Genomic DNA, 288,358 nt, shown 5'->3' with positions numbered 1-288,358 from the left:
CACTGACACCAGGGAGCACTAGAAATGTCTCCTAGGAAGTCACTAGACAATGTCAAAATTTCTTAAAAGACAAATTTGGTGGAAGGTAAGCTCCTTGAGGGCAAGGACTATTTCTTTTTTGTATTTATACTTCCCAATGCATAGCACAGTGCCTGGCACAAAATCAGCACTTAATGCTTATTGAACTGAAGAATTCCATATTAATTAATTATAATGATGTCTCAGTCAGAAAATGTCAAAGAATCAAGGATTTCACATCAGAAGGAGTCTCAGTGAAGTAAGTTACTTACCCAAGGTCACATACATCCAAATTAAGAGGAAGAAGTGTGGTTTGAACCCAAATGTTCTGACTCCCAGTCTGGAGTTCTTTCTACTATACTACCTTGTCCCTAAGGCACTACCACAAAAGAATTCTCTCTCTTTTTGTATCCTCCCAGTGCTTAGCACAGTGCCCAGTACATTGTATGTACTTAATAAATGTTTATTGTTTGATTTATTGATTGACTGAATTTTCTACATCTGTCCCAAATACACCTGTATCAGGCAAAGTTCTATTGTGATAATGGAACTACCTGAATATCTAGTTCCATTCCGCCTTCTGACAAGGAAAATTATCCTTGGACATTTTAAAATTTGCACATATGCTCACTTCTTCCTGCCTCCTCTTTTCCTCTTTGCATTGCCTTTAAAAGGAACGAGCATATTAAGCTAGAAGTCTCTCCAACCCCCCTGGGCTTGACCCCCAGGACAGTACACAGCATACTTTCCTGCATCAGCACATAATGTTACACAGCATGACAGCAGGCCAGAGCATGATAGCTTAACTAGCCTAGAAGTTTGTGAAGGATCCATCACTGTGTTTTCCAGGCACCTATGGGACTTCTTTCTTCAACTTCTTATTTGCTTGCTTCAGAGATCACTGTCAATGTCACCAAGATCAAGTTTGAAATGCTCCAAGTGCTAATTTAGCTAGGCTGGAAGTGGAACGGCTAACCAATAGCCCCATCGTCCAAAAAAAAAAGAAAGTCCCAATGGTGTCAGAGCTCACCCACAGCAAATCTTATACTTGGCCTAGTTTGCACTAGCAGGTACACACACACACACACTCACACACCCCCCACATCAGACTCTCTCCCCACCCCACCCCCACTCCTGTTCTTCCTGCCTGCTCTGTTTCCTATTCTAGCAGGGTAGCTCCATGAACAAGAAACCTGCCATGTGGGAGCTCGCTTTCTGTAAAAGGGGAAATTCTGCCAACTTCCCTAAATGGGAAAAAGGCGAGAACAGAGGAATGGTGTGGCATGCACTTTCATGCCCACAAAGCCAAACAAAAGGTGGCAGGTCAAATCTCAGACACCATTCCTCCTAAGCTCACTCAGACAGGCTGAGATTTGATTTCCAACAGCTCTGAGAGTGTAAGCTAAGAGACCAAGAATACAAGGAGTTTGGCTCTTAGGGAAGTTGCTGTATAATTGTGACTTTGCCATGCATACTTTTTCTTTTGTTTGACAGGAGGAGCAGGAGACTAGCTGTTATCAACCTTCATGCTACCCCCAAACAAGAGGAAACATCCATGTTAACAAGTAGGATATGTCACCTGCAGAGATAAGCTTAGCCTTGAGTATGTTTCTTAAAGCCAGTTTCTTACTCTGCTACTTAAAACTTCCTATTCAAAAGGAACTTTTAAAAAGTGTGTTCCTCCAAAGGCATAGGCTGGGTCTCTGTGCACTGTGACAGTTGGGCAAAAGTACAAGTATTTTAGATACATCCCAGCTCAGACAGCAGGAGAGGCACAGAATGGTATTTGCCATACAGGAAGCCATGAAGCCAAATCCAGTATGAATAGTACCAACCAATCCAGAAAATCATAGAGGTGAAAGGGCCCCCAGAGGCACCCCCCCCAACCTGGAATAGACCAAGAATCTTCACTACAATATCCTCATCAAGTGGTCAAGCAGCTTCTGATTGGAGCCTTCATGTGAGGGGGAGCTCAGTACCTCAGGAGGAATCCCATTTCAATTGAGGACAGCTCTAACTATTAAGAAGTTGTTCCTTATACCAAGTCCAATTATGCCTCTCTGTGACTTGCATCTATAGCTCCTACTTTTGCCTTCTGGACACAGGATAGCCCTTCCAATCATTATGAAATGCTGAAGGCAGTTAGGTGGCAAAGTGGATAGAGATCTGGGCCTGGAGTCAGGAAGACCTGAGTTCAGATTCCTCCTCAGATACTCACTAGCTGTGTGACCCTGGGAAAGTCACTTAAGTGCTGTCTGCCTTAGTTTCCTCCTCAGTAAAACGGAGATAATAATAGCACCTCCCTCCCCAGTTGTAAGGGTCAAACAAGATAATATTTGTAAAGCACTTAATACTGGGCCTGATACATGGAAGGCACTTAAAAATGTTTATTTCCTTCCTTCCCCCATCCTCAAGGCTTTTGCCCTCCAGAAACCTACTCAGATCCTTCAACTAGGCTTGTTAAAGAACAATCATGAGTCCCTACATCATCCATCAACCTAGTTGCCTATCTCAGAATGCTGTCCAGGTTATCAGTGGTCAGAACTGACAGTGGTGCATGCCATGGGGAACTAAAATTGCCCCAAATATTCAATCACATCTATATGCACAGCCATAGTGCTTAAAGACCCAACTATAAAATAGCCCCAAACATGTAAGTCCTTCACTCAGCCTCACCTTCCTATGCTTAACAATGGGTTACGGGAAGAGAGAGAGAAGCCAAATTCAACTGCTGACTGGACTGGGCAGCAGAGATGTGGAATGCCTCTCAAACAGCAGCAATGGAAACTAAAAGTCTAAAGACCAAAGAGGAAAGAAATGGACATGAGGATGTAATGGAAGTTTTGCTCTTTGATTGATCCTATGACTGAGTCCACTTCTAGTTGCTCTGCGATGGACAAAACAACAGTAATGGGCCAGAGGTCCTTGTCAGTGGCAGGATATCAAGGCGGGGAGGTACTTTCAGGGGTTCTATGCTCTGAATAAACTGGAACTGAAGGTCTCAAAACACTTTCCCTAGACATAGGCATTATGCTAAGGTTATGTCCTTTATCTAGTGACTTGCCTTATAGAATAAACAAGCAGAACATGATTTGGAAATTGCAATGAATTGTACATCCTGCCCACTTGCAGAAGTAGCCACAGGTCACTAAACAAACTCAAACTTCCCTAGGACTCCTAAATCTAAAGTGGCTTACATATTGTCTGGGGACTGCCTGGTTCGTGTATCAGAATAGTATATCTTTTATTATGCATTATTTTATCAGTGTTATGAACTATTTTATTGTTTTAATTGATTCTATGCCAAAAGTAAACATTGTATACATTTTTAAAGTTTTGTCTGTTTATGTGTGGGAGCTGACTGCATTATGCTAAGAGCTCAGGAAATTTAGGCAGAGATAGAATTTGCCAGAGGGTGGGGCTTAAGAGAAGACAATAATCCCCACCCTCTAGCCTAGCCTATCAATGCAGCCCTGAAGAGAGAAGTAGAGTTAAGGGATACAACGTCCTCCACTCTTTAAGAACCGTAGCTAACTCAGCATTTTCAGATTTGTATAATAATCTGGGTGGAGCATGGAATATGCCTAGCTCCTGATCTTTTCTATTGAACAGATCCAGTAAAGTGGCTAGCAAAGTCACCCGATAGTTAGGTGTAACATGAGGATAACAGCATTTACACTAATTTAACTCACAAAAGTGTCCTAATAATCTAAGATGTGAACTATTATTGTTCCAAGGAATTCAAAGCATTTTATAAATGCTTCTGTTCTTGAGAAAATAGAATTGTACCTAATTCTTCAGATGAGACACAGATCAATTAAAGAACTGGCCAAGAACAAGGGAAGTCAGGAACCTGAGAATACATCTTGGAGATAAGAACAATGAGTTTGTGAATCAGAAGACAAAATCTTCATACTTGTAATGAACCAGATAGCTAGAATCTTAGTACTAAACAATTCTCTGTGTTGCTTCCCAAAATAACATAGAACCAACTACATCTGCAATCTGTATCCTTGGCAAATATGTATAACACACAACCAAGACTTTAACTAGAATCCCTGCAGTCTCTTTACTCATCACATCATTTTCTTCTATCTGAGCCAAGAGAAATCACAGGCTCTCAGAGTTATGAGGTTCATTCTAAAGAACCTCAGAGGCCATGTAGGATCTAAGAGCCCTTTATCTAGTCCAAACCATACTTAAAGAAAAATTCCTTCTATGTTTCCAAGAAGTGGTCATCCAACCTCCAGGTAGCACATTCCTATTTTGCACAGCTCTAATTTTTAGGGAGCATTTCTTTAGAGCAAATAAAAGCTGCCTCCTTTCAGCTTCCACCCATTACTTCCCAAACTAAACCCAGTACTCAAATGTGGTCTGAGCAGGGCAGAGTACATCAAAACTATAATTTCCCTTGTTCTGGATACAATAAGTATTTCAATTCAGTCTAGGATTGCATTAATTTTTTTTGGCTGCCATGTTACACTGTGACTCATTTCGAGTTTGCAATACACTAATACCCCCAGATCTTTTTTGCATAATCTGTCGTCTAGCTACACCTCCCCAATCCTGTGCTTGTGAAGGTGGTATTCTAAACCTGCAAATACAACTTTATATTTGTGTCTATTAAATTCCATCTTATTAAGTTTGGCCCATAATTCTAAACTGTCAAGATCTTCTTGGATCTTAGTCAGTAAACATTTATTAAACACCTTCTATGTGCCAGGCACTGTGCAAAGTACTGGAGATGCAAACAAGTAAAAGACAATCCCTACTTTTGCGGAGTTCACGGTTAGATCAGAGTAGACAATATATAAACAACTCTGTACAAACAAGGATAAATGGGAAATAATCAACAGAAGAGAAGGCATTATAATGAAGAAGGATGGGGAAAGGCTTCCTGTAAAAGGTGGGATTTTAGCCAGGACTTGAAGGAAGCCAAGGAAACCAGGAGTCAAAGAAAAGAAAGAGAGAATTCCAGGCAAGAGGGACAGCCAGCACAAACATCTTAATCTCTCATCCAGCTATTAAGTATTTCTTCAAGTTTCAAGTTATCTGCAAATTTGGCAAGCATGCCACTACGTCATGTACCTCATCTCTGCCATCATCTAAGCCATTAATAAAAATATGGAGCAACACAGGACCACAGTTAGATTCGTATGGCCCTCTACTAAAGACTATCCTCCAGGTTGACATCAACTTATTAATGACTATTTTAGGGACCTATTATTTGAATCAGTTTGATCAGACCTAACTATACCATCCTTTAGAGAACATCTCTCCATCTCTTCCCCAAGGAAAGCAATCATAAACAGTATTTATAGCGGGAAGGCTTCAATTATCAAGCTCTGCCAATTCAGCCCAAACTCCCTGCTCCAGACTAGTTTATTCTCCTAGAATTATAGAGTTGAAAGGCACTTTAAGAGTCATCTAGTCCAATACTTATCTGAAGTATTCATTTCTCTGGCACATGCTCACTGGTCTGTCAGGATAGCCTCTCCAAATGAGCCCAGTGTCTCCCTGTCCAAACCCTGTGCCTTTGCAGGAGATGCAGCCAAGAAAAGAAGTAGAATAAAGATAAAGTAGAGAAGATACATGCCTGTTTCAGAGAGAAAAAAATAGCAGATCTGTTACTCTTACATAGGCTTCCTGCCCTTAGCTCCATCACCTCCTCCCTCTCTCTTTATTTTGGGTTCCTATTCTTTGAGGAGCTTCCTCCTACATATATTTTCTATTTATTCAGACATTTAAATCCTTCTTAAATTAGAAAACAACCTTCTCTCAGAGGAAAATCATAATCTGTCTTACATGAGGATATTATACTTTGTGACACTGATATCCTGTTATTGGAAAAACACAGGCTGAAAAAATTATTTGTTAGTAATGGCAGTTAGGAAACATGTATGATGCTGATCCTCAGACATAAAGATAACATTACCGATTTATCATCAGTAGATTCATTTGTCCAGTAATGTTGGCGCATTTGTAATGAACCGCCTAGGCAAGTTCACTTGGTCCCACTTGTAAACAGACACACATATTTTATGAACTGCTGTCTAGGATTAGGACTGTATGACCACGAGAAAGAGTGTAGCTAACTGGCCTACATGGGGATCTCATCAATGGTCTTGTTATCTTTATTAAGAACCTGTAAATCAAAGGCAGGGAGAAAATATTATATAAACTATGGCAGTTTTCCCTATTCCTAACCCAAGATTTGGAAAAACATTAGTTCTTCTTGCTAGAAAAAACTTAAAATTTGAACACAACATGAGGAGTCTCTAATTCATCCAAATATTCATGTTTAAGTCCATTTACATGAAAGAAAATACCTAGCAACAAAATCATGATATGTAAATTAAGGGCCTTGCCCATCAGGATTGCCACTGGGTCAGATCTGTGGTCCATCAAACCAAGTTTTCTATCTTCAAGAGTGATAGCAAGGGATGCCTGTAGATGGGCATGTTTGTCCCTCTTGACATCAACCTTAAAGGGAAGGGACCTGCTTCAAACACATAGTATCTCACAATTGCCTAGTATATCTCTCATACATTAATTGATTTGAGGTTATTCATATTTTTAGCCTGTGTTTCCTCTTAGTACATGTATAGGGATTTCTAAAGATGAATGATGAAACATACCTGCCACCTGTTGAGTTAGTGATAATGGATTTCAGATGGAATATAAGAGAATTTTCAGACATGGCCAATATGTTGATTTGTTTTACTGAAATATATCTCATTTTTTTAATGAGGGAGAGTTATTACTTAGAGAGGGGGAAAAGCGATGATAGATTAGTAGACAGTTATAGATGCACAAAAAAGAGCATCCATAACACATTTTTAATGAACAGAAGGAAACAAAAAAAGTACAGAAGGGAATATAAACAAATGGAGCAGTTTTGCTACCACCTTACATTTAAAAATATGTATGTATATATACACACATATATAGTATACACACATATATGTATACATATGTATAGACACACATATATACATATATGTAAATATACACTTATTTTAAAAAATAAATTTTATATAAAAGTCTGTAATTTCTTATACAAATCATTCTTTTTCTTTGTACTTTGAAATGTTTGTTGATAATTGTTAAATTCACAATTAAAAATGAAAGTTAAAAAATTAAAATGTTCAGGGAAGGGTACTTAACATTTATTTTTCTTTTTTCATTGTGAATGGAATCATCAACAAGCATGAACATTTCAATATACAAAGAATAATTTTTAAAAAGAACATTATATATGAAACTGAGCTTCTTTTTCATATAGTTTTTAGAGTGTTTTCTTACATTTAACACTGGAGTAACAAAATTGTCAGAACTTTTTATTTCCTTCAAACTTCCTTTGAGTTTTTAAATGTTTTAATTTTTCATGTCTTATGCAAAAACTATTGGGAAAACTGGAAAATAATACTTGTTGGTTAATTATTAATTCACCCAACCTTCTGTAAGAAGCCTTTCCAGATTCCCCTTAAATGTTAGGGCCTTCCCTCTGAGATTACCTCCAATTTACCCTGCATACATCCTGTATTTATGGAGGTTTTTGGAGGTTTCGTGAGCTCTTTAAGGGCGGGGACTGTTTTTGCCTGTCTTTTTATCTCCAGCACTTAGTACAGTGTCTGACACATAGTGTTTAACAAATGTTTCTTGACTGACACTGATTCATCCAATAATTCAACTATTAAGTGCCTACTATGTACTATACAAGGTGCTGGGGTAGATAAAAAGTTTAGACAAAACATAGTCCTTGATCACATGTAGTTTGCAGCATAATAAAGAGATTAGACACACAGAGATAACTATAATATATGATATTACATAAGTACCTTAAAAATGTGTAAAATAAAGTGTTATATGAGATTAGGTACTAACCTATGAAGGTACTGGCTAGAAATGTTTGCAATAGGATTGACTACTCATGTTGACTAAGGAATGTTCAGTTCAGGTAAGATGCTCATCTACCTCAATATCAGGTCAGCCCTACAGGCAACATCTTGTTGGGTCATTGGTTAGCAGCCCCTGTGTGGGCTCATACAGAGACCAGTCAAAAAGTAGCCTGGCAAATGGAACAAATAGAAACTGGGCCAGGGGGCATCAGGGATAAGGGCACAACTCCAACATCCCACACTTTGTCTATGTAATGGACAAGATAAACAAGGTAAAAGGTAAACGATGATCAATTTGAGTGGTTGGGTATGGAAAGAAACCTCACTAAGTTCCTGCATGTTATTTAGAATTGGGGTTTAGTCTTTTCTTGGAGCTACACAAGCAATGGTTCCCACCCCCTAATTGCTATGTGTTGTTTCAAGTACAAGAAACACTGTGTTCTTTTTTATAATAATTGATGGTTTTGTCATTCAGGAAATGTAATATTTCACCAGTTGCTGAACCAATTGTTCAATTAAGTTGTCTCTGTGTTTCCCAGGCTTGTTGGCTCATCAGTGACACAAGTGGCTTCCCCCTCCTTGCTCTCACAATAGGGACTTATTTTGCTTCCTTATGTAGCCTGACTTGTCCCAGCACCAAAAGAGTCAAAGTCATGGTGAAAGGAAGGACAAGATTTCCAGGGCATTTATTCCTGCTGAATCATAGCACCAATATTTAATGGGGACCAGAATGCAACTAGGATTTTAATGGGTCTGCACCTATGGGGAAAGCTGGACACAGCCTTTCTAGTTCATCGTTAGGAATAAATAATTTTCTGAAGACACACTGATAAATGCAATGACAATGTGTGGTGATAAACACCTGTGGTATACCCAAGTATCCTCCAAGATACTTACTGAGTTGGGAGAGCTCCTACACCCCAAATTTCAGATTTGGAAGGGATCTCAGAAGGCATCTAGTCCAACATCTACAAAAAGAAGAATCCCCTCTTTAACACACTTGGCAAGTTTCCTCCAGAGGAAGTCTGGGCCACAGTCTTTGACCAAAACATGACCAAGTTTCCAGTCACCATCTATCCTATCCACACTTCACCTACCCAATACTACCTAATAGGGATGCCTGTTGTGTAGCTAACTGAGCTAATTCTTGAACTGGCAAGTGGAAACTGTAAACAAATAAACACATTAGCTCAACCTGTAAGAAGTGAAGAAGCTAAGGGGAAATTCTACTACTTATGGAGATAGGAGAGATTTGGGCCATCATCTACTCCAATCTTATCATCTCATATATGAAGACCCAGAGACAAATCAGTCTCATAATGTCCCAAGTAGAACTTAATGTGTTTTCTCCAAAACTTACCCCTCTTCCAAACATCCCTATTTCTGTTAGACACCACCATTCTTCCAGTCTCTGGGGTCCACAAACTCAGTATATTCCTTGACCCCTCACTTTCGCTCAATCCACACATTCAATCAGTTAACTATCTTGTCATTTCTAGCTTACAACTTTTCTCATGTACAATCCCTTATCTCCACTCACGCAGCAATCACCCTAGTTCAGGCCTTCATCATCTCTTACCTGGCCTCCTGGTTGGTTTCTCTGCCTCAAGTTTCTCTCTCCACTCCATATCATCAAAGTGATCTTCCTAAAGAGCAGAGCTAACCATGTCATCATTGTTAAAACTGCAGTGGTGCCCTATTAAAACCCTTTACAACCTACTAGAATATGAGCTGTTTGAAGGCAGGAACAGCATTTTTTTACTTTCCTTTGTATCTTCAGAGGTTAGTATAGTGCCTGACTAACAGTAAGTGCTTAATAAACGCTTGATTGACAACATGGCCCTCTTCTCCTTCTCTGGTCTCCACACTCTCTATGGTCCAGCCACATTGACCTGCTTGGCAGTCCTCATACACAATGCTCTATCTCCCATATCTATATATTTGCACTGGCTGTCCTCTGTGTCTAAAATACTCTATCTCCTCATCTCCACATCTTGGAATCCCTACTTTCCTTCAAGATGTTGCTCAAGCACCATTTCTGCAGAAGGCCTTCCCTATTTCCCCTCCACTCACACCCTATTTGCTCATGCTTTCCTTTCCAAGGTTACCTGGTATCGGTTTTGTATGTCTTTTACATACCTCTGTAGGTTTTTATTTTTTCCTCCAATTAGAATCCTTGAGAATAAATACAGTTTTCCTTTGATTTTTGCATCTGCAGTGCTTTGCATAGTGCAACATAGTAATACTTTAAAATAATTATTGATTGATTGATTCAATAACTCACATTTATACAGCACTCTTGAAGAGACAGTATTACATAGTAGATAGAAGGCCAGCCTGTGCTGAAGTACTGACTCTCATGAATTCTGGCTATGCAACATTGGTCAGGTCACTTAATCTCTCTGTTCCCCTAGGAAAACCTAATAGTGTGAACTTGCACTGGTAATGGAGGGAGAGTCTACACCATGAGTACTCCATATTAACAAAATCACAGGCTCAAACCCCGTCCCCCAAAAAAAGATGTATATATAGCAATCTAAATTTTACAAAGTACTTTATATACATTATCTCATTTGGTCCTTACACTACAGATATATATTATTTCCCCCTTTTTAAAGATAAGGAAACAGGTCCGGAGAAGTTTAGTGATTTGTCCATGGACTTATGGCTGACAAATATTCAAGGCAACATTCAATCCCAAATGCCTCCTGACTCCAAGGCCAGCACTAGGCCATGCTACTTCACTAAATCACAATTCTTTTTTTTTTTTAAAATCACAATTCTTCCTAGGGCTCTGAGTCACCTCAAGGAGCATGTCCCTTCCTAAGACTCATTGGCTCAGTCACGTGACACCTCTCGGCTTCATCCAGGAAACACTCAATTTAAGGATTAAAATATACTTTCTAATACACACTTCTGTATGGAGTCAAGTATAAAGCATGTTATGTTTTTGCCTCCTTAATGAGATTGTATAAGGAGTTTCTAGGGGGATTATGCCTGCCCAGAAGAGATTTTAATGAATTGTTTAAATTGTGAAAAGATTTAGCAGTCATTGATTGATGGATAGGTTTTCACAGGGGAGCACTTATCTTAACCTCAGAAGTAAATGTCAATTTATCTCAGTCTGAAATGAATTTGAAGTGGTCAATGTCTATAAGGGATGCCGCTAAATCACAGCATAATGTGGAGATCTAATTTCAGTCAGGACAATCAAGCAATAAAGCATATTACCTTGTGAGAAGTCACCTCCCTGGTGGGTGCACATTATAAAAACTATTAGGTAACAATCAATTTCATGTGAGCTAATGCTACTAATTCTACCAGTGTAGCTAGGGAAGGGATCTTGCTCAAGAGTTCATCTAAGAAAGCTTAACCATTTTCTAAAAACAGCAGATGAAATGTCAGGACAACAAAAAAAAGGTGATTCTTTATATAAGAATATAAATAAGCTTGAAACACTCGCTGGATAATTTTTCATATAAACACTATAATGTTATGGAACATGATATATTTTTTTCATGATTTTCTTGCATCACTCTCAGTTTTTCCTCTACTTCTCTTACTTGCTTCTCAAAATCCCTTTTGAGCTCTTCCAAGGCCTGGGACTGATTCATATTTTTCTTGGAGGCTCTGGATGTAGTAGCTTTGGCTTTGTTGTCTTCTTCTGATTTTATGTTTTGATCTTCTTTGTCACCAAAGTAAGATAATATAGTCTGACACTTTTTGCGCTGCTTACTCATGATCCTGGCCAATTACTTGAGTTTTAAACTCTTCATTAAGGTAAAAGTCTGCTTCCAATGTGAAGAGTGTACTGTCCCAAGCTCCAGGGGGTTGTACAGCTGTTTTCAGAGGTACTTCTAGGGTCCTGTAAATTTTCAGTTCTTCCAAGGTACTATGATAAGGGGCGAGGTGTTTTCTCTCCACCACCACAACAAGCTCCACCACAACAGCGTTCCGACTCACCCCAGGACCACCCCTCAGAACTGTGACCCAGATCAAAGCACTGGTAAAGCAAGAGATTCCTGCCTCAGCACTGGCAAAGAGATCCTTGCAATCCCCCTCTGATCAGCCACTCGATTCCCCCTCAGTCTGTGGGCTGGAAACTCAGGAAAAAGCCACGGCGCCGGGCCACACTCGAGACTTGCTGCTGAGACCTAGCTCCTCTCTCACCGCAGTTACAGACTTTTCCCACTGACCTTCTAAGTTGTCTTTTGAGTTCAGGGGTTGAGAAGTCTGGAAACTGCCACAGCTGCCCGCAATTCAGTCCTCTGAGGCCTGCTCCAGGGTCGCTGTGGCCTGCTCACCCACGCGAAACTGAGCTCCTCTCCCCACCCAGTGCGGTATGCCTTTCTAATCAAACGTCCAGGCTGTCTTGGGCTGGAAATTTGTTTCACTCTGTCTTTTCGTGGGCTCTGCTGCTTTAGAATTTGTTTAGAGCCATTTTTTTAGGTATTTGGAGGGCTTTGGGAGAGAGCTCAAGACAGTCACTGCTTTCCCTCCACCATCTTGGCTCCGCCCCGGAACATGATACATTTTTAAGAAACTTAAAAATCACGACTTTGATTCTTGGTGGGCAATGAGCTAAGGCCAGAATTGAATAAAACAGGCAAAACTTTAACTAGGATGGGGCAAGTGGGGCTTCTCTCTACACGGCCAAGTTTAGAGGGTGTTAAAAAGCACTTGTGGTCCTTCAGCATGTAACAATAATAGAGTTCAGTTAATGAGAAGATTTAGTTGAAATAGTAAACTCTGATGACCTACTTCCTCTTCTCCACCTCAGTGGCTACACTCCATATGAGCTCTTTCTTTCCTGACCCACACTTCTATCTGCCTCAACATAATGGACTCCCTGATAGCAGTCTATAATTATGAGGGCTACAATCCAGGCTTAAAATCTTGAATTGATATTATGTCTCTTGCCACTAACCTTCAGTATAGTATATGTTGCCCTTGACAAAAAAATTCTTAGTTATGGCTCTGGCAAGAAGAGGGGGAAATTTACTTTTGGAAATTATGCAGCATTTTAAATGATCTCAACCTTCTCCCTGAAACAGAAGCCCATCTTCTTAATATCAATATTTTCCCAGTGATGCTATATGGTTGTGAATGGAATGCCATAATCTCTGAAAAATTAAAATTACAGGTCACCCAAATTACAGGTCACACATGATATGTGTGAATAGACTATAACATATCACCAAAAAAGAACTGCACAAGAAAAGCTGTGAAGACTATTAGACTATTAGTGGAGAGATGCATGACTGAAAAGGAAATGGGTCAGTTGTGTAGCAAGAGCAAGGGATAATCATTGGATGGTCCGTGTACTCCACCAATATCCATATAGTATCACTAAATCTAGAAGACAGGCCCCCAGCAAGTTGGGTGGATGCCTGGCAGAAGATTTTTGGAAGTACAAGAATAAAAGTTACATAGGCTGAGGTAGTGGGAGGGGGGAGTGGCAACCTTCACCACTAGATAGAATATTTACATTGATTATATCACCACTCCATTGGAGTAACTACCCAAGAAGTAATGCTTTACATTTCCTTGAAGGTCATCAGAAAATATTTTGAATTTTTGATCAGATTTTTGAAATCCTGGGGATTATAGGATTCTGTGACTGTTTACACACACACACACACACACACACACACACACACACACCAGTTAGACAACAGGTAGAGCTATAGAACCCCCCTCTAACTAAGGAAGGTAATCTATTAAGCAAACCTAAGCTAGTAGGTGGAGCAGTGGAACTAAGGATTCCTAAAGGAATGGGGCAAGGGAGGGTCCAGAGACTATAGCAGGTGCAAACCAATGGGTATCCAGTCAGTGCAGCCAGGAGTTCAACCATAGATTCAAGTTGGAAACTAGCAGGCAGGAATGGGACTAGATTAAAAGAGGAGAAGACAAACTACATGACTCCCAGTACCTCCACCCCTCATTTCTTTCCATGCACAGGCTACATGCTTCCCTTCCCCATCTTGCCCTATTGATGAAGCAGTTTAACCCTACACTAACCTCTTCTTCTGAGTATCCTGCCCTTTTATCCCATCAAAGATTTTGCTCTGCCAACCCCACTCTTAGATTACTCCAATATCTACTGCCTTTGTTCCTACTGATAAGACATTGAACAAAGATGGAGAAAATCACCAACTCATGCTGGCTGGGTCTGCAACAAATGTCTGTTATGTAATCTCTACTGAGCCATCACTGCAGCAAGACAATTCTTTTACACGTCCCTGAATGAATCACTATCCCACTCAGCACAGCATTTTTTCCAAACTTTTTTATCCCTCCTCAAACCTTCCATAGCTCCCCTGCCCCTCCCACTCTCTCAGCTGAGAATCTTGTCTCATATTTTACAGAAAAAAATTGAAGCCATTTACTAAGAGCTCCTTCTCCTGTACCCAATTCGCACCAAAGCTAGGTATACATCATCTCAAACGCCTTCTGCTACTATCTCCTCTTAATCCTGAGTTGGCCCTTTTCCTTGCTAAGGCAAACCCTTTTACGTACACAACTGATCTCATCCCATCCTCTCTGTTCCAGCAGATTGCCCTGGTATCATCCCTACTTTCTGAGTAATCTTCAATCTCTCCCTAACAGCTGCTTCCCAATTGCCTACAAACATGCTAATGTAGCCCCCATCCTCAAAAAAAATCTCACTTGATCCACCCATTCCTATTAGCTATCATCCTATACAGAGGTGTGCTGATAAATGTTTAACACCAGCTTTCTGTAGAAAACTACATGTACGTATGTGTGTATATGTATATAAATAAATATATATATACTCATGAAAATATTTTAAAGCTTAATCTGCATTATTAATACTTTCTCCACCATTTTCCTGAGTCTAAGCAATCAACAAAACAATAAATCAAGCCCTGATTTGTAGTGTTTACCTAGTGTCCAAGGTATAAATGCTCACACTGAAAATTTAACAATTGGCTTTCATGAGTGAGTTCAAGCTAATCACCGAACACTAAATCTCTCCTTCCCTTCTTGACTAAACTCCCTGAGAAAGAGAGGGCCATCTACATGGGTACCTCCATTTCCTGTCCTCTCACTCTCTTCTTAACCCCCTGCAATCTATCTTCTTATCTCAACAACTGAAACCTCATTCAACTTAAACTACTTTCTTCAAAGTTACCAATGATCTCAGTTACCAAAATTAATGGCCTTTTCTCAATTTTTGTTCTTCTCAACCTCTCTGCAAGCTTTGACACTGTCAATTACTCTCCTCTACTTGAGATTCTTCTCTCTGGGTTTTCCTGATGCTGCTTTTTCCTGGTTCTCCTATTTACTGGAACATTTCTTCTCAGTCTCCTTTGCAGGATCTTCACCTGGGTCACACCCATTAACTGTGGGTGGCCTCCAAGGCTCTGTCTTTAGTCCTCTTCCTCTACACTATTTTGCTTGGTTATCTCATCAGCTCCTATGAATTCAATTATCATCTCTAGGCTGATGATTCTCAGATCTAGCCCTAACCTCTCTCCTGACCTCCAAACTCACATTTCTAATTTCTCAAATTGGATCTCCTATAGACACCTTAACATGTCCAAAACTGGAATCATTGCATTTCCTTCCAAATCCTCCCCTCTTGCTCACTTCGGTATTACTGTTTAGGATACCACCATCCTCCCAGACACCCAGGCTCCCAAGCTAGGTGTCAGTCTCTACTCCTCACTCTTACCTCCTAATATCCAATTAGTTGTCAAGGCCTGTCATTTCTACTTTCATAACAACTCTCATATACACTCCCCTTCTCTCTGACACTGCCACCACCCTGGTGTTGGCTCTCCTTACCTCATGCCTGGACTATTGAAATAGCCTGGTGTTTAATCTCAGTGCCTCAAGTCTCTCCCCACTCCAGTCCATACTCCACTCAGCTGACAAATTGATCTTCCTTAAGCACAGATCTATGTCATTACTCCTATTTAATAAATTTCAGTGGTTCCCTGTCATCTCCAGGATCAAGTATAAAATCTTCTGTCTGGCTCTTAAAGCTTTTTATAACCTGGCACCCTCCTACCTTTATGCCTTACTCCCCTCCAAGTACTCTGAGATCCACTCACGCTGGCCTCCTTGCTGCTTTTCATACACTCTCCCAACCCTGATCGTTTTCGTTAACTGTCTCTCATGCCTGACATTCTCTCCCTCCTCATCTCTGCCTCCTGGCTTCTTCAACTTCTGTCAGGTCTCAGCTAAAGCCTCCGTTCTGCAAGAAGCCCTTCTCAGTCCTCTTTAACCTTAGTGCCTTCCCTCTGAGGCAGCTAGGTGACCCAGTAAATAGAACTCTGGGCCTAGGGTCAGAAATCCCTGAGTTCAAATATAGCCTCAGACCATATTTATAAAGCATTTAACACAGTGCCTGGAACATAGCAGGTACTATATAAATGGTTATTTTTCTTCCCTCTGAGATCATCCCTATTTACCCTGAATATATAGTATTTGTATATAGTTGTTTGCATGTTGTCTCTCCCATTAGATTGTGAGCTCCTTGGGAGAAGAGATTATTTTTTGCCTTTTTTTTTTACCCCCAACACTTAGCATGGTGCCTAGTATATAAGGGGTTTAATAAATGTTTGTTGACTGAAATTGACAACAGAAATTCCAAGGCAAATGAGAGTAAGGTAGGAGCTACTGGGAAGAAGACAACCAGGCAGTTAAAATCATGTTAGAAAACTGCAGCAACAATCCCTTCTTGTCAAGTGGTCCTTTTTGAAAAGATACATTCTAGTGATGATAACTGCCCTGACAGGAAGGGCTGATTTGGCCTTAATGTACCTTTCCTGCCTGAATAGTAGATAATGGCACATCTCCCAATTATGGGAATGAATCTCTACAATACTTAATCCTTCCCCTTTGGTGACTCTTGGAGGTAAGGCAGATAACAGGGAAATCATTACTATTCAAATTTAAGGGACTAGAGATTTCAGGTTCTCCCCATGGAGGGACTGGAAATAGGAGTGCTGTTCTGCACCCTAATTGACTATAACATTTTTCAAAGTGACATGTGACTTGGACTATGTGTAAGCAGGCTGAATGATAATACATAATAGATGGAAATTCTGCAAAGTGGTCAGTGTTGTGGAGATGTTCCAAGGAATGCACTTCAACAATCAACAGTGTCTGGGGTTTCAGGGACTTCTATCAGAGCTTACAACCTGATTTTCATAATCTACCTGCAGCCACAGATCAAGCCACTCCTCATCCCCACTATAATTCACCTATAAAAGCAGATTCCTCTTCATTGCCCCAAATCACAGGCATATTTCCCCAAGGTCCAACCTTACTCAACATATATATATATATGGATCTAAGTCAGAAAGGATTCACCTGAGAATGACTTCCGAAATGATCTGATCAATGACGCTCTCAAGTTTTCAGCCTGGAGTATATATACCCCTAGAGAACAGAAGGGGTGATGGAATGAGAAATTTATCAAGGGGGTTCTAGAAAATATTTATTAAACAATTATATTATACTATTGAAATACTCCAGAAACTCCAAATTGCTAACAATCAATGGAGCCACAAAAAATTTTGCTGTGCTCTTGAAGGCAAAAAAATGATCTATTTTAAGTGTATATTCATGGTAAACTCTTTCATATTGAATAGATGATACAGGAAGGTTTACTGAAAAGTCAAAGAAATCCCTGAATAAAGGTTGGGAAGTTCTACCCTACACTCATTCTAACTCACAACCTAGATTCTAGATCTTTTGTCTTCCTGTCATCTAAAAAGTAGCTGGCCTTTCAACCTTTGGATGATTTTCTGTCTTTTCCCTGGTTATTGGTAACTACAGACTCCTTAGCTTTCTATCACCTTCTTTGCTGAGGACCCTTCAGTATTATTTGTTCTTCCTTCCTGTCCTTATTGCCTGGCTTCCCAACTTATGATTTGTCCCAAACACGGGCAACTGTGGGCTCTATAACCAACAGCTTGCTATCTCAGTGCATGACCCCTCTCTACTTTTACTTTTCTTGGCCTTGCCTGATGGTCTCAGCCTCACATCTACCATGTTTCACAATGATAATGGTTCTATGAAAGCTCAGGGGAAAAAGTAACTAAATAAGAGTTTCTAAGATCTATATTTAGTCCTAATATAGCTATGCAAAAGAAATCAAATAGAAATGTATCCATTATGTCAACAGAGCAGATTGAATTCTTTTTGATATTTTCCTATCTTACATCTGACACAGCTCCACTAACATCCTTCTTGGATGTCTCATCATGGTGTGGAGACAATCCTATGTCCCTCAAAGCCTCTGCCAGCTGATCATAAGTTCTGGCAAGCCCAATTAAGCTTTAAAAAAAAAGTTTCCAGTAATAGTCAGTCAACAGTATGTATGTCTGCTACCTGAGGACCAGTCTAGCTCAGCTCAGAGATTTTGTCAGGAAGCTGACCATCAGATAATGCATTTTTTCATGAAAACCATCTCCTTGAGTCATAGAGAGGTAATGATAATATCGGTGGGGAGGATGCCCACACAAATGCAGTCACAGATTTCCTGAAGTGTTGAGGTACATCTGGGATAATGTCTATTGCATGATATTGTTGCCTCTTGCCACCCCACCCCTCCAGAAGTATAGCTGCTTCAATGTCTATTAGACCATACTGTGACCCAGGGCCCTCCTGCTAACACAGGAGCACATCTGGTACAAGGCCCACTGTACCATGCCATGGCCCATTGTCATTCCAATATCACAGAAATCTATCCAATGTAGTAGGTACTATACTATACCACACTGTGACCTAAGGCTACTCCATCATTCAAAAAGTATATCTGATGTAAATATTGACTATAACATACTCTGGTTTAGAGCAACCTTAACACTCCAGAATCACAGGTTAACAGTATTTCCCAAAAGCCAACCCCATAACTATCAGTCTGGCACTTTTCACCACCTACAAAATATCCCAATTACTATTGTTGTTTGGTTCCTTCTCCAGCTCACTTTACAGATGGAGAAACTGAGGCAAATAGAGTTAAATGACTTGCCCAGGGTCACACAGCTAGTAAGTGTCTGAGACCAGGTTTGAAGTCAGGAAAGTGAATCTAGGTCCAGAACTCTATCCACTGCACCATCTAGCTACCCACAGCAAAGTCTCTCAATAGTCTCCTCACCTGGGACTCTGTGTTAGAGAAGAAACCCATAGTCTTAGGTTCTGACTAGTAACAAAGACTTTGTTTTTCTAATCCCATTTCTTTTCACACATAGACAATAGGGCTCTCTCCCCACTAGCTCCAGTTATTGAGCTACTTAGTAGGTCAATTTGCACTTGTCACAACAAATCTTTGCTTGAAGGCAAAAGGGAAAGATGAAATGATGGAAAAATAAAAAGGATGAAATGGAGATAAAAGAATTGTGACTTTTCTCACCCTGGATGAAGGTTTTCAAATGCTGCTCCTTAGATGTGTATAGAGCAGCTGGGTGACACAGTGGATTGGGTGCTGGGCCTAGAATCAGGAAGACTCATCTTGGGTTCAAATCAGACCTCAGACAGTTACTGGCTGTGAGACCCTGGGCAAGTCTCTTGCCTCAATTACCTCATCTGTAAAATGAGTCAGAGAAGGAAATGGCAAACCACTCCAACATTTTTGCCAAGAAAATCCCAAGCAGGGTCATAAAGAGTAGGACACAACTGAAAACTGAAGAACAACAAAAAGCTGTGTATACCTGGGAAATCACCAAAGAGGACAAGTCTCTTGGGGGACTTGCCTCCTGTGCTGTGTATTTCTTTTCCTGAGCTTAAGTAATTGAGCCATGATTCTGAGATGAGTGTTTCTAGCCTCGGCAACTACATTATGAATTCAAGAAGTTGAAGGTTCTTGGGTCAATGTCAGAGGCCCAGGAGGTGGTGCTTCCCGCAACTACAGTGCTTTTTCAATGGAGAAAACAAGCCCCTAAGAGGGAACTGCAGCTGAAAAAAGTTGAGAGAGCCCACACCATTCCCCAGCTTTCCAGAAAGCCCCAACTTAGGAGTTCAGCAGACAGCATAGGTCAGAGAGGAAAGTGAAATATTGTCTCGAGAGTTCCCCCAAAAAAAGGATTTTTTCTTCTGAGAGGATAAGAACGATGGATTATTGTTTCCAAAAACAAAAAAAAAGTGTTTTGTCTTCTGAAAGGATAGGAACGATGGATTATTGTTTCAGGTTTAAATATTTGTTAATGTGCATTTTTTTGAGTCTTTTGCGTTTTAACCATTTCTTTTTGTTATAGAGAAAATAGCTGTCATAAGCTTGATATCATTTTATACATGGGGTATGTTTTCTAGAAATAACCCTGTGAACCCCTTTCAGGGGAGACCCTGGACAAAAGCTTTGTTTAAGAGCTTTTCTGGGAACTCCAGGATGAAGCCAGAAAGTGTAAGGGAAAAAACACAAAAACGTGATTTCCGTGTTTCATGGGTCGGGCTCCCCCAGGACCAAACCAGGGCTCACTGAGCCCAGGAGCCTGTACGGAACAGGGCACTCCCCAGGCTTTGGGGATAGCAAGGGGAAAAGTTTTCATTTCGTAGGAAATTATGAAAGGCGAGGCTTTTAAATGACTTCGCATGATAGCTCACACTTACATTATGGTTTACAGTTTACATGGTATTTTTAATGTATTTTTTCAAACAATAAATTTCAGTAAGAGAACTCCTTTCAAGTGGAGAGAGAGGGGGCTGTGATACTCGAGCACATGCACTTTCCACCGCTCCCGGCCCTGGGTTCTTTAAAGGTCTCTCCCCCACCCCCTTCCTCTCCCCTCCCTCCCCCTCCCTCCCCCTCCACTCCAACTCCCACCCCTCCCTCCTTCCCTCCCTCCCCTTCCCCCCCTGTTACTACCTCTCCCCATCCCTCCCCCCCCGTCCCCTTCCACCCCTGTTACTCCCTCTCCTCCCCCTCCCTTCCCTTTCCCTCGCCCTCTCCCTCCCCCTACCCCCACAGAGCTGGGATCAAGTTGAGGCAGGGCAGAGCTGGGGCAGGGCTGTGTTTCCGGTTCCGGTTCCGGGGGTCAGCACGCACGGGGTCTCCAACAGGCCTGTGCCCGAGGCGCCAGCCTCGAAGGATTCTCGGGGCAGATTCCGCCCAGCCTGCTCCCGCTCCACCATGGCCCGCAAGCCCGGCAGCCGAGTCGATCCCAAGGCAGCCAAGCGCTCCCCGCTCTCCGAGCGCCGTTTCTCCAAGGCCAAGGACTGGTTCGATTGTCCCGCGTTAGGCCCGGGTTGGAAGAGGCGGGAGAACTTCCGAAAAAAGGGAGCCACCTGCGGCCTCTCGGATACCTACTATCTGAGCCCGTCTGGCCAGCAGATCCGCAGCAAAGTGCAGCTGGCCCGTTACCTGGGGCCGGGCCGGGATCTCAGCACTTTTCACTTCAAGCTCGGGATTGTGCAGCCCTCGCCCGCGCAGGCAGCACCGCCTCAGAACGAGACTCAGAGGCCGCGACGAGGACAAGGAAGGCCCAGAAAGGAAGCAGCGCCCCCTCCCCCCGAGCAGCCAGATCCCGAGGGGCCCCCGGCGGGACTGCTCCCAGCCGACGGCGTCGAGGTCCCTGTGCCCAGAGACCCCGCTGGGACTCCCCAGGCCGACCCCGCCGAGGCCCCCCGGAGCGACGCCGCCAACGCCCCCCAGAGTGACCGCAGCGGGCATCCCCGGCGGCGGTGGCGGCAGCGGTGGCTTCAGACCCAGAGCTACGAAGTTCAGAAGAGTGACCCCCCCGGTGAGCCGGGGGACCCGGGGAAAGGCGCGCCCAGCGGGGGGCCCGATGGCCGCTCGGACATCGCGGGGGCCGCCGCCACCACCATTACGGTGGCCGGCGCTATCGCTGCGGCCAGTGCCGTCACTTTGGCCTGCCTGTCCGAGGCCACGGCCAGCCCCGCCGCCGCCGCTGCCGCCATCCCTGCCTCGAAGCCGCGGGTTCTCGAGGCGGGGGCTCGGGGCTCCGGCTGCGGCCTGTGCGCCGGCTGCCAGGCCCAGGACGACTGCGGGGCCTGCTGGATTTGCGCTCGCGAGGGGAAACCGGACCTTGTCCGGCGCTGGCGGTGCCTGGGAAGGCGCTGCCTTCAGAAGCACCCGAAGAAGAGACCCAAGGGCTCGGGGGCTCGGAAGGCCCCCAGCCGGCGCCGGCGAGCCCCCGCGCCCCCGGCCCAGGCGGGCGGCCCAGTGGTCGCCGCCGATCGCCTCTACCGGCGGCCGCGCCACAGCCGCAAGTGCGGCACCTGTGCGGCCTGCCTGCGCCTGCTGGACTGCGGCGAGTGCGACTTCTGCCTGGACAAGCCCAAGTTCGGGGGCTCTAACCAGAAACGCCAGAAGTGTCGCTGGAGACAGTGTTTAACTTTTGCCGTCAAGCGCCTGCTGCCGGCCCTGAGAGACAGCTCCGTGGTCCGGCGCCAGCTGCCCCGCCTCAGGAAGGGCACTTTGGGTAGCCGGCCCTTCCGTGCAGGCTGGGCCAGATCGAGGGCCCGCCTCGCCCAGAGGCTGGTCACTGAGCCCCAGAGCAGGAGGCCTAGGCAGAAGCAGCACCCTGTGCCGAAGGAGGACTTGGACACTAATTGTGTGCAGCTGCAGGAGACCAGCTTGGTCATCCCACAGGGGGACCAGAACAATCCAGTGCTTGAGCCCAGTACCAAGGCAGAGTCCTCTCTGCCCCCTGACACCCACCACAATGACCTAAAGGAGTGTGAGTCTCCAGGACTTGAGGCATTCAGTGCATCTCCTCAACTGAAGCAGGAGATAAAGAACTTTGGGTCCCAGGCTCCTGAAGCTACCTTATCACCCCCTGTTAGCTTCCTTCCTGACCTGCCCAGCAAGGAAGCCAATGGGGCCCATCCACAAGAGACTGTGAAAGAGGAGGAAGACTTGGAAGAAGAGGAAGTTGCAAGCACCCCGGTGATCATGGAGATCTATAGTCTGGGCAAGGCCACCCCAGGACTCTTTGGAACCCTGGACAGTGTCCTACAGGAGTTTCTAATGGAACTGAATGAGCTGCCCTTGCCTGCCCACTGGGAAGTGCTGCCAACAAGGGGACCAGACCTCTGCCTCATCCAGCGTTCCATCTTGTCCACTGTGGCTGCTGCAGTTATCCATATCCAGCCAGGCCTGTACTTCCGTGTGGTGGTCCGCGATGTCCCAGTGCCACCCACCCATGAGCTCTATTCTGCCCACCCATTACGACTCACCACTGTGGATGAGGTGATAGAGCTCATCTGCAACCTGGAAGCCTACCGCCTGTGCCCTGGTTGGCCTGACAGCTGGCATCAGGGCCAGCGTTCTCCTGGCTGTGATGTCTTGGTCTATGAGGGCCGTTGCCAATACTGCTGCCTAAAGCCTTGGTCTTTGGGGAGGAAGCAGTAACTGAGCACCCCTTTACCCTGCATTTTCCTTGGGTCTCTATGCACTGAGTTGGCCCAAGGGTCCCTGTACCCTACCTCTTTCCCCTATGTTGTGTAGGAGAGTCTGTCGATCTGCACTGGAAAGGCTGTTGTGAGGGCAAACACTCCTCTACCAGCCTCCCCCTAAGAGCCAGCATTTACCCATCTTCTACCTCACCCCTCTCTCACTAAGGACTGCTTTGAGGGTCCCCTTGATTCTCCTTTGCTTCTCCATGATCCTGGCACAGGAGTAGGGAAACCCAGCCACCCCTTACCCCCCACTCCCCACCCCAAACATACACATACCATATTCTTCCTTTCTTCAACTCCTTCTCAGGGACATGGGCTGGTTCCACAGAGGGGAGTGAGGGATAGAGGGCAGTTCTAATCAGGATTTGCTGGGGGTCATGTAGTCTTGGCTTTAGAAGTTTTATTTTAAAAGAGAGGCCATTCTGCACTAATGACTGAAGTTGCTAGCGCAGATAAAGAGGGTCCTGCAAGGGAAAAGGGATGCCCTCTCCTACTCATTCTCATGGTGTATCTTCACCCCATCCCTGCCCATGCACCCAAAGAGGCTATGTTGGAGATAAGCAAAATGAATCAATTTTTTTTATTTTTTATGTATCAGTTATCTGTGTAGCCAGCTCTGCCCCAACCTGATTTTGATATCTTTACCTTTTTTATGTTTCTTTAACAAAAAAAATTCCTCCCTCCCCCCATAGCGATGTCAAACCATTTCCTAGTTTTAAAAGACATAAAGGCTGGAAAACAGAAAACCCTTTATAACACAGGTCCCATACCACTCTAGAACCCCTTACTAACTCCAAGCCAGATGTTGTATGTAGTCATAGTTATGCAAATATATTTCAAGCCCCCTTCCAGTGTATGGTCTACTAGCAGACCAGGGACCATAAATCAAATAGGAGATTTTAAGATAGAATAGCAAGTATATAATATGGAAATCCCTCAATCACAAAGAGGTATGATTTCCTATATGTTCTGGTTCTGTTTGTGGGAAAGGGAGCAATTCCAGGACAACATATGCTCCTAAGGGTGTATCCTGGCTGCGATACCTCCCACACTTGCTCCTTGCTATAGCTGTGGTTTGCTGTTGGTTTATTTCACCTTCAGAGTGTAATATTTATTGATTCTCTGACCAGTTGCTGCTGCCATCTGCTGCTAATAGAGTTTATTCCTCAAAGGGGAGGTTAGCATTCTTTTGTGAAACTGCCCAGCCAACATTCCTGGGGCTAATCAACATATTTTCAGCTCTTTTGTTAGGCGCGCAACCATGCCCAACTGGCACACCAAAGAGATTCTCAGGTCTGTCAGGACTTATTGCTCAACCACACTCTCCATTCAACTGGAAGTTCCCCACTTGCCTTCAACTCCTGTCATGTTCTTGACAGGTAAGTCCCAGCCCACTGCAGATTACACTGAAGCTTTGCTAAGCTGCAAGGAGACCTTTAATTACACTGGAAGGAGGTAGGGTAGACCTAATAAGCTTTGCCCTATATTTTTGCCATTGTATTGTGCTCTCTTTTCCCCTTATATATGTATTTTCTCAAACCTGAAATAATAGACAGTGGAAAATACTCTGGGGCCAAATGGATTCATCCCAGAATTTTACATTGTAAAGTGTATATCTCACTGAATGTCATGTTAAACATGCTCAGTAATTTTCTACCAGGCTCAAGCTATTCATCAGATGTAAAATTTGACCTGCTTTTTAAAAATGAGTTAAACATATCCATAGCTCTCCCTCAGACAGCTCTCTTTAATTAATATTAACACAAAAATCTGAGCTAACTTGTGCCAAAAGAATATGGTCTGCAGAGACCTAACCGGGTTTGCTACAAGGAGGTTCTGAATGATTAATTTGATACAACTCTGGATTCCTTCACCTCCCTTCAAAACAGTGACTGTTTACCTGGTACATAAGGGGGCTGATTGTTAAGTCTTTGCTTGCCTTTTGTAACAAATCCAAAAGTTACAGTGGAATTATTTAGCATAAATGAAGTTTTTAGGGAATGTTAGATGGAAAACTAAATTAAATCAGGAAGCAAGGATGCTAGTCTTGTTACTTCCATTGACTTGTTATGTTGATCTAAGTCACTTTACTCATCGTTGAAGTGGGGTGATATAATGAAATTCAAAGGAGTATTGGTGATTAATGATGGAATTGAATAGATTCCTTCAGAAGACTTTGGTATCCCCTATACATGCTATACTATTTGGTGAAGTATAACATCAGTAGAATATAGAATCATCAGCAATGCCGTGTTCAGTTTGGAAGAGCAGTATATCAACTGTCTAAGCAAATCTTTTTTTAATCAGATCGGCAGTGTATTTATGCTATTTTCGTCCAGGCAATCAGAACATTGATAATGACCAGAGTAGAAACAAAGGAATTTCCTCACATAGAATCCTACTTTTGGTCAATCCTACTTTGAGGCCAATCAAAAAGTGTGCCTGTTTAAAAACATCTTCCTCTGGACCTGCCAGGGTATCTGGAAAATTCACCGAGAGAGTTGTCATTGTGTCTCCTAAAGTGCAAATGTATTATTTGAGAAGGGATAGATAGTGTGTCAACATTGGCAACTACAATGATACCTGTAAACTTTTCGAATTAGCTTACAAAACTACTTAAAACAGAAAGCAACTTAACATGGAGAATGAAATACAGAAAAGGTCAATTTTGACATGAGGCCTATACAAAGGAAAAGGATGGCAAACCTTTTGCCAGCCAGGGAGTAGTATAAGAACCATCTGCACCTCTTAGAATAGAGGAAGAACCAGCAACAGGGAAGAAATAGGATAGTCAAAGCAAAATTTTTCCTATTTAGTTTTTGCACTGTTGATCACTGGGACTGTTCTTGGTAGAGTTGATTAATAACTGCATGGGAAATAAATGAGGACAAGGTCAGAGTTTCATTCTCTTGCATGGACCAAGTGCAGAGCTGAAACTAGAGCTACGCAAAAGGGGTTGTGCCCCATGGTGCTGAAATCATGTTTGGGGCAGGGGGGAGGGAAGAAGGACACTACAGATTCCTGGCAGATTAATCCCAAAATAAGGAGCAGTCTGGGGACAGGACCTGTTGGAGAGGCTCTGCTTCTCTATATCAGGTACAATCATGGGTGGAGGGGCAACTTTGGGCAGCCCAGGGTTGAGTGTCAGGTGGAGGCATAGAATCCCCTCCCCCACAACTGAGGGGACCTTTCAGAGACCTTGCATTATATTCTGCTCAGGGAAAAGGGACAGGATTGTCCTGTGTGTAACAGGTGGAATGAACGTATAGGTGATGGGAATTGAAGAGATTGGTAAACTGGGAGGCCAGATGTTTGAAGGGACATCAGTGGTCATACATTATCTGTTGCCCTCTCATGTATGATCTCTATGCACATGCATTTTCCTTACTGATGTACATTTATGCAAATGTGTATCCTAGGTTGATGGAACAAATGTATTGAGATTATCTCCAGTTTATCCTGTGTATATCTTATTTGTACATAGTTTTTGGTTTTTTTTCCATGTTGTCTCCTCCATTAGATTGAGCTTCTTGAAAGTAGGCACTGTTTTTTGCCTTTCTTTGTATCCCCAGCTTTTAGAACAGTGTAGGTGCTCAATAAATACTTCTTGATTTGACTTGACTTGACTTTTCTTACTGGGCTATTTCATGAAATTACTCTGCTATGGACTAAGTATGTCCTGTGTTTCACTAAAGGAAAAAGTAAACACATAACACATTGGTAGGCACTCAGGAGCTATGAATTTGAGTCTTTGCGGATTTATAGAATATCTTGAACCCAGGGTTGCTATTTTTGGGGCCCATATGTGAGAAGGGCATACCCCAAGTATTAGAAGTAAATACAAAATGAGGAAGGAGAGAGCAACAATCACTAGTAGATCAAGAAAATGCTTATTACAGGAAGTGGCACCTGAATTGAGCCCTGAAGGAAGCTAAGAATTCTGAGGGGGAGATTAGGTTGCAATATATCCCAGGTATGTGGAGCAATCTGTGGTAGAGCAGTAGTAGAAGGAATGCCAGGTTCAAGGAACAGCAAACAGGCCAATTTGTCATGAATTAGAGTGTATGAAGGGGAGCAATGTGAATTAAGTCTGCAAGGGTATACTGGAGCTAGATTGTGAAGGGCTTTAAATGTTAGGCTGTGATCAGCCTTAGAGGCCTAGGTTGTATATCAACTGGTAGGTCCAAATGGGGCTGGGTAGCTCACTGGTCTAAAAAGTTAAGGACAAAGGGGAACCAGGTAGGTCTGAAGTGGTGATACCATGTCAAGGCAGATAAACTGAAGAACCATGAGCAAGAAAATAAGCCCCAAGCTTTTCACCCTGACCTATGAAATTCTATTCATCCATTCCACATTAATAAAAACAGACTTGTGTGACAGATTGCATTTATTCCACAAATGTGTGCTATTGATCTCATTCCACATGGTGGGTGCTTGTATCTTACACCAGGGAAAGAGACTTTCTTGATTCTTTTACCCTGAAAGAAACCTCTTCATTGCTTGGATCAGAAGGATATCAAGATAACTTTAAATTCCTGACAGTTGTGGGGAAAATCTAGTGCATCGCTCCATCCCTATAACTTCTATGTCCTCATAAGAGTCATCAGCAAGCTGGGTGGACAGACACCTGGAGCAAGAAGAAGGCACCCAACCCTGGGTAATGCACATCATTGATGGCCAGGAAAGCCAGCCAGCAATGCAGGAAATGCTGACTTCTGGGAAGACACCCAGCTCTTTGTCTTCTGTTCCATTCTGCTTTTTATAAAGGCAATATGCCCTCTTTTTATATAGGGAAAATCTTTTTCTTTTTTAAACATACAAACTTCAGTAAAGACATTCTTAAGTGAAAAAAAGTAGGCTGAGGATAATGCTGAGTAATATGCTCAGTAATATCACATACCAAAAAAATTATTATCATAAAAGATGGGAAACAAATGGTTATTAATGTGAAAATCATTTCTAAATCAGCCGTCTCTATGTAATCAGACTATAAACTTAGAGCAAAAGTCAAAATCAACACGAATAACAGAAGAAAGGATGAACATGAGAAGACAACACCTAAGCAATTACAAGAGTTGTAACCTGACCTAATCAAATAAACTATTCATCCTGAAAAATAGGAAACGAATAAAGGAAGAGACATTAACCCATTTCCTACAGAAATTTAACTGATATAAAGCCGTTGCCATGGTGAAGAGGCCAAAAGAGTCCCCAGACTGCCTCAGCAAGCGAATACTTTGATTACCAAGTGGAGAAACTTGGCAGCCAAAGGCAACACAAGTTGAAAATATGAATGTGTTTATAAACCCAAAAAGCTATTGGGCTTATGAAGTATAAATAAGAAATATTTATTTTGGAATCCATACAGTTTTTAAAGCTTGATTTTCAAGATATCTGAAGAGAAGCAAAAGTGACTGGGAAGCCAGGGAAAGGATCAGTTTATTGGCCAAAAAGGTGGTGGTCAAGAAAAGTCAATAACCACTGATCCGTATGCCTACTTTCTTATCTCTATAAAATCTTTATGGAAGTTATCTGTATTCACATCAAAAGGTATTCTTGATGGAAAATGTGAGAAAGGAATGGTTTAAGGTTTCCAAAAAGATTGTATACAACAGACCACATCCTCACAGTCACCCAAATAGCTGAAAAATATAGAGAATGAAAGATTCTACCGTGTTGACAATTAGGAAAAGAGCATTTACCTTGATAGTGAAAGTGGGCATTTAATGCAAAAGATACTATTTATAGGAGAATATGAAGTGCTCTGTTTTGCTCTACTGAGTCAAGTTTTGTTTTTTTTCATCACTTACAAACAAATAACCAATGGGCTCTTGTATTCTTAGGACTTCTCCAAGGTCACAATGGCTAAACCAAGCTTGAACCCAGGTTGTGTAAGTACAACCCTGAGATTACATTTGCAAAAAGCATTTGCCTCTTGCATGAGAGATGTCCCTTATAGATTCCAAATGAATTCTTATAAATGATGATGTCTTCTTGATATCCTTATATGAATTCTATTGTGCTGATTGCTTCAAGCCCCAGAATACAATATCTTCTCAACAGAATACATTACCACTCAAAACATGCAGGCCTAACTAACAATTTATACAGTTTAAAAAAAAAAAAAAAAAGCACTTAAAGGAAGAATGCCTATTGCATAGACAAAGAGATTGGCATTCCTTTGAGGTAAGTAGATCATTAGTACGACAGAGACTATGGATAATAGAGCTGAGCTTAGAACTGAAAAACAAATTAAAAAGTGGATTGTATTGCAGTTGGGAAACAGCAAAGTTCTTTAATAATACAAAGCAGCTACCTGAGACAAAAATCTCATCTTTTTAATACTTCTTCTTTAATACTTCTTCAAAATAATTTTTAAAGTGCTGTGATAATACACTGAATAAAAGACTGATGCTCTATCATAATACATCAAATCAGAAAGTACCACAATCCTCAAGGAATCAAAATTGCACAGTGCCCCATCAACAGAAAGATATATGGGAGGTGTGTGTAGGCTACAACATTTAATTGAAGGTGGCCTGTATACACAAAAGTAGCATAAGACATATTCAGGGAATTTATAATCAGAAAAAGAAGTGAGATGGTCATGCACTGAGAAAAAGGGACACCAGATAGACATCTTCATTGCTGCACTGGTACCCATATAATGTCAAAAGCCAATGGAAGGCTTCCAACATACTAAGAGAGTCCTCTTGGAAGGCTTTATAGGATGACATGAATAAGAATCCCACAGAACTATAAGACATGGATGGATGACAAAGTGGAATATTAGAGGGCATACCCACATTGATGAGATCACAAATACATTGAAATATTGAAGCAATGTCTATAAAAACCAAGCCTCAATCATATCAAAGTTTTTAAAATGTGGAAGAGTCGGGCAAAAGAAAGATGAGAAGAAAAAAAGCAAATTGAAAATAAAAGAGAACGGCAAGCAATAGAAGTGGTGATAGAGATTCAAAGTAGCAATAAGCAGGTGACAGCAGTGAGATGGGACAGTGGAGAAGCAGTCTGCTACAAGGAGCCAGAAGAAAAATTAGAACAGCCTTGTAGCTTAAGGGCAAACAGTACCTCAGTAACTCCTGACTGGTTATTCATCTTTGTACCTCACAAAGAACACACTGACTACTTAACAGCTTTGAAGCCTGGAGCACATTCAGGGCAAAAAGTCCTACATACCTCTGCAGCTCCTTCAACCCATAATTCAATAGACTTACAATTCAACTGTAGAATAATTCTTTAGTTCGTGAGGGACATGAAAAAATAAGCTAAGTTCTTAGCAAGAGATCAAGGTAAGTTCTGCTCCAATAGTCTCTGAATTATAATACAATACAATGATTGCTGTTCATAATAAAAGCCCTGAGTCATTAAGAAAAGATTGTGTTCAGTGTATGCTGTTTTACTAAGGCAGAGAAGTGTATGAAATATTTTTAAAAGATTTCCAACCAAAGCAGTTTTTGAAATGTCAACACTTAAAAAGATAAGTTTCTGTTATCTGCAAAATTCCCTTATTTGGAATATCTCAGTGACACCAGATAAATGAAGTGTCAGTATACCTTCATTTTAAGTCTTCACTCTGGTGGCTCAGTGGAAAGCATGCTGAGCCTGGAGTGAGGAAGACCTGAGTTCAAATCCAGGTTCAGACATTTACTAGCTATATGACCCTGGAAAAGTCACTTAACTTCTGCCTGATTTTCCTTATCTGTAAAATGGGGTTAATAATAGCACTTACTTTCCAAGGTTGTTGTATAGTAGTAGGGATAGAGCTGGGATGAGAGCTGAGATTTCATTGATATAGGGAACTAACTGAAGAAACTCCCTCTACCAATACAATGTGATATCTTATCTACAATGTATAGTCTCAGTTGTCTAGTTAGGCAATTTGCACAGTCTCACAACTAGTATGTGTCAGAGGCAGATCTTGAACCCAGATCGTTCTCTGTATTTGACTTTGAATTATCTGATGTTTTATCAATGACTTGAATAAAAGCATAGTTGGCATGTTGATTGAACTTACAGATGACATAAAGCTGGGAGGGATAGCTAGCATACTAGATGACAAAGTCAAAATCTAAAAGGCTTTTGAATGGTTTAGAACATTGGTCTGAATCTAATAAGATGACATTCAATAAGGATAAATGTATTGTCTTATGCTTGGGTACAAACAATCAACAAGTACAAGATGAGGAAGGCATAGTGAGCAGTTCTGAAAAAGATCTGGAGTTTTTAGTGGACTACAAGTTCTATGTGAATCAATAGTGTGATATGGCAGTCAAAAAAACTAAAGTGATCTTGGGCCATATTAAGAAGGGGTAGGCTTCCCGGAATAGGGAGATGGTAGTTCCACTCTACTTTACTCTCATCAGACTTCATCTGGAGTATTGTGTCCAGTTCTAAAGTTGAAAAACACTGATAAACTGGAGAGTATCCAGTGAAAGGCAACCAGGATGATGAAGGGCCTTGGTTTCACGATGTATGAGGCTCTGTTGAAGGTATTTGTTTTGTTTAGCCTGGAGAAGAGAAGTCTCAGGGGGCACATGGTAGTTGTGTTCAATTATGTGAAAAGCTGTTACATGGAGGAGGAATTAGTCTTGTTCTTTTGTTCCCAGAAGCAGTGGGTAGAAGTTACAAAGAGGTAAATCTAGGCTTAATGTCAGGAGAAACAGAGCTATCCAAAAGTGGAGTGGTTTGCCTGAAGAGGTGAAGGGTTTGTTCTCCCTTCTTGGAAGTCTTCAAGTAGAGACTGGATGGCCACTTATTGCAAAAAAATATATAGTAGGGAATCCTTTGGCATATGGCTTTGACTGAATGGCTACTGAGGTCCCCTCCAACTCTCAGATTCTATGATTTTGTGATTCCAAGCTTTGATGACATCCCTGCATCTACCGTGCCCCATTGCCTCTTGAAATAAGGGACGTTTAGATAGCATTTTAAGATATGTAAAGTGCTTCATGTGTACTACCTGATTTGATTGTCACAGCCCAGTGAAGTAGTTATTATCCTTATTTTACAGATTAGAAACTGAGGTTGAGAAATAAAGTGATTTACCCATGGTCATCTAAGCAGTTAGAGGCAAGATCTAAACCACTTCTCCCCAGTTCCCATGCTTTTATCAGTATTCAGAGACGTGTAATATATCATCCTTACAGCAAAGGCACCTTAATAAGCCTGTTTTATTTAGGCTGATTTTGGATTTGGATTATTAGTAAACATAGTTTATTAGGAATCATTCAACAATCATTGATTAAACCTCTATTATGTTCCCAGAATTATCAAAGTTTTCTCAGCCTATAGTAGTCCTCTTTTGTTAGCAAATAATGTTAGTGGTGGGGGTCCTTTATTCTTAAAGAGATGATATTGCTAGACTCAAACCTGTAAACCATTTAAGCTTATCCTGCAGGAATATCAAAAACCAAAACCTAGGCAAAATCCTGTTGTGCCAAACACCATGACCTGCACAACCTACTTCACATAGTCATTTTGAAGATCAAATGAGAATAATAATAATAATTTTATCCTTCATGTCCTTGAATGAATCATTTAACAGAATTCTGCTCCTGGTTTTCCTCAGTAATAAAAAAGATAACCTATTTTAGCTTCTTATGAGAAATATTTCTTCAACAGTTGACAAGATTTGGCATTTTACCTCTATCAAGGTCAATGAAAAGTCCTCCATGACTTAGTATATGGTATTCATTTTTTAGCTCTGGTCAAAAACATCTTCAGTTTTTGACTTACCTTCTGATGATGAATATATCTGAATTTAGTTAGACTGGTCCTTGGAGGATAGACATAGTCTGTCTTTGGGCCCATATTTGAAAAAAATCTAGTAGAATGCAATCTCCTTGAGGGCAGAGACCATTTCACTTTCGCATTTGTATTCCTAGCACCCAGAACAATGCCTGGCACATAGTAAGTACAAAATGAATTCTGATTGATCAGTGTGACATGCCCAGAGATTCGATTTACCTTTGAGAATCCATGGTACCTCCATACTACAATGAGGCATTGGAGGGAGACAGTACAATTTGGGAAACAAGTAATATAAATTATTAACATGTAGTATTCAATATTTTAAATGTAACATATGTGCCCCTATAATAATTATAATAACCTACACAGAAAGCTATAATTCTCCATAATTACTGCTTACTTAGAAAAGAACTTGTGCTTAAAGTTATGCTTAAAATCAATTCAAAGTAGACCATCTACATTTGCCAGCACTGTGAAGTTATTTACTCATCTAAAGATGCTATTCGTGTGCACTGGCAATGGCATAGATTCTAACAGCTTTGTACGGCTACACAGACTACTCCAAGCATAAATCTTATAGAGGAAACAACTAAATTGTATAGGAGAATACAATCAGTTCTTAGTTATATATGCATATTATATCACCGGAAATGGTTGATTTTATGTTTGCCGAAAGCCACTACCCTATTTAAATACTATGGTTGTAGTAGCAGGTAGTGTAATAGACAACTTAGTGTCAAATAACCTTAGTCAAGAGTCAAATCTGAATCCTGGTTCTGACTGGCAATCGACTCAACCTCTCTGAGTCTGTTTCCTCATCCAGAAAATGGAGTTATTAGCAGGAAGTTGACACCTAGTACCTAATATGCAACTTGTGTTATCCTTCAAATCCCTCTATTTGCATTCAAAGAAATCCTTTCAGACCTAAACATTTTAGTTAGATAAATACATATGTATGTACACACACACGTATATATAAAAACTACCATGTGCAAGGCATTCACTGTGCTGTGAACTGTGACAGATGCCAAAAAATAAACTCCAGTCTTTCAGTATGGTTAGCAGTGAAATACATGAATGCTCAGAAGAGACAAAGAAATATAAAAGCTTATAATCTTGTTGCCCTGACAAAGTCTGAGAGAACCAACTTTATGGGGGCTGAGAGAATGAACTGTTTCTAGCATGGCATAGGACCATAAAGCAAAAGAGTAGGATGAGGAAACATGAAAGGTTTCCTAACTGTTCCACAGTAGTCTTCATTATTGTGTTCAAAGTGAATTCTCAAAACATCAGATATAACCTACATACAAATATAAGTAGAAAAACACATAGCAACAACAGATAAAGTGATGCTATACATTTGTATAAGGCTTTACGCATTACAAAGTTCTTTCATATGGTCTCTCATTTGAAGTTTATGTAACAAGAACTATATTTATCCCCCCAATTTATGTGTGTGGGCCTTTCCCAGAGAACTTCAGCTACCACAGCACAGAAAGCTATGGTTTTTGCACTCTACAATTCAGACAAATTATTCCAAATGCAGTTTCTATGACTGAGTTAAATGTGCCTCACACTGTGGATTCATTTCTTAATCTATATATAAGAAAACATCATAAACCTTCATAAATATATTACTGTATTCTTTTTTTTACCTCCTGTTGATAGTTATTCATGTCCTCCCCTTCCCAAAAAAAAAAAAAGGATGCATACATAAATGGTAAATTGGGAAGTTTAAGTGGATTATAAAATGTTTCCCTTCAGTTCAAGTAACTAAGATACCAAACTGCTACTTTTCTCTTTAACATCTATATCACCCATCTCCAAGTTTCTATCAGAGAACAAAGAGGTTTCTCAGTATTGGGTAGAGGTGGAAAAAATAGTCATGGGTTTTCTATAGAATGATAAACCTAGTCTAGATAATAAATAATGATTCATGAAATCACAGAATTTCAGAATTGTAAGTAAAGCATCCCATTTGGGACCACTCCCCCAAGTTGCCCTCACAGGTTGGGTTCCCTTGGGGGAGAAAAACCACTACTCTACTCAGAGCCCTAAAGCCTGAGGGGCAAGGTTTCTAAAAATGTAGCTCACAAGCCCCCACCAGTGTGCTTCCCTTTAAAAATATTCAGTCATTTTTCAGTTGTGTCCAACTCTTTGTGATCCCATTTGGGGTTTTCTTGGCAAAAATACTGGAGTGATTTGCCATTTCCTTCTATAGCTCATTTTACAGAAGAAACTGTGGCAAACAGGGTTAAGTGATTTGCCCAGAAGTCATAAAGATGAATCTTCCTGACTCTAAAGTCAGGCACTCTATCCACTGTGCCACCTAGCTGCTCCCTTAAAAATTAGCCAGGCAATTATCTTTTTAAGTATTTACCTAAGTATGCCATATTAAGGGCAGTTGGCATAAAACATTCCTCCCCAAAAGTCTGGGATATACTGTCCCAAAAATAGACACAGAGTCCATAGAATGTATTCAAACATAGAGTATAATGGTAGTGAGGCATATATGTAGCATATATATGTGACTAAGATGTAAATCCACACAACTCCTTGCTCTTTATGGCCTAGAAGTCTTTTCCTTAGTTTCCAGCTGGTGTTTTTCTCTGGTACAAAGGGTCATGCTCCTCGAAGCAACTATATTTCTATATCTGTATTTGTTCACATTTGTCCTTTGTATATCTCTCTTTGCTCTGGACTAGATGTGTTACTTCCTGCTGGTTCAGGCTATCTGAATAGTGTCACTATTGAAATTAAGGTAAACTGAGGCACAAAGGTCCAAACACATTTAATTTATCAGCAAGGCTAGCAATTACCAATAAAAAAAAAAAGGTTTCTTGACAACCCAGTCTGTCAAAAGACCATGAGGTAGGGCTTACTAGCCTTCATATAGTTTTGGAAAGTACAAGAGAACAAAGAAGCATAGAACAATATGATTGGTCATAAAGTCTAAAGTATCTTAGATGATGGAAAACAATATGATTGGATGGAAGTCAAGAATGCAGAGCTAACAACAACCTTGTCTTCCATTTTATTGCTATGGAAAGCTCATTGTGGTGTTCACCATTATAATTAGTTAATGTCACAGCAATAACAGTCCAGAATTTACTGAAGGACAGATGGCATTGTAGAGATAACAGACTTTTTGGCACCCACTTGCATCTTGCAAGGCTTGTTAGTAAGAGTACAGGTCTCCCTTAATTGTACATAGGCAATAAGCTGTGTAGAGACCATTTATTTCTTTGAATTAAGGTGAATTATGGGGCAACTTAGCTCAGAGAGGAAAGCTGAACTTAACTTGATGCAGAGACAAAGAAACATGGCTTAGGCAATTTTACAACATGTCGTGGTAATATAGAACAGAATCAATTACAAAATGGAACCAAAACAATTTGACTTTCTCAATAGTCACTGTGGATAGAGGAATGTTACACTGAAATAAAGAAACTGAGTATCATCCACATAATTTATTTAGATGTGCATGCAGTTGCAAACACCCTGATTATTGGTTTCTACCCAATTAATATATGATTTGGAGGAAGTGAAAAACAGGAAGAATAGGATGAAGTGATTTTGACACCAGGTTTCTTATTGTTAGAGGATGTCAGGAGACAATCAGGTGAAGGGTAGAGGAATATTCTTGTGGTCAGGTGACGGTAGGAAGGGGGGTAATTTTGTGACTTAAAAATCAGATAACTTATAAGCAGCTGAAATTTAGCTTCACAAAATGGTAGTTAAAAAACAAAATGGAGTCATTTATGCTACTTTTAATATTACATTTCCCCCTTTGATAATAGAGTTCTCAACAAGCCTCATAATCACTTATTTAAATGCTTTATCTATTAGGGATTTCTGATGAAATGATAGTCTACCTTAAAGGGCATCAAAGGAGTGGGGTGAGAGACACAAAGAGTCCAAACAGTCATAATCTCATATACCACCCAAGGAGATAAACCTTGTTAAATAGACTCTGTAGGTAAACTGAGTCAGGCTACAGAACAAACTACTTAACTCACCATGGACTAATTTTGAAAGGGAAGATTTACATATCACCAAGGTAACCAAGAACACACAGTGTCAGAGAAATTCTTTCCTGCAATTAACTAGGATAATAAATCATTTGGGGGAACTTCAAACTTCCCTGTTGCTTGTATCTGAGCAGTTAACATTGTTATCTGAGCAGTTAACATAGTTATTCCATAAGCCAAGTTTTGATCTGGTGAGATTAATGAAAAAGAAAATAGGCTTTCAGTTAAGGAAAAGTTGCATGAAGAATGACACTAATCCCCAAACAATAAATAAAAGGAACTAGGCCATACTTTTCTTCCAGACAGACATAAATACCATGAAACCAAGAGCCAAAGTAATCCAATAATGATCATCAATAAATCCTCATAATTGGGTAACCTACTGCCAAAGTACATTTAATCAGTACATTTCATCTTTAGTCCCAGATGTCCCAGAGAGTCAGTTGTCTGTTCCCTGGAAATATCTTCCTTTGGACATTTTAGAATAGGTGTCATTCTCAGGAAAGCTCTGAAGGGGGCTCCTTTTCAATAGGTTTGCTTCTCTGGTTCCAAGGCACTCATAGAGATTCCTGGGCAATTTTGCTAAAATCTGCAAGTAACAAGATTCAATTCATTTTAGTACAACCTCCTAAATTTGGTTTTCCAGTAACTAGTTTATGTGATGAAAACCAGCTCAAGCATAAGTTCTAATCTTATTAACAACAGAGCTATAAGAATGCCTATAATTCACCTGAAACTTCAGAGAATGTAAGTTTTTACGTGTTACTTGCTATTTCTATCTTGACGTATCTAACCCTGAACTTGATATGGATGCTGCCATCAACAGACTGAAGGAAGAATCTTAAAAGAAAAAAAAAAACCATGAGGAAATTCACTTTCAGTGCAATTTTACATGTAAAATCCTTATCTAATTTTGAGAACTTATTACTAAAATATACCTAAGGCCCATACATCCCATTAGTAGCAACATTTGGAAAATAATCATATGGATGTGTCTGTGTCTGTGTGTGTCTGTGTGTATGTATCCTAGTTCTTAGAGCACAATCTGACCTTGTTCCTTTCTCAAAATGTACTACTCTAATTAGAAAATGTTTACATTACACTTTGTTTTATTTCTCCCTTTGTGAGGATAGTATTCCCATATCATCCTGAAAGAATGAGAATTTTTAAGGACCTTAAGTATGTGAATGACAAGCCCAAGAACTCATAGGATATAGAATTGATTACAAATTCAGACTGAAAATAGTGAGATTTTTCATATTTGCATCATATTATAATGATGTTTTACTATTAATCTATTAATTAATAGATTTAGTTTTATGGTCTCAAAACTTCCATCATTTACTTGCCCTGGTTATAGAAATTTGCTATGAAAAGAAAAAAGACAGACATAGTTATGGTATATCAATAAGGACACAGACTGATCTGACATTAGCCATAACAAGGGGAAAAATCCCTTAGCTCTGTTTGATTCCAGACACAAGTCATATCTGATAGCCAAGCATACAGTAAAGCTCCACATTATTCACAGGGTATCAAAAGCCAAGCTCAGAATTAACCAGGTGGGAAAATTTCCTCTTCTGAAAAGAAACAGCACAATGGGGAAACTGAGTCAAGAGGATCCTACCTTATCCCATGCTAAAATTGTCCCTTCAACTTTTTCTAGGAACAGACATCCATTTGCAGCAATTCTCAGACTGCAGCACACAGCATTTCCTTTAAATGGTGGATTATTAACTTTGTAACAATTTAAATAATCATATCTGGAATCAAAAACTAGAATGACATTAAATTAGTCCCAAGATATTTTACCTCAAATAGCAAGACTTCACTAATCCCAGTTTAGGACTTGGATTAGCTTTTTCATATTTCCCTAACAGCTAACGAGAAAATAAGAGGACATTTCAATTACCCTTAATTTCTAAATTAAGAATAACCACATTCTAGAGTTTTGCACATACAGTGAATACCTGATAGTTAATTCAAACACCCTAGAAAGTGGCTGGCTACTGTAAGACTCCAGACTAACAGATATCTGTATTGCCTATTAACCCCCAAGGCAAAATAAAATCTCTGAATCTAAAGTGTATTGTTACTAAGTTGATTCAAAGATGTAATTCTTATACATACTATTTATTAACAGATACAATTTCAAAATTTTCATAAGTGACAGCCAAATAATCTCAGATGAAACTCAAATTTGTAAGCTTCCCCACTTTAGCTAGGAGCTAACTTTAGAATTTTAACACATGCTGTCAGCAGAATTGATATGATCTTATGACCTCACCCAAGCAGAAGGTCCCCAAGGAACCTCACAGATCAGGATAACTTAAGGGGTCTGTACAACTTTTCTCCCAATAGTAAATTATCAATTTGAAACAACAGGCCCCTTAAATATTTAACAGTTTTCAAACTTTTTCTTACCACATTCTTTAACAGCTCAGTTCATAATTTAACAGCATTTCTGATATAATGTGTACCAGATTTCACAATATAAGAAAATTTTAGAAACACAATAATACTACATGATATCATTTTTAAAAACATGAAACAGTATCAATCAGATGATATCAATTCATAACTTCCAAATTATCTTAAATAAAAAATCATCTGTCACTTTTGGAATTTTATAATAATCAATCTAAAAATCCAGCATGAAGTTATCCAATATGCAGTAATTACATTCAATTAAAGAAATAATAATAGTAACAATAGTCAACATTTATGTAGTGCTTACCATATGCCAGGCACTGTGTTAAGCACTTCACAATCAACATATCATTTGATCCTCACAACAACCTTGGGAGGTGGGTGCTATTTTTATCCCCTCTACAGATTAGTAAATTGAGGTAAACAGAGGTGAGGTAATTTGCTTAATGTCACACAGCTAATAAATTTCTTAATACCAGATAGTAAATGTAGTTTGTATTAGGTTCCAATTTACCGCAATTATCCTATTTAGTTTCAAAACAGAATTTCTTCCAAATCAAATCCGGATTTTTAGTCACTAATGGTAACATTTAAAATCTCAAAAATTTTACCATTAGCTGGGGGCCATTAGCTGGCAGCACTTCAAAATTTAGAGTCCATTGTTTTCAATTAGCTCATTTGGGTATTCCCAGCTCCTCCTCATAGTACCTACTCTCATCTTTCCCCAGGCTTTTCAGTTTTGACCCTGGGCAAAAGATAGGGAGAGGCTCCAAGTGGCAGCCCTCACATTCCATCCCCCTGGTTTGGAGCTCATGAGATTCTAAAGACTGGGGAATATAGCCCTAGAATGGTTTTTCAGGGGCAGAGTATTATTTCCCAATCATATCCCAGACTACCTAAAAAACTAATCTTCACTCCATTGAATTTCTCCTTTATAATTTAGCACAAACATTTCTATACAACCACGATTAATTTCAATACTGTTACCTTTTTGGGTTCTTAAGAGCTTACAAAATGTATGGTCTTTGCCAATTTCCTCAGGTGACCTTGCTTCTAATCTACTTAAACAATGCATTCTGTTTTATAAGGATTTGTAAGTTCTACTTCAACCTTCCCAAAAGACATATCTGGTTTGGGGCACCTTCCCCCCTCCTGTCATTGTGAATATCTATTCCCATTATCCACAACAGGGTCTGGGCCTAGGCAATGGTTTGGATGACAGTTCCTCTTCATGCGCCACTTTACAATTTTTTTTCCCTAAATCTCCCTTTCCTTAATTAAATTCCACTTATTTTCAAATTGCTCCCTGAATTAAACAAGCTTCTTTCTTTTTATGGTCAAGAAAGAGTTAATAATAGGTAGTTTCCTAAGCACCAGATATATTTAGACTGCAAACTGCAAAACCTTTTTTTTTTCCTTCACTTTGGAATTTCATTGATACTACTTTCAAACTAGCTTCAACTCTCTTTCTCTAATCAGTGAAATTGCCTTTTCCCATTGCACTAAAACAGTAGATCTGTCTAGCCCCAGGGAAAGGGTGATAAGAGGTCTAAGTGCTGTTTCCCTCTTATTTTCCCTTAAGACAAATTTGGTAGCGCAAAACTCACTAAGATATTTTAGCATCTGATAAGCTTCTGCTAATTGCCTTATCAGACCTGACAAAGAAAAGAGAGCAAGTTCCTGGATCTACCCAAAGTCCCAGGAAACTCTACTCTTTGAAATCCATTTTCACCAAATTAAGGATGTGTGTAAGAGCATGCCCAAATTTCCCCTTCTTTTCTATCACAAATTCTTAACTAGAGTAGTCACATTCTCTTCTAACAAAAAAATCTGGAAAATCTCTGGAGTACTTAAGAATCAACCTTAGACTTCTAAATTAAAATCAACACCACTGCAAGAGAAGAAGTAGCCATTTTCCCTCCATTTTCATATTAGGCTTATAAGCCTTTGCAGAAGAGCCAAGGCTTTACATATAGAGCACATGGGCTGGTAGCACAGTGAGAAGGGTAGTAATTGCTTGGTGCCAGAAGGCATGGAACCCTGGACAGACCAGTCAAGCTCTTTGAACCTTTAGTTTCTTCATCTTTAAAATGAGAAAAATGGCATTTTTATTATTTTTACAGGATAATCACGAGGATTAAATGAGACAACCAATCAAAAAATGCTTGTAAGGTCTATAATTATTAACCAAGGGGAAAGGATCAGGATCACAGATTTAGAGGTGAAAGGGATCTTAGAGATCATCTATTCCATCCTCCTCATTTTCCAGGAGGCCCCAAGAGGTAAAATCATTTATTCAAAGTCACCTAAGTAGTAAATAAGAGAGGCAGGATTTGAGCCTAGTTCTTCTGACTCTATAACCACTGCCCTTTCCAGCAGACCATGCTGCCTCTGAAAGACAAAAGAAAGGCTGGCTACTAAGCTGACTGTCTCCTTCTTGCTCTCTAGTAAAATTGGATTTCATCAATGCCCAGAATATCCACAGAATATAACCAACTCCACAATAGTGGAAGCTCTTTTTTTTAAGGCAATCAGGGCTAAGTGACTTGCCCAGGGTTAAATAGCTAGTGTTTAACGTTGGATTTGAACTCAGGTCCTCCTGACTCCAGGGCCAGTGCTCTGTCTACTGTGCTACCTAGCAGAAGCTCTCCTGAAGATGACTGTCATCTTCAGAATTTGTCTGGCCTGCTGAGGGAAAGTTGTGCAAATTTAAGCAGCACTGGTCAACACTTACTTCATGCTTTCCTGAACAAATCTTGGTAGTTTTGCCCCTCCTCTTATGACTCCATGTTCTTCAGTGAATTCCTAGGGTCCAGTTACTCATTTTGCTCTACAATCCACAAAACGGATCCAGGCACAGAGCTGTGTTTGAAATCAAAGGCACACCATGCACAAATCAGCTCCAAATACAGGGTACATATCTGGTCCAAACTTATGATCAGCCATTTGTTCTCTCTTCCTTTCTCTTCTGGGAGCCCAGCCCATATGGCACATTTTGTTGTGTCATTGTACCATTTTGGTGGTATAGGCTGCTCCTATCATACCACAACAAAAATTTTCATTTCAAAATATAGAAGCACCATTGAAGGAAAAATAATATTTTTTCAAATTAAAGATGAGGTTGTCAAGAAATTTCCAGGAGTTGGCCATCCATTACAAAATCTCTGGACATTCGTGGAACATGTGTATATTGACAAACACATAAATATTTTAGCAAATAATTAACTCAGGTTTTCTTTTGTTTTTGTTTTGTTTTGTTCTAATAGGGAACTTGGTGAGGAAATTTCCTCTATCAACCCATGTAAAACACTATCTATGCTGCAATTGATAGTCTTATAAGCAGTTAGGTGACCCAGTGGATAGAGTGCCACAACTAGAGTCAGAAAGACTCGTCTTCCTGAGCTCAAATCTGGCCTCAGACACTTACTAGCTATGTGACCCTGGGCAAGTCACTTAACCCTTTTTGCTTCAGTTTCCTCATTTGTAAAATGAGCTGGAGAAGGAAATGACAAACTACTCCAGTATCTTTGCCAAGAAAACCCCAAATATGGTCATGAAGAGTCAGACACAACTGAAACGACTGAACAACACCACAAATGCATATTTTTTTTCTTACAAATGTATATTCTTAGAGAGCCATAAGGGCACAAAGGAGTTAAGTAGCTTGTCCAGAGGCACTCCACCAGCATGAGTCAGAGGTGATACTAAGCCCAGGTTTTCTTGCCCCTTACTACACCATACTCCCTATCTTAAAGATATTATATACTTTTAATATACAAATCTCCTTATAATGGGAACATTTAAAAGAAGGTGGGCAATACATAATGTTTTCACATTATTTATAATAAGAAATATGACAATGTTTAATATAGTCTAATAATAATAGCTAACATTTATATAGCACTTTAGGATTTGCCAAGTGCATTACATGTATTCCATCTAAGCTTGGAGTGTGGCCCACCTGTGATTCTTGGCAAGAAAAAAAAAAAGTTACCTGTTAGCCCACACATGAGAACTAGTAGACCAAGAAGGTCCAACCACAAGCCCATAGCTATTTGCTGTAACTGACTGAACCCCAACATTGTGCTAGCAGGCTAGAATCAATTAGTCATTGTGATTGAAGCTGAATGTAATTAATTCTATTTAAGTGGATCTGTGAAATTTTAATCAAGGAGCTCCATGCATTGGTAAAGATCTCAATCCACTCATACTTTTTATACTATGTGATTCTTGTCTCTATCCTTCATAGAGGTTCTGACGAATTCATTATAGCCCTTCCTCTCATACTGTTAATATTCTGCTAGGCCCAGTGTAGTCCCAAGGCTGTTCATCTATTATCCCTTATTATTGTTATGTGACTGGTTCACCTCCTTTTCTGAACACACATTGTTCTGGACTTAGTTTATGCTTCTCTTGTATAATATAGTTTAGTTTACTTATAGTCACCATGCATCTCTCCATTGCCAGTGCATTAGCCATAGTTTTGTGAACAGTCATGAAAGGCAACATGATGTAGTAGATAGGACACTGGACTACTAGTATCTAGAGGCAGGAAGACCTGGGTGAGCCACTTATTCTCTCTGTGCCTCCTCAGTGTCTTCATAAGGTGAGGGGCTTATACTTAATGGTCTTGAAGATCCCTTGTAGCTCTAAAACTATGATCCTTTGATCCACAATTAACAGTCATGCAGTATCCCCAGGAGAATATTCATGTTAAAAAAAAAAGATAGGTTTTAATCAAATTGACAAAGATAGAAATTATGTTAGAAGGATTTTGAAAAAAAGATGATCCCCTACCAACATGCAGAACCAAAAAAAAAAAAAGCATAAAACAGCAAGATGCATGTTCTCTAAAGGTATTCATCACTTTCATAGAGGATTCATAGGTAGTATGCAAAAGAAAAAAGGGTTTCCCTCTAAGTGGTGAGGTGCACTAGATCAGGGGCAGCAGCGTGGTGCAGTGAATAGAGTGCTGGGCCTGTCAGAAAGATTCACTTTCCTGAATTCAAATCTAGCCTCAGACATGTACTAGCTATGTGACCCTGGGCAAGTCATTTAATCCTGTTAGCCTCAGTTTCCTCATTTGTAAAATGAGCTGGAGAAGGAAATGGTAAACTATTCCAGTATCTTCGCAAGAAAACCCCAAATGGGGTCATAGAGAGTTGGACATGACTGAAAAATGACTAAAATAACAACAAACACTAGATCAGAGTTATCAAACACACAGCCCACTGGCTGTTGGCCATAAACCTCCCAAATGCAGTCCAACTGAGATTAAAATGTAATTTTAAAATATTTAACAAAATAAATAAAAATACAATAGAATATAGAAAAAGTTAATGTGCGGTTTTCTTTTTAAATTGTATTCTTAATTTATTTCATTAAATATTTACTAATTACATGTAAGAAAAATTTAACACTCTCTCCCTCCCTCCCAGCCTACCCTGCTCCTTGAGAAGACAAGTAATTTGATATCAATTATCCATGTGGTCATGCAAAATATAGTTTACAAAACAGACAAAAAAACAAGAAAAATTAAGTTTTTAAAAAGTATACTTCAATCTGCACTCAGAGTTCATCAGTTCTCTCTCTGGAGGTGGATAGCCTTTTTTATCATGGGTCCCTTGGAATTATCTTGGATGATTGTCTCCGTCAGAGTAGCTGAGTCTTTCATATTTGATTATCTTTACAATATATGGTTTTCTAAATCCCATGCGGGCCACAGGGATCCTTAAGTACAGTTTAGTGGCCCCTTTTTCTATTTGAATGACATCACTACTTTAGATGTTCCTGTTTGTGATAGCATCATGTTGATTGTATCAAGCCCAATCTATGACTTCCCAGATCTAGTGCTGGTAGAATTGAGAAATGATTCACTGTTCTAGAAAACAATTGGAAATGAAGTGAGAAAATAACTAAACTCTTTGGACTCAGAAATCCCATTGCTAGCCGTCCATCCCAAAGAAGCCAAAGACAGCAGAAATACATAAGAAATACATAAGAAATGCTGAACAAATTGTGATATATATATATATGCAATGGAACATCATTGTGCTACAAGAACTGCTTGATATAAGGATTCAGAAAAGTATGGCAAGACCTATATAAACAGATACAGAGTGAAGTGAGCACAACCAGTTGAATAGTACGCAAAATAACTACCAAAAGGTAAAAGAAAGAAAAAACTGGAAGGCAGCTGAGCTCTGATTAGTTATGATGACCAATTTTGGCTCCAGAAAATAGATAATAAAAGACACTTCAGATATTTGAACACCAACTCAAGAGGAATAGCCCAATTAAACTGAAGAAAAGAAATGAATATCACTCCTTCTGAAAATTTTCCTAAAGAATTTTATCTTGAGACACTGCCACATAAAATGAAACAATCTGAACAAGTCATATGCACAGTTGTGAAACAGGGTGTCAGGATTAGAGAGCATTACAAAGGGTAGGGGAGGATAGTTTTGTGGAATAATGAAAAATGTTTATGGCCTCAGAGGTGTTTCTAAATTTACCACAAGTTTGTTCTAGGAAAAAATGGAGTGATGTACAAAGTGACTACATTTACCTGTCTCTGTCTTACATATAACGCTATTGAATTATTTACTGATTTCATCTTTGTTGTTTTTAAATTTTTTTTAACTTAACACACTGGAACATTTTAATACACAACAAAGAACAGAAAAGAGAAATGCATATGAAACTGTGACTTCATCTTTAAAATGTAGCAGGTATGCACAAAAACAAAAGATGATTAAGACTTTCTTCTCTTTTGCCTTTTCCTTGCTCCCTTTGTGAAGGATCTAGGGAAGTGGAGGGAAGAATGAGGGAGAAAGAGATGCTATAGTAGCCATAGGGTCAGTAGGAAAACACTCCATGTTCTAAATGTTGTGGGCTGAAGGCAAATTAGAAGGAAAATGAGCGGGGACCCCAGAGAAGAAGGAGAGAAGATTATGGGGAGATGACAACAATGAGAGAAGCCGTGTTGTCTGTAAGAATGGTGACAGCAACTGAAAGATGAGTGGTCAGAAGTGCTAGAAGCAGAGCTGCATAGGCAATCCAGAGTCAGAAGAGGTGACAGGCAACAGCACTAGGACTTTAAATGAAAGACAGTGGTGGTCACAATCATGGAGAGATCAATTTCTTATTACTTTACTACTTATTTATTACTTTTTGAGATAACAGATCCTGTGTTCATTACTCTTACGGAAATATTCTATGTCTAAATACTGATTGGAATGTAGGTTGTTGTTTAGTCATTTCAGACTTTGTGACCTCATTTGGGGTTTTCTTGGCAAAGATACTGGAATAGTTTGCCATTTCCTTCTCCAGCTCATTTTACAGATGAGAAAACTGAGGCAAACAGGGTTAGGTGACTTGCCAAGGGCCACACAACTAGGAAGTGACTGAGGTCAGATTTGAACTCACAAAGATGGGTCTTTCTGATCCAGGCCTAACACTGTATCCACTGTGACACCTAGCTGCCCCTTGTTTGCAGGAGTGGGGTAGAATACTCCTAGTGGAAAACTACAATGAACCAATAATAGTTTTCCCAGAGAAAGAGTCTGGGTGGAGTTATAGACCCTTGTTTTATTATTGATAACTCCCCTCCAGCTGTGTTTCTGATTTTAGGGACTTCAACACAACGCCTGCACTGCAGTCTCACTCTAGAACCTCCCTCAGTGCCTGGGGTTTTCTCGCCATGGAACATCTGCCTTTCAATGCCAGGCCCCTTTTCCCTTCAGTGAGTTCCTTGTGAGGCCTCCATTTTGGAGAGGAGTCCAGGCTGGACAAACTTCATTCTCCTTATGGTTGTGCTTCTGACTTTCTGGACTTTAGCATCATGCCCTCATGCTGGCTAACTTCATCCTCCTCCTCCCATTTTTAGTTCTCTTCTTGTGTGTGGTGGAATAGAATATAAATTCCTTGAGAGCAGATATTATTTTTCTTTTTGCTTGTATTTATATCCTCAATCCTTAGCACAATTCCTGGCATAGAGTAAGCACTTAATAAATGCTTGTTACCAACTACCTAGATTAAATTCAGTCCTCCATGGACACCTGTGCTATAGAAAATGTGAATTTTCTTTGGTCCTTTAAAGAATGAGACTGTGTATTTATAGCTAGGTCTATGCAACTATAGGCAAATCAAAATAGAAAGTTAGAAATTTGTCTAATTACTGAGAGGTCACCTTAGTCCACACAAGCAACAGGAGCTGTTCCCAGCATGGTTGAGATCCATACAATAACAGTAGCAAATTAAGAAAACCAAACTTGTCAGTACAGTCCAAATAGACTGCATGAGAAAGTATTCAAACTCTTTTGTAATTTGAGAAATACAAATGAAAATAACTTGGGGATACTACCTTATATCCAATAGATTAAAAAAGAATTAAAAATAATAATTGTAAAGTTGGCAGGACTTGAAGGAGGGGCAGAGAATGGCACACTATTACACTGCTAGTGGAATTGCAAATCAGCAGAATCTTTCTTGGGAAAATTGTGCCTCCTCTTTGACCTAGTGATCTCATTTTGAGGAGTATATCCTACAGTTGTTATTGATGGGGGAGAAGTATACAATTGTAGAAAAAAATATTTCAGGAGCATTATTTACAATAGCAGCAATTTTTTTTTAAAAAGCATTTAGTAGTCCCTGCTATATGCAAGGCACTGTTCTAGGTGCTGAAGACACAAAAACAAAAACTAGCTTCAAAGAGTATCATCATGTTAAGGGAAAATAACATGTATATTGACTATTAAATGCAAAGTATATATGAAATACTTTTCCTGTGGTTAGCACTAGCAACTTGGAGGATCAGCAAAAGCTTCCTATGGAGTTGGCACCTGAACTGGACTTAGAAAAAAGGTAAAGAGTCTATGAAGTGGAGTTAAGGAAGGAGTGCCTATGACAAAACATGCAGGAGACATCCTATACAAAGGCATGGGTGATGGGAGATGCCATGTCATATGTGGAAAATAGTAAGCAGCCAGTTTGATTGAAATATAAAGATTTTGCTGTTGTTCAGTTGTGTCCAACTCTTCATGACCCCATTTGAGCTTTTCTTGCCAGAAATACTAGAGTTATTTGCTATTTCCTTCAGCTTATTTTACAGATGAGGAAACTGAGGCAAACAGTGTAAAGTGACTTGCCCAGGATCACACAACTAGTAAGTATCTGAGGCTGGATTTGAACTCATGAAAATGAATCTTCCTGAGTCCAAGTCCAGCGCTCTATGCACCATGCCACCTACATACCCCCTTAAAGTAAGATAGTAATGAACAATAAGAATGAACAGGAAATTTGGAGCCAGACTTCAAAGGGCTTTAAAATCAAAGAGAGATGTTATACTTTATCCTAGAGCAAGAATAAGTCACTAGAGCTTCTTGAGTAAGGGAGGGACATGGTCTGACCTGTGCTTTAGTAATCTCAATTGGGCAAGGCTAGAGGAAGAATTAAGAGTGAGCAATGACCTGGAGGTGGTGAGACAAATTAGAGGATGCTACAATAGTCTATGAGAAAGGCAGAATGAATAAAAGATATATTAAGAACACAAGAATTGGAAGCTCATTGGATATGATGTTTGAGGGAGAAGAAAATATTGAGAATGTCTCTAAGGTTGTAAACTTCAGTGACCAGAAGAATGGTCATATTCTCAACAGAAATAGGGAAGTTAGGTAGAGAGGAGTGTTTGTGAAGAAAGATAATAAATTCTGTTAAATTTTATATGCCAATGGGACATTCCTTTAGAGCTACTCACTAGGCAATTGATGTCATAGGACTGAAGTTTAGGAGATAAACTAGTGCTGAATTTATAGATCTGTGAGTTACTTGCATAAAATTGAAGCCATGGGAACTGATGAGATCACTAAGAGAATAAGAGGTTATGACAAGAGAAGAGAAGAGAAGAGAAGTTCAGGACCCAGCCCTTGAGTTCACTCATGAATATGATATACAGATGATGAGCTTGAAAATGAGTGACTAGATAGGGTTAGAGGAGAACTAGGATAGAACAATTTCATAAAAACTCCTTGAAGGGCAGAAGCTCAGAGAAAGTGGTGATCAGCAGAGTCAAAGAAGAATACAAACTGCCAAAAGGCTCTCTGATTTGGAAATAAAGTGATCACTGGTTACCCTGGAGCGGGTAGTTTCAGTTGAGTCATGAGAATAGAAGCTAGATTGCTAGAAGTTGAGGAATAAATGAGAAGAAGTAGAGGTAATGAATGTAGATAGATTTTTCTAGTGGGCTGCAAAAATGAGAAGAGACAAGATGATAGCTTGAGGGGATGGTAGGATCAAGTAAAGGGGGGTTTTGGGGTTTTTTTTTAAGGAGAGGGGAGCTCCTAGCAGCTTTGTAAGCACCAGAGAAGGAGTCAATGGATAAGGACAGGTTGAAGATTAGGGACATGATGAGGATGATGAAGAAGACAGTATTCTACAGTTAAAAGAGGCTCTGGAGTCAGAACCTAAGTTCACATCTCACCTCTGAGGCTAACCACCTATGAGACCACGGTCTATCATCTAACTTACCTAGGCCCCAGTTTCTTCATCTGTAAAATGAGGATGGACTCACTCACCCTACGTCTTCAATTATATATCTTGCCATATCATGTAGTTTCATTCTCTACAATGTTTCACATATTTGTCCCCTTCTTTCCAGTTATGCCGCCACCCCTCTGATTCAGACCCTCATCACTTCTCTCTCAGACTATTTCTATAGCCTCTTTTTTTATAATTAATTTATTTATTTTTAGTTTTCAACATTCACTTACATAAGATTTTGATTTTTAAATTTTCTCCCCATCCCACTTCTTCCCCCTGCCCCAAAATGGCATACAATCTGACATAGGCTCTATATATACATTCATGTTAAATATATTTTGCCATTAGTCATGATGTAAAAAACAATTAGAACTAATGGGAGGAACCATGATAATGAAGCAATAAAATAAAACAACAAAGGAAAAGGAGAGCAAACAGTATGCTTCCATCTGCATTCAGACTCCATATTTCTTTCTGTAGGCGTGGATAACAATTGCCATCATGAGTCTTTTGAAGTTGTCTTAGATTCTTGCATTGCTGTGAAGAGCCAAGTCTATCAAAGTCAGTCATCCCACAATATGGTTGTTACTGTGTACAATGTTCTCCTGTTCTGCTCATTTCACTCTACATCAGTTCATGTAAGTCTTTCCAGTCTGCCTGTCTATAGCCTCTTAATTGGTCTCCCTGCCTGAAGACTCTTCCCACCCTTTTCACATCCTTTGCAGAGTTGCCGAGCTGATTTTCCAAAAGTACAGGTTTGACCATGTCACTGCCCTACTAAATAAATTCCGGTGGTTCCCTGTTGCCTCCACAATAAAATATAAAGTCCTCTGGGTGGCATTTAAAACTCTTCCCACCTTGACCCTTCCTACTCGCCAGTCTTCTCATAGTCAAACTCTCCACAAATTCTATAGTCCAGTTGTACTGGTTTACTCGCTATTGCTCACATATAATACTCCATCACTGATGTGCATGCCTATGCACTGCTATCCCCTATGCCTTCAATGCCCTGCCTCACTTAGAACTTTTAGGATTCCCAGCTTCCTTCAAAATCAAACCCAAGCATTCATTAACTTCTTTAGACCTTTCCTTATTCACCTTTCCCTCTAAATTTACCTTCCATCTACTCCATATCTTGTAAATACCTATTTATGTAAGTTTCTTTCCCCATTAAAATGTAAGCTATTTGGGGATAGGGACTATTTTCCTCTTTTTTTCTCTGTAATCCCAACACTTAACACAGTAACCATTGAATATGAAACAAAAAATGCTTGGTGATTGATTGATCGATTGAACAAACTCTAAATGTTAGAAATTTATTATATGATGCTGTGTGACCCTGGATGAGTCACTTAACCCTGTTTGCCTCAGTTTCCTCATCTATAAAATGAGCTGAGAAGGAAATGGCAAACCGCTCCAGTATATTTCCCAAGAAAACCTCAAATGGAGTCATGAAGAGTTGGACATGACTAAAATGACTGAACAATACCGGTGAGTATGTCCTCCATAAATATCTGGCAAAAGAGTATGAGAAGGACCAGTCAGACAAGTGGGAGAACCAGGAGAGAGCAGTGTCCCAATACCTAGAGAGGAGAAAGTATGCAGGAGAAGATGAACAAAAATGTTAGAAGCTGCAGAGAGATCAAAAAAGGTTAACGAGTGAGAATTTGTCATGGTAACTTTGGAGATGGCAGTCTCAGTTGCATGATGAGATTGGAAGCCAACTTGCAAAGAATTTAGAGAAAGGAAGAGGAAAGAAAGATGGCTTTCTCAAGGAATTTAATCAAGGGGAGGGAGAGATAAATAAGAATTTCATCTTGTCTGGAAGCTGTATGCAGAGAGAAGCTCTACCGTCATGTATCAGGGTCAAGAGGGAACTTTTAGACTAGCAGGGAACAGGCCCAAAAAGTACAACATAATGATATCACTAGAAGATATTCCAGTCACAATGGAGGCATGTTATCCCTCAAAATATGTGCCCTGACACACATTCCCTCTGTTTGCACCTCTCTGGCATGAGTTCTGGCCATGCATGTTGCCTTCTTATGCTTCCCTCCATAAAATGCCCTGTGCCCCTCCACACATGTTCCCTATGTGTATACATTCTATCCAGTGTTGTGTGTATTTATGGTATGGTGTACCTGAGGTTTATGGGGGAAATGTTTCATTTCATTTCATACCATTTCATTAAATATCTTTGTTTTGAACTAATTGTGTTCTTTGATAGACTATTAAATTAACAAATAATAGAAAGAAAGAGAAAAAAAAGGAAGGAAGAGAAGGGAAAGAGAGAGGAGAGGAGAGGAGGGAGGGAGGAGGATGGAAAATTTATTAAGTGATTACATGTCAACCACTGTGCCAACTGCTGGGGATGCAAATCCAAAAATAAGACAATCTGACAATCTACTTTTCACATTCTAATAAGACAAGACAGTGGATATAGAAGCATGGTGATGGCCAGGGAAGGAATTTTTTATCTAAAGAGTCCCAAGCATCGTGACTTGATCTGAGAACAATCAATTGACATACCCTTTCCAGAAGCAGTGGTATTGCTGATTTTGATCAGTCTACCCAGACCTAGAGGTCAAAGGAGGAGGACAGGGAACTTATATAATAGGAGTGCAGATAGTTAGATGAGATGTGAAGCATAATCTGGGTTTGGGGCAGATAAAAATAGTGAGATTGATGAGTTTTCCTTCACTCACTTGCCAATCAAAATAGCTCAGCTCCAGGGTAGAAGTTCTGTAGTTGAGTGGTTTTAACTCTCCTGAGCACTGGGGGCCTGGTATTTGCATGCAGGGTGCTGCTTCAGGTACTGAGAAGCAGTACAACAGTTGGGCATATGGCAAGATGGCCAGGGTAAGCACATTGATGGGATCATATGAGCTATGATTTGAGGAGACACAGAGTCACAGAATATTTTGAACCTGGAATGGCCATTCTTTGGGTGACCTATCTTGTAAGCTAGGGTTGCCACCAGTCACTGCAGTGAGAAAAAATTTTTTTATTAAAAAAAAGGGACAACTTTCTAACCTATTGCATTTTTTCTTCTCTTGGGAAATTTAGCTTTTTTTTTCTCTGTCAGATGCGATCTGTCAATAGACAACTTTCAGCAAGCTATCTATCCAACTTGCCTGGAAGGTACATCAGCCTCTTGAAATCTTCCTGTTTTCTAGGTCCACCTCAGGTGTTGCCTCCTCCATAAGTGCTCCTAATCTTCTCTAAGCTGAAATTGATTATTAAAAAAAAAAATCAAGAGGGGCAGCTAGGTGGTGCAGTGGATAGAGCACTGGCCCTGAAGTCAGGAGGACCTGAGTTCAAATCTGGCCTCAAACCAAACACTTGAAACTTACTAGCTGTGTGACCCTGGGCAAGTCACTTACCCCCAATTACCTAAAAAAAAGAAATCACAGTGATTTACCTCTTCCTCCTAAAATTTTTTTATGGTGATTTTTATAGATCATCCCTTTGCCTTCATCACAGGCTACATTGTATCATACATATTTACGTACATGTCATATTTCTCCCATTAAATGGTACACTCCTTGAAGGCAAAAACTATATCACTTTTCTTCTTTATATGCCTACTATACAGTAGAAAAAAAAATTATTGAATTGAGATGGAAATCACTGGACTTGCATAGTATAACACTAGAAAATAGTTTGTATCCTATTTAGTGATGTGACTACTAGTGTTACAAGAAATCTCAGAACAGTTTTCCTGTATAATAACCCCAAAGTCATAAAGATAGGCAAAGAGAAATTGAAACTATCCCTAATTTGCTGATGACTTGGTGGTTTACTTAGAAAATATTAGGGAATCAGCAAAGAAACTAATTGAGAAAATATTTTCAGTAAAGTACAGGTTAAAAAATCAGTCCAGAAGAATCAACAGCATTTCTATATAGCAGTAATCAAAAAAAAAAAGTAATAGGTTTTCATGACACTGCTCTCTTCTGTTTCTCCTCCTACCTGTAAGATGGCTCCTTCTCCATCTCCTTTGCTGGATCTTTATACATGTCTCTCCCACTAATAATGGGTTTCCCTCAAAGTTCTGTCCTAGATCCTCTAATCTTCTCTCTATATATTATTTCACTTGGTGATCTCTTCAGCTCCCATGAATTCAATTATCATCTCTATACTAATGATTCCCATATCTTATTTATCTACCCATAGCCTCTCTCCTGATGTCCACTCTCTCCGATTGCTTATTGGATCTATGTTTATGTCCCATAAACATCTTAAACTCAACATACCAAAATTGAACTCATTATCTTTCTCCAAAATCCTCCCCTCTTCCTAATTTTGCTATTACTGTCAAGGGCACCACCATCATCTCAGTCATTCAGGTTCACAATTAAGATTTCATCCTCAACTCCACATTTGCACCCCATCCCCATCTAATCTATTGCCAAGCTCTGCCAATTTTATATAACATCTCTGGATGGAATGGCCATTCTTCGGGTGACCTGTCTCATGAGCTGGAGTTGCCACTCATTGCTGAACTGAAAATATTTTTTAAAAAAGACAACTTTCTAATCTATTTCCTCTTATCTTCTCCTGAGCAATTTAATTTTCTTATTCTCTGTCAGATGCCAGTTGTAGTAAAGACCTTTTGAGCAAGCTATCCAATATTAATGGAAGAAGGGAAAAGAATAGTAGTTGAGATAACCAGAAATTCAACTGAAACAAAATTCAAGAAAAAAAAAACATTAGTAAAATTCATGGCCTCAAATGCCTATGCATAAATGCCACCACCGCCCCTAAAAAAGAAACAAGAGGAACTAAAAGTCCTAATACAAGGAGAGAAATTTGGCCTCATAGGTATCACAGAGACTTGGTGGGTGAAACCCATGATTAAACTATAGGTATACTTTATTCAAAAGAGTCAGAATATTTAAAGGGGGTGTGGAGGGATCATTTTGTACAAATAAAGTATGCTTATGTGAGGAAGTCCAGAAACAAGAGGGGGCAGCATAATGGAGAACGTTTAGGCAAAGGTCAACAGAGGGAGAAATAGAATGATTTTTTTTTTTGTCATTGGCACATACTACAGACTATCTCAACTGAAAGAGGAATTGATGAGTTTTGGAAACAGATGGCAACCCTGGTACAGAAAAATGATACAGTAGTCAAGAGGGACTTCAATTATCCAGATAAATGCTATCGTTTTTACACTCTACCAAAAGCAGAGCAGCTAATAACAACTTGAATTGCCTTCATTACAATTTCATCATTAGAAAGATGGAAGAACCAACATTTGAATCTAATTCTCACTAATTCTCACTAATAACTAGTTGTTAGGATGAAAATGATGGGAGCTCTAGAGGGAAGTAACCATTTACATTAATCTAAAGTAACCATTACAAATCAGAGTTTGTAACAGAAAAACAGAAAAGGTCTGGGTATAGTCTGTCATGTGCCTTAGATATGAGGAAAGCAGATTTCAAAGGGTTCAGAGGTCCCTAATACATAAATAGTCAAAGGATATGAACTGGCACTTTTCAAAGGAAGAAGTTCATGCTATCAATAGTTATATGAAAAAATGCAATCCAAATCACTACCATTTAGGAAAATGCAAATTAAAACAACTCTGAGGTTCTACGTTGAACCCATCACATTGGAAAATATGATAAAAAAGGAAAATTATAATTATTGGAGGGTCTATGGGAAAACAGTTACATTAATGCAATTTTGTTAGAGCTGTGCATTGGTCCAGTCATTTTGGAAAACAGTTTTGAACTATGTCCAACAAATCACTAACTTTGTATTTGCCTTTTGACCAGCAATACCACTACTAGGTTTATGCTCAAAAATCAAAGATAAAGGAAAAGGGGCATATATGTATAAAAATATATGTGGTAGCTCTTTTTGTCATAGCAAAGAATTAGAAGCTAATGGGGTGCCTATCAGTTGGGAAATAGCTGAACAAATTTTGGGATACGAACAAAATGTAATATTTTCACCCTATAAGAAATATTCAATGGTTCAATTTCAGAGAAAATTGGAAAGACTTGGATAAATTAATGCAGAATGAAGTGAGCAGAACCAAGAGTACAGTTTATACAATAACATCATCATTATAAAGATGCTTAAATTGTTTGCTTTACAATTTTGAAAGACTAAGACCTCTGAAATTATTAATCTATATTCTAATGGGCCTATAATGGAGCATGCAGCCCACCTCCTGACAGAAAAGTGATGGATTCTAGTTGCAGAGTGAGACATACATTTTTCAGAAGACAATATTGAAATTTGTTTTGTTTGACAATACATCTATGTCTCAAAGTTTTTGTTTTTCTTTTTTTCTTAGTGTAGAAGAATGCAGTGAATTGGGAAGAGGGAAAGGGTTGCAAAAAAGAAAAAGGAATTGAAACAAAAATTGTATTTTTTGAAATACACAGAAAAAATTATAAAATAAATTATAAATTATAGACCAAGAGCATAGCTTTGAAAGTAACATGTTGAATTTGTTATATTTTTTAAGGAAAAAAATCTGTAAATAGTAGAGATTCACCATTTCAGGTACAACCCCCTCTTTGTGATCTACTGTGTACGTGGACATCTTCATTTTAGATGTTTGTTAAGTTCAGAACTTTTTAAAAGGGACAGAAAAAATATCCATCAACCAATCAGTCAAAAACCTTAAAGAAAAGATAGAATGCTATGAGCTAAAATACCACAAAAGAAATCAGCCCAAAAGGGATGACAGATGCTTAAGAATGAAATTCTGAAGACCCAAAAGGAAGCAATTACAACAAGAAGGGTAATGGGATTCCTCCAAATAATCCAACATGAATGCTTAAGAAATTCACCAATCGGGGCAGCTAGGTGGCACAATGGATAGAGTACTGGCCCTGAAGTCAGGAGGACCTGAGTTCAAATCTGGTCTTAGACCAAACACTTGACACTTACTAGCTGTGTGACCCTGGGCAAGTCACTTAACCCCAATTGAGTAAAAAAAAAAACTAAAAAGAAACTCACCAATCAAATTAGTGATCTTGGAAAGAAACATACAGAAGTTGGAAGCAAGACCAAGTAATAGAGAATGAATATAAAAACATGCAATGGTCTTGCAAAAGTAGATTCAGGCATGCTAAATTTCAGAAAGAGTTGAGGCTGGTGAGGCAAACTAAGGACAGCAAAAAGGAAGGAGGGAGTAGCAATACTAAGAGACAATATAGCATGAAAAACTATATTTAGGGTGAATGTGCTGATGATAACTGATATCAGAGAATAAGAAGAGCTGCTCCATCCTTATTCTCCTTGAGAATGACCTTTGCACTCATTGGAAATGGCAAATAAAATTACTATTAAGGAATTGATACCCAGGATAAGTAAAGTACTTACCACAGTGCTTGGCATACAGTGAGTGCTTAATAAATGCTCATTGACTGACCGACTAACTAGAGAGATAGTAAAAGAGTGCCTAGTTTCCCCATGATTAAATCAAGTCCAGATGAACTATCTATCTATGGGTATAGATATAGATATAGATATCCTCTGGTCCTAAAAGAATTCATATATGTGACTACTGTCAGTAATATTTAAGAGATCAAGGCACATAGGAAAATTACTACATTTTTTTAAAAGGGCAAATATTGTGATTTTCAAAAATGAGAAGAGTCTGCAAACTATAGACACCAGGGAAATTGATTTTGATTTCTGGGGAAATTCTAGAGCGCATCTTTAAAGAGAACATCTAGAAAGGAAATCACTAATCACAAGGAGCCAGAATGGCTCTGTCAAGAATAGTTCTGGCAAAACTATCCTCCTCTTTTTTAACAGTTACAGAATGAGTACATGAGGGAAATACTGCAGATATATTTTACTTAGAGTTTCTCCAAGCTTTTTATAATGAGTCTCATACTTTTCTTGTGGAAAAAAAATGAAAAGTTAGATGTTAACACAGTCAGATGTATTCATAACTGGCTAAATGACCAGATTCAAAGATTAAGTGTTAATGGTTCAGTGTCAGTGTCATAGAAGGCCTACAGTGGAGTACTACAGGGATCTGTTCTTGTCCTTGTGCTATTTAACATTTTTATCGGTTACTTGGAAAAAAGCGTATCATGGGCAAGGCATGATGTGTTACCTAACCTCAACTCTTTTGTCTCTCTGGGATGGTTCACTACCCCCTCATCTCCAAACTTCATTCTCACTGGCAGGTTGGAGATTTCGCAGAGGTAGCCACAAGGCAACAACATACTCTTAGGATCCTAGGAGTAACCATGGCATGGTAAAGCTATATATCAACTATTCACAGCTTTTGCTCCTGAGCCCCCATCACTGTGTTTCTCATTTAAATAAATCAACCAAGATGACGCCATTAACTCTTAATCATGAATTACTTTAAAGAATGCAAAATAAAAATAATCATAACATAATGATTCACCTATAAACCTAGGTCACACTATCCCCTCAAGGTAAACATTGTCTATGGGGAAGAATGAGGATACCTTTACAGAAACCTAACAAGGAGGTACATGAGTAGGCACATGCAAATCATAATTCTGTAATACAGGCCGGAATGTCACTGGAATCTTTTCTGCTAAGTGCTAGGTCCTCAAACCACACATTGACTGGTCTCTAAAGTAGTATTAGTCCCATTGAGTAAAAGCGTTTCCCCTAAACCTGGGATCTACAGAGTTATTCAGGGCTGCTATCTTTGGTGGTCTCAGAAGGATTTCCCCTTAGGTAATAAAGGGCAAGGCAGACAAACCCCTGAGGGTTTTCCCCTCTCTCAAGCCATAGGTGGTAGTAAAGGTAAAATCAAGTATGACTTTCCTTTCCCCAACCAGCTCTGTTAACCAGCAGGAGGTTTTTCTTCCTCTAGTTTGCTCCCAGTAACAATGCTTTTCCTCTAATCAGATCTCAGCAGCAAATGCAAAGCCTATCTTTCTCCAGTCATCTCAGCATGGTGGCAATGCGGGCCCTAAGCTCTTCTCTCAGCTCTTACTTCCTTTCCTTTTCTGTGAACAGTCTGCTCAGCGGGACTCATCTGGATTCAGCTTTTTACAAGCATCAAGGGGTAGTCTCAGTCCTGAGGAGTCCACTTAGCTTGGGCTACTTCCATTCTGCTTTTGGGTACTGATTCTCTCTTGACTAAAAAGAGTGTCTCTTTGTGTGAAGAGATCTTCAATCTTAGCTTGTTGTTCAGTTGTTTCAGCCATGACCCACTCTTCATGACGCCATTCAGAATTTTCATTGTAAAGATACTGGATTAGTTTGTGATTTCCTTCTCCACCTCATTTTACAGATGAAGAACTGAGGCAGACAGGGTTAAGTGATTTGCTCAGGGTCTTATAGCTAGTAATTGTGTGAGGCCAGCTTTGAATTCACAAAAATGAGTCTTCCCAACTCCAGGTCCACTGAGCCACCTAGCTGCTCCTAACTTAGCTGGATTATACAATTTTTCCATAGTTACCAAAATTTTACAATTAAAGTTATTTCCCACCTATCATCCTCAAAATCCTGATTATGGTCATATGTAAATTAGCTACTGGGAAACAGGACATGTTGGCCATCTTTGACTTCAGTAACTACATTTCTCTGAAGACTACTTTCTCTCAGATCTTTTCAGAACTGTTTTTGTTTTTCCGTAAGTACTTTTCTCTTAGGGTCAGCTTTCTCAGAACTTTCCATACTTCTTTTTGCTCCTTTCCACAAATAAAATTACCCAAATCCAGAAAGGAAAATACTTTAAAAGGCATAGATGGCATAATCATCAAATTGGTGCAGATGACCCAAAGTTAGAAGAATACTTAACACACTGGATGATATAGCCAGGATCCAAAAGGATCTTAATAAAGCACCGGGCTGAATTTAATCAAATTAAGTTCAATAGAGATAAATGTAAAGTTTCACAGTTGGCTCCAAAAAAAATCAACTTCTTAAGTACAAGATGGAGAAGACATGATTAGATAGCAGTTCATCTGAGAAAAAAATGTAGTAGTTTTAGGTGACTATAAGCTCAGTATGAGTCAACAATACAAAATAGCAACCAATAAAGTTAATGCATCAATGAAGCATAGCTTCCAGGAATAAGGTGGTGATAATTTCTCTGGACTCTGCTCATGTCAGACATCTAATCCTTAGGAAGAACTATTGGTAAGCTGGAGAGCATCTGGAGGAAGGCAGTCAGAAGAGTGAAAGACCTAGTGGTGATTAAAAAGTTTCGAGAAACATAATTTCTAGGTAATTTGATCATTTTATTAATAATGCCAACATTTTAATAAAAGGATGAACATTTAGCATCTCTCTCTTAGATCAAAGGCAATCATGGAGACTGGCTCACAGCTTATATGTCCTTTTGGCAAAGATGTGTTCCCCAGCATGGCAATCAACTCTGACTAGTTAACAATTAATGAGAGAATGAATTTTACAATGAGGGGCTGCACCTGAATTTTGATTGTGTCGTGTACTTCTTAAGTTACCTCCAGCCTTGAACAATCTCTTCAAAGAGTTTATCCCTATCCAAACTTGAATGGAACACAATGGCTACCCCTCCTGGGTGAGGTCTGAATAGAGGAGAAGGCTAGCTCAACCATCAGAGATGGAGGTCTTGAAATGAGAAGAAAAAGAAAAAGGGGGATATCTGAATCTCCCCAAATCATTGGTTATTAATAATCATTTCTCTCAACCTTGTATCCAAGCTCTACAGGTCTGAATAAAGGGATCTTTAGCCTAGAAGAGAGAAGGCTCCAATGGGGACATAAAAATTGTCTTTCAATTGTCGCTTGACAAGTCATCATGCAGAACACAGATTAGACTTGTTCTGCTTGGCTTTAAAAGATAGAACAAGAATCAGTGGGAAGAAATCACAAATTTAGCCTTTTTGTTAAGAATAATTTCATAACAGCTCTATCTTGAAGAAGAACAAGATGCTTGGGAATGTAGATAGCTCCCTTCACTGAAGTTTTCAAGCAAAGTCTAAATGATCACTTGTCAGATGTGTTGTGATAAGGATTTCTTTTTTAAGTACAGGTTGGACTAGAGGACCACTGAAATCCCAACTCCAAAATTCTATGATTCTGTGATACTCTGCTATTAATAACAGAAGACAACCACCAAAAGAACTTAGGACACTTTTTAAAGAATCATTTTCACACATTTTTCAGGATCTAACTTCAATAAGCTCAACTTTTGCCTTCTTCACTGGCCCAGCCCTTTCTGAGGATTCACTCAGAGCCAGTAATTTGCCAAATTTTCCAGGTGTCAAATTCATTTTTTTCCCTTTGATTTGATTTAAAAACAAAAACAAAAAAAACCTTATGGAAAACACTAAGCAGTGTCAAGTTTTAACAAACTGTGTGGGTAGAAGGTTTTGTTGGATTGGTTTATTTATTTATTTATTTAGCCTTGCTACAAACAAGTCTATCTGAAAACACACTACAGCTCCAGCAGGTCTCCAGAGTTAATTTGGTTTTGTACTATTTATAAAGAGCATTAGCTAAGTTTTTTAACAAGTCATACCAAATGGTTCTATTGTTTTTTCTGCCTTTCTGCTGTCTTTGGGCCAGTTTTAAATGTGTCTCTAAACATATGGCCACAAGTTGTCCATGTGCAAAACTGGGCAACTGGTCCCTTAAATATCAAGGTTCTATATGCAAGGCTCTCTCGTTGACTTAAAAAAATTCAAGGGTTCCATTCAAATACTTACTTAAATCTTATATTTTTATGACCTTCAAATTTCCTATTGCAATAGATTCAAGTGGGAACACATCCTTCGTACAGCAAAGTTTTTGTGAAATACTTATGTGTAGCCAATTTTGTGCACTGAACCTGCCACTGAGGTCGTGTATTTTGAATTCAGGAATCAAGGGAGAACATTACAATGGCTAGTCATGCCGTCCTCTGTAACGGAACTCTTCTGCAGATACTACCAAGATTAGACACTAATTGGGGTGCGGTGGTACTTAAAGAAATTCAGCTTCTGGCATATGATGCAAGGTATTGAAGACAACTTTCTTAATCAGTCACAAAAACCCTTTTGGCATAAAGATAGAAAAGGCTGATGTTCCTTGCATGGGCCGATTCATATTTCATCATGAGAAATCACATGCTTCTATTTAAAACATGAAGAAATAAATCCTATGATAATGAAAAATTGTAAAATAGTTTACTTATTGGTCTCCCTGCCTCAAATTTCTTTCCTTTTCAGTCTATCCCAGACATAGCCAAAGTGATTTTCCTAAACATCTGACCATATCACCTCCTTGCTCAATAAACTTCAGTGGCTCCCTGTTTCCAAATACGAGCTCCTCTGATTAGCATTTAAAGCCCTTCACAAACTGACTCCAACCTGCATTTCTACCATTATTATAAATTACTTCCCTTTGCCTCCTCCAGACAAACTACTCTTCTTGCTGTTCCTCACACAGGACACTATCTCCCATCTCCATGCCTTTGCATAGACTGTCTCTCATTCCTGGAAGTCACTCCTTTCTTACCCTTGTCTCTTAGAATCCCTGATTTCCCTCACAAATGACATCTTCAAATGTGTCCTCTCCTGATCCCCTCACCCCTAAAAGCCAGTGCCTATCCCCACCAATTACCTTGTATTAATTTTGTAGGTTCTTATGTACAAGGGGCAGCTAGGTGGCACAGTGAATGGAGCACTGGTCCTGGAGTCAGGAAGACCTGAATTCAAATATAACCTCAGACACTTACTAACTGAGTGACCCTCAGCAAGTCCCTTCACCCTGTTTGCCCCAGTTTCCTTATCTGTGAAATGACTTGGAGAAGGAAATGGCAAATCACTACTGTATTTTTGCCAAGAAAACCCCCAAGAGTCATGGAGAGTTGTACAGAACTGAACAACAACAATAAAGATAGCAGATCATGATTTAGAACTAGAAGGGACCTTAGAAACCGTTAAGTCCAATACCTTAATTTTATAAATGAGGAACTGAGGCCAAGAGAGGTTAAATGATTTATCCACAGTCACATAGATAATGAACATCTTAAGACAGGATTTGAACCCAGGTCTCCCTCTCTTCAGGTCCACTATTTGATCCACTATGCTATGTTGTTGTTGAGTCATTTCGGTCACGTCTGACTCTTTATCACCCCATTTGGGGTTTTCTTGGCAAAGATAATGGAGTGGTTTGACTTCCCTCTCCAGCTCATTTTATGGATGAGGAAACTGAGGTAAACAGGGTTAAGTGACTTGCCCACAGTCACACAGCTACTAAGTATCTGAGGCCAGATTTGAACTCACAAAAATGACTTCAGGCACAAAGTTCTATCCACTAAGCCACCTAGCTAGCTGCCCTGGCCATGCTGCCTTTCCTACAAAGAACCACAATGTCTGTTGAAACACATAGACTGAGACTCATATCCCTATTTCTCTATGGACTGCTTTAAGAGAAATCAAAGTATAAACTCATAAGACACAACTTGGAAACCTGCTACATGCAATAAATAAGAAGATGATATTGGTCTCTCCACTGTTCATTGAATACCTCCTCTGGCCATCCATCCCCGTGGATATACATGAAGTAAGAGGGCATGATCCTTTATTCCAAAAAATTTGGGTCACAAAAGCTAAATGATGTTTTAGGTGCTCCATTCAGTAAATCTATTAGGTGATCCGTCTTCTATTGCTATTGAGTCATTTCATTTACATAAGCTAAGTTTGGTATGTCAGGGTATGCATGTTACCCCAGGTCAGTAGAGAAAAGCAACCAGGGGGACTGAAGCAGGAAAACATTCGGGGAGAGTGACCAAGATGGTGAAAGAACTTAGGACTTTGCCGTATGAACAATAGCTGAAGGGGGTGGGAATGTTTTCCTAAAGAGAACATTTAGAGACAACATGGTAGATGTATTATATTAAAGTACTTGAAGGGCTTTCCCATTTGAAAAAGGATTAGACATTTTCTGCTTGGCCCCATAAGACAGAAATAAGTAGAAGTGGCAAATTAGTAAACTTAGGCTTGATGTAAAAAAAAAAGTTCCTAAAAATTAGAGCCATCCCAAAGTGGCTGAGTATGCCTCAGGAGGGTTCTCCCTTGTTTCAGGTTGTTAGGTGGAAACTGGCTTTTCACTTATTGTAGAAAGGATTCCTCTTCAGGAACAGTTTGTATTAGATGAACTTGGTGGTCCCTTCCAGCTCTGGGATTCTATGGCTCTGTGGTTCTGCTTCCAGGAAGAAGGAAGCAGAGAAAATGACAGTATCATGGATGATGAGAAAGTGGTCTGTTTCTACAAATTGAGCAACTGGACAATGTAAGCACCCTGCAGAGTTGGAATCTGAGAGTCTCTCTAGACAGGCTCAGGAATTCCTGGCAAAGGAGTCTGATGTTCAGTGATCCATTGCTGTCAAGGACCCATGCAAGGGTAGTTTTGTGCAGGGGCAATTTTCAAACATCATGGAATCATTCAGTGTTAATAGAGAATCACCAAACAAAATTTTTTTTTTTTAATGAGAGATTTGGTGCAATGAATGGAGTGCTGGGCCTGGAGTCAGGAAGATTCATCTTCCTGAGTTCAAATCCAGCCTCAAATACTTATTAGCTGTGTCACCCTGGGCAAGTTACTTATGACTGTTTGCCTCAGTTTTTCATCTGTAAAATGGGCTGGAGAAGGAAATGGCAAACCACTCCAGTATCTTTGCCAAGAAAATCCCAAATGGGGTCACCAAAAGTTGGGCATGATTGAAATGACTCAACAACAACAACAAATTTTCAAACATCATGGAATCACTTAGCATTAATAGAGAATCACCAAACACAACTTATATTTTTTATGAGAGATTATGTTGATGGAGGCTGTTATTGAATTGAAATAGCCATGCTTCATGGCTTGTGGCTCTTAAAAAGTTCATTATTTCAATATTTCAATAGAAGCATGATTCCATTTTCATGGGTACTCCCTTCAGTTGTGCAGATCACAACCTATCCATGCCTTTTCATCCTATATGACTCTTCTCCTCTTGTGTAGGAATATTTATCCTCCACAGCTTTCCTCTAGAAAAAGGGTTGTTTAACTAAAAGCCGTTAGGAGATAAAGAGAAAAATAATCTAATGCAAGTTTTTCAATAATCATAATCTTGGATAAAAGATGTCTTGGTCTCTGTGATTTGCTTATTCACAAAATACATATACCCTACAGACAGTATAATGGAAAGAATACAGGCTTTGAACCAAGAGGATCCCACTTTGACTCCTAGCTCTTCTATTTACAAACCTCTATGACCCCAAACAAGTTGCTTCACTTCTCTGTAGTAGGCATTGGAGACAAAAAGGCAAAACCTAAACAGTCCCTTCCCTTAAGCAGCTTACCGTGGACATATATAGAAGTGGTCTGGAAATGCCAGCAAACTCTCAGAGATCAATCCCAATACCCTCCCCTTGAGTGATCATTGTGGTGTATATAGATGTGGGGGGAAGAGGGGGAGGAGAGAAGGGAGGTGTTCAAGTTATTAGTATCAATCTGGGTAATACCTCTGACTGATACCAGCCCCCCACCCCACATCAATAGATGGAATAACTGATGATAATGGTGGTGATGATGATTTCACAGTATATTAGCTTTGGTCTAGTACTCATTATCTGGATTGATCTAGCTTAACTTGCTCTACTTTTCATCTCTAAAAAGGAAAGTTGGGGAACAGGGTGGCAGCATCAGCATAATAGCTAAATGCAATGCAAACCTAGGTTATGGATCTTCTCTTCCTCAGTCCAAGTGAAGCTCATCTGAAGTGTTCAGACATATAGTAGTTGTTGTTGTTCAGTCATTTTTTCAGTTGTGTCAAATTCTTTGTGACTCCATTTGGGGAGTTTTCTTGGCAAAGATACTAGAGATACAAAGATACATTTCCTTCTCTATCAGCCATACAGTACTTCCTTACATTCTCACCTGTTGCTTAAAGGGTAGAAAGGAAAGGGGGAAAGCATTCCAGACTGAGAGAATAACATGAGCTAAATTATAGAAATGGAGAGGAGAAGAGTTTGTGTGAAAAATAGAAGATTAACGTGACTGGAGAAAAGGAATCATGCTGGGGGAGGAATAGCAAAAATGATTGGATAAGTAAAGTGAATTACCTGAAAGCCAAACAAGAGAATTTGGATTTGACCTGAAAGGGAGCTAGTATACACTCTTCAGCAGAAGAGTTATACAACTAAAGCTGTATTTCAAGAAAATCACTCCAGCCACAAATTGTAGAATGAATTGGAGAGGAAGAAAATGGAAGGGAGGGAGGTTACTGCATTAGTTGAAGCATAAAGTGGAGGAAACTGCATTAGGTTGGCAATAGTAAAAATGGACAAATATGAAAGACGTTGCAAAGGAGAAGTTAATAGGTTTCGATGACTATGGAAAGAGAATGGAGAGCAGTCCAAAATGACACTAAACTTTCAAATTCTTTAGGCCCAAGAGCTCTGTCATTCCAAGGCCTCAAGACCTCTGCTGTATATGCTATCCTGGGGTATAAAGGTTGGGGTGAAGGGAGAATTCTTAATTTAAATGCATTTCCTTAAGTGACTGGGAGGTATCTTACTCTACTTAGATAGAAATAACACAATATACACATTTGCATGTTCTTGACTCTACCTTTATTCTATGCTCCCCACAAGGATACACAGCCTAAAACCAGTCATTCATATCAAAGGTAAAATATGCCTGCCTTTGCCTCCATCCCCACAGCCCCAGTAGGTGCCAGTTAAGTAAACCAGGGGCACATTGTTAGGTAGCCAAATACTACCATAAGTCACCATACCCGTAATTCAGAGATATCTCAGGTTTAATCGTCTGTTTCTGTTCGTTTACACTCCTGTTTGGGGCACCACCTCTGATCCTTCCTTATCAATCATCCAAAAAGTTGTTCTCATGGCAGCTAGGTGGTGCAGTGGATAGAGCACCAGCCCCAAAGTCAAGAGGGCCTGAGTTAAAATGTGGTTTCAAACACTTACTAGCTGTGTGACCCTGGGTAAATCATTTAACCTCGATTGCCTTAAAAAACAAAAAAAAAAGTTGTTTTCACATTTGAATTGGTGGAGAGGCATAGTAGCAAATTCTTTCCTCAATCCAGGATCTTCACTTTGAGTCTTTTCAATCTTTTAGTTGGTTTCAGCCTTGCTCATGGAACAATTCTGGTGATGGGAACAAATCCTAACCCCTCCTTTCACCCTTTCCAAGTTAAACTAGTTTTACCTTACAGGTTTTAAAACTCTACTTGAGCCATTGACCTAGCTTCCTGGTTACCTAGGTACAAAACAGAGTAGTCAGGACAGTCAGGACAGTCAGGATGGTCAGGACTGGAGCTTCTCCTTCAGGCTTTTGACCACAGACCAGCAGCACAGAAAACACTGGGAAGCTGTCCTCAGCTGAATGAGTGCTTTATCCTGGATGGACGTCTCTTTCCTACTCTGAACGTTCTTCTCCGCTATGGCTAAGTAAACTTCATTTTGTCAAATGCTCAGTGGATTATGAGTGACTCATTTTGTCCCAGTTTTAGGCCTAGACTGCCTGGGGACCAGCCAGTGACAGATTCCTACAGGCCTAATTCAGTATGGCCTTGGCAAAACTTCTTATCTTACATAGGATTAGGCCTTTTCCATAGTGTAAGTAACATTGCCAAGCAATCAAACATTTTAAAGATGTATGCGTGTATTTTTTTTTCATTGCTGATTGGGGCAGGGGCAAGATAGTGGAATCTCTCAAATGGGGAAATGTGTTTTTGTAACTGCACCAGACACACCAGAACTTTATTAAATTGTAAGGTACAGCAGGGTGTTCACGCAAGCAAGTATTTATGGGAATCCTAAAAGGACTTTTTTTTAAATTTTCTCCGTCTCTTTTAATTATTTGATTAAACTTCAACTTTAAGACACTTATTTGTTTTTGTTCTCTGAAACAAGCTATTTGTGTGGATCTGTCTTGGTAGCAATCTGAGGCAGATACCCAAGAAATACTCTTATTTGGAGAGGAAAATATCTCTAAGGATAGCACAGCTTTGCTACATTTCACTCATGTAATGCATGCAGAGAAAGTTTTCATGGATGTGGTGCCTGGCAGGTAGTAGCACTTCATAAATATTTATTAATTGATAATAGAAAAGTCCTACCCCAACATCTTAGTGTGGAAGAGAGGTGACCCTGAGATCTTGAAGGCTATGCTTATGGAGTACAAGCTATTACATGATCTGCCAAGCTAGAAAGGCTGTCGGCATGGTCCTAGTCACAGATTGTGTCTGCTGCATGAGGACCGGCTTATGTATGTACAGAGAGGTTCATCTCTAATAGACTAGCCACTAGGTGATGAATTCTTTGGCCATGACAACCATGGAACAAAGAAAAGAAAATCAAAATAGTCCTCAGTCCTAAAGGGACTTTCTTGAACAGGGAATGTACACTTTATCATTACAGATGAGCTACACATTAGAGATAATCTAAGAGTTGTCTTTTGGGCCGTAATGGGCTATCCCAGTACATTTGCCCAAAATTGGTTGCCCCCATCCAAAGTGAACACTTGACCGGGTTTAAAAACAATCCAGAATATTCTGGCAATGAGCTGCAAGGGATCAGCCTCAATGGAAGAAGGATCCACGCAATTACCTAAAAGAGGAGTTGATAAAGGAAAGACCCTAAAACTTAATCCTGGCCTCAATTTGCCCCCATTTTAGTCTCACACTTTCCTTATAGCAATCCTCATGATGACCCATGAAAAATTTGCCTTACAGAGGGTTTGGGTCAGCCTAGGTGACTCTCTTTACAGCTAACATATTGGGAAGCATTCTTGCTACACTTGCAAAGTTAGGATGCAGAAAGACAAAGAAGGCAAATTTATAGGTAAGTCTTAATGAAATAATATACCCTGTTCTTCCAGAATCCAGGTCCCCAGTACCTAGAGAAGTTAATCCACTCATCTTTGGAGTTCCTGCCCTAGGGCCCAAATCGGTTGATGAGTGAGTGTACACTTTAACCCAATTAGCCCACTCTATCTACAAGCTGGCCCTAAGCATCAGATTATGCATCACCTTCATATCCATCCAACCATCCAGACATCCACCCAAGCCATCTCACCATCTCCCTACTACCATCTATGTATGTCCCTCCTCGCCATTCCCCCTACCACACACACACACACACACACACACACACACACACACACACACATTTCCAACCTCCCTGGAGCAAAATTCCCCTGGTCACAACTCCCCTGTAAGTATTTATTAAGGAATTATCTTTTTTGCTTTTTAAAATATTTGTATACCCAGAATTTAACACATTGTTCTTTCATTCATTGATCCATTCATATTCATTCAATAAAAGAAATTAGTTTCTGTAAAGCATTTTTTACACAGAAATATTTACTTCAAAAAGTATAATCACAAATATACAAACTTACTCCCCCAATATATGGGAGACATAATTCTCCTCCCTTTGTTCCACCTCAGTTCCTGGGAAGGAGGAAGGGTTTGGCTCAGTTTAGCTCAGTGCCCATACAGCACAGTCCAAGCTCTAAGTCCAAAAGCCCCTTGGGCTCAAGTCTGAGGCACCCTGGCTTCTCAGGGCTTCCATGATGGACCAGTTGGCTATACATTCTGTCACCTATCCATATGGCTTCAAGGTCCTGGGAGGTGTAAGGATCACCTCAAGCACCTAAAGGTGGGTGGGGATGGAGGAACACCCCCAGGCCCATTTCTTAGAGGTATGGGTGGAGGCAGGCAGGGTTCTTTGCTGTAGATGAACGAGGATCTTCACTTTATAGGTACAGCTATAGTTCTAAAGATGAAAGCAGTCAACTAGAGGAAACTACTTCCACCCATGTGGTAGGAAAAGAAGAGGCTTCCATTTTAGGCTATCTGGACAAGCCCCAAAGGCTTATGCCCCATGGGCACCTCCATTAGTCAAACTAGGTATGCCCAGACAGCCCAGTTACATATTTCCCTGTTTGAAATTTGCTGTCACAATTATCTCCAAATGCAAGTACTTTTCAAAAACTGCAAATACTTTTCAAACCTTAAGGAAATATCAGCTATCATCATCATCATATTTGTCAATGGAGTTCAAATAGAAATGACCCTAGGACATCACTAATGCAGTAGAGTGCTGGGCCTGAAGTCAGGCAGACAGACCGGAGTTCAAACCCAGCCTCAGACATTTACTAGTTGTGTGACTCTGAGCAAGTCACTTAACCTCTATTTGCCTCTGTTTCTTCATCCACAAAATGGGAATGATAACAGCACCTACGTTCCAGGGTTATTGTAAGGATCAAACAAGGTAATATTTGTAAAGCCCTTAGCAGACTGTCTAGCACATAGTAGGTGCTTAGTGAAGGCTTATTTCCTTCTTTTTCATTTTCAGTGTTCTACTTGCTAGTACAGTTAAAATAACTGTTTTTCATAATTAAGTTAAAGTATTTGAATGTAAGGTCATTATGATTGTAGTAATATAGTAGTATAGTAGTAATAATATATCCAGTAGTATAGTAGTAATAATATATCCAGTACCCACAACAGTGAGTTTCAGTTCATGTAAGCTGACCAGGATCAGGTGAGCAAAGATCATTAGGCTCAAAATGAATTGTGTCACCCTATTATTTTTCTGACTAGGCCAGGTAGCTGGTCATATTATTGTTCTTGATCTTGAGTTAGCTGGCAAAATATTCTTGATTGCCAAAGAGTAGCAACTGGCAGAGATCCAAAGCCTGGTTCTGCCACTTACTAATTGTATTAGGCAGCAAGGTGGTGCCATAGATAGAGCACTGGACCTGTAGTCAGGAAGACCTGAGTTCAAATCCAGTCTCAAACACTTACTAGCTGTGTGACCCTAGACAAGTCACTTAACCCTGTTTCCTCATCTGTAAAAGAAGCTGGAGAAGGAAATGACGAACCACTCTAGTATCTTTGCCAAGAAAATCCTAAAGAGAGTCATGAACAGTCGGACACAACTGAATAACAACAACGAAATTGTGCTATTATGAGTAAATCATTTTTAATCTCTTCGTCTCTCAATTTTCTCATTTGCAAAATGAAAGGGGTGGCTTGGTGCAGGAGTCAGAAAACCAGGATGTGATTCCCTGCTCTGTCACTTATTACCTAGGAGACCTTAAGCAATTCACTTAATCTCTCTGGGTCTCAGTTTCCTCATTTGTAAAATGAAGGAGATGGACTAGATGACCTCTCAGTTCCCTTCCAGTTCTAAATCTACAATCCTATCATCATGTGAACAATAATAACACTGGTCACTCAGCATTTATTTCCAATTCAAGTTATTTGAAGGCAACAAAATAACCTCCCAAGAGTAGGCTTCCCTGTGATCCATGAGCATTTCTCCTCCTGGTACAAGCAAGAAGGTTGGACCCTTTTGACAATAAGCCAATCAAAGTCCAATTGAGAGTAAAGTCAGTGAAAAGTATAAACTATGAAGGGAAGATGTTCTCAGCATGAACTTAGTTTGAATACTGGAAAGAACAGAGAAAGAAGGGGGGAGGGGAAGGAAAAATAGATTCATTTATGCCTTTGTAAGATAATTTTGTTGTTTAGTTGTATCCAATTCTTTGTGATCCCATTAGAGTATTCTTGACAAAGATACTGGAGTGATTTGCCATTTCCTTCTCCAGCTCATTTTATAGATGAGGAAACTGAGGCAAACAGTGTTAAGTGACTTGCCCAGAGTCACACAGCTAGTAAGTGTCTAAGGTCAGATCCGAACTCAGGAAGAGGAGTCCTCCTGACTCCAGGCCTAGCACTCTATCCACTGTGACCCCTGGCTGCCCTGGAGAGAACCTAAAAGTCATCTAGTCCAGTCCCCTCATTTTTCAAGTGTGGAAACTGAGGATTAGAAGAGTTAAGTGACTTGACCAAGGTCACACTGACAGTAAGAGTTGGGATGAGGAGAAGTCAAAGCCAGTGTCCTAAGAGAATTTGTCGGTATTGGCTTTATTTTATTGTCCATTCTCTTAAGCTGGCAAGTCACTGTTAACTAGCTAGAGTTTGCAAGATTTAGCTGAGATGTTGAATTTTAGCTGATGTGATTAACTGGTTAGCAAGAAGAGAATTTCTAGCTCTATTCATTTAAGAGCAAATGTTTAAAAGCTAGCTCCAATGTTAATTGTTCTGGTTGGTCTGCAAATTCCAGCTTTATCTCCAGTATTTTTATCTTACCCGACATAGGTCTTCCCCTTCATTATCTGTTCTACAGAGATGATAGCTTGATTGTCAACAGAGGACCCACCAGCTGATCCTTGGACGATGTTTGTGTCACCAGATCTCCTGACTCTCAAGGAAGCGGTTTTTTCTTCCATACTATGATTGCCACACAAAAGTTTTGGTGCAATTTCTACACTATTCAAACACAAATCCTTGTGACTACAAATTCGTTGCCCTTTGTAATGCACCAGGTTACCTCCTTTTCCCCATTTGTCTCTAAAAAGTTCATTTGTCTGTCACATAGGTAGTAAGCATGGCAGTCAGGATTTGAACTGAGGTCTTCGGACCCTGTGGTAACACAATGGATAGAGCACAGGGCCTGAAGTCAGAAAGACTCATCTTCCTAAGTTGAAATCCAGCTCCAGACACTGTGTGACCCTAAACAAGTCACTTAAACCTGTTTGCCTCAGTTTCCTCAACTGCAAAATAAGCTGGAAAAGGAAATGGCAAACCATTCCAGTATCTTTGCCAAGAAAACCCCAAATGGGGTCATGAGGAGTCAGACACAATTGAAAGGTCTGAAAAACAACCACAACTTCCAACTCCAAATCTAGTGTGCTTTTACGATCAGTATCTTTTATGACTACTTGGTTTTCTAATGATTTTTTGGTTTTCAAATAATATGTTTACTTTTCCAGGAATTTGTGCTTATGAAAGAGTATTTACTATTGCTAGTGCCTGTGCATGTATAATTAAATGAGTATTAAAGTAAAAAAATGAGCATAACAAATGAAATATATTTGGAGAAGGCCTGAATGAAATAATACAATGGGACAGAAGGAACAATATACTCAATGACCAAGATGATATCAAGGAATATAATACAGAATGGCATCAGAAGTCACACTGGTCACAATTGATTCCTAAGGGTTGATGGTAAAATATTACTCCATCACGAGAGAAAGATTAGGTGTCGAATGAATCACGTGCCATTGAACTCACTGTGTTGTTTGGTTTTGTTTGACCATATCCCTTTGGTGTAAGCAAAGGTTCTAGGCAGGGTTATTGGAAAGTGACAATTATGCTTTTAAAAAGCATTAAAAATTTTAATGAGTATTAAGGTAATTGCATGATTACACAGGTCAAATTTTGCATTGATCTTTATGAATGTCAGGAGAAAGTTGTTTGGGGTTTTTTGTGTGATCTATCAAGTTATGACATTATTTCAATTTGTAAATATAGACCATACTGACATTAATCAAGGGAGCTAAGAAGGGAACAATGATTAGGCAAAGGTGACATAAACATGGGTGGCAATAGTACAAACGAAGGATTAAGAGAAATATGGAAAAACTAAAGACTTTTTTAAAATGATTGGCAAGAATCTTGGTTCCAGAAAATTGATAATGAAATATATCCCTCACCTCTTAGCTGGAAGTCAGGGGCTTACAGGGGAAGAATTTTTTATACATTGTCAGAAATTGTCACTGAATCAGTTGTTTTTACTTGACTTTTCTGTTACAAGGAAGGGCTCAATTCTGGCAGGAGAAGGGGTTCCCAGAAATGAATGTGATATAAAAACAAGAAAAAATCAATAAAACTTATTTTTTAAAAAATAAAAATCATCAACATTGGGAAAGTAGAAAACTCCTTATCTTCATCAAGGTTTAGAATACTTCTCTACAAGACATTCTCATGAAAGAAGCTGAGTTTTTCTTCCATACAACATATGAGAGGTGGAGGGAAGTTTTACAATCAACTAATTCAACCACTTCATTTTATTTCTTTGGGCCTCAATTTCCAAATCTGTAACATGGGGATAATAATTTTTTTTTATTATTTGTCTTATATGGCTGTTATGAAGATTAGTAGAGACAATATACAACCAGGTCCTGATTAGTACAAATAATAAATGCCCTGAAGTCATGTTATTCGAATTCACACTGCATATTTCCATTGGGCTGGAACCAATGACCATATTTTATATAATTATAACTTTGAACAGTATGAATTTGAATGCATGCAAGGGGGTTCATTATTCACATTAACTCATTATTCACATTAATTGAAACCTCTCTCTCATATATATATGTATGTGTGTGTGTGTGTTTTATAAGTTAACTATGAAGTGCTATGTAAACTATGTGAACAAATTATTATTTTACAGATAAGGTAACTGAGGCCCAGACTGGTAAAGTGATTGACAGGGATGCGAAACTTGCAGCCTCAAGGTCACAAGTGACCTTCTAGGTCCTTGGGTGTGGCCTTTTGACTGAGTTCAAGTTTTATAGAACAAATCCTTTAATTAAGGGGATTTGCTCTGTGAAGTTTGGATTCAGTCAAAGGGTAGCACTTGAGGACCTAGAGGGCTGCATGTGGACTCAAGGCCATAGGTTCCCCACCCCTGACCAACAGGAGAGGAATTCAGGTCTTATCACTTCCAGAAAAATGTTTTTGTAATACAATGAAGTAACTATATTAACTGCAATATTAACTCCCATATTAACTGTAGTAACTTTAATAACTACATCATGAATGTCTTTTAGAAAAAATTTAGTGCAATGTCTACACCAAACAATAATCACAAACATGAAGCAATTGAATATTTGACTAGCTATACAAATCAGATGTACTTGGAGTCAGCAGATACAGGTTCAAATCCTAGTTCTAACATTCAGTAACTGCATAAACCCCAAACAAGTCACTTCTCCCTGAGATTGAGTTCCAACATCCATCCAATGAGGGTAATAAGACTGGCCTTCACCCTCCCTCCCAGGGTTATATTGAGGAACATATTTGTACATAGTAAATAGAGGTCGAATGCTAGGCTTAGGGTCAGGAAGACCTAAGTTCAAACTCCACTTCTCATATTTATGAGCTATATAATTGTGGGCAAATCACTTAAACTCTGAACCTCAGTTTCCTCATCAGCAAAATGGGGATAATAACACCTACAATGTCTATGTCATTGAGTTATCACAAGCATCAAATGAGATAATGTACTTTCCAGTTTGCAGTTAATATCAATTAAGTATTAAATTATAAAGCATCACAGAAAAGTGAGTTATTGTCACTGAAAATTGCTAAATATTTATTTAGCTAAATTCTCACATAAGAGGTGATGGAAGCTACACCTCCATGAACATGAGTTCTTAATCCATTTTGTGTCATTGTGCCTGTTAGAGGCAGCTAGATGACAAAGTAGATAAAGCACCTAGAGACCAGAAGATTTGAGTTCAAATTTGGACTCAGACACTTACTAGCTGTGTGATCCTGGGCAAGCCACTTAACCCTATTTGCCTCAGTTTCCTCATCTGTAAAATGAGCTGGAGAAGGAAATGGCAAACCATTCCAGTGTCTGCCAAGAAAACAAAGAATCAGACACGGCTGAAAAATGACTAAACAATGACCCCTTTGGCAGTCTGGTGAAGCCTGTGGATTGCTTCTCACAATAATGTTTTTAAAAGTATAAAATAAAATATATAAAATTATAAAGGAAATCAAGCATATTGAAATGCAGTCTGTAAACAGGAAGACTGTGATTATATGTGATCTAGTGGGACTAATAACTAATTTTGAAATCATGATGAGTGTAAACAATATTTCAACACAGATGCAATATATATAATGGGATATGAAAATATCTGTTATTTCTAGTGCTAACAAAGTCACAGGTGCTGCTAATATTACTGTGGGTTTTTTCTACAATCATAATTGAAGGAAATATTAAATTGCAGTAAGTTAGTAAAAATTAAAATATAATTTTTTCCCATCCAAATTCATGGCTCTTCTGAAATCTCCATTGGATCCCAGGTTAAGAACCCCTGCTCTAGAAGAAAGATTGTAAACAGGATACCAATTTCATAATCATATTCCCCCATCTATAAAATCACCAAGAAATCCATTTTCTAAATGAGCTTATTTGAAAGAATGATACCAAGGAAGATTGGCTTTGATTTTTTAAAATTAATTAATCCAATGACTTTTATTCCCCAGAAAGGTCTATTATCCCTATTGCAATTGAAGAATGAGCTTTAATCAAAGATTTGTAACAATTTACCCAAATTACCAAAACGATTCATCTGGCTCCAACACCTGCAGACATTTAACACAGATGGATAATAGACAGATATTATATCTGTTCCCCATCAACAAGCTGGGGGGCGGGGCCATGAAGCCTCAGGCTCTCTAGTTTTGAGTCCTCAGTGCCACTCCCCTTTGTGTATTATCTCTCCAAACTAGAATATAAATTCCTTGAAAGGCAGGGCCTGTCTGCTTTTGTATTAGTGTGGCCTTAGAACTTAGCCTGAGCTAGGTACATGGGAAGCACTCTACAACCCTTTCCATTCATCCATTCATTCAGATATTAACATAACAGACAGTGAAAGGAAAGGGGTTATTTCCTTAGGCCCCTATGTTCCTAAATTTAGAGCTGAAAGGAACCTTAGAGTTCATCAATGCAACCCATTTATTTTACTGATGAGGAAATCAATGGGACTTGCCCTAGGTCACCTAGGTAGTGAGTAACCCCATAGAGGAGCAGTAACGATAAAGCCGGGATAGGAGCCGAAGACCTCTAACTCCCCAATACTCTGCAGCTCATTGTGCCTCTTCATGCAAAAGGCAGCCAAACTTCTGTTTGGACCTTCAAGATTTCTAATGCCAGCAGCTCCATCCAAGGCCAGGGGCTGTCCAGGATAGGGAGTAGAGTCGATATATAAAAAAGAAAGTGGCAAAGAAAAAAAACAAAAACTAAAAAACTAAAATTTCAAGATGCGTCTGCAGTCTTATGGATTCTTCCAACTTCCTGGGTGATTCTCCTAAAATGAGAACATTCTGACCAGGTATTAGCCAAAATCAGGAGTTTTATTTCTTTATAACCCAGTGATACCTCCCCATCCAGAGCAATCAGCACACTCTCACCTTACCCTGGTATGCCCCTAGAGGTGCCAATCCCTGTTGGGTGCCATCAATTCCCGCTAACCAGAAATCAAACTCTCAAGTGACCACAGGCTTTGATTGGGGTGGGGGAGGAGTGAGAAGGGGAGGCTGACATCATCCTATGCTTTCATTGCACCTGTTTGTTTCTCTATCAGCACATTCCTTTTTCCACCTTTCACCTGAACAACTGATGTAACCTCCCTGCATTCCGTGAGGAAGCCTCCACTTTATCTTGTAGCCATCAGACAGGAACGAAGTCATCTGGGGTCAGCTCACCACGGTTGGGCAGCAGACAGGGCCCACCTGCTCCTGCTCATCAAAATTAAATCCACCAAGTGCTGAGTGGCTTGAAACTGTAAGTCATTTGAAGAGCTGGCTATTCACTAGGGAGCAAAGCACGGCCCTGGGGGCTGAGAGTATCATCCTGACAGAATCTCATCAGAACAGTTTTTTTCATGAAGAGGTAATGCATACCCATTTTGGCATTTTATGGTTGGAAGGAGCAGTGTTTATTATCCTTGTTTCTTAAGATACCTTTTGCTAGCAAATAAATCATTCTCCTACTTAAAGTGAAACACATGAAACGTACCACAAGATAAGGAATAGTCTCAAGTATTAGCAAATGAAGTGGTATTTAGGTGGGTACTGTCAAATGCCTTATAGCAGAAGTCTTTTTCCTCCTCCTTTCCCAGAAGAATTGTCTAGGTCAGTGTCTCAATTAAAGTACATAACAACAACTCCAGGACACTGGCTCAGTCTGTCAATTTATATCAATAAGCAAACACATCCATTTAATATGATCTTTTGGTGGAAACTGCTATTTTCCCATTGGTTCCCTAACACCACCACCTCTTCAGTCTGATTTAAGGGAATGGGGTCATGATTTACCCTTTAGCAGCAATATTTCATGTATAAATGTGAAATAACTTCTGGAATGTGATTATTACAGAAATCTTCAACAAAGCAATACAAGAAACAGAAGTGACCAGAATCGGAAACGACTCAGCACTGGAAACATATGCTGATTTGTGCCATTTTTTTTAAAACAAGTTCTTTAAAATGGACTCCAAAGATGTGGGTGTACGTGTCTATGAGAAGCAGTGTGGAACAGTTGATTGCCTGATTGCCTCTAGATTATAAAATATACAAGCAGAGGCAGATTAGGGGCAGCTAGATAGTTGAGTGGATAGTTGTGTGGGGGTAGGCCAAAATAGAAAGGTGACCCATGACTCCATGGAGGAATATAAACTACTTTGAGAAAATGTAAATAGCAAAAGTAGCCCCAACTTTCCTATGGGAAAACTTGCACGTGACTGGGCCATCCCTGGCACTATGCTTTCTTTCTTCTGTTTCTATATAACACCAACCTGGGGTTGGTGCAGGGAATCTATCACACCATTCTGTCCTCCTGCCCCCAAGGACTAGGTCTTGTGAGTAAATTCCCCCAAACAACCCAATTAACCTAACAAACCCTAATAAACCTACATATTTTTACTATCAAGCTGGCACAGGCCCTTCTTTCTTCAGTATCTCAGTATTGTCTTGGAAGGGCTGTGTTCCCACAATTGGCATATGATAGCAGAACAGATCAGTCCCCTTAGATTTGGCCTTACAATTGGCATAGGATAGTCTTATGTCCTTACAAATCTTAGGTCCTTACAATGGGCTTCAAGAACAGGATACCGGAGGAATGGACTTAGGGAGGGAGATGGGGGCTTGTCACTCACATCGCTACAGGGAGGGATGGCCTGTATGCTAGATGCCTGCCCAGGGCCCAGGAAACAGGCTTCCGTAGAGGGATATACCCAAATTGGTCACCTATGTGTGATAATTCTGGGTGCGGTGCGGCTGGCCTGAACAAATGCTAATTGGCTTGTGCAGCTTCAGGAAAGAATTAAGAGTGCCTCACATTAGTAGCGAAAGCAGGCAGTGGGCTGCCCCTGTGGGCCGGCCGCTGCTGCCGTCTACGTATGGCTGCTTAAGCCCTGTTAGGAGCAAAGAGGAAGATGAGGTGGTTAGGGAGAAACTCAGATGAAAATGAGAAGTTAGAAACTCCTATCTGTCCTCTTGCTCACCGGGGAGGGAGAAAACTGATTGTAAACAGCTAGGAATGGAATGCAAAGGCTGGAGGGTCCCCTGGGAAGACAGCAATACAGGGGAAGATTCAGAGGATGGTATAGAGGAAAGAGAAAGTCTCTCTTTCCCTCCCTCCTTTCCTCCCTCTCTCCTTGACTGCAGCAGCCTCAGAGGGGTAGGTGGAGAGAGAGAGAGAATATATTCAGTGAAGTAAAGGTTATTTGAGATATGATTGGTAAAAGCAAGTAAAAGAAAGTAAGAGAAGTGTGGGATCAGAATAGGAAAGGAACAAGACGAATGCAGTTTTAAAGGGGCTTTCATCAAAGTCCACTAGAGGGATACATATATAGAAGGAAAAGTAAGAAAGTTTAAGCATGTAGGAATGAGAGGAGCCTGGGCAGAAAGAAAGTCATAAAAATCTGTTTTCATTGACAGTGTGAATAGAAGATTTGAGTTTGGAAATTTGGGGGGAAAAAAAAGTTTACTGTCACTTTAAAGTTCCAACAGGAACCAGCCTGCATTTGCATGATTATCGAGGGGCAGGTTTGGAGGCTGTGTCAGTGAAAGTTCTGAGGCATACCAGGGAAAAAAAGGCTTAGCTTTGAAATAGAACTGGCACTTAACCCTCTCCTGGCTCACAAAAAGAGAAAAGGTTTGTGTGAATTGGCAAACAACCAAAAAGTAATTGAGTTTGATCAGAACATCTAGTTAGAATTTAAGAAGTCTTACAAACTAAAGTTAAGTACTGGTACATTTTAAAATAACATTTTAAATTGGTGTATGTGTTAAAATTGGAAATTTGACTGTAAATTATATGAGACGGCTACCCATTTTTGTCATAGACTATGTTCTATCTGTGTTCTAATAGACAGTTCTTAAAATTGTCTTGTTTCCTCCCTAAAACAAAAGAGAAACTTATTTAAAGGACCAGGAGGGGGAAGCCCAAGCTCTCCTGAGAACTCCCAGTGTTTGGGAGGGAAAAAAATCCCACCGATTGAGTCCGTTACTGAGTGATGACACTCAGTAAATACTGGATGAGTTATGGAAAAAGGGAAAAAATGGTAAAGATTTTGTAGACTCCCCTTAATTTGTAAACTTGCCAGGTTTCTTAAAACCATCTTGTAAGCAAGATTATCAGCCGTGGGAAAAGAGCTTGTTATGGATGAAGAAATTCCCAAACAAGGCATGGGTTTATTGAGAATTCACAAGTTTGTTTATTATATAGAAGCAATTTCTAATGATTGATCTTTACACCAGGATGAGTTTAAACTCAAGAAAAAGAAGAAAAGAAAAGCAAGTGAATAACTAAAATCTCTTATGTATGTGAGTCCTGGTAAACTTTTATTGCTTATTACAACTCCATGACAGTAAAAATAACTGTATCTAGCCCTAAGATGTAATTAGTGAAACTTGCTATTTGAGATAAAGTCTCTTGGGACTGTAACTGTTGTTGTTTTGAGTTTTGAATTCAGGTATAGTTGTCTGATGGATCATTAAGTCAGTAATCCACCGTTCGAGAGAAATGCCACGAGCTGCTCGGAGGGAATGTGATCCTCAACTGTTGCAGGTGGAAGTCTGTATCTGAGCAAAAGCCAAGAGGACAACCTTGACATAGCCAACTTCTGGTTTCCCCATTATGTAACTTCCTTCTGAACAGGAATGTTTCCCACCTGGCTATTCCTATCCTGAGGAGATAGTATTGTTAACTGCATGATCAGTTGTCAACTGTGACTCTTACCTGAAGTCAAACAGAGTTAAGGATGCTTCTTATTTCTTGCCATATATGTGCCATTAGGTTTAAGCCTGAAGGGCCAGTTTGATGCTGTTATAATCATGTCCTTGTTTTGTTTTCTTGTTTTGTTTTGTTTTTTTTATAGCAATCAGAGCCAGTGGTCAGTAGATGATATGAGCGCAATGCAGGTAGGTAAGATATTACTGTTTTCAGTTTAAATGTGTAGTCATTCTTTGTCCCAAACAACTAAATTAGTAAATTAGTACTTTGGCTTGTCATCTGCCTGCTAATACTTACATAGTCTTATATAAGATTAAATCCCTGAAATAGCTCATTCTTTCAGAATGTTATGGAAATAATTGGACAAAGGTTAAAAAAAAAACAGACCTTGTGAAACCCAGATATGAATCTATTAATTTGTGAGGTTAAAGACTCTTCTGTTTTAAGGAATAGAGCTTTGTTACCATCAGTCATCTTAGTGAAAAGCATTGGTTAACATCTGACATGTTCTACTCAGCTGATCTGCACTATTTTCTATATATAATTGGGAATTAATTACTTAAGAACCCTCCCAAGTCTTTTATTATAATTGGAGTTAAGTCAGCCTCTTATAAGTAAATTCATTTGTGTAACCATTGAACTTAGGGGTGGAAAGCCTCTACCTGCAAAAGTATTGTTACTTATGTTTTAATATATAGGACTGAATCCTCAATAGCATCTGATCCTCCTAAAGGAATTGGAATCAAAGTAGAAAATTTTGAGAAAGCAACAAGACCAGACAATCTGGTATATCAGATGTAGATGATTTTAATGGGACACATAAAGACTTAAATTTCTGAAGTTTCAAGTGAACTATGGGTTCCTAGTTTGATGTTCCCCTTATAGCTCTCTTGTTAATAAGATCAGAACTCTAAGGTTTGAGCTGGTTTTCACAACATGAACTAGTTATTGGAGAAGGAAAATTTGAGAGGCTATGCCAACTTGTATTGACATCTGTTTTGTAAGAGATTTTAGGAGGAACATCTGAGGAGTTTCTACAAGTAATTTGGAACCAGAAAAACAGTTCTACTGAAGAGTGACCCCCGAGGATGAGACGTTTTCCAGATTACCCTAAGAAAAGGTGTTCCAGAGACCAGATAACTACCTGGGATGTCTGAATCCCAAGATGAAATTTGCTAATTAAATGGAAATTGGGAGTGGGTTGATGATCATCATTGTACTACTTTGGCTTTTTTGTTTCACAGTATCTGAAAACCAAGTTTACTCAGTTATCTTGAGGTCATGTAAACTTCCACTCTAAAATTAGTCCATGGCTTTAGATAGTCTTGCTATGGCTTGTGCTGTGATTGGTCAAGCACATTGTCCTTACATTAACTTGTAAGGAAAAATTATGACAAGTCTCCCATTGACAAAAAGGGGAAAATTAAGAAAATAAAACCATTCTAATCCCATTTTGTAACTGATTCTATTCTCTATCACCCCCAATATGTTGTAAAATTTCCCAAGCCATGTTTATTTGTCTCTGAGCCTAGTTCAGAAACTCAGCTGGCCTGTACTGAGTTAAGTTCAGAAATTTAGCTCTCCCACTAATCACCAAATGCTATTGGCTCTCCTTCACCTCCCACAAATTGTAACAATTGTGGTAACTTTCTTATTGGTCATGTTGTTTTCCTACCTGTGCTTGTTTTGCTGTTGTGATTTGTGCCTCCATCGTAACTCATCAGTAGACTCCTGCTTCCTCCATGTTAATACAACCACTCATGCACCACTTAGGGAACTTTGTAGAAAATACGATCAGAAAGATTGAAAGAGCAGGTTATGAGGGGTGAAATGTATGGAGGTAGGCCAGAGTGGGAAGGCGACCTATGACTCCACAGAAAAATGTAAACTACCTTGAGTAAATGTGAATAGCAAAAGAAGTCCCAACTTTCCTATGGGAAAACTAACACATGACCCTGGGCCATCCCTAGTCTATGCTTTCTTTCTTCTGTTTCTATATAATACCTGACCTGGGGTTGGTGCAGGGATCCATCACACCATTCTGTCCTCCTGCTCCCAAAGACTAGGTCTTGTGAATAAACTCCCCCAAACAACCCAATTAACCTAACAAATCCTAATAAATCTACATACATTTACTACTAAGCTGGCATGGGCCCCTCTTTCTTCAGTATCTCAGTATTGTCTTGGAAGGATCTGCATCCTTACAACTGGCATATGATGGCAAAACAATCAGCCCCCTTAGATTTGACCTTATTGTTGACATAGCTGGCAGGATCGTCTGCCCTCTACAAATCTTGTGTCCTTTCACGGGTGCAATGAACCTGGAGTCAGGAAGATCTGAGTTCAAATGTGACTTCAGATGCTTACTAGCTGTGTGACCCTGGGAAACTCACTTAACTCTGTTTGCCTCCGTTTTCTCATCTGCAAAATGAGCTAGAGAAGGAAATAGCAAACCACTCCAGTATCTTTGCCAAGAAAACTCCAAATGGGGTCACAAAGAGTCTAACATGACCGAAATGACTGAACAGTGGAGGCAGATTAACATGGCAAAAAGGCCAATTGACAGGGCAGCTAGGTGGCGCAGTGGATAGAGCACCAGCCCTGGATTCATGAAGACCTGAGTTCAAATCCAGCCTCAGACACGTAACACTTACTAGCTGTGTGACCCTGGGCAAGTCAATTAACCCCATTACCTAGCCAAAAAAAAAAAAAAAAGGCAAATCGACAGATGGCCTCCAGGTTCTAGGACCCCCAAAGTTCCATTTACCATTGCAAGTTTCATTGCAAATAAGGATTTGATATTGGATGGGGTCACATTGGATGGAGTCATACCTCAGCCTGCAGCTTCCAGATCATAATATTCAGTACAGTGCCTTCAATACAGGCACTCGATAAATATTTATTCAGTTGAATATGATAATGAGACAGATTCTCATTCTACCCTACCTGCTCTAATCAGTCTCTATAATGTGTCTATTCACCTCCTGGAGATCTTAATCGCCTTAAGGATAAATCTGTCTTGGCATTGCATTTCTAGCATTATGCAGCAATTAACTAGTTTCATTTAGGAATAATAATATCTAGCATTTATATAGCTTCTTACAAATATTATCTCACAACAACCCTGGGAAGTAGGTGCAATTATTACCTCCATTTTACAGATGAGAAAACTGAGACAGAAAGAGGATAACTTATTGACCCAGAATCACACAGCTAGAAAGTAAGGTCTGATTGGCATTCTAAAAGACCTACTAGAGTGTGGCAGCAGGTTTAGGTCCTTACCAGTTTTGACTACTTACTGCTAGGCTGGACCTGGCAGGTTGTTCAGACACTGAGCATGGCTTTTGCTGGGCTAGGAAAGTCACCATTCTGCTGCTGAGCTAGGCCAGGAAGATCACTCAGTCACTGAACAACAACTGAGCAATTTGTCCTGGACAAGGACAGGCAGGTTTCTCTGCCACTGGGCAGCTGCTGCCAGGCTGGGCTGGACAGATCACTTGGCTGCTGGGCTTTTCTGAGGGTTCCAAGTCTCTGTTGCACAGGGAAGTCCACTGAACTCCCTGGACCACCTCTTGGATGGGCAGCTGTGGTTTATTGGCTGATCTGGGCTGGGTGGTATTGTGTCTTTTCAAAAGAAGTATTACGTTGCTTTTTTCTGATCAAGCGCTCCAGGACTTTTTTTGACCGGAATGATAACTGTTAGCCTAAAACTGGCAAAAGGGTCTTCACTTTGACTCCCTCAGAGCCTCAGCTCTGAGCTTTGTCACCCCTAGGAAGGAGGTAGAAAACATTTATCTTCTTCCATTGAATAACCCTATCTGCTACAGGGCCAGTTTTTTCAGCTAAGGACTCTTCATGTGGTGATCAGTCCCCATTCAGCCAATTATATTTCCTAGAGTCCTGTTGACGTCTGATGCAAATGAGTGTCTAGGGAAAAAAGATAAGAATACAGCATTTGCCATAGAGTCAAGTTCTTTGTCTTTGCTGGCCTCTTTATATGCAATTGAACTATTCAAACCTCAGAACCTTTCTAAGATACTTTGTACCTTTAACATTTCAGTGTCTCTGTCTTTCCACCCCTCCTGCCCTTTCAGCTTTGCCAAAGTCTCTTGAGACACACTATTGTATATGGAACAAATGGCTTATTTCCACTGGAAATAGTTAATTTAATAATGATAGCTAATATTTATATAATACTTTACAGTTTTACAAATACTGCCTCATTTTATCTTCATAACCCTATGAAGTAGGTGCTGTTATCCCCGTTTTTCAAATGAGAGAACTGAGGCAGGCAGCGGTTAAATAACTTACCCAGGGTGACAGAGGTAGTAAGTATCTGAGGCCTTTTTTGAACTCAGGTCTTCCGGATTCCACATTCAACACTCTCCACCACCTAGCTGCCTTTGAAAGTGGATCTGAAACATCATTTGAGATGGTCACAACTGAACCAGAGGACGATGTGAATAAAATTATGCTTCAAAAATTTAATTTTTTACTAACCAGCCCCAGAAACCAAATAAGATACTCTTTGGTTTCATCAGTTCCCCAGATAAGTCAAGTCTTTTCTCATTTTCTATCTCTGTGGAGCTCATCCAAAGGTGGAGAAGTCAGGCACCTCCGTTTATGGAATCAAAGAGTCATAAAATTTGGAGTCTGTGAGGAGGAGCCTTGCTTGTTTTGCTGGACTAACACACTGATCTGCCCATCCCCCGGGCTTCACATCTTGGTTCTTCTTGCATGTATTTTTAGGTTAATCTTTCTTTGAATGGCTTTCATTGAGGAGTTCACAAATTTTGTAATCGGGCACAAGGATATTTGCAAACAAGTGTTTGAAGGATATTACCATTGATAAGGAATACCTTGGACTGAGTAATCGTTAAAAATGTTAAAGGAATCATAGCGAGTATTTAACCCAATTTCCTCTTTTTAAAAAATGAGAAATATGAAGACCTTACTTACTGGCAAAGCACAGACTGAAACCCAGACCTCTATTCATTTTACATCCAAGTGATGAATTTCATAAGTCATAACCTGAAGAAAAACCAGTATCTGGCTTTCCAATCAGTCAACAAACATTTATTAAGCATTTACTACGTGCCAGGCAAGATGGCACAGTGGAGACAGCACTGGATCTAGAGTCAGGAAGACTCAGCTTCCTCATGTGTCAAATGGGGATAATAATAGCACCTTCCTTACAGAATTGTTGGGAGGATCATATGAGATGATATTTGTAAAGGACTTTGCAAACTTTAAAGCACTATATAAATACTAGCTATGAATTTGATCTTTGCCCTCAAGGAATTTACAATGTAATGGGTAAGAAATCAGGAAAATAACCATGTATAGGTACATAGATATATGTGTGGTATAAATGGAAAAAAATCTCAAAGGAAACTCACTTAATATCCCATCATTGGCTAAATGATCATAAAATGATTACCATGAATAAAATGAAAATGAAAATAAAATTCCTTGATGAGAACACTGCATCTTGTGAATATTAAGCTATTTTAAGATGCACAGATTGTCAGGAAATATGTCACATAAAATCACCTTCTGTTTGTCCAGTAATAATAAAAAGAGTGAAGCAATTACATTTAAAAATAACCTTAGAATATTAACATCTAAATTCATCTTCATGTTTCCATTTGTATTTTTAAGATTGTGTCAATCATTGAAAATGCTTAATACAACCATTAACATATTTGGAAAACATCCTTCATACAAAATTCTAACCCAATATTTTATGTATCTAACATTTCATTACTGGAAAATGAAGAAAGAAAGAAGATAGGTAATGGGGGAAATGGACCAATGCCACTGGCACTGATAGAAAATTGGGTAAGAACTCCTAGTTAGGAGCTGCCCTGATTGTAGACTCAGAGGATCTGAGTTCAAACCCCAGCTCTGCTATTTATTAACTGTTATTTTGGGCAACTTACTTAACTTCTCTGGGCCTCAGTTTCTTCCTCTGAAAAATGAGGGGGTGAGTTGCCTTTCAACACAAAATCTGAGATTCTCTGATTCTAATTCCTCAAACTACGCAGGAACTAACATAAATAAGAAACAGTGATAGAACAGATTTGGAAAATAAGCCTAAAAAAACATAAAAACATTTTTTAATGAGAGAAGTGATTTAAAAGAAAAGGTTGACTGATTTACCTCATTATTTCATACAATGTGCTAGTGAAGAAAGCAAATGTGAATGATATGCTGTAAATATTCCTGAATGGACACGTGCATTTACTCATATTTTCAACATCCTATACATCCAAAGGCATTTAAAAGCATTCATTTTCTTATGACATGAAGCAATTATCTTCCTGGATTAGCATTCCTTTAACCTTTGATTAATTCCCCCCTAAATAGAAATTAATCTTTTAAGTAGAAAAAAAAAGTTTAAAATCACCTATTAGAAATTAATATATTGTTCATGTATGTGAATCTTGGGCTTAGTTTAATAACATAGAACCACATGATTTAGAGTTGAGTGAGACCTTAGAAATCATCCATTCTGACCACATCATTTTAACAAATAAGGGAATTGAGGTCCAGGGAGATGAAGGGAAATTACTATTATTAATGTCATTATTATTATTATCTGATATTAATGTGTTACTTAAATTTTTGCAAAGTGCGCTCCTCATAACTCTGTTAAGTAAGACGTACATGTGTTATTATCTCCATTTTGCAAATAAGAAAACCAAGTCTCAGAGAAAGTTGGATTGCTATGTTACTCTTCAGTGTAGGTTTAACTCACCCTCATTCAGGTTTGTTTGTTTGTTTGTTTGTTTGTTTGAATATTGCTGCTGCCTCTTGTATACAAAAAGCCTGAAAAAAACCTAATATTTCCCATGGCTAATGTTCATCCTAAATTTGATCTTTCCATCATCCTAGGCCCAATCTTTCAGAAAAGCATCCTTGAATTGCAAGCATTCCTGCCAAACCACCCTCTTAGAATTCTCTTTCTCTTTCACACACAGCCATATATGAAACACAACATACAAGATGATACAAATAACTCACCTTCCTTTTGATTTAAAAAAAAAAAATGGAAGGCCTAGGGCTCAAATTCCCAAGCAGTAACTCTCAATGACAACGACTGCTCACCTGCGTCCCCAGTTAATCCAGAAGTGAAAAAATATTTCTAAGGAAATTATTTTTACACACTATTATCTTCTGTGCTGATGTAGTCTGATGCAATGAAATGTCATTAACTTCCATGGTTAAAAGAGAGAAAAAAATACTATAAAGTATCATTTCATATGCCACTAAATTGAAAATTTCTGGTCATTCAACCTGAATTGAACTTTTTTGCTATGTTTGAAGAAAAGAGTTGCTAAACAAATTATGATGTGTATTAACAGTCAAGGAAATATGCCCTAACCTCTTTAAAAATTCTTTCAGGTTTTACCAATTCATCAAAATAGGCCCAAATGGAACCTACACAATTTTGTTAGGTTATGATTTAGACTTTTCTTTAACACCAATTTGTCTGAATTACTGTAATTTTATTGTATGAACTGATCTCATTTCTTGGATCTCGTAGAAGCTGCAAAAATATGAGCTGTGGATAGACATAGACATAGAATATAAATAAATGTGCCCAATTTTCTTATCACAGTCATGTCAAAAATGTTACTTACAAGCCCTTATGATATTCTTTTTGCCAAACATCCCTTGCTCAAAGCTTTGTTGGTTACAAAATGAATTAAATTTATCATCTTATTTGTCCAGCCTATGTTTTTCATCGCTATAGGTAAGTAGAGGTAGAGTGAAAATAGGCTTAGACATGGAGTCAGAACATAGTCTCAGTCCCTGTGTTGTCATTTAGTAGTTGTATATCTTGGAGCAAGTCATTTCACTTCTCTGAGACTCAGTTTCTTAGTCTATATCATGGGTACAATAAAATTAGCACTCCTCCACCCCCCCTGCCACCTACCTCTTTAAAATATTTTATTTCATTGGCAGCTAGATGTCACAGTGGATAGAGCATTGGCCCTGGATTCAGGAAGACCTGAGTTCAAATCTAGCCTCAGACACTTAACACTTACTAGCTGTGTGACCCTGGGCAAGTCACTTCACCCCATTGCCTCACAAAAAAAAAAAAAGGAAAAAACATTTCATTTCATAATGTCATTTGCTATGAATGATGTTTATGGAAAAACACTATTATAAATGAGTTTAAACGCTTAAACCTCTAAAACCTGAATTTTTAAAAAATTCAAGAGTGTATGTGGAGGTTTGTAGACATAGTATCTCATGTTTATGTGACAGTACAATGATACAAGATTTTTGTCTCCTTCATAGCCTATCCCCCAAATCAGCTCCCTGTTGAGAAACTCAGATAAGACAACGAAGATAAGGTTCTTTGTAGCCATAAACAACACTACACGTGTAAGCTGTTATTATTTCCCAAGCTGCTTTGTCATCATTGTAATTCTAGCAGTATGAAAATCACCATGACAAATCATTATTGCTTGGTGAATTAAGAAGTGAGTACAGGAAATATTCTTGATTCTTCTCTTTGCCTGTAGATGCTTTCCCAGAGCAGAAACACCCCAGATCCATACTTATCAGAATAAAGAATAAACCCAGAGATTTATTTACTAAACCTAAAATAGATCAAAAGAAGTATTTTTAGGTGGTAGCACATAAGCCCCCCCTAGAGGATGAATTTCAAAAGCACTATCCCACCAGGCTTACGTATGTGAAGCAAGCACATATATACATATATACATATATATGTATATGTATATGTATATATATACATATACATACACACACACACACACACACACACACACACACACACACACACACACACGAAGAATCTCCCCAGCCCAGGACCAGCAGATGATGAAATCTAACAGATTGGCTGGCATTCTCTCCCCCACTCTGGGTACTTGTCTCATGCAATCTGCTCCCACAGGGCTGAGACATTGCCTTGTTCTAAAAACATCAACCACACACACACACACACACACATACCACCTCCGATCCTGGAAACCAAAGAGACTGGAGTGCTCTAGGCTTCAGTAAACATTTGTTCTCTGAAGTTTTCTTAACTAAAGTTTTGAGCTTAACTCTATTGCACACAAAGAATGTACCAAATGCATAAGATTAGGAATGATTTTTCCCCATCATTTTCAATAATAGCTTTTCAATCATAGTCATTCCAAAGGATAGCTTTGGAAAGAGAGACCCCACCCTACCACTACCTCCACCACCACCAAATTTCTCAGGCCCTTAGATTTTTCACTAGTCTCAACTATCATTGGTAATAATAATAATAACTAACATTGCTCTGGCACTTTAAGAATTTCAAAATGAGTTATATACATTATCTTATTTGAGCATCACAACAGCCCTATAAGATAAATAGTGCAAATATTACAATCTCCATTTTAGAGAGGAGGAAACCGAGGCTCAGAGAGATTAAGTGATTTGTCTGTGGTCACACAACTAATGTTAGAGAGTATTTAAACTCAGGGTTCTCCTGACTCCCAAGTTCATCACTCTTGACTCATAGACCTACCCTCCAATTTACTCAAGCACTTCCATACACTCTGAATTCTAGACAATTTTTTTTTGTTCAGTTGTTTTCAGTCATTCAACTCTTTGTGACCCCATTTGGGGTTTTCTTGGCAAAGATACTAGAGGTTTACAAATGAAGAAATTTAGCAAACAGGATTAAGTGACTTGCCAGGGTCACACACCTAGTAATGTCTGAGGCCAGACTTTAATTCAGGTCTTCCTAAATCCAGTCACAGTGCTCTACCTGTGACTCTACCTCTATCCACTGCACTACCTATCTGCCCCTAGAAAAATATAGACAAAAAAGAAAAGAAAAGAAAAATATAGACTCCCACCATTTTTTATCTCCATGCCTTTGCTTCATCCTGATTCCTCCACCTGACATTCTCTGCTTCTCTCTGCCCAGCTCTACATATCCTATTCCTAAGGCCCAGCTTAGGAGCAGCTAGGCATTGCAGTAGATAGAGCGCCAGCCCTGAAATCAGGAAGATCTGAGTTCAAATCCAGCATCAGACACTACCTGGGTGACCCTGGGCAAGTCACTTAACCTATATTTGCCTTAATTCTTTATCTGTAAGATGGGAACACACTAGAGAAGGCAATGGCAAGCCACTCCAGTATCTTTGCCAAGAAAACCTCACGGACAAAGTCTATAGAGTCACATGGAGTCGTACACAACTGAACAATAATAACAAGGTCCAACTTAAATTGTCATTTCCTCCACAAAGCCTTCCCTGATTTCTCCTAGCAGTGGGTAGTCACGCTGTCTCAGCATAGTGCCTGGCACATTGCCAGCCGCTCATTACATGCCATCCAGCTCTAAGGATCTGGGTTCTTGAGAATCTCACCCTCAGCCTGATGACTGGTGCACACCCCACGGGCTGGAAGTACCAGGTAAGAGCTGGACACTGTCCACTTGTTCTGCTCTGCCTCTCCCTGTATAAGGCAGCACCACCTCATTGTCAAGGGGCGTGTGTAAATGTGTGGATTCACCCAAAGAAAACCTAGCTCTGAGCCCCTCACCTCCCCACCAAACTCTGCATTTGTCTTTAATTTACTATATACAGCGAGACCTAATTACGCGGCCTTGCCTCGTAGCATTTGCTCTCCACAGACCACACTGACAAACACGCTTGGAGACAGCATCTTGTGATACTGGCTTTGGAGGTTTTGTGTTTGTTTGGGGTTTGCGTGTTTTTTTTCTTTTTTAGCATAGAATGGATAAGCAAATCAACAATATAAGATAATCAGCACACAAAACAACAAAATTACTCTCAAGCATCTGTAAACCCACAACTTCCCTCAACCACAGAAGTCCACATAAGGCAGGAGTCTTAGGAGATGGACAGTCCGTGTCATCCCTCCAGGGTCACCAAGTCAGACGATATAGTCCTGCAGGAGGTTGAACTCACAATTCCAGCAGGACAGTGTCCTCTATGCCAACGCCTCACACCTTCTTACAAATAAATCCAAGAGAGTCTTAGAAAAATTATCAGAGAAAGTGGGATGATTTTTAATGATTGTAAAGTATATGATGGTTTAAAATTCTACCGGGCACTATAAGCGTGATGAGCAGAGAATTTGGAGTCCAAAGATGTGGGTTTGAGTCCCAGCTTCTCTTCTTACTACCTGTGTGATCTTGGACAAGTCATTGCCCTCTTTGGGGACCTAAATTTCTTCATTGGAAAAAAAATGAGGGTATTGAACTAGATAATCACCATTGTCCCTTCCAGCTCTGAAACCTATGATCTAAATTAGCATATTCACCTGTACTGAAAGCAGGGCCTCCCAGGCAGAGCCCGCTCCCATGTGTTACATAATAGACCAGGCAATACAAAGGTACAGCGCCACCTGCTGACCAGAAGCTAGAGCTACAATCTCAAATTCTGCTTAGCCTTTCCAGCCTTCTAGGGTACGATTTTGGAGCCTACTTTGATTTCATGTTTATAGAACTATGATTATTATAATTGATTTAATAGGAAAAAACAGAGATGAAAGTGTTCTGCCTCATTCAATTCTTTTAAAAATCATTCCTCTTGTAGTGACACTCTAGACCAGGGGTGGAGAACCTGCGGCCTCAATACCACATGTGGCCCTCTAGGTCCTCAAGTGCGATCCTTTGACTGAATCCAAACTTCACAGAACAAATCCCCTTAAGAGAAGGATTTGTTCTGTAAAACTTGGACTCAGTCAAAAAGCCACACCCAAGGACCTAGAAGGCCCTCGAGAGGCCCGTACAGGTTCCCCACTCCTGCCCTAGCTAGACTCACTCTCCCAGATCAAGGACAGGCACACCTTGTCCTCAGGGTTCTAGAGTACACCTAAGGGACTATGATTGTCTTTCTTCTGTGTTATTGTATAAAACCTTCATTCTAGAATGTTTGCCTACGTTAGCTACCAGTGATAAGCATTCAGTTTCATTTAACTGATCAACAGCAATTAGCTTTTTTGAAGGGATATTCACTAGGAAGATACAGCAAAGAACAGAAGTGTAAATTGTTTCCCACAACATCTGAGGGTACATTCTCCTCCATAGAACCTCAGTCCCTGGGAAGAATGGACTCAGACTTAACATCCAAGAATTATTTTTCACCGGACCAGGGTCACTGTCAATTGTGGCATGACCAATGGATGGGAGAATCTACATCTCTGTCACTGGTGGACCAGGTTTGTTTCTCCAATGGCTTGAAATTCCCATATGGCTCCTGGAAATTCCCATCATCTGCTCCAGCTCATAGACTTCTGATGACTTGTCATTCTGACCTTAAAAAGCTCACGAGGTCATAGCATCTCCAATCTCCTTCACCTAAAAGTAGGAAAGAATAAACGTAACAAAGACAAAAGCAACAGCAGAGCCATGAACTCTCAGTTTCATCAGGGCTCTGAGAGAGAGGGCCCAAGGCCTATCCCCCGCTTGGAACACCACAGCAGTTTGCTCTTCTTTCATGTCAGCTGGGCTAGAAAGAGACAGAGCCAAGAGATTTGCCCTTGCTGGCTAATGCCTTTTGAATGCAGCCTAGCTCTGAATCTAAGCCAATCCAAAAGGCCTCACTTAACCACATGATTAACAAACTGCAACCAGTTACAAAATGTCTGCACAAGGACTGGGCTCATTGGCCAGTCCTCCACTATACTCACACCTCTATAATATGGAACAATTTAAAGTATTAGATTTCTGCTTTTAAGCACTAAATTTCAAAAGCACTTTTCCTAAAGTTGATCGGGAGCAGGCTAAGGAGGGGACAAAGCATGTAACATGAGATGCTGTGTCTACAAACCATCAAGCATACATTTGAGTTTTTAAAAAGTATTCCTATTATTTAGTTTTTCAGAGGCTTAAATACTTAAAATAATCATTATTTACAATGATTACTGAATAAAATCCTTAGGCAAGCATTCAAGGCCTTCCACAATCTGACCCCACCCTACCTTCCTAACCCTATGTCATACTACTTACTCCCTTCTGCTCCTCGTACTCTGTGCTACAGCCAAATCCACTTACTTACCACTGCTAATTCATTTGCTTTACTTTCTCACATGCTCTTGTTTATAACATTCCTCAGGCCTAAAATTTCTCTTCCTCTTCAGCCCCCACATTCCATCTTGAAAGTTCACATCAAATACTTTTCTTAGGTGCTTTTTTCTCTCATATGTCCAATCTGTAAAGACCTTCCTGGCTATACAATGAATCAATAAATATTTATTAAATGCCTCCTATGTGACAGACACCATAACAAGCATGGAAACACAGATACAAAATTACGATATTCCCTGCCTTCAAGGAGTTTACATTCTTTTTTTTATTGTCGTTGTTGAAACACAATTATCAAAATATATTTTAAAAAGCCAAGTTCACAGACTCTAGGTTAAGAACCTCTGACAGATGAGGAAACTGAGACCCAGAGAGTGACCTTCCTAAGGTCACACAGATGTTAATTGGTTTCACGGAATCTGAACTCAGGTCATCTGACTCCAAACCCAGCACCCTTTGCACTGCAGAGATACCTCTGCCTGCTTCAAATCTGACCATGTGTACAGGTGTGATGAGCTTACTTTCATCAGCTGGTATTCTGTAGCGACAAAAAGTCTTCTGGTTAGCTTAGGAGCCAGAAGGCCCAATAACTCAGGAGTTGTTGAACCAGAGCTAAGTATGCATAGAAAAAGAACAATCCACTCTTGGCAATTTTTCTCTCCTTTCTTTCCATCTGAGGTAGAGGGAAGAATGGCCATGATTCTTTCACCTGGCTGAGGCAGCAGGTGATACTACAGGGCTAGAACTAAGGAGAAAGACTAGGACTGGAGATAGATATAGATAAATATGTCTATGCAGATATAGCCATGTAGAGAAATAGAGATGGGTAGATAGAACTACAGACACATACTTACATACACACACACACACACACACAAACTGTGGGTATACCTCAAGGTTCTGTCTTATGCCTACTCTCAGATAAAGATAGATAGATAGATGGCTAGATCTATATTACATACATACATACGTATATACATAGAGATAGTTATATCTCTATCTATAGATTTAATATACACATGCACATATACACATGTATATATACACATACATGTGCATTTTTCTTCATTAGAATGTAAACTCCTTGAAGGCAGGGAATACTGTCATTTTGTCTCTGTGTTCCCATATCTATCTATATCTGTCTGTCTATCTCTATCTGGGAGTCGACCCAGGATGTACCTTGAGGTACATCCACAGGTAATGGGAAGGATCTGGATGATGATCCAACAAAGGAGACTGAGAGTAGATAGACAGGTAGGAGGAGAACCAAGAGAAAGCAGAGTCATGAAAAATAAGAGAAGAGAGTATCAAGGAGGAGAGAGTGATCAATAGTGTCAAAAGCTACAAGGAGGTCAAGAAGGATGAGGATAGAAAATACCATTGGATTTGGCATTTAAGAGATTACTCATAATTTTGGAGAGAGCCTTTTCCTGACCTCTTGAACCCAAAGTCACCTCTCAGCCTGAACATGCCTATCTAGGAATAAATGGACATTTCATCTTAGATCTTAGATTTTATCTAAGATCAGGAAAGAATAAATACAAAAGAAATGGTCCAAACCTAGCCTCAGACTTGCTTAGGCAAGATAAACATTTTAGATTCCATTTGTTTATAGCCATCACCTGCCTTTCCTACACCTCATTGAAAGTTTTGGAGTTACATGATGCCACCAGAAAAGTCAAAGAAAGAGAAACCAAGCTGGAAACTGACTCTTCTTTTACTGACATAATACCCCACTCCCTTGCCACTATCACGGGCTGGAGAAAGACCAAGACACTATATAGGGTTTTCCACACCATAACAAAACACCAAGTCTGTTCAGTACTAGGATACCACATACTTAGAAGCAGGCCCCATATTTTCCATGTGGTCAATGAGAACCAGAAAGGACATCTTGAGCATTCTTCATGGCATGGCCCTTGTTACATTTTTATATCCCTAGCACCTTACACAGAGCCTGGCAAATAGTAGGCACTTAAAAATGCTTGTTTATTGATTATTGATTAGAATATCTCTTAGCTAACTTCCACCCAGTGATGATTGCCCATCCCCCCCCAAAAGAAAATCCTTAAACCTTAGGACTAGTTCTAGTAGTCAGGAACCTGTGAGAAATGATTTGAGGTCATTTAAAGGTTTTCAAGCCCCAAAATATTTCATTGAACTAATGAGAAAACAGGACTGCATCAGGAAGATGCTAAGGAATAATAAGGAAGTAGATGCCAGGCAGTGAAATCCACCAAACGGGATAGGCAGACTTCCAAAGGCTAGGCTACAGCAAGGCCTGCCTGGGTGACCAGAGAGGGAATAATGGGTTACTTGGGTTAAGGTCAGAGCTGCTTGCCTTTTCAGGCAGGAACCAGAAAAAGTTATAAGTATTGCAAACAAGGGCCTGATATTAGTACTCCAGCTGACCCCTGCTGGCACTGGAAAGAAATTTGTCTTACCTTTCATTCAGTGGGAAGGTTGGCAAAGCTTCACTAATTTTCCTGGAACTAAACAGTATTACTTGGAGAGGGGGGTTGGGGACAGAGGTGGAGAATCAAACTGGAACCTATTTAGGTTGTCAGTTTAATTGCCTGGTGATCAAGTCAGTCAATAAACATTTATTAAGCATCTACCAGGTGCCAGGTACTTTGCTAAGCTCTGGGGAATACAGATACAAATAAAAATAAAGGCATCCCTTGCCTTCAAGGAGCTTACAATCTAATAGGGAAAATAGAAGCTAAGAAGTAAGGACAGAGCTAGGAAGATAGGGTGAAAATGGGCGGGGATGGGAGTGGGGTGGGGGGAGGTGCTAGACAGAGACACAATGGAGAAATCCAAAGAAAGAAGTCCAAAAGCAGTATAGCTGGGGGGACATGGGGAGAGGACCATGCTGAGCCTTTTTCTTAAATAGAGTCCCTAGAGCCCATGGCCTTTCTCTCCAGTCAGAGGGTGCCATCAGAGGGGCAGAGAGAAGGTACCAATGAGATGTGAGTACCAGTCGGAATCAACCTTGTAAAGAAATATGAAAGGCAGGGGTTTGCATTTTCTCTAACAATAACAGCTAGCATCTATATAGCACTTCAAGGTTTACAAAGCACTTTACATAAGCTATCCCATTTGATGCTCACAAGAATCATAGAAGGTAGGTGCTATTATTATTCCCATTTTATAGGCAGGGAAACTGAAGGCAGCAGTGGTTAAGTGTCGGATCTAGCTAGTCTAGGTAGTCTTCCTGATAGAATCTACCTAAGTATTACTTATCTTCCTCTTTAACAAAAAAGCAGAGAGCAACTTAAGGAATTCTAACCAAAAAGGCTAGAATACTACCTCAGTGAAACTGGCTGTTTATGCTTTGAAATTGTTATGATACGATAAAGAAGAAATTCCTAACATTAAAAGCCCTCCCTGATCTAGCTCCACTTTCCCTTTCCACTGTACATTCTATAGTCCAGCTGTACTACATGATTAGCTGTTCACTTAACTCCTCTCGTTGTCTCTTACAATCTGCTTGCACTCACAGAGGTTCTTCATGTTTCTACCTCTGAAACCTTACTCTTTTTTCAAGGTCCAGCTCAGGTACCTGCTCTCCGTGAATTTGTCCTTGCGCTCTGGCCCTTTTCCAAGCTCAAAATTATCTCTCCCTTCTAAAATATCCTTAGAACACTTTGCTTGTGGGGAAAGAGGGAAGAGGGAGAGCATTGCTACCGTGCAGTACTAAGTGTTTTACATACATTATCTCATTTGATCTGCACAAAAATCCTGTGAGAAAGTGCTATGATAATACCCATTGTACAGCTGAAGAAGCTGAGGCAGACAGTGTGTAAGTGACTTGCCCAGGGTCATAGAGTTAGTAAGTGTCTGAAGATGGATTTGAACTCAGGTCTTCTGGACTCCAGGCTCAGAACTCTATCTACTGTACTACCTAACTGCCACTTCAACATTCTATCTTGTAGCACACTTCTTTTTTAACATTATATGAAATATCCTCCACAATGGACAATAAGTTTGGGTCCAGAACTGAATAGGAGGAAAAGAGAGAAATTTTAAAACATTTTTCAATGGCAGTGGACAGAGTACTGGGCCTGAATTCAGGAGGACCTGAGTTCAAATCCGGCCTCAGACACATAACACTTACTAGCTGTGTGACCCTGGGCAAGTCACTTAACCCCATTGCCTAAGCAAAAATAAATAAAGTTGCAGTTTAAAAAAAAAAAAAGCATTTTTCAATGCTCTCCCTGAAACAAAGGGCCATCTTTTTCATATGAATATTCTTCTGGTATTATACGGCTGCAAGTCATGGAACTCTACAATCTCTGAAACAATTCAGTTGAGAATCACCCAAAGTATAATGAAGAAGCATATAGTGGTCATGAAGAGGTCACTTTTGTTGTTGTTGTTCAGTTGTTTCAGTCATGTCTGACTCTTCATGACCCCATTTGGAGCTTTCTTGGCAAAGATAATGGAGTGGTTTGCCATTTCCTTCTCCAGCTTATTTTACAAATGAGGAAACTGAGACAAACAAGGTTAAGTGACTTGCCCGGAGTCACACAGCTAGTGTCTGAGTCCGGATTTGAACTCATGAAGAGGAGTCTTCGTGACTCCAGGCCCTAGCATTTTATCCACTGTGTCAGCTAACTGACCACAAAGAGGCCACAGCATATTACAAACAAGGAATTTAGATGGAGAAGCAATGTAAAGGATGTTTTCAAAGAATCATGTGAACAAAAAAGAAGATGAGCTGGCCACGTACAAAGAGAGAGGGATGGACAGCCTGCATGTACTACTGGTATCTGTGTGATATCAAAAGAATGTGAAGAAACACATGCGATAGACCTCCTGTGGCAAATTCATGGAAGGATATGACCAAGAGTAGTACAGGATGAGCAGACATGGATGAGTTGCGATCTTCATCTTTGGAGGGTATATCCACATTGATGAAAGTACAGGTCCATTTGAGTATCTTCTAAAGAAAAGTCTTCCTCCAATACTTTATAATGGTATGGAGGTGACCTTGGGTTCTTAAGGGCTATTACAGAGAATCATAAATTCCAGTAGGCCCTACCATGCCTGAATCTGTGATTTCATTGTTATAGGTAATTCTCATTAAGGAAATGTCTTCTACCAATGCAGACTGGCACTTCTCCTGCAACTTACAGTCTTGGAGGGTTTCCTAGGGCATCGAAGGTTAAAGGATTTCCCCAGGCTCACACAGCCAGCATGCTTGTGTTTGAAGTGGGACTTGTACCCTGGTCTTCCTGAATCAAAGGCCACCTCTGTCTCTACTAAACTCTACTGCCTCTCATATATTGCTCACTATATCTTAACAGACAGGAAATACCTGCTTACTGATGTAAGAGTCAAAGCAGAATCCAGTTGTCTGTTTGCTGTCAGACCATCACCTTCTCAGAGAAAAGGTTAAAATAGTATCACATTAAATGAAATTCAGACATTTCATCATGACTTCAGAAGAGTGAGAGCTATCAAAGAAAAAGGAAAAAGGATCATTGAAGCATTTTTCTAAAAAATTCACAGAAGACAACAGAAGGCCATAAATAATCACAGACAAATAGAACATCTTAGAAACATAAATGTTAATTTTTTTTTATATTTTAAGAAAAAAGCAAACTGTACAACGATTTACAGTTTCATATATAATCCTTTTCTGTTCTACTACAATTTTGGTGCTTTTAAATTTATTTATTTGGTGTTTTTCAATTTAAATTTTAAAATTAATTTTTTTTAAACTCTTAAAAGAAATGAACAGAAGAAAGGCTAGAAGAAAACACAAACAAGCAGGAAAGTTTTGAAAGCTGTGTGTTAAATTTATCATATATTTAAAAGGAAAAACAAAGCCTATGTAACAAAGATTCACAAGTTCATTTGTAAAACTCTTTTCCTGTTCTACTTTGCAAATTTTGGAAATTCTTATCTTATTTAATGTTTATTAAGTTCAGAATAAAAATAAATTAGATAGTTTAAAAGCAATTTTTAAAGGCAATTAAGGAGTATCCAGGAGGAGGATGAGAGCAATGTGAAGAAGAATTGAGTGGAGAGAGCATTTGGGAGGAGAGGGTAGTCAACAATGACAAATAATTCAGAGAAGCTGAAGAATTAGGATTGAGAAAGACCATTGAATCTGACAATTAAGAGATCATTCACTGGCAATTTTTGGAGTGAGCAATTTCAGTTGAATACTGAGGTCAGAAGGCAATTGCGGAAGATTTGGAAGCAAGTTAGAGAAAAGAAGTGGAAGCAACAAGTGTAGACAGCTTTTTCAAAGACTGGCTGAGACGGAGAGGATAGAAATAGGACAGAGACAGTAAAAATAGTGAAAGGATTTTTTTTGTTTTGTTTTGGGGTCTTGTTTTGTTTTTTTTAAGGACAGGAAGAAATATGAGTGTGTTTGTAGGCAGCAGAGAAGAAACCAGTTAACAGGGTGTGCAGACGGCAGTTGGGGATGATGGTGAAAACCTTCAGCAAAGAAGGCAGGATGGGGTGGAATCAAGGTACACATACAAGACTGGTGTTGGCAAGCAGAAGGGCAATCTCATGATCAGAGAAGGGAAGAAACGAGGGGAGAATGGAGGATGATGTCAAGCTGTTGAGAAATAATGACAAATGGCCTCGATTTTTCAGTAAAGTATGAGGTGAAGTACTCAACAGAGAGAGGAAGGGTTAGGGTTAGGGTTAGGGTTATTCCTTCCTCTCTCTGTTGAGAGTTCCCTTAAACCTATTCTTTCATCAAACTTCCTTCTATCTGAGGTACCGCCACTTACGTGATCTCTCATATTTATGTTCTTGTTGATATCTTTGACGCTTCTTCCCCAACTCTTTTAATATTCAATCAGAAAAGTTTCTGCACAAACAAAGCCAATGCAATCAGAAGGGAAGCAGAAAGCTGGGAAACAATTTTTATAGCCAATGTCTCTGATAAAGGCCTCATTTCTAAAATATATAAAAAACTGAGTCAAATTTATAAGAATATAAGTCATGCCCAATTGATAAGTGGTGAAAGGATATGAACAGGCAGTTTTCAGATGAAGAAATTAAAGCTATCTATAGTCATATAAAAAATGCTCTAAATCACTAATGATTAGAGAAATGCAAATCAAAACAAATCTAAGGTACTTACCACATCACACCTGTCAGATTGGCTAACATGACAAAACAGGAAAATGATAAATGTTGGAAAAGATGTGAGAAAATTGGAACACTAATGCATTGTTGGTGGAGTTGTGAACTGATCCAACCATTCTGGAGAACAATTTGAAACTTTGCCCAAAAAGCTATAAAACTGTGTATACCCTTTGACCCAGCAATACCACTTCTAGGTCTGTACCCCAAAGAGATCAAAAAGATGGGAAAAGGACCCACATGTACAAAAATATTTATAGCAGCTCTTTTTGTGGTCGCCAAGAATTGGAAATTGAGGGGATGCCCATCAATTGGGGAATGGCTGAACAAGTTGTGGTATATGAATGTAATGGAATACTATTGTGTTATACAAAATGATGAACAGGCAGACTTCAGAGAAACCTGGAAAGACTTACACGAAGTGATGCTGAGTGAAGCGAGCAGAATCAGAACGTTGTACACAGTAACAGCCACAACATGCGATGACCAACTTTCATAGACTTGGCTCTTCTCAACAATGTAGGGATCTAAGACAACTCCAAAAGACTCATGATGGAAAATGCTATCCACAGAGAAAGAACTATGGAATTTGAATGCAGATGGAAGCATACTATTTGATCTTATTTTTTCCCTTCTGTTTTTTTTGTTTGTTTGTTTCTTCTTTCTTGTGGTTCCTCCCATTGGTTCTCATTCTTCTTTACAATATGACTATTGTGTAAATGTGTTTAATATGAATGTATATGTAGAGCCTCTATCAGATTTCATGCTGTCTTGGGGAGGGGGAAAGGGAAGGGAAGGGGAGAAAATTGAAAACTCAAAAGCTTATGGAGGGGCAGCTAGGTGGCGCAGTGGATAGAGCACTGGTTCTGGAATCAGGAGGACCTAAGTTCAAATCTGATCTCAGACACATAAAAACTCACTAGCTATGTGACTATGGGCAAGTCGCTTGACCCCAATTGCCTCACTAAAAAAAAAAAAAAAAGCTTATGGAAGTGAATGTTGAAAACTAAAAATTAATTAATTAAAAATTTAAATAAAAACCAGCAACCAAGAAACTATCAGTCACTACTGAAAAAAAAAATCTAATCAGTTATCAAATGCAGTCAACTTTGCAACATCCTTGCCTCTCCATGCCTTCTTACTCTTCCACTTCCTAGGTTCTTTTTTTTAATATTTTATTTTTTCAATTACATGTAAAGCTAATTTTTAACATTCTTTTTTTAATTTTGAGTTTCAAATTTTCTTCCTCCCTCCTTTTCCCCCTCCCTAAAATGATAAGCAATTTGATATAGGTTACATATGTGCAATCATATAAAACATATTTCCATATTAGTTATGTTGTTAGAGAAGAAACAGACCAAAAGGGGGGAAAAAAACATGCCAAAAAAAAAAAGAAAAGAAAAGGAAGTGAAAAAAAAAATAGCATGCTTTGATCTAGAACCCAGAGCTTAGAGTCAAAAAGATCTGAGTTTGAATTTGGCCTCAGACATTCCTTAGCTATGACCCTGGGCAAGTCACTTAACCTCTTTGCCTCAGTTTCCTTATCTATAAAATGGGGATAATAAAAGCATCTACCACACAGGGTTATTGTGAAGATCAAAGGAATTATTATGTGTAAAGTACTATATAAGTACCAGCTATCATCATCATTGGGGGTAGCTAGATGGCTCAGTGGTTAGAACCCTTGGCCTGGTGTCAGGAGAATCTGAGTTCAAATCCAGCTTCAGACTATTAGCTGTGTGACCCTGGGCAGATCACTTAACCTCTGTTTGCCAAGAAAACAGTATGATGTGTGGAATCATGAAGAATCAGACACAACTCGACAATAATCACCATCCTTAGGGTGAATAACCTTATATTACCTCCAGTCCTTTGCACAGAGTACTTATTGTAGGTTCTTAATAAATGTTCATTGTATCATGTTGTGTTGTTTTCTGACTTCTAGGGTTCATTTCCCAATACCTATTGCTTCTCTTACATGATCTGCCCAAGATCACAGGTGAAAAAAAAATAGCAAAGCTAAGATTCAAACCTAGATTTTTTGGCTCCCTGTCCTAGATCACATCCTTACTGCTATTTGATAGTATCTATTTAACAAAAATGATATCTTCATCATTCAGTTCTGAGTCTACAAGAGCCTGCTAAAATCCTACAGAAATGCATCCTGAATGATCACATCTATATCCCTGTGACTCTGAAACAAGAACATCTCCAAAGAAGCTCAGTATTTATTTCTTTCCGAAAACCAGTTTCATGTAGTCATTGAAAGAATTTTCCCTTCCCTCCTCAGGCCTTTGCCTCTAGCCTAAATTGGCCCTCTACAAATAATTAGGCAACAGGGGCATGGGGATTTATACTGACTACAGGGAAGGGCCAGTGGGTGCCGGCAGAGTGCCAAAGAGCTAGCTACACGCTGGTGGTAATCCATGCTAGGAACTGAATAACATGCTTTTAGAAAAAGGCCTTATCCTGAATTGCCCCCATCCAACTGCCTTCTGTCCTTCACTTGAACTAGCTAAGCTGGGATCATTACACCGGCTGCCGCCTCCTGGCCAATCACAGCTCTTTTGCATTGTTTAGCTGGCAATTCCCCATTCATCTATCCATCACCATGTCTGTCACCTGTGGCTACTACGTTGTCGGGGAGTACCCAGGTACAAGACGTGACCTCTGCCTCCAGGAGCCTCATACACGCCTGATGAAACAAAATAAACAATTACTGGCATACTATCTTAACAAAACATCAGGAAATCAAAGAAAAAAGACACTGATGTCATTGGGAATTTTACAGAGAATGTAAACGGACCTGGACCTTAAATGGCAGCTGTGACATAGATAAACAGGGGGAAGAAATGGAGGGAGAGCATTGTTTGAGAGAGAGGCTAGTGCACCAGGCACACAGCCTGGCTTATGGGTAAAGATTTACAAAGATCCATAGAAGCCTAAAAAGAGAGGGGGCTGGTAAAAATCAATAAAGAATAGAGGTTATGCATTGCCCAGCCCTTCCCTTCTTGAGCTGCTTGAGGGGCAATCTAGTATAATAAGGCACCAGACCGGCTACTGACAATTATTAACTATGTGACTAGGGCAAATCACTTAAATCCTCTGAGCCCCAGTTTCCTTAGCTGTAAAATGGGAATAATAATAATACCTATAGCAGCTCGATGGCACAGCAGATAGAGTGTTGGGTCTGGAGTTAGGAAGATTCCTCTTCCTGAGTTCAAATCTGGCCTCAGACACTTACTAACTGTGTGACCCTGGGCAAGCCATTTAATCCTGTTTGCCTCAGTTTCCTCATCTGTAAAATGAGCTGGAGAAGGAAATGGCAAACCACTCCAGTATCTTCGCCAAGAAAACCCCAAATGAGGTACGAAGAGTTGGACACAACTAAGCAACAACAACACATATCTCAGGACTGTTAGGAGGATAAAGTGAAATAGAAATGCTTTATAAACCTTAAAGACCAATACAAGGTGTCCCAAAACTCTTAGTGCAGTTTTAAACTTTGATAGCTTTTTGAGCTATTTCTTCTTTGCTTTGGTTTTTTTAGGCAATTGGGGTTAAGTGACTTACCCAGGGTCATATAGCCAGTAAGTATCAAGTGTTTGGTCTGAGGTTGGATTTGAACTCAGGTCCTCCTGACTTCAGGACCAGTGCTCTATCCACTGTGCCACCTCACTGCCCCTTGAGCTATTTCTAATAGCTTAATAGTACACTAAGAGTTTTCAGACACCCTGTATCAGTAAATGCCAGGTATTGTTAACTTGTTGGAAAAGAGATTAATATGAAAGAAGCAAAAAAGGAAATATGCTCTTTAAGTCTTAGATACATACTTAGATCTTGGACAGACTGAACGGATCTGAAAGTCTCTCCACCTGAGTAATATAAAAAGTAGGTTAAACCCCATGCAAAGGATCGATGGTGGAGCTATTGATATTGTCAGGACCCATCAAAGCTCATTTGAGTTTGAACAATGACTGCCCAGTCTGCTGGCTTTTTACACTCACCCAGCTGCTCAATGGGCGTTGATAAAGTACCATCCACTTTTCATAGATTGCCACTTATGCTATCATCTAATTCTCCTGCATAGACCTAGCAGTTTCAGATTGGTTTTCCAGGGAGACTTCAATAGCTCTCACCACCTAACTTTGCAAGGATTCCTAAGAAGCTATTAGTTTATGCATGAGCTTCTTTTCCCCAGAAGTATGAGATATTCCCCCCAAGTGGAAAGGATTTAAATTGGAAAGACACAGGGCCTCTGCACTGAACGGCAGTTGATTGGCTTTGGAAAGCAAACTGAAAACATTTGTTTCCCCATCCTCATTCCTCTTTCCATTTCAATCAAAATGCTTTCAACCAAAGCTTTCTTCTAAGTCAAGGGGGAGAAAACGACTAAGCATGAGCAAACTAGTCCTGCTGCAATGAGTCACCATGGACTTTTGACTATTTCCTAGTCTGAACTGAAGCTGACCGCTTTTTAAGCTCTGGGTGGTGAGGGTGAAGTCAAGGGCCCCTGACTTTCCCAGATGAACCAAAAAGCCGGGACCCATTCTGGTGGATCTCTGGTTCTGGCTGAGCGGAAGCAGCAGTAGTGGCTCTGGGTTCTGGGTGGATGATCTGGGCTCCCGGGCAGAGAACCTCAGGAAAGAGATGTCCGAGTAAGGACACAGAAGCATTGCCCTTTCTGCCTGTGCTCAAAGTGCTCTACTTCCAGGAATGGTGTTTTAGGACCCTCAATGTCAATCAGTTCTGTGACTGCAAACTTTAGGAAGGTGGAATTGTTGAAGAGCTTTAGCAGTCTCTAAACTAGAGCTGACCTTACCTACAGGCAAAAGAAGGTAACTTTTAGAAAGTCAACACAGTTCAGTGGAAAGAGTTTGGAGTCAGAGCATCTGGGTTTGAATCTTTATTCTGCTCTCTATTACATTGGGCAAGTCACTTAACTTTTCTGAGCCTCAGTTTCCTCATATATAAACAAAATGATGGAATTAGGCCAAATGATCTCCAAGGTCCCTTCAGTTCTAAACTTGATGGAGCACTTATAGGGTATGGTTCAAGATGTGAGAGGGGAAGGAACACATTGTAATGGAAAGAGGACTATCTCTATAGTCAAAGGACATAGGTTCAAACTCTACCTCTGAGATTTACTACCTGCATTAATCTTAGGCAAGTCACAACTTCCTTAGGCTCCAGGGTCCTCATCTTTAAAGTGAAGGGGTTGAAGTGGATGGCTTCTGAGATCCCTTTCTCTTCTAAATCTATAATCCCTCCAAGCATCCTCAAATCTCTTCCATTTGTTGGTGTGCTACCTGAAATTCATCAAAAGAGCTTCATCCTTTTAATTTAGATATTTGGTCCCTGTTTGTGTTAATCTCCCAGAAGAATTTGCATTTTAAGTTGCTATGAGTCATTTTCACATTAGTATGAATAAGTTCCTTCTCCAGAGAAGATTTTGAGACAGAGAGACTCCAGGGACAATGAGTTGAAAAGGATAGAACTGTTATACCAAGAGGAGTAAAAAACTTTACATTTTTGCTCAGTTCCCACATTGCATGCTGGTACACAGACCATAGGCAACTATGGATGCAGGATTTGGGGAATTAGAAACAACTTCACACAGGCGGCACTTAGGACTAAATCCATTCCTGGAAATTGACACAAGTTGAAGCAAATTGATGCTACAAAATGCTAGCAAATGAGATGCAACCCAACCAGCAAGAAAACAAGAAGTAAGTAAAGGGGAAGGTAAAGCAACATGGGCCGCCAGGTCTACTGATCTTGCCAGAAAAGGATCAGGTTGGCAACAATCTAATTATTACACCATACTTGAAGGACTTGTGATTTTATTGCCTTAGATACTCATTCCACTGACTCTAAACCTCTCTTTACCTTGGGCTACAGTCTTTAACAGTTCCCAAAGGAAACTGTGGGAGCCAAGTAACTCCCACAGAAAGAAGAGAAAAGCATTTCAAGCAACTAGGAGATATGAGTTACCCCTTTTCTACATGTACTTCCTAAATTTGATCCCACTTTCCCCAAGACTCTGTATATACTTGTAGGAGAATGTGTCACAAACTTGGGGGAGATGTTTTATACCAACAATACCACTTTAGTAAATATTCCTTGCTAAAAGTTAATTAAGACTGAATGACTAATATCAAAAATAATGGTGGTTGTCCTTCATTTTCAGAGGACCAAAAGGACATTACTGTGCTAAAGTCAAGTTTTAGTGTGTCCAACTATGGCTGATCAGAATAATAAGAGCTCAGAATGTTCTACCACAGGTCAGGCACAAAGAGTCCATTTGAACCTTTGGGGTGGATTCTCTAGATTTGTGCATTTTTAGATTCTCTTGAGCTATTTCAGTTCTGCTTCCCTCATAGAACACAGCACCTTGGTGGTCCTGTGACAGTGTCTCCCATGTCATACAATCAATTCCAGAGTTCTTAAGAGAAACCTTGAGGGTGTCCTTGCATTGCTTCTTCTGACCACCATGTGAACTTGCTCAAAGTTCAAAAATACCAAAAATAATAATTGAAAGAAGCACAACAGTGGGGGGATGGTGGTGCTCTTTGAGCTATAACATTGGGGAGATATCCTGCAACCTGGAATGCTAAGAAAACATAGCGCCAAGCTTTAGGGACCCAACCTGCCAGTGACAGTGAAAGTCAAATACTTGAGCTGAATTTTGAAAGAGATTAGGTGAGGAGGGAGATATTTCATGCATTTCAGGCATGAACTGATAGTATGGAGAGGCCCAGAGATGAGGTGTGAAAGCAACAAGTGGGTTGATGTTATTGGCTCTTAGACTGCAGTAAGGGGATAATGTAAAACAAGAATGGAAGGCAGGTGGAGACCAGGCTGGAAAGGCTTTAAAAATCAGATGGGGGAAAAAAATTAAATGGAGGAGTTTGTAGTTGATCCTGAAGGCAAAAAGTCATCAGGATATATTAAGTAGGGTGTGGTCATTGAGACAGAGAGAGAGAGAGAGAGAGAGAGAGAGTTAAAGCAGCTAGATGGCTTTGTGGATTGAGTGCTGGAACTTAGAGTCAAGAGTTCAAATTCTGCCTCAAACACTCACTAGCTGTGGGACCCCAGACAAGTCACCTGACCTCTCAGTCTCAATTTCCTCATCTTAAAATGGAGATAATAACTTGCAGGGGCAGCTAAGTGCCCCTGGTCCTAGAGTCAAGAGGACCTGAGTTTAAATCTGGCCTCAGACATTTGACACTTACTAGCTATGTGACTCAGGGCAAATCACTTAACCCCATTGCCTAGCAAAAAATAATAACTTGTCAGTCACAGGGTTGTTTTGAGCATCAAATGAGATGATATATAGTAAGTACTTTTTTGTGAGCCTTAAAGTGCTATGTTTTCAGTCTTCTTGGCAAAGATACTGGAGTGGTTTGCCATTTCCTTCTCCAGCTCATTTTACAGATGAGAAAACTGAGGCAAACAGGGTTCGGTGACTTGTACAGGATCACTCAGCTAGTGTTTGAAGCCAGATTGAACTTTGGAAGATGAGTCTTCCTGGATCCATGTCCAGCGCTCTATCTACTGCACCACCAGCCTCAAAGTGCTATGTGAATGTTAGCTATTATTCCTTGAGCCAGATTAAAAGGCTATGCAAGAGTCCAGGTGGGAGACACACAGGTATGAGGCTCCATGTCCCAGTGAAACATTAGAAGAAGATTTTGTGGAGAATCTACCGTTTCTACCTAAAACAAAATATATAACCAATGTGGGAAAACCAAGGGGGTAAGAGGAGACCAGGAAACCGGATGAACTATAAGCAAACTGTGTGGGCAATGACTCTGATCTGGGGAAGCTCTTTTTGAGGGCCCTTCCTCTTTTGTCTAGAGAAGTCACATAGCTCTTTAGCTAAGTCTGAGATAATGAGAACGGAAGAACTTAAGAGAGCCAAATTCATTCACAGGTGCCAAGAAGAAAAAGACTAATGGGTCTAGGAGGATCTAAAACCACATCAACCGAGATGGGGCCTTTGCAGCTTCCTGCTAGCGACTTTCAACTAAATGGTAAGAGTAAAGAGCAAAATGAGAAATCAGTTCGATCTCTTTGGTCATGCAGATGTAAGGGAAGAAAGCGGGCAACAAGAGGAGAGTGAGGAAAAAATTAGTAGATTTGTGGGGGAACATAGACTATTGTGTCCCCCAAAAGTTATCTCCGTCCCCCACCAATCCAAAAAATCAAAGCCAAAAATCCAGATATGCTTCCAGAATATCGTGTGCTTATCTAAATCCTGATTCTGAGCCTTTTCAGGATTTCTTTCCACATCATTACATGAGATTAGTCACATAATTATTTCCAAAGTCTAGTTCCTGGCACTTCCATGACTCAGCTCAGAAGGGGTGGAGATGGGGGAGGGGGAATGGTGTGAGGATCTCATTTGGAAACCACATCGAGGCTCAGTTTATTTTCTGACATTCTTTTCTCTAGATTACTTAAGACTCTCACTAACCATGTCCACAAACAAGAAAAAGAGTTCCTGATGAGGCATCGGGGATTTGGGAATAAATAAAAGTCATTCTGGCAGAATACAGTATTCCATTCAAAAGGCATTAAAACACAGTTTTTCTTCCAGCTCATTCAAAGGACCTCCTTAATGCCCCAGACAGCTCCACACAGCTGGCACTGCAGCCTGTGGAGGTCTTGGCTGGGTTTCAAGTGCTGTGTTTTCCCACAGATACACGGTTCCTGTACAATGTTTTCAATATAATTGTCAGCAAGATCGGTTCCCATCAGCTGAGGTGCAGGAGCCTTCCTCCCCTTCCTCCACTCTGCATTGCACAAGGGCATTCCTGCCCTGGATCCCTTCCCTTGCCCCTGTATTCTACCTCTTCCTTCCCACCCTGCCCCATTCTCAGTTGCAATATCAAACTGCCTAGCGAGTGGCAGCTAGTTGGTACAGTGGACAGTGCTCCAACTTTGGAGTCAGGAGGACCTGAGTTCAAATGTGACCTCAGACACTTGACACTTACTAGCTGTGTGACCCTGGGCAAGTCACTTAACCCCAATTGGCTCACGAAAAAAAAAAAAAACCAAGCAACAACTGCCTAGTGTGCAGGTGTACAGAATTATGTTCTCCCAATCACATCTTTTTTTAGGATCTGCTTTTAAGAATCCAGTGCCCCCTCGTACTAAGTATATCTAGTGATTTGTATAGCCATTGTTAGCATTGACTGGAGACAGATCGTCCTTATGAAAGTACAATGGAACAACTCCCCTCCCCCACCCTTAAACAAAATTTTAAAAATAAACAATCATGGAAGAACAAATTTTATTTTAACTTATCTAGAGGTCTTGGAATTCTCTCTTTGGTAACCTGTTATCTCTGGCCTCAGAAAACCAAGAGAGAAGTCATTCCGAATAAGAAAACCACAGAGGTTGATTAATTATAGTCCATAGCGCAATATCCTCCAAGCCTGGACTTACATGGACAAGGTTCAGTCGTGGGGGTTACCCCGCCCCCAAAAACCAATATTTCTTTTTGACTCATCTGCCTCCACCTAGCATTGTTTCTGAGAAATCTCAGATTATAATTTGAATAGAGCGCATGCACAAGTCCCCACAGATGTGGATGAAAAGATCCCCAGGTCCTATACTGAAGGCAGTAACGCCTGTCAGGTTCAAAAAGCCTTTTATTCCACCACACAGAATATGCTAAAACACAAATTATTTATAGTAGCCCAAATGTATTCGATACAATTCTCTTTCTCTAGTCCTTCCTACCTTTTCTGAGAGTCTTTTAATCTTCAGACTCAGCTCCAGCCTATGATTTAGAATTCATTTAGAAGATGAATAAAATTGGAGCAGCTAGCAAGAAAGCATCCTGACATTTTGGTGTGTCCTTCTTTCACCCCAGAGAACCATCCAGACATCTCTCCTCGTGATATTACCCCAAGGACTCAGAGAGGACTAGGAGTGAGGCACACTTGAGGCTGCTAGACAAGCTACCCTCTTCCTACTGGACCTGCACCATCTGAATAACCCACAGTAAAAACCAAGGGCAAAGCCCTAGTCTTTGCTCTTCCATAACACAGCTGAGGTGCCTCTGCTGTTCCTCCAGCTTCTAGGACTACAGTGAACAATCCTCTTTTCTCTCCAAGAGGACAAAAAAATGACATTGCCCAAGAGATGCCCTTCCATCTCTAGAAGGATCAATCAATCAATAAGCATTTATTACAATGTTCTGGGCCCCATTCTAAGTGCTGGGGATACAAGTACAAAAAAATGAAACAATGAGCTTACATTCTAATGGAAGAGAAAAGTACAGATGCAAATATATGTACATTTATGTGCATATATATATATAAAATTAATAGAAAGTTAACACATACACATTTGGTCAAAGTAGCTAAATATAATGTAGTTTGGGAGGAGAGAATAATAGTCGTGGGAGGGGATCAGAAAAGGTCTCATACAGAATATAATGGCCAAGCTGCATCTTAAAGGCAGAGGGGGTCTCTCTAAGGTAGGGTTAAGGACAGAGTTCAGTCCAGCAATGGGGGACAGCTATTGCTAAGATATGGTAGATGGAGTGTGTGTGTGTGTGTGAGTGTGTGTGCGTGTGTGTGCGTGTGTGTGTGTGTGTGTGTGCAAGAGCGTGTGTTTACCAGAGAGAAGGTCACTTTGTCTGGATTGTAATGTTTGGGAGAGGAAATAACGTCCAGAGAGTCTAGAAAGATAAGTTGGGGCCAGATTTTCTAATGATTTAAAAGCAAAAAAAAAAAAAAAGTTTTTGTTTTATCCTAGAGGCAATAAGAAGCCAACAGAATTTATTGAATATTGGAGTGACGTGGTCAGATTTATGCCTCAGGAAAATTCCTTTGTTAGCAATGTGTAGGATGGACAGGACTGGTTAGAGACCTAAGACCCGGAGGCCAATTAGGAGAGAATGATATATCCAGGAAGATAGAATAGCCAATAATGCCAAATACTTCAGATAGAAGAATTAGCATCAAGAAAAGACCATCAGATTTGGCAATGAAGAGATCATTGATAATTTTGGAGACAGCAATTTCAGTTGAATAATAAGACCCAGAAGCCAATCCTGGAACTCTCAAACTTGGGATTAAAAGTGATATAACCCTGAGGAAATCCCCCTTTTTCCATTAGAAGCCTGGTCAAGAACTTCCATCTCCTCTAACAAGGGGCTAGATAGAGCTCAGGAACTTTTCATTCTCTTCCAGAAAACTGAGATTCACAAACTCTCACCATTCAGACCAAATAGTTCCTTTCTCTACAGTTGATCTTTTTCAAGCTGATAACATGTGCCATTGTCGCTCCAAGGTTGAAACTCAGGAATTTTTCTCTCTGATGGTATGGGCAAAAGGACATGGAGCTCCTGTATATATCTCTGCCCTAAGTAAGGTCTTCCCTGATCCTCTCTACCCAAGACCCAAATTTGCCTTCCTGCACTCTAGTCCATTCTCCAAAGAGAAAAAAAAATGAAGGGAAGGGAAGCCAGGCCTATGATTGAAGACTTTTTTGTAGATCAGCACAATAGTTTTGCTTCTCCCATAACAGCCCATCCCACTATTTTTGCAACAGTAAGTTCATTCCCTATTGCTCCGCACAGAATAGGTCAAATGGGCATGTCTAAATCCTTGATAGGAAGATGCAAAGTGCCCCCCAAAAGACTCACTAACTGATAAACTTATCAAGTTGACCAAGGAATATCCTAGATCAACCCACTGTGCTCTCCTCTTATTAGATATTTGTAGCCCCTGAAAACCAAATGAGTGTACTATTGGGTGCACTTAATATCCCCAATTTTGGATAGTTCTCTGAGGATCAGGGAAGTCTCTATTATCAGGAAATTTATTCATTGTAGCAATTGCCCCCAGTCCTGAATGCCCAGTGCTTTATACCTTGTCCCCCACCCTAAGAGTCCACAGGAGTAACCATAATTAATAGTTATTAGACTATTCCAGGAATAACAATCATTCATGAAGCTCCCTAACTCCCAAAGTTGGGTAACCCCTGCTCTTGCATTTACCTTTGTATCTCATACCTACCTTGGTGTTTGCAAGGTTCTGTCTCAAACTCATCTGCTTACCAAAAATAGAATAATGTCAAAATAAAACAACTGACCACAAAAATAAGATGGAAAAAAGGAAAAGAAAAAAAAAAATTCCCTTCCCCACAAAGGATAAAAATCTCAAGGTTTTTAGAAAGTCCAGCAATCTTCTTGCACCAGCAGCCAATAGGAATCTCCTACAATCCCTTTAAAAATCACTCATGTGACACAATCTTGAGAGAGGGCAACACCATCCTCCTGGTCCCTCAGGCTCCCAACCTAGGAGTCCTCCTGGACTCCTCACTATCTCTCCCCTCCCCCTCCTCATACATCCAATTTGTTGCCAAGATTTGTTGATTTCCCCTTTGCAACATCTCTCCAATATGCCCCCTTCTCTCCTCTGACACTGCCATCACTCTAGTGCAGGCCCTCATCATATCATGCTTATATTATTACAATAGCCTGCTGGTGGGTCTGTCTGCCTCAAGTCTCTCCCCTCTCCAGTCCATCCCTCATTCAGCCACCAAAGTGATTTTCCTAAAGTCTCTGTCTGACCATGTCACCAAATACAAAATGCTCTGGAATTCAAAGCCCTTCATAACCTAGCCCTCTCCTGCCTTTCCAGCCAAGTACACTTCAGTCCAGTGACACTGACTGCCTGACTGTTCCACAAGCAAGACATTCCATCTCTGACTCCAGCCATTTTCTCTGGTCATCCCTTATGCCTAGAATGTTCCCCCTTCTCAACTCTGCCTGCTGACCTCCCTGACTTTCTTTAAATCCCAGCTAAAATCCCATCTTTTACAGAAAGCCTTTCCCAACCCCTCTTAATTCTAGTGCCTTTCATCTTTTAGTTACTTCCTATTTATCCTATGTGTGTGTATAGACACACAAGATAAATAGGAAGATATAAGTATATATACATACACACATACATACACACACACATACATATATGTTGGATTGTAAGCTCCTTGAGGGCAGAAACTGTCTTTTGCATTTTTTTGTATACCCAGCACTTAGCACAGTGCCTGGCACACAGTAGGTGCTTAATAAATGTTTTAGTAATAATTAAAAATAACTGATTCAGTCTCTCCAGAGTTGTTCTAAGTCACGTCATACTAGAGACAAGGAGTAAGATCTGCTTTTAAAGAAATAATAATAATAATAAATCAAAAATCCAGGATAAGCCCCTGAGATCTTACCCAGAGCTTCGGATGCTGAGGCAAAGATTATATAGTTATTCTCCCCAGATGCTATGGATTGTCATAAATTCTTTGAACCCTTCCAGAAGGGAGAAATTGTTAGAGGCTCTGCCAAATGTTCTCAAACCATAAGCTAACCTTACTGCAGCACTGAAGTATAGCTATTTATCCAATCATATCCAAAATGCCCTTTCTTTCCCAGCTTTCTTCCCAGCTTTCCTAGTTTTACCTACTTAGAAATCCTCTGAGTACTTATCATGAAAATCCTCTGAATTCTTTCAAAGCATAGCTCCAACAACAAGTTGTGGACATAACTTGATCACAACTATGCTAATTCATCCAATGAATGTTTACTCCAGAGGCAGCAATGTTGCCATGGATGGAGAGCCAAGCAAAGAGTCAAGAAGTCCTCAATTCAAGTCCTGCCTCTTACACACACTGGCTCTATGACTCTGGATGAGTCATTTATCTTTTCAATGCCCTGAGACAACTCCCTAAGACTACAATAAGCCACAGAACAAGTTCACAATCTGCATTTAGAAGGAGTTTCCACCATCTGGAGTCCTTTATGTCAAAGAAAAAACACATATTTCCTTTCCTCCAACCTCCCCTTCATTATGTATGTTTATATGTACATATACATATATATTTATGTGTGTTATCTACATATGTAAAACATGCATGTAATATACATGTGTATATATACACAAATCCAGCCACAGACACTTACTAGCAGTGTGACCCTGAGCAAGTTACTTAACTCTGTTTGCCTCAGTTCCTCATCTGCAAAACGAGCTGGAAAGGGGCAGCTAGGTGGCACAGTGGATAGAGCACAAGCCCTGGAGTCAAGAGGACCTGAGTTCAAATCTAGGCTTAGACACTTGACATTTACTAGCTGTGTGACCCTGGGCAAGTCGTGTAACCTGATTGCCTCACCCCACCCCACCCCCAAAAAATGAGCTGGAGAAAGAAATAGCAAATCACTCTAGTATCTTTGCCAAGTAAACCCCAAATGGGATCACAAAGAGTTGGACATGACTAAAAACAACATATATATGTATATGTGTGTATATGTTATAGATACAGATATCATCATCTATATTCAGAGCATCTAGGAAAACAGATAAATCATGATAAAAGAGGATCCAGGTGATAAAACCTCTTTTACTGAGTTCTGCCATGTATAGTATACAGAACATTCTCACTATTTTCCTATTGACCCTTCTTTTAATGGAAGGGAAGAGATTAATATAGGGAGTTTAATATATCCTTTTGTTTTAAAATACTCATTTCAACTTGCCTATATTAATTTCTATTCAATGGAAAACAAAGTCAACTCTTTGCACTTTCATTGATAACAGTATCTGGTAAATGAAAAGTAAAAGCAGAATAATTAATCAAAAGGAAAGTCAAATGCACCTTAGCGCTTAATTTATTTTCTTTTTAAAAGAAAACAACCAAAGTCATTACCAAAATGAGACAGCATGATGTAATGCAAAAAGCCCTGAATTTAGAGGAGTCAGAAAACCTGTGTTAAGATCTCAGGTTCATCATTACCTGCCTGTGTGACCTTGGGTAGATCATTTAAACCTCTGGACCTCATTTTCCTCATCAGTAAAATGATAGGATTACACTAAATGATCACTAAAAGTCCTGTCCATTTCTCTGATCCTATCATTCTAAGTCAGACTCCAGGGTTCTGCTGTGGCATAGTTTTTGTTACCACAATCAAGGAAGCAGAGAAATAGAGGTAGGAGATCAGGAAGGCAGCAGAGCTCTGAATGAGGGCATCACCCTTTCTCCCATTCTGAGACTCATGTGGGCGAATCCAAAATCAAGGAGAGCCCAGAACATTAAGGTGGTATTCCCAGCCTGGTCCTTATTCCATGGCTATAGAGTTGAATGTATCAATAGGAAGAAGAGAAAAATAACCAGGGAATCCTTTACTGTAACAGAGCAAGGCAGACCTGGGGAATCCAGTTACCTGGTTGGTTCCCACTGCGTGTTTCTGTTTAGGTCTTCTGTGTCTCTGAGAAAGTCTTGTGCTGTAAGCGATATGAGGTCTTAGATGGAGAAGATATCAAGGACTGGATGGTGACAGCTCAGCATCACAAGGTCAGTGACACTTCCTGATCCCCTCCCTCTTCTCTCAGCCCATTGGTGCAAAGATTGCAATACTTCAGTAGTTAGCCTTTGCAGGCCCCTAATCGAGGTGGCAATGTATAATGGATGTCTGTGCTGATGGAGTACAGGTTCTGGCAAGAGGCTTACCTACCAAGAGGTTTGAGGTGGGGACCTCAAATAACATCTGAGGATCAGTCAAGCTAAGTTCTTGGAGACGTGTCAGAAGGTGACCATGGGTTGCATTGTGGCCACAGCAACTCATGAAGACAATCTACTCAAGCAGAGGGGAGACTGCAATCTATGCATAATTAGATCAAAATCCAGAGATATCTTTTGCCGCATGAAGGAAAAATAGAAATCTACTTTAGGAAAGAAAGGAAGGAAAGGAATTAGACTCTAGGCCTAATGCTCTATCCACTGTACCACCTGGTTGCCTTAATTTTACTATTTTCATACTGGATAGACTTGTGAATTTATCATTCAGGAATTGGATCATTGAAACAGTTTCCCTTCCTAATTCACTCATTATGGGCCACTCCCAAACATATAACTAGGTATATCCATCACTTATTTTTCTCTAGGTACTAGAGTATTCATGAAGATAATAGAGATCTGATGATAGTGAACATGGAAGGGGAAAAATAAACCTTCTGGAAGTTTTTTATCAAAACTTGGAAAATTACAATGTCTTAGAAGAAAATTGGTTTTGATAAGTACTAAGAACTTTTAGAACAAAAGAGGAGAAAAGTCTCTCTGATTTCAGATCACCAGTTAAATCATAATACCACTAAAATGAATCCCTCAGGAGACAAATAAAAAATGAAATTTATTTGACATTATACTTAAGCAAAAAGAGATAGACACTGGAGCTGTAATTCCACTGATATTGGGATCTACAGAATAAAGATATTCCCTCTATCAATACAAGTTGGCACCTTCTCCAATAGTCTCATAGTTTAGAGGTTAAGTGACTTGCCTAAAGTCACATAGTCAATCTGTGACAGAAGTGAGACCTAAACCCAGATCTTCCTAACTTGCAAGTCAGTCCTCTAGCTCCTTAGTGGAGATGCTTCCCGAATAAAGCAACAGAGGACCAAATAAACCTATGAGTCAAGACATCACCCTTTTGATGTCATGGCTATTCTTCGAGAACAAAGGATAAACAACAGCAAACCCACAATCTATAATCCTCAACACTTCCCATTCTAGTACCTCAGCAGTGAGTAGCTCTTGGCCTTTTTTGTGTTATGGACCCCTCTGGCAATCTGCTCAAGCCCGTGGACCCCTTGTCAGAATGTTTTTTTTAAAAACAGAAAATAAAATACAGAGATTTACAAAGAAAACAATTATTTTGAAAGTTACAAAGTTTTTCATCAACAACAAAACCCCAGTTTAAGAACTCCTGTCTTAGAGTGTTACCTAGGACAATCATTTACCAGTCCAGACATTGGTTGACTACCCTTGTATTCATCCAAGGTCCAGCCAACAGCATTATTATATTAGGGAAAAGCTAGGGAGACTCATACCCTATTATCTCCACCTTACACATGAAGTATATGTCTCAGAAATTCTATGCTTCTAGTTGCCAATATCTGGTCCATTAACTCACGGGAATTTACCACCCATTGATAATACAAGTAGGGATAGGAAGAGGAAGTTTTAGAAAATGTTATCAACTTCACCCTTGACACTCAAATCCTTGGGACAATGCTATCCAAAAGGTCAAACACATTTGGCCTCCATGACATTCTCTTCAGTCACCAGAGGGTGGTAGCATTTGACCCCTAGCTTTGAAGTCACAGTAATAGCTTCTCATTGAAACTTTTGAACAAGCACAGCCCAAATTTTACTTGTACAAAAATACATATATTACTTTATTCCTCCTTTTGTTGAGTCTTATTTCAATTTTTTTGTTTCCAAAAAAAGAAAGTTGAAAGGAAGAAAGACATCCAGCCACAGCCCCAGATCTATGACTGTTCATAGCCCAATACTTGAAAAATCTATTTTTAGTGACTGCTTAGAGAAATAGTGAGTCTGCTAGGGACTCTCAGGACAGCATGTAAAATATGTCTGGCATGCTGAATGCTTGTACAAAGGGGAATTCCTAGATAAGGACAGGATTTAGAGGAAAAAAGAACTTAAAAACTACAAAAGAGCTTTCACAAGGAACAAGTTATATAAGAAGGGGAGTTGTCTCACAACTGAACCAATATTTTTAATGTGTAAAAGTGTCATGTATCATTTTGTACTGTAGTATAAAAATAATTGTGTATTTTTGCTTATTCTTATACTAGAGTTATTTGGGAGGGTGGAGGGAGCATACCTTCTACTAAGCTGTAAGAACCTTGTATTAATGTTGTATCTCATGCTCAGTAGGTAAAAACAAATGTTTGTTAAATTAAATAAAAATAAAATCTCCCACATAAAAACAGAGGGAGAAATGAATCTATGATCTTGTCTGTGTGAGTCTTCATCCTATTCCATTCTTATCCACACTATTCCATAAATCTTCCAAAGAGGATCGTCCATACGCCAGAGATATTCATCTCAGTCAGTCAGCCAACAAGCATTTGTTAAGTACTACTACAAGCCAGGCACTGTACTAATCTCTGGGGATATAAAGAAAGGCAAAAAGGTTCTAAATAGTTTTAAGAGCCAAACAGATGACTTTATATTTCACCATAGAGATACCTCCACCCTGTGACCCTCTCCTCTGATTGATGAGTTTCTTCTAAATCAGATTCCCATTTCATGAGGCATCCATGTCATGCTCATTTCATTTCCAGCTCCACTCCTCACTGGTCAAATTACTTCCCTCCTTGCCAGCAGCCTTCCTCCCACCCCTACTCTGAGTATCTTCCTGCAAGATTTCCAGCTCCCCTTTATGTCTTGTCTTTCCTCTTTAGAATATAACTCCTTGAAAGGAGGGACTGTCTTTGATTGCTTGTATTCATATCCTAAGTGCTTAGCACAAAGCCTGGCACATAGGAAGCACTTAAGGCAGCTGGTGATTTGTTACTATCATTCAGAAGAGAGACTAGGGCTGAATATATAGATCTAGGAATCATCTGCCTAGAGATGATAATTGACTCCCATAGGATTTGATAAGACAGTATAGAGGGACAACAGAAAAGAGCCCAGGACAGAGCTGTGGTAGATACCCACAGTTAGTGGGTAGCTGGATAAAAATCCAGCAAAGGAAACTGAGAAGTAATCAGACAGGTCTTAGTAGAAGTAGGAGGGGCCATGTCATGAAAATCTGAAAAGGGTTTTCTCAGGAAAATCCAGAAAAAGAGGATGATCAATAGAGTCAAAAGTTGGAAAGAGGTCAAAAAGAACGAAGATTGAGAAAAGGCCATTATATTTATCAATTAAAAGATTATTAGTAAGTTTGGAGTGAGGAGTTTCAGTTAAATGATGAGGTCAGAAGCCAGATTGCAAAAGAGTTTAGGAAAGAGTGAGAGTGAAGAAGTGGAGGCACATAGATCTGTGACCTGCTCAGTTCATGGGGCCTCATAGTGAAGACTGTGAGGAAAGATACAGGATGACAACTAGTAAGGATGCTTGGATCAAGTGACGAGGATGTTTTGTTTTAGGATAAATGAGATATAGTCATCTTTGTAGGTGAAAGGGAAGGAGGATATTTGGGGACACTATGGAGCATCCAGGAGAAGAAGGTGATTGATAGAATCAAAAGCTACGAAAAAGGTCAAGAAGGATGAGAACCGAGAAAAGGCCAAAGATTTACCATTTATGAGATCATTGGTCACTCCGGAGAAGGAAGTCTCAGTTGAATGATAAGATTGAAATTTAGATTGAAGACCAGCTAGAAGCAAATGAGAAGAGAGGAGGTGGAGGTAGTTAGTATAAATTGCTTACTCAAGGTGTTTAGCTGAGAAAGGGAGGACAGATAGAATGTGACAGCTAAGGGAGATGGTTGGAGCGAGCTAGGATTTTTTAAGGGAGGAGATATGGGCATGTTTGAAGGTAATAGGGAAGAAGAATATATGTGTGTCTATGTGTGTGTAGATATATATATATATATATATATATTTGTATGTGTATATATAGAGAGAGAGAGAGAGAGAATGATACTAAGAGCAATCTGATGGAGAAGGAAAGGGATGGAATCAAGGGTGCATATAAAGTAGTTTGCTTTAGCAAGGAGAGGAGCACCTCTTCATCCGAGAAAGGAGTGAAGAAGGAGATAGTAGGGGGAGACATGTGAATGATGTCATATGAGGAAGAGAAGAGATCATTCTCAGCGCATGGTCTCAAATTTTTGAGTGAGGTATGAGATAAGGATAGGTGGGAGTAGAGGGTGTTATGAGAGGATTGAGGAGGGACTGAAAAATTTGGAATAGCTGCTGTGGTAAGTGGGATAGAAATCATTTAGGGAAGTATAAAAGAACTGTCTTGCTGCACTGAGGTCCAGTTAAGATAATGTAACATAAATTTGCAGTTGACCCAATCAGCACAGTTTTGTGATTTTCCTACAAATCTGTTCTATAGCACATGAAAAGAGAGAAGGAAGTGGAAATCAGAAGTAATCCAGGGTTGAGGTTTGACAAGCCATGATGGGTCATGGGGCAAGAGGGTAAGGGATTGAAGAGGAGAGGGTAGTTTAGAATTGAATTGACTCACCAAAAGGTCAAGATAGGGAAGGGAAGAGCATGTAACAAATGTAAGGGTCATATCCTAGGAAATAACTGAGTGGAGAGGGAATGGAGGTCACGATGATGAAGGATTATAAGGTATGAGGAAAGATGGAATGCTAAAAGATTATGATCAGATAAAGGGATTTCAGTCAATCAATAAAAGCACCTACTATGTGCCGATCACTGTGCTAAGTGCTTAATTTCAGAGTTTATGTATATGGAAGTAAAATAATGGTGAATGATGGCAAGATCATAATCATCCCTGTGTGTTGATAAAGTGGGATTGAGGAGTAGGTCTTTGATGTCTGACTCCTGCTTGGCAGAAATACTGTAGTGGTTTACCATTTCCTTCTCCAGCTCATTTTTACAGATGAGGCACTGAGATAAATAGGGTTAAGTGACTTGCCCAGGGTCACACAGCTAGTAAGTGTCTGAGGCCAGATTTGAAATCATGAAGATAAGTCTTCCTGATTCCAGGCCCAAAGCTCTATCCACTGCACCACCTAGCTGCCCAGGTCTTTAGGATGAAAACAAGTTTGTTAATTTTGGAATAATAATTCCAGAAGGCAAAGTAAAAGATCTAAAATAGAGCACTGGGAATTAATATTGAAGTAAATGGACTAAGAGAGCAAACATTTAGGGATGAAGAACCGAGGTTGTACATCAGGGGTTCAAAATTATTTAGATATGGAGAATGCAGAGTGGGAGATGGGAGGGTGAGAGGGACTAAAAAAAATGAGTGCAGTCAGAGCATCAGTGGTTACAGAGAAATCCATTAAGGTAGGCAGTTTCAAGGTCCTCCCTGAGGACCATTCTGCTGGCAGACAGTGATATATCCTGTGAGGATGGGTGCTTCACAAAAGGCAGCAACAAGCAGAAGTAGGCCCATGGGAGTTCAATATAAGGCAGGAGGTGGCAGTTGTAAGGTGGATCAGCTGAAGGAGTCTCTGGGGATGAGGATGGAGGCCAGGAGGTAGTCGAAAAATCTGGTCCTGGGAAGGGCTCCCAGAGTTCTCAAGGAAGCCTTGGGGCAAAGATGAAAGCTAAGAAGTGAGTGGCCATATCTGGTTGTGGTTATGACCCTTAGTCTTATAATATTTTGTGGATAACTGCAAAGCTTAGGCTATCCTTCTTGCTATCCACCCACCTCCTTTCCTAAACATTCACCTCTTTGGTGAAATCTTTTACTCCACTTCTTTCATACAAATCATTGTTGGAAATATGCTAGTTATTCTCATCTCTCCATTGCCCTTTGGGTAGCCAATAATTTTTTTTTAATTCAGCAGATGTCATAGTGTTTCATGATCCATAGCTACATAGCATCACTAGAAGAATATTCATGCTGTGTCAGGAAGCAGTTTGTATCCATCGAAAGCATTGCACGATTTCCTAAATGCAATCCAGTACATTCTCCTCCTCCTATTCATATTTCTGTTCTTCAGAAAACAAAGAAACATTAGCATCCTCCACATTTATTCTTATCAAAAGAGAGACAAGTGGAAAGAAAGATAGCCCCAAAAAAAAGTTTCACTAAACCCATCACTATCAATCACTAGCTCTAAAGGGCTCTGATCTATTCAGTCTCCTGAGAAAGTTCCCCATAACTTCCCAGTATATTTCTCTCCCAGACAGATCAAAAAGGGTAGGTTATCATGCTGGGTCAGGAGAGGTAGGAAACAGATGTTCAAGATGTTTTCACCTACTCTCTCTGGAGAAAACTGAAATAAGGTAGTTAAAATGTTCAACTGAGGAATATTACTATTTGTAGAACTCCTTTTTTTAAAAGACTTCATCTGGATCACCATATTTTATTGGCCAGAATATAATTTACCAAGACATAATTTACCCTCTTTTCTTTGCTTGAATGGTTTATATGATATTATGACATTTTAATAACACCTCCCTAGAACCACAGAAATATTAAGACTCACCAAGATCTTGGAGATTTATCAATAGCAATGTAGGAAACCAATAACACTGACAGCTGGTTCTCTGTTATTTAATATTTGACATTATGGTTTTTCCAGATTATTTTCAGTGTCCCATGAAGCTAAAGATGATTATTTAGTTACACCAACATTATCATTTTCTTTCATCTAGTGCAATTTTTTATGTACCAGCTACAACAAAATGGGATTTCTAGCCAAATATAATTAAACCAAGAAAGAAAGAGGTGGTGAACTTTCTCTACAAATACGTAAAATAGGGGGAAATGGGGGAGTAGGGGAGGATAATCAAGAGAATCTGATCGAAGTACCACCTTCTCAATTTGATGAGATTATAGGGCATGGACTTTTGTTAGAAGGGATCAAATCAGAACTCCTCTGATTGGTCCCCGGAGACTGGGGCTTTCTCCTGAAGAATGGTTGTCTGAGGCCCGGGAAGCCTGCCCCATGTCAGTATAATACCCTCTCAGTGGTCTAGAAAAATGATCTTTGAAACAACTCCATCTTTTTATCCTTAGGACTCTTTTCAATGACTCTAACTTCCTTGGATTTCCAGAATGGAGTTCAGCAAAGGAGGAGGAAGAGGATTTCTCTTCCCTCGTTCCCCCACCCCACCCTCTATACATGACTTACAGCAGAATCACATGGCTAGCATGGCCTATCCTACATTTGCTGAGATAAGCCTGAAATTGGCTAGACATCTTAATTTCTAGATACCTACTTCTGCCTTTCTGATTGCATTTTTTTGAGCACAAGTTGGACGTTACTTTGGGGGTTTCTTCATGGACAATCCATAATTTAAGAGTTCCTGCCTCTAGAGTCAGATTCCTAGAGGAAAAAATTTTCCTTAACGATGAGCTTCTCAGAAAAGGGGACCATGAATAAAATAACCCTGCAGTTAGAAGCCTAAAGCCATGTGATAAGGTGCCAAGAGATCTGGCCCTTGCCCACAATCCATAATCTTGCTGTGAGTTGTTCAGGTATTGCAGGTCCAAGATGAATAGGAGATATTTATTCAGTAATACCTCTGGGGAAATTATTATTGTTCAAGGGGTAAAATACAACATTTTTGGACACTGCCAACGCAGGGATTTATTTTGCTTGATTAAGAATATTTGTTGAAAGGTTTTTTTGGGGAGTTTTTGTGTTGGTTTTCCCCCCCCAGTTGGAGAGGAAATAGAAGAGGCTAGTGATAGGGTTGTCAAAAAAAAAAAAAAAGGATTAGTGACACATTTTTAAATGCACAAAAGAGAATGGGAGGAAGGCCAAAAAGAAATATAGGTAAGCAAGATAGCTTTGAAAGTTAGATATTGAATTTATTATGTACTTAAAAGGAAAAATTGTAGATAATAGGCATTTGTGATTCATGTACAATTCTCTTTTTCTATTCTACTTAGTACGTGGAAATTTGTGTTGATTTTATTTGCTATTTGTTAAGTTCAAAATAAAAACAAATACATTTTTCAAATAACTTTTAAAAAGGAAAGGAAACTTGAAGAAATAGTCAGAACCAGGGGAGAACAGTGTCGCAAAAACCTGTAAACAGGTGAATATCCAGGGGGAGAAGATGGTCAGTAGTGGTAAATACTGTAAAGAAGTCAGAAAGAATGAAAAAGGCTTGAAAAAAAAACACTGGTTTTGTGTATCATCTTTTTTTCTGTTTTATTTTGAATATGAAAATGCTTATTTTATTTAGTGTTTATTACATTCAGAATTTAAAACATATGTGTATCTATTTAGTATTCCCCAGGGATTGTTCATGAGCACCCATGACGCCTTTGTATCTTATGTAGCTTCGGAGGTGGAAGAATTGACTTGATTCTAGGCCCTGTAAGGATCAATTAAAGAAATTTATCCTGAAAAGGGAAGTCTTAAGGTAGCCTGGAGGTAGCTAGATGATTCTGTAGATAGAGTGCTGGGCCTGGAGTCAGAAAGACTCATCTTCCTAAGTTCAAATCTGGCCTCAGGCACTTACTAGCTATGTGAACCTGGGCAAGTCACTTAACCCTGTTTGCCTCAGTTTCTTCATCTGTAAAAATAAGCCAAAGAAGGAAATGCCAAATCATTCCAGTATCTCTGCCAAGAAAACCCCAAATGTGGTCAAGAAGAGTCAGACACCACTGAATAACAAAGGGGGGTATAGGGCATGATAACAGTCTTAAAGTATGTGAAGGTCTTTTACATGAAGAGAAATTAGGGAGGCAGCTAGGTGGCACAGTGGATAGAACTCTGGCCTTGGAGTTAGGAGGACCTGTGTTCAAATCTGGCTTCAGACACTTGACACTTACTACCTGTGTGACCCTGGGCAAGTCACTTAACCCGATTGCCTCCCAAAAAAAAGAAATAAACTAGGGTTGTACTGGTTGGTTCCAGAGGACAGGACTTGGAGAATAGACTTTTCTCAGAGGCGCAATGTGTCTACTCACTAGTGGCCTTCAGATTAATTGTCAAGAATTTGATGAAAGGAATTCTTCATTATTTACATGGAGGCCTAGATAACCTTTGAGAAACAGACTTAGAGCTACAAGGAACCTTAGAGTTAATCAAGTCAAACCTCATTTTATGAATAAGGAAACTGACAGCCATATAGGTAAAGGTAACATTAATGATAGGTGGTGGAGCTGGCTTTGACTTCAGGTCCTCTGACTACAAACCCAGCATTCTCTCTATACAGTATCACCCCTTCCAATGGGTCACCAAAGTTGTCATGTCTCATAGGTATAAAAAACTCACCAAAGTCAAATTAAAAACTACTTTATAAACTAAGAAGTCTTACAAAAGAAAGTCTTATTTATATTTTTTATCAAGACTTGGAAAATTACAATGTCTTAGAAAAAATTGGTTTTGATAAGTACTAAGACCTTTTAGAACAAAAGAGGAGAAAAGTCTCTCTGATTTCAGATCACCAGTTAAATTAAATTCATTTGGGCAGGGCCTGCTATGCCATTTTGGGGTCCCAGAACCCCAATAGACATCATCAATTTCCATTATACCATACTGATTTTAACAAAGAAAAATCCTACCTTCTTGCTCTGAAAGTGAGCAATGTTGAGGAGTGTGTTGATAAATGTTTAACAACTGGCTTTCTGGGGAAAAAAACACACACTCAACTTTTAGGTTTAATTTGCATTATTAACATTGCCTCAATCACTTAAGTCTAAGATAATCAACAAAATTATAAATCAAGCCCTGATTTATACTTGTTAATTTCCATGGTATAAATACTCACTTTGAAAATTTAGATGGGGGCAGCTAGGTGGTATAGTGGATAGAGCTTTGACCTTGGAGTCAGGAGGATCTGAGTTCAAATATGACCTCAGACACACGACACTTACTAGCTGTGTGACCCTGGGCAAGTCACTTAACCCCAGTTGCCTCACCAAAAAGCAAAAGAAAAGAAAAGAAAATTTCGATGGACTCTCCCCAGCTGGTTCAAGCTGACTCCAAAACACCTCTGATGCTAATGTCTCAACCTCATTTTGCCAGTCAAAATTACTAGTGTTAGCCATTCTGTGGTCCCATTATTTTCTATAGGAGTGAAAGGAAGGCTGTCCTATACCTGATATGCATTTTTACCTTGAGTGCTTATATGAGGATCATTGTACTTACACCTGTGGATAGAATGCTGCCCATCTCATGTCAGAAAGGTGTAAATATGCAGAATGAGAAGCACATTTCTGAATGTGACCAATGTAGAAATGTGTTTTGCTTGACCATACTTTTTGTTGCAAGGGGTCATTTTTCTTTCCTTTTCTTTTCCAAGGAAGAGAAGGGAAATGGAAGGAAAAGAGGATAGCTGCTTGTTAATTGAAAAAAAAAAGTTTAAAAAGAAACGTAGCCATCACTGGAAATGTCTGGTCCAAGGGTAGCTCTGACAGGAATGTTGCAGACAAGATTCTCAAGTAGGAAGAAGGTTAGATTGGATGACCTTTATTTCTTTTCCAACATTTAAGATTCTAGGATGTCTATGAGTCACTGGCATAAGCACTAGACACAAGAATGCCAAGACTTTGAGTGTTAGCCACAATGTGAATGTCACATTACCTCTCAATGCCTCGAGTTCCTGTAAAAGGTAAAAATACAGCAGAATGCACCTCCCCCACAGAGTAATTGGAAGAGCTAGGTAATTTAAATTACCCAAAGTACTTTCCAAATCTAAAATGCTATATAAATATTCATTACTCATTTATGGGAAAGGACTTGTTTATTTTGTGATTCAGCTTCCATCTGCACAGTTCATTATTTTTGAAGCTTCCAGGATCATTTGGGCAACAGTGAGAAGCCATGGTATTTGCATAGACATTAGATTTTTATACTCTGATTTTCTTTGCCTACACTTACATACTTAAATGATGTAGTGACTAGAGGCTTGTCTTTGGAATCAGGACAACCTGACTTTTTTTGGAAAGCCTGGGACTGCCAGCCTATATTACATGTTGCCTTTCATTTAACCTTTCCTTGACCCTCAGGAAACTCTTTTTTAAAAAAATAATTCTTTATTATACTCTTTCCCTCCAAGTAGAAACCTTCTCTTATGACAAATATATGTATTTATATATATGTACATGTATATATATATTTATGTGTGTGTGTGTGTGTGTGTGTATAATCAAGCAAAGAAAATCAAGATATTGCCCTGTCTGAGAATGCATGTCTGATTCTGCAGTCCATCACATCTCTGTTAAGAAGTATGACATATACTTCATCGTTAATCTTTTGAAGTCATGATTGATTGCAATATTAGTTAAAGTTTAGAGGTCTTTCAGTTGTTTTTTATTATGTTATCATGGTCATCATATAAATTGTCCTAGTTCTGTTGACTTCACTCTGCATTAGTTCATACAAGTCTTTTCACATTTCTCTGAATCTGTCATAGTCCTCATTTGTTATAGTGAAATAGGATTCCATCACATTCATTTATTGCAATTTGTTCAACTGGTCTTCAAATAGGGAGCACTTATTTTGTTTCCAGTTCCTTGCCACAACAAAAAGTGTACATATAGGTACTTTCTTTCTATCCCTGATCTCCTTCACATACATGTTTTGCTGGGTCAAAGGAAGGCTATGTATGTACAGCTTAAGAACTTTTTGTCTATAATACCAAATTGTCTCCCAAAATAATTGAATCAATTCACAGTTCCACCACCAAAGCACCAAGGTGATTGTCCTCTCATTACCTCTCCATCAATTGTTATTTTCTTGTTTTGTTATTTCTGCTAATCTGATAAATAAATAAGAGGAGAGGACTTGGAGGCAACAATTGTATGTAGTTTGTTCTAGGAATTTGACTGAGAAAGGGAGACTAGATGTAAGATAATAGCTTGAGTACATGGTAGGGTCTCAGGATGGTTTTTGAAGGATGAAGGAGACTTGAGTGTGTTAGAGCTGATAGAGAGACACCCAAATTTGAAGAGAGGGAATAATTAAGGGGACAGATGAGAGGATATGAGATGAAGGGGATATTGGCAAGGAGAAGGGCTTCCTTGTTGGAAACTGCAGTAAAGGAGTGACTGGTGGATGATGTCAAGGAGTTATTGAAGGTAGGGAAGGGGAGGAGAGAGAAAGACCACAATAAATGGCCTCTATTTTCTAAGTAAAGTATGGGGCAAGGTCCTCAGCTATGATAGTCAAGGAAGAGGTTAGCTTAGCAGGATTAAGGAGAAAAAATAAGGTTTGGAATAGCCACTAAGAGTAGTGGGATTTAGAAGAAAGGCTTAAAAAAAATGTCTTATCCCTAGTTGATGGACATAACATAACATAAATTTGTAGAGGATCCATTTGGCTTGGTTGTATGACTTTCTCCAGCTCCATTCAGTGGCATGTGAATAGGAGTGAGAAGGTAGATGGTGAGATCATTCAAGCAGAGTGGTCTGGCAAAATACGAGTAGCAACAGGACCATCTAGCAACCACTTAGTTGAACAATGTCCTGAAACGGCCCATTCTAATTTCAAATAGTTCTAGTTGTTAGTAAGTTCTTCTCTATATAGAGCTAGAATCTGCCTCTATGTGATTTTTACCTATGACCCAGTTCTGTCTGGGCAAAAAGAATAAATCTAATGTTTCTTCTACATAACAATCCTTGAAAATACTTGAAAATGGCTATCATCTCTCTCTATTTGTTGAAATGAAATAACTGAGATGAATTGATTTAAACATGCTCATTTATTCCAAATGACCTTCTTATGGTATGATTTCCAGTCCCCTCCTCATCCTCATCACCATTCTACAGCTGCCTTCCAGGGTTTATTGGATCTTTCTTAAAGTATAGTGACTAGAAATAAACCACAGTGCTCCAAATGTGGATTGACAAAGACAAAGAAGAAGATTATTATCTCCCTTCTTCTGGACATATACGTACCAACATCTTAAATGTAAGCAAAGATGGCAGGGGGCTTGTTGGTTTTCTTGCTTGCTTTCTCTACCACATATCATCCTGCTACAGAGCTTCAAAAGTATAAAGGACTTCAGAAGTCATCTAGGACAACCTGACCAAGCAGTATCTCCTTTATAATATCCACAGCAAGTGATTGCCCAGACTTTCTAGAAAGATCTCTAGTAAAGAAGAACCTGATTCCTCCAGAAGCTGCCCCAGCTTAGGAACAGCTCCTTTTGTTAGAAAGTTTATTTGTACAAGGAGCCAAAATCTACTTCTTTTTTATCTATTGCTCCTAGAGTTCTCTCAAATTGAGTTTGGAGTAAGTGAAACAAATTTAGAGATGTTTCACATGAACTATTGTCTACTAATTAAGTCACCATTCTGTATTTAGCCAATTTCTTTTTTGATCCCTTTATGTTGTTTTTTTTTTCTATTAGATCCTCTTTCAGTAAATTAGGCTTACCATGCTAGCCTGTTGAGACCTCTTAGATACCAAATCTGGACCCGATGTGTTATTCAAGAAATTAAAAGAAGCACAATATCCAGAAAAAAGGACATAATAATCTTATTATGCTGTGCCCTGGTCACATCACATTAGAGCACTTTGTTCAGTACTAGGTGCTGCCTTTTAGGGAAAACATTGATAACCTGGAATGAGTAGAATAGGTTGCCTCAGGAGATAATGTGTTCCCCATTACTGGAACTCTGCAAAGGTTGAATGACCACTTGCCACACAGATTGCAAAGGCACATTATGCTCAATTATGTGTTGGAATATGGACAGCAAGGTGGATCAGTGGATAGGGGCTGTGCCTTAAGTCAGGAATACTCCTCTTCATGAGTTCATCTGACCTCAGACGCTTATTATCTGCATGACCCTGGACAAGTGACTTAATCCTGTTTGCTTCAGTTTCCTCATATGTAAAATGAGCTGAAGAAGGAAATGGCAAACCACTCCAGTACCTCTGCCAAGAAAACCCCAAATGGGGTCAAAAAGAGTTGGACATGACTGAAACAACTCAACAACAGCATGTGTTGGAATAAATGACTTCCCAAGGGCCCTTCCAACTCTAAGATTCTGTTTTTCTTGTTATTTTCTTACTTAAATCTCAACTCTCTGTTAAGCATTTTTGTTCTACTCAACTTTTATTTTTCTTTTCTTTCTTCTTCCAAGGTGAAAAATCTTTAGACCGATCTTTCAAAGATAATTGTCTAAAGGCTATTTTCCTTGGAAGAGGAAACAAAAGAAAAAGGGAACTGAGTCACTGATGGCATCATTACAGACCATGTACTATTATTATTAACAAGGAATTGATATCCAAAATAAGCAGGGAGATGATTTTTTTTAAAAAGTACCTAGTTTCCCTTGATGAGTTCTTATCACCTGACCCAAAGGAACATCCTAAGTCACAGAAAGAACTCTGCAACCATATATATTGTCTGTAATCATACCATTATACCATCATGCCATCAACTTTGAATTGTACTGTATGGGGAAAATATTTAGAGTGGTAGAGATGGAGTCTTTCAATTGTTCTTTATCTGTTCCAGGCTCCTCACCAGCCCTATGTAAGGGCTTCTTTATTCCCTTATTTTGTCCATCACAAAGGAAAATAATACATGATAATGAAAGCACTGGAAAAGATTATCCCTTAATGTAATTTCTAGATCAAAACTCTATGATGTTTGAGCAGCTAGGTGGCACAGTGGATAGAGTACTGGCCCTGGAGTCAGGAGGACCTGAGTTCAAATCTGGCTTCAGACACTTGATACTTCCTAGCTGTGTGACCCTAGGCAAGTCACTTAACCCCAATTGCCCCACCAAAAAAAAAAAAAAAGCTATGATGCTAAGTAATCAACACTGTAGCCACATGCCATCATATATTACCATAGCCACTTCCCATTACATAATTTATATAACAAATGCTCTAGAGGAGGTGAATAGGTAGTTGTAGATGACCACTAGTTTGTTGTCAGTTGTTTCAGTTGTGTCTGATTTTATGACCCCATTTGGGGTTTTCTTGGCAAAGATATTGGAGTGGTTTGCCATTTCCTTCTCCAGCTCATTTTACAGATGAGGAAAGTAAGGCAAACAGGTTAAATGACTTGCACAGCGTCACACAGCTAGGAAGTATCAAGTGTCTGAGGCCAGATTTGAACTCAGGTCCTCTGACTTCAGGGTCAGTGCTCTATCCACTGTGCCACCTAGCTGTCCAATGACCACTAGAGTCCCTTCCAATTCAGATTCTGTGAGTCAATAAAAACAGTGAGTGCTTTAGGAAGTATGGGTTTCCACAATTAATTCAGAATATTTAAAACTGGAAGATAAACTGGTACCTAATAACATCACATTTCACCCTGAGGCATCCTGTCTTGGCAGCCACTGGAGAAGCTGTTATGATGCTTTTCTTCAGGCTTTTAACCATCCTTGTCTTTGTCTTTTGTTACCAGAACTATGTTAATCCTAGTGTAATGGGAGATTGATGAGGAGAGCCCCTGACCAATTTGATGAATCCCCAAATCAACTTGATCAGATTACATGAGTAATATGAGTAGCATGATGAGATTACAGGTGATAGACTTTCAACCATCTGAGGAACACCTTCAATAGAAGTAGATCTAAACATTGACACTTTACCAGTTTGTCTTCCAAGACTGGGGCTGCTTGCTGATGATTGGTTAACTGGGAAACTCAGGAAAATGGATGCTTATTAGAGGGGACAATCACTACTTGTGGTCTATTAAGGGTGAGCTATGAAATGACTCACCCCTTTTTTCCCTTGTTTCCACTCCCTAGACTTGCTTATCAGAATATAGCAAGAGCAGGAAAAGAATTTCTCTCTACCTCCCTCTCCCAGTATTAGAAAAGATGGCAATGTGCAGAAGTCCATGGTGATAAGCCTGTGCTTGTCCAGCTAAGCTTGAGAAGGGAGTATTTGGAACTCAAGTGATCTTTTAGTTTCCTTTTTTGAGCATATGTCAGAGACTAGAAATCCAGAATGGTCATTTCCCTTCACAGGGAAAAGGAGAAGAGTAGCTTCCACAGCAGATTAGCCTGCAGCTAAAGGAGAAACAACATGTTGTCACAAGGGGCCAGGAGATTTGGACTGTGACAAACCTCTATAGTGTTGCTGTGAGTTACTCAAATAATAAAGGTTTAAGGCTAAATGGAGAGTATTTATTCAATGGTCCCACAAAACATCTTCACCTCGGAGAGAATCAAATAAATCTGAAATGTCACTGGAATTGCTTTATGTTTCTGTGTTTGTTCATGGGCTCTGGGAGGGTTTTTTTTGTTTTTGTTTTTTAATTACCTGCATTTTTTGTGGTGGAGGAAATAAAAGCTGGCCTATACCTGACACCCATTTGTATAATGAATGCCAATCATGGGAGTTACCTGTTACTTTTATTTGGAGAAACCTAGATATCAGCCATGCCTAAGCTTTATCCTGATTTCTGTAGAGTTTCAATCTGGGGAGAGGGCAATGAGGCAAAGAAAGATAATAACTCTTCCGTGGTCAATCCCCAACTTGGTCTGTTTGAGCCAAGAGTCAAGGATGGTGGGGGCGGAGGAAGGCAGAGAGTGGAAGCCTGAATGATGGGTAACACTCAATTATTTAAGCACAACAAAGGAGTAATGGTATAAACTCTTTTCATCTGAAGTCAACCTGATCTCATTTTCACTGATATATCCCTAAGAAAAGAGAAGCTATTCACTTCCTTACCCTGAATTATTGCTTTCTCTTTTGGTTCTCAGTAATAATTTAGAGATCTGAAAGGAAATTCATCTTTAGTTCGTTGACTAGGTTCATATTTATCTTCAGGAACACATTTCTTCCTTTTCTCTATGCACTGCTAATAGTCTCTTAAAAGCCCTAAAGGGGAAATATTTTGAAGTGTTGAATGCCAAGGGATCAGGTTCCTCTTTTGCCTGTGACTTCTGCTGTTTTAATGAGTACCAGGCTGTCCTCAAAGCAATATGATCCTGACACAAAATCCTTCCACTGGCCACTTCCTGATTTATTTATATCAGGTTTCTAATGGTGAATTACTTGAACAATCATCTATGATGTCTTTAAGTGTCCCAGTAAAGTGCTGGAATGAAGATCCAGGAGGGGCAAATGCTAATGCTGCCTCTCCCCTTGTATTTTGATACAATCAGGTTTGTGCTGGGGCTAGAAAGTGGTATTTCACCTCTAGGTGAAGAGGGGAGGAGATGTTCTTTTTATAATGCGGGAAAGAGGTCCAACTCCATCGAATCTTTTTCTAATGAAGGGGAAAGGTCCAAGTCAATTCCATGTCTTCTTTGTTGGTGTCCTTGTTATTCAGTCATTTCCATTCTTCATGACTGCATTTGGGGTTTTCTTGACAAAGATACTAGAGCGATTTGTCATTTCCTTCTCCAGTTTATTTTACAGGTGAGGCAATGGAAGCAAACAGGGTTAAGTGACTTGCCCAGGGTCATGTAACTAATGTCTGAGGCCAGATTTGGACTCAGGAAGATGAGTCTTCCAGACTCTAGGCCTGGCACTCTATCCACCGCATCACCTAGATGCCCCAGGTTTTCTTCCTCCCTTCCCCCCCCATTATAAAAAAAGATGCTTCCATTGTGCTTCCAGGACAGACACCCTTGGATGTGGGAAGTGAGAGAGAAGAGTCAAAGATGATTTAAAAGTTTCAAGCCTAGAAAGGAATTATTATAATTCCCACATTAGAATTATTCCATTGAGTTAAAGTTATATTTCCTGACTAGTTCTGCTTCAATGTACATATCTTCTTACCTTGAGGGGCTCACACATTAAGTCAAAATTATCTCACAGAGAATTAATTTATATGGTAATCAGAAAGACAGCTGGGACGTTCTCAAAGGAAATGAAACCGAGGAAAGAAATTTTGTTGGGGAGGAGAGAAAGGTCTTTAGCATTGAGCACTGCTGCATGAAGACATTAAAGGGGAAGGATAGTGAAGGAACTGAATAAAATCTGAATGTTTTTCTCTTCAGTATCGTCCAGGAGGGGCAGCCTTGTTGTAATGGACAGAGAACTAGTGTCAGGGAGACTTGAGTTCACCTGCCTCTGACATAGGCTGTATGATTCTAGGCAAGTCATTCAACTTCTCCATGACCAAGACAACTGTCTACGATTATAAATTGAAGAGAAAGTGCCAGCTGCTATCAGTAGAGGGGGAATTCCTTATCCAGGAGTTCCCCAAACCAGTGAAACCACAGATCCATTAATCAGGAAGTTATATAGTTCTCATGGAGTTTCCCTTGCATATCCTGGAACTGGATATAGGCTTTCTTCAAATCAACGACAAATCATCTGTGCTAGGATGACTCAGAAAAATGATCCATACCTAATTACCTTGTTTCATATGATGAAGTGGCCTTACCCCTTACCAAGGCTAATTCCTCTACTTGTTCAAGAGATCCCATTTTCATCCCATCTCCTCCAACAGATTGTCAACAGATTGTCCCCTTTGTCATCCCCATTCTTTCACTTATTTTCATTCTCTCTCTGTCTACTGGCTCATTTTCTTTTTTTTTCTTCCTATTAAACATATTTTCACATTAGTCATTTTATAAAGAAGTAGAACCAATGGAAGAAACCACAAGAAAAAAGAAACAAAACAAAACAGAAGAAAAAAAGAGCAAATAATATGCTTCAATCTGCATTCAAACTCCATCGTTCTTTATCTGGATGTGGATAACATTTTCCATCATGAGACTTTTGGAGATGTCTTAGATTCTCGCATTGCTGAAAAGAGCTAAGTCTATCAAAGTTAGTCATCACACAATGTGGCTGTTACTGTATACAATGTTCTCCTGGTTCTGCTCATTTCACTCAACATCAGTCCATACAAGTCTTTCCAGGTTTTTTTGAAGTCTGCTTGCTTATCATTTCTTATTAGCACAATAGCATTCCATTACATTCATATACCACAACTTGTTCAGCCATTCCCCAATTGATGGGCATCCCCTCAATTTCACCACAGAAATAGCTGCTATAAATACTTTTGTACATGTGGGTCCTTTTCCCATTTTTATGGAAGATGGGAAGACATCTTTTCCCATTTTATGGAAGACATCTTTTCCCATTTTTATGGGATACTCTAACTCCCCATATACAATCTGTTGCCAAGGTATGTCCTTTTCACCTTTGCAAAATCTCTCAAACAAGAACTCTTTGTCTCCTCTGACACTGCTGCCACTTCAGTGCAGGCCCTTATCACCCCACACTTGGATTATTATAATGGTCTGCTGGTGGGTCTTCCTGCCTCAAGTCTCCTCACTCCAATCTATCCTCTATTCAACCACTAAAGTGATTTTTCTCCAGCACAGGTCTGATCACATCACCATCACCACTACCTCTACCACCACCAACCACCTACTCAATAAAATTTAGCAACTCCCTATTGCCCCCAAGAGCAAATACAAAAGGCCCTGTTCGGCATCTCTTTATAACCTACCCCTTTCCTACCTTTCCAGTCAATTTTTTTATTACTTTATTTTGAATTATCAACAATCACTTCCATAAGCTTTTGAGTTTTAAGTTTTTCTCCCCCTCCCTCCCCACTTCCCTCCCCAAGACTGCACTTGATCTGATATAAGCTATACATATACATTCCTATTAAACATATTTTCACATTAGTCATGTTGTAAGTAAGAATTAGAACCAATAGGAGGAACCACCAGAAAGAGGAAACAAAACACAACAGAAGAAAAAAGTAGCAAATAGTATGCTTCTATCTGCATTCAAACTCCATGTTCTTTTTTTGTATGTGGATAGCATTTTCCATCACGAGGCCTTTGGATATGTCTTAGATCCTTGCATTGCTGAGAAGGGTTAAGTCTATCAAAGTTAGTCATCGCACATTGTGGCTGTTACTGTGTACAATGTTCTGGTTCTGCTCATTTCACTCAGCATCAGACCATACAAATCTTTCCAGGTTTTTCTGAAGTCAGCCTGTTCATCATTTCTTGTAGCACAATGGTATTCCATTACATTCATATACCGCAACTTGTTCAGCCATTCCCCAGTTATGGGCTTCCCCCCAATTTCCAATTCTTGGCCACCACAAAAAGGGCTGCTATGAATATTTTTGTACATGTGGGTCCTTCTCCCATTTGCATGATCTCTTTGGGACATAGCCCTAGAAGTGCTATTGCTGGGTCAAAAGGTATACACATTTTTATAGTCCTTTGGGTATAGTTCCAAATTGCTCTCCAAAATGGTTGGATCATTGCACAACTCTACCAACAATGCATTAGTATTCCAATTTCCCCACATCTTCTCCAACATTTATTATTTTCCTGTTTTGTCATGTTGGCAAATCTGATAAGTGTTATGTGGTACCTCAGAGTTGTTTTGATTTGCATTTCTCTAATCAATAGTGATTTAGAGCATTTTTTCATATGACTATAGATGGCTTTAATTTCTTCATCTGAGAACTGCTTGTTCATATCCTTTGACCATTTATCAATTGGAGAATGACTTGTATTCTTATGAATTTGACTTAATTCTCTATATATTTTAGAAATGAGGCCCTTATTAGAGTCTAGTTATAAAAATTCTTTCCCAATTTTCTACTTTCTTTCTAATCTTGGTTACATTGGCTTTGTTTATGCAAAAACTTTTCAATTTAATGTAATCAAAGTTATCCATTTTGCTTTCCAGTCTTCATACACCTTACTCCCCAACACTATTCTTCAATCCAATGACACCGGCCTCCTGGCTGTTCCACAAATAAGATATTCCATCTCTCAGTGTGACAAACCAAGTGATGATGGCAGGCAAAAGGAAATTTGGAAATGAGATATTGAAATAGTGCCTGCAGCAATGACAGCTCCCAGAGCTCCAATCATTTCTCTAAGTTCAAGCAAACGTATGGAGGAGAGAGTGGCTACAAATCCAGGATAGTGACAATGTAAATCAGGCAGGAGCAACTGGCAGCAGCTATTGAGTTACTCAATGGCTAAGGACTAGAAAGAAAGTTCACCATGCCAACTTCCTGGCACACACGGCAATTGTTGGCCAACTCTTGAGTATAATTAAAAGGCGATGGTGATTACAGTATATGAAGTTGTCTTAGTATGATAAGAAAACAGAAAACAATAGACAACTAGATGCTATGGTCAACAGGGCACTGGACTTAGGGTTAGGAAGACCCAAGTTCAAATGTATCTTCAGACACTTAGCTGTGTGACCCTGGGCAAGTAATTAATTTCTGTCTGCCTCAGTCTCCTCAACTGTAAAATAGGGATAATAACAGCACCTACCTCTCAGGATTGTTATGAGGATCAAATGAGATAATATCGTAAAGGATTTAGTATAGTGTCTGGCACATAGTAGGTGCTATCTAATTGCTTGTCTTATTACATTCCATTCCAAGTAGTTCAAACTCCTATATTTCACCTCTTGTTACTTCTGAAACATACTAATTCATATATACTAACTTAAATGTTTTTCTCCCTCTAGCTGTTTCTAGTGCTTGGTCATTTTTTTGACTTGAGAGTTTCTGAATCCAACTGTAGCCAAAGCTGAGGAACATCAAGGGCTAGAGCCATAATAGGCAAGAATAAATCTAGACCGTGGCCTTCACTGATGTAATGAATTAAATGTATTATGCAATTCCAGAAAGAAAGAGCTGGACTCTAGCAACTCTGAGTGTTTTCATCTTACTGCAGTATTAGAAATGAAGAGAATGGCATAGGTCCCTAGGGGAGATTTTGGCTCCCTGAGAAGCAAAGAAAGTTATTTTGATTGTTTATGCTCTTGGATGTTTGTCCTTGGTATTTTCTGATGGGTAAAATAAAGTCTGTCTTATATTCAGTGGGTTGATTTTGTTGTTTTTTTAATTTTTTTTATATTTATTTTTTATTTATTTATATTTATTTTATATTTATATTTTTTTATATTGACTACTTGCATAAGAGCTGAAGACCTTTTGATTGTGAAGACCTAGACATGAACCAAGAGATGATATTCCCAAGGGAAACTTCAGTTGGGGAAAAAGCCAAAAGAGATTTCAGCAAAAAGCTCCTGAGTCTGAAATGAATCTGTATGAACCCAGAACTACAGTTCTGAGCCACAGATTACATTAAAAATATATACTCAATGCTTTATTTTATAGATTGATATGTACTTATATATGTAATTATCTATTATATAGATAGATAGATATATAGATATATAGACTAGATAACAATGGAGAACATTTTAATCAGAGGGGGGTCATACTCATGTGTCTATATACGTGTGTGTATGTATGTACATGTTCTGTGTGAATGGGAATGCATACATATGTGTGTACACATGTATGTACATGTGGTGAAGAGGAGCAGCAGCAACAGCCACTCTGAGCTAATTTTTCACCTGGACACACACTACCAGGCTGGATCCCCAAGGGGCAGCTTACTACAACTCCCCTCTCAATTCTAGGGGTAACTATGAAGGGCTGATATTTCTAGTACTTTGGCTTCTGAGCCCCTACTAGTGTACTATCCACTAGCAATCAACTAGTTAACATCAGTTAGTTTTGAGAGATAGGATTTACAGAGAAGGTATAGCAAAAATAGTAGGTTAAAAACAATGCCCCCAAATTGGAGTATTCCCTCCTCTTATACATACAAGGTCTTTGGGGAAAGTGAGCTCAAAAACAAAGTACAAAGGTATTCAAGAACAACACTTGGAGAGAACACTTGGTGCTAGGCTCTGAGGATCAACACCCTTCTATAGTCCATAAAGAGCACTTTTTTCCATCAGTAAGGGGTCACAATCCCTGCAGCTGCCAATGTCCTCAGGTGATTGTCTTTCTACATACCTCTGTAGAGGCTTGCTCTGTCATCAATCAAGTACTCTTCAGCAGCCATTACTACAGCTTCTGGTAGACTTTACTGTTAACTCTGGTGATTAATTGATCTGTATTAGTGGATAGAATTTCCTTTCTGAGAGCCAATGAAATCATAGGTCTGAATATATATGTTACAAATATGTACATGTATATATATGCATACATATACATGTATATTACATATCTCCAGCCAGGTGATGTCTGTGTACATAATGTGTATTACAACATATGTTATTGTTCAGTCATTTCAGTCATGTCTGACTCTTCATGATCTCATTTAGAGTTTTCTTGACAAAGATACCAGAATGATTTGCCATTTTCTTTTCCAGCTCATTTTACAGATGAGGAAATTGAGGCAAACAGGGTTAACTGACTTGCCTAGGGTCAACAGCTAGTAAGTGTCTGAGGGCAGATTTGAACTCACAAGGAGGAGTCATCCTGACACTGCTCCACCTAACTGCCCCATATATACATATAAATATGTCCAATCCTTTTATTTCATCAGAATATACACCTCTCAGGGAAGAAATTACCTCTCCCAATACAGCTTAATCAACAAACATTTATTAATGTACCAGAAACAGTGCTAGGCATTGAGGATAAAAATCAGTCAACAATTCTGTTGCAAAATGTAGTCTTAGTCTTGGGGCAATGAAAAGTTAAGTGAGTTGTTCAGGGTCACAAAGCTAATATGTATCAGAAATAGGACTTGAACCCAGGTCTTTCTTACTCTGAGGCTGGCCCTTTATCCATTACCCAATGCTGCCTCTCATCTATACGTCACATGAGATAGAAGGATTGATATGGATATAGATCATATATGTCTGGAAAAGGAGGTAAATCAATTACATACTGAGAATGAGGAATCACATGAACCACCTAAGCATTTGACTAGTATCCATTACACTCAAAAACCCAAGGAAATGCCTTCATTGTGTTAAGAAGCTCCTCTGTGTGATGCCTGTAGACGGACATAGATAAAAATATCACAAGATAGGAAAGGATGGATGGCTTGCAATTTGGAGTGTTGGAGGGAATACATACAGTGACAAGATCATGCACTCATAGAGTAGTCAAAGTAGTATATTTTGCTAATTAACGTTTTGAAATGAGAACATGCAAATTGGTGCTTTAAGAGTGTTCAGCTTCATAATCATGGCAAGTTACTGACAAATGTTAACAATAAATTGCTGACATACTCAACCCTCCCTTGAAAATGATCACTGACAATGACAGTACTCCAACTTAGGATCAGAGAGTGACAGATTTAGAACTGGACTTCATACATCTTTTGCCCTATGGCCCTCATCAAGTCTCTCAGTCATGTCTACAAGAGACAAGATAGAGTGAAAATAGTCCTGGCCTCTAAATTATAGGATCTATATTCAAAATTTGGTTCTGTTTTTTACAATTGTATGAACTTGGAGAAAATCACTCAACCCTCTGGGCCTCAGTTTCCCCAGTTTTTAAATGAAAAGTTTGGGCCATATATTGAGCTTTTTCATCTCTCTCAAGACTTGTACTGAAGACCTTTAATATTCGGCTAAACAAACCAGAACTCAACAAAACTTTAAAGTAGGCAAAATTGCCTATTCAAAGAATCTCACTTCCTCTGTCAGTATCTCTCACCCCCTATTCTACCCTAACATATACATATCATCTCTCACTTCCCCTCACCTTCATTTTGTGCCTCATTTCCCTAAGGCCTAGCCGTCAAGTAGAAAACCTGTCTTCATTCAGTTGCTAAATGATATCTGCTTAAGGTGTTATTCCCTCCCCTCCACTTGTATTTTTAAAAAGATCCACCAGGGGCCAAGAGCAGCTGGGTGGCAGAATGGGTAGAGTGCTAGACCTGAAGTCAGGAAGACTCAGTTCAAATTCAGCCTCAGACACTTACTAACTCCGTGACCATGGACAAGTCACTTAACCCTGTTTTCCTCAGTTTCCTCATCTGGAGAAGGAAATGGCAAACCACTCCAGTATCTTTGCCAAGAAAACTCCAAATGGGGTAATGAAGAGTCAGACACAACTGAATAACAACAAAATTGGAAGCCACAAATTTTCAGGACTCAGGCAAAGAACTCTTTGAGGATTAAAGTACTAATCATTATCTTACAACTAAATGGTGGTTTTATTATATAATTAGGAGTATTTTAGTGTAACATTGACTGATTTGACCCCCATTGCCTGAAGGCCAAGTATGCCCAATTTCATCCCCCTCCTAGAATTCTCTTGTACCTAAGGGCTGTCATGGGCTTAAACCCTCCATCAATTACGTTCACCAATTTAGAGGGTCCCCAAGCAGCCCAGTTCCATTTAACCACTTAATACAAAGGAACATTTGCTTCAAAAGTATAGCAAAAACAAATATACAAACATCCTTCCTCTAACACCTGATGGGGCAGAATGTTCCCCTGCACCATCTCAGTCTCTGAAGAGAGGAGGGCGATTAGGTTCCCTATTAAACTCAGTTTTTACATAACATGGTCCCACAAAGTTCTGTGTCCTGGTAGTCACACCCAGCCTGCAACCAAGACTCCAAGGTGCCCATAGTTCAAGCTCCCAGGTCTATGGACTCTATCCACTGTGTACCTAAAACTGAAAAAGAAAATAGACCAAAACCTGTTTTTCAGGCCACAGTGCCTAAGAAACAGAGGGCAAGTCTTCCCTTCCCTCTACCCAGCATAGTTCATGGTGCCCATGAACAGGACTTTCATCCTTTCAATACTGCTAAAAAAGAGAGCAAGACTATCCCAGCCTAGTAGTTTTAAATATACATTCTCTTCCAGCTAAGAAGCCAATGGAAAAGGCTGCTCCCACCCATGTAGTAAGGGATTGAAGAATGTTTTCTCCAAGAAATAGGTCCCTAATGTCTCTCAGGTGTATGCCTCCATCTTAGGTGATCTGAGCATGTGTCAAAACTCCATTACAATAGGAAGGAAAACTTGGGTTTCAGACCACAAATCCCAAGTCTTGATTTTGCACCCTCAGTTCTAGAATGTATGGGAAATTCTCAACCAGATTTCTTATGTACCATAGCTGCTGTCCTACTCTGCCTACCCCTAAAGTTATTCCAAATGCTGGCCTATTTAGGTCTCAGCTAACTGACCAAATTAAATCTGTCAAAGGGAAAATGAACAGTGAAACCAATCAATCAACAAATAAAGCAAGCATTTATTAAGTACTTACATGTGCCAGGCATTGTACTAAGCACTGAGGATACAAATGTAATGAGAAGTCCCTGGCTATGGGGGCCAGCCCTTAGAGAATGCACAGATAGTCACTGCTGTACTCTAAGAGAGTACGTGGAATCTTAGGGTTAAGCCCATTTCTTTCCATGATGACTCAGGAGTTCGCACTGTATAATAATGAAGAGTTCTGTCATTGACTGCTGAACCTAGAAAAACTGATGACTCAGAGGTTGCTGGGCCAGAATTCAGAGGGTACACAAAACAGGCAACCTGTGGCTTCATTGCTATTTGCTGTGTGGCTTCTAGTCAGGAAGGACTGCTTTGACATGTCTCTGGGAGTCATGGTGGGGAAGGGAGGCTGCCCTGTCTCCCATCTGACCATGGAAGCTTTGAGCACATGGCCCTATCTGTTCTTCTGTGTTTGTTATCTCCTGATTTTAGGAGAATGAGTATCTCAGGAAGGAATTGCCCTGACCACAACCTTATGAGAGTCAAATGATCTAGGAGGCCTGGCAGGCAGGGGCTGTGGCAACATCGACAGCATCCACCAGAACCAAGAATAATGTCCAAGAGAACAGCCATGGAAGCAACGGCATCAGAGCTAAGAGACACACCAAGGTCAACTGGAGTTGAAGAGATAGTTCAGTTGAGGAAAGGCAGTTTCAGAGAACACGACCCCTTGTGGCAACATCAGTTACTAGTGATGGACTCTAGAAGGGCACTGAGCCCAGTAGAGAACTACCTACACCCAAGAGGAACTTCACAAGGACTCTACAAAGTGAGAAAAAAAACTTCCCATACAGGAATTGTGAGTTCATTCTGCCACATTTGTTCTCCATACGTGTGCCTCACTACCATTGTACTCTACATTAGAGTGCACTCTCCCCACGGACACTGTCTATGTTTGTGGAACAGGGTGTCCCAGGTTTGAGAGAGGGAATATTTTGTACCACGTATTGCTAGCTAGCCTTCTTAATAAATTCGTTTTCTAAAAGTTAATTCAATCTGGCTGACAGATTATTAATGGGGAACAAGCCAGTCAGTCAATAAACATTTATTAAGTACCTACTATGGCCCTGGCACTGTACTAAGTGCTGAGCATACAGACAAAGGCAAAAGATAGTCCCTTACTCCCCCAAGGAGCTCACAGTCTAACGGGGGGGGGCGGGGGGGGGAGAGGGAACATGCAAACAACTATGTACAAACAACCTATACACAGGCTGAGTGGGAAATAATCAACTGAGGGAAGGCACTAGGATTACAGGAGATTGGGAAAGACTTCCTCCAGAAAGTGGGATTTTTAGATGGAACTTGAAAGAAATGAGGAGGCAGAGAATGAAGGGAGAGCATTCTAGGCATGGAGGACAACCAATGGAAATGCACAGAATTGAGAGATGGAAGGTCTTGTTCGAGGCACAGTGAGGATCCCAGTGTCACTGGATCCCAGAGTAGAGGGTGTGGCATATAAAGTATGAGAATCACTGGGGGCTCAACAGGAACAATGCTAGAAATATAGCCAGCCTCAAGGTTTCTCCTTGAACCCTGAGAGTAGTAGGTAGTACCTTCAGGACCCTCAAACTGCTTCTGTGAATGCAAGTTGGTAGATACAAGATACATACAGACTAGATATAAAGTAACCCTAGAGGGGAGGACACTAGCAGCTGGGGAGGGGGAAGTGTGAGGAGACACCAGAAATTCTTCCCACAGAAGATGGCATTTGAGCTGATCCTTGAAAGAAACCAAAGATTCTAGGAGGCAGAGATGAGGAAGAGTTCATTCTAGTTTGTGTAATGGCACAAGATCACAGATCACAGATTGAGAGGTAGAGGCCATCTAGTCCAACACCTTTATTTTACAGATGAAGAAACTGAGGCTCAGAGAGTTTAAGAGATTTGCCCAGAATCATACAGTCAGTAAGAATTAGAGGCAAGATTTGAAGCCAGGACTTCTTGACTCCAACTCCAAAACTCATTGTTCATGTTGACTCCCTAATATAGTGGCATGGGTAAGGAACAGCAAGTAGGCCGATCTGGCTGATCAATCGAGTATGTGGCAGGAAGTAATATGTAAGAGGGATGTAAAGACAGAAAGATGCCATAAAATGCCATGATAGCAGACATACTCCGACATACAGTCTCATATACATACATACTACCGAGAGGGCTTCAGTTTTTATGGGGTTTTTTGTTGCTAAATTTTTATATAGGCACTATTTCCTTGCAGCTTTCAGAAAATAAAAGCCAGTAAATTCAAGATTAAATAAAGAAATTAGGTTATAAAAATGTCACCTGCAAAAAAAAAAGTCATTTGTACTCTTCCCTTCAATCACTTTCAACAATTGTTGCTGCGAAAAAACAAAGAATTCAATCAATCAACAAGCATTTTTATGTCAGGCACTGAGCTAGATGCTGTAGATACAAGGACAAAAATGAAACATTTTTCTGGGAAGGAAACAACATGTACAAAGATGAATACAAAATATATACAAAGTAATTGATTGGGGATGGAACAGAGAAAAAGCTCAATACTAAAGAGATTAGTGCTTCCTGTGAGAGGATGCCCTCAGAATAGGGTTTCCTAGAGGGAGAGGCGAGGGAGCATGACAGGTATGGGACTTGTCTATCCAGAGGCAGGAGATGGGAATGTCATGCATGGGAAATACCAGGCAGGCCAGTAGGCCAGACCATAGAGTAAGTGAAGGGGAAGAATGTGAAATTGAGTGGATGAGGAAGATAATGTGAAATCAAATTGGAGACAGAGGTTGGAACCAGATAATGAAGGGGTTTATTTTTTACTCTTAAACACAAAATAAAACAAGCATTTCCATATGCACGGTGGAGCAGAACAGGATTATACATGCAACTGTGATCTCCATTACATAGAGCTTGCTTTCCTTTTGAAGTATATAATTAATTAATTCAACATATAACTTTCAAAGCTTTCCTGCTTGTTTGTGATTCCTATTGGCCTTCCTTCTGTTCTCTTCTCTTTCAGGGTAGAGAGAACCATATCTGCAGCACTCTCTCCCCCCAGTGAAAAATTAAAAAAAAAAAAACAACTTGTAAGAAATATGTAAAATCAAGCAAAACAAATTCCCCCATTGGTCATGTCCAAAAACATGTCTCACTCTGCATCTTGAGTCCATCAGCCTCTCTATAAGGAAATGGTTAGCATGATTCATCATCTTTCTTCTTGGAGTTATGTTTGATCATTTCCCTACAAAAGGTTTTAAAAACCAGACAGGAGAGTTTTATGCTTTATTCTAGAGGTAATAGGGAACTCCCCAGAGTTTTTTGAGTGGGCAATGACATGTCCAAATTTTGCTTTGTAAATGTTACTTTGGCAGCTGTGCAGAAGATGGTTGGGGGGAGGAGAGGGTCGATGAGGCAGGATAGTCATTTAAGAGATAATTGTGAAAATTTAAAACTCAAAAGCTTATGGAAGTGAATGTTTAAAACTAAAAATAAATTAATTAATTTTTGAAAAAAGAGATAATTGCAATAGACCAGAGGAGAAAGGATGAGACCCTGAATTAGGGTTTAGTGAAAAAGACCAAATTCTGTCTCTTGCCATATGTGTGTACTTTGTATGTCTGCATGTATATAAATGTATGCCATGTACATTTATATGCATGTGTATGAGTATATGTACATATATACATATTTGTGCAACTGAATATTCAGGTTTGTTGTCAGTCATTCAGTCACATCAGACTCTTTGTGATTCCATGGACCACAGCATGCTAGGCTGTTCTATCCTCCACTATCTCTTAAAGTTTGTCCAAGTTCATGTTCATTGTTTCTTTTAAAAAAATAATATTTTATTTTTTCCTGATTACGTGTAAAAACAATTGGGTTTTTTTAAATTATGAGTTCCAAACTCTCTTTCTCCCTCCCTGATATGGTAATTTGATATAGGTTATGGATGTACAATCAAGCATACATAGTGTTGAGATTTAAGGGTGCTGGGACCCCAAAAGCATGACATACGGGTCCTTCCTGAAAGAATTTGACCCAAGCCTTCTTTCAGCCAAAGACAAGGCTTATCAAAGATCCGCCATATTGGGCAGACTCTTAAGGAATCTGAACACCTAGGAGGTATTGGCTAGATTGTAAGAATATGAGCACCTTAATGGAGACAAGATGGACCTTATATACAGAAAGACTGTGGGAGGGATCTAGGAGTGGTCAAATAGTTTGCTGGGGGGAGGGGGTGGACAGTGAGATAATAGAATGCCAGGGACCTGGACCATATGGCCAAGGGAGAATGGAGCCTACCTAGGATTAAGGGTGGGAAGTGCCTGTGGGCCACAGGGAGGTAAAACAATGGAGGGCTAGGCTACGTTAAGGATAACAGAATTGGGAGATTGGGCATAGACATGATGAAAGGCCAGTTGATGGGATTGTAGCCTCAGGTGAACACCAGAAATTTGGCCAAGTGGGAAAGTCCAGGGTTTTTCCTTTCTGGGGTCCAGATCCCAACCCCATCAATAGTCCCATATTGGTCATATTGTGAAAGAAAACACAAACTAAAAAACAAAAAAACAAAAACAAAAAAAAACCCAAAGAAAAAAATAAAGTGAAAAGTAGTATGCTCCAATCTGCATTTCATATTTGCTGTTTCCATTACGCTATCTCATTCTCTGCTATCCCCTTTTCCTTTTGCATTCAATCTTTCCCAACATCAGGGTCTTCTCCAATAAATCCTGTCTTTCTCATTATGTGGCAAGTATTTAAGCTTCAGCTTCAGTATTTGACCTTCCAATGAATAGCCTGAATTAATTTCTTTAACTATTGACTGATTTGATCTCCTTGCTGAACAAGGGACTCTAAAAAGTTTTCTCCAGCACAATATGAAGGCATTGATTCTTTATCACTCAGCTTTCTTTACGGCTCAACTCTCACAGCCATACATTGCTAATGAAAAAACCATAGTTTTGACTATATGGACCTTTGTTGGTAAGGTGATGTCTCCGCTAGCCAGATTTGCCATAGCATTCCTTTCAAAGAGAAAGCGCCTTTTAATTTCATGGCTTCAGTCTCCATCTTCAGTGATCTTTGAGCCCAAGAATATGAGAGTCATCCGCATATCTGTGATTGTTGTGTTTTGTTTTTCTTAAGCAATTAGGGTTAAGTGACTTGCCCAGAGTCACACAGCTAGTAAGTGTCAAGTGTTTGATCTGAGGCCGGATTTGAACTCAGATCCTCCTGACTTCAAGGCTGGTGCTCTATCCATGCAGCCACCTAGCTGCCCCCATATCTGTGATTGTTGATATTTCTCCTGACAACCTTAATTCCAGCTTTTGATTCATCCAGCCTGGCATTTCATATAATGAACTTTGCATACAAGTTAAATAAAGAAGGTGACAATATACAGTCTTGCCACACTCCTTTTCCAATTTTAAACCTGTTCTGATGGGTGATGGGACCTGGACTCCTAAAAGGGAAAGACCATGTCTTTAAAAGCAACCGATTCAAGAATTTTCCCAAACATTTCAGCAGTCCAGATCACTGGCTCCTCCCGTCAAGGCAACTGGCCCACCCCAGCCCACCTAGATCGCCTAATTAGCTTACTTAACATTCCTTTCACTGTTGCCCTCAGGTCACCTTTGACTTCTTGCAGATATCAATCACTCCTTAATCCCATCTAGATCACCAGATTAGCCTACTTGATATTCCTTTCACTGTTGCACCTGGCCCACCCAGGCTACTCACCACTCCTTAATCTCATCCAGATTCTTTTCACCGTCCTTTTTGTACATTAGCATCAGTCTCAGCTCCATTAAGTTGCAGGTTCACTAGGAGCCCGCTACTACTGGCCTTACTGTAAACCTTGTCAATTGACTGAAAGAAAGGTTGTGTGTGTGAATTCATTCCAGGCAGACAGCCACCCTGTACCCTGACATTCTGGGGTTCCAAGGAACCCAAACCATATCATTTTGACCTGCACACAGGTTCCTCAGGAGACAAGTATGATGATCTAGTACTCCCATCTCTTTGAGGACTTGCCACATTTTATTGTTGTGATCCTCACAGTCAAAGGCTTTGGTATAGTCAATGAAGCAGAAGGCGATAGTTTTCTGGAACTCCCTTGCTTTCTCCATAATTCAGCAAATGTCGGCAATTTGGTCTGTAATTACTCTGCCTCCAAAAACCAGCCCGATCTGGTAATTCTCAATTCACATATTGCTAAAGCCTAGTTTAAGCATAACCTTGCTGGTGTATGAGATGAGTACAATTGTCTGGTAATCTGAACATTCCTTCGCCTTGCCCTTCTTCGAGATTAGAATGTAAACTGATCTTTTCCAATCCAGTGGCCACTGCTGAGTTTTCCAAATTTACTGTCATATTACATACAACACTTTAACATCAACGTCTTTTAGGATTTTAAATAATTCGGCTGAATTCCATCACATCCACTAGCCTTATTGTTAGCAATGCTTCCAAAGGTCCACTTGACTTTATTCTCCAGGATGTCCGACTCTGGATCAGAAACTACACCATTGTGGTTATGATGTGATTTAGGGGTTCAGGGGTGCTGGGACCTCAATATCACAACATGTGGGTCCTACCCAAAAGAATTCGACCCAAGCCTTCTTTCAGTCAAAGACAATGTTTATTAGAACATCCATCATATTGGGCAGACTCTTAAGGAGTCTGAACATGAGTGAGCAGTGGTTAGCTTATAAGAATCCCAGCATCTTAATGGAGACAAGATGGACCTTATATACAGAAAGACTGTGAGAGGGATCTAGGAGTGGCCAAGTAGTTTGGGGTAACTGGAGGAGGGGTGTGAGGAAGATCTGAATGGGAGTGGCCAGTAAACTGGGGTGAACCGAACTGCTGGGGCCTGGACAATGGAGCCTAGCTAGGATTAAGTGTGGGAAATGGCCAGGGGCCATAGGGAGGTAAGACAATGGAGGGGAGATTGGGTGTAGCCACAAGGAAAGGCCAGTTGATGGGATTATAGCCTCAGGAGAACACTAGAGATTTGGTGGTGTGGGAAGTCCAGGTTTTTCCTTTCTGAGGCCCATCGGTTATTTGTGACGCTAAAATCTTTCTTGTATAGTTATTCTGAGTATTCTTGCCACCTCTTCTTAATCTCTTGCGCTCTGTTAAATTTCTACCATTTTTGTCTTTTATCTTGCCTATTTTGGCACAAAACACTCCTTTGACATATCTAATTTTCTTGAAGAAATCTTCTCTCTCCCATTCTATTGTTTTTTTTTCTATTTCTTTGCATTATTCATTTAAGAAAATCTTATCTCTCCTTGAAATTCTCTGGAATTCTGCATTCAGTTGGGTACATCTTTCTCTTTCTCTAACTTTTGTTCTCTTTTCCTGCGCTATTAGTAAAACCTCATCAGACAGCCATTTTGCTTTCTTGCTCTTCTTTTACTTTGGGATGTTTTTGGTTGCTACTTCCTACATAATTTTGTGAACCTCTGTCAACAAGTTTCTCACTCTATCAGATCTAATCCCTTAAATCTATTCTTCACTTCATATTCATAAAGGATGTTATTTAGGTCATACTTGCATGTCTAATGGTTTTCCCTACTTTCTTCATTTTAAGTCTGAATTTTGCAATAAGAAGCTCATAATCTGAGCCACGGTCAGCTCCAGGCCTTGTTTCGACTGACTGCATAGCTCTTCCACCTTTGACTGCAAAGTATATAATCAATCCGATTTCTATATTGGCTATCTGGTGCTGTCCATGTGTACAATTGCCGTTTGAGTTGTTGAAAAAGGGTGTTCTTTTTATGACCCGAGTCATCTTGACTCTATTAGTTTCTGTCCTATTTCATTTTGTACTCCAAGGCCAAACTTCCCTGTTGTTCCCATTATCTTTTGATTTCCTACTTTAGCATTCTAATCTCCTATGATGAATGTGACATTTTTTGGGGGGGGGGGTGTTATTTCTAGAAGATATTGTAGGCCTTCATAGAACTGATTATGACTGGTTCGGCCCAAGTCAAGATCCTCACCCGTTGCCCCAAAGGGAATCTGGCTCTCCAGGCCCCATCTCCTTATTTCCCTTTGAAAGCTTTAGCCTTACCTTTTGATCTTATTCAGATGCGCCTTCCTTCCTAGCCCTAAAAAGAACCTGGCTCCCATTTGTCTATGGGTCCCAGAAAACCCTTAAATTTTTAGGTTCCTTATCTACTCTCTTTATCTCCCTTTGAAAGCAAACTTCTACCTTCCAGTTCCCTTCATTATCTATTCCCATTGTTTATTCAATCTCTTAGACCTTCCAAACAGAATTCTCACCTAGACCCTTTTCCCAACCACCCCTCTTCCTCTGGCCACCCAAAGTTACTTTAGTGTATTTAAAATCCACCCTGGCCCCCATTCAGATCTGAGACTTTCTCATGCCCAAAAGGCTGAGATTCTCATGCCTGCTAGTCCCTACAGGCATTACTAATGTTCAGATTCCTTAAGAGCTTACATGTTTTATCTCTAATAAACTTTTTCTCTGGCTGGAAGATTTGAGTTGAATTCTTTCAGGTAGGGTCTGGTGCCGCAATCTTGGGGTTTCCAAGCACCCCAAATCTCTAGACCTCTTCAATTAGAATTCTGGCTTCTTACTGTGATGTTGAAATGACTTGGATTCAAACAGATATTATTTGATCATTTTTGAGATTATATACTGCTTTTCTCACCATTTCATTGACTCTGAGGGCTACTCTATTTCTTCTAAGGGATTTTTGTCCACAATAGTATATGTAATGATCACCTGAATTAAATTTACCCATTCCTAAGGTGTAGTATAATTTTGAAAGTTCTTGGTAGAGTACTTTAAACTTTTCAGTGGAAAAGTACCTCAGGGTCTGACAAAAAAAAATTAGGAGAGATTTGTCATAGGAAATTCCCACCTTTCTTTCTTTTTTCAACTTGACAACATCCTCAGAAGCTAATTTTTTTAGTGAAAGAATACAATTTGAAGTTCTTTGCATTTTTGTTGGTGGACACAAGAATTCAAATGGGGCTTTTGAGATTTTCCAATAGTAGATCTTCAAGAAAATCCCAGCCCTAAGGTTATATCCTTAAAGCCCTGAAGAGGGGCTAAAGAGATGAATCTGAATTTCAGTTTCAAATTGCACAGTTCTGATCTAATGGTGACCTTTGAAGTCTCCAGGCTTTATTGATTTGTAAGTGAATTCAGATTTGTCTTAAACATTTCAGCTATAGCTCATTCCCTTAGGTAGGGGTGGGTAACCTGAAGCCTCAGGGCCCCACGTTGCCTTCTAGGTCTTTGGGTGCAGCCTTTTGACTCTTTGTTTTACAGAATAAATCCTTTTATTAAGGGAATTTGTTCTGTTTTGCAGGTTCCCCACTCCTGCCTTAGAGTATGTATCTTATCAGTGTCAATTTGTTTTTCATAGACCTAATGACTGTCTTCCTTTAATGCTTTATTTTCTAAGGAAAGAACTAGAATGCTGATGGCAAAGGAAATTTTTGTGTGTGTGTGTGAGGCAATTGGGGTTAAGTGACTTGCCCAGAATCACACTGCTAGTTAAGTGTCAAGTGTTTGGTCTGAGGTCACATTTGAACTCAGGTCCTCCTGACTCCAAGGCTGGTGCTCTATCCATTGTGCCACCTAGCTGCCCAGCAAAGGGAATTTTCAAACAGTCCTATGACTGTGTCCTGAACAGAACAAGAATGAGTGCTTTGGTGTTTTTCCCCAATATTGGAGAAGAATGGCTGATTGAGTTTTGTTCTAAGGGATTAAAGAAAGGAAGGTGAGGGAGCAGACTTCTTTTCCATCTGTCCCTCCACTTATTTGCAAGAGAGCAGAAAAAAAAAAAAAACAAAGCCTATAATTTTAAAATATTTTGTACTAGATAGCACAGCCTACTGTCTATGGGTAGGTTAATAACTTCAATATAGTATTTCTTCCGGGTAGTTCTTGGATCATCATGGAAATCCCCAGTGTAAACTAACTACAAACTTGATACTGGATTGAAGATTAATTTTAAAAGGAGAAGGAAGGGGGTGAGGGCAGGACATGCATACTTGGGAAAGAACTGCTAGATGAGGAAATTTTTTTAAGGACAAGGAAAATCCCCAAGTGCAAGTGTTCTTTGAGACATTTTTTTTTTTAAGGTATGGAATGAAATAAGAAGCATTGAAGTAAAGTAAGTCACATCTGGATAATTATTCTAAAAATGTCATTAGCAAAAAGATACATAAAAAAAACTATACTGAAAACCATACAAGAAGATACCTAAAGAAGGCAAAAGAACTATTTAAAAAAGAAAGAAAATGGAAAATGGCATTTAATTGTGGAAGAAAAAGAAATGTTTCTATTAAACAAACAAAGGCAGTTGTCAGGTACAAGAGATAATTGATTTCATAAAATAAATTTAGGCATAATCAATCATAGCAAGCACTACGTCCAGCACTATCCCAGGCAATGGTGCATAGCCCGCATTATGTGTCTAGCACTGTGCCAGGCTATGGGGGATACAAAGACAAAAATTAAATAGACCCTGATCCCAAGGAATTTGCATTCTTTCCAGGGAGCAATGGCTAAACATATAAGTTTAGATATGCAACAATTTCAGAAGACAGATGGAGGAATGTTGCTAGGATCAAAAAAGGCCTCATGTTCCAAAGGAACAGAATGGGGGGGGGGGGAATTAAAGCCAATAAAACAGATAAAAAAACCCAACTTGATATCGAAAATATAAAAGGAACTGATACGGTTTAGGGGTGCTGGGACCCCAAAATCACAACATGCAGGTGCTGCCTGAAAGAATTCGACCCAAGCCTTCTTTCAGCCAAAGACAAGGTTTATTAGAACATCCATCATATTGGGCAGACTCTTAAGGAGTCTGAACATTAGTAAACTATTGGCTTATTGGCTAGATTATAAGAATCTAAGCAGTGGCTAGATTTTAGGAATCTGAGTGTGTTAATGGAGACAAGATGGACCTTATATACAGAAAGACTGTGGGAGGGATCTAGGAATGGCCAAGTAGTTTGGGGTGACTGGACTAGGGGTCTAAGGAGATCTGGATGGGAGTGGCCAGTAAACTGGGGTGAACAGAACTCCAGGGACCTGGACTACTAGGTAGGATTAAGTGTGGGAAATGACCGGGGGCCATAGGGAGGGCTAGACTAGGTTAAGGGTAATAGAATTGGGAGATTGGGTGTAGCCACAATGAAAGGCCAGTTGATGGGACCACAGCCTCAGGTGAACATCAGAGACTTGGCCATGTGGGTAAGTCCAGGGTTTTTCCTTTTGGGGATTTAGCTCCCATCCTCATCAGAACCACTAACATTTTTAATTCTCTCTCTACAGTGAATAAATGGACAAAGATATTGATGAGGATGGGAGCTAGACCCCAAGGGGGAAGAGCCCTGGATTTTCCCACTGTCCAGGTCTCTGGTGTTCACCTGAGACTGTGGTCCCATCAACTGGCCATTCATTATGGCTGCACCCAATCTCCCAATTCTGTTACCCTTGACATGGGCTAGCCCTCCATTGTCTGGCCTCCCTATGGCTCCAGGCCACTGCCTGCCCTTAATCCTATATGGGCTCCATTCTCCCTTGGCCTAGTGGTCCTAGTCCCAGGAGTTCTATTACCTCATAGACTACTTGGCCACTCCTAGATCCCTCCCATGGTCTTTCTGTATACAAGGTCCATCTTGTCTCCATTGAGATGCTCAGATTCTTAAAATCTACCCACTAGCTTACTGATGTTCAGACTCCTTTAGAGTCTGCCCAATATGAGGAATGTTCTAATAAGCCTTGTCTTTGGCTAAAAGAAGACGTGGGCCAAATCCTTTTGGGTAGGACCTGCAGGTTGTGATTTTGTGGTCCCAGCACCCCTAAGCCTCAACAATAAGAATGGGCAATTTTCAAAAGAGCAAACAGGTTGTTAACAATCACTTGAAAAAAGCAGCCCCCCGCCAAAAAAAAAAGAAAAAGGCATTCCCATCTTATTGATACTTGAAGAGATGCAAATTTGAAAAACAAAAAAGGGACACATACTTCTGGCAGAATCTCAAATTTGTAGTGGTAAGGCGTTTTTGGATTTTTTTTTTAGATCATTCTGACAGTATGTTGCATTGTCAAAAATAATCATACTATTTGATTCGACAATTTTGTTGTTGGAAGTACACATAAAATTGTTTCTTCTGTTTTGTTTTTTTTTTAAAGAACTATCTTCTAAAAGGTGTTCATAACAAGCAATATTTGTAATTGCAAAAATCCTGGAAACAACCTAAATGTTCAGGGGACCATATATAGAAGTCCATATAATATAATGTAATAGGGACCATATTACTTAAGTTATGGTACAAAAATATATACAAGAAAGAATGGTATAGTAGGTAGAGAGCAGGTCTTGGTGTCAGGAAGACCTGCATTCAAATACTGCCTCTGACAAATAATAACTTCATAATCAAGAGTAGTTCACCTCTTAATGCACCTCCACCCCCTCCATCCCATCAACTCTCTAATGAGTTGCATATCTGCAAGTGAGGTGATGAGGTTGGGTTCTGTGAAAAGGAAAAACCCTGGACTTTCCCACATGGCCAAATCTCTGGCGTTCCCCCTAAGGCTATAATCCCATCAACTGGCCTTTCATTGTAGACCTCCCTATGGCTCCAAGCCATTACTCCATTCTCCCTTGGCCATGTGGTCCAGGTCCCTGGAATTCTATTACCTCATAGACTACTTGGCCACTCCTAGATCTCTCCCATAGACTTTCTGTATATAAGGTCCATCTTGTCTCTATTAAAATGCTTAGATTCTTATAATCTAGCCATGGCTGAGATTCTTATAATCTAGCCACTGCTTAGATTCTTATAATCTAGCCACTGCTCAGATTCCTAAAATCTAGCCACTGCTTAGATTTTATAATCTAGCCACTACTTACTCATGTTTGGACTCCTTAAGAGTCTGCCTAAAATGACAGATGTTCTAATAAACCTTATCTTTGGCTGAAAGAAGGCTTGAGTCGAATTCTTTCAGGCAGGACCTGCATGTTGTGATTTTGGGATCCCAGCACCCCTGAACCCCTAAACCACATCAGGGGGAGTTTCTACTCTAGGAGTTCTCCACCCAAATCAGATCAAAAAAAAAAAAGGACCATTAATGTTGTGGAAGACTGAAAGGCAGTTTAGTGTACTGAACAGAGGGGCAGCCTTAGAGGCAGAAAGATTTGGGTTTAAGTCAGGCCTCTGACATCTACTGGTTGTATGAGCCTGTATTTATCCCTTCACCTCTCAAAATAGTTGTGTTCTGTTCAATCGCAGCCTAGTAGAAAACTATAATGCAATTTAGGCAAATATGAAAAATATTTTAAATCTGGAAGAATCTTAATGAAATAAAGCAAAGTTCTTTGTCATTTTAAGCAGAAGCAAAAAATAGCATACACCATATAGGAGGCAAAACGAATGAAAAGAAATTCTGATTTTTTTAAAAAGGCTGTTTATGTTACATAAGTGAAGGATAACTTATGATAGTTTATTTGTTCCATTCATATCCACAAAATGTCAGAAACAGGGCCACTAACCTATACATAAGGATATGGGCCACATATTGACTTAGTTTTCAAATGTAATATTAAGTTTTATTGTATTTTAGGGCATCTAGGTAACTCACTGGATTATTGTTATTTGTCCTTCATTCTCAAAGAGGACCATAGCATGGTGATGCTATGACATACAAACGAATTGGATTTAAGTGAGGGAGGGCTGTGCAAAGTACCAGCCTCACTTTCTCCTCCAGAGCCATCTGGATCCAGTGGCCAGATATGCATCAGGACAACTAGAGATGGCCCAGGATGCAGTGAAGGACCTTGGCCTTTTCAAGCTAAGGTCTTTAAAAGGTCTCAGTTTGACTGAGGCAATGCCCATTCAATAATTAAGGCTTAATAAGAAAAAGAAAAGATAAGAAAGAAACTCACTGGATAGAGCACCATGCCTAGAGTCAGGAAGACTCATCTTCCTGAGTTCAAATGTGGCTTCAGACACTTAGTAGCTATATGACTCTTGGCAAGGCACTTAACCCTGTTTGCCTCAGTTTCCTCACCTGTAAAATGAGCTGGAGAAGGAAATGGCAAATAACTCCAGTATATTTGCCAAGAAAATTCCAGTTGAGATTACGACGAGTCAGAGACGACTGAAAGCAACTGAACAAATTCTGTTTTTATTCATTTTGTTAAATATTTCCCAATGCCTTTTTAATCTGGTCTGGCTGCACTTGGAAGTGGATCTGGGGCACTTCTGAGTTACTTGATTCTGCCAAATATGTTGTATGGACCCACTGTGGTGGATTTACAGTAGAACATGGAGAAGAGTCACATCACTCCAAATTGCTTTCCAGAATGGCTAAACCAATTCACAGTTCTACCAATAGTGCATTATTGTGTCTGTCCTTATATAAGTCCTCAAGAAATTATTTTCCTTTTTTTGTTATGTTTACCAATCTAATGAGTATAAAGTAAAACCTCAGGATTGTTTTAATTTCCATTCCTCTTATTATTAGTAATTTAGAGCATTGTTGATACCTTGCCTTTCAGCTTTTGAAAATTGCCAGTTCATATCTTTTGACCACTCATCTATTGGAGAATGGCTCCTGTTTTTATACATTTGTATCAATACTTTATATTTCTTCATTTTCAGATCTTTGTCAGATAAATTTGCCACAAAGATTTTTCACCAGTTAACTATCTTCCTTTTATTCTTCACCACAATATTTTTGTTTATGCAAAACCTTAATTTTATATAACCAAATGTAGCAAGTCTTAGGACTTACTCTCCTGATCCACATGTGCACTAGCAGATTGGGACCACAGAGCACAATTGGCTACATTTCTCTTATCAGAGTTCTAGAGGTACTCTTGAAGGACAGTGGAATTTTCCTATTGTTCTTGGCTCAAGACTCCATATATATATATATATATATATATATATATATGTATTTTTCTCAATATCAATAGCCAGCAATTGCTACCCCAAGCTAAATGCACAGTGAATAGAATACTGGAAGTCTTGGTTCAAATTTGGCCTCAAACAGTTACTAGTTATGGGACCTTGGGTAAGTCACTTCAATGCTATCTGCCTCCATTTCCTCATCAGTCAATAAGCATTTGGATTTTTTGGTTTGTTTATTGTGAGGCAATGGGGGTTAAGTGATTTGTGTAGGTTCAAACAGCTAGTAAGGGTCAAGTGTCTGAGGTCAGATTTGAATTCAGGTCCTCCTGACTCCAGGGCAGGTGGTCTATACACTGTGCCACCTAGCTGCCCTTCAATAAGCATTTATTTAAGCACCTTACTATGTGCTAGGCACTGTGCTAAGCACTAGGAATATAAAAAAAGGCCAAAGAGAGCCCCTGCCCTCAAGGAGCTCACAATCTAATGGGAGAAGCAACAAGTAAAGAAATACGTACAAACAAGCTATATATAGGATAAATAATAAACAAATAAATAAATAAGTAAGAGAGAGGAGGAACTAGAATTAAGAGAGGTTGGGAAAGTCTTGTAGAAGTGGGACTTAAAGGAAGTCAGGGAAGCCAGTAGCTGGAGATAAAAAAGGAGAACATTCTAGGCATGAGGAATAGCCAGAGAAAATGGCCAGAACTGAGAGATGGAATGTCTTGTTTCTGGAACAGCAAGCAAGCCATTGTCACTGAACTGAAGAAAACCTGGAAAGGAATAAGGTATAAGAAGACTGGAAAGAGAGGAGTAGGGGCAGATTTTGAAAGACTTAACAGAGAATTTTGTATTTGATCCTGGAGGTGATAGGGAACCACTGAAGTTTATTGAGCAGGGGATGTGAATGTATAATGGGGATCATAATAGCGTCTACTTCACAGGGTTGTTATGAAGACTAAATGAGATATTCGTAAAGTGTTTAGTACAATGCTTGGCACATAGTAGACACTTAATAAAGGTTTATCCTCTTCCCTTCCTGGTTAAGAACATTTCCAGCCTTTAACACAGTGCCTAGCAAATAATAGGTGCTTAATAAATGGCTATTGATTGATCCATTTTTCAGTGCCAACTTAGCGTCTCACCAGGATCATTTACCAGTTGATACCTCCTCAATATCATCAATAAGCAGTTATCAAGTATCTTTTCCAAAGAGATACTTACTGAAAAGATAGAGCTATAACAGGAGTATGAATACATCCCCCTATACTAAAAGTAGTAGCTACAAACATTCTCCCCACCACCAAATTCACTTTATGTTACAGCATAGTCAATGGATGAGTCACTCTTTTGCTTGTAGGATACAGTGTCTCAGCTCCCAGGTTGATCATTCTCTGGTCAGGGTCAAGCAGGTCACTCTACAGGTCTAATGCATTCCTGAGCTAAGTTGGTAGACCTTTGGTAACTCAACCTTTAGAAGCTTACACATTCACAATCTAGTCCATGCCATCTCTATGAATACTCATCTAAGCACTGGGAAAAACAAATACAAAGAGGCAAAGTGTTTACAGTCATACATCAGCTCAAGTGAAAAGAATGAGATTCTCTCAGTCAAAACTCATAATAGAGAAAGAAACTAATTTTCCCCATTAAAATCATTTGTATGCTTTTTCATTTCCAGCTCTGCAGTCAATAAAAAGGCTTTTCTTCACCATACAGTAAGTTGACAAGAAAGTCGCAGCATATCTTCAAATGTTCTTAATTTGGGGCAGGGTCCCTCCATTATAAGCTGGCTTCCAGAAGTCAGCTCATTAAACCCTACACATGGATTGGCAGCAAGCAAAACACGGTGCACATGCTCTGAGGATTGGTCCCCTATCAGCCAGTCTCTTGTACATGAAATTGCTCTGCTCCTCTAATTTGTTTATTAAATGACAAATCTAGGTCATATCCCATAGTCTTTCTATTACGTCATGTATGTGTACACACACACACATACACACACTCACACACACACACATACACACACTCACACACACACACATATATATATAAACACTAAGATATATATGAAGAGAGATCTTATATATATATAATGAAACATATATACTAAATATAATATATATAAAATGATTAGGTGACTGAGGTCAATAATATATGCAAGCAATTATGGATTGTATATAGATTATTTGTATGTGTGTATATATGTACATGCATATTCATATATACACATATATGCAAGTGTATCTAGACAACACCTTTCATTCCCCTGGACCTTTGTTCCCTCATCTATAAATTTAAGGGATTAGACTAGATGACCTCTAATTTCTCTTTTAGTTCTAAACCTATGTTTCTATAATCTTGAAATTTGGAAATGATACACCATGTTCACTCCCACTTTTGTTCACACTATTCCCTTCTCTCAGAATGTCCTTTTTCCTTTCTCTCTATTTATCCAAATTCATCCCATCCTTGAAAGCCCAAGGACAAGCCCTACATTATCTATTCAGCCTTCCCTATCTCATCTAAAACTGTTGATATCTTTCTTTTCTGAACAAATACAGCATTTGCAGATAGAACTTGTACAATCTATTCCTTAATTATGTGCTATCTCACATTATTCTCCCAAATGTTTTATATTTGTTCATCTTTTCCCTACTGGAGCATGTCATATACTATTTTTATATCCTTTACAGTATCTGCTACTCAATAAATATTTGTTGATTGAAAAGTCATTTCATTTTTCTAAAATCAATTTATTTTTTAATAAAATTATTTTTGAGTTCGAGTGTAATATTACAACAAAACAGTGAGTCTTCTATACCACCAGAGAAGGCTTCTGCAATAAAAATATAGAATCCCTAAAACAGAGAATATAGAATATGATGAATACAGTACATGATGCACATACATTTTTCTAAAAAACTATTTCATTCTCCAAATATTTCATTTTTCAAAGATTAAGAGTAAAACATTTCAATTCTGAGTTAATCATAGTTTTCTCAATTCCTAAAGTGCTGAAACTACATCTTTGCATTCAGTGATCAAAAATTTTATTTTAAAATAAACGTAGGCAATTGATCAGCTTGATGACTCAGTAAACCTTTGTCTGGGGTTTTGATCTTTTTTTCCCTAGGGACAGTATGGTCACACCCACTGATAACCCAGGGAGATCTTTTTTTTATTTGTTTGTTTTTTTGTTTTTTAGGCAATTGGGGTTAAGTGACTTGCCCAGGGTCACACAGCTAGTAAGTGTCAAGTGTTTGGTCTGAATCCAGACTTGAACTCAGGTCCTCCTGACTTCAGGGCAGGTGCTCTATACACTGCGCCACCTAGCTGCCCCTTTTCAGGGAGATCTTGAGAGGGTTGGGCATAGACCACAGAGCCAAAGAGCTAAAGTCCACTAATAGGGAGTGGGGAGGAGGCCCCCTTCCCATGCCCCACACCTGGAGATTCTAATGCCTGCCTTGGGGCAGGAACACATTTTAGTTGCATATGCTCTCAACCGTGTATCTGGAAATGAAGAGGAGAGTTCCTGTACTGTCCAACTAACTCAGGAAATAGAGTAGGGCAAAGTCAAGATCATTTGCTCTAGCATATCATGACAGTCCCTTGCTGCTCTTTCAATTCCAGGGGCACATGCATGGTACTTTTCTTCCCAAGAATCTCACAGTACCCAAGAATTCTCTTTTGTCTTTTCTATGTAACTGAGTCCTTTAATTCTCCAGAACTCAACAAGATCCAGGAGACCACCTCTTGAGATCACCAATTCATAACACTCCAGAATGCTAGGATTACCAGAATGTAATCCCTACCACTCAGATTCTTGATTCTTCTCTGTGGTTGCCACATCCTCAGGGCAAGGCCAAGAGGTAAATCCTTGCCTCTTCCATGGCTGCAGCTAGGGACCCTAGGTCCAGGAATTTTCTCCAGTGGCATGGGTTAGAGAACTTGCAACTGCAATGGACCTCTACCCCAAGACTGTTATAATTGAATAATGTAGGTAAAGGGAAGCTGTAAACATGTATTTTTTTTTCACCATTTTCTTTTCACTAATTCTTTGGAATTTCAAAAGTTTAGGAATAATTTATGACTAAAAGGCTAGAAACTTAAGAAAATTTCCATTCTTCACAAAGAAAAGCAACTTAAAGTAAGAAATGTATGAAGTTATAAATTAAACATATATGTATACATATATACATATATATACATAAGCATATATATATACACATATATATACATAAGCATCCACATTTACAGTATTCTTTAAGGTTGTATATTTCTCCCCCAAAGGTGTAAGCCTCAGTCTATGCCTGATAATAAAATCTTTCATACACACACACACCCATACATGAATTATATTTAACTTGGTAAGAAAATGCTATGCTTTTTCATCAGACTAAGATGAAAAACATTCAGGATCACTTCAGGTGCCATAGAAAGTTACATAAAATGGACTTGGGACTTTTTGATCCCAAAATAATTGGATATAAAGTAGATTCCAATATATGCCTAAATCATTTTTAGTCAAATAAGTTGGACACCTTTCAAAAGAGAAAATCTCTGTCAATCTTAAACTGGTGTGATCTCAAGTCTCAAAAGATTAAGTGAAGATTGCTTATAGACAATGGCTACTTTAAACTCTGTCTATGTTGACTCAAATTCCATTATTCCATCTACTACATCAGAGGTGTCAAACTCACCTCACTCTGGAGTGAGCCGCAAACCAGATTAAAATGTGATTAGGAAATATTAACCAAAAAATAAAAATACAATATTACACAGATAATGTTAATAGGTAGTTTTCTAAGTCAATATGTGGCCCACAAAGATGCTCATGAATGGTTTGATACCACTACATCACACCACACTTCCTATCTATCTAATAACACCACCACAAGCTAATTTTTTAACATTAATCTTTAATGGCTATTTTTGGAGCACAAAATTAATTCTTTTACATTTTTAACACATTATTCCAGTAGACTAGGAAACATTGAAATTTATTTTGAAAAATACCTTAGGAAACTTTAGGAATGAGAAGGAAAAGGACACTGTTGTATTGATGGTCTCTACAAAACAAAAAATTTTTTTATTAATAAACAACATGGATTTTTTCCCTTAGAAGAAAAATGAACTGATCTCATAGTTTTTATATATCTTTTAGAGTGTAATCTTAAGCAGAGCCCTCCATAGACAAAATTGGATGTGCACACACGTAGGGAACATTTATGACCAGGGTCCATGAAAGAAAAGATAACAAATTCATACTTCTGATTCTGCAGGGCCATCAGTGCTTTCTGGTAGTATCATCAGGTTGTTCTCTGCCAGGTCTGCATCTGGGTAACAGATCTCATCTCCGCTGTTTCCCGCTGGTTGGTATCTCTGCTGTTATTTGCCTTTCTCTCCTAGGTTATTCTCACTGCTGCTACCTATTTGGCTTCAGCTGGAGTCCTCAAGCTGGGGTGCTATCTCTTTTTCTTACAAGAGCAGGGGTAGGCTCTGCCATTTCTCTTTTAGTTTGGAGTCTGCAGACTAAGCTGTTCTTTCAGTTTGGCACATAGGCCCTTCACATAGACACACACACACACAGACACACACACACACACACACACACACAAACACAAACAGACACACACACACACACACAGTCATCAAGCCAAGGAAAAGTAGCCTTTCCTTAAGAAGAATGGTCTATTAGTTCACTATCTGATTTAGGGTTAGAAATTCCTGATAATTTCCATCTAACCCTTTATGGGGATCCTGTGCCATCAAAATCCACTGGGGGAATAAGGAGATTCTGCCAAAGATGAGAATGTGTAAGTCTGAGCCACCATAGGTTTCCCGTCATCCAACAATACCCACTGTGCCTCCTATGCCAATCAGAAGTTGTGGAAAAGCAAGAACAAAAAAGCTAGGTGTCACTGCTAATTATTTTTTTTAATTTTTTTTTGTGAGGCAACTGGGGTTAAGTGACTTGCTTAGAGTCACATGGGAAAGGTGCTCTATACACCGTCTGAGGCCGGATTTGAACTCAGGTCCTCCTGACTCCAGGGCTAGTATTCTATCCACTTCGCCACCTAGCTGCCCCACCACTGCTAATTTGCATAGCACTTTAAGGTTTACAATGCACTTTACAAATATTGTCTTGTTTTATATCTTAAAAAAAAAGTAAGGGCTATGATTACTCTCCATTTTACAGAGAAGAAAAACTGAGTCAGAGAGTCTTCCTGAAATCTTGACTTGAGGTCCAGAACTCTCTCTACTGCACCCCAGAGCTGATAGGAAACTCTAGCCCTGCACCTCAAATTCTTTGTTCTAAATCCTGCCTCTATAATATATCTCTTATCAGCAATAAGTTTCCCATGTTTTTAGCTACCCTTGAGTCAAGTTTGAACAGAATTCACATTTGTTAGTCAAAGGAAATTTTATTAGCTGGACACAAAGGACTAAAACTGACTCATATTCTCATCACTGCTAAAGTTCTCCAAACAGCAGTCTTTGCCAAGTTCCTGCACTTCCTTTGTAACCTAGTCACTTCTCAGTTTCCTGCAAGCTAGCTTCTGTCCCCACAGAAGCTCTTTCTGAGGTCTCCATTTCCCTCAGTTGCCAAAATGAAAGATTTTTCCTCACTTCTTGTTCTTGAACTTGTGTCCTTGAACATTCCATCTTTGATACTTCCTCCTATCTCAGCTTCACCCTTTCAGTCTCTATCAGGGCTTTATCTTCCTCCTCCACTTTCTAAGTGTGGGGAATCCCTTTACATTTTATCGTCAGCCCTCCTCTTTTATCTCTCTATAATCTTCTCTCCTGGCAATCTCATCTATTCCCATGACTTCAATTACTAACTCTGTGCAGATGACTTCTAGAGCTCTCTATCCAGTTCAGATGTTGCCACTAAGTTCCAGACTTGAAACCCAACTGTTTGCTGGACATATTTATTTTTATTGATGGCACCATCATCTTCCTAAGTACCCACGTTCAAAGCCTTAGAATCACCTTTGATTTTTCCCTCTTTCTTATCCTTTATTTTCTTATCTCACATACCCACTATTTCCAATTTGACCCTCATTACCTCCTGCTTGGACTGACCCTCATTACCTCCTGCTTGGACTATTGTAATAATCTCCTTACTGATTTCTCCACCTCCACAATCTCCTCCTCTCCAATCCATCTATCTCTGAGCTGCAAAAATAATCTTCTAATGAACAAGATAAATTTGCTAATGCACAGATCGGACCACGTTGCTCTTTTGTCCAAAAACTGGCTCCCCATTGCCCACACAAACAGAAGCACAGACTCTTTGTTCCCTAATCTCATGCTGCCTTCTCTCACCTCTGGACATTTTTGGGTTTCTCCCTTCTTCCTCCACCTGCATTTACTAAAATCCTTCTCTTCCTTCAACATCCAGCTCAGGCACCACCTTTTCCATGAGTCAACCAATTAATCAGCAAAGCATTTATTAAGCACTTATTTTGTACAAAGCACTTTACTAAGCCCTAGGAATACAAAGAAAAAAGTGGGGGGAAAACAGTCCCTGCCCTCAAGATGGTTACATTCTAAAAGGGGAGACGATGTGTACATAAAAATATATGTAAAAGATATTCCTTGCAAGAGAAGGTACATGCTTGCAGAAGGCATTTGATCTGAGTCTTGAAGGCAGGGATTCTAAAAGGTAAGGAGACAGAGCATTCCAGACATAGGGGACACCTTATATAAAGGTACAGAGATGGAAGATGAAAATTTCCATTAAGTTAGGGGCAGCTAGGTGGTGTAGTGGATAAAGCACCGACCCTAGAATCAAGAGGACCTGAGTTCAACTCTGGCCTTAGACATATGATACTCACTAGCTGTGTGACTCTGGGCAAATCATTTAACCCCAATGGCCTCACAAAAAAAAAAAAAAATTTCCATAAAGTCCTCATCTCCCCAGACCTGAAAGCAATCTCTCATTATATTTTTTTTATTATATTTCTTTAAAGTTTGCAAAACACTTTATTTTCTCATTTGATCCTCACAACAATCCTAGTAGGTAGGTGCTATTATTATCTTTATTTTACAGATCAGGAAACTGAGGTAGAAAGGGGGTATATGACTTGCTTAGAATCATACAGCTGGTAAATGTCTGAGACTGGCTCTGAACTCAGATTTTCTTGACTCCACATCTAGCAGTCTGTCATTTACCTTTCCCATGAGTTTCTCTTACCACCTCCTGACACAGAGATGAAAGACTCAGAGTACAGAATGAGACATGTATGTAAGCCCTTTTGACATGGCCAATGCAGAAATTTGATTTGCTTGACTATATATACTGGATATTCTGGAATATATCCATGAGCATGAATATGTATGTGGAGATATCAAGTCCTCAAATCTTCTTCTGAGCTATGAGAATCCTGACCAGGTATATTTAGTACATTATGGCCTCAATTACCAATATTGTCCAGAAGGAGTTCATAAAGCATACAAAGAAGACCCTAAAAGGTATCATGAGGGAACCATTGAGGATACAAGTGCTGATGCACACAAGGGTGTGGCACCATCAAGATGGATGACTTGGAAATACTAGGTTATTGCATGATCCAGTTGCTCAGTAGCCTTTCTCCCTTAGGAGGACAATTTGAAAGATCCTAACTATATCAGAGACTCCAAAATTAGCTACCAAGAAAATATTGCAAGTTTGATGGACAAATGTTTTCCTGAGAAAAATAAGCCAGATGAAATTGCTAAATTTATGGAAGAAGTGAAATTATTGGGCTACACAGAAAAATATCATTATAAGAGTTTACAAGAAATTCTTTTGCAAGAGCTAAAAGCTACAGGAAATAAGGATGATGGCAAACTGGATTTGTGTAACTTGGAAAATAGAGATTTGCCAACAAAAATAGGACCATAGAAGCAAAAGAAAGAGGTGGAATAAAGCACAGAATCAGATACTAAAGATATGGAAATCTCACATCAAAAAATATTGGAGGGATCTCAAAGTCATTTAAGAACCAGAAATACAGTCCTAAAGTAGAATGAATACCATAAGCCCATAAATGGAATTTGCTTCATTTCTCCTTTTTTCAATAATGTTTCTTTTCTCCTTTCTTGCATTGTATTTAACTTTCATGTGAATCTTGGGAGGAAGGGTGGTGGAAATATTTTTAAATCCTTGTGTCTTTGAAGAGTGTTTCAAGATTTTTGTTAAAATAAATACTTCAAAAATAACAGAGTAACAGAGTAAACAGAGCAACAGAGTAAAAAGTAACAGAGTTTTGGTTGGGGAGGGAAGAGAACTAGGAGGAAAAGAAGATTTTTTTCTAATTAATTAATTTTTAGTTTTCAACATTCACTTCCATAAGATTTTGAGTTCCAAATTTTCTCCCCTTCCCTCTCCTCCCCCCCACCCCAAGACAGCATTCATTCTGAATACCCCTTCCCCTGATCTGCCCTCCCTTCTATCACCCTCCCCCCTTCTCTTATCCCCTTCCCTTTCTATTTCCCTGTAGGGCAGGATAGATTTCTATACTCCCTTGCCTGTGTGTCTTATTTCCCAGTTGCATTTGAAAACAATTATTTTTATTTTAGTGAGACAATTGGGGATAAGTGACTTGCCCAAGGTCACACAGCTAGTACGTGACAAGTGCTTGGTCTGAGGCCAGATTTGAACTCAGGTCCTCCTGACTTCAGGGTCGGTGCTCTAACCACTGAGCCACCTAGCTGCCCCTAAAAACAATTTTTAACATCCATTTTTAAAACTTTGAGCTCCAAATTCTCTCCCTTCAAGGGAAGATTTTTGAAGAAGATTTTTGCTGAACGGAAAAAATTAAAATTTAACTTAAAAAAAATAGAAAGAATAGAGAATAATCTTCAATTAGGTATGCCAAGGTAGCTATGCTAGAACAACCAAGCCTATGTTCCACCCATATGTGTGTGTGTGTGTGTGTGTGTGTGTGTGTGTGTGTGTGTGTTTTAGCTTCTTGGTGATTCAGCTACTATAACTATCTTGCATATCAGTCCCCTTCTCTTCACTCATACAGCCACCTCCCAGGTTCTCCCTTCTTCAAGTATCTCCCTTCTACTCCCTCTACTCAGCAGCCAAAGTGATTTTCCTTAAGTATAGGTCACCTTACTCAATAAATTCTGGTAGCTCCCTATTACTTCAACAGATTACAGTCTTAGAGACATACCTGTAGCACAGAGAGGTTAAGTGACTAGTTCAGGGCCACATTGATAGTATGTGACAGAGGAGAACTTGAATCCAGATCTTCTTGACTTCAAAGATGGCATTAATCAACTACATCACCCTTTTTTTCATAGATATTTTATTAGGCAGGTACATAGTGCCATAGATAGGGTGGATAGAGAGACCTGCAGTCAGGAAGACCTGAGTTCAAATGCTTACTAAATGTGTGACCTTGGGCAAGTCACCTAACCTCTGTTTGCCTGAGCTTCTTCAACTATAAAATGAGGATAATAATAGTACCTACCTCCCAGAGTTGTTGAGATGCTCAAATAAGATAATATTTGTAAAATACCTGACACATAGTGTCATATAAATTCTAGCTATTATTATGTACTGTATATTGTGTTTGTTGTTCATGCCAAGAGTAAAACATAATTGAAAAAAGGAATACAATGTAATAATATGTTTCTGTTTTAATTTTGGGATAAAATATAGCCATTTCAGTAGGCCCAACAAAAAACTCAATAAAATACCCTTAAATTATTTTTCAACTACTTAGGAAAGAAATTAAGTATCACATAGTCCAACCTCTCCCCACCCCCCAAAAAATTCAGCATATTGGATAGGAAATTTTGAAAGGAAAATCATTTAATATAATTAAAGAACTTGAATGTATATAAAATATGCATATATATACACACATATGTATGTATATAAATATATATATATGGAGTTCCCCTAATACTCAAGTCAGTTGACAGAATCACAGATGATGAGGTTTTAGTATATTGACAAGATGTTAATACCCTCTCATACTTTTTTCTGTGTATGATCACCTCTATAATATCATTGGCTTTTAAAAAAATGACCACACCCTTGTGTGGCTTTAGATATCTAAGCCCTGACAATAGCTAAAGTTTGGCAGATTCTATGAATCAAAAAGTATAAGAGATAGTTAGCTATGAAAGTAGAACTAAGCTCTTCACTTCTTAAGAGGGAGAATAAGGGGATTTTCTTTCCTTCCCCTACCCACTGACCATGCTGTTTAATAGCAAAGCTACCTACCCAGAAGTAGCAACCCAATTCAGCATTTAAAGAATAAGTTCGTGGTGCAGTGGATAGAGCACCAACCCTGGAGTCAGGAGGACCTGAGTTCAAATCCAACCTCAGACATATAACACTTCACTAGCTGTGTGACCCTAGGCAAGTCATTTAACCCCATTGCCTAGCCAAAAACAAACAAACAAACAAAAGAATAAGTTCAGGGGAATTTGAGGGAGTAGAGACCTACACTCCAAAATGACAGCTAGAGATAAAGTCACTTGAGGCTAACAGCAGTGTCTAGGAATGTGTCCACTGACAGGAGAGAAGAAAGCTATCCATGAACTAGTCAGAGCTAGTTCTTTCAAGATTGTAGCTAGAGGGAAGACCAGACCCTGGGGACCAAGCTAAGCAAGTCAACCAGAAGAAACACTTAGCCTTGGGGGAAGTTTGTAAGGATTTCACTGGAGATAATGTACTTCGATGCCTAACAGTACCAAAACAATGAGCAACTTCAACCACATGTGTTCCCCATGTGTATCCTTCACTATTATTGTACTCTTAAGCTTATGGTCACTGTACCCTGTGTTTATGGGATGAGTTACTGTTCTTACCATGCCCTAGTAAATGCCTTTACTAAAAACTAATTGCATATACTGGCTGACAGTCTTAAGGAGAAGCACACTGGTAGGGGCTCCTAAGCATTAGTTTTAGAAGAACAATCTCATACTGCAAACACAAGTATAAGTTGGAGGCAGTATGCCAAAGAAGAAACAATGGGTGTGCATATGTGGGTGTGTGTATACACACATACACATACCTACATAATGTATGTGTATACACACACACGGACAGATGGTACAGTATGGAGGGTTGGGTCTGGATTCAGAAAGACTCTTCTTCATGAGTCAAATTTGGCCTCAGACACTGAGTAGCTGTGTAACCCTGGACAAGTCATTTAACCCTACTTGACTCAGTTTCCTCATCTGTAAAATGAGCTGTAGAAGGAAATAGCAAACCACTCCAGTATCTTTGCCAAGAAAACCCCCAAATGGGGTCATGAAGAGTTGGACATGTCTGAAAAACAACTGAACAGCAACAACAACCATACACACACACACACACACACACACACACACACACATATATATACACACATATGCATGTATACATATGTGTATATATGTGTTTGTATATATACAGATATTATATAATACTACATACATATACAAATATATGTTACAGGTTGTATTTATCTCTTTAGTGGTAACTATGTCTGAATTCAGTATTCTTTTTAAAATTACACTCTTAAAATTTTAATGTACTTCAAAATATTGTTTTGCTAACTCCTAAGGGCTATGCGCTTTCATGGAGCCATGATCACATTTATGTATTCACCCAGACACATACAGATGTAGATACACAAACACACACCTTTCAGACTTGTGATTTCTTTGGGGGAGGGAATTCAGAGAGTGAAAGCAAGAGCGAGAGAAAGAAAGAGAGAGCGAGAGATGATATAAATAGAGATGACATCAATGTAGATATAGCTATATAGACAGATGATGTTGATACAGATAAGGATAGAGATGGAAATGGTAGAGATATAAATAGACAAATATAGATAGACATATTATAGATACAGTTCTAGATAGTCCAGATGTGTGATTTCATGAGGAGAAGGAATTACCTATACTAGTTCAGATCAGCAACTGCTCACCAATTTACAGCCTTATAGAACTCCCCAAGGTACAGAAAGGTTAGAGTGACTTGTCTACGGTCCCTCAGCCAGTAGATATGAGAGGCAGAACTTGAACCCAGGTTGTTCTGCCTCCAAAGCTGGCTCTCTAGATTTGCTGCCTCATATAATAAAAATAAAATGAAACAAATGCTTACCTCCCTTTAAAACTCTGCAGAATGAGTAACCACCATCAGCCCCATGGCATAAGACTTCTTTCCTCAGTGGCATTATTACAGATGATTTAAATTCTGCATGAATGTTAAAATATAGGTCTCTCAGGTCTCTCCCTAAAAAAAATTATGTCTATTATTCTATTATCACATATTGTTTAGAAGTGAAAAAATATACATTCTATACCTATAAAAAGAAGGAAAATATCAGGACAAAGAGGAGAATAAAGAAGAAATACATCTTTAGCTAGGTTTTAATCAAAAAATTATTTTGAAAATTAAATTTTAATTATTGAAAATTTTTTAAAGTATCTATAACCATTCTTTTAAAATAGTTTTGTTATAAACTTAACAAACATAAATATTTCCATTAGCAATGAACAGGAAAAAATATTATATATGAAACCATGAATCTCTATTATGCATATCTTGGTTTTTAAGTATATATCAAATTTAATACAATGTTATTGTTGACTTAGAGAAAATAGGGTGGGGGAATAATATAGTAATTCAACATAATCCTTTATAATAATGTTTTATGTTGAGGGAATTTTTTTCAAAGTATTTCTCTGCCATCCTCATCATGTTTCCTTATCATTTGCTACAGATAGATGATTTGTATTCATGCAGACTACACTGCAAGTTCGTTTCCTCTGGGGGCAGCTAGGTGGCGCAGTGGATAGAGCTCCAGCCTTGGAGTCAGTAGGACCTGAGTTCAAATTCAACCCCAGACACTTGACACTACTTACTAGCTGTGTGACCCTGGGCAAGTCACTTAACCCCAATTGCCTCACGAAAAAAAAAGAGAAAAAAGTTTGTTTCATCTAATAAACTGAAAATTAATGCTTAAAAAGGGGGATGATAATGCTGTCTCCATCCAAGTACCTTGCACTCCCTCCCTCCCAAAGCCTTCCTTTCCTCCTCTTGGGGACAACACTGCTTTGTATCTTTGTGCTATTCTGAAATTCCTTCTGTTATCTTCTGGTATTTTAAAAATGTTTCGTTGGTGCTCTTTTCTTTCTTTTTTTTTTTCTCTTGGGGGTGGAGGGAGGAGAAGCATTGCTTTCACCACCCTCCCCACTTTCTCTCCTCCCTCAATTGTCCTCCACAAAAAAAGTAAAAGCCCTGTCTTATAACGAATAGGCATAGTCAAGCAAAATATATTAATTCATTGTCTGTGTCAGAAAATAGGTCTCATTCTGCACTTCTAGTCCACCATTCTTTTGCCAAAAGGTGAGAAGCATGAATTATCATCAGTCTTCTGAAGTCATGATTGGCCATTGCAGTGATCAGAGTCCTTAAGTCTTTCAGAGTTATTTTTCTTTATAATTTGTAGTCATAAATTTTCCCCTAAGGACTTCTTTGGCTACAACTAAAAGTTTTTGTATATCATCTCATTGTTTTCATTTTTTGATGAAATTATTTATTGTTTCTATGATTCTGCTCTTTGACTCATATTTTTTAGGATTAATTCTCTTTTTCAAATGTATTTTATTGATTATAAATTTATTGCATTATGTCAGTAAAGGATATGCTTAATGTATATTTACAACAATATTTATGTCTCTAAAAATTTTATACTGCAACCTATGGTCAATTTTTGTGAAAGTACCATACACAGCTGAGAAATAGGCATACTCTTTCTATTTCTTTCTCATGGCAAAGTGTATAGAGAACTAGTATCAAAATCAGAAAGATTTCAGTTTAAGTCCCACCTCATAACGGCTGTATTTCCCTGGGCAAGTAGTTTAATCTCGAAATGCTCTAAGCATCTCTCTAACTCTATGTTAGAGAGGAGGTGCCAAACTGAATTGAAAGAGTTTCCTTAACTAAGAGTTCTCTTTATCAAATAATCTCAAACCCAATCCCTATTCTTATTTGCATTAATTAATCTCTAGAGATAATACATAAATTTCATAAAATTAATTTCATAAATTTTTCTTTCTTGTTTTTCTCTGGACTTATGACTTGGTGGGACTGATGCTATATAAGAACTAAATGAAATTGTAAACCTAATACCCCTCCCTTCCCAAGAGACTGAGGGACAATTATGCCTCCCAGGTATTAGGGTGGGGGGGAGGGGTGTGTTTGTATCTTTGTTCTTACTATACCTTTCAAGTAAACATTCCTGTGTGAAAGCAAAGATGATTGTTAAGTGGTCAAATGGAACTGGGGTACTGTGAACCCCTAAAATTAGAGAACACAGTTGTTGAGGGCCTAAGCCAGTGGCAGACTAGATATCCCCAAATGTTCTTAAGGATACCTAAGTACCCTGGGGAAGAGGTGAAATGTAACATATCTGGCCTTCAGGCAGTGGGGGACAGAGTAGTCACTGTTACAGTAGTAATTCTGTCTTCCCTTAGCCATGGTAAAAGAGTTGGTGAGAAGAAGGTCTTTTAGCTAACATTAGATTTGTGGACTTTGTGAAATTCATATATAAATTTCTCCCTCCCTGATTACCATGAATAATCCAAAGGCAATAACATATTTTGCTAAGAATCAGTTACTCAACTCAACTGGTACACATAGCAAAAGTGCAGAAACTTTCCTTCCTCTTCCTTTCCTATAAGTCTATATAGTCTCAAAATTGTTGGCACACTAGAGACCTATTTATTTTGCAGTTTGGGTACCCAGAATGTCTAGATTATCTAACAAAATAATATTATTATTAATAGCAACAATAACTATCATTTATATAGTGCTTTAAGATTTGCGAACAGTTTACAAATAAAATATCTGTCAAACACATTATTGGTACATCTTTCAATACATCAAGGATCCATGATTGTGTCACTAGGCATACTCCCTCAACTGGTACAATTTGCATACTGTCTCTACCTAAGTAATATCATTCTTTATCAGTTGCTGAGACCCTCAGATTTATGGTACAGGGGAACAACCTCCTGGTTATGAGGCTGGTTCACATATGTCAAGTATACCTAACTCATCACCAGAACCAGTCTTGAAGGCCTTCTAGCTTGGTAAGACTAACCAGAGCTTATGCTAGGTCAGTATAGCTTTTAAGAACCCAGATTAAGCCCCATTCAATGAAATGGCATCAGAGGAAGGCCAGAGTGGAGGAACCAATTATCCAAACACAATTAGGATCAGGACTTTAACAAGGTACAATATCCAAGGCCACTTTTGTGTTTGAAATTACGTATAATTTCTCAACTTTTGTCAGAGTATACCTGAGAAAACATGGTAATATTAAGTATGTTTTAATAACAATAAGCTAAATGAAGAATATGAAGGGTCTCATTCCTTGTAGACCTTGAGTGAGGGATTAATATTGTTGGAAATAAGGGATTTGCTTAAGGCAGCATAAAAATATTAATGAATCCTGATCGTGTTACTGAGAAGGAAATATGTATCTTTTTTCTCACCCAAGTAGAAATTCAAAAACAGTATCAAATAACTGACCCATCTATCAACCACATAGTCAGCTTTATGGCTGGGATTATAGTGGACTTAATTTGTTATTATTCCTGGGTTCTCAGCATACTCTCTCATTCTCATTAACTGGGGTAAGGAAATATTATGACAAACCACAAAACCATATTTTCTCAGCTCATATTTATTTCATATTTAGATATGAAAAGTCAATGACTTCTAGGCTCTCGGTCACTGCATGAAAACAACTGGTTAGGGAGAGAAAACCAGGGCTGAAATGTCTTTATAATCACATAGCTGGTGGTGCAGTGGATAGAACACTGGGCCTAGAGTCAGGAAGATCTGTGTTCAAATCTAACCTCAGATACATATAGCTGGGTAACTCACTTAACCTCTATTTGCCTCAGTTTCCTCAACTATAAAATGAGGATGAAAATAGCCCCCTACCTCACAGGGTTGTTGTCATAAGGATCAAATGAGGTAATATTTATAAAAAGTGCCTAGCACATAGTAAAGCCTGTATAAATATTTATTCCCTTCCATTCCTCTCACCCCAATAAGACACTGTTTACTGTTGCCTCTAGGGCTTCGATAATCACCATCACCACAAGCAGTTGTTGTTTTCATTAACCTGACTAGATTTGATAACAAGAAAAAAACAGAACACTTTCTTTTAACAGTCTTATCACCCTGCTTCTTCTCCAGAATTTTTTTCTGTTGTTTCAAGCAATCTCAGCATTCAACTAATCCAACCTATGGATGAAAGCTAGATCTCAATCAGCACAAATAATAAATCCAGTGATGTTTTCACATGTATTTGAATTCACATTATTTGAAATTGCAATTATGTAAAACGTGGGCATTGGTTCCAGCTCAGCAGAAATACTCAGTGAGAAATTGAATATTTTGACCACTTCTTGGGATTCCTAATTCACACTGATTGGGGACTGTGTAAACTACCTAACAAATCATCATCTAGTCATAAAAATGGCTAATGGAGAGCAGATACCCAAAATTAGTAAAGAGATAGTAAGAGAGCTCTCTGTATGCTTGATGAGGCCCAAAAATCACACTAGCTTTTTTGACTGCCATATCACACTGCTGACTCATACTGACCTTGAAGTCCACTAAAACCTCCAAATCTTTTTCAAAACAACTGCTATCTAATTATGCCTTCCCCATCTTGTACTTATGAAGTTGATTGTAGCCAAGAATAGGACTATGCTGAAACATCACTACTAAATTTCATCTTGGGGCAGCTAGATAGAGCAGTAGATAGAGCACTAGCCTTGGAGTCAGGAGGACCTGAGTTCAAATCCAGCCTCAGACCAAACACTTGACACTTACTAGCTGTGTGACCCTGGGCAAGTCATTTAACCCAACTGCCTAAAAATAAATAAATAAATAAATAAATTTCATCTTTATTAGATTCAGCCCAATGCTCTAGCCTGTCAAGATCATCCACTGTGTTAGCCATCCTTCCAAGCTTGGTGTCATCAGCAAATCTGATTGATCACACCATCTATGTTTTTATCCAAGTCATTGATAAAAATATTAAGCAGTACAGGAACAACCAGACATTCCAGGGCACGCTGGAAGCCTCCTACCATCTTGGCATTAAACCAATTACCCTTTCAATCCAGCCATCTAATCAGCTGTGAATCTATTTGATTGAATTAGTATGTAATTCATATCTTTCCATCCTATCCACAAGAATAGTATGAGATCAAATCAAAAGCTTTGCCAAAATCTGGGCAAACTAAATCCACAATATTCCCCTCACCTACTAATTTAGTAATACTGTCAAAAAAAGGAAATGAAAGGATAGTCTTATATGACTTGTTATTGATGAAACCATGCTGGACCTCTATAATCACCACTGTCTTTTCTCGATGTCCACTAGTCATTTCTTTAATGATCCATTCTAGAATTTCCCCAGGAATCAAAGTCAAGTTCACAGGTCTATTGTTTGCAGACTATGATCTCTTTCCTTTAGAGAAAAAAATTGGGTAAAGAAAACATCTTAAGCATAGATAATTCTTGGGATAAGGTTTAGGGCTACCATAGAGACATAAAAAAGAGAGATAAAGGATGACAGCTCAACTTTATTTCATGGTTTCACATAACACCTTGAGTCAGGGAAGAGAGATGTCTATGAAGGTGGTTGCTGAAGCCTACAAAATGGAGGTAAGCCATCCAAGTCAACTGAATAGAGTTGAATTCTGTGGGTGGGAGAGACTTGGAGTCTGAAAAATTGAATAGAAGTAGTCAAAAGCCACTTATTATTTGCATAATCTTTGAAAAACTACTTTTCTATTCTGAACCACAATTTCCTCCTCTCTAAAACTAGGAGGCTGGAAAAGGTGGTTGTATTTCCTTCTAGCTCTAACTTTGTAAGATTTTGTCTTGCTATGAATTTCTACCATTGTGCCCAAACTAATAGCCTTTCTATGCATTTGTGATGGGTTCTGTTTTTCTTGCCTTCTCAATGCGTGGAGAAGGGGGAGGGGAAAGGGGAGAATAAAACAATTTAGATGGGAAAATAAAATAAAATTGAATTTAAACTAAAAAAAAAAAGATATTGGGACATTTGACTTTCTCCAATCTTGTGGTACCTCTCTTGTTTTCCGTGTGCTTTCAAGTATTACTAACATTGACTAATTGATTACATCTGCTCATTTCTTCAGGACCTGAGACTGTAGTCCATCTGAGCCAGGTGATTTGAATTCAATAAGGGCAACTAGGTGCTCTCTTACTATCTCTTTACTAATCTTGGGTATCCACTCTCCATTAGTCATTTTATTCTGCTATTTCTGGCACAAAGGTCATTCTCCTTTTCAGTGAAAACTGAAATAAAATAAGATGAGCAGCTCTATTTTCCTTCTGTTATCAGTTATCATTGCCCCATCTATTCCCAAGCAAAAGTTCTATCTCTTCTTTTATCTTCCTTCTTTTCCTAATATAGCTTTAGAAAAAAATACTTTTTGGTAAGCTTAGCTTCCCTCACCAGGTTTGGTTCCATTCTGAGGTTTAGCATTCATTACACTCTTTTCCCAGGAATTTTCATATTTGTCCTCCATTACCTGGTATGCTTCTGTCCTCAATATATTTCTTCCTTAAATCTAAGTTGGAGGGCAGTTAGATGGCTCAGTAGATAGAGCTCCGGCCTTGGAGTCAGGAGGACTTGAGTTCAAATCCAACCTCAGACACATAACACTTACTAGCTGTGTGACCCTGGGCAAGTCACTTAACCCCACTGTCTAACCAAATTAAAAAAAAAAAAAGAATGGGAATTGTTTCATTCTTTGTTTTTGGAGCCCCAGTAACCAGCATGATACCTGGCACATAGAAACTAATTAATTAGTTAATTAATTAATTAATTGACCTGATTGATTGACCATTATAATATCCTCTAAATTGGTCAATCTGCTTCCATTCTCTCCTCTCTCTAAAGTATCCTCCACACAGCTGCCAAGTTTATATTCCTAAACATTGTTCTTACCATGTCACTCCTCTACTCAAAAATCTTGAGTACTTACTGAATCTAGGATAAAATACAAAATTCTCAATCTGCCATGCAAAGTTCTTCACAATATGACTTCTCACTAGCCTTTCCAGTAATATTTCACATCACTCTCTTACACACACCTCTTGTCTCAGACAAACTCACCTGCTAGCTATTTCCTATATGCAACATCTCATTTCCTACTAATATACTTTTGCATAGGTATTTCCCCACATCTAGAATACATTCCTCACAGTTGCCTCTTAGAATCCTTATTTTCCTTTCAAATACAACTCAGTTGCTATCTCCTACACAAGGCCTTTCCTGATCTCCCTCTTGAAATTATTTTGTATGTTTACTTATCTGGGTATATGTTATATCCATCCTCAATAGAATATATGCTCCTTGAGGAGTGCTTTACCCATAGTAGCATCTAATAAATGTTTATTAAATGAACAGACTCAAACTGAATTAAAATGAATTGAATTGAAGAAGGGATTAAAAATGTAAGAAGGAATTGAATCTTTGGGCTCCCTTCTAACTTTAAGATCTTACAAGTCTCTAGATCTCAAAATAAATTATTTTCATTCTTACTATTGCTTTTGGCTCACTGTTAAACTAGTAATTTACGCCTAAAAACAGTGAAAATTAAGTATGTGTCAAAACTTTAAAATATTTTAATGGCACAATTTGGACTATAAGCATCACCAAGGATGTCTCTTGTACCCTTTTGACTCAAAGACAACATAAGAGGTGGACTTACGTGGGACATAGTATAAAGACAAATATCCTTTAGTCTGTTTCCAATTAAAACAGGGTGTAACATTTATTGTCGGTATGGGCTTCTTGTCATCTAAATGGAATAAAGACATGCCAGTAGATTACTAAAAATTGCCTCTCATCAGTACAACTTTTTAAGTTCCCAGATTCACCCAGATGCCCACCCAGCAAGTCTTTAAATTGAAAACTTCACTGTGAGAAGAGTTCAGAGACAGTTAAGGATGGTTTGAAAAATCTTATTCACAACATGATTTACTCCAGAGTTGGACTTTTATTTTTATCTATGCCTTTTCATACTCCCTAGGACCTATTTCAATTCCGTGCTTCCTGGTCTTAAATGGAAGTGTACTGTCAGCTAAGTAGATAAGTAACAAATGCTGGTTGAATGGATGGATAGATGGATGGATGGATGGATGGATGGATGATTGAGTGAATAAGTGGCTCTGTTTCCCATCTTTTAAAGGAAGACAAACCCAAATGGTTTTTCCAATGACTATTCCATGTTGGAATCAATCCATTCAAATAAATAACCATTGTTATTTTTTACCTTATTTAGCTTATTCATTTCATTATTCTTTTGTACAAGATACATGGAAAGCATACATTTAATTTATTTTTGTCATTGCTTCTATGAAAATATTGCTAAATCAGATAAAATTAATATACGTGAAGGGAATTGCTTCTGGAAACCAAGTATCTAATGAGGGGGAAAGGACTGATAATTCAGTGTTAAATTAACTATAAAATTGGAGCCCTTTATGAGGTGATCCCTTTATGAGAAGCAAACAAGTCCCTTGAGTAATTAAATAGAAAGCAATATCATGGGCTAAAGAATAACAGGCCAGATAGAAGGCACAGAGAACTTGAAATGGGGAGATCATGAAAAGCTTTGTGAAACTGAGAGAAAAAAAGTTCAGGGACCACAAAGAGAGGATTCTGAATTCTGGGAAAAAGGCTTTGGGGACCATTTAGGCACAGAGGAATAGAACAGAAACTGTTGCTGAAACTCCATACCAGACTAATCCTCCTTTTCTCTTTTTGGACTAAAAGGCTTCATGGAAGCTTGAAACTTCTTTCTGGACAGGGAGAAAGTCTGTTTACCTTCCTTTGTTTTAAACATCTACTTTCTTTTTTTTTACATCATTTTCTTCTGAGTTTATAAACACCAAATGGACTTCACCATATACAGAGTAGAATGGAAAAAGATGATTTTTCCTGACATTGTTGATTTCTATAATATAGAGTTCAATTTAAAATATATATACACACACACATATATAATGAATTAAAAATGTAACTTTCAAAGCTGTCCTACTTTGATTCCTTCCGGACTTCCTTCTGTTTTATTCTACACATTTTAAAAGATGAGAGATTTATGTGATTTGAAGAAAAATCTGAGTATATTATTCTGCATATTTTAAAAATGTTTTGATGGTTTTCTATTCTTTTTCCTTTTTTTGGTTATCCTCTCTCTAGTCCCTATACCCCACTTCTACCCCCAATCTAGCCTCTATCATTTCTCCCCTTCCCCACCTAGAGTTCCCATCACCTCTTCCTCCAATAACCAAGTCCTCTCTGTTCATGAAAATCTGATTGAAAATACAATATCCCCTTGTCAGTCCTCCACATAATCTATAGTATATTCTAATGATAAAAAGCACTTTTGTTTTTCCTTCTATTTGTCTTTACTCAAGTGATGTCCACCATGTATCCTTCTTTTTCCTGAATTTCCTCACATAAGCATATCTTTTAAATATAAATGCTAAATCCCCTCCCTTTACCTATCCTATTTCTTTTGAATAGAATATACCCATCCAGAGCCATAATCCATGTATGGTCTTTTATTCTACCATATCTCAGTAACATTATAAAGTCAAATTTGCCTGCATGCATAAGGACTTTGAGTTTCTTTTGCTTGTGGGGCCAATACAAGTCAGAGCCAGGGTTAGGCTACTCCTAGAGGACAAGAGTGTAGTGATGTATAGTCTGCTTTGCACTTTGACCCTTTTCTTAATTGGAGAGAAGAAATAGCACTCACTTAACACTTTAAAAATTCCATCTAGTGGATGAACTGAATTCAACCACTTAGAGCCAAAAGAACTGGGTTTCAGGTTTGGCCCTGCCACTAATTTGCTGAGGAATCTTGGGCAGATAATTCACATAATTCTCTAGCCCCATTTACTCCTTTATAAAACAGAGAAAACTAATAGTGTCTTCCTAGTTAATTTTATAAAATGTGGATTCCATTTCTATCAATTTGTCATAATCACTTATTCTCTAGGTTAATTGAACATTGCTATAAACAAATATAGTACATCTAGATTTTAGCGAGGTATTTGTCCATCTGTCATGATATTCACAGATGAAGACCTTCAATGATGTCTCTTTTTCTTCTCCTTTGTCATTCTAGACTTAGCTTCTATTTCTCTGGAGTATGCTAAGGGGGAGGGATTAAAAAAGGTGGTGATTAATAAGACAGTGTGGAGTAGAATAACTCATTGCCTTGAGGATAAGATGAGAAGATGTAAACAGGTCAATACCTATACAAGGAAAATTTTCCTAACAATTGGAACTATCTAATGGCCTGCTTCAGGAAGTGATCTAGGGAAAGATATTTGCCTAATCCCCCTTACTAGAATTTTTCAAGCAAAAATTGTCTCATCACTTATTAGTATGTCTCAGGGGAGACTTCTTTCATGTATAGGTTGTATATGGCCTCTGAGGTCCTTCAAACTCTTTGATTCTGTGAGAGTCTTATACTATGCACATATAAGAGACAGAATATGTGGCCAGAAAGCAGGTCATGTAAAAAATATCTATAAATTTTAGTGTATTCTGTTCCAGAGGTCCTGGGCTCAAATATCAGTTCTGCTATTTACTTGTTTTAAGTTTCACTTTTCTGGACCTTGTTTTCCTCAGCTATAAAATAAGGGGTTTGGACCAAATGATCTTTAAGATGGTAATGATAATAATAATAACAATAATAATAGCTATCATTTGTATTGTGCTTCAAAGTTTACAAAACATTTTGGATATGTTACCGTCTTTGAACTTTACCACCACTCTTAGTTAAGTGCTATTATTATTGCCATTTTTCAAGTAAGGAAACTGAGGTACAGAGGTTTACAAAGGTAGTGTCTGAGGCAGGATCTGAATTCAGGTTTTCCTGATCCCAGGCCCAACATTCATTCTATTCTTTGTCCCCTGCCCCCAAACCAGAAAATTTCTGAGAATGAGGTAGCAAAACCCAGCTGCCTCACTGTCAACATCACTTTCATCTCTAGATTTTATGATTCTAAGAGTCAGCAGCCAAACAAGCTAAGGAAATCCTAGGCTGCAATTATAGAAGCACAGAGCCCAGAGCCAAAGAGATGTCTATATTTTGGCCTAGGCAGAACATCTGGGGCATTTCATCTAGTTATGGACATCAAATTTTATAACAGGTAAGTCAGAGCCTATGCAGAGCAAGATAGTCAGGACAATGAAGGCATTGGAAACCCTGCCAAAGGAAAAGGGTCAACTGAAGGAATTGGAGATGTTTAGCCTAGAGAAAAGAAGACCTAGGAAAGACGTGAATTTGAACAGGGATAAGGAATGGACCTGTGATTTCATAATTAGGGAACTCCTGGGTGAGAAAACACCCTCTAACAATGTAGGTCACTACCTCCTTTACAATTTACAATCTTAAAGAGCTGCCTGTATTCTAATGTTTGAATATTTGCCATAAAGAAGGAGAACTAGGCTTGTTCTATTTGTCTATTTGGGGCAGAACTAGAACCAGTGGGTGAAAATTATAGAAAGTATATTTCTTTTTTTTTTTTTTAGGAAGTATATTTCAACTCAATGTAAGGAAAAATTTCCTCACAATTTAGAGCTATCAACAAATAGAATGAATGAGTTGCCTCAGGAAGACCCATCCCTAGAAGCATTCAAGTGTCACCTTCAGGGTCAGTGACAAAGCCAAGGGAAAGTGGCCAGTCAGGATGCTTGCAATGGTTAGAGAGAGTTTGTCAAGTTTGTTTCTCTATAAAACACCTAAATTCTTTTCTTCACCCTCCGAAAATGGGGAGGGCAAAAAACAAGGATAGTAACCAAATTAGGGATTGTGAGAAGGTTCATAGAGCCTCTAGAAACCCTAGCCCAGCTCAGAAATCAAGAATGGTGGAGAACTAGCTGTGTTTCCACCATGTCAGTGACACTGGAGAACACAGAAACCTATCAGTTGGGGAGGGATGGTGGAAAATAACAGCAGGCAATTATTATAGTGATGGGATGGAATCTTGAACTGAGCTCAAGATACAGTAAGGTGGTGACCACTGGAGGATGGAGTGGGGGAGAAGGGGGGAGGGGAATTATCATTTAGGGTCAAACATAACATAAATTAGAAAAAATAGTCTCATGTAAAGGACAGGAACTTCCTTAAAGCCAGGATTAGGGGTTGCTGGTACAATTAACAGGCAGTCCTTTTCTCCAAAAAGCATTTGCCATCTCTGACCCTGTAAGTGCCTAAATATTGTTCTTGGGAAAACTCACAATCAAAACAATTGATAGGCTGAAGCTTGTAGTACACTTACCACAGGAAGAGTATGTTATCTCTCCATCTGAGGTGTTGCAGGTCCACCTATTTTTCACTGACTCAATGAATGTGAAAGTTAACAGGGTGGAGAAAAACACAATCTGAAGCATAATTAAGTATCTTTTAAAGCTTTCAAAACGAAAATAGAAGAGCAGTGAATTAGTATCTTATTGTTTCCTGTCCGGTTGTAAGAAGAAAAAGTTTGACTTAGTCATAAGTCACATGATTTCTGGCTTCCTATTCAATTTTATTTCCTGTTTTTCTGATTCTCAGTATTTGTACTGCCTTCCAGTAAGCAATTCCTGTAAGATGAGAGGGAAGGAAATAAATGCCTACATATTTGCTCGTCATCTTTATATATACAAAGAACAGCCACTTAACAATGAATGTGCAAAAACCCTAACGCAACAGTTCACCAAATCTAGTGAAACTAAATGTTAAAAATAATAGTGATCTGAGCTTTAAAAAAGAAAAATCTTTCCCATTACCAGAAAAAAATTAATAGTCACAACTGCATGTAGAAATTTTGTAGAAGAGAGAAATTGGGCAAGGCAAGAATTGGGCAATTTGCTTTAAGAAAAGGAGACTGTGCCCACTCCCTCATTTCACCAATAGTACCAGCTCTCTGAACTATCAATCACATTAGACAGGCAGTGATGGTTTTAATTTCTCTTTATTCCTTGGACAATTAGTTTTACTTCTCTAGTCCTCAGTTTTTTCATCCTATAAAGGAGGTTGGAGTAGAATCATTAAATGATCTTTAAGGTTTCTTCCAGCTCTAAATCCTATGACCTTGGACAGTGGCCAGAGAATGTGGAAAAGAACAATTCATTGTCCTACATAGTTTTAACTGCTGAGGACAGACAACATACCTAGCTAAGTACTTATGAGAAAGCCTGGCTCTGCTTCTTGTGTCCACCTTCAGGCTTGAGAAAGCATTCGAGTCAGAGCAAATTGGGTTAAACAGTCTTTTTGAGACCTAATAATGAAGTAATTGTGACTTTTAAATGCCAAAATCTTACTTTATTTTTAGAAACATGGCAAGAAACAAACAACAAAACCTTAAGTATCTTTTCAAGGAATTAGCTACATAAAATAAGTACATTTAAATAAAAAAGTTCTCAAGAAGGAAACAGAAAATAAAGATATGTAGATGCAACTGGATAGGAAGAGCAACTAACTAGATAACATACTAAATATAACATACTACATAACATGCTGAGAAGCACTGGGTTGGATATAATTTCGAGGGCACTGATTCTCAAATTTATTTAGAGAACACCAGAGGTGAGGGGGAAATAGACTTATTACCACAAAATATCAATAACTCCCAACCCGTAAGTCTATTTCTCATCTCTACATAATTTTTGTGAGTATAATCCACAGAAGTAATAAGAAGGCAATAGGCAAGCTTTCACAAGCAATATTCTACAGCAAAACAAATCTTTAAAGTCACACAACCTACCAAAGGGTATAGAGAATACAAGACCTCATTATGCTTATTAACTATTTAAAAAACATTTAATTCGGTAAGGAAAATGCCATCTTAAAGACTTTTCCAAGAAGGTCCATGCATATCAGAATCAGATTCTTTGAAAGATGCAACAGCAATAATTTTAGTGACCACCTACTTACCATAATCAAGAAATGTATAAAACACAAATTATACTTGTCTAAATTGTTTGCTGCTGTTACAAAGGATGTCCAGCAGAGTATAAAAGGGAGATTCCTTATAAATGGTTACATCCTCGATATACTGAGGTTTCTGTATGATTGTTGCAGCCAACTTTCTTCGGTCCCTGTACCCTATTTAATATAAAAGGAAATATGCACAAAAATATTTTTTTCAGAAAGCTTTATTCAGTACATATTCTTCTTTTCTTTCCTTGTGCCCTCTTGACAACTTTCCATATCCCCTGGAGACATGTATGTGTGTCCCAGATTAGAAAGCCTTACTTTAGGATAAAATTCAAACTCTTGTTTTCCACTTAAAGTCCTCCACAATCTGGCTCCCACCTTTTCTGTCAAGCTGATTCCACATTATTCCCCCTCATACACTCTGTACTCCCGCTAAAGTGTTCACTTGTGTTCTCCATACCTGATATCCTATCTCCCACCTTTATGGATTTGCAGTCCATCCCTCTTACCTGGAATACTTTTCTTCCTTACCTTTGTCTCTTGGAACTAACCTCCCTCAAAGCTTAGTTCAAGTAACTGCTTCTTTCAAAGGGCCTTTCCTGATTTCCCTCATCACTCTATATCCAGTACTGATGAACACGTTTAACTCCCATAGCAGAGTGTAAGTTCTCTAAAAACAGAGACTGTGTCTTTCATATTCCTAGCACCGAGTACACAGTAGGTGCTCATTAATTGCTTGTGGATTGCTTCAAGCACATGAACATTTCTACACCTCCTAAATGAGCTTATCACTCAAGAATTCAAGATGATTATACATGCAGGGAAAAACAATTGAATGTCTATTGTTCAGATTATGACATGTCACGGAATAGACAAGCAGAGTTGATCTATCATTACATATATTCTGGCCAGACACCGTGCATGGATGGTACCAGATCCAGAATGAAGCAGAATGGATTGTATTCCCTAGAGGAATTACACAGTAGTTTTGATGATTCCTAAGCTTCAACTTGAAAGCAAAAAGGCAACTTTCTAACAGCAATACCCTTTGCTGTTGACTGTCATGGAACAACACAGTCTCTGAAGAATTAAAGTTGTGGATCACCTAAGGATAACTGAGGGGTACCTGGTGGGCATGAGGAGACAGCACATCACTAGAGAAGAATTGTACAGAAGCAACATAAAGGATGTCATCAGAAATGTATAAAAAAAGAGGGGAACTGACCTCCTAAGATCATTGTGAAGATCTAATAAGATGTATGTAAATCATGTTTAAACCTTAAAAATAGTATAATTGAAAGGGAAAGGTTTGAGGAGGCATCACATAATCTACAAAGTTCTCATTTTTGGCATATCTGGTTTTGCAAACAATATGTAACAGTTTCACATTTAAATCTCTGTTCTACTTTGTAGATGGAAACTTTTTTTTGGTTTGTGAAGTTCACAATTTTTTAAAAAATCTAGGTTTCAATAAAAATTCTTTCTAAATAACTTAAGTTAACATTGTTTTTTATAAGGCTTCAAATGTTTCACATTTTTCTTTATTACAATATTATTTTACAAGTCAGATTTACCATCAGTGCAGTAGCTGACCTTGATGTTTATCAAGTTCATCCTCATTGAAGGCACTTGACAACATGGCTGAAAACATCACACTAAAAAGCATGGAAGCAAGCATACAGTCTTGTTTCACTCCACTGGTGACTTGGAAAGCAGAAGAGCATTGTCCATTATTCAGAACCTGGGCAAGCATGTCATCATGAAATTGATGTACAATAATGATGAACTTCTCTGAGCAACCAAATTTTGACATAATTTTCCATAGGCCCCCACAAATAACAGTATCAAAGGCCTTGGTCAGATCTACAGATATTGTGTACAGACCTCTGTTCTACTCCTGGCATTTCTTCTGGAGTTGTCAGGGAGCAAACATCATTACTTGTTCCTTGGCCTTTTCTGAAGCCACAATGGCTCTCAGGTACATGACCACCTCCCAGGTGAAGGGATCAGCCTATTAAGGAGGACTCTGGCAAGAACCTTTCCAGCAATAACTAAGAGAGAGAGAGAAGCCCTTTTGATTATCACAGGACACTATTTCCTTTCCCTTTATAGAGATGGACAATGGAGGCATCCTTGAACTCAGCTTTTGTATGAGAAATGGACCCCCCTACTTTGTAAATCTCAGCTGGAATAGAATCAGCACCAGGTACTTTGCCACACAAAAGGAACCTGATAACATTCAAAACTTCTTCTTCAGCTGGAACTTCAGCTAGGGAGGGATTGACTTCAATCTGAGGCAAATTGTCAATGGCTTCAGCATTTACGATAGTCTGTTGAGAATACTATGGAAGTGTTCAGCCCATCTCTCTACGATCATGTCCATTTCACTAATCAATGTGGCTCTATCAGCACTGAGTAGTTGAGATGCACCATAGGTCTTTAGCCCATAATGCCAAGACCAAAGTGGAGGGAGTGTTGGTACATGTTTGCAGATGATTGTGCACCAATGCACCCCTGAAGGTGAGATGCAACAAAGTATGGATTGATTCTCTGCTGCTTGTGCTAATTTTGGCCTAACAATTAACATCAAAAAAACACAGGTGCTCCATCAGCCACCACCACACCATTCATACATGGAACCATCGGAGCAAATGGAGAAGTTTTGAATGCTGTGGATAAATTCACTTACCTTGGTAGTGTACTTTCTAGGGATGTACACTTTGATAATGAAGTTGACTCACGAATTGCCAGAGCCAGCTCAGTGTTTGGAAGGCACCAAACGACAGTGCGGGAGAGAAGAGGTATTAGAATGACTACCAAACTGAAGGTCTACAGAGCCGTTGTGCTGACCTCATTGTTGTACGCTTGTGAAACCTGGACAGTATACCAGTGCCATGCCAGGAAACTGAATCGCTTCTATTTGAATTATCTTAGGAAGATTCTGAAGATCACCTGCCAGGATAAGATACCAGACACTGAAGTCTTTTCTTGAACTAAACTGCCAAGCATTCAAACTCGACTTCAGAGAGTGCAGTTCCGATGGACTGGCCACACTGTTCTAATGCAAAATGTACACTTGCCAGAAAGACTATTTTATGGATAACTCACACAAGGCAAGTGTTCACATGGTGATCAGAAGAAGCGACACAAGGACACTCTCAAAGTCTCTCTTAAGAACTTTGGAATTGATCATGTATGTCACATGCGAGACACTGGCACAGGACCGCTCAGTATGGTATGCCCTCATCAAAGAAAGTGCTGTGCTCTATGAGTAAAGCAGAATTGAAGCAGCTCAAAAGAAACTCTAGATGCACAAATTTAAATAATCCACCCCAAATGCTCACATGGACGATTGTGCCCAACCTGTGGCAGAGCACTCCAAGCTTGTATTGGTCTGATCAGGCACAGTCGGACACACTCTAACTTGACTCTAGCATAGTGATGTCATTTTGGTCCTCTTCAAGAATGAAGGACAACAACCAATCAACCATTTTAAAAGTAAGATACTAACAATAAAAAGATAATTTATTACCTTACAATGATACAAAAAGCATACAGTTGAATAGGTGCATAACAGCAAAGAGGGTCACATTTATCTTCTCCATGCTATTTATTTTCATAGGATTCTTCAATGTCAAAAGTAAAAGGCTTGTCATAGCCCATAAGATGGTTATAATCTTGAGGATGTGGAAAAAGCATTGGATTAACAAGCATTGATTTTGTTTTTGCATAAAATGAGGTAAATATACTTTTGATATCTGGAACCTTTACATCATTCTGATGAAACACTGTTCTCTTTTCTAAAAGAGCAACATTATAAGTAATAGCTGTGTAAGTGTCTGTCTTGGCTTCATGGTACAATCGAACCACATATCCCTTTGTAATAAAGTGAAGCAGCATAGGAGTAATTAATGTAAAAGTTCCCAAAGCACCAAAAAACGCAATTTTCAGAGGCAGACTTCCAAATTCAATATTAGTTTGTCCAAACATGTATGGGAGTAATGCAAGGCTGAGCAGGCTTGTCGAATAAGAGAAACATTTTACACCTGAATTTGTAAAAAAGAGCAAAAATTGGTTAGTGTTTTTCTAAGGCACAAAGTAATCAATTTATCCCACTCATTTTCAATTGTTCATCTTATATGACAAAAATTGCCTAAGAGCTTATTCATCATTAAGGATTCAAATTATTATAGGATCTAAGTTAATAATAAAAAATTAAGAAATTAAGAAATAAAAATTGGTTTTATCATTTTATCAAACAGAATTCTACTAAACAGCACTCATATATCTAAAGTATCCAAAGTAAAGATCTTAAGCTACTTTGAGACCTCAAAGTAATTGCCCCTGAATTACCAGATATTAAATTATTCCTGAGAGTTATTTCTGTGTGTGTGTGGGTATGTTAAGTGTATTGCAAAGCATATTATCATTTTTTGGAAGAAACAGACTTCTCAATTCTATAATCATACTCAATAACAGATAATTACTATAGTTAAACTACAGGATCTTTTGGATTATGCACTAGCTTGCAATTTCACATTTCAATAATTTTAATACTAAATAAAATATTCTACCCATACCAATATTAATGTACTTGTATATTCATCGTAGGAGAATGGAACAAAGAAAGAAAAATAGGCAAATCATCACAAGCTTTGAGGGAAGGTTCTCAGTGGCAAGATAGGTGAGGCCAAAGTTAAGTCTACCAAACCAAAATGTGCCTGAAGCATAGTATTTAATAAATGCTTTTTTTCATTCGTTCATCCATTCAAAATGGGGGAGGAGGGGTAGGAGATCTCTAATGTGCAAAACATTATATCTAGGATCTTATAACTTCTATTAGTTCAAAACCCCTCAACTCATTAACTGTTCATTCAAGTGCTTGACTCCCTAGAGACTACTTTAGGTACTCATATTTATTTTTATAACTACTCATTACTCCTAATAGACAGTAGTTATGGTCAGTCTTTCTCTTCAGCTTCAAACTTACGATCATTCTATGACAATGTTCTGACACAAATGGATTAAAGAGTGCTGGCATGCAAATTAAAGAGAAACATTCTTACTAGGCTTACTTAAATTTCAATTAGGATTTCCAGACCTTTTCCATACTTGGGCTTCTTTATATCTCTATAACTGAGATATAAAATACAATTATCTCTCTAGAACTCAGTTTTCATCCTCATCCCTCTAATGAGACAGTTCTAACACCAAAGACTTCCTAATTGCCAATGTCAATGGTGTTTTCCAGTCCTCACTTTTTTCAATTTCCTTATATTTTATAACACTGGTACATTGTTCTTCCTTGGCTTCAGATACCATATTTTCCCCAGTTCACTTCTTACTTCTTCAAAACCTTCTCTAGCTCTTTATCTTCTTCCCAACCCATTTGTATTTGTGTTTCTTAAGGGTCTGTCCTTGGCCCACTCTTTCCCAAGACATCAACCATCACATGTATGCAGCAGACTTCCACATCTTTACCTCTAGTCCTGAGCTCTCTTCTGGGATCCAGATCTATATCTTCAACTGCCTATAGCACATCTCTACAAGTACCTCAAACTCAACATGTCCAAAACCAAACTCATTTATCTTTGGCCATGACCCTGCTTTTCCTTCTGAATCTACAATTTCTGTCTATAGCAACAACATTAATTGTGTTTCCCATGTACACAACCCTGGTGCTACCTTTGACTCTTCCTCTTATATCCCATCAGTTAACATGTCCTATTAATGCTACTCCCAATTCTCTTGAATTCATCTCTACTTTTCCATTCCAAATACCACTACCCTGGCACAAGCCTTCTTAGCAGTCCAAAGGACTTTTCATAGGGCCCAAAAATATGTTTGTGATGTTACCTTTTTTCTCAGTTTTGAATTGTGTGCTTCATAGCCCTTATATCTTCTTATGTTTATACAACTCAAAAACATATTACCTGATCCTCCTGATATGAATGATAAGTCTTAATTTTTACCTGTGTTGTAATACTTGGTCTCTATAGGTCCATTTCCTAGGAGTATTGAACCAATACCCTTTGACTGAATCCAAACTTCACAGAACAAATCCCCTTAATAAAAGGATTTGTTCTATAAAACTTGGACTCAGTCAAAAGCTCGCACCCAAGGACCTAGAAGGCCACATGTGGCCTCGAGGATGCAGGTTCCCTATCCCTGGATATATGGATGCATTTGTGCCAACTCATGATGCTACAAATACAATATTTATTAAGTATTTATTGCATGCAAAGGATTGTGCACCAGGGAAGGGACAAGTTTAGATACAGCACAATTTCTTCCCTCAGGGAACTTAGATCTAATAAAGGGATGAGACACCAACACAGAGAGCTATACACAATATTATATGCGTGCATTAGTTATGTAAAATCTAAAAAAGAGGGTCATTTGCAACTGAAAACGGAGGTATGGAAACCCAGAAAAAACTTCGGTGGCATTTGAGTTAGGCACGTGTGTGTGTGTGTGTGTGTGTGTGTGTGTGTGTGTGTGTATGTTGCAGGGAGAGCAGACAGACTCAAACATATGATTTTTCTGGTGTAGAGAGCTTGCAATGAGGAAATTTCCTCCACCAACATAAATCAACAACTACTATAGAATGTGCAGTTCTATTAAGTGCCTACGACACTTAAGAGTTTAAATAACACATATTCTTTCATGTATCCTTTGCCCAACAGATAGCCTAACATGATACATTAGTACTTAGTTGTATATTCTATCTGAGAGACGTATTGGCCTAACCAAGGTACACTCTCATTTCTACCTACTTCAATTATTGCAATAGCAGTAACACAGATCTTCCCATCTTCACTCTTTTTCCCCCACTATAATCTATACTCAACCAGAAAAATCTTTCTTAGATATACATCTGGTCAAGTAATTTCTATGTTCAAAAATCTTCAGTGACTCCCTATTGTGTGAGATAGATGAAGTTTCCTCGGTACTAAAACTTATAAATCCCCTCTGTACCCCCAAAGCAGTAAAACTTGCAAGAGGTAACCTGTGCTCCAATTCCTCTAGCAAGGTTAAAACGTCGAAAGACTGCTAACTTAACCGCCTTTGTCTCCGGGTAGAACTTCTAAATGGTTATCAAAAGTCTTCCCGATCCTTTGTCTCTAGGCAAATATTTCCAAATAAGGATATTATGTACTAAGGTTCTTAGAAAGCAGCGTTTAGATTGTGCACCCTGAAACCCAGCCAATGGGAAGAAGGGCTCAGGAATGGGGAGGAGTTATCGCTTTAGGAGTATAAAACTTTGTTCCCCACTAACAGACTTTGCACTCCCTGGCTGTCGCTGCTCAAGTGATGAGGGCTATGCCGTTTCTCATGAGAAAGAATAAAACCTTTTCTGATCTCTGACTCAGCCTCTGAACTTCTAATTCTAGTGTGGCCATTGCCCCACACACTATTGTCTATGAAGTAAAGGTTAAGGTTATCTTTCTTGGAATCAAAAACCTCTACAATCTGGTACCAACCAGACTTTCTAATCTTATCTCACATTGCTTTCCTCCATACTCTAGTCAGATTGGACCACACTCTCTGCCCCTAAACACACATTGCTACATAAATACTTTTGTTCACACTGTTCCTTCAGCTTAGAATTGTCCTTCTTCCCCATCTTTCCTGAATTTCTACTCATCCTTTTTAAAGTCCAACTCAAATACAAGACTTTCCCTTTAAATTTTTCCTGGGTACCCACACTCATATCCTTCCCTTTTGCTGACTACAAAACAGAGGTATATCACCATCTATCCCTATATTTTGTACAGAAACATCAAAACAAGACATTAAATAATATCTGGAAAGGTTTTGAATTTTGATATTTAATATATTGCCCATTTACATCTCCATGATAAAACATCAGGATTCACCCACCCAAAAAAAGTGATTACTATAAGCATGTAATTACCTGGAAAGTATCTGAAAGGACTGTTTTAAAAATATATTTACAAAAATCATATTTCCACCTTTATGGCTCCATGTTCTAATACCATACTGCTGTAGTACACCCACACTATGATCTCCAATCTCTTGATTCCTCAATTCTCTCCCAGGCTATCAACCTGGCACTAACCACTCTTTCTTCTTTTCCCCATCGTGGCCCCTTGATGAACCAACTCAAAACTACACTGTCCTCCTTTCTTGAATTCCTAGCCCCTTTATCATATCACTGATTATGCCCCACCAAGCCTCAGCCTTGGATCACTCCCACCATTAACCATCTTCACTCCTACACACATGCTGCTGAACAAAGATGAAGAAAATCATACAACTGTTCCTATTGAGTCCACTACAATTAGTGTTACAAAATCTCAACTGGCCCCTTACTGCTACTATGCAATCCTACTATAACTCCCTCATCAATTCACTATCCCAGTCTTCACTGCAGTTCTTGCAAGCCTTTTCTTCCCTCCTCAAACTTCCCTTGGCTCCTACTCCCCCACCCTCTCAGATGAGGTTCTTACCTCTAATTTCACAAAAAAAAAAAAAAAAAACTGAGGCCATTTGCCACGAGCTCACTCTTTTCCCTTCTTCCTCATCTCACATCACACTGATGTCTCTTCTTCCATTATCTCTCCCTTCACCCCATCTCACATGATGAGGTGCCTTTACTCCTCACCAAAGCCACCCTCTTCCTGGTCAATTAACTCCATTCCATCCGTCTCCTCCACTAGATTACTCTCTGTCATCCTCACTCTATCACTTATTTTTAATTGCTCCCTGTCTACTGCCTTCTTCTCTACTGCCTATAAGGTCTTCCCATCCTCAAAAAAAACCCTCACTTAATCCTTCTATCTCCACAGTCATCCTAGATCTCTCCTGTCCTTTGTGGTTAAACTACTTAAAAAGACTTTCTACATCAAGTGTCTCCACTTTAATCTCCTCTCACTCTCTTAACTCCTTAAAATCCAGCTTCTGACTTCATCATTCCACCAAAACTGTTCTCTCCAAAGTTTATCAATGATGCCTTAACTGCTAAATCCAATTGCATCTTTCTCAGTCTACATTCTCCTTGTCCTCTCTGCAGCCTTTGATACTGCTGTTCATATTCTCCTTGATATTCTCTTCTCTGTAGGTTTGCAGAACACTACTTACTCTGTCCTGGAGGTCTTCCTACCTGACTGCTCCTTCTCAGTCTCCTTTGCTGGATCCTCATCCACAAAACATCCTCTAAGCTTAAGTATCCCACAGAGTTCTGTCCTGGGCCCTCTTCTCTTCTTCCTCTACTACTTCACTAGGTGATCTCATAAGCTCTCAGGGATTTCATTAGCATCTCTACATTGACGATTTTCAAATTTAGCTATCCTGACCTAACCTCTCCACTAACTTCCAATCTTGTATCTCTGTCTTTCAGACATCTCAACCTAGAAATCCAGTAAACATCTTAAACTCAACATCTTCAAAACAGAACTAGGTATCTTTCCCCCTAACCCTATCCCTTCACCCTCAACTTCCCTATTGCTGTAGAGGGCAACAACATCCTCCCAGTCCCTTAGGCTCCCAATCTAAGTGTCATTCTCAATTCCTTACTATCTCTGACCCCCATATCCAATCTGCTGCCAAGACCTGTCAGATATCACCTTTGTAACATCTCTGTAATAGACTCTCTTCTCTCCCCTAACACTGCCACCACTGATATGCATACCCTCATTACTTCATAGCTGGAATACACAATAACCTGCTGGTGGGTCTGCCTGCCTCAAGCTTCTCTCCACTCCAATCCATTCTCCATTCATCAACTAAAGTAATTTTCCTAAAGTAAAAGTCCAACCATATCACCCTCCTAGTCAATAAACTCTAGTGGCTTCCTATTGATTCCAGGATCAAATACAAAATTTGTTTCACATTCAAAACCTTTCATAACATACTCTGCCCCCCTTTTGCCTTGCCAGTCCTCTTACATTTTATTTCTCACCTTGTATTCTTCCCAGTGACACTGGCCTCTTTACTGTTCCTCAAACAAGACAATTGGCTGTTGGATCCAGGCATTTTCTCTGACTGTCCCTCATGCCTGGAATGCTCTTCTTTCTCATCTCCACTTGGTTTCTTTAAGTCCCAACTAAAGCCCCATCGTCTACATGAAGCCTTTCCCAACCTCTCTTAATTCTGGTGCCTTCCTTATTTCCTATTTATTGTGTAATGTAGCTTGTTTGTATACATGCGTTTGTTGTCTCCCCAATTAGATTGTTAGCTCCTTGAGGGCAGACCCTGTCTTTTACCTCTGTCTGTATCCCCATAGCTTCCACAGTACCTAGGCACATAGGTGCTTAATAGATGTTTACTAAGAAGCCCTTAATATCTAGCCCCAGTTGCTGTATTAACCAGTAATTGGTCTATCTCTAGTTTCTCCCCTCTTTAATTCTTCCTCCATGCAACTGTCAAAGAGATATTACTAAAGCACAGGTCTTAGGAACACCTAGCACAGAGTTTTGTACACAGTAGGTGCTTAATAAATGCCTGCTGATTGATTGCTGACTGACTACATCGCCGCTTGACTCAAAAAGCTCCAGTATCTCCCTACTGTCATTAGGAGAGAGTACAAACTACTACTGCTCTTGACAATCTGGTTCTAGCTTACCTTTCCAGGCTTATTAGACAATGATACCCTTCACGAATTCTACATTCTGGCTAAATTGGTCTGCTCCCTAATCCTCATATACAACATTCTAATTCTAGCATTCAAGCCTTTTCACAGGCTATCCCCCCATGCTTGGAATGTACTTGCTCATTACCTTTACCTCTTAGAATCCCTAGCTCTTTTCAAAGTTCAGTTCAAGTCTCATGCTTACCTCAAGGAAACTAGATGGTGCAATGGACGGAGCACCAGAGTTGGAATCGGGAAGATATGAGTTTAAATTCAGCCTCAGACACTGACTAGCTGTGTAATCCTGGGCAAATCACATAACCTCTGTCTGCCTCAATTGCCTCATAAATATAAAATATTTTAAAATATAAAACAGAGATCATAGAAGCATCTACCTCAAAGGGTTGCTGTGAGGATCAAATGAGATAATATTTGTAAAGTGTTTAGCACAGGTCAAGGCACGGAGTAGGTACTTAATAAATACTTATTCCCTTCCCTTTCCTTGCCCCCTTCCTTTTCTCTACCTAAGACCTTTTCTGATCCCTACAGCTACTAGCGCCACATCCCCAAATTGCTTTGTATATATATTTACTTGTGTGCCTGTTTCCCTTGATAGAATGCAAGTTCTTTCAGACTAAGGACTGTTTTCATTTTTGGTTTTACATACCCTGAACTTAATATAGTGCTTGACACACAAAATAGATGCTTATTAAGTGATTTAAAAAAATAAAACTAAAAACTTTACAAATCTTAAAAAACATAGATTTAAACCAGCACCTTATTCCATTCCTATCAACAGTCCTCTCTAAGCAATGGGATGAAGAAAGAGTACCTAAATTACAAATAATCAAAATCCCAATTCTAATCACATACCAAATACTGCTCTTGCCATATTCCCTGTATAAATCAGTCTTCCATCTTCTGATCGTTCAGGATGGGCACAAGTATGAATACATCTAACACATTCACCAGAAGCTCCCTAATGGATTAGAACACATTGTAATGTTACACAATTTTTAAAAACCGTTCATACTAACTAGCCATTTTGGAAGAGCTTTTCATTATTTTAAGTGTTTTTCAAAGTTCTCCCCAAAAACTTGCTTAATCACTATAACAAATATCTGTAAGAAACAGAATTTGAGGTGAATTTTCAAAAAAGAAAGAAGGAAGTTCAACACCTACAAGAACAGGGTAATAATCCAAATATAAGGGCACCTACAAAACCCAGATTATGATCAAAAAATCAAGAGGGACATGAAATGATCGTCCTTTAAATTCTAGTTGTAAATAGCTGTATCTTCCTTATTTGTAAGTGAAAAAAGCAAATTAGAAATGTCAAACTACCAAAAATAAGTATCTTGTTACTGGTTTTGAATAGAAGGGAAACAACTTTCCTAAAGGCCTTGAAAATACAATAGATAGATCCTATGTTTCATAATCATCTTATCATCTCTTTTACTTGACACTGTTTTAAATTTCAGGAAAACGGGAGGCTGCAGCACATTACGGCAATGACTTTTCTTGATAAGAAAAACTGAAATATAATCAGGGAAGCCCATTTCCTATGACTGTAAGATTAAATTTAAAATCTCTCCAAAATCTAAATCTTGCCCTAGTTCCCTATTATTTAACCCTTTACCTCCCAATCCAATTAGAATAAATCCAATTGTAGCACCTTAGAGGAGGTAAGGGTACATCTGTACAGATGAACTTTCATACAATGGAATTCCTGGAAATGGAAATCATTAATTAGAAAATAGAACTATGGTATGAAAACCAGAGTAGAGGAGTTCTACTCCCCCTAGTTCTGGGCCCAAATTGTTTTAAAATTCTGCTTTCTGGCCTGTGCACTCAACTGTCAAAAAAGCAGGACGGAGGGAGGAGGCGAGACACAGTGGAGAGAAGTCTGTATGGCTTCGGGATTTATTTCTACGGATCTGAAAAGTCTTTGAACCACAATAAGAAAACAATTTCTAAGTCACACGTGGGTCCCAAGGGCAACAGATGGCAAAGGAGTAAACAGTCCCGCCTCCAGGGTCATCCTCTAATCTAATCCGCTGGATTTTACCGACACGTGTCCGGCTGACGTCAGACCCGGGGCCCCACGAGGCCTTCCACGCCTATAAACCTGACTCTCACGTTTGCGGCTCCCATGGCCTCTTTTTTTTTTTTTTAAAGCGCTGATCTAGCTGATAATGGGAACAACCCCAGGCCCCCGTGTACTCCCGGAACCTCCCCCCTCCCCCTCCCCCTTCCCCTCCCCCTTCCCCTCCCTCTCCTCTCCTCCCATCCCGGGCCAAGATGCCGGAGGCGGCACCTGTTCTCGGCGGGGCGCCCGGAGGGCGAGGCCTCGCGCCGATCCCGGGGGTGCTGCGAGTGCGCTCCGATCGCTGCCTGCGCGCGCGCGGTTGAGGCCAGAAGACTCCCGGGGATCTCGAGCGGCCCAGCGACTCCGCAGCGCCGCCGCTGCCCACGGTCTAATCCTCGTCCCGCCGCCGCCGAGCCGCAGCCGGGGGGCCCACTGGCCGCTGACCGCTAGGAGCAACATCTCCCTTGCTCTGAGTGAATGCGGGCAACTTCGGAACCGCGGCCCCGCAGCGGCCTGGTGTCACCAGCAAAGACACCCCCTCGGCCCGCGCTTTCCCTCCGCCTTCTGATCCCTCAGCATAGCGATTGGCCGCCTGGCTGGTACTCTGGCTTTCCTGTCCCCTTGGAAACTGGTCCCGAAACAAAAGTTCCCGAGATCAGAGAGGAGAGCTGCAGCCTGGAACCTGAAAAGTCAAGGCGCAAATGTAGCAGAAATAGAATCAAGGCGCTACTGTTGCTAGTACCTGTGCTTGAACTAAACTCCTGGCGCCTGGAGAAAAGAAGACTTCGAAAAAGCAGAGCCCGGAGCCAAAAAAAAAAGCCGCATTTTTTGAGGATTTGAAGAGCTATCATGTAGATGGGTGTATCGCAACAATTCTGCTTGGTCCCAGAGGCCAGAACTAAGAACAATGGGTGGAATAGCAAAGAAGCAAATCTAAGCTTGATGCCAGAGGGAAAATACTTTCTAGTAAAATTAGAGCTGTCCATGTGTGGAACGGAATGCCTTGGGAAGTAGTGGGTTCCCTCTCATTCGATAACCTTAGAAAAGCTCCAGTACTTCAGTTTTGCTCCCAAACTAGTCTGTGTGTGGAAACCTCGCTTATTTTTGTTTATTCCTTCCCGTTCCCTAATCCCCACAGTTCAGAGATGAGTGGTCACATAGAGTAAAGCAAAGGCCCCTGCCGTCTTGCCCCTGCAGCACTGAGTTCATCTAACACGAGCATGATGTCAGCCTGGACCTCAAGCCTTTGATTATATTTTTCTTTTATTAATGTGTCCACTGGTTCAAAAGGAGAAACTACCTGTTCTAGGTGGGCTCTTCAAAAGATAGTTCCTTCTAATACTCTTAGCTTAGACATTGCAGTAATTTCTTGGCTTCGTTTCCTTTGTGTTCTTTACTCGTGTTGTTTTTACTGGTTGATTTTGCACCTCTTCTGAAGTTTAAAAGCCCTTCTCAATCTGGCTCCAGCCAACTCCTTCCAGGTTGTTTATTACACTAAACTGCATATAGTTGGTCTTCACGCACTCTCTTTCTTTTTTTCTTTCTTTTTTTTTTTTTTTTTGGTTAGGCAATGGGGTTAAGTGACTTGCCCAGGGTCATGAAGCTAGTAAGTGTTATGTGCCTGAGGTTGGATTTGAACTAGGGTCCTCCTGAATCCAGGGTCGTTACTCTATCCACTGTGCCACCTAGCTGCCCCACACACTCTACTTTCTAGCCACATTGGCCCATGGGCAATTCTCAATATATTCTATTTCATCTTCAGTCAAAATGCCTTGGTACAGACACTATCCATTTTTTGAAACACCTCCTCATCTCTCTCTCTCTCTCACTGAATCCCCATGGTAGTCTATTCCAAGGATAGTAGAAACTCATACAAATCACAGTCAATAAGCATTTACTAAGTGCTTACTATGTGACCTACACTGCTAAGCATTGGGAATACAAATAAAAGCAAAAAGAAAGCTAGCCCTTGCCCTTAATGAGTTCACATTCTAAGGTGGAAAGACAACACAAAAGAGGGCTGGAAGAAAAGGTTGGGGTGCAGGTACCCTGCACAGGGGCATAGTAGGGAAAATCCTATGGAGATGAGTCAGCAGTGCAGCCTGGGAAAGAATGAAGATTGTCAGGCCCTGGGCCTGACATTCCTTACTTTGGAGGTTCTGGAAGGAACCAGACAATCAAAAGGAGAAACTGCAGGAATGGAGAATACTTCCAATATAAGCAGTAGTCCAGTAGATATTATTACATATTTTAGAATTATATATATATTCCTAACCCTGAATCTCAAGGAATAAATTATGATTATTGGCTTGTTACTATAGCAGCCCAAAATTAAACTGACTTTCACCATTGGCTATCCAGTACGAGTAGTTTAGGGGCCAAGTTTATTTACATGGAAAAATAAGAGTATGCAAGGAAATTGTAAGTTGAAATGACAATCCCTTTCATTCAGCTCCACTATTTGTTTTTTACTGTATGCCTAAAATAACAAAGCAAAGCTAAAACTCTCATTTTTGGCAACCACAAGAACTAAAAGTACGCTCAAATCAACCACAGTGGGGAAAAATCTATATTCTAGTCCCCAAAATCCCAACTACCCTAAGGGGAGATGCCCTGGAATACCATGAAACTCCTGCCAGAAGGAAAGAAATACAGAGCAGGACCTTTAAACATTTTGCCTGGTACCATCTTATAGCTTCCTAATATAACTAACTATTCTTGCTAATTAATTTACATCCTCCAAAAGGACTGAAAATACGAGTAAAGCAAGGTCAACAAGCATTTATTAAACCCTTACTATGTGCCAGATACTATGCTGAGAGCTGGAGATACAAAGAAATATGCAAATATTCCCTGCCCTCATAGAACTCACAATCTAATGGAAATATTGTCAAAATATAAATGTTAATCAAATATGAACTTTTTTTAAAAGTGTGCAAATATTCCCTGCCCTCATAGAACTCACAATCTAATAGAAATACTGTCAAAATATAAATTAATCAAAAGTGTATGACCTTTTTAAAAAAGTGTATGAATTTTTAAAATCTTTATTTAAAAATTCTACAGCCTTTAAATTTTATGCCCTCTACTAAGTTCTGATTGCCATACCTGATTATGATTCTGCAGCAAAATAGATGAAAATTTTTTGTCATCTCATGTTCCTAAATTCTTCTAATTCTTTTTAAACTCTATCATTTGTTAAAATGCTTTTTGATAAAAATATAACATAAAGAATCTTTCATTACTTCATTAACATAATTCAAAATTTTGTCATTTTGTGTTTGAGTGTTTTACTTCTAAAAGCAGCATTAAATAGTGAAAGATCTAGGAAGAGCCTGGAAAGTCTAGTTTCAAGTCTTGCCTTTAACAGTACTGGTAGTGTGGCTCTGGGCAAGTCCCTTAATTTCTCAGTGCTCTAGGCAACTCTCTTGAGACTATGAATTGCAGAGAAGGTGCCACCTCCTTTGGTTGAAGGAATTTCCTTATGTGGGAGTTAGCTAAACCAGTGAAATCACAGATCTCATTTCCTTCTAATACATTACTTATACTAATTCTGTTTGACTAGATGTGTGTAAAGCATTGCATGCCTTAAATGGTTAAATTTAGTGACTATTATTAGATATTCTTGTCATCACACATTTGTTGAGCACTCACTAGGCAGTTATAGCTGCAGCAGGAACCGCACTGTACAGAGAATAATAAAAGAAAAAAATGTCTTCTCTGCTCTTATGGCCAAAGAACTTCTATTCCAAGATGGACAACAATCCCCCTCCCCATAGCAAAATCACAACATTCTGAGTAGCAAAATAGGTATTTTAATAATGTGCTTTTGAAAAGACATGCTGCCAATGCCACATTTTCACCGAATCTCAAGCTGGTGAGGTCACTTAGTCCAATTCTGTTGTATTTATCCTTTTTAAGGTTTCACTTATTTCCATCCACTACTCTGCTTGGAAGTGGATTTCAGAGTTGGTGGGATGGAAGGAGGAAAGTAGAAGCTGATAATGGAATGAGAAACGAGAAAGAAAACAGCAGTAGCAACTGAGATGGGGGGTGTGTGTGGAGAAATTGAAAATACAGTTTCACTATTTGTGCCCATCCCCCAATCATCTGTTCCTAACGGTATGGAAAGTAGTTGGGTTGTTACAGTTAAAAGACTTATTTTACAACCAGTGTTTCAAGCCAGTGGTTTGATAGCTGAACCTCAATCAATTTCAAGAAAACTTTGTATTCAATTAAAATGGACACAACGACTGCTTGCAGTTCAGGGAATAAAATCATTCTTTTCAATTACATAAATATAATTTTCCACCGGGATAAATGCCCATTCCCCGCGCATTTTGATTGAGAACGTCCGGGGAACAAACAGCCACAGGCCTTAAAAAAAATGGGGGGGTGAGGTGGGGGAGGAAGCAATTTAAAAGAAAAGGGGCAGGTCCTGCTAAGGAGTGCAAAGCATAGTACTAAGAAAAGCAAACTAAATGTGCCAGTCTGGTCTAAGTAGTTGTATCATAATCAGTAAATACACGACCAGTACCAGGAAGAAAGAATCCAAGAAGGTACAAAGCCACTGTCCCAGAGTGTGCTGCAACATTTCTCAAAGGACAGACGTAGCTAGTTTGAGAGCAGGATGTTCTTATTAGCATCAAAACCGCGCCCCACGCTTTGCAATCTGTCCTCTTCTCTGAAAGTACGTGACTCCAGCTGCCCCAGAGCCCGACTCATTAAAGGAAACTACAAATTCCAGCATGCAATGCGCCCCTCTACACTGCCATCCTGTTTTCCGTCTTTTACCCCCCCACTAGAACTGAAAAATTGGGTCGTCCTGTTGCATGCTGGGAACTGTAGGAACACATGAGTTGGACTCCGATTGGTCACCAGTCCGGTCCGTGCCCCTCCTCCGAGGATAGAGAGTGTTTGTGTGGAAAATAGAGAGAGGGAAAAACTAAGAGAGGGCGGGTTTTAGGCTCGCCCGGAGTGGATGGTGATTGGGAAGGGTACGCGGAGCGTTTCCAATTGGTAGGAGGCGTCGAGAGGCTAGGTGGCTCGGCGCTGGCTTGGTGTACCCTCTCTTTGGAGACACTGCGCTGACCTGCCGGAAGTGGTTACTTTCGTTGTCCCGGAAGAGACGGCGGCGGGCGGCTGGGGCCCGCGGGGGGGGGGACGGCCCTGGGAGCAGGGGCTGTGGCAGTGAGTGGGTACCGAGCTGCGGCCGCTGCAGAACTGACAAGTGAGTCACGGGTCTGGGACTGGGATGGGAGTTCGCTTCTGGGCCCAGGCGGGGAGGCGAGGGAGGCAGGGAGAAGGTGCTCGTCTTCCCTTCCTGGCCTCGGATTTGGGCGAGGAGTGAACGGAAACCATTCCCCTGCCCCCGCCGGCCACCACTTCCCTCGGGGCCGTCACGGGGCGCGGGGAGAGGAGGGCGGCGGGGCCTCTCCGAGGCGCCCCTTGCGGGGCCTCTCCGAGGCGCCCCTTGCGGGGCTTTCGATGGCTGGGAGGTTCCCGTGGCGGCCCGGTGGCCGGGCGGGACGCCCCGGCGCCTGGGTGGGTGGAGTGGGGGGGTGGGGGGTTTCTTTTCTCCTGGCGTTGCTGGATCTGACCCTAGCTGGCTTTTCCAGGGGTGGCTGGACGGAAACCAGGCTCCCTTGGTGCCGTGCCCCTGGAAGTTTGGGTGAACTTCGGGGATCCCTAGGGTTTGGGATGGGAAGAAGAGCATGGGGCTGTTTCAGCAGACGGAGACTTTTGTGCACTCATTTGACTTTTTTCCACCACCACCAGCTCGCTGTATCTAAATGGTGGTGTCAGGTAACACACTTGTGGTGTTACTGGAGTTTCCCTTAAGGTGCAAAAAAACAGGGCACTAAAACCTTAATTTAAATGCGTACTATTTATTGCTTTAGAGGTTGTGTATATGTATGTATGTATGAGTATCTCATATCCTTTGTGAATGCTTTTTAAATCCTCAGTTTCAATTTTCTAATTCACTTATTTGTAGCACATACTTAAGTAGAAAATCAAAGGTTTAGTTAGGATGCCAAAAATTATTAGGTCTTCTATATGCCTAGTTAACTGATTCCTAGATAATTGCTGTTTCAGTGGTCTGCAGTGGTGAAAACTTCGGTTTGAACTATCTTGTATTTACTTTGTTTGGTGCCCAGAATTAGATCCTGAATGAATATTTAGTATTAAGTACTTTTTGTACTTGTCGGGCTGCTACTGCTTTTTTCTTTTCTTTTCTTTTTTTTTTTTAACAAATTTGTCTTTGTGTATTATCTCTCCTACGAGGTTGTAAGCCTCTTGAGGAAAGGGACAATGGCCTGTTTTTGTGCCTGCCTACCACCGTGCCCCATACACAGTGGGCTTGGAATAAAGGACTAGTACTTGTTAACATTGACAGCAGATTTGAGTGGCATTGGGTTTTAAATGTGACACTTAGCAGTTTTTCATCCAGATTTACCCAAGCACACCCACTACTAGGAAAGATAGGAATATTTATGTTACATTATATAAAAGGGAATATTTATGTTATATTATGTTATATAAAAGGGAGGCAAGCAGCTTCATTCCTGGCAATTTAAGGGTGGAATATAACTAGGCAATAAGTATTCTGTAGTTGGGAGGAATTGTGGTCAGGGCTACTGACAGATGTTCTAAAATAGTGTCTAAATCTCTGGCAATAATGAAGCAGCCAGTGCCTAAACAGTCAACTCTTCAAATGTGTGACAGTGTTTCAGATAAAACCTGTTTGTGAATGTTATTTAACTTACAAAGTGTATTTCACAGTTGAAGGATTAAAAGGCATGAATGCCATTATTAGTAGGAGCTGAATATCTCCATTTTGAATACCAAAATGAGCTTGGAACTTTGGTTGAATTATTTAAAATATCCCCTTTTGTACACAGAGGAAAATAGTGATCTTCACCTAAGCTTTTTGGGCGCTATATGTGTGGTTTATTGTGTTCTTGTAATCAGAGTTGATACTTAAGTACATAGATCATAATGCTTTTGTCATTAATCTGAATAATATTTTTCTTTTTTTAAACTGGTCTCTTTTCACTCTTATTTTGCTCTCTTCCATCCCTTAGCATAACTTTGTTAAAAAATACTACACATTGCTTGTTTTTTTGTGTGTTACCTAGCCATTTCCAATGAAACAAACTACTTAGGAAAAAAAAAGTAGAACTTGTAGTCAGGTTTGGGGATAATTAGCACCAGCATACAACAGCTGTTTTGTTCTTGAACTTCTTTTGAATGTTGTTTTAAAGTAGCATTTTATCTATTGTTATGCCATTTGTGAATAATATATGGCCTAAATTGATCTCTTTATCCATTTGTTCTAAGTATTTTATGCAGTGTGCTCTGCTTAAAACACATACAGAATTGTTAAATTATGAAATGAATTAAGGATATTTGCTTTAAAAAATCCACTGGAGAATTACTTTAAAAATTTATATACTATTTTTTGGAAAGTTTTCCATTAGATAATGTACCAAAATTGAGAATTAAAGCAGTGCAAAGGATGTGTCTTGACTGGAGGCCATGGGGAGGCAAAACCCAGACAAGTAACCATTTCATAAAAAATGAATTCTCTATAGAAGCACCCTGAACTTAATCTTTTGTTTTATGCTTTGCCTCCAGAAACCTAGTGTGGTTGAAATAGTGCTGGATTTGTAGTCAGAGGAACCAACTTCCAATATAAGCTCCTTTACTTAGTATTTGTGTAGTCTTGGACCTCAGTTTCCATATTTCACAAATGAGGGCAATGGACAAGTTGGCCTCTGAGGCCCTTTCCAGTAAGGGATAGAGTATCTAGTTTCAGATACTTCGTATATATACACATGTGAGGTGGTATGGTGTATTGGATAGATAGTTGGCCTCCAAGCCAAGAAGATTCCTCACACATCTGACATACTGACTGTAGAACTCTGGGCCAATCACTTGACCCCTCACTGTCCCAAGGCAACCCAAGGCAAGTTTTAGAAAGATTGTTCTGTGCTGCTCGGAGTTTCTTCATCAGGGAATTCCCTATGTGAATAAAATTGCAGGTCCAGACCTTATCCTATCTTTAACACTAACTTCACGGTTCACTTATGCCTTTCTTTTTTGAAATCTTAATGTTAACTCTTAGCTCTCTGGAATGCCTACTCCATAATTTAAAAAAAACTTGCTTTCATAATAAACATTTTCCTTTCTCACTCCTTCCATTACCTGACATTCCCTGGGACCCAGCTCCCTCATGATTATATTGCATCCCTGGCCACTCTTACCCACTACTGGTTGTACTTTGGTTCATACCCCCCACACACACCTCCCACACCCCTAGTCAAGATGGGAAAGTCAAAATACACCTTGCTGTCCATTGCCACTCCAGACTCTCTCCACCACCATTACTTAACAACCTTTCCTTCTAGGTTCATGCTATTCTAATTTATCACCTGATCCAGACCCTGTAGCAGCCTTACCTGTCCACCCCTAGGACATTCTCCTTTCTTTCTCAATGAGGTAAGTGCTTATGTTATCTTTCTACCCCAACTCTTGCCCTCACACTTATATATAGGACTTGTATATTTATATTTCCTCAAATATCTTAACTTCTCAATTCCCTAAGCTATTTAATTACCATGATCTACCTCTCCACTACACCTTATCTAAACACAAAGATAGTTGTATCCTAGAATTTGCCATCATTCACAAGTATTCTGCTTCTATGTTCATGAACTCGAAGATTCTTTTATCCTTTCATCTTTGCCTGTGCTTTATATCATTTGACCCTGTTCTTTGTTCTCACTGTGACAAGCTATTCCTTCACCCCTCACTTCTTCTGCAGGCTTGATTATACTCTTTTTTTCCATGTCTTGATGCTTTGGTGAATCGGTTCAACTCTATACCATCTTCCACTCTCCCTATGTATTGCCTCTTTCCCTGCTACCTACAAACATGATGTTGTCTTCCCCATCCTTTAAAAAAAAACCTTCTTTGATCCAACCATCCCCACCAGCTACCATCTTTTCTTACCTTCTCCACTAAACTGATTGAGAATTCAGTCAACAATTATTGTCTTTTCATCTTATATTCTCTTCCATAAACTCTCTATAATGTGGCTTCTGACTTCATCATTCAATTGAAACTGCTCTTTCCAAAATTATTTCATACCGAATATAATGGATTTTTCTCAATCCTCATCCTAAATGACTTCTCTCTACCTTTTGATACTGTTGATCACCCTCATCTGATTATTCTCTTCTCTAGATTTTTGGGACACTATTCTCTCCTATTTCTACTTTATCCTATTTCTCCTCTGGTCTATCTGAGCATTCCTTCTCAATCTCTTTTGCTAAATATTCATCTAGGTCATACCCACTATCAGTGGGCTGACCATAAGGCTCTATACTGGGCACTCTTCTTTTCTGTTTCTCTACTGTCTTGCTTGGTAGTCTCATCCACCCTCCAAAATTATTATTTCTATGCAGATAATTTCCAAATTTCTACATCCAGCTCGAGTCTCTTTTTATCAACTGCTTTTTAGACATTTCAGACTTGGTGTGTCCAAAAAGATAATCCATCTTTCACCCCAAACTCTCCCTTCCCAGCTTTCCTACCATGTTTTGTCTTCATATTACCTATAATAAGAAACTGTTCATCCTGTCTCTCCTACTCTTAGAGCCACTCCATTTGATAAAGAAACATTAGAGAAGATGTTGAGTGAAGCTAACCAGTATATCAACCAAGCTTATACAATGTTTCACTGCCATAGTCTCTCAGCTTTGAAGAGAAGGAAGTAAGGGACCTTTTTTCTTACTGTTTTTTTTTGTTGTTGTTGTTGTTGTTCTTTCCATATGTGTTATTGTAGTTGAGTGTATCATTTTTTCCTAATTATGATTACTTTGCTTGCTTCAGTTTATAGAAGGTGCTTCTGAATTCTTCATATTCATCATTCTTTTATGGAACATAAAATTGTTATTGTGTGACCATGGGCAAGGCGCCTTCACAATTACCCTTATAAACTGTAGTTGCCTTTCTCTATAAAAGTGGATTAATATTACTTCACAAGATCACTAGGAGCAAATGAGGTGATGCTAGTATATTACTTTAGGTATATATACATGTTATTTCTGTGTAACTCACTTGTTATGCAACCACCTACCATATCTTACACCTCTCAAATCTGTATTCCTTGCTCTTCCACTGCTACTAACTTAGTATAGGCACTCATTTGACCTTTCCTGAAATAGTATAGTAAGTTTTTTTTCCTTTTTAAAAACTCAGAACTTAACAAAAAAAAATAGGTATTTCCATATAAGTAGTCGAATAGGAAAAGATGATTATACATGACTGTGGATCTCTTTTTTGTACAGTTTGCTTTTCTTTTTTAAGCATATAACTTCATCCTTTAACTTTCAAAACTGTCTAGCTTTTGTTGCTTCTTTCTGGCCTGCCTTTTCCTCTCCGCATTTTTGTCCCCCAGAGGAGACATTCATGACCTGCTTTTATTTTCTTTGTTTTTTAGCTACGTAATCCCTATGCCTCTTTGTTCCCCCACCACCACCATCCCACAGTTGGGGGAGAAAAGGAAAAGAAAAATAAAGTCCTTGTAACAAATGTACATAGTTAACTCTCACATTGGCTATGACTGAAAATGTTTGTCTTCTGCATCGAGTCTGTCACTGCTATGTCACGAAGTATTTTCCTTCATTGTCAATCCTGGAATTATGTGATCATTTCATACATTAAGCTTCTAATAGATCTTCCTTCCTCTGTTCTCTTCCTTGTTGGGTCATTCTTCATAGGGTTGCAGGACACAGTCCATAGAAATAGATCTGGTCATTTTGTCCTTATTGGAAAGAGCAGTACACTTGGAGTCCTAGGACCTGACTTTTTTTTTTTCCATTTTGATTGTTAGTGTCTTCGTTTGTAAAAATAAGTATAGTGATTCCTGCTCTGTCTAGCTCAAAGGATATTTAAAGCAGTTGAGATCAATGTTAAGTATATTAATGTAAGTTATTTTGTGTGCTCTTGTTTCTTGAATAACCTTGCATTATCTGAATGTATGTTGTATTTCTCTCTAGAATATAATCTCCTTAAGAGCAAAAACCCTTGAACATATCTAGCACCCAGTGCCTTGCTCATAAACACTTGATGTTTATTGAATTGAATCTCTTAAACATTGATGATGAATTTTGTATTATAGGTATGTTTTCATGTGCTGTATCCTCTTGTTGGATTGTAAGCTGTATGAGAGCAGGAACTAATCATACATGGAGGGTGGGAAGAAGGGATATCCCCCACAATATACCTGACAAGTGGTCAATCAAGCCCAGGGGTGGGGAACTTGTGGTCCTCTTGGTCCTGAAGTGAGGCTCTTTGACTGAATCTAGACTTCACAGAACAAATCCCCTTAACAAAAGGATTTGTTCTATACTTAGTCAAAAGGCCACTTGTCTCCTCAGAGCTGAAAGGTTCCCCACCCCCACCCCTGGCTATCCTTTCTTAAGAGGTCTCAAGTAAAGAGAAGTGCCTGAGGCAAGCCATTCTACTTTTAGATATTCTGTTAAGAAGTTAAGCAACTTTCACCTGTGCCCCCAGGCTTTGCCCTCTGGCTCTGCTCCCTGGAGCCTAGTAGAATAAGTCTAATCCCTCTTTCTGAAAATAGCCTTGTAGATACTTTCAAGCCATCAATCAGGCAGGTCCACCTTTAATTTTCTCTCTTCCCAACTAAACATTCCCAGTTCCTTCATTTATAGGTTAAATTCAAGGCTCCTCATTATACTTTTTTGCCATTCTAGATGTTCTGTAGGTTATCAGTTTCTTTACTAAAATGCACCCTGAACTGAACATAATACTCCAGCTGTGGTCTGACCAAGTAGAGGATACAAGAGGACTCTCATCTCCTTATTCTTGGACACGGTGCTTCTCAATGTAATTTAAGATTGAATTAGCTTTCTTGGCTGCTGTATCACACTATTGGCTCATAATGAGTTTACAATTCACTAAAATTGCCATTTTTTTTTCTTGATAGACTACTTTTTGGTTTATCTTTTTATTTAAAATAAAATTTTTCTGATACTCTTTTTTTTCCCAGCACTTATATTTCCCAGTGTATTCCTCCTCCTTCCTCTTTCCTTGTATAAAAGAATAAAAAAGTGAGGGAAAAGCCAACCAACATATCCCAAAAGTCTGACAACTAGCAGTGTTTCATAACCACTTTCCCTTACTTACTCAAAGAAATGAAGGAAGGTACTTTCTTATATATTTGTTTAGGACCAGACATGGCTCGTTATGATTTTGCAGAGTTTTGATTATATATCTTTCCATGCTTTTTTATATTCATTGTTTCTTACAGAATAGTAATATTCTACCCCTCATGTCTTTTTCAGATTAGTAGTTGGCTAGACATGCCTATCTATCTTGTACTTGTAGAATTGATTTTTTTAAACCCAGATTCAGCTTAGTGTTTAGCTTGTTAAGACTTTTTTTGAATCCTGGCTCACCCGCTATATTAGCTATCCTTCCCAGTTTTGTGCTATCAGCAAATTTGATAGTCTTAAAGAAACTTTGTATTTTACTCCAGTGCCTGGTACACTATGGACCTTAAATGTTTGTTTTATTGGGAGAGGAACCAAAGATGTCTTTATTTTTGTTTAGTGTTTCTATGTCTAGGGCCTTGTACAAAGTAGACAGTTAATAAATATGTGTTGAATTGTTTCATAGAGAGGGAAATTGGGAAGGGAGGATGTTAATGGGAGGGGAGAAGTGATAAGCTTAGTTTGGGCTTAGAAATTGGAGACTATGTAACAGTGGAAGAAAGCACTGAGTTCTAGAGTTGGGGGACATGGCCAGGAAGACTTGAGTTCAAATCAAGATTCAGACATCTACTAGCTGTATGACCCTGGACAAAGCGCTTAACTTCTGTTTGCTTCGGTTTCCTCATGTATAAAATGGGAATAATAATGGCATCAACCTACCAAAGTTGTGAGAATAAAATGAGATATTTGTAAAGTGCTTAGCACATAATAAGTACTATGTAAATATTAACTGTTATTATTAAAGCCCATCTCTGACATTTTTAAACTGTGTGACCTTAGGCAAGACACTTAGCCTTCCTCAGCCCCAGTTCCTTCTTTTAGAAAAGGAGGGAATTGAACTAGATGGCCTGTGCAGTCTCCATATCTATGAACCTGTAAAGCTGTTGAAATCTTATATAAACTGTCATTGTTCAGATTAAGAAACTAAGGCCCAAAGAAGTTAAGTGATAATGGAGTATCCAAATTGTCCTGCACTTGGGGAAATGCTGAACTGGAACTCGAGAAAAATTAAAATCAGAGATATAAATTTGGAAGTTAACATAAAAATGTAGTAGCAGGTGAGTTTGTTTGAAATCTGTAAGGGAGGAGAAGACATGTGGACCTAAGTCTGGTGTTTGTAGAATGATCTCATTTCTGGGATGAGAGGAAAGAGGAAGATGGACTAAAGAGGTAAAAGGGGGAACTAGGGTAATATAGTATAATTTCCATTTCAAGGGGAAAACCATAATTTTAATAAGATTTTGCAAAAGCAATATATTTTGTGAACTTAAATCAAATTTTTTGGTTTAGCAAATAATGTTACCCTAACTATACTTAATTGGACATTAATGGCCTTCCTGCCTTTCCATCCTTCTCTTTCCTTTCTTATTTTTGCCCACAATGTACCCTAAACCTGAAATTCCTTTCCCATCTACTCTCTAAGCATCCTTTAAGGCCCACCTCCAGACACTTTGATGAAAGCTGTCCCTAGTGTTTCCTAGCTTGTATGATAATTATGTATGTGTGTATATGTGTGTGTGTGTGTATATATATATATATGTATATATATAGTATGTATAATTAGTCTTGCTCTCCTTAATTATAAGCTCCTTACGGTCGGGGATTGTGCCCTATATATCACTCATAGCACCTAACTTAAGTGCCTTACCATCATTGATGTTTGATAATTATTATATTAATAGAGATATGAATTTGTTTATCCTTCATTCCAGTCTTAGCATATTAACCAGTATTTTAAACTTCTTTGTATTTAGGAGACAATTAGAAATCTACATGACAGATGGCTTTGACATGTTGATTAGGAATTACAGGATACCTAGGATACCTTAGTTTTCTGAATTCCCTGATGTTGTGTAGTTTTTATCACTGTGGACTGTTAACATGTTACACTAAGGATTGCCAAGAAAAGCTCCAAATAATGGGAAGAGGAGCATTCTAGTTAGTTGAAAGTATTTGTATTAACAGAGAACCTCTTCATCATTGGCATCTTTTATACATCTCTACCAATTAAAGTATTCACTGTATGACCAATGCTTTGAGAACTCCATCATCAGTAACCTCAGTCTAGTGAGCTCCTGAATACCATCAGTAACAGGTAGGTGTGCCATAGAGTTTAACTTCTCTGGAAATATTTTATAGGTGATAATGGACGGGGGAGGTTGTGCTATGATGTACTGAGCTGTAGTTTTCTCACTAAAGGTTTAATAAGAGCAGTCAGCAGATCTGTGAATGGTGGATAATTTCAAAATGATTTTAGTTGGTTCAATCATAGTAATCAGCTAGGTACTCTAATAATAACTTGCAATTATTTCAGACTCTCCTGCTGTAGCAGTCCTGGAACATAATAGATTCTGAAGGACCCTGAGACAGTGGAGGGTTGCAAATAGGCTAAATAAAGTATGTTATCCCGGTAGTGTAAGATTATTATCCAGGAACTGACTGGAAAAATATGTGGTCTGGTCATATAATAAGAGCAAGGGGTTACATGGACAGTGTGAGTACTACAGTTTTACTCAAGAAATATTGAAAGCTGTTAGGGAGATTTCTTATGGGGAACTCACTGGAGCTCAATAATAACTGATGTTGATATAATTCTTCAGATTCAGATCTTTATATTTGCTCATTTGAGCCTCCCAACAACATGGTATGATATATAATACAGAATTAATTCCCATTTTACAGATAAGGAAAGCACAGAGTCTTGCCCATGGTCACTCAGCTTGTTAATGCTGGGGAAAGGCATTTGACAGGAATGAAAAATGGTACCTCCTCCTCCATCAGAGATCCACTGAAATATATGACTAACTCAGAAAGTTGAGTAAGCTTATTTCTACTTTCCCTTCCTCCTGAACATCTCTTTTTCACCTCCTTGTCCTTTCCACTTTCCTTTCCTGCTTATTCCTCTCTATATAACTAGCCATAGAATGGAAAGGAATCTGTATTTTTAAAAAATTAGTCATATCTACTGCATGAAGGTCAGTACAGGTGAATTAAATGTAATATTTGTAATCGGAGATTGGTTTCCATTGGTGAATGGCACTCTTACACATGGGCACTCTTAGCTATTATATGCTCAAGAAAAGTAAAATATTAACCTAGTCAGAGCATCATTTGAAAGGTAAATGTGGCCTACAGATTTCTAGCTAGTATATTTTGGATGCAAATATAAACAATTTTAAAATTGCTTTATTCACTGCTCATTTGCACAAAATAGATTGTTGAAAGCAGATGAATTGATATTTTAAGAGTTATAAAGATATAAGTAGTACTTATTTGTGTGTGATGAAATTAAAAGGCATTGATGGTCACTAGTCAGTGATATTTTTCAAATTCTAAAGTGAAAGTGAATAGGAAAAAATTGAAATTTTTTTTCTCTGCTCACCCTAGAGAAGGCTACAATTAAACATAAATATGAATATATACACACATTTATACCTGCATACATTCGTATACACACATACATATATGTAAAACAATACTGTACATATTTCTAAGTATGAGTGCTTTTTCTGGAGGTGGATAGCATCTTCCTTCACAAGTCCAGGTCTTTCCATGTTTTTCTAAAATTAACGAGCTCATCATTTCTTATAGTGTGGTGGTATTCCATTAGAATCATATGCTATAACTTGTTAGGCCATTCCCCAGTTAAAGGAAATCTATCATTTTAACCAATCTGATAGGTATGTGATGATATTTCAAAGTTGTGTTAATTTGCATTTCTCTCATCAATAATGGTTTAGAGCATTTTTTCATGACTCTCTCTCTCCCTGTCTCCATATATATATATATTATATATAGTTTTGACTTCATTGAAAAAATTAGCTATTCATATCCTCTGACCATTTATCATTTGGGAAATGACTTCAATACATACATATATGCGTATGTCCACATTTCATATATACACACACATATAAATAAATAGAATTCTTTAAATCAGAAGTGTTTTTTCAACCTGATTACCTGAAAGATTTAGGATTTATTTCTAGCAGATTACAAGATTTATAAATAGCTAAAAGAGGATTAATAAGAGACTAGCCAAGCAAACAATATGTGTACTACATTGAATTACATGCAGTTCAGTTACATTTATTATTTTGGTAAAACTGGACTGTTTCAGAAAAAAGTTGGAATAATAACCCAATTATGACCTTGGAAACAAAATAACAACTTGCTATGTATTTGTCTTTTCTTTACCACCTAATAAATGACTTTTTCCCCCTCTGCATTCAGCCTGTGTGCTGAAGTCCAAATAGTTCCAATCTTCATTTTTTAAAAATTAGATTTTTTTCCCTAGCATGCTACTTTATTTTTTTTCACTGCAGAAACATTTACTTTAATTCAGATTTTACAGAATCAATTAGAAACAGCAAATAATATTATCATGTTCAAAATCAAAGGTGTTGTATATTCATAACAGAATTGTACAAGTTTAGTTATTTATTACACATAAGTGGTACAAATTTAGGTACTTCAGCTATGAAGTTTATTGTGAATATCTTAAATTTTCACATAGATGCAACTAGGTGGTGCAGTGGATAAAGCACTGGCCCTGGAGTCAGGAGGACCTGAGTTCAAATCCAGCCTCAGACACTTGACGCTTACTAGCTGTGTGACCCTGAGCGAGTCACTTAACCCCATTGCCTAGCCCCCCCCCAAAAAAATTCACAGACTACAGTGTTGCTGTTGCTGATGAAATTTAAGAAAGAATTTTTTCATACTCAAAATCATATCCAAAGTTTTAAAATATGGTGCAATATTTAATGCATGCCCAGCAATCATACATAACTGTTAAGTAAATCACAATGCTAAATGCCAAAATAAAATGTTTTGATTTATCAAGTTTCTAAACTGTGAAAGACTATTACTGTTTTATTTAATTCATCTCAAAAAATGGTCGAGGATCCCCAAATCTAAATTTTGCAGTAATGTTGACATAGATGGCACTCAAAAATGTAACAGACTCAAGTCAAGTGAAGAGGCCTATTTTCCCTCCCTTTCACATTTTTATTACCTTATCAACTGGTACAAGCATTCCTGTCAGTTATACCATCAGGGCAGTATTTTTTATTAAGTTATGAAATAAAATAAAAGACTGAACTTAGGCAAGCATATGCCTTTGAAAATGGTTTAGAATATAATCAACAATGCTGTCAATTCATCGTAGAATTAAGCAACAAAAGGCATTAGACAATTGCCTGATGTGACAGTTGAAAAAAACTATGCCATTAGGTTCACAGAATAAAGATTCTCACAGGTAGCATATACCAGTAATATAGTCTCCTAAAAATAAACATGGCAATGACAAACTACTATGTTTCATGTATTCTTCTGCTAATAAGTAACAGTTAAAATTTAAAAAAACTTTTCTACAACTAGAAAGGTGTAAACCCTTTCATTTCTAACAACCTAACCTGTGCCTTTTTAAAAGATTGAAACAAATCACAGGAATTAAGAAGGGCAATTGCCTGTAATTAGCAAGGATTCATTCCCCAATAGATTAAAAGTTTTTGTCTGTAGTTAAGAGATCGTGAAGTAACATTCCCAAAAAGAAACTGTTCTTAAAGATTACTGTGCTAAGACAATAAAAATGTGGTATTATTTTCAGGTTATATTAGGCTTTTGAGCAGGAGCTTACAGAGAACTGATATTAATTATCTGGCTTACTTAAACCAACAAAATTATTAATGTATTCGATTTTCAGAGAAGCTTGTCTTAAGTTTTCTTTCCATATGCAATATTTTCAGTGCTAAAAGAAATGGCTGCAATCAAATCCACCCACTTATAATAAAATTAAATAGTACTGTCTGTTGTCAAGTGGTTCTATAAATATTAGAAATTAGGTTTGGAAAAGAAACAAGTCTAGTTCATTTTCACCCGTCATGTATGAAGGGTCCAATGGTGGAGCAAAATTTAATTTTAAACAATTGTTTCCACTATCATTATTAAACATATTTCAGACTTTAGCAGGGTAAGGTATGGGCTTAAGGGCACTTTTTATTCACTTGGTAAAAAAAAAAAAATTGAAGGTCTAATCCACAAAAACTTTAGGACTCTTACCTGCATTTCTACCACACATACAGACTTCCACATTGAACACCAACATTACAACTATCACCATTTTTAAAATTATCAAATAGCTAACCCTGGCCAAGAGTACTTTAATTCTGGATTTAAAAAAAAGAAAGTTCATTACTTCTGAGTGGTGTGGTGGCATAATGTCCAAGTTGGCCACATGAAGTATCACATATATACAGTGAATTTATATATTGTTATTATCATATTTAAATAATCTACCTAAGAAAGTTAGGCTGAGAATAGTTAGGGGATTGCATAGATAATTTTGAAAAGAATAAATTTCTTTAAAATGGTTTTTCTTTTTCTATTTAAAACAAATTTTTTGCCTGTAACATTTAAAAACAGTATCTTACATCTACATAATCCCATCAGAATCTGCTTCAAGAAGTTACCTGATAGATGCATTTTTAGTATTCTAATGGAGCATAATGCACTTTTTTTTTTTAAGGAAAGGGAAATGTATACATCTGTGTTTTGGTCACAAGTTGGGCAATTTTTTTATTTTATTTTATTTTTTGAAGATTGTGTTTAGGTTCTAAGAATAAGAAAAACTCTTGGGCTAACTAAACAGACACAGAGATGGTTAGGAATCAGAGAGAAAGCATCTGCCCAACTACCAGAGGAAGTTCCCTTATATAAACAGCATGCTACTTTAGAACATTTGTTTTGTTTTGAAGATAGATGGATTTCCCAAAACAAATTAAGGATAGTTCCTGTAAGTCTTTTCTTTTCCCATAAGTCATTTTTAAAAGAGTAATTTAACTGCAAGCTTCCACTAACCTGGGTACCATCTACCTAGTAAAATAATTTACAGGTCACTGAAATGGAAAGTTCTAATCTACACAGAAAAATTCCAAAAATATTAGAGGAATATTATCCTTATGTAAGTTTCCCATTGATTTCTTTAATAGGTACCAAATTGGCAGATTGAAGAGTATTGCCAGTTTGACTCCAGTGCTACTTATCTTAACAGAAAAGTGGTTACTTTTAGAAATTTCCAAAAAACATTAATTCCTCAAACTTGTTTTAAGCACTTAAGGCACTAAGCTAGGAATTCAAAAGATAGGAAAATATTCTCTAAAGAGACTTATTTATAATGATGTGGGGGAGGGGGTAGGAGTTAAAATTTGAATCATAGGCTTAGCCTTGCAAGGGACCTTAATGGTCATTTAGTCCAATGCCCTCATTTTATAGATGAGAACTGAAGCCCAAGTTAAGTGACTTGCCCAGAATCACACAGATTCTAGGCAGAACCAAGATTCTAATCAAAATGGAATGTGCTTCTTACTGGATGGCCATTTGTCAGGTATGTTGTAGAAGGAATTCTTTTGGAGGCATAGATTAAACCAAATAAGGTTCTTAACCTTTTTTGTGTCATGTACCCCTTTGCCAATCTGGCAAAGCCTATTTTCAAAATAATCTATTTAAATGCATAAAATAAAATACATAGGATTACAATGGAAACCAATTATATTGAAATCGTTAACCAAAAGATTATTAAACAAGTTCACATAACCCAGTTTAAGAACAACTGAATTAGGTGGTTGATGAAAAGCACAATTTTGATTCTGTGAATTTAGGTTCTTCAAATCAGAATTTGCTTAAGGCAAAAGAGAGATCTTACTTCAGTCTTCCTCATCTCTTCTCTGTCCCTTACCTACCATATCCAGAATAGGTTGCTAGGTCTTGCTAATTCTTCCTCTCCACTTCCTTCCACTACAAAGTCCATCTCTACTAACACTAGCAACCACCCCTAGTTCAAGGCATTATATCACATTTCACTTGAACTGTTTCAGTAACTTAATGCCCTAAATCTCTCCCTCTCTCTAATCTACCCTCCACTAAGCTGCCAAAATAATATGCCCATAGCATAGTTCTGGCTGTGGAACTCCCTTACTCAGGAGACTTCAGTGGCTTCCTTTTCCCTTATAGAGTAGTCTAAAACCTCTTCTGTTTAACATTTAAAGCCCTTCACAACCTGATTCCAGTTTTTCTAGGTTGATTTCACATTATTCCTCTGATGTGCCCGCCTTCTAACCAAACTAGTCTGCTTGTTATTCCGTGTGTGTGTCTGTGTGTACATAAAACACAGCATTCCATCTTTGGTCTCTGGAACTTTTTGCACAAACTATTTCCCATGTACTAGAATGCATTCACTCTTCATTCATACCTCTTAACTTTTCAATCTCTATTCAAAGCTCAGCTAAAGTGTCATTTCTTCCTAATTTTAGGCCTTTCCCAATTTTCCATTCTCTCAGTTTCTCCCCCCTCCCCTTCTGAAATTACTCTATATTTACCTTGTAAAGCGTGTACTTTGTATTTATTTATATATGTATATGTTTTCTCAAAGATCCTTGGGAAAGGTAAAATTTCTTTTTGTATCCCTGGCATCTAGCATACATAGAGTGTGACACATAGTAGGTGCTTACTAAATATTTGTTGTTTGAAAGTGCTGTAAAAAGAGAGCTATATTTCCATATATATGTACATACGTGTGTGTGTGTGTATACACACATATATATATTCATATCTTGGTATGGAGGTTGGAAAATGGCTCTCAGCCTGGCTCAAATTTTTTTTTTGTTGGGGGTGGGTGGGAGAGGAGTAGTGGTAATTAAATACTTAATCTAGTGAAGACAGGATACCAAAAGAAAGAACCCACAAAGATATCTCCATTCTCTGGAAGCTCTAAAGTTCATATATCTACATTTCAGTGTGAGAGAGATTGGAAAGTATCTTGGTATGTCCTCCATTTTACCATTAGGTGGCCATCAAGTTTAGAATAACATTCTAGAAGTTGGGAACTTTGCTTGAAGCTCATCAGTAACTATTGGACTCTGCATTAGGCCATGGGGGACAAAAATGTTTTTCCCTTATGGAGACTTAAAATATAGTTGGGGAGATTGGAATTCCATGGTTAACTTCTTTTAAAAAAGTAAATGAGGGTGTGGTAATTCAGGTTTTTGAAAATCAACAAGTATGAGCATTTCCACAATCACAGAAGAGAAAAAAAATTATACATGAAACCATGATTTCAGTAGTACATTTTAGATTTTTTTTAAAGAAGATAATAAATTTGACATCGTAGATTCAAAGCTTTCCTGTATCTCCTCCTTAGCTTCCTTTCTGTTACCTTCTTTGCTATCTTTTTAAATGCTACAATGACTTTTTTCTTTTTGCATCACTATCACTATTTCTCATATACACACATTTGAAAAACAAAACAAAACCTTCCATATAACATAAGCATAGTAAAGCAAAACAAGGCCATATATTGGTCATGATAAAAAAAAAAAAGTGCGTTTCACTGTGCCCCTTTAGTCAGTACTTCTGTCAGATATGTTCCCTTGGGAACTAAACCCAGGAAATGGCAACACAGATAGTAAACTCAACTATAACACCAAGGACATTCCAATGATAATTATCAAAATATTTTGAAGAATGATTTTTGATATCTTTATCTAAAATTAGTAATATCAGAAAACTCAAGAAATTTCTAGGTATGAATCTAATGAGAAAGAAACTCTACTTGTGAATTCTTAAGTAAAGAGAACTATTAATTTGAGAAATATGTTAAAAATTTAAGTTTCTTATTCCTTTTTTTTTTTTTAAATGGTGAGGCAATTGGGATCAATTGACTTGCCCAGAGTCACACAGCTAGTGAGTGTTTTGTGTCTTGGATCACATTTGAACTTGGGTCCTACTGACTCCAGGGCTGGTGCTCAATCCACTGCACCACCAAGCTGCCCCCCAAATTGTTTATTCCTTCAAGGTTCAGTAGAGTTGTAACATTTCTTCTTAGGAACTGGAATGAGTAAAATAGAAAATTCTTCTCTTCCCCTTCAAATAGATTCTGACCTTCCTTATCCTTCATAATATTAAAGGCAATGCAGTCTATAATGCTTCTTTTGATATCTTTTTTTTAAAAATCTATACCTTAAATGCTATTTATATTATTTTGCTGAAGCTTTTGTTGTTTTTATTAATTTTTAAATGATCTTAAGTTCATGTTTTTAGTCATCTAGAAAATCCAATTATTTAATGATGGAATCTACTTTTTTACTCTAAATCACATTATTAAGCATAGCAAGGAAGGGTAGTAGGATAGCGATCTATTTTTTTATTTTTACAGCTATGTTCTAGCATGTACAACTTTTCATAATTGCTATTGTATGTATGTATAAGTGTTTTTGTACATATGGGTATACTTGCATGTGTAAGTACTTTGTTTCTCCTTTGCTATTTTTTTTAATCTCCTTTGCTCTAATCAGACACTATCTGGTAGGATATTTATTTGTATACGTGTGTCTCCCCTTCATAGATTATAAGTGCCTCAAGACTCCAGTATATGTACTTTTACTTCTACCCAAAGCTAGCACTGTTCTCTGTATATAAGAAGTACAAATAATGTTTTATTTATTAAAGATAGTTCTTACAATACATTTTCCATATATTTTCTTGCTTGATCCTCACCAATAACTTTTGAAATAGGTCGTACACATAGCCTGGTTTTCAGATAAAAAAATTAAAGCTTAGAGAGGTTAAATTCATGAATGTCAGAATGGACACTTGTACGCTTGTATTTTATACTTTTTGTACAGAGGAGGGGAAAAACTTGAATTCAAACTTAAACATTTTTCAGATATTCTAATTTTAACTACTTCCTGGGCTACTGAAATTTGTAACTATTCAAATTTTACTTTAGTTCTATTCTCTCAATTAAAATACATCAAACAGTGGTATTGTTATTAAGTGCAAAGAAACAACTGCTATCATAAGGTGTTTTCAAGGTGTGATTTGGATAGTTGTTTGGTTACCATCTAAGTTAAGTGTAACTTTTTTTTTTTTACCCAAGGGAATTATTCCAGATAACATCATAGATAGAGAGAAAGAAAGGACCTTAGCAGTCATTTAGTATAGATCTTTCATTTTACCAGTTGTGGGAGATGAAGCTCAGAGAGGTCAAGTAATAAATGACAGCTAGGATTTTAATGCAGGATTTCTGCTCAGAATTCAGCATTCTTTGCATTCTGCCTTATTTTTTCTTAGAAAAGTACCCATTTGAAACGTCTAAAATTCTTATTGATATTTGTTATTTTTATATTTTTTGTTTTTACATTATTTTTGTATTCCTCCCCTTGCTCCACTTAGAGTAATCTCTTATTTTAAAAAAAAATGAGGGGGTAGGGAATAGTTTAAATTTTTTGCGGGGGGGGGAGGGCAATTGGGGTTAAGTGACATGCCCAGGGTCACACAGCTAGTAAGTGTCATGTGTTTGGTCTGAGGCCTAATTTGAACTCGGGTCCTCCTGACTTCAGGGCTGATGCTCTATCCACTGCACCACCTAGCTGCCCCTGGAATAGTTTAAATCTTGACTTGAACACTTGATACCTCTATGTCCTTGGGCAAGTCACTTAACTACTCTGAGCCTCAGATTCCCCATCAGTAGTATGAGGGGGTCAGACTTGATACCTGAAATCACTTCCAATTCTAGATTAATCCCATGGACAGTATAGACAGTGTTCTATATCCATAGATCCTCCTCACTACAAAGAAGGGAGGTGAATTTTCATATTTCTTCTTTGGGGCCAAGCTTGCTAACTATAATTGCGGTGTTTGGTTTCAATTCTTGTTGTTCTTTCTTTCCATCAGTGCATATAAGGCTCCCCATCCTCACTATGTGAGACAACTACGTTGTTTTCTGTTTGTATGTTCTTTTAATGTCTTTTATGCTACTTTCACATAAATAATTGTTAATGTGATGCAACCCAATGTGAAAATACTGACTCTGTCTTTCCATTGCCCTTTGGGTTATCAGTGATTTTGAGTCTTCTGAGAGCATGGTACTCTGATTTCCAGCTATGTAACATCACTGGAAAAAATAGGTTTTTGCATCAGGAAGCAGCTTTGGATTATTGAAAAAAGCTGTACAGTTTACCAAGTGCAGTAAATTCTTTTTTCTTCTTCCTGCTCAGTACCAGATTATCATTTATTGTCCACCTGTAGTACGTGATCAAAATTTGTACTGATGCCCATTTAGCTTCCTGTTACGGGACCAGTATGCATTCTTCATTCACTAGGTAGATGAAGTATCATTTGACTATGAATCTTAAGAAGTTCCTGTAGGGATATCAAGGAATTGATGCTATCTACAAACAGTATATGTGCAACCTCACCAAGTTAAATTCTTCCTCATCCTTTAAAGCCTTAACGTATATCTTTTTTCTTCCATAAGTCCTTTCCTGATCTTCCCCCCCCCCCCCCCCCCAAAAACCCCCCCCTCTCGTTTTTGTGTGATACCTGTTCTCCTCTAGTTCAGGAGTGGGGAACCTGCAGCCTCCTCGAGACTACATGTGGCCTTCTAGGTCCTTAGGTATGGCCTTTTGACCAAGTCCAAGTTTTATAGAACAAATCCTTTTATTAAAGGGATTTGTTCTGTGAAGTTTGGATTCAGTGAAATGGCCACACTTAAGGACCTAGAGGGCCACTTGGGGCCTGGCAGTAGGTTCCCCACCTCTGCTCTAGGGGATGAACTCCTTGAAATTAGGGACCTCCCTTTACCTAACTTTGTTTTCCATATCCCAGTGATTTGCACAGTCACTTAGTAAAGTGTTTGTTGATTTGAACAATAAGTCTAATCATTTTGGAACATGGTGAGATTTAATCTATTAAAGCTTCTTAAAAAATATTCTGATAAACTTTGTTGCTTATTATTCAGATAGGGATTCTAGTTTCATTTTCTCCCCCACTTGCTGTGTGACTCTGGGCAAGTTAGTTAAATCAAGAATGAAATTGTACTCTTCTTTCCCTGGCCACCATTTTCTTGTATGTGTTGTCTCCCCCTACTGGAATATAATCTCAGAGACAGTCTTGCATTTGTACCCATATCCCCGGTACTTAGCACAATGCTTGCCACACAACTTTAATGCTTTTCCTTTCTCTCCGTCCTTTCCAACTCTAACATTCTCTTCTTCAATGGTTTATTTACACTTCACTCTTAAAGCAGAGAATTGAAGTCTTTCTGCTTCCTTTGAGATCAAGGGAAAGCCTTGAGAACTATATTGCATGAGTTGTCTTGCTGAAAGAGTGCCAGAGGACATTTTTAGACATTAATTATGCTTTCATGCTTTCTTCAGCAATTTTCAGACATTTATACATGCATATTGTTGTCTCCCCAATTGAAGGTAAGGTACTGTTTCACTTTTGTCTTTGTATCCCCAGCACCTATTACTTGACATGTAATGAGCTATTAATCAAGGATTAAGATGGCATAGTGGATAGAGGGCCCCTTTGTCTTCAAAGCCGGGAAAACCTGGCTTCAAATCTTGCCTCTGACACATACCTACTGTATAACCCTAGGCAGGTCACTTAAGTTCTCAATACACTAGCCAAGTTTAAGACTGTAAGTTGCAAGAAGGTATGGACCTGCTAGGAGGAGTTTCCCTTTCTGGGAGTTCCTATATCAGTGGAATCACAATCTTTATCCCTTATCATTTGGCTCTGAAACATTCATTACTTAGCTGAAAAGGTGAGAGATGGGGAAAATTTCACAAGAAATGGGCAAGATTAGTCCTTTAACCTACTTTTTTTTCTTCTGACATAGGCTCTTTGAGTAAGACCACATGTACGTTCTTTAAATGTTCTTGGTCCTTTCTGCAAACTAGTGTGGTAAAAACTAGAAAACTTGTTTACCCTATAGAAGAAGTTTCCTATAATGCTGTGTAAAGTGATTGTTTTCCATCAAAATTGAAATATTTAGTAGATAGTTTTCCAAAGGAAAACAACAAACAGATAATGTAGGCCCTAATGTCTTAAAGTGGGTTGGGGAGAAAGAAGGAAATTAATCATTTTTGGTTTAAAATTAGAATATTTCACCATTGTAGATTTTTTTATTTTTTTTAACAAATGTGTTTTATCAAGTGACAGTTTTAAAGATTTATTCTTTTGGTGTGTGGCAAATGTCATAACCCCTACCCAAAAAAACCATTTTTGGAGGAAGTATTTGGGAAAACAAGGGGAAAGGATGCTTGATTACATAGTATCTTTACTTTGAGGATCATTTTGCTGTTGCTGTTGTTTTTAGCTTCTGACCTTTTTTCCCCAGATGTTTTTGCTGGACCTTCAGAGGTGCAACCAGTTTTGTAGTACATAGTCCTTCAATGGGACTTTTTAGTGGCTAGTATTATCTACTCCAGAATTATATCTCTATATTTCACACCATTCCCCATCTCTCACGTTTGAGTTGCCATCACCCTAGTTCAAGCCCTGAATCATTGTAATTGCCTCCTAATTAGTCTCCCTGACTACAGTGCTTCTCTTCATCACTCCGTCTTCCACACAACTGTCAGTCTTACTAAAGCACAGATTGACCATATTAATCCCCTATTTAAAAGTCTTAAGTAGCTCCCTATCAATTCTAGAATAAAATACTAATTCCTTAGCCTGACAATTCCAACCTACCTTTCTAGTGTGCGCGCGCACACACACACTCACACTCCAGTTCCCATCACCACCACCACCTCCAGCTTTCTACTTAATCTCTGGGAACAGTAACTCAACTGTTGCTATGATTTCCCTGACCAAAATATTCCTCCCTGGCCATCATCTTTCGATATGTATATATATTGTCTTCTCTTGTTAGAATGTAAGTTCCTTGAGGGAAAGAACCAGCTTGCTTGTTTTATTTGTATCCTTGCCACTTAACACAATTCTGATACATAGTGAGCTTTTAGTAATTTTTTTTAATTCATTCATAGCTTATCTGTGTACATGTTTGTATCTACCAAGTAGAATGTAAACTCCTTTGGGGCAGGGACTGTCTCACTTTCTGCTTTTGTATTCCTAGTATGTTGTACATAGTACATGTTTAATAAATACATGTTCAATTGATTTGATCCTTTTAGTTCAAATTATTTTAGTTAGCTAGATTCTTTCAACTCTAACAATTATCTGACTAGAAATGTCCACCATATTCATAAAGATACCTTCTCAGGTATGCAGAAATGGGATTAGGTAGCCCATATTTCCAAAGTGTGTCTTACGTAATTAGTGGTATTTTAATTCATAATATTAATGATAATTGTAGAAATACTGATCTCAGATATTAACTTTAAAACTCTGGTTTTTCAGGAAGGTGTTTTGTTAAAATTCCTGTGGAAACAAAATATAATTTCATAAGGAAATAATGGGTAAGTTTTTTATAAAGGTAATGAAGCTTTTTAACTCTTAATGATAGCTCATAATAATTCACATTTATATAGTACTTCAAGCTTTACAAAGTATGAGTATAATCTCTTTTCTTTCAGTTTTTTCTTTAAAGTAGATTAAATCAAGTAGGAAGAGTGAGAAGAATAACAGGCCAAAAAAAAAAACTTTTTAAAAGCAGAGTTAACGTTGTTTTTCTACAATCCAGACAGGGTAGATACTTTTTTTTATGAGGACTTTTACAGTACATTATTGGGAAAATATTGGCCTTTTTTGGAATTCATTTACTCAAAAGTTTTTGAATGTTTTGAGTTTTTGGCTTAAAAATAAACGGACGTTCTTTTAACTCTAAGGAGAGAGATTAATGAAATTTTTTTTTCAGGCATGTAGGAATTTGAGCAAGGGCTACTATTAAAAGTATAGAAGTGATTCAAATGTAGCTAAGCACTGGGGGGGGGAGGGAGGGGGATTAAGTGACTTCCCCAGAGTCACACAGCTAGTAAGTGTTGTGTCTGAGGCCAGATTTGAACTCTGGTTCGCCTGACTCCAGGACCAGTGCTCTATCAGCACTGCACAACCTAGCTGCCCCACTAAGCATCTTTTTTGACCTTAGCTCTTAAGTACCCTGACTGAACTAATAAGTGTTAGCATAGTTGAATGAGGATGTTTGCCTCTAGTTACTATAGCTATTTACCTTTGTTTAAACAAAACTTAAAAGTTTTTAATGTTTATTCTTCCACAAATTTTACACACTTCATTTTAAGGCTTCCACCACATTGTGGAAAGAGCATTCTTATCTTAAAGGGCTCTTCCAATTTAGAGGTTTTCTGATTCTAAGTTGTAGGGCTAAGCGACAACTTCAAACAATTTTCTTCCAAAACATTCTTAGCTCTGAAAATAAACATTCTACCATAGTGATTACTTGTATGGTCTGGAATTGCTGCATAACTTTAAGCACTTTTCCCTTGACAAACTAAAATTTAGATCCTCTGTAAACTTAATCATGAAATAATGATTACTAACAATTTTTATCTTTTTTTTTCTTTCCAAGAGTTTAGTGCTAAAAACAGATTTTTCTACAAGTCTGGCTAAATCAAGAGAAATTTAACTACATTATAATCAAGTGCATTTGTAATAGAGCAACCATCAGTTTCACAAATATGTATTTCACACATTTAAAACTGAATGTATCTAAGGCTTTGGTTTCTTTTGTTGGTGGTGGTGGTGTTTTTCTTTTTTTGTCCAGAGCTATGATTTCATTGTTGTAAGTAATTCCTAGTGATTAAACTTCCTCTACCAGTGCAGGTCAGCAACTGTGATTCAGTTTGCAGTTTGAGAAAGTTTTCTGAGGCACTGAGGAGTTAAACTGGCAGAGGTGGGGAACCTGTGACCTTCTAGGTCCTTGGGTTCAGACTGAGTCCGAGATTTACAGAACAAATCCTTTTATTAAGGGGGATTTGTTCTGTGAAAGAGCCATACTTGAGAACCTAGAGGGCCACATGTGGCCTGGAGGCTGCAGCTGCCCCACTCCTGGACTTGCCCAGCTCACACAACCAGTATGTATTTGAGGCTAGCTTGAACTTTGGTATTCCTTAGTTCAAGACTGACCTTCTGTTATACCACACTGCCTCTTGTTTAGGATTAAATAATGTTGGATAAGTTATTTCTTTGAAAGAGTATTGACACTCTGTAAGGTTTAAGTGTGATATAATGGAAAGACTGCCAGATTTGAAGTCAAAGGACCTTCGTGTGACCTTGGGCAAATAACTGCTTTGGGCCTCCATATTTTCATCTGTAAAATGAGGAGGCAGACTCAATGATCTCTTAAGATTTTTTTCTAATTCTAAACCTATGATCCTAATATGGTTGGGAAAATGATAATTTTTCAGGTTCAGGAGTTCAATCTCTGTAAGTGGAATGAAAAATGCCAGCTAATGAAACCTTGGATAGAAAAAAAGTACCCCTGCTTTACCTTCACACATGCCACCCATGGAGTGCCAAACTTGAAGAGGCTTTAACAGGAGTGAAATTATACCAACCCAGTGCTATGTGCCCTTGGGATTAACCAGTTGCCTGATGTTTTTCTGGAAGATGCTTATGTGCCTTTTATAATTTCTATCTATAATATCCTGAGTTAAAGTGCAAATAATGCTGTCTGTGTTTAAAATAGATCATTCTGAAGTTATCATGTTGTTAGACCTTACCTTAAAATGACCAATAGCAAACCTACGTATTAAAACAAGGTTACGAGTCCTAGTTATATATAAGACTTAAAAACAAATAAGCAAGATTATTGGTGTTAACTCTTTCCAGAGAATTTTTTGATTTTGTGAAACCCCCCCCCCAACTTAACACTGTTTATAAGGTACTAATTTGTTTTAATATGTTTTACCTTTGAAAATTTACATTCATTTCATTAACAAACTTTGTAAAAAGAGATGACTTAAGTGGAACATCAATTTTTTAAAATGAAAGGTATTAATATTCCACTATAAATCTATAGGTAGATTTTTCTGTGTAAATTTTTTACAAAATTTCTATAGATATGTCTAGAATGTTGTGCCCCAAATTTCAAATAGTGTTTTAATATTTTTCAAACATTAATGAATAAAATATGACATGTCTTTCAATTTAACAACAATGTAATCATAAAGATATTTTTAACATTGGTTTTATTTTAGATGGAGAAGAGAAAACATATGGTGGGTGTGAGGGACCTGATGCTATGTATGTAAAATTGATATCTTCCGATGGTCATGAATTTATTGTAAAAAGAGAGCATGCTTTAACATCAGGAACAATAAAAGCCATGTTAAGTGGCCCAGGTATGTATAGAAATGTATATTAGCCCTTGATAGTTTTTAAAAAATTTTAATTGTTAACAGAAGTACTGTGTGTATTTGTTTTGTCAGATAATTTGTGAAATTTTTAAATACTGATTTTTTTTTATGTGTGTATACCATCATCAGTATGAATTTTTGTTATTTGGGGATTTTTAAAAAAAGCCCAGTATAAGTTTAAGTTAATTAAAGGAAAGCATTGTATCTATGCTGATCCTCAATTTAAGACTGAATATTCATTTAATTTATTAAGCATTAATTTGCTTATGTAAGACATATTCAAGGCACTGTGTATTATGTGTTGGGGATACAGAGGCAAGATTCAAATGGTTCTTGCCGTCTACGAGTTTACATTCTGCAGGTGGTAGGGGTTATGGTGAGGATGAAGAATAGGGTTGTAGATCATAAGGTAGAAGAAAAGATACACTAATGATCAAATAAAGAAATTTTGGAGTTCGTGAACATGGAAGTGGAACGCTTATAGATATAATGGCACAATCAAGGGTACCACTGGGTGTAACTGAGGTATAGAGAATAAATAGGTCATGGGAAATCAGTAGATTGAGGAACTAGGAACTTAGGTTGATATCTCCTAGTATGAGGGCAGGAGTTGGAGTGGAAAAAGACTATGAGCTTGGTGCTGAACTCTCAAAGTCCATAGGTTACAGCTACTACAACCTGATGGGTGACAAATTTGGATTGAATGCACTACAAAAGAGGAAAGGTTGCTAAGTGATAGTTGTAGAGAGAAAATCTGGAAGTGGTCGTGGGGAGCATAAAGCATTCTGACTTTCCTCGCCCTACCCTCCCTTGACCAGCAAGTTGGTGGGGTATGCATAAAAGTGCAGCTGGTACTGGAAAGGGTGGCCAGTGATGTTTCGTCATCAGGAAGGAGGAGCCTAAAGATAGAGCAAGAGAATATTAAAGGAAAAGGTTTAAGATGAAAGCAAGTTAACTGGAGCAGGCATTCCAGAGAATACAGTGGAAGAAGTGGGTAAATTTGGAGACATTTAGGAGGTAGGGTTGAGAGGGATGGAAGTAAAACAGTGGGTAGTTTGAGTTGAGGAATGAATGGGATTTGTGCAATGACAGCCAAGGGTTCAGAATCATGGGATTAAGAATAGTTTGCTTGTGTGGGAGTGTGCTCACTGAGGGTGGCAGATGATTTATATTGTTCTGTGCCTTCCTTTGCCCATCCTTGTAACCAGTGGTGATAATGTGCATTGTGATGCTCAGGAGGGCCAGTTCACAGCAGGCAAGATCAGAGAAAGGGATAGCTTGGGAGAGGCTAAACATGAGGACCCAGAATGGCTTCCCAAGCACTGAAGAAGGCCTTGGGGCCAAGAAAGAAGCTCGAGGTGGGTGGCTTAGATCTGGGGCTGTTTTCAGAAGCAGGGAGACCAGGATCCAAGGCTCACAGAGGGCTCCTTGGGAAGTCTTGGAGGTGGGATATGAACGATCATCCTTCAAAGGAGCAGGCAGAAGATCAGGTAGCCAACAGTGTCTCAAAAACTTAAGGTAGGGAAAGTTCGGGAGGAGAAAATGGTTTAACAGTGTCAGCGACCGAGGACTGAGAAAAGGCTATTGGATTTAATGATGGATTGTTGGTAATATTGGAACGAGTTCAATTGTGGTGATGTCAGATGCCAGATTGCAAAATGTTGTAGTGGGAGGTAAGGCAATAGATACAACAAATGTAGAACTTTTTTTGGAAGTTTGGCTATAAAAGGGAGGACAGAGATAGGATAGTAGGGGATCAGAGTCAAGTTTTTATTTTGTTTTTATTGTAAGGGACATGGGCATATCTGTGGGCAGCAAAGAACAAGCCAGTGGTTAAAGAGATTGAAGATTGAAGACAGCAGTGAAAAGATGGAAGGGGCAAGCTCCTGGAAGAAACCTGCAGGGATAGGATTAAGGGTGCAAATTAAAAGGGCGGGACTTGGGAAGCACCACCTTTTCCTGTAGGACTGGAACAAAAGAGGAAAAAGTGAGAATGATGTCCAGGAGATTTGAGGCATAGAACTAGGAAGAAGGGCCTAGGTTACTGTTTTACCACCAAGTAGCTGTCTGCCCTTGGGCAAATTACTTAACCTTTCCAAGCCTCAATTTCCTTATAAAACCATCTTTCCCCAGACTTTCTGTAGATTTTTGAGAAAAATAAATGAAACAGTGGGTAATAAAGCAGAATTGTTTATTGAAACAATATACATGAATAAAAATTAATGAAACAATTTAAATGAAAATCTACCCAGCAAGAATTATTAGCCAAATTATTTTATCTAAATGTCACTTTTTTTTCTTTAAAGCAGAGAAGCAAATACAACAACTTCTAGGTCATGTCCTTAGTTTGGAACACATTCAGCCAGCTCTAATTGTATTTTTTATGTATATAATGGTGTAATATCAAAGAAAGATTCAGTTATGTTAGCTGTGCCTTACTTATTGAAGCACAAGATTTTTCAGCATTGAACCACAGTTTTCTGACTCTCAACTGACCAGCAAATTCATTTAACTGGAACATTTAATAACTCATGGGTGTTGGTTGATTTAAGGTCTTCTTACTTAGGAAAAGATTAAGCTAGCTTTGCAAATTAATTTAAAAAAAATACTATTAGATTAATTTGTTTTCTTACCCACAAAATATTCAAGGAACAAATATCTGAATATAAGCCAAACTTCAGTCCTAGTTTCCCTCCAGTTGCCTTGTTTAAAGCTTGAGTGAGGCCTTTAATCGCTATTTTTCAGATGATGCTTCTGGGTTTGTTTGGCATTTTTTTTTTTTTCATTCAAAGAACAAAAGTCTTAGAAGACTATGCAGAAAAAGTGGAGGTTTTGGTTTTTTTGGGGGGGGGGGCGGGGGAAGGACACCAGACAGTTCCTTTAACCAATGCAGATCAGCACCTACTCTGCAATTTAAAGAATCTTTAAAAGTTATCTGGAGTACTGAGAGTTTGTCACTTGTCCGGGATGGGTCAAACAGCCAGTGTCAAAGGCAGTACTTGAATATAGGTCTTTTTGACTTTGAGCCTGGTTCACTGTTCCCTACTACAGTAAATCATTATCTACTGGTCCAGCAAAGGTTATATCTGCCCCAGACATATACTCAAATGACTAGATGAACTTTATGACAATAATGTTAACTTACCCATGATCCATATATCTAGGGTTTAAACTATTGCTATATTTACATATTTATCAAAGATTTAGGTGGTATATTAGGTGCTGACCTTGAAGTCAGGAAGACCTGAGTTCAGATTCTACTTCAGATATTTAGCAGCTATGACCCTAGGCAAATAATGACTTAACTTCTCTTAGTTTGTTTCCTCCTCTGTAAAATGGGAGTAAAATAGGGATAATAATAGCACCCTTTCTAGGGCTGTTGTAAGAACCAAATGAGATAATATATATGTGAAGTACTTTACAAATCTTTTGTTCAATTGTTTGTCAAGTCCAACTCTTTGTGACCCCTTGGGATTATTGTAGTGTCCTGGTCAAGTAGAGCTGAATACCATATTGTTTGTTTGCTGAGCCCTCACCATCCATCAAATTGAACAGTAACTATAGTGGAGAGATTGTAGTGTGCATGTTTTCAAAGATGCAAATAGTAACATTTCCCTTATTTCTCTAAAAAGGTTTACATGCCTCAAGTAGTGAGTATTGACATTGTAGTCCTGAAAATGCTTGTGACGAAAAGCTAAGGTGGTTGGATGGTTTAATCTGGAAAAGAGGAGGCTAATGGGTGACTTTGAAGTGAACTTTATATTTATATGAACAGTACATAGAACAAATGGTTTATGAAGGTATATCACTAAGCATAATTAAATACTTGAACTGAACTACAAAGGAAAGTTTTAGAATTTCATTCCCTAAAAAGAGCTTTAAAAATAAGGTGGCTCAGTGGATAGAGCTCCGGCCTTGGAGTCAGGAGGATCTGAGTTCAAATGTGACTTCAGACACTTGACACTTTCTAGCTGTGTGACCCTGGGCAAGTCACTTAACCTTTATTGCCTCACCAAAAAAAAAAAAGGCAAAAAATAAAAATAAGGTATCTTTATGACTGCTAACCAGTTTATAAAAATGGGATTATAGTTATAAGGCTGAAAAGTATCTAATTCTTAAGATGAGGCATCTGAAGCCCAGAGAAGTTAAATGACCTGCCCAGGGTCACCAAGCTAGTAAAGTGGCAGAGCCTGGATTTGAACCCAGGCTTCCTGGCTCCCAAACCTAGTATTCTTTTCACTGTATACCACCTTGTCCAACCATCCCATTATGTTATACAAACATGGTGGAATATTATCTTTGTGGTCTTGATTACCTTCTCTAGCTTAAATTATGTGAATACTTTAGTTTAATGTTGGCTATCTCTAGGTCTTAACTGTATTATTTTTGTTTTGCAGGTCAGTTTGCTGAAAATGAAACCAATGAAGTTAATTTTAGAGAAATTCCATCACATGTGCTATCAAAAGTATGCATGTATTTTACCTACAAGGTTCGCTACACTAACAGCTCTACAGAGATTCCTGAATTCCCAATTGCACCTGAAATTGCACTGGAATTGCTGATGGCTGCGAACTTCCTAGATTGTTAAATAAAATAAATTATAATAAACTGTTAACTTTTTCAGTATTTAATACCTGTAGTTCAGTTAGTAACTTTTTTCATATAGCATGTTGTGTGTTGGGGGGCGGTGGTGGTTGAGAACTGTAAAGTTCATTGCAAAGCAGATACCTTCAGTCCTTTCTTTTGCATAGCAATCAGAGTTGAAATTTGTTTTGCAACTTAAATAAAATAAGGACATTTTCACTAAATGAGAAATAAACAAATATGCCAATTAGAAGATGGCTATGCCTTATCCTTTAGATGTGATTTTAAATATTAGAACAATGATTATAGTAAGTATTGAAATTTAGGCAAATACTACAGGTTTATATTGGCTAAGTATTTTTAGGGGTTTTGTTTTTTGTTATTTTTGGACTGGTGGGATTAACTTGAACCTACCGTATCATAGCTGTCTAGCATTATTAGTTATGCAACTATTTTGCATTGTCAACTTGTGTTTATAAATATGGCTTGGCCAAAACATTAATTTTTTAATAACTCTTGAATACATAAGAATTGATCTTACGTGTCTTTTGATAAATTGCAGCCGTGTTAGCATATCAAAGTGTATCTGCATATCTGTTTTTGTCATAAAACCTAAGTGGTACTTTTCTTTTAAACCATTATGGAAGATTGTTAGGTTTAGCTTTTGCAGTAGTGAATTTTTAAGAACTTTAGCCAAGCTGTCAATAAGTAACCACTTATTAGATAGCTTTGGTTCTGAAAACTTAGGGATAGTCGTACAATATCCTTTTTGAACAATCCAAAGTACTGTACTTAATCATCTAGCTAAGAAAGCTTTCCTTTTGCAATTTACTTTTCACTTACTACATTAATAAATCATTACTTAAGTGTATTAAAATAAGATCATGGCAAAATTTATCCACCCACCCCCTTCCCCCCCAAAAAAAAACTAGAATTGAACCAAAAAAAGCAATCAAAATAATCTTTATAGGACTTAATATGTGGAATTCATGATAAGAGCCTGGCATAAAGCGCCTTAATGCTTTGTGGATTCAGCTTTATTGATGGTCAGATCATGTCTTCTTTGTATGTAGTGGCTATATAGAGAATTGCTGATATTAAGGAACAAAGCCTATATATTATAACAGGGGTAATGACTACACCAGTGTAATAAGGCTTTTACTTAGTGAAAATGGACATTAGTTTAACCTTTAGGATTATGAAGGACAAATAAAAACTTCAGTCAGGTCTCTCTTTCCTAGGTATGGAGTCAAGAACATGAAGGTTGAGTTTCAGCTTCCTACTTTTCAAATAGCAGAGAATTAGTTATATAAATTTAAATACTGATGACTAGATTCTTTTAATTCACTCCACAAATTACCAAGAAAAAAAATCATCAGCAAACTTAATCATTTTGTTCTTAATCTTGATTGAAAACAGTTGTTACATCTGTTTTAGTAATTCATTAAGACAAACTCTGGTTCATATACACAGTACTGAAGTATTTACTAGTGTTTGCTTATGAAGTGCAGGGATTTTTAATGCTAGATGGTGACAAAAATACCAATTATGTACAGATATGATGATCTTATAGGTCAAGATGGTAACAGAAACTACATTTCTAATGGGCTCTGTCCTAGTAGGTTACCTTTTTAACTCATGGCTACATTTGAACACATCATAAAATACTAAGATTGATGTCCACAGTTTAGTATGGCTAGAATTCAGATAAGGAGAGATTATGTATTTCAAAAGTGGTACTGCATGATAAGTGAGAAAATGCTTACTAAAGAATATGAGATATTTTGTATTACATATGTAGTCTGGGCTTATTTTCAAAAACATTAAATTCCTAGGTTCATGGTTTTAATTTTCACATTAGGCATTTCCAAGCATCATATTCTTGTATACCCAGAATGATTAGATATCACTTATTTGGTTTCATTTAAGAGATTTTAATAGTTTATATCATATTCAAATCTATGATTGTTTCTGAAATTGATACTAGCTTATTTTTGAAATTCCATTTAAAACTCTACCCTAGTCTTTTTTCTACATTGTAGCATTTGCAGCACATAGGATTCTATTATAAATAAAATCCTTTAAAGCAACATCTGCTTATGTTTCATTGTCCCCTGGATGTCTAAATTAAGTATTTTAGTTTGTGAGTTTGGGTGCGTTGTGCACAAATCAGTAATTGAGTGTCACACGGGTGACAATCTCTGAACACCAACACTGTTGAAAAATATAATTTATAAGCAGTTCAACTCAAAGGATAGTGGATAGAGAGCTGATCTCCAAGCCAGAAGACTTAGGTTAAAGACCCACCTTGCACACGTGGCAGCTCTGTGACCTGGGACAAGTTGCAATCTGTCAATACTCTAGGCTATTTTCTTAAGTTGCAGAGAAAGTGCCAGCCTTCACTGGTAGAGGGGAATTTCCTTACCTAGAAGTTTTCTACCAACAAAATTATGTCCAGTCCCTATTGCATCACCTAAACAGCTCATGCTAGTGGATAGACATCAGTCTATCTATGCCCTTAGAACGTATGTATTTTGTCCTGTTAAGCTTTAACTTTATGAAACTGTCTAAAAAGTAATTTTTTTTAATTGATTCTAAGACAGGGAAGGTGAACTATTTACAGAAATTTATGTCCAGAAAGATGTAGGAAATTCTAGAAACTTAATACAGTCTAAGTTAACAGGCTCAAAGTGTTGCATTTAAACTTATACACTGTTAATGAGCTCAAATTGTCCATATCCAATTTTGAAGTTGGAATTGAAAATTTTTAATGCTTGATAATCATTAGAGGGGCAGTTGATTATGGAATTTTATTTGACATATAAATCTAGTTTAATTTTAGACCACACAACTTTGTAACTTGTTAAGACTAAATTAAACTGATTTATAGAAAACCTAATGGTTTGTTAATTTGAACAAATAAAGATTTGGATCATTTGAAAGGTCAAATGATATAGTGTAAAGAACTCTGGAATGAAGTTAGGACTCTAACCTAAGACTTTTTAGGGCCAAGTCAGCTGCATAATGGTTTCTTGACTCGGTAGTGGTATTTGGTAATGTATTAAGGTACCTATGCCCCTTGTAACTTTCTGTTCTCAATGTGGTGATGCCCCTCCCCCACAACCTATGTACCCCATGCGTTTATTTCTTCAGTAAACAAGCCATTAGGTTCAATGTGTGTAAATGTCATGCTATATGTATGTAAATCCAAATTTGTAGTAGTATAATTATTTTTATTCTGATCACTTGAAAGTGGCATAAAGTGGACCTCATTAGTGAAACTTTATGTAGTTAATACACCCTTCTTGCTGCATTTTCATAACTAGACATTAAATTTCGAATGGTCGTTACTAGATATATTAAAGTGTAAAATCCTTAGAACAATTTTGCTTATTGTTTTCCAGTTTCAACTCCATGTGTAACAGTTAACTTCATCCTGTTATCATTAGTCACTGCACTGTAAAGGAATGGTTTGCATGCTCTGTCACACCATTATTTGTAATGTCTGTTCAGCTTTAAACTAATTTTTCCTTTTCAATTTAGTAGCTAATCTTTATGCTTTTGTAACAAATTGGACCGCTTCATTCCCCCCCCCTTTTCTTGTGAGAGCCTGTAGTTGAAAGCAAAAAGATAAAGTGTATACTTGTAGATCCTCACTTCAACCTCCAAACACCTTCTCCTTCCCCTTAATACCACCCCCCCATTAATTGGGAAATATTAAAATGTGCTTAGAAATAGAACCATCTAAATTATCCTACTGTAAGCAAGAGTTTTGTATATTTATCAAAAATAATGTTTATCAGGATTTTCGTTTATAGGGACAAAAAAGCCACAAATACATCTGAATTAGATTTTTTTTCTCCTGAAAAACTTATTATTTGATGACAGCCCATACTAATCTGTGAACTTCTGTTACACTTGACTTAAACATTTTGTATGCTGAAGACCTCTCTATGGCAGGGTGTTAATTCTAAGTTATGATTTATAATTATTTAGAGAAGCTTGTGTGGTTGGTCTGGTTAAGATAGCCAAGAGAAAATTCAAATGCAGGTAACTTTTTATTCAATAAAGATCTTTCAAAACCTTAACAGTTTTAATCAGAGTCTACTTGTATATGTTGGAATAAATGTAGATTCAGTTTGACAAATATTGATCCCCCAATATATGCAAGACACCATTTTAAATACAAGTGTCCTTAAGGAACATAGTGTTAAGTGTATACTGACATATAATTGCCAAACAAGGTGTAGTACATGATAAATGTCAGAAAAGACCTACAGAACTAGTTGCCTCTATCTTAATTAGCAATTTAGATTTTTTTTAAATGCCAGGCCTGTTTGTATTAGCAAGATTGTAATTTCACTAGATCAGCTGTAGACCTCAGTCATTTAATAGTTGTGTGACCCTGGCCAAGTCACTTAACTCCAGTTTGCTTTAATCCACTGGAGAAGGAAATGGCAAACCTTTCCAGTACCTTTGCCAAGAAAACCCCAGGTCCACAGGGTCACGAAGAGTTGTATGCTACTGAACAGCATAAAATGCTGCTTGATGTAAGACTTAAGATATTTTAAATTTGACTTGAAAAGATGGAGGAAATTTTGCATCTTTTTTTTCTTATTGACATCTGTGTTGAGTAATTTAAAGCATTGAGGAAATGAAAATTTTGCAATAATTTTCACAGAACAGCCCATTGAAAATATTTTGAGGATTTATTTTCTTAGAGCAGTCTTTCAAAGTAAACCAATGTTTTCCACATTTTCTTGCTGACAAACTCAGAGAAAAATTACCCAAGATTATCAAATTAAAGTAGGGAGCAAATGTATGAGGTTGGGAGTGTAAAGATTTTTGCTTACTTTCTGTTTTAGTCCAGACCTATCATTTCATTGGTATAAAGAATTCCTGGTGAGGAAACTCCTACTGATGCAGATATATATATATACATATATATATATATATGTATATGTATATATATATAATATATATATAAACAATGCAGAAAGCTTTTTTTTTTTGTTTTAGGGATTTTTAATTTTTATTTTCTGTTCAAATTCCCTCCCTCAAGGCTCTTCCCTATCCATTAAGAAAGCAATATAATACCCATTATACATATGATGTCATGCAAAGTATTTCCATATTAGCCGTGTTGCTACCTCCCAAAAAAAGTAAAAATATGCTTCAATCTGTACTCAGAGTTCATCAGCTGTCTTTAGAGGTGGACAGCATTTTTCATCATGAGTCCTTTCAAATTGTTGATCAAAGTTACTGAGTTTTTTAGGTTTTTATTTTTCTTTTGATGTTTTATTTTTTTCCCAGTTGCATGCAAAAAATTTTTTAAACTCTTTTTTGAGTTCCAAATTCTTTCCCTAGATCATAATTTCTCAACTTTAAGAGTTTTAGCTGCCTGGTGTACTGAGGATACATGATTTGCCCAGGGTTACACAGCCCTATCCATGTCAGAGATGATCATATTTTCTTGACCAAGGCTTTAAAAACAACATCAGGACTGGTACTTCCAAATGGTAATCACCAAATTTTCCAAATGTTATTACCTTGGAATCAGGTATTTATTCAGAACTTGCTAGGTACCAACACAATGCTAGGCACTTAAGATACAAATATGAATAAAACTCCATCTGCTAGCCATCTTTGCAACTCCTCTTTGGGAATTTTCTTTAGAGTTATTGGCACATCCTCAATAGTGGGAAGGCTGTTATCTTTTTTTTCCCCTAACTAGATACTGAAATAATAAGGGTATATTAATATTTGATTAGTTCTGAATTTGTTAGCTTTAAGTATGAAATCAACTAAATTTCTAAAAGCCCAACATATGGCTTATCAGTCTCTCCTACTGGTCCCTTTCATTGATTTTGTACATTGAATCCTGTTTAATATATGTGGTTTCGTATTACATAGTCATAATCTGTGTGTATACCTGTCTTTTTCATTTATTATTGTGTTTCCATATATCTTTATTTGCTATTTTTATAACATAACATTTCATTTATATTGATATATCACAGTTTGTAGAGCCATACCCAATTACGGAGCATTTAACTTCCACTTTTTTCACAGTTAAATAATGCTGCCATCTTTTAACAAATATGACCTAACTTTTTGATAACATTTTTCAAAAGTATTTCTGATAGTGATAGGATTTTTTTAAACTTAGATAATTGTTCTAATAACTTCCACACAGAAGCTTTAAAAAATCTACAGCTCAGTAACTGTGCCAAAATTCTTATGCTGCAAGAGGATTTGTAAAATGTAGTGATTCAGACATTTCACATGAGCCTGTCAAGTTCTAGTAGTCATATCCAGTAAGTTCAGGTCTTAGAAGCATTCCAGAGAATTCTTTCCTATCCATAATGATCTTAAAGGTCTGGCATGGAGCTGATGCATATATTGGTAATCCTAAAGACCCTGCCTAGAAAGATAGAATTGAGTTTTGGCTTCGCTGCAGCTGTAGGTCAAATTCATGCTATTCAATTGTACCCCCATGGCAACAAGGTTAGGTTTTCATTCTTCCCAATTGACCCGTCTTCTCACTCCCCATAAAAGCTTTTCAAAACCTCTTCCCTCTATAAGGCTCCTTTACCTTCCCTTCCCTCCTGACCTGCTCCCCACCCCCAGCAGAGGATCTTGCTTCTTACTGAAAAAACAGGCCATTGGACCTGATCTCTTTACTTTTTTCTTTTTTTTATTAACTTATTTTGAGTTATCAACAATCACTTCCATAAGCTTTTGAGTTTTAAATTTTTCTCCCTCACCCTCCCCACCTCCCTCCCTAAGAGGGCACTCAATCTGATATAGGCTATACATATACATTGCTATTAACATTTTCACATTAGTCATGTTGTAAAGAAGAATTAGAACCAATAGGAAGAACCACAAGAAAGAGGAAACAAAACAAAACAGAAGGGGCAAAAAAAAAAGCAAAATAGTATGCTTCGATCTCCATTCAAACTTAATAGTTCTTTCTTTGGGTGTGGATAGCATTTTCCGTCATGAGACTTTTGGAGATGTCTTAGTTCTTTGCTTTGTGGAGAAGGACTAAGTCTATCAATATTAGTCATCGCACAAGGTGGCTGTTACTGTGTACAACATTCTCCTGGTTCTGCTCACTTCACTTAGCATCAATCCATACAAGTCTTTCCAGGTTTTTCTGAAGTCTGCCTGCTTATCATTTCTTATAGCACAATAGTATTCCATTACATTCATATACCACAACTTGTTCAGCCATTCCCCAATTGATGGGTGTCCCCTCAATTTCCAATTTTTTGCCACCACAAAAAGAGCTGCTATAAAACTTTTTGTACACATGGATCCTTTTCCCATTTGTATGATATCTTTGGGATACAGTCCTAGAAGTGTTATTGCTGGGTCAAAGGATATGCACATTTTTATAGCCTCTTGGGCATAGTTCCAAATTGCTCTCCAAAATGGTTGTATCATTTCACAACTCCACCAACAGTGAATTAGTGTTCCAATTTTCCCATCTCAAACATTTATCATTTTCCTGTTTTGTCATGTTGGCCAATCTGACAGGTGTGATGTGGTACCTCAGAGTTGTTTTGATTTGCATTTCTCTAATCAATAGTGATTTAAAGCATTTTTTCATATGGCTATAAATGGCTTTAATTTCTTCATCTGAAAACTGCCTGTTCATATCCTTTGACCATTTATCAATTGGGGAATGACTTATATTCTTTTTTTTTTTTTTAGGCAGTTGGGGTTAAGTGACTTGCTCAGAGTCACACAGCTAAGTAAGTGTCAAGTATTTGGTCTGAGGTCAGATTTGAACTCAGTTTCTCCTGACTTCAGGGCTGGTGCTTTTTCCACTGCACTACCTTGCTACCCCCAATGACTTGTATTCTTACAAATTTGACTTAGTTCTCTATATATTTTAGAAATGAGGCCCTTATCAGAGACACTGATTGTTCTTTCTCAATTTAATGCTTCCCTCCTAATCTTGGTTGCATTGGCTTTGTGCAAAAACTTTTCAATTTAATGTAATCAAAATTATCCATTTGGTATTTCATAATGTTCTCTATCTCCTGTCATAAATTCTTCTGTTCTCCATAAATCTGACAGGTAAACTATTCCTTGCTCTCCAAGTTTGCTTATAGTATCAGCCTTTACATCCAAATCATGAACCCATTTTTATTTTGGTATATGGTGGAGATTTTGGCCTGATCTCTTTTCTTCCACTCCATCTCAAAACCCCTTAACATAGTCCGCCATTGCCCAGTCCTTTCCCCCTTAGTCTTTGGCAATGAGCTGACCTTTCTCCTTACCAAGGACAACCTCTCTATATGTATCCTTAATCCTAACCTCTCCCATGTTTGCAGTTTGTAACCTCAATCATCTTCTCTCTGGTCTTTATCCTCTATTTTTTCCTTTCCTACTGACTTCAAACCTGCCCAAGTCTCCTCAGTCTTTAAAAAACAAAAACAAAAACAATAACCCTTTACTATCACCTCAGGCTATCACCTTATGTTTCTCCCCTCAGCCAAACACCAAGAAAAAGTTGTCTATACTTACTGCCTTCCTCTTTCCTGAAACCTGTGGAATATGGCTCATCACTTGACTAAATTTGTTCTCTCCAAAGTTGCCAATGCTGATATACATACATATACATATATATATATGTATGTATGTATATATATGTGTGTGTGTATGTATATACACACATATGTATGTATATTTCCCAATTACATTTTTTATTTTAACATTCATCTTTTAAAAATTTGAGTTCCAAATTCTCTCCCTCCCACTGCTCCCCCACCCTTGAGAAGACAAGCAACATATTGATTATACATGTGAAGTTATGCAAAACATTTCCATGTTCCATATTAGCCATGTTGCAAAAGAAAACACACACACACACAAAGGACTTTGGTGGCAAGTACTTTCATTATTAAAGTGATGGTTTCTGAGCACTATGTGCAATGGTAATCACCAAAAGCCAGGATGACTTATCAAGAGCAAGCCATGACAAACTAACCTCATTTTCTTCTTTGACAAGGTTAACAACCTAAGTTCAAATCTGGTCTCAGACACTTGGCGCTTACTAACTGTGTGACCCTGGGCAAGTCACTTAACCCCAATTGCCTCACCAAAAAGCAAAAAAAGAAAAAAAGACAAGGTTAACTAGATTGGTAAATCAAAATTTGTAAAGGAACATATATAAAATTTTGTTGACATAATATTCTTAGATTTTAGCAAAACATTTGACAAAGTAGCTCATGCAATTATTCCGGCAGAGAAGATGGAGAGATGAGGGCTAGAGGATGGTTCAGAATAGGTTGAATAATTAAATCCACAGAATTGTTGGTCATTAATCAGTCAATATCAAATTGTAGAGAAGTCTGTAGTGAAGTACCCTAGGAATCAATCCTTGTCTCAGGGTTATTTAACATTGTTATCAATTACTTGGATGAAGCCATAGAAGGCATGCTTGTTAAATCTGCCAATGATACCAAGCTAATCCCTATTAGCTTGGTCAAATGTTAGATGATAGAATCAAGTTCCAAAAATGTAACAACAGCCTAGAACAGTTTGGACTCATTAAGATGAGGTTTAATAGTGGTGAATGCAAATTCCACACCGAGGTCCAATAAATCAACAGCAAAATTATAAGATAGGGGAGTCTTGGCTTGACAAGAGTTTAGGCAAAAAAAATGTGAGGGTATTAGTGGATTGAAAGCTCAAAGTGAGTCAGTGCTAACATGGCAGCCCAAGGGTACGTTAGTGTACAAAACAAAGGAAGTGAGAGTCCCACTATACTCTGCCCTGGTCAGATTACATCTGGAATATCGTTTTCAGTTCTGGGTACCACATGGCATGCAATACCCTTCTTTCCCTGTCCCCTCCCTCTGTTGTCACCCCCTGAATCAGACACCAAGAAATGAAGGCAATCCAGGCAAGGGAGAGAACTGTGGGTGGGGACAGAACAAGGAGAAAGAATATCTAGTATCAGATATGAAAGTCATCAGACTAATATAACTTTTGTGAAAGTGAGAGGGGACAGAGTGAGAGACCCAGTAATCAATCACCAGGGATTACCACTGGCTATGTTTGACCCTCCAGGTTTTTTCTTGAGACTTTATTAGCAAGGTCACCTCCCTCTTTGGCCGACAGTCAGACCCAGGGCAAGCAGTGAATACAGCCTGCGCTAAACTAAGAGCCGAGATGGAAGTAGAATTACCCTGAGAAGGATATTAGCCATTGATCCGGATTCCACATTGCCTATTGCCAAGAGCCCAGGCCTCGAGAGAAAAACTGACAGATTTTCAGTTCCTGAGCCATCTCCACTGGCTAAATAATGACTTTTAGGAACTTTTGATATATTTGTGAAAATCCCAATGTTAATACTGGCTAGTTCCCTGTAGGAGTAGCTGGGGAAAGGACCTGAGCTCTTGGGTTTTAGTTTGCCTATAGACAACCTGGTTTTTTTACTTCCTGGTCTGGAAGGGATGTATGGGCTCCCAGATCACATTAGTTGTGTTAGTGTATTTGATTTTATTCTTTTCTTATTGTTTCCATTAAAGAAATGTATACAGCTATTCCATGCTTTTGTGAGTAAGCTCTCCATTAAAAGAGATGGGATACTTTTTTCCCACTATGCTAGGACACCACAAGCCAACATCTGAATAGGATATTACACACTAACCTCTTAATCTAAGAAGGTGAATATTGACACACACAAAGGAGCAAAGTCAGGGGAGAAAGAGGTAGCCAGTTTTCTGAGAACTAGAGTAGGGTTGTCATTATCTCCAGAAAGCTCTCTAGTTTTGGGCTTACCAGCATATAACTGCTGGGAATGATCTTTCCATAGGTACCACCAGTTGGTCAGTAACACACTCTGGTGGTTAAATGAGGAAAGGCCCTGAAATGCTACAGCAGGTCCAGAAGAAGGTGATCAGGATAGTCCAGGAGGATGGACTAGAGAACATGTCATCTAAGAAATACTTGAAAGAATTAGAACTACTTTAACCTGAAAAAGAAAAGGGTTGAAGGAGATATAATAGCAGTCTTCAACATTGGAAGGGCTATTGTGTAGAAGAAGGATCAGATTTATTGTGCTTGATTTCCCTGACAAGACAGAACTAGAAGCAATGGGAAATGAAAAGAAGCTGATTTAGGCTTGATGTTAGGGCAAAAATCACAAGAGTAAAGGTGATTCCCAAAGTGGGATAGACTATTTTAGAAGATAGTAGGCTCACCTTTGTTTGAAACCTTTAAGTAGGCTTAGATTCTTAAAATCTAGCCACTGCTCGATTCTTGTAATCTAGCCACTGCTTACTCATGTTCAGACTCCTTAAGAGTCTGCCCAATATGGCAGATATTCTAATAAACCTTGTCTTTGGCTGAAAGAAGGCTTGGGTCGAATTCAAGGTAAAGAAGCTGGCCTCCAAACTTGGGTAAGCATGCTTTTTTGCCCCAGAAAGGAAAAACCCTGGACTTTCCCACATGGCCAAATCTCTGGCGTTCCCCTGCAGCTATAATCCCATCAACTGGCCTTTCATTGTGGACCTCCCTATGGCCTCAGGTCATTTCTCCATTCTCCCTTGGGTCCAGGTCCCTGGAGTTCTATTACCTCATAGACTACTTGGCCACGCCTAGATCCCTCCCATAGTCTTTCTGTACATAAGGTCCATCTTGTCTCCATTAAGATGCTGAGATTCTTAAAATCTAGCCACTGCTTACTCATGTTCACACCCCTTAAGAGTCTGCCCAATATGATGGATGTTCTAATAAACCTTTTCTTTGGCTGAAAAAAAAAGAAACCTTTAAGTACAGCCCAAAGGACCAACTCTTGGGGATATTATGAAAGGGATTCTTTGTTAGACACAAGTGATGCTAGATTGGCCTCAGAAGCCCCATCTAATTCTTAGGTTCTAGTATTATAGCAGTGCAAAATAAGACATTCCAAGAGTTCTGAGGGGCTTTAAAAGATCATTAGCATTGGCGAAGGCTCTACACAGGTAGCATTTGAACTTCAACTTCAACGTGGGAATTTCACAGGCAAAGAGAGGAGGGAGAAGATATTCCCAGGATACAGAATAGCATGAAAAAAAGCATGGACTACAGTCCACTACATATGGTCAGGAGTCAGAAAAGAGTTCAGTTTAGCCAAATCAGAGTGTGGTGAGGAGTGATAGGAGATAAGGTTGGAAAAGTTGGGTGGTCCCAGATTGTGCAAAACCTTTATTTAATGACAGTCAAAAGGTACCAAACTTGACACAGAATTCAATAGGAATGACTAAAGACTTCTGAGCAGAAGAGTAAGATAATATCTATGTATAAAGTAGATTAGTCTGGCAGCAGTTTAAATGATGTTTTGTAGAGACGAGAGAGTAAAGGCAGGAAAATTTATTAGAAAGTTATTGCAATAGCCCACGTGGATGCTAAACTGAGGGCCTGTACTAAGGAGGGTATTGTGAAAATAGAGAGGAAGGAATGGATATGAAAGATATTTGGGGAATCCAAAATTGACAGGACTGGATGAATGACTGGATGTATAGTATAAGGGAGAAAGGGGAGTAAAAACAAACAAATAAACCACTGTGTGATTCTTAGTACCCTCAAACTACTTTTCTCCTACTTTATCACCATCATTGCAAAAAAAATTTTAAAAAGGATAATACACAGGAATGACTGTTTCTCTATTGTTTCATTTCAAATGTTATCTGCTTCCTCTGGCATACAAAAAGTATCAGTCTGTTATTCAACAGAATTTATTAAGCACTTACTTTGTGCTAGGTACTATGCTAAACACTAGGGTTACAAAAAAGGGCAAAAACAGTCCCTGACCCCTAGGTGTTCACGTTCTAACGGGGAGACAAAATGAAAAATATTGTACACATAACATACTGTATATAAAGTGTAATGGAAGGTAATCTCATAGAGAAGGCACTAGCCTTCGGATTGAGGGGAAAGGCCTCTTGCAGAAAGTGAGATTTCAGCTGAGTCTTGAAGGAAGCCAGAGAAACCAAGAGGTAGAAGACAGCATTCTACGCAGTTTTGGTAATCAGTGAAAAGGAATGGAGTAGGGAGATAGTCTTGCATAAGGAACAGCAAAAAGGCTTATGCTGCTGGATTGTAGAGCACATGATGGGGAAAAAGGTATGAGAAAACTGTCAAGGTAGGAAGGGGTCAGGTTGTGAAGACAAATGGAAAATTTTATATTTGGTCCTGAAGTAGAAATGATAAAACTGGGCAATAGATTGGATATGTACGGTGAGTGTGAGGGAAGAGCTGAGGATGATGGCAAGGTTTCAGGCTTGGGCGATAGGGCGGATGGTGTTACCTTTAACAGTCATTGAAAAGTTCAGCAGATGGGAAGGTTGGAGTGAAAGATCATATGTTCTGTTTTGGACATGTTGAACTTGAGAAGTTTACAGGACATCTACTTTAAAGTATCCAGGGAGAGTTTCTTATATGAGACTAGAGGTCAAGAGAGAGATTAGAGTTGGATATATAGATCTGAGAATCACCTACACAGAAATGATAACTGAACCCATGGCAGTCAATGAGACCACCAAGTAAAATGTTATAGTGGGAGAAGAAAAAAGGGCCCAAGACAGAGTCCTGGGTGATATATATCATTAGTAGACATGACCTGGAAAAAGATCTAGCAAATGAGCCTGAGTAGTGGTCAGATAGGTAGAAGGAGAATGAGATGGGAAGTAAACAGAATCACAAAAGCCTAGAGAGGAGACAGTGTGTAGGAAAAGAGGGTGATTGACAGTATCAAAGGCTACAGAGAAATCAAGAAAGATGAGCAATAAGAAAAGGCTATTAGATTTGGCAATTAAGGGGCAGCTAGGTGGCACAGTGGATAGAGCACTGGCCCTGAAGTCAGGAGGACCTGAGTTCAAATCTGGCCTCAGACTAAACACTTCACACTTAATAGCTGTGTGATCCTAGCAAGTCACATGACCGAAATTGCCTAAAAAAAAAAAAAAAAGACTTGGCAATTAAGGAATCACTGGTAAGTTTAAAGAAAGCCATTTCAGTTGAATGATAAAGTTGGAAGATAGACTGCAAAAGGTTTGGAATCACAAAGTTATTACCCAGAAAAACAGAAAAGGAGTTGGACTGGTGATAAAAAAAAGAGCAGGTTAACAGATGAAAAGCATTGGTACGCGAGTGATGTTAAGAGGCCTGAGCAAAGGCCTGCAGTGTGTAGGATAGGGACCCTCTTGAGGAATTATGAGAAGACATTGACAAGAATTGCATGGCTACATTGCGAAACCCTCCAATGGAGGAAGGACCAACAGCAATGACATTGGAGATTGTAGAAGTATGTGTTCTATAGATCATCTCAGCCAAGGAATTCATCACTTCATGATCAGCCTTCTGGTGTTTGCTCAGGACTTTGGTGATGTGGTTTGTGGCTGAGTCCATAGATGATGCCTTTCCAGTTTGGTAGGGCTTGCCTGAGCCTGTGCTTTGATGACGTAACCTTCACATTCCCCTCTCCACAATGAGACAATGCAATAGGATTGTTGTGAAAATGCAGATACTTTACTATTTGCTCTTTTTTTTCTTCTGTTTTGTTTTGTTACCTCTTTCTTGTGGTTCCTTCCATTGTTTTTAATTCTTCCTTACACCATGACTAATGTGAAAATATGTTTAATAGGAATGTATATGTATAGCCTGTATCAGATTGTATGCCATCTTGGGGAAGGAGGTAGGAAGGGAGGGGGAGAAAAATTTAAAACTAAAAAGGTTATGGAAATGATTGTTGATAAATCAAAATAAGTTAATTAAAAAATTTTTAAAAAGACACACAAAAAATGCAGATGCTTAAGATACCCATTATATAGGCATTAAAGATGTATCAGACAAATTATTGAGGTACAAGCAGGAAGGTAGGGAATCATGGAAGGTTCCATAGAGGAGGTGGGATATGAGTTGGATTTTAAAGGGAGGGTAGGAATTCAGCCAGTTAAGAGCAAGAATGAGGATATACATGGCCTAGGAAATGGTGTGAGTAAAGATCTGGAGGAAGGATTAATGATGATAATGACACATTTATATAGCGCTTTATATAGCACATTTATATAGAACTCTTTACAAAAGAGTTCTACAAGTTTACAAAATGCTTTCCTTGAAAAAAAAAACTTTCCTTACACTATGTGTTAGACAATGATAAAAGCACATTGTCCCCATTTTACATAGAAGGTAACTGAGGCTCCAAGGTTAAGTGACTTACTTGGGATCATTCAGCTAATCAGTGTCTGCATACAAGTACTTATTAAGTGTCAACTGTGTGCACAGCACTATGTTAGGTACTAGGCAGATACATACTTCAGACAAGACTCAGATACCTAAAACACCTAAACAGCTGTAATAGTCACTGTTATACAATAATAATGAACTGTCCAAGGCTAACAACAACATTTTAATTGCTAAATCTGATTGCCTTTTCTCACTTCTTTTTCTGTTTGTGCTTTTGATACATCTGAACACCACCTCTTCCTGGATACTCTCCCTTACCTTGGCTTTCATAACACTGGTTTTTTTCCAACCTGTTGGATTGATCTTTTCCAGCCCAACCTCCTTTGCTGGATCATCATTCACATTTTACCTTCTTAACATAATTCTCCCCCAGGGTTCCTTCAGAGGCTCTCTTATGTTTCCTCTTGACATTCACACCCCCTTTGGTGATTTCATCATCTTCTCCTATGGGTTCAAATATCATCTCTATGCAGCTGACTCATCTAATCTATATCTAGCCCTAACCATTCTCCTCAACTCCCATCCTGCATCACCAAACTGACTATGGGACATCTCTAACAAGATATCCAATAAGCATCTCAAATTCATCATGTCCAAAATTGAATGAATTAACTTTCTCCCTAAAACTACAACTCCAAACTTTTTTATTTGCGTTGAGGATTTTTGGCTTGATGTCATCATTGGTTCTTCTTCACTCTACCTTCCATCCAATTACTTGCCAAGTCTTATGAACTCTTTTTCCACAAACATCTCTCACACTCCTCCTCTTTTCTCCACATGGCCATCCTTGTTCAGATCCTCATCACATCTTGCCTAGACTATGGCAATAGTTTCCTAATACATTTCTCTCTTCCAGTCTCACTTCTTTACAATCGATCCTCCACTAAACTGCTAAAATCTTCCCTAAGGCATAGGTCCAACTGCATCATTCTACTGCTCAAAAAGTTTCAGTGGCTTCCTAGTTCATCTGTGATAAAATACCAAGTCCTTAACCTGGCATTTCAGTTATTCTCCAACATGGCTCCAGTATCTCTGACTATTCATCATCTCCTGGATGTCCCATAAACATCTCTAACTCACTATGTCCATGACAGAACTAATTATTTTCCCCTAGTAAAACTTACCATTTTCCAAACTTCCCTAATTCAATTGAAGACTCTCAGTTAAACAGATATTTGAGGCCTTGGCTTTTATTACTGGTATCTTTCTTGGATTTTGTCTTCTGGATGTCTCCACTGCTGTTTTTCTTCCTATGTTGTTGTCACTGCCTGTAATAATGCCAGTGGTCTCTAAACTCTTTTTAATCGTACTCCCCTATCAAGGAAAAATGTTTGAGCATGCACCCCCCATATAAGTATATTTATTTATAAATTATATATGTGTTCGACTGAAATAACATTATATGCATTATAAAGCATATGCAAAACTGAAATTAAAATGAGATGAGACAAAGTGAAATAAATATTTAAAATTCTTTAATTCCCATGACAAACATATTTTGCTCTCACTAACAGATATTATTATTGATAACAATTATTGTCAATCTTTAATGTTGAGAACAATGTAATTGAATGTGCTTCATTATTTTCTTTGTATATGTCCTTGGTGACAGTCTTATGAATAATAATTAGGTATTCAGTTAATTAATCAATGTTACTTCAAGTTTGCAAACCTGGATGATTGGAAAGATGATGATGTCCTTGGCAAAAATAGGGAAGTTTGGATGAAGGGTGAGTGTGTGGAAGGAGAGAAGGTAACATACAGTCAATCTTCAACTTTATCGGGGGTAACGTTCCTAGAAAATGGGTGCAAAAGTAAAAAAAAAATGTGAATGTTGATACATTGAATCTGTAGGAAATAGGGGATTTGGTTCCCTCAACCACCAAAAACTATAATCTTTTGCTAGAGATTGCTAAAAAATACACTTTTCTGCATACAATTCTTTATAACAAAACTTTAATTCTGATAACATGCACTTTCCTTAATACAGTAACCATGAAACAACCTGTAAAATGCAGGGGAGAGGAGATGAGAGCCAACATTGGATGTAATTGGGAGGTGCAGAGGCGATGATGTCAGAAGAACCCTGAGGTAAAAAAAAAAGAGAAAGGGGCAATCTGCCATCTCAAAACTCTCTTTAGCTCTATGATTGAATTGTTGCTGGATGAAAAGCACATGCCTCAGGGTGAGGCCCTGCCCCCAACTCCGAGCTTGAACACTCGCTGGCAGGTACAGAGCGGGGAGGTGGGAGGGCAGCTTGGCTGACTATGAGGAGAGGGCGGGCATGACCATCATCTCACTAACCCTCAAACTTAGCCACTTTTCCATTTTCAAATCCCTCATCTAGCACTAGAGAGGTTACTTTAGCACTTTCTGGAGTGGATTCACTAATACTTTTACGAATACTTTCATTCTTTTTGCAGACATAAAGAATAGTCCATTCATTAACACCAAACTCAAAGCCCCACAAAGTTATCTTAAAACTGTTTTCTCATTAAGCAACATTGCTGACTTTGTAGGTTTGGGCTTAGAACCCAAAGGAGTCTCACTAGGCTTTGCAACACAATTGCAACACAAAGTTGAGTTTTAAAAGTAAACAATGAAAATATGCAACGAACGCACAGTACAGGAGCTCTTTTCAGCTGTAAGATGAACAAGACCAGTGAAGTTCCTAGCAGAATACCAGCCGCTCCACAAACTTGTGGCATCAAGGCTCTCATTTTTTTTTCTCTCTCTACTGCGCAGAGCAGCAAATGTGCTGGGTTACCCAGCCCTGAAGTGAAAATGAGGTTACTAAAAAAAATCACAGAATGCTTGAAGTCCGAAAGTTAAACACATGATACAAATTGCCACCTATTTGTGCTTGTTTATTCTGTGCAATTTATTCTGACTCCTCCCTCCTCCACAAGAGAAGAGGGTAGAGTTAAGACTAGAGAGCTTACTGATTGGTCACTGCCTTGGAGGGCAGAGCCCACCCTCTGAGGAGTGCCTGCCACAGCCTCTCTGGGTGTGCCCAGTTATGTTAAAACTGCCCTGAGGGGCTGAAGCCCATTATAGGAAGTAAAGAGTGCAATGTTGTTTTTTGTTGTTTTTTATTTCTGTCAGGGCTAAATTTTTATTTCTGTCATGGCTAAATTTTTATTTCTGTCATGGCAAAAGACTGCTTTTTTTGCTCAAAATGCAGGCTGGTCTCCCTCCCGGAAAAGAAGGAAAGGGGACTTAAAGAACACCTCTTCACCCTCCTGGATTATTATGGAGAATGAAATGTTCCTTTAAACAATCTAAAGAAAGGCATCAATGTGACAACCAAGAGGAAAAGAGAGATGAAGAGATAGGAGAATGCTAACCTGTGTCAGGCTCCCACAAAGGGGAAAATGAAAAAGGACAACTGAACTCTTGGAAATGAGACAAATGTGAGGCTTTTTCTGAAGAGGAGGAAGCTAAGTGCTCTGAAAAGGAAGCAGGTGCTTGTCCTACAAGGAATGGTGATATCAATCTGTAGGTGCTGTCAGGTGGGAGATCTTGCAAGTGAGAGAAAGGTTAGAGGAAGAAAGATTAGCAGTGCTGATTGGTGACTCTTTTGAAACGGCTATTTGTTGTTCTGCTAACAAGAATGGAGAGGTCTGGCGTCTTCTGGTGACTGATATCCAAGTCATGAAGGAAAATCCTGGAAGGCTTTTCAAACCAAATGACTACTACCCACTTCTGATGATTCATGTAGCCACACAGAGTGCAAAACATGCTAAAAGATTACGCAGGGCTGGGCAAAGAGATATTAAGAAACAGGGTAGTGTTTTTATTACTGCTGCTTATCAAAGCACGACCTCTAGATACAAAAGGCAGATTTGGGTAGTGAATAGCTAGCTGGTTAACAACTTGGTAAGGAAGCTAGGTGCCTCAGTGGATAGAGTGCTGGGCCTAAAGTCAGGAAGACTTTCCTTTTTGAGTTCAAATCTGGCTTCAGACATTTACTAGCTGTGTGACCCTGGGCAAGGCACTTAACTCTGTTTGCCTCCGTTTCCTCATCTGTAAAAAGAACTGGAGAAGGAAAAGACAAATAACTCCAGTATCTTTGCCAAGAAAACCCTAAAGGGAGTCATGAAAAGTTGGAAACAACTGAACAAGGTGGGAATAGAATTTAGATTTATGGATTGCTTAAAATTGGAATGACAGACTCCTGGCCAGGGATACAGTATATCTAATAATGACTGGAGAGGATATTTGAACTGAAAAGGAAGAGGAAGGAGGAAAATTGGCTTCGTATTATCTACCAAGCTAGTTATCATAGGGCAGTGGTCTCAAGTGGTGGGACAGGTATTCCAGCTTCATAGGGTACCATGGCATGACCCCAAAGGAGCTGTGACAGGACCCTAAGGGATGTGTGATCAACCAATGGAAGGGTGGTTAGGCTATGATAGCTCTTTGTGATAGCCAGTCATAGTGCTTCTCTCCAACACAGTCACAACTACCTTTCAGTTATTATCATCCATAATTTCCTCACTCCTTCCTCCTTTTCAAAAATAACTTATTTTTAGTTTTCAACATTCACATCAATAAACTTTTTTTTTTGACTAGGCAATGGGGTTAAGTGACTTGCCCAGGGTCACACAGGTAGTAATTGTTATGTGTATAAGGCCGGATTTGAACTCAGGTCTTCCTGACTCCAAGGCTGGAGCTCTGTCCACTGTGCCACCTAGTTACCCCCTTAAGCTTTTGAGTTTTAAATTTTCTCCCCCTTCCTTTCCTCCTCCTTCCCCAAGATGGTGTGAAATCTGATATAGACTCTTCTTATACATTCATATTAAGGATATTTTCACATTAGTCATGATGCATAGAAGAATTAGAACCAATGGGAGGAACCACGAGAAAGAAGAAATAAAACAAAGCAACAAAAGAAAAGGAGAGCAAATAGCATGCTTCCATCTGCATTCAGACTCCATGGTTCTTTCCTTCCTCCTTTTCTTGTGAAAACTCCCTGCCTTCCTAACTATAGAATCTTGAAATAGAAGCTAGGAGAAACCCAGACGCACAGAATTCTGATCTACTGTACCTGAAAGAATTGGATCTTGAAAGTTTTCATCACGGTTCACTCCACTCTCTTTTTGTGTCTTCTATGGATGAGAGTGAGTCATGTAATAGCAACCAAATCAGAGTCTCACAACTACTGATAGTATGAATTCCTCATTTCACTGGCCTTTTCTGGATATTCCCTAAAAAGCTCTGCATTACTAAAATTCTCAACCATATTCATAATTGCCCTCAGGCCACTTCCTTTCTTCTCAAGTCAAACCTCAAACTTATTGCTTTGGCTTCCAATTTTTTCACTCATCACCTGCACTGATTTTCTAGTTCCCTAATCTTCCACAAACACCCTTCCTGCTGACTTCCCTGGCAGCTCTCAGGTCTCCCAAACCACTACAACATATATCAGTCCAGAGACTACTTCTTGACCCTTCTGTGAAACAGCAAGAACCTATATAGACCAAGCAGCTGCCAACAAATCTGCTTGAGATTTTGAGGAAATTTTCCATGAAGGGTACACTAGTGTCTCTCATTTCCATAAGTTTACATGCTTCTAAGAAGTAGTGGCAGGAATAGAGGAGAAGGGGAATGGACAAGCATTTATTAAGTACCTACTATGTGCCAGACCCTGTGCTAAGCACTTTATAAATATTATCTCACTTGATTCACAAAACCAACCGACCACCATTGATCCCTATTTAAAGCTGGGGAAACTGAGGCAGATAGTGGTTCTGTGATTTGCCCAGGGTCACACAGCTAGTAAGTGTTGGAGGCCAGATTTGAATTCCTGTCTTACTGATTCCAGGCCTTGTGCCCTATCTGCTGTGCCACCTACTTGAAAAAGAGAGAAAGGGACAGATTTTGTTTGTTTTTACATAGTGGAAAATGTTATCATATATAGAACAGGCTAGCTGAATGTAGCTGAAATAATTCCAGTTTATTTTGGCAACATTAGATGTTGACCTTCTTCCCTCCATCAGGCCAGCTCAGTGTGCTGACCTTGGTGACAATGATGTCATATACTTCTTTAGAGCCTGCTTAGTCTGATAATTTGTTGGCCTTGATATCTGAAGTGAATACCAGGGTGTTGTTCTCAGTCTTCTTTATAGAAGCTCAATAGTCAAGGAAAACTTGATCACAATAATGGTTTCATGATCAAGAATGTTCCTTCTAGGGATGCTTTTGGCTTCCATTGAAATTGAATTGTCTTAGGTCACCAGAACATAAGGGACATTTGGATTTTCTCCCTTTTGTGGCTAAGTACACTTTTGACTATTGCTTTCTTGGCTTTCAAGACTTTTGACTTGATGTCTTCTTGGAGGGACAGCTTTCTTTTGTGCTTTGGTACCCTCTAGAAGGAATAGTTTTGATTGACTTCACAGATCTGAAATCAACAGGGAACTGATTGGTTAAGAAATGAATGAGAGGAGAGAACTAAAGATATCTTTTAGGTTACAAACTTGCAAGACAGATAAAAATAGTGAAGGCAGAACAGGGGAAAGATAATGAGTCATAATAGCATGTAATAGAAGTGCCTTGGAGAGGCATTGGAGCATGTTTGGACCCTATGTAACTGGTTCTGGTCTTTTAACCATGGTGATTAGGATACACCTTTTTGATTATCTGGGTAGCTGAAATGCAATTGTCTTTAAAAGGATCTGAGTTGGCCTTATCCATTCTTCTCTGTCAAGTTGTTTAACCTTTATGGTTCTCTTTAAGTCTTTTGGTGAGAGATAATGTTACAAGAGGAGAGGCTTTGGGCTTTTTACATCTGAGCCAATGTGCCTCTGTGAATATAGGTCTAGATTCTTTTCTTGCTTGGCATTTGTCATTTGTCTCAAATAAAGGAACAGAGATATCCCACGCCCAGGTTTTGTAGCCAACTCAGAATTGATGCTCCAAGAAGCAAGGAGTGACCTTTTGGACCCAGCCAAGCAGTAAATAAGATGAAGACTCATTCACTAGTCATACTGCAACTGGACATGAATTTGGTGGGACCAATATTATAAAGGAACTAAGCTAAGTTTGAGCGTACTTTCCCCAGAGAATGAAGTAGATAGAGGACAGTGTGCCTCTAAGGTGTTAGGGAATTATTTGTAATTTCATTATTATTATATTTTCAAAGGAAATTGTTCATTTAGTCATTTCAGTCATGTACAACTCTTCATGACCCTTTGGGTTTTCTTGGCAAAGATACTGGAGCGGTTTGCCATTTCCTTCTCCAGCTCATTGCGCAGATGAAGAACTGAAGCAAACAGGATTTAGTAACTTGTCCAGGCTCACACAACTAATAAGTGTCTGAGGCCAGATTTGAACTCAGGATGAGAAGTGTTCCATACTCTGGGCCTGCCCCTCTACCCAGCTGCCCCCAAAAGTAAATATCTTTTTGTGAAACCTAATTGATATTAAATTATTAAATGATCCTAGGTGCCAGTTATCAGCACCTAACAATGGGGGAACCTCAGATGATGGGACTTGAGCCAATAACAATAGAGAAAAGACACCCTCAGATTCTCAGGGTACTCCCTAGATTCCTGAGTAACAAAATGTAGCCAGACTTGTTTCAGAAGAATGAGCCATTACACACTCACTAGAAGTCATCTTCATGAAGCACCTGGATGGTGCAGTGGATAGAGAGCTAGGTCTGGAGTCAGGAAGACTGGAATTCAAATGGAATCTCAGATGCTAATTGTGTGATCCTGGTCAAGTCATTAACTGTTTGCCACAGATTCCTCAACTGTAATATGGGGATAATAATAGCACTCATCTCACAGGATTGTTGTGAGGATCAAATGAAATAATAATGGAAAGTACTTAGCACAGTGCCTGGCACATAGCAGGTGCTATGTAAATGCTTATTCCCCTCCCTTCCCTATGGAGGCAGTAATAAAAATCATGGAAGTAAATGAGAATGGCAAAGATAACAGGCTCAAAGACTTAGAGTAAAGAAAAAGATAAGAGGGTCAAGAACAAACTAGAGGTACATCACATTAAGGGATAATGAAGAGAACATGGAGCCAAAAGTGACAGAGAAAGAATAATTAGAATGGTAAAAGGAGAGCCCAGAGTTCAGTGGTATTCCAAATCTACAAGAAGAGAGACTTTTAGGAGAGAGCAGACAATAGTGTCAAAAGCTACAGCAAAGTCAAGAACAGACTAAAGAAAGGACATTGCATCTAAAAAATTTAAAAAGCAGTCAGAATGAAAGTCCAATGGCAAATAGGGAGAGAGTAAATGAATAGACAAATCTATCTAGTAAATGTCTCGGGGTAGAGACAACTTTTTGAAGACTTTTGAAGGGAATATGAATGGAGGAAAAAGTTATGAAATACTGAAAGGAAGAGAATGAAGTAATAGTAAAGATTGAGAGGGAATAATGAAGGAAGTAATGAAATAATGGAGAAGAAAGAAGGAACATTTGTTGTTATAAAATAGAAGGATGAAGAGAAGGGAAGTTGGGGAGACCTGAGCATGTTTTTGGGCTGATGAGAAGTAGCCAGAGGCAAGTAAGAGACTGAGGAATGAAAAAGGATAGCCATGATGGGGGAGGGGGATGGGAGGAGGAGAAGAAGGAATGAGATCAGTTTGTGACTCTAGGGAAACAGAGATCATGAATATGCTGAGTTTTAAGAAATTGAGGAGGGGAACTGAGAGAGGTCTCCTATAATGGTTTCACTCTGTATGAAACCAGGTAAATCAGTATGGGAAGGTATAGTACCCCTGGTGGCAAAAAGGAGAAAAAGTTTTGAACATTCTTTATTACAAATAGAATTAATAAAGATTGTCTTGCAGTAAGTAGTCAGGGCCCAGATGAAATTAGGTAGTTTGAATTTTTAGTGTGTGAAACCAGTTGGATTTCACTTCTCCCAACAATGCTCAGCAACCTGGGAGAAACCAGAAAAATCAGATAGTGGGAATTCCATGGAATAAGCATTCTAAGATTAGGAAAACAGAAAGTCATGGGGGCAAGGGATTCTTGAGCAATAGTTAGTGAAATAGGTCTCTCTTCATTCCAAGTCCAGACACATTTCCACATTGCAGTGCTAACTTCCTTGAGGGCACAGAGCATGTTTGGCCTGTATACAGGGGAAAGGAGGTAGCGCAGTTTGACTGGAATGTAGAATGTGTAGAAGTGAGTAATATATGATAAAGCTAGAAAGGTAAGATAGTGCTAGTTTGGAGGGTTTGGGGGTAGAAGACAGATGAGATGTATATCAGACAAAAGAGTTTGAACTTTATACATGTAACCCTTGTGTTAGAGTGAGTGTCCAAAACCTGAAAGGTTCACTTCAGAGAGAATTTTTTACTTGTTTGGCTTGGAATCTCCACCTAAAAAATCTAAAAAATCACCACTTGATGCCACCTTATATGCTGACATCAACTCCTTTTGTAAGCGTGCAATTTATATATTTTTGTATTTTATTTTATTTTCTCAAAATAAATTTTATTTTAATTTACATGGACAAGTACAAGTATTCAAATGTAGAAATAATAGGTTATTCATCACATTCTTTGGTCTGTCTTTTCACCTCCACTTAGATGGTACCTAAAAGGGGCCTTTTAAACACTTTCTGTAAGATACTTAGGAGGTAATGGTGGCATGCTGGCAATGCTAGGTGGCAGGGTGGATTAGAGTGCTGGACCTGAAGTCAGGAAGCCCTAAGGTGAAATCTAACTTCAGTAAATTAATTAACTATGTAACCCTGGGTAAATTACTTAATCTCTCATAGCCTCAGTTTCATTACCTATAAAATGGAGAAGATAGCACCTACCTGTTAGGGTTATTGTGAGGATTAAAAGAGATTGATAAGATATATAAAGTGCATTGCCCACCTTAAAGCACTTTGTAAATGTTACTACTATTTACTGTACTTTTTCACTATCTCCACAGAGTTTCTCCAACCTTGACTCCTATCTCTGTTAGGGAAAATAAATTCTTACCTCTTACCTACCTCAGAGAATAGGTAGCATGCCTTGCAACACTATGCTTTCTGGATGAATTTTTCTGGAAGTTAAACTCATTTACCCTTTTTGTTAGTTCTTTCTACTTTTACCATGCCCAGCCAAGCAAAAATTGTCCTGAAGTTTTGATTAGTTGCAAGGAGGCAAAACACTATTGGCAAGAAGGGGCAGAAGTAGTGAGCCATTCTGTGGCATTTTTGCTGTCACAGCAAATCTCTTGTCATTCTTATGCTCCCTCCACAGTTAAAATTTACAATCCCTGCAAATTACTAGACACATAAGTATAGTTTCTAGATACATATTAATCCATGTACTAATTTGTGCACAGAAATGTTACATACATATTACAATAGTACAGAACTTGAAATATCAAACAATATGGCCTTACAACTGTGCCTCACAAAGTTGCAAACAGTGGACCAGATAGAAAGGTTATATGAAAATGCATCATAGAATACTTTATGGTTACGTACAAAATAAGCATCACATATACTCTACTGGTGTTGTCTATGTGAAGTAATGAATAGGGAAGCATTCACAAAATGATGACTATGCCCTATGTGCTAGGAATGCAAATACAAAAGCAAAAACAGTTCCTGCCCTCAAGAAGCTTACATTCTAATGGCAGAAATCATACACATAGGGAAGTGATGGCTCAATGAACTCAAATCTCCCAAACTCCAACGCTGAATTCCCTCCACTATGCCATGATGCTTCTCTCCAATTTGACCTACTAAATAAATTGTTGATGCCCAAAAGAGTGAGAAATAGATAAAATGATAATAATCTACACAAACTATCCTTTCCTAAGAAAGTGAAAATGAATTACCACAGTAGGAAACAAAAAACCACCTTATCCTAGAAACCAATTTAGCCAATAAATACTTGATTTCTTCAATAGGGAGATATTGAAGCTAAGGAAAATATTGTCTTAGAATAATTTATTAAAGGACACATTTACAAAACGAATATAAAAGAAATCATCAGAGAGATAAATGACTAGAAAAAGAGATGGGTCAATCATATATCAAGACTAAGACATTACCAATGGACAATTGGCACATTCTATTGGTATCCAGGCAGTGTTAAGAGATGTGTGTTCATTATGTTGGATGAACCCTCTGTGAAGGATTTAAGGTAAGAATGTGAACAAGAGCATGAGAAGACATGGATGGTTTGCAGTCTGCTCCAGCACTCAATTTAGTCAAAAAGTCTTGAGATCAAATTCTAAATTTGTCACTTACTAGCCATATAACCATGGGCAAGTAATATATGAGTCTCCATTTTTTTATCTGTAAAATGAGGAAAGTAATCATTGAAACCTCAGAGTTTTTACAAGTTCAAAATACATGTAATGTAAGTTAAGGGCTATGTAAACGTTAGTTATTATCTTGAATAAGTTTTGTTCTTTCTTGCTGAATCAAATATTACTGCTAAAGGTCTGATATCAAAGATACAGAGGGAAATAATACAAATATTTGAGAACATGAATCATTCTCTAACGGGTAAGTGGTCAAAGGGTATGAATGCACAAAATTCTCTATGATCTATTCTCTCCTCTATTCTCACAATTGGGTTATTTCCTTCTAGACTCTCCCCTCTCCAGTTCATCCTCCACAAGCCACCAAAGTGATATCCCTAAACCAAAGGTCTGACAATGTCATTCCCACTCGTGAAGCTTCAGTGACTCTGTTGCTTCTAGGTAAAAAAAAACCCACCTCTGTTTAGTATTTTAAGTCCTTCACGATATGACTGCTTTCTATCTTATTACATGTTAGACTTATTACATATTACTTCTCTTTGTGCACTCTATATTTCAAACTAGTTTGCTTGCTTTTCTTTGTGTATAACATTACATCTCTAGTCACCCATTACCTTCTCCAGCCTCCTTTAAAATTAATCTCAAGTGCCACCTCCTTCAGAAGCCTATGCTGATCTCTTGGTTGCTAGTGCCCTTCCCCACCTAGAAACAAAATATACACATACACACAAACACAAGTTGTATTTGTTTGTATGGATATAGATTATCTCATCTGATAGAATATAAGCTCCTTGAGGGCAGGGACTATTTCATTTTAGTCTTTCTTTGTACCCCTAGAGTCTAGCATAATGCCTGGCACATAATATACACTTATTGATTGGTTGATCAGCTGGAATTTCACTGCCATCAAAAGTTGAATACATGATAAAATTCTTACTCTGACAATAATAATTTCATACTTCAAAGGTGGAAGAACCAACAAAGAGACTTTTATTTTGAATTTGGAAAGGCTTTGAGTGTGGGACTAGCAATGGACTGGCTATTTTTTTTTTTATTTGAGGAACAGCTTCACTAAGTTCAGATGGTCTTATCACCAGACTGGTTACAAGGTAATGAATTTTTCAGTCACAACTCTGAGACTATTTACTAAAAGTCAAAGGTTTTGTAATGTGTATTAGGAAAGGGAGTTCCCACTGGACAAAACCATAGGCCCTTCAAAGTACTGAAGCAGAAAGTTGCTTTAGAAAGAGGGAGGTGATACTATTCTGCCTGGTGAGACTGCATAGAGAATACTGTGTTAAATTCTGGGTAACATATTTTAGGGAGGACAGTGCGTGACCAAGGCCTAAGACTTTTTCTACTCCCTTGATATATCGCTCTCCTTAAGATACACTGCATATCTGGCCATAATTGCCCTCATAGCTGTATCATCTCCAGCCCAGATCTTCTGCATCCAAATCCAGCTGCTTTTTCCATTTTTATTCTACTTACTGCCATTTCTACCTCTTCCAAAAGCCCCTTGAGGACTGTGAGTTAGGGTCCAAATATAATGAGTTCACTATCCTTCATGGAGAAGACGGTTTGTTAAAATGTCTTTTGCAAATTTTTTCCATTTCTTCCTTCTGTTTGTAGTAATCTTATTTTCATCCTTGAATGTCCCTGGGATGACTTTGCTTAGTTGGCTGTCTTATTATGCTTTCTTCAAACTGGTTTTTCCTTCCTCTGCTTCCCTTTGTTTTATGAGTTGTTACCACTTGTAATCATCATCATTCTTCATAAGATTGAACGTGTTTGTACTCTAGTTCAATGTTTCCATCTCCCTCCTTTTGGCAAGTAAGTCATATGTTTGCTGACTAAGGAGCTTTTTGAGCTATTTTTGTCTCCATATTGTGGTAATTAATTTACATACGTTAAGCTTTTAAAATGTTGTATGATTTAAGAATTATTAAAATGTTGTGGAACCTTCCCTTGAGAAGTATGCATAGCACTGGATGTTTTGGAGAGGAACTCTGGGAGGCTCTGTATGGAAGTTAAAGCCCTCCACCTATGCATATTAGCAATTCTTCTGTAATTTACAATCTTAGAGATTTGTTAAGGGCAGTTCTTGTATGTAGGTCTTCCTGACTCCCAAGGTCTATCCTCTTTGCCCTCCATCATGTTGCCTTTTAAATTAACCCTACAAATTTTTACTTTAACTAAGTTCTGCTACCAAGTTGAATTATGTTATATTATTATTATTATATTTTAAGATTACAAATTAATTCCTTAATCTAAAGGCTATAGAAATACAATTTAGCTAGCTACTCAATGAAATAAGAATACTACATTAGTTTTTAAATGTAGTTGAACAGTGCCATAAAAGGAAAGAACTGACGTCCATTCCTAAGCTCCCAGCCACTCTCTAACATTAACCTCCATTCTTCCCAGTTACTACTTCCAGTATCTCCCTCATCTGGTCCTATCTACTCCAGAGCAGTCAGGGTAACCAAGGATTTGAGTCAGGAATTTCACATAACCTTAAGTTTGAGGAGGTGTTTTTTTGCCTGAGAGCTGGTATACAAAATAGATTTCATTTTGGATTTGCTTCTTGATTCATTTTATTTTCAATACAACATACAAATTATACTTGACCCATGATTTTTATACAACTTATTAAATCCACATTAAATCCATTTGGTGGATTTAATAATATAATTGCTTTTCAAAAATTAATTCTCTCACTTCTTTTTTTCATATCTGACACATTTGATCCAGGTTTCCATACAAATTTCCAATTCAATTAAATTCTGTTCTTCTAATAGAAATTGTCTAATAGTTTTTTAAAATTCAGATTGCACACATTTATCCAGGTTTCTATATGAACTCCTCGTTGTCATCTTGAAGAACTATAGTGTTAATAATGCATAAGTCACTTTGCTGAAAGTAGTCACTCTTAGATTTCCAAGTTGTCCTTGTCCAACCTGTTCTGATGTTATCAAGTTACACTGCCCATAACATTTATGATTGCCTGGAAGATTAGCTATTTCAAAAAGTCACTTTTCTTCTTATTCTTAGTAGTACTTCGAGATTGACTTAAGAGATATTATTGTAGTATTTCTTTCAGAGGCATTCTTTCTCTAAAATTTCCATAGCAAGCAGCTTAGATGGTTTTGGATGTCAATTTCCAAAACTTTTGTTATATTGCTAGTGAGAATTTGGAGCAAACCAGGCAAAGATCAGTCTGGCATTCCCAACCGTCTGTAATGAGATTATTAGTTGTAATAATCTTAACTTCCTTCAGGTTACCCACTCTATGAAGCACTAAACTAGGTTTCAGGGAGGAGCTGGGGGGAAAAAAGGATCATTTTCAAAGATTTTATCATTTAAATACTACTGTTTAAATCCTAGGCATCACTAAATGTTCAAGTCAATTCAATAAGTGCTTAAGTCCCTCCTAATGCCAGGTGTGCTAGGTGCTGACATACTGACAAAAATGAAGTAGTTCCTGCCCTCAAGGAGCTTACATTTTATCGTGAGGGAACAACATATGCAAATCAATAAATACAAAACACACATAAATTAAATGAAAACAATTTTTTTTTTGGTCAGGGAGGGCGTTAAAAGTTTGGCCGAGACTATACAAATGTAAGGTTTATTGTTACTGAGACCTAGAAGGCTTTAGTGATATGCCTATGATCACATACTAAGTTTGTAGGGGAACAGAAAAACCAGCTCACAATTTCTGATCTCATAGTTTATCACTTTTAGCAGCCATAGCAGGGTAAAGGACTTCTCAGGAAAAGTACCTCAGCTGTTGATTCAAGAAAAGCAGGCTCACTCTATTGGCAGTGTTGGGCTGGCAACTCCCAGGTGTTTCCTGCCTATAGTTGCTGCATGTCAAGAAAAAGCTGAAGGCATTGCTCGGTGCCCAAACTACCAGCCTAATTCTCACCCATTCCCCTAGCTGTCCATGAGCTAGTTTTCCCTTGATTCATACAGCAAAAAAATAAACTAAATAAATCCACAAGCATTTAATGAAGCAGCCAAAAAATTTTAATAGGATCTTAGGCAACATTAACACTAGCACACATGTATAGAATGAGGAAGGTAATGGTCCTATGCATTGCCCAGTCTTTTGGACTGGAAGTTCCATCAGCATAGGGAATACTTTCTTATCTCTCACAGAATCTCAGAGCTGCAAGGAACCTTAGACGCCATGTACTCTAACCTTTATCTAAACAGGAATCTTCTACCCCAGTGATTTTGAGTTTCAGCACCAGCTTCAGAGGTCAAGCAGAAATTCTAACAAAAAGGAATGGTTCCCAAAGCTATTTCCCAGTAGATAAGTGGTTGAAATACAGAACAAACAAGTCTCAAAAGAAGGTATGCAAACTATTACCATGTGAAAGAATGCCCCAAATCACTAATAATAAGAGAAAAGCAAATCAAAACAACCCTGAGGTTTTACCTCATACCCCACAAATTGGCATAGGTACACTGGTCCTTTTGTTGGTGTAGTTGTGAATGAGTATAACTATTTAGGAAAGCATTTTAGAATTATGCAAATAAAATGACTAATATGTCCATACTCTTTGATCCTGAGATTCCACTATTAGGTTTACACCCCAAAGAGGTCATTGATAAAAAGAAAGTTTCTATATACATTAAAATATTTATTGTAGTGTTTTTTGTGACAGCAAAGAATTAGAAACAATGTAGATGCCCATCAATTGGGTTATGGCTAAACAAATGTGCTGCATGAATGTAATGGAATATTATTGTGCTATAAGAAATTATAAATATAATGAATTCATAAAAACATGGGAAGATTTACAGTCTGATGCAGAGTAAGTAAGAAAGCCAAGAAAACAATATACAATATGACTACAACAATGTAAATGGAAATAACAACCACAAAACAACCAAAAGTGAATGCTGCAAAATTACAAAGCATGGCTCAAAAAAAAAAAAAGATACATGAGAAATCTGTCCTCATCTCCAAATCCTTTGCAGAGGTAGAAGGTCTATGGATGTAGTATGTTATACATATTATTGGATTTTTTTGTCTTAATCAGTTTTGCTAATTTTTCTCCTCTTTTTCTTTTTTTTCTTTAAAATATAATTTATTATATGGGAGGGCTCTCTGGGATGAGGAGGAGGGATACTGGGAGAAATTTCGGTGATGTAAAATACAAGAGATATCAATAAAAATTATTTTGTTTTTATCAAGAGGGAGTGAGTGGCAACTTGGAGGACTGGGGGTTTCAGTCTTAATTTTCCCAGTAATTCTCTCTGTGATTTTGAGAAAGGCATTTCTTCCTCTTTGGGCTTAGTTTCCTCATTTGTAAAATCTGGTCAGTGGACAGCCGTGGCTAGTCTGATACTATATAATTTATTTTGTGAAACCTCAACTCTAACTCTCTTCTGAGGAGGGAAAAGAGTAGAATCAGAGCATCTCAGAAAAACGGAACCCCAGAAGTTAGATGGTCTGACCCATACCTGAAGAAGAATCATCTCTACAATATTCAAACGAGTTGTCATCTTCTCTATACTTGAGGGCTTCAGTTGAGGGAGAACCCCCTACTTTCTGAGGCAGCCTGTTCTATTTTTTTGAGAGTTCTGATTTTTAGGATGTTTTTCCCTTGTGCATATTCACTTTTTTATGGCACAGTATTATGGCAATATGCATTTACAGGAGGCTTCACCTCTCTTAAACTTTAAGTGACCCTGAAGGGGAATGTCTGGGATTAAAGCTTTGGTTCAGTGAGGTGTATCTCCAGTGAATCAGGAATCACACAGCTGAAGCCTCCTTTAGCTGACTGCTGACTACTGCTTCAGACAGATCTGAGAAAGCTGTTTGGGTGACCTTTAGTTGTTGCTTCAATCTTACTTTGTTTCAGCCTTCTATCTCCTATGCCCCCCAAAGCTTTCAATGACGTCTATTTGTGTCTCCTGACTTTGGGATTCAACTTTCATTTAAAGGCAACAATTCACAAATTTCCTTCTATGAAATTGATGGTCCTCTTGATCTCATATCTTAGTTGCCACATGTTTATATGAGCGATCTTTTTTTTAGTTTTAGACTTATTAGTTATAAAAAGTATATGTAAGTTGAGGAACTGTAATGTTTGAAAGCTTTCTTTCAACCCGTTCTTCCAACTCATTTTGTATCTTGAAAGTGTTTCTTTTAACTCATATTTTTTCAGTTTTTAACAAATAGAAAGATCTTTCTCTGTCCCTTTAAATTTTCAAACTGTTTATGCATAAGGCATCATACTTCAACTAGGTGGTGCAATGGATACAGTGCTGGGCCTAGAGTCAAAAAGATTCCACTTCCTGAGTTCAAATCTGGCCTCAGACGTTTATTAACTGTATGATCCAGGGCAAGTCACTTAATCCTGTTTGCCTTCTTCATCTATAAAAGGAGCTGGAGAAGGAAATAGCAAACCACTCCAGTATGTTTGCCAAGAAAACTCCAAATGGGGTCACAAAAAGTCGGATGTGACTGAACAACAAGAAATTAAAACAAACTTCTTTTCCTGCTCATTTCTGTTCCTTTTAGGCATCATAATGTTGTTCACTGACAACAGTGGTAGTATCTTATATCCTTTAATAGTTGATTAAAATTTTTTTTCTTACAAGAACTTAATAAATGCTTGTTGAATGAATGCATGTGGAACACGATAAGGGGAATAGCAGCAGTAAGCCTTAAAAGATAGGTCCACAAGCATTTATTTATTAAGCACTTATAATGTCAGGCACTGTGGTAACTACTAGGGATTGAGAGAAAGGCAAAAGCAGTTCCTGCCTTCAGGAGCTCATAATCTAACTGGGAGAAGTAACATGTAAATAGCTAGGTATGTATGTTTTATGTATGTTTTATATGTGTGTGTGTGTGTGTGTGAGAGAGAGAGAGAGAGAGAGAGAGAGAGAAAGTAGATAGGTAATCTCAGGGGGAAAAATACTGGGGGAGGGAAGGGAAGGGAGGAAAGATAAGGAAAGGCTGAAGAAGTAGTATTTGATCTGAGTCTTTCAAGAAGCCAGTAATTTGAAAAGGAGATGAGGAAAAAGTAACATTCTAGGAATGGGGGTGGAGGCAGAGCAGGGGTGGGGGTGGGGGGACAGCCAGGGCAAAGGAACAGAAGCTGGAAATGAAGGGTCATGTGCCAGAAACAGCAGATTGGCTAGTGTTACTGGATCAAAGTAACATGGAGAAGAGTAAAGTGTAAGAAGACTGGAAAGATAAGAAGGGGTTATGAAGAGCTTTCTTTAAATGCCAAACAGAAGATTTTATAATTGATTCTAGAGGTAATAGGAAGCTACTGGGGTTTATTGGGTATGGAGTGTGGCATGATGGATGCCTTAGAAAAATCAGTTAGGCAGCTGAGCAGAGAATGGATTACAGCCAGGAGAGACTTGAGGAATTCTAGCGGAAAGGTAATGAGGGTCTGAACCAAGATGGTGGCTGTGTGAGTGGAGAGACCTATATGAGAGACTTTGTGAGAGTAATCAGCTAGAGTATGAAGAGCTTAAAATGTCAGAGGAGTTTGCATTTTACTTAGAGACCATAGGGAACCACTGGAGTTTTTTGAATAGGGTAGTGTTTGGCAGGTAGAGAATGACGTTTGTAATTAATTATGTGCTTTCACTTGGCATTGTGAGATATTAAGGAGGAAGTCTATTTTGAACATAGATACCACTTAATACAGGCTTCCTGAATGAATGTTGAATGAAAGAGAGCTAGGTTCTAATCCAAGTTCCACTGAATACCATTATGTGTCCTTGGATAAGACACTTCAGCTCTTATCCAAGGACACAGTTCTGGGACAGGTGCATACTGGTCCCAAGTGAAGTGCAGTACTGAGATCTGGTGAGATTGGGTCAGTAAGGTAAATGGCAAAACCAAAAATGAGAGAAACTCTTTTACTATATAGCAACAGCAAGAATACACGAAGATGCTTAATGAAGATCCATAATTCGTTGGCGAACACAATTCTCCAAATACCTTAAGTTCCCTATGGGGATGCACTTAGGTTGGTAGCAACAATAGTCCTCTCCTGGATGAGGAGTATTTCAGGTCCAACAAACCATATTCTATTCTCAATACATGTATGGGGAGGGGGGTCCTCACATCACCAAAAGAAGGCCTTAGTGCACTTAGTCAATTAGTTAATCCAGTAGGATTCTATTACTTAATTTGGAACTTGAGTGGTCTACTTGTTTCCAAGCTACTGCAGACCCAGAAAAGAAAGTTCTCACCACTAAAATCCTTGCACCAAAAAAATTAATAAAATAAAATAAAAAGGTCAACATCAGAAATGGATTTGGTTTATCACTGGAAATGACACTAAAGAAGACATAGTACCATCTGCTTTGCCACTGTGCTCTAAGGACCATCTATCCTGCAAGTAAACCCCCCCTATCCATTGTCTCCCTGGTTAGAATGTGAGTTCTTTGAAAGCAGGGATTGTCCTGCTTTTCTATTTGTAGCCCAAGCACTCAGCACAGTGCTTGGCAGATAGTATAGTATTACTTAAGAAATGCTTTTTCATTAGTTAACTCAAGAAATAATATTCTATGCTACTACATCCATATTCTGGGTCTCTATATTATATAACCATGACTACAGACTCTGAATGTACCTTGAATTTCTAACTGGACCATTTGGTCTTGTCAGTTCCTTAGATTTCAAGTCATAGGCAAAACATGTGGCTTGCACCCGCTATGTTGTTGTTGGTCATTTATATTCATCTATAAAGAATTAGATTTGTTGTTCAGCTGTTTTCAGTTGTATCCCACTCTTTGTGACCCCAGTTGGGGGTTTTCTTTTCTTTTTTTTTTTTCTACAGGCAATTGGGGTTAAGTGACTTATCCAAAGTCATACAGCTAGTAAGTGTTAGGTGTCTGAAGCCGAATTTGAATTCAGGTCCTTTTGACTTCAGGGCTGGTGCTCTATCTACTATGCCACCTAGCTGCCCCCCATTTGGGGTTTTCTTATCAGAGATACTGGAGTGGTTTGTCATTTCCTTCTTCAGATCATTTTACAGATGAGGAAACTGAGGCAAACAGGGTTAAGTGACTTGCCCATAGTCACACTGCTAATAAGTGTCTGAGGCCAGATTTGAACTCAAGAAGAGGAGTCTTCCTGACTCCCAGCCCAGCACTCTCACCACTGTGACAGCTAGCTGGCCTAAAGAATTAAATAGGTGGACTAAATCATCTCTAAGGACCTTTCCAGCTAGAAAATTCTGTGGTTCTATAGTTTTCTGAACACTCCAATGACTTCTCCATTGCATTTAGCATTACTGCTAACAAATACATTGAAATTCATATGACCAACAACTTTTCAGATGTTGATATTGTTATTATGATTTTGTCCTGATTCTTGTAAAATGTCTCTTCCTTATTGATATTCATAATGATTGGGGTTAAGGCATTAACAATGGCACTATCCTTTTGTGTGAACATAGAATCATCAAATATCACTTCAATGCCTTAAAAAGTGTTACGTATTCACATTTGACAATTCAGCTGTAACTGTTATACAGGATTCTTCTGTATAAGCTTTTCTTTTTTATTTTATTTTATTTTTATTTCTTTGTTTTTTTTTCCTCCCTCCCCACCTCTCTCCCCAAGACAGCTCGAAATCTGATCAATCTAATTTGACTATGATAAGACAACAAAGTGATAAAATTAGGATTAGTACTCCAATTGGACAATAAGGGAATTCCAGTTTCTTGTTAGTTGATTTGCAAATAGTATAGTACAGTATAGTATTTTCAAATTAGTGCCAGACCTGAAGTCAGGAAGAATTATCTGAGACACTTACTAGCTGTGTGACCTTGGGCAAGTCACTTAACCTTTTTTGCCTCGGTTTCCTCATGTGTAAAATGAGCTGGAGAAGGAAATGGCAAACCCCTCCAGTATCTTTGCCAAGAAAACTCCAAATGGGGTCACAAATAGTTGGACACAACTGAATAACAATTTTCAAATCAATTAGCCTGTGTGGAAGGAAGCTATTTGTTGGACTAACATCCAACAAACGTTTATTAAAGGCTTATAGTGTGTAGAGTACTTGTCCATGCAATGAGTAAGACAAAAAGTTATAAGCTTCTTTTCTATATTGAATAGCTTTCCCCCCTCAGTCTAGTAATTTTGATTGGACAAAACTGTTTCTTCACAGTTTACACTACATGTCTTATGGACTATTGTTGATAGAATTGACTAATTTTTTCTCTTACAAAGAGAAAACCAACCAGTTTCTCTAGTCTACCCCATCAGGAAAGTTAGCAAGTAAAAGCAAACATTTCTGTTGACAGTGAAAAGTCTAGCAGACAAATATATATTTTGACATCAAAACTATGTAATTTCATAAGATTTAGAGCTGGCACCCTTAAATATGAAGTCATAAACCATATACTCTAATGAAGAATAATTAGTATATTTTCCAAATTTTTCTTCAAGGTCACTTTTGAAATTTAGTGTAAAGTTTTTTGTTATTTGTTGGCCAAAATAAAGACTAATCTAAGAAGTAAAAAATATTATTCCAATCTCTCTAGCATACTTTTAAATCTTAATTATTCATATTTGCTTTAAACAGCATTACCTAGGTGGTTAATATAAATGTATTACTTTCACCAATGACATTCAAAAGCATTTTTACTGAGTGAAGGTGGCATTTGGAGTAAAGTTTGTTTTATCTTAGCATTTTTCATTCTTGGAATCTCTGTTTAAGTAGATCCTGAGGATTATATGCCGCCGCCCCTCTCCTTCCCTCCCTTCCCCTCCTTCCCCCCCCTCCGACCCCCCACTGGGACCCTAGACTTCAGAACTTCAGACAGGAGCGTAAGTGTAATAGAAATTACAGCAGAGAATATTTTAGAAAGTTATTCACATTCTGCTCCCCTCCTTTTCCCAAAATCGATTTTGCAATCCATTTTAACAGCCAATAATAGTGCCAATACTTGGGAAGTCTAAACTTAAGGGGAAAGTCACGTGAACGGATTTGAAATAAGTTTGGAATCCCTTCAGTTTTCACCTCTCAGGGTGAAAGCCTCCGTTTGGACAGCGTGGAGAATCCCGCTGGACCGCACCGAGGTGGGTCGAGGTGGATCGGGTCGGTTGCTTTGTTTGCTTGGTGTGTTTTTGTGGGTTTGCCTTTCTTTGTCTCCCCAGCCCTTAGCACCGTGCCCGGCACACAACAAGCGCTTCATAAACGCTCGATGGATCGCACGGATCGCATCCTCAGTAACATCAATGCTGGACCGAGCTAACCACGGTTGAACCGGTTCCGCTTATCCGAACTCGTCCGGCTAGACCCACAGGGCTTTGGAGAACTCCCGGACTAGTTCAACTCCAAAGCAGGGTCTTGGGGGGCGGGGGCAGCGAGACTGTTAAGGTTAGGAGGAATGTTTGGTCAAGAGATAAAGTCACGCCCGAGCACGAGACCGGAGGGACGATAAGAAACTAATCTCGGGAGTGGAGCGAGAGGTTTCGCAGCATCGCCCCTCTAAGCCCTCCCGAAGCCCCAACACCAACCTCCCCCCTCTTCCGTCTCCCCCTCCCCCTCCCTTGCGCTTCTGGGCGGGGCCTACTCGGACTGTGGGCGGGGAGGGCGGGGGCGGGGGGGAACGCAGCCGAAGGAGAGGGAACTGCTCGCACCTGCGGGGCTTCAACCCCCGCCCCCACCCTAGCGCCGTGCCCCTAGGCCCGCCTCTTTTCCTAGGCTCGTGGGCTCACCGGCCAATCCGGATCTCGGTCTCCCTTCTCCTTGCCTAGCTCCCCCTCCTGCAGTCTCCGTCACCCCGCCCCCAACCCCGGATACTGGGATCCCGCGGCGTGACGCGAGCACGGCGGCTCCTCCTCCTGCGTCTCTGGCTGCGCCGGGCAGGGGGGATGGTTCCATCATGGCGTCAATGCAGGTGAGAGGAGTTTGCGGCATCCGAGCGACCGGCAAAGGGAGGGGGGGGTTCGGACGAGGGCGGCGGCGGCCGGGGGGGCGGCGGGCTGCGGCTCGGGAAGGGGCTGGAGCGGCCGGGACGGCTCCACTTCTCCTCGCCCCCGGCGGCCGCGGGGAAGGCGGGGTACCCGGCCCGCCCTCGCCGACCCCGGAGCCGGAGAAGTTGGGTGGATGGGGGGGAGAGTGCGGAGGAAGGGGCGAGAGGCGGCCCTTCTCCCCCCGAGCCGCGGCTCCTTGGCTGCGCCCTCTCCCTTCGCGGCCGGCCGGCCTTCCCCCCCGGTCCCCTCCTTGCCCTTCTCCCTGTCCCGAAAGGAAACAGCTGCTTTCACCGTGGGTTTCGCGACCGCCTGAGTGTCCAGACAAGAGTGAGAGTGAGGATACATGTGAGTGTGTAAGCGTGAGTGTGCAAGTGTGAGTTGGAGTGTGACAGACAGAAACCTCCGAGGCAGAGACACGGAGGTCGGTCCCTGGGGAAGCCAGCTCCGGGCGGGCCTCCTGGGCTCGTCCTTTGGCTGCCTTCCCTTCTCTCCCTCCTTCCCTTCTCCCCACTTTCTCCCCACCCCACCTTTCCAAATAAAATACCCTCCTAACCCCACGCCCTTGAAGAAATTGCTCGTTATAGTTACCGTCACTCCCTTGACCGGCTGCCTTCGCCTTTTGCTCTTCCTTGCCTCGTACTTTATTACATCCTCCCACTATTTAAAGTCTCACCCAAATAATCATCTAAGAGCACCCCATAACGCTCCAGTCTTGCTCTCTTGGTCTCCCCGAAACTTTGACTTACAGGTTCCTCTGCTACTTCATCACCCGAGTCCATCTTGCTCCCAGAGCTTTCCAAGATACCCTACTTTTAACCTTCGTCATGGTTTACATCGCTTTGCTTTCGTTTCTCAAAACATTTTAGCGAAACTCTTTTTAGTTGGAGTTTATTAATGTCATCTCCACTGGAGTTTTCAATGAGGAGTCGTTGACTTTCCAACTTAAATACCCTTTTCGATATTGTGCAGTCCAAAGACTGCCTGGAAAGATGGCAGTGTTCTAGTTCGTTGAAGTTGAGTGCACATTTATTAATTCAAAGGTGGCTAGAATTACTAAAATTTTAGTTGCTTTGAAGAGAAACTAAGTCCAGGGTATGAGTGTCAACTCAGTATTTTTGGAGCTTAAGGACTTAACTCTTTAGTGAACAAAACGACTTCATGCCATTAAAAATAGCTCTTGTTTTTAGCTTCTGAAAAATTTAAACTCCTCCCAGCTTTTTCCCTTTGTAAGCTGTGACATGATCTTCCTTTTCTCCTCTTCCCTTTTCTGCATCCTTGCTCTTTTGTGCACAATATCTTTGTTCCATTTACCTCATTGGTCTTTTATTATCCCTTATGCTTTTTCTATTGCCTTTCCAAAATTCCCTACCCACACAAAAGGTTATGTATTTATTGTTGAAGAAATAAAAGGAAAGATATAATTAAATTAATTTGAGGGAAAAGTGTCAGTGCAATATGTGGAAAAAATTCAGAATAGTAAATATACTCCATTCAGGAGTAAGTTTGACCACAGAGAATAGATGGAAAGTCCACCTATCATTTAAGACTCAGAAGGAGAAATGTAGGGGGAAATCCCGTGTTAAAAAGGATTTGGACTAAATATCTAAATAACCTTTATTGTGGGGAAAAAATTTTGTAGGATTTTTTGGTAAAGTGTATTACAGGGATAATGGCTTGCAGTGAAAATATTACCAGTAAAATCAGATTTGAGGTTCTGAATGGTAGGACTTCTTTACAACTCCTTTTTTTTTTTAATTCCAAAATGAGAAGGAAAAATTGAATTGTGAACAGAAACCAAGTTGGGACAGAACTCAATTTTTATCAACTTAGAGTTGGACAGGCATAGTTAGGTAGTATGAAAAATGTTAGCCCACACAGTATGTATATGTATATGCATTTTTTTGTGTTCCAAGCATTACTCTTTGTCCTAAAGATTTTGGGGACTTTAGATAACTGGGGAAGAAGACTGATTTAGTTTTTAATTAGAAGTATATTTGAAATTTTATTTTGGAATCTCTAACACTAAAGTTTTCCCTTGCATTTGGAATTGTGAAATGTTAATATACATTGTCTAATGTGCACGTCTTAACAGTTTTTTCATTGATTTTGATCATAAAGAAAAGTCAAGTCTCTTGAACAGTAGTAGAACTTTGAAATTTTGAAATTTAAGTCTACAAGGCTATTTTTTTAGAAGATAATTTTATTCATGCTTTTTGTCTTTTACGTTAGTCATTTCTTAAAGGAAGGGTGGGGTGGGGTGGTAGAGTGTAGAAATCTTCCAGATTGAGCCCTTCTTTGTAACAAATTAAAACAATTAGGAAACAGCACCTGATACAGTGACAATATCTGACAATACAATATGCTGGCCTAGTAAGTATTTTCCTGCTTCTGTGAGGAGGGAGTTCTATTTCATTATGTTTTTTGGGTCCTTCATTGCTTTTTCAGTTATTGTACTCGGTTCAGCTTTCTTTAAGTGACCTTTTCATTTCCATAGTGGTAGTCATGGTAATTATTGCTCTTTTGGTTCTGTTTATGTTGTGCTCCAAGTTCATATAAATCTTCTCTTGTTTCTGAATTCTTTGAGCTTCATTTCTTATGCATAGTATTCATATAGCATAACTTTTTTTTCCAACTGTTTCCCAGTCATTGGAGTCCACATTGTTTTCATTTTTTTTTTTTGCTACCACAATGAGTGCTACTATGAATGTTTTGCTATGTGTCTTGTTTCTATCATTGACTTCTTAGACCCCATGCCCAGTGGTGAGATCATTGGGTAAAAGAATCTGGACAGTTAAAGTTCACTTTTCTTTCATAATTCCAAACTGGTAACCTGCATTGAAGCATTTGATGGACAAAGTAGCTAGTTGGTACAGTGGAAAGAGCTCTGGGCCGGGAGTCATGAAGACTGGAGTTCAAATTCAGCCTCAGTCGCTTATTAGCTATGTAACCATGGATGAGTCATTTAACATCTCTTTGCTTCAGTTTCCTCAACTGTAAAATGAGGATAATAATAGGACCTTAGCTCACAAGGGTATCCTGAGGATCAAATGAACTGTTTTGTCAGGTGCTTAGCACAGTGTCTGACACACAATAGGTACTTATATAAATACTTATTCATTTCCCTTTCCCTTCACAGCTTTACCAACAGAGTATTAAAATGCCTGCCTTCCTACTGCCTCTTTAATACTGACTTTTTTTCTTTTTGCCAATTTGCACGATGTCAGATAATACTTCAACTATTGTAATTTTATATTTCTCTTACTATTAGTATTTTGGAGAATATTTTCAAATGGTTTATTTATAATTTGCATTTCTTTTGAAAACTTCATCTTTTGACGGCTTACCTATTGGGAAATGGCTCTTAGAATTTGTATCATTTCCTAATATATCTTGGATATTATGTAAGTCTGTTCTCATGTTCTCCTTAGTGACTAGATTTTTTTCTGAAAGATTTATTAGTTTGTATTAGTTTATTCTAGCTGACTAAAATATCTACTGGAAAAGTAAGCAATATCAAAGCATATTTTGTTTACTGGGTTGTGATAGATAGTCTTACCATTTAAATGATGTGAGCAGGTTCTTTAGTTTTCTTGATATAAAGATCACTGTCATTATCTGAACATACTGCTGCCATTGAAAATTAAAAGGTTAAAGCACTATAGGTTTGTAAATTGACTTAAAATATATATTGAAGTAATAGGGTATAAACACAAATAGTCATGAAAAAATTTAGTTTCTAGGACCAGTGCAGTAAAATCAAAGGTAAATAGACTATTTTAAGAGTAGTATTTCCTAAAGATTAAATATGAATCTTTAAAAAAAAATTCTGTTCAGTCTCAAGATGTGTCTTGCATTAGTATTCATAGATTTAAAACAATTAAAGAACTGATAGGGACCTTAGAGATCATCTAGTCTAACTTATTTTACAGATATGGAAATGAAAGCCTGACTTCCAAGATCCCAAACTGGCATGGAGAGCCCCTGATCACAGCCTGTTTTATGCTAATAAACAAGGCAGTCATTTTCAAACTTGTCCTTATTTGTGGTCCGTTTTGGAGAAATGCCTCCATCATTTTTTCTGTCTTTAATAAAAAGTGTATCATGAACTTAAACATTAATGTGAATATTTCAGTAAGCCCTGCCTTTGACACATAACTGGCTGTGTGACCCTGGGCAAGTTCCTCTAACCTTTTAAGCAACTCTTTAGTACTATAAATTGCAGAGAAGGTACATTTGTGTAAGGAGTTTCCTAATCTGGGAGTTTTCAGGATCAGTTATTTAGAACTAGAAAGGGACCTTCATAGGTCACAAAACTCAGTCCCTTCATTTAATAGATAAAGAAACTGAGACTTGCCCAGGATCACACAGTGTCAGATAGGATTTGAAACCAGGCCTGCTTGACTCCAGTCTCGCACTTGATCCCTTCGTGATGAAATTGTAGGTCCAGTCCCCATGAGTATATTAAATTTAACATTATAGTAACCAAACTGCCTTTCTTTTCTGTGTCCCCTGCTGAACTTTATCTTTTCTTTTCTTTTAAAAAAAATTTATTTCATTGATGCTCTTTTCTTAAATCACTCTTAACTACCTACCAGTCTGCCCTCTCTTGAATGAAATTAATGAATTAAAAAGTATATATTAAGTGTTCATTATGTGCAAGACACTGCTAGTTTCTGGTGAAACAAAAGAAAGTCTTTATTGCCCTTCTACCAAGGGGAGATAGTGTGTGTATAAGGAGGGAGTGATAGGGTTTAGCAAGTCCCTGGTTGGTGAGTGGAACCTCAGGGGAGTATCCTTTCCAGGATAGTTTTGATTTAGTTATTCCAAGAGCCATATTGGGGTTGGAGAGAGAGGTGGTGGTACTTATGTATTGACGCAGCTTTGAAGCAAGTTAGTTATGGAGACTTCTCAGCTATCAGGAGCAAACATGACCCCACAGCAAGAGTGGAGGTCCCAGCAGGTGAGGAGATAGGGCATGAAGGTGGCCAGAGAACAGCAGGCAACATGGTACAATCTGGCTAATTATGGAGAGCTCTCACTTTGAAAGACTGAAGAACTTTGATCAGTCACTGCCAGTATAGCATACTTAATGCTTTCTTGGTAGAGAGATTATTTACAGGCATAGCTAATAATACGTGGATGTGTTGAGGAAAAAACATTAAGTATTTACTATGTACCAAGCACTGGGGCTACAGAGAAAAAAGCGACCCTATCCATACTCCCAAAGAACTCACATACTAATAGGAGGAGACGAGTATAGCAGATTTCAAGTATATGTAGCAGATGGAAAGACCCACTGGTCCCTAGGATTTACTGTCAAGGCACCAGGTAATGAATGCATCTTTAGTGTCATTTCTGTTGAGAAAACCATCTCTTTTTGATGTTGAACCATTTGACTCTGCCAAGGATGTTGGTGGCAAGAACTTTCTTTTCTGAGTCCTTAGTAACTAAAATTACTTGTAACCAAAAAGTACATGGTCAAGCAAAACAAATAAATGCATTTGCTATATCTGAAAGTGTTATGTGTTATTCTGTACCTCTTGTCCACATCACTGTCAAGAGGTGAGAAGCTCACTTTATTATTCATTTTCTGACATGTTTCGAAGTTGTTTTCCTTTACATTACTGTAGTAGGTAAATTGTTTTTCTGTTTCTACTCTATTATTTCTGCATTAGTTTGTACAAGTCTTCCTAGGCTTTTCTGGCACAGTAATACTCCATTACATTTATATACTATAATTTGTTCAACCATTGTGAAATTGATGAGCACTTGCTTTGTGTTCAGTTCTGTGCTACAATTCACAGCTCAAGTAACAGTGCTTTGAATGCCTGTCTTCCCATTACTCCCTTACTCCCCCCCCCAAACAGTGTTCATTTTTCTCTTTGCCAATCTGATGACTCTGAGGTGGATTTGCATTTTTTGAGTAGTCATTTGTTTTTTTTCATATGGTTATTGATAACTCACATTTCTTTGGAAAACTGCTTGTGCATGTCCTTTGGCCAATCATCCCAGGGAAATGCCTTTTGTTCTTATGTATTTGTATAGTATCCTTGTATATCTTGGAAATCAGACCTTTATCAGAGAAATTTACTGCAAAAAAATTTTTTTTAATTTCCTTTTTTTTTGTGGTCATCATTGCTGATGGACCACTCTTTTTGATTAGGAACTGGGTCTTGGTGGTGGTTAGTTTCAAAATAGAGGAATTCCTGGTAAGAATCAGCCCCCAAATTAAAATTCTGTATCTGTAAATTTGAAATTCTAGGTAAATATGCCTTTTGCAACTTCTTATTCCTATAATTCTGAATATCCAAATATCTTAAGTATAAATAAAGTGGAGAATTTTTCCCAGTTAGCCTGTAGAACTATATTTCCTTTATTAATGATCTTTGATTTGCCTATTTTTTCTTTTTCTTAATTATTTTGAGCCTTTCTAACATTTTTCTTTCTGTTACCATTACTTTGCATACCCATATGTATATTTACCTAACTTTAAAATTCAGTAAGGTAGCCCCTGAAGTCATCTGCCTATTGTGACCTCAAGGTGATTCTGGATTCTTTAAAGCGATGTCAGCAGGACATTATGATGATTTTAAATATAGCCTCAGTGTTTGTCTCTTGGTTAAGAACCAGCCTACCTCATTTTGAAGATTCTCTAGACCAGGTTGGTTGCCCAGTATGCGTAGGTAGAAGGATTGGAATTACATATCCTTGAAGTACTGAAGTTTAATAATGAATAAATCTGACTGGCCAAAAATATTCTGCTTATTGCTTTCTCATTTTCCAAAACAGGAGAGATGAGTTCTGCTCTCAGCTATGTCATCAATTAGTTGTGTTACTTTTAGCAATTCATTTAACCTCTCTGTGTGTATCTTCACCTATAAAAGAAGGGAATTGGATTAGGTGATCTCTTAAGGTATCTTACAGCTTTGGATAGTCTATGATTTTGTATCTTAGCTCTCTAGCAATTAAATATGCATGTGCTATCATTTGCTAGCTGAAAAAGCAAATTCAAAATCTGATTGTATTGGTTTTTCATTTTGTGAATTATCTGTAGTCTCTTCCTAGCAAGTGCTTAACTGAATTGCAGACTCCTGACTACTGTGTGGTCTAGCTGGGAGAGGTTGAAGCTGGGCATAGGAAGGAGAAAAGTGTGTGTGTCTACACGTATAAAAATAACTGCTTGTTGACTTGAGGGTGTGGCTCCAGGTGGGCAGAAGCAGATCAACAGCAGCAGGCAGAGAATGAGATGGCCGAGATCACTGACTGGAAAGTGAAGCTGAAGCATATGGAGAATCTGAAACAAGTGATAAAACCCCATGGCATTTCAAAATTAGGAATGCAGGCCATGTGCTGGGGATGCAAAGAAAGACAAAAACATCCCTTGCCCTGAAGATCCTTATTCTAATGGGGGAGGCAATATGCAACAAACTATGTTGAAGGCAGTAGCAGTGAGGAGGAAGGGAAAGCCTTATTCCAAAGGAATTAGCTGAGTCTTGAAGGAAGCCAGGGAAGCTGAGGCAAGGAGAGAAAACGTTTCTTTTGGGGACAGCTAGTGGAAAGGTGAAGTAAAAAGTGGAACGTGTGTGTGAGTATTGTGTTTGAGAAATAGCAAGGAAGCCATTGTTACTGGAGGAATGTGAAGTGTAAGAAGACTGAAAAGGTAGGAAAAGACCACATTGTGAAGGCCTTTAAAAGCCAGAGAATTTTATATTTGGTCTTGGAGTTTATAGCTCCCACTGTTGTTTATTGAGTAGGGAAATGATGATCAAGATCTGAACTTTATCACTTTGGCAACTGAGTGGGAGATGGATTGGTCTGGGGAGAAACTTGAGACAGAGAGACCAACTGGCACTCTATTGCAATAGTCCAGGCATGAGTACCAGAGAGGAGCTGTGTCAAAGAAGACAAGGGTACATATGTGTAGTGAGAGATGTTATTGTGAAGGTAGAAGGATGAGACTTGGCACACATTGGTTATTTGGGTTGAGTGTGACTGAGGAGTTGAGGATGACACCTGATTTTGAGCCTAGGTGGCTGGGAGGATGGTGGTGCCTTCAGTATCAGGGGAGTGGAGGGATAAGCATTTATATAGCACCTACTATGTGCCAAGCACCATGCTAAACCCTCTTAAAACTCTTTGAGATAGGTGCTGCTATCCCCATTTTACAGTTTAGGAAATTGAGGCAAACATTTAAGTGTTTAGCATAGTGCCTGGCACATAGATGCTATATAAATATTATTATTATTATAACTAGCATTTACATTGTGCTACTGATTGCCAAGCAACTAACTATGTTAAGTGCTTTACAAATATTATCTCATTTGATCTTCACAACAACTCTAGGAGGTAAGTGCTATTATTCTCCCTATTTTGCAGATGAGGAAGCTGAGGCAAATTAGTGGTTAAGTGACTACCTAGGGTCACACAGCTAGAGAATGTTTTAGGTCTTATTTGAACTCGGGTCTTCCTGAAGCTACTGGCTGGCCCTAAACAACATGCCATGATTCAGCTTCACATACTCTCTAGCCAGGCCATCTCACCATCTGCCTGCTCCTGTTGACCTACTCATTCCCATGTGGACCAGTGTCTTCTCTCTGAATTCAAAGTTCCGTGGAACTTGGATTCAGAAGCTTATGTAGCTTTGACTGGAATGAGTAGGCAAGCCATGCTTTTCCTGACCTAGTAAAACAAATAATAAGGCAATAAGATTCAGTTCAGGGCCTTACCTTCAAGTTTCTGCTGATTAAGAATCATTAAGACCTGAAAACTATCCTTAGTCCAAAGCTTTTACCTTCATATCCTCAGTGTTACATTCCCTGTAGTGATGGCATCTCTCACCAGCTCTATCCTTCTTTGGTAATATAGTAACTTGGAGTGGGATTTGGGTCCTAAAGAGAACCTAGGAAATTTGTTTGAATACCCTGGTTAGGGATGGGGATATGCTGACAGTGAGATTGGAATCAGATGACGCTCAATTTCATATCCAAGGTTAAGGACTTCTTACCAACAACCGATGCTGCTTGGTCCAGAAGTCAAGCCCTGGAGACCTTAACCTTTCCCTTTCCTGAATGCCTGCATTGGGTTCTCATTATCCTGATAGATGGTTGCCATAGTCACCCATTTCAGCTAGATATACTTCATTCCCTGAACTTCTCACTAGCTTCCATACTTCCCTGAGTTTGCACAATCCCCTTTGCCCTTTCCTTCCTACCAGTTCTAGAATTGTAATCAAAGTCAGTTCTCTTTGTCCCTGGAAAGTATGTGTCAATCTCCTTTCTCTAGGATAACTTTCCAAACCAATATATCTTTCCCTGGCCAATATTCCCCCTATATGTATTATCTCGCACAGTTTGAATGTAAACTTCTGGAGGACAAGGACCAGCTTTGCTTTTGTGGGTCATTAGCACTATGGTTGGCTTACCCATAAGCTCTTAATAAATGCTTTTTCATTAATTTATTCATTAATAGGAGATGGAAAGGTTTTGAAAGGGTCTAGGGGACTGGGTGCTTTCTTTAAGGATAAGTACAAGCTCAAGGCATTCTACGTCTTGTTATCAGATGCCTTTCATGCACTAGAGTTTTGGAGCTATGGTAAACATCCCTCTGTCCGAGGCCTTGCCACCCTGAGTGAGCCTGATCTCCTCTGATCTTGGGAAGCTAAGCAGGGTCAGGCCTGGTTAGTACTTGGATAGGAGACTGCCTGGGAATACTAGGTGCTGTAGGCTTTTTGCAGGCATGTAGATAGATCAGTGGATAAGAATGCTGGGTTTGGAGTCAGGAAGACCTGAGTTAGATATGGCCTCCCACACTTGTTAGCTGTGTGACCGTGGGCAAATCACTTAGCTTATTTTTGCCTTAATCAACTGAAGATGGAAATGCAAACCACTCCAGTATCTTTGCCAAGAAAACCCCAGGGATGGTATGGTCCATGAGGTCACAAAGAGTTGGATATGATTGAATGACTTTACAACAGCAAAACATCTTTCTGCTTTCATGTAGACTGTCTTGCAATCTTGAACCACTTTATCTTTTGTTCAGCTGTTTCCTTTGTCTTATCTGACTAACTAAATTATAAGCTGCTTAAAGATAGGGAACATGTGTTATACTTTGTATCTCCCACAGTACTTTGCGATAGTGGCTTCAAGGAACATTTTTGATCAGTACTCCATAGCAAAAGACACATCTGCACGTATTTTTTAAGCATGTCTGGCCACTGGTAGCAAACACTAAATTGCATTGTTGGTGTCTTTTTCATTGTTTTTTTTTCTTTTCACTTCCTTTTCGTTCTTCAATTTTTGTAATTAATTTGAGTTAAATTTAAATTCCAACAAAAAAAAATACATAGGTTTTCAGCTTACCAAAAGCAATTTAAACTTTGGATTAAGTCCAATATTAGAGCTACCTATAATGAGAAAGGGGCAGCTAAATGGCACAGTGGATAGAGTGCTGGGGCTGGAGTCAGTAAGACTTGAGTTCAAATCCTGCCTTAGACACTTACTAGCTCTGGGACCCTGGGCAAATCACTCAATTGCCTCAGTTCCTCATCTGTAAGAGCTGGAGAAGGAAATGGCAAACCACTCCATTATATTTGCCAGGGAAACCCCAAATGGGGTCATGAAGAGTCAGGCATTACTGAAAATGACTAAACAACAGCAACAACAAATTATAGGAAATTTACTTTCATCTCTATCTCTCTCTCTCTTTTTTTTTTTTTTTTTGTTGGTGAGCAATTGGGGTTAAGTGACTTGCCCAGGTTTACACAGTGTCTCCTGTCTGAGACTGGATTTGAACTCAGGTACTCCTGACTCCAAGGCCTTAGCTCTATCCACTGCACCACCTAGTTCCCCTATTTCTTTTTCAACATTCTGAAAGAAACTGGCATGTTATAGTGGAAAGAGAGAACACTGAATTTGGAGTCAGGAGACTGGTTCAAGCCCCAGCACCTCTTGTGTGACCTTGTCTCAGTGGATCTCAACTCAATTTCCTTATCTGTAAAATGAGGGATCTCTAGAATGTCTTCTAGCTGTAAATCACACACTCCTCAGAGATAGGAGGTCAAAAGAAAGCTCTTGTATTTTGCCTACTTAAGTCAGTTTTATAAGTTTATGTTTTGTGTTATTTGGTACTGAATAAAGGCTTTTAATAAAACCAAACTCCTGAAATGTACATAATGAATCATTGCTTGTTTATCTCACATGCTTATCTTGTCAACATTGATGCTTTAAAAATAAATGTCTTTTCTGCCTGAGACTGCAATGCAATCATTGTTTTGCATAAAGAAATGTAAAAATTTTGGACTTTTAAAGAAGTATCTACTTAAGTTGCTAACTGGTAGTAAGTCGAGGTAGTAAGTGTTATTAGGCTAAGGTAGTCACATTTCAACAAGTCAGTCATATTACTTAACACCCAATAAATTCAGTCTTACAGAAGTCACGTTTGTGGAAAAGTTCCTAAAAATATACTGTTCTGTAAAAACATGTGGTCCAGAGAAGTGTAGTCATTTAAGGCACAGGATATACTGAAGGCTGGACTTTTGCCTTGAATATGTTAAAGTCTGTGCTAATGTATTCTTTGTGCAGCATTTTATAATCAGATCAACCCTAAAAGGAAGGCCATGATCACTATCACAAGTAAAAGATAAGGGAAACTAAGCCCAAGGAAGATTAAGGTACTTGACCAAATTCATCCATGGAGTTGTGACAAGAACCCTTATTTCCTTAGCTTCATCATTGATCTTCTGAAATTGTCATTACTCGATTGTGTTGATCACAGTTCCTAAGTCTTTCAAAACTGTTGTTCTTTAAAATGTTATTGTATAAATTGCTTCCCTTGTTCTGCTTATTTTACTGCATCAGTTCATACAAGTTTTACAAGTTTTCTCTGAAATTGTCTCTTTCCTCATTTCTTATGGTACAGTAGTATTCCATTATATTTATATAACATAGCTTCATATTCATGTAACATAATTTACATATTACATAATATTCATATACCATGATTTTTTCCAGCCATTTCTCTATTTATGGGCACTCCCATAATTTCCAGTTCTTTGCCACCACGAAAAGATAATATTTTTTCTGTGGTCAAAATTAATCTGAAAATCAGTCATTATTAGGTACAATAGTTACTTTAAGAAGACTATAGGCAGTTAGCTATCCAAGTTAGGCCTCTGGGCTTGGAATCAGGAAGACCTGAGTTCAAATTTGACTTCTCTCACTTACTAAGTATGTGAACATGGGCAAGTCACTTAATCTCTGCCTCAGTTTTGTCAGCTGTAAAATGGAGATAATAACATTACTACTTCACAGGGTTATGAGGATCAAATGAGATAATATATGTAAAGCACAGTGCCTGGCACATAGTAGGTGCTTAATAAATGCTGCTTCTCTTTAAGGTCACATTTTAACATGTTTCCCTCATGTGTTAAGTTAATCACTTAAAATGATACTGATGTATTTGTATTATCTTTTTTGAAGTGTTTTAATTACAACAAATAGAAGCAGATTTCAAAAGTAGCACAACTGGCTCTGTGCTTTATCTGATAAACTAGCTTTCCTTGAATTTTCATGTGAGTTAAGTTGTAACTGTGTAGGCACAGTTTATTGTTTGATATAGCATAATTTTTAAAGATAATTTTAGTTATACATTTTTATTCATTTTAAGTTTAATTCTTTATATTGTGTGACCATTTCTACATTCATGAAGAAAGTTTTTGATCTTTCATCAGTAGGTTGAGTTGTGTTTTTCAAAAAGTGTTTGTTGATTGGATTCTGTCCCCCTTGTGACCATCAGCATGCATTTGCAAGATAGCTGGCTAGGGCTTTGGAGTTAGAATCTGGATATGAAATAGATGGAAGCTAATTGGGTCACATGAGGATCATACCTATGATCTTAGCCTCATTACCATGTTTTTGTAATAAAGAGAGCTAAAAATATGTATGAAGACAGCTATACTTATTTGGTCACTGTTATGGCAACTTAAACCTTTTTTTCTAGTTCATTGCATTTGGTGGCTAATTGTCAATGTTAGTAAACAAGAATGTATATAGAGCCTGACACTAAATTGCCAACTGGAAAAATTATTCTGATAATATTGTCTAACAAGAAATATTTTTCCCTTTTTTGAAAATGGGAATGGAATCTGTTGACTCTAAATTTGGCTTTGGTTTAAATTCCTTTTTAGAAAGTATAGTTAAAGGAATAGCTTCTAGAATGAGAAAGAATGATCATAAAGAGCATAGCTTCATCAAGAACAAGTCATGCTGAACTCACTTTAATTCCTTGTTTAACAGGATTATTACTAGACTAGTAAATGAGGGTAATGCTGTAGATCTAGTTTACAAATAGTTACGTTTTAGCCAGGTATTTTATAGATTTTTCATACTATTTTTGTGGAAGAGAGAGATGTGAACTAGAGTAGAAGTGTCAGACTTGGGGCCCTTAGAGCAAAACTCCAGAACCAGATTAAAATGTTGTTTGGAAATATTGGACCAAAAAAATCCAAAACAAACAAAAAAACAACTCAGCAACCGTAGATAATATTAATTTGTGTTTTCTAAGTCAATATGTATGCTTCAGGGATCCTGGTCCTATTGGATTTGACACCTCTGAACTAGACCACATTACAGTTAGGTGAATTTTGAGCTGGTTAAATATTCAGACTTGGGATAGTCATTTAATAGATGATTTCATCTTGGAAGGAGTGCCTTAGTGGGGTGCCCCAGGGAGGCTGCACCTGGGTTCAAAAAGTTAGCTTCACAAGGATAAAATGGAGAAATGTGACTGGGTAGATAAAGATCTGAAGTTTTTTTAATGGATTGTAAGCTCATAATGAGTCATAGTATGATCTGGCAACCAAAAAAGGTAATGGAGCCTTAGGCTATATTAAGAGAGGAATAGTGTCCAGGATTAGGGAGATAATAGTTCAGATGTGGTTTGATGAGGGCAGACTCTGAATGAAATGCTATGTTCAGTTTTGGTCATCACATTTTAGGAATGACACTGAATCTAGAGGAAGGTTACTAGGGTGGTCTTGACATCATGCTCTATGAGGATTGGTTGATGGCATTGAGCATATTTAGCCTGGAAAAGATTGGGGGGATTTAATAGCTATCCTTAGTGTTTGAGCAGCCTTCTTTTAGGAGAGAAGGATTTAACCCAGGAGGCAGTACTGGGAGCAATGGGTAGAAATTGCAGAAGTGTAAATTTAGACTTGTAAGGAAAACTAACAATGGGAATTCTCAGGAGGCATTGTGTTCTGTGGTGTGTTACAGAATTATTCCTTGTTTAGGTTTGTTTTGGATTAAAGATGGCACAGAATCTGTTTTGAGATTCTGTGAATAATATTTATTTTTCTCTTTTCCTCATATGTGATTTGAGTCCTAGAAGGAATCATTTTTCTCTTTTGTTTACTGTATTTTGCTGTATATCCATGTGTGTACATACATATATTTACAACAAAATGTAGTAAATATTTATTTAGTTCCTATTCTGCTGGGGGAGATCCATAATGTAAATAAGAAAGTTTCTTTCTTCCAAGGAACTTATCCAGTTGAGGACTAATATGCTCTTGTAACTATAATATAGGGCATTAGGGATATGCATTAGGATGTTGTAGAACAAGATGCTCTGTGAAGTTTAAGGATGTGTGGGGATTAAAATTGTAAAAGAGACTGAGGCAGAGCTCTGAGCCAGTGGCACTTTATTAAAGGTCCATGGTCCCCTCTAATCAAATGGACCCCAGAATCTTCCTTGCCATCTGAGATGCCCTCTTCTTCCAGTACCTTGTTTTTATAGGGTTTGATCCCCAAATATGCAAAAGAGGCATGGCAAAATACAGAATCTCATTAGTTGATAGACCTTGCTCTTGAGGGCCCCAAATGCCATATTAGCAGGAAAGGGTCATAGGTTGGGTGAAGCATGGAGCATCTCCACTAAGTGGTCATAAGATGTTTGTCTGCTCATGCTGGACGGGAGAATGGTTCGGAGATGCAAAAATAAATTGGGGAACTTTTCCAAGGCATCAAGGCATCCCACACATGCTGGCTTCGGACATGGAATAGAGGTTGTGCAAGTGAGCCTCATAATTTGGTAAACAAGTAGTGAACATTACATTAAGGTTTGAGGCATGCTATAAGAACCTATCTATCCCTTTATGATTTGTGTAGAATATCAAACTGATTAATAATGATTGGAATAGTGGTCCAAATGAATGAATTCTCACGGGGGAGGTTGTTATCAGCTAGGGGGGATGGTGGTTATAAGAGTATTTTCTCTGAATCCTATAGAAGAGAGCATAGCTTGGGCTAGGTTCAAATTTTTGGCTGATATGTAGGTAATAACTGGAAGCTTGTTATTAAATATTTTTATCCAGAAAGCTGATTCAAATCCTTTTTTTTTTTTTTTGCCATTGGGGAAGTATTATCTAAATCATGAGTGTATAATGCTATATGTTTACAGTTGATATGTGGGAAAACTATCTTGTCCATTTCTGTGTACGTAAAGGAGTACCAGGCCGTGTTGCCACAGGTATCATGTTAGAATAGTTTTCTAATCTGTGCATGTTCTAGAAAGAAAATTAAGCCCAATACGTACTTTGTCAAAGGTTGTTTTCAGTTTTATGCCATTTGACAATTCAGAACAACAAACATTTTTAAAAGTTTCTACTCGTGCAAAACGGTGTACTAATTGCTGGAAATACAAGGCAAAATGAAAAAATGTCTCTGCTTCCGAGGAGTTTATATTCTATTAAAGGAAACCATATCTTAACAGATGAGCAGATAACGGTAACTTGAGGAGGAAGAGAGCACTAACAATTTGGGGAATTAGGAAAGACCTCTCTTTAAAGGTGGCACCAGAATTGAACCTTGAAAGAAGTTAAAAGATTCTAATTGGCAGAGGTGAAGAGGAAGTAAAAATCTGGGCATTTGGGATAGTCTGTGCAAAAGCAGGGAGATGATAGAGGGAGCAGAGTAATATGAAATAAGCCTATCTATAGAGAGGCTGGAGCTAGGCAGTGAAGGACTTTAAATAAGCCACAGTTAAGTTAGGCATTTGTATTTTCTCTTAGAGACAATAGGGATACATTGTACATTTTTGAGCAAGGCAATGATACAGTCAGATCTGTGTTTTAAGATGTTTATTTCTCAGGGCAGGTAGGTGGCGCAATGGATAGAGCACAAGCCCTGGAGTCAGGACGACCTGAGTTCAAATACATCCTCAGACACTTGCTAGCTAGCTCAGTGACACTGGGCAAGTCACTTAACCCCCATTGCTTCCAAAAACAAAACCCCCAAAAAACAACCCACAAAAAAAAAGATGTTTATTTTTCATCGATGTGAAAGACTGAAGAGGGCAAAATCGGGAGATGAGATTATATAGTATGAGGAGGAAAAGGGCTATATATCCTTCTGTTGTTCAGTGGTGTCAGATTTTTCTTGCTGTGTAGACCAGAGCAAGCCAGTACTCTCCTTGGGGTTTTCTTGGCAAACTTTCTGGAATGTTTTGCCATTTCCTTCTCTAGTGGATTAAGGCAAACAGGTTAAGTAACTTGTCCTAATAAGTCTTTGAGGCAGAATTTGAACTCGTTTTCCTAACTCCAGGCCCAGTGATTCATTGACTGAGCCATCTAACTGCCCCATATATCCTTTCTTTCTTTTTTTTGGCTAGGCAGTGGGATTAAGTGACTTGCCCAGGGTCACACAGCTAGTAAGTGTTATATGTCTGAGGCCAGATTTGAGCTCAGGTCCTCCTGAATCCAGGGTCGGTGCTCTATTCACTTCACCACCTACCTGCCCCGAGTGTGCTCTTTCTAAAGAAGTCATTTTCTCCCTCTACTGACTTCTCTTTTGCTTTTCTCTTTTTTCTTCCTCTTTTACTTTTTTTTTTTTTTTGGACTAGGCAGTGGGGTTAGTGACTTGCCTAGGGTTACACAGCTAGTGATGTAATGTGTATGAGGCCAGATTTGAACTCAGGACCAGTGCTCTATCCACTGTGCCACCTAGCTGCCCCCTTCCTCTTTTACTTTTAAGATATTCACAAGTCTCCTTTGGGTTTTTAACCAACCAAGCTTCACTTGACTGCTCCCTCTCTTCTTACTGCTGACCCATTTTTTCCCCCTTCATTTCACAGCAAATTTTCTCAAAGGAGACTCAGAGCAGGTTTGATAACCTTGTACCTTTAATCCCCCAGAATATGTAATATGGTTTTCTGGGTACGCAATTCCCATTTAAATGTTTGTTGAATGAATGGAAGATTTAAACATTGGCTTTTATTGATAATTAACTTTCAGTACCTAGTTGTTAATCTATAGCGTGTTATGTGTCTTCATATTTCCCATCATAAATAACTTCATGGATATAGTATTTCCACATAAGAAGTTAGGTAAAAAATTCAGACGACATGGCTAAATTTTAAAGATGTTTTTAGTTTAGAATTATGTTTAAGTTAAAAAAAATCGTGTTCAAGCAATTGAAGCTATTGTTTGAACAAATGCTTGTGGATTTTAAACTTTTGCTTAATTTTTCATGAGGAAGGGTTTTTTTGTGGGGGGGCATAATTGCTTCCTTATCTTTGACTGAATTACTGCAATCCTGGAATAGTTAGGTTGACCTACTTTTGTAGCTCCATGTCTTCATAGTACTAAACAAAAACTCCTGGAGATTGTGTATAATAGTAGGGAACAGTGAGTCATTTGAGAATATGCTAGATCTAACCGGCTCCAGTATGTAAATGGTTCAACGTTCAGTTTCTAAGAACATTCTCCAGTAGTAAAAATAGTTA

General features: G+C 38.8%; 5 protein-coding genes across 10 annotated transcripts in view; 3 read left to right on the top strand and 2 right to left on the bottom strand.

The window, feature by feature from the left end:
- The first annotated feature begins 19,769 nt into the window (after positions 1-19,769).
- Positions 19,770-23,707, top strand: LOC114053853 (methyl-CpG-binding domain protein 1-like). The gene is made up of 3 exons (XM_027876966.1): positions 19,770-19,932; positions 20,356-20,423; positions 20,863-23,707. The coding sequence occupies exons 1-3, from the start codon at positions 19,770-19,772 to the stop codon at positions 23,266-23,268; spliced, it is 2,637 nt and encodes an 878-aa protein (XP_027732767.1). The 3' UTR covers positions 23,269-23,707.
- Positions 23,708-92,655: 68,948 nt separating this feature from the next.
- LOC114053699 (lymphocyte antigen 96-like) lies at positions 92,656-183,003 on the bottom strand. 3 transcript variants are annotated; one of them, XM_027876818.1, is made up of 5 exons: positions 182,777-182,992; positions 178,186-178,275; positions 170,510-170,641; positions 162,421-162,473; positions 160,142-160,262 (listed from the first exon to the last, which is right to left on the bottom strand). In XM_027876818.1, the coding sequence occupies exons 1-5, from the start codon at positions 182,886-182,888 to the stop codon at positions 160,158-160,160; spliced, it is 492 nt and encodes a 163-aa protein (XP_027732619.1). In that variant the 5' UTR covers positions 182,889-182,992; the 3' UTR covers positions 160,142-160,157. The 3 variants fall into 3 exon arrangements, with proteins under 3 accessions (XP_027732621.1, XP_027732619.1, XP_027732620.1); XM_027876820.1 differs by lacking the exons at positions 160,142-160,262; positions 162,421-162,473 and adding an exon at positions 92,656-93,279 and having other exon boundaries at positions 182,777-182,993; XM_027876819.1 differs by lacking the exon at positions 178,186-178,275 and having other exon boundaries at positions 182,777-183,003.
- A 4,903-nt stretch (positions 183,004-187,906) lies between these two features.
- LOC114053712 (transmembrane protein 70, mitochondrial-like) lies at positions 187,907-197,658 on the bottom strand. The gene is made up of 3 exons (XM_027876842.1): positions 197,328-197,658; positions 195,884-195,989; positions 187,907-188,462 (listed from the first exon to the last, which is right to left on the bottom strand). The coding sequence occupies exons 1-3, from the start codon at positions 197,556-197,558 to the stop codon at positions 188,023-188,025; spliced, it is 777 nt and encodes a 258-aa protein (XP_027732643.1). The 5' UTR covers positions 197,559-197,658; the 3' UTR covers positions 187,907-188,022.
- Positions 197,659-202,032: 4,374 nt separating this feature from the next.
- LOC114053911 (elongin-C) lies at positions 202,033-236,195 on the top strand. Of its 3 annotated transcripts, XM_027877039.1 has the most exons (6): positions 202,033-202,329; positions 205,511-205,601; positions 206,761-206,877; positions 224,609-224,667; positions 227,365-227,508; positions 231,921-236,195. In XM_027877039.1, the coding sequence occupies exons 4-6, from the start codon at positions 224,664-224,666 to the stop codon at positions 232,109-232,111; spliced, it is 339 nt and encodes a 112-aa protein (XP_027732840.1). In that variant the 5' UTR covers positions 202,033-202,329; positions 205,511-205,601; positions 206,761-206,877; positions 224,609-224,663; the 3' UTR covers positions 232,112-236,195. The 3 variants fall into 3 exon arrangements, with proteins under 3 accessions (XP_027732840.1, XP_027732839.1, XP_027732838.1); XM_027877038.1 differs by lacking the exon at positions 206,761-206,877; XM_027877037.1 differs by lacking the exons at positions 205,511-205,601; positions 206,761-206,877.
- A 34,234-nt stretch (positions 236,196-270,429) lies between these two features.
- LOC114054276 (ubiquitin-conjugating enzyme E2 W) overlaps positions 270,430-288,358 on the top strand; it is a 90,772-nt gene continuing 72,843 nt past the window's right edge. For both annotated transcript variants that reach the window (XM_027877468.1, XM_027877469.1), the window contains exon 1: positions 270,430-270,501. In XM_027877468.1, coding sequence (XP_027733269.1) covers positions 270,487-270,501 — 15 coding nt within the window. In that variant the 5' untranslated portion in view covers positions 270,430-270,486. The remainder of the gene's footprint in view (positions 270,502-288,358) is intronic.

Source organism: Vombatus ursinus, unplaced genomic scaffold, assembly GCF_900497805.2.
Source record: "Vombatus ursinus unplaced genomic scaffold, bare-nosed wombat genome assembly UNPS02014812.1, whole genome shotgun sequence".
In the NCBI taxonomy this organism is placed as follows: Eukaryota; Metazoa; Chordata; class Mammalia; order Diprotodontia; family Vombatidae; genus Vombatus; species Vombatus ursinus.
This window is presented reverse-complemented; position numbering and strand designations above follow the sequence as displayed.

Coding starts and splice junctions, on each gene's coding strand:
- LOC114053699 (XM_027876818.1), bottom strand. CDS start 182,888: ATGCTTCAGATTGTGTTTTTCTCCACCCTGTTAACTTTCACATTCATT. Junction 178,276..182,776: donor GATAACATACTCTTCCTGTG/GTAAGTGTACTA, acceptor TATTCCATTTAG/ATGACAAGAAGCCCATACCG. Junction 160,263..162,420: donor CATTCCTAAAGTTTCCTAAG/GTATTTTTCAAA, acceptor TCTCTGTTTTAG/GGATTCTATATTTTTATTGC.
- LOC114053911 (XM_027877037.1), top strand. Junction 227,509..231,920: donor AGCCATGTTAAGTGGCCCAG/GTATGTATAGAA, acceptor TTTGTTTTGCAG/GTCAGTTTGCTGAAAATGAA.
- LOC114053712 (XM_027876842.1), bottom strand. CDS start 197,558: ATGTTGCTCCTAGCGGTCAGCGGCCAGTGGGCCCCCCGGCTGCGGCTC. Junction 195,990..197,327: donor GGGCGCCCCGCCGAGAACAG/GTGCCGCCTCCG, acceptor CTAATCCATTAG/GGAGCTTCTGGTGAATGTGT. Junction 188,463..195,883: donor TATGGCAAGAGCAGTATTTG/GTATGTGATTAG, acceptor TTACAAATTCAG/GTGTAAAATGTTTCTCTTAT.
- LOC114053853 (XM_027876966.1), top strand. CDS start 19,770: ATGTCAGAGGCCCAGGAGGTGGTGCTTCCCGCAACTACAGTGCTTTTT. Junction 19,933..20,355: donor GAGTTCAGCAGACAGCATAG/GTCAGAGAGGAA, acceptor GGGCTCCCCCAG/GACCAAACCAGGGCTCACTG. Junction 20,424..20,862: donor CTCCCCAGGCTTTGGGGATA/GCAAGGGGAAAA, acceptor CTACCCCCACAG/AGCTGGGATCAAGTTGAGGC.